The 254,950-nt window shown below is 36.2% G+C and overlaps 1 protein-coding gene, 1 long non-coding RNA gene and 2 pseudogenes across 4 annotated transcripts; 3 read left to right on the plus strand and 1 right to left on the minus strand.

The window, feature by feature from the left end:
* Positions 1-27,176: 27,176 nt before the first annotated feature.
* Positions 27,177-27,773, plus strand: LOC308614050 (MARCKS-related protein-like; annotated as a pseudogene). The gene has a single exon. The product of its transcript is annotated as an MARCKS-related protein-like (transcript).
* A 1,862-nt stretch (positions 27,774-29,635) lies between these two features.
* LOC308613940 lies at positions 29,636-63,422 on the minus strand. Its single transcript, XR_014015354.1, has 3 exons — positions 63,357-63,422; positions 54,209-54,308; positions 29,636-29,881 (listed from the first exon to the last, which is right to left on the minus strand). It is a non-coding gene; the product is annotated as an uncharacterized lncRNA (long non-coding RNA).
* Positions 63,423-63,578: 156 nt separating this feature from the next.
* On the plus strand, positions 63,579-241,072 carry DPH6 (diphthamine biosynthesis 6). Its single transcript, XM_081228076.1, has 9 exons — positions 63,579-63,690; positions 66,957-67,051; positions 72,203-72,396; positions 168,159-168,232; positions 172,869-172,987; positions 206,796-206,857; positions 231,401-231,495; positions 238,176-238,263; positions 239,448-241,072. Exons 1-9 carry the CDS (start codon positions 63,650-63,652, stop codon positions 239,499-239,501), a joined length of 822 nt encoding a protein of 273 aa, XP_081084202.1. The 5' UTR covers positions 63,579-63,649; the 3' UTR covers positions 239,502-241,072.
* LOC308614496 (small ribosomal subunit protein uS2-like) lies at positions 107,441-108,477 on the plus strand (annotated as a pseudogene). The gene has a single exon. The product of its transcript is annotated as a small ribosomal subunit protein uS2-like (transcript).
* Positions 241,073-254,950: the final 13,878 nt, after the last annotated feature.

Consider the following 254,950-nt stretch of genomic DNA (forward strand, 5'->3'; position numbering starts at 1 on the left):
AGTTGTTGACACTGAGATGATGTGTTAAATAATTTTAAAATATTCTGTGGGGCACTAACTTGGTAGCTCAAAGCACTGTTCTTCCATTTTTCAGACCCTGATTTGAGTCAAACTAGAAGCTCTTAGTAAAAATTAATGTGATGGTTGTAACACATTTCTTAAATATAGAATCATTCATATCTCAAAATTATACATATGAGAGAATAAATCTTCTGGCACTCTTTATTAGGTTGCTCTAGACCATCCTAATTCAGCCTCTCTCACATGCTGGTTGGTCTTTAACTGCTCAGTACAGACTGCCAGGAAATTCATCCTTGCTGTTATTAAACACAATTCTCAGGATTTGCTCTTTTCATAGTGTTTCTTTTAAAAGCTTTTTTGGTGATTTTTCCTCTGGCTTCTCTTTTTACCTTCAAATCAGGCAACCCAGGAGAAATCTCAGAAAATGAAATATTTTTTCCCATGTAGGTAAATTAAAGCTCTAGCTGTTAAGGTTTTTTTCTTTCTGTCTGTCAATTTTCTTTTTCTAGTTATAGTCTGTGACAGCAGAGGCCAAGAACAGTCTACAGGGAATGGCTTGGAGCCTTAGAACAAGCTGGTATCTTTGTATTTTCCAGAAGAAAAAATATTGGATACTAGTCTTTAACATCAGGAAAGCTGCTAATTAATGAACCCATAATTGTTAAAAGCACAAATCACTATTATCTATGGAATTTCATTTTAAGTTCCATTTTAAATATTGATTTTTATTTATAATTTTGTTTAAATGTTTGCTATTTTCTTTCCTCACTAATTCTCTAAGACACATGGTATACTAGAACAGCTGTGTCTCATGGAATCTGGAGCCCTAAGCCTTCCTTGTCTTTAATTTAAATTAATAGCCATAATGTGTTCAACCATCATGCATCTGGCTCAGAAGAAGAGATGGCTCTTCCAAGGTAGTGAAGCTCTCTGCAAGTCACTAACCTCAGAGAAATGCTGAGTTCAGATCCCAGTGTTACCAATGTCTGTGTTGCCTCAGGCAAGTTGACTCCCTCGGCCTTGGTTTTTATATTTGTAAATAAGGAGATTAGAATCCATAAACCCCTTTTAATTCTAATATTTTATGATTCTTTTCATCAGAGGAGCTTACTCTTGTGAAAGAATAAGAATGGAGCTCACATGAGAAAAAACTTGGCAAGCAGCCATTCTAAACTGGCTTTGTTCAGTTTCTTCAGAGGAGGTTTTGGAAATTATCAGAAAAGAAAGGAGAACATTAGGCATCAGGTACAAGGAAAGAACACTAGAAAACAAGGAGGTATCTTGTTCTAGTCACAGTTGTGCCATTAGCAACTTAGTAATCATGAACAAGTTATGGAATTGAAACCTCTGAGGCCAAAGATTGGACTCAAAATTGAAGAGTTTTGATTTTATTATCTCTTAGTCTCTTTCAATACAAAAATCCGATGATTCTATAAAATGTCCCAAAAGTCATGGAGGAGGTGTACCTGAAAATGTTCTAACAACTATTGACAATGAACTCTGCTCTTTTGATCCAGGTTGGAGAATGTTGTTCAAAAGCATGCTGTCCCAGACTGTCAATTCAGAAGTAAAACATTAGCTTGGGGACCCTAAAGAAATGCTAAGGGTAACTTTCTGAATCTATAACATCTTAGTTATCATAATAGCAATTTCCCTCATGCCCACTCCAAGAGTTAAGGATTATAAACAAAACTGTTCCACGCATTTCTTTTATTCCACTTCTTGATTTCTTCTGTCCACTTCTTTACCAAGAATATAGCTGAAATAGCTAATAAAAATTAAGAAACAACTAAAATTGTTAAGTCCTAGTGGTACATCACAGGACCTTAGGGCATGTGAAGTGCTTGCTCTTTCTGCAAACCTTCCTAGACTAGGCACTCTCTAAAACACTGAATTTGGCAAAGCAACTATAATACTAATGCATCCCAGCCTTTTAGCAAGAGAAATACCATCATTAATATTTTTCAAGTTCTAGTCCAGTTAATAAATCTGAAAGAACCAAGTATCAAAGGGAAAAAAATGCCAAAATAATGGTAGTAGGAAGGATAACTTCCAGATTTCAATAATTTACCAAGTGAAAAATATAAAAGGTAGTGGGATTTTTTTCTCCTGAAACATCAAGTACTGGACACTGCCCAAGGTAAGACTATGAAGGCAGATGGTGTCATCATCCATTCCAGATAGTCAGTTCTGCTTTTTTTTCTGATCGCCTCCTTGGAACCCAGCCAAATGCTTTCCTTTTTTCTTCAGGACATTGACCCTTCCCCTTAGTGTCTGGAACCTCCACTTTTTGCAAGCCCTACTTATAGGATAAGCAGCAGCTTCCAATAGCTCATGCTTTGAATCACAGTAAAGAAGATGGAGATTCTGGTCCCAATTTTTTATGAGCCTTATATGCTACCTGGGCCAAATCCCTTTAACCAACTCCTAGTGTCATGCTTTGACTTTCCTTTCATTGGTAAGATAATAAGTGGCAACATTTGAATGAACTTAAATATGCATTAATGATTATAACACATTGTGCCCAGAACATGAAACTCACAGCTAAAACTTTTGTTAATGAATAAATAAGAAATCTGTACTTTAAATTTTGATCCATAGAGCTCTTGAACCACAGCAAACAACCAACTTATCTTAGCCTCCTACACAACTATACCATTTCCCAAATGGGAAACTGGAACAGAGGTTAAGGGAATTTCTTTAGGCTACAGTTCAGGTTCAGGGAATAACTTCTTTGCTCAACGTAAGTAATTCACTTTAAATCTCCCCAAGTCAAAAGATTTCCAATATGAATCTCTAACGTATACAGAGCACCCACCATGCATAGGAAAAAAAATCTCAAAATACTCATTATTTGAAAATCAGCAATAACCTAAACTAGGTTATAATGCCAAAAACTGTTCCCTCAAAATAAGCTCTCATGTTGTACTCCCAGTGCTTGGTACATAGTATGGACTTTGCAAATGTATGCTGAATGGATGATGGATGGTTGGTGGTAGTCTTAAATAAGTTAGCAAGAAGATGGGAATTGACGAAAGTGGATGGTCTATAGAACTATTATAAAGATAAAAATTTTTTAAGTTGGTAATTGGATGTAGAAAATATGTTGAAGAGGGGCGAATAGGGCTTCCCTGGTGGCGCAGTGGTTGAGAGTCCGCCTGCCGATGCAGGGGACGCGGGTTTGTGCCCTGGTCCGGGGGGATCCCGCGTGCCGCGGAGCGGCTGGGCCTGTGGGCCATGGCCGCTGAGCCTGCGCGTCCGGAGCCTGTGCTCCGCAATGGGAGAGGTCACGACAGTGAGAGGCCCGCGTACCGCAAAAAAAAAAAAAAAAAAAAAAGAGGGGCGAATAGAGGGATTTCCTGGTTTCTGACTTACATGACCAGATAATGCCTTTCAATAAGATAAGAAACACAGTTAAGGGGGAAGTAGGTGAGTTGGTGCATAATGAGTTCAAGATTAGATGTGCTAAATCAAAAGGTTTGTGAACATCAAGGAGATTTATTCAGTAGGAAACTGGATATATAGATTTGAGCTTAATATAGACATTTTTTACTTGGAGCTCACCATCATGTAAGTGATAACTGAAGTTATATCCATAAATGAAATAAACCAGGAATAACTGAAGAATAGTTTATCAATGTCCAGTATAATTTTAAATGGTTGGAAGGGAGAGCCAATAAATGGTTGTTAAATTTTTACTTTTTTAAGGACATTAAAAGTATACATAAGTAGTCATGTACTATCACTATTATTTCATAGAAGAAGTAGAAGACATTTCAGCTTTTAAAAATATGGATAACATAGTCTTAAAAAGAAGGATAATTTTTCTAATTAACCAATTAAGGCACATAAAATGCTCACTACATTGTCCTTTATCACAAAATGACTCTATCATGAAATGATATCATTTACAGGCCAGCACTTGGGAAACACTGATACTGGTGAAAAGGAACACCAAGGACAGATGCCCAGGGAACACTCATCTTTAAGGGTTCATCAGAGAGGAACCCACAAAGGAGACTGCTTCTAATGGAGAATTAGGAAGCAAAGCCAGGGAAGTGTGGTGTCCTAGAAGGAGGGAGAGAAAATATTTCAAGGAATACATGGTCAACAGTTCAGATGCCACTGAAAGATCCAATAGATTTATTAACAAACAGTTTACTGATGTTCTGAGTAAGAATGGTTTAACACTGAAATTACATGATATGAGGACTTCATCTCAGGGTTGACTCAGGCAATACAGTCTTTTGTTATGACTCCTAAATTCAGGTCAATAAGCATTTATTGAGCACTCAGTGTGCCTAAATCAATTTAACAGGTCCCCTGAGAGATTAAAAGATTAATAATAATTCCATCCTGAAGAAACCTGTAGTCTCAGAGGAGAGATAAGAAATGAACATAAAAGTCTATGGAATAACTCCAAAGATATACAAACGGCCAACAAGCACATGAAAAGATGCTCAACATCATTAGTCATTTGGGAAATGCAAATCAAACCCACAAAAGATGTTACTTCACATCCACTAGAATGGCTACAATTAAAACACACACACACACAAATATATACACACAGAAAATAACAAATGTTGGTGAGAATGTAGAGAAATTGGAGCCCTCAAACACTGCTGGTGGGAGTGTAAAGTGGTGCAGCTGCTATGGAAAACAGTTTGACAGTTTCTCAAAATGTTAAACATAGGGGCTTCCCTGGTGGCGCAGTGGTTGAGAGTCTGCCTGCCGATGCAGGGGACACAGGTTCGTACCCCAGTCTGGGAAGATCCCACATGCCACAGAGCGGCTAGGCCCATGAGCCATGGCCGCTGAGCCTGTGCATCCGGAGCCTGTTGCTCCACAACGGGAGAGGCCACAACAGTGAGAGGCCCATGTACCGCAAAAAAAAAAAAAAAGTTAAACATAGAGTTACCATATGACCTAGCAATTACACTTCTAAGTATATGCCTAAGAGAACTGAAAACAGGTATTCAAATAAAAACTTGTACATGAATGCTTATAGCAGTAGCATCATTCATCACAGCCAAAAAGTGGAATCAACCCAAATGTCCACCAACTAATAAGTAGATAAACAAAATGTGGTATATCCATACAATGGAATATTATTCAGCCATATAAAGTATTGACACAGACTACAACTTGAATGAACATTGAAAACACTATGCTAACTGAAAGAATTCAGACAAAAGGCCACATATTATATGATGCCATTTATATGAAATAACCAGAATAGGCAAATCCATAGAAATAGAAAGCATATTAGTGGTTGCTAGGAGCTGGGGGACAGGAGAATTGGGAAAGACAGCTTAATGGGTACAGGGTTTTTTTCAGGGGGGAGTGATGAAAATATTCTGGAATTTGAAAGTGGTGATAGTTACACATTGTGAATGTACTAAAGTCACTGAATTGTACACTTTAAAATGGTTAAAATGGTCAATTTTATGTTATGTTAATTTTACCTAAAAAAAGTGTGTGCAATACAATGTGATGAGCCATAAGAAAGTTGCCAAGCACTGTTGAGAATTAGAGCAATCAGAACACTAAAGAAGATAATGGTGTTTGATCTAGGCCTTAAGGGCAGACTAGAGGAAGAATAGCAGTAGAAGCAGAGAGAACACTTTCAGTGGGGCAAGAAAGGGCAGGAAAATGTAGGTCATGCGCAGATAGCAGTTGACAGCCCTGCTTAGCAATCATATGATAGGTAAAAGGTAGTAGTAAAAGAAAACATTGGGGCCCACGTAGTTTGGAAAATCAGGTGCTGCTCTTTCCTCCTACAGGACACATTTCCTCTTGGCGATGAGCTGTGACAGGACATTCTTTGAGTAGATCTGAAACACAGATCCTTGAAATGATTCTCATAGTAAATGTCTAAATTGGAAGTTTTTTCTGTGCCCTTCCTCCCCATATTTCTTTTTTATCTTAAATAGACTTAAGATAAACAAGACAATTAATCATGAAAAGTTCTTGATGCAGTGAAGAAACAACAGTCTGTCTTCTCAAGTGGTCCTTTGCTGGGTATAAAATTCTTAGACATTGACAAGCAGTGACAGCCTTCCTGTTGTAGCTTTGTTAGTTACAAAACCCCAAACAGCCACAAGTTACCAGAGTGATTGTTTTCCTTTCCATGACTTCAGAATATAAAAAGGCCAAGATATATTAACCATCTACTTTATATATCTAAATCACAGCAGAGGACATGGACACCTTAAGTCACCAAAACATTGTGGAGGAAATAAAATATTTAAAAACTGCAAGCTTATGAGATGCATAGGATGGAAATTTAGCTTCTGTTTATAAAACATTTTATCAGGATACATGTCACCATTGCTGGAGAAGGTCTGTAACCTTAAGCTGTTCTTTCTTCCTTAGAGCCCTTACACAAATCTCTGGTATCTGGCCCTGCATGTCCATGATCTTCATCATTATTAGAGTCATTGTCACTACATAGCCTAGTCTAGACTGATATGTACTTTGAATTTATATAAACAGCATTATACCTCTGGAGCAGAAAGATCCTAAGACAGCCCTCCAAGATCCTTGCCTCCTGGTATTCACATCTTTGTGTAATCTCGTCCCCTAGAGTATGGATAGGCCCTGTGACTTGCTTCTAGCCCATGGACTATGGAAAAAGTGATGAGATGTATGTGATTACATACTAGCATAGCACCCAACTTGCTCGAGTCTCTCTCTCTCTCTGTTGCAGATTTTGAAGAAACAAGCTGCCATGAATCCTACCGCTGCTAGGAAATGAATCCACCAACAACCTAAGGAGTATGAAAATAGATCCTTCTCCAGTCAAGCCTCTGTGAGAATCCAACCCTATCCAACACCTTGGTTGCCGCCTCGTGAGAACCTAAACCAAGGACCCTGTTAAGTCATGTTCAGACTCTCAGCCCACAGAAACTGTGGGAGATAATAAATGTGTGTCACTTTAAACCATTAAGTTTGTGGTAATTTTTTATGCAGTAATAGAAAAACAATAAAACCTCCAAGAAGTACACTGTTTAAAACAGATAAGGGAAAACACGGTTATGCAAACAACAAAAACGTGAATTAAGTATAGCTGTGGGCATTTTTACTCTCTCTGCAGGGAAAAAGAAATAGCATGAAATTTATTTTATTATCAATTAGAGAAGTAAGGCTTAGAAATGTATATAAGTTCTCAATGTTAGGGAGCCAAATAAAAAAGAGTAGCACAACATGACATCCAACAAAGTAATTTAAGCAGCATTAGGAAAGTTCCTATGGCACTAATACTCCTCAACTCAATGACAGAAATACACCCTTCATCATTTTAGCCTAAGACTTCGGGTTCTAGGCATATGTATATATTCCTCAGAAGGAAAATATTTTAAACTATTGTCAACATTTTCACTTATTGAGAATGAAATTTTATATGAGTCAAGAAGAGCATAAGAACCTGTTAGGTCAGCTCTATCCTTTTAAGTCTATGCTCTTAACCTAGCAAAGCTTTCTAAGATCTGCATTAAAGCAACACCGCCAAAGATACTACAGGTTTTCAGACCTGGATATTGAATCATTCACTTCAACAGCTAGCACATTTCCCTGTCCTCTCTCTTCCTCATTGTGTTGTCCTGGTTAATGTCTCTGCCTTATCCTTCCAGTTGACGTGTTGATTGATTACCTTCCAATTTCCCCACCTCCAAGCATGGATCCATTATTGCTCTTATTTTTCCTACCATTTATTCTGATACTCCAAGGGTGAATTTCCAGATAACATCCCCTAGGACTTTCCCTGGTAATACTGAAGCACTCTCCTAGCCAGCATCTCACCTGGGCAAAGTCCATCCCCCAAACAAGATCCAGATATAGGCACCTGAGTAGAGAGGGAAATAGTGCTCAGGAAGAAGGAAAGACCATGAAAACAACTTCACCTACTATAGAATTTTGCATAATTCTGTGGGGTTGTTATTAAGTTATCTACACAAGCAGATATTTAGACTCAGTTGAACTTGGTCTTCTTCCTCTCCACTGTCCGGGACTCAGCAGTGGTATTTGTGGGAAATAATGAGAATAGAAAATTATCTTTCTCTTAATTTCTTCCAACATTTATGAAATGTAAAACAGTTATATGCAAGGCACTTTCTAAAGTGCTGTTAGTGACCTCAAAATGAATAAATCATGTCCCTTCTGCTGAGTTGCAAGAGGGGAGGACATAATTTATATAAGTATAATGCAAAGCAGAAAAATAATTCTATGATAGAGTCACAAAGAGTTAGAAGGGAAAGATTATATAAGATTGGAGCAATCAGGAAAGTATTTTTGGAGAAAGGAAGTTGAAAGCAGTTGACCAGTGATCCATTTCTTTCTCAATTACCATAGGGATGCCTCTAGAAAAAGAAAGAAGGCAGTGACTCAGTCTAATATTCTTGCAAATATGATTACTGGAATTCTGGGGAAATAGACTAATGATGTAGGATGTTTCTGGTTTAGGACGGCTTAGGTTGAAAAAGCCTATAATCTATGGATTTATCATGCTTGGTTCCCTGTAGAATGTGATATAAGCTAAACACCTCTCTGGAGCGTAATGTGGAGATGTTTCCTAACTTAAATGCTTCCCACTGTGTGAGGTGACCTGCAGTCCGCATTAGAGACCTCATCTATTATTCTGGGCTAGAGAGCACATCTACCAAAAAAGGGACGTGGGGAATCTTGTGGGATGTCTCAACCTTCTTTCTGCCCTGCCTGTGTCTTTTGAGTGCTTTTATTCTTGAAACTGTATCAAAAGCTTGATACTGGGTAAGAGCTGTGATTTGTGTGAGTCTTGTTTGACAATCTGATCCTTGGTGTTAACTCAGTCTTCATGGAAGAGGCAGAATTTGAAATGAGTTTAGAGAGGTGTTTAGGATTTTAAAAGGCAGAAATGAAGCAAATGACATTCCAAGCAGAGACACTGAGAAAAGAAAGTAGAAAAACATAGGATATATTCAGGCTACAATACACATCCTAGTTTAGCTAGAGTATATGCTATATCTAAGGGAACAGTCATGAACATAAAGCTTGAAAAGTAAGTGGAGGCTTTGAATTCCAGGCTGAGGACTTTATACTTAATTCTGTAGAAGATGAGGAGCCATTGAAGGATTTTTACAAAGAGAATAACAGTATCACAGCAGAGCTTCAGTAGATTTTTCCAGCAGATCTGTGCAGGTTGCTTTGGAAGGTGGAAAAAGTTTCCAGAGTGAAGCTTGAAATGGCTTAGCTCAATGATTCTCAAATGAGGTCTATGAACTCAGTGGATGTCTAGGCACAATTTTAAGTTCTTTTTGAGGATTTTTCTGTTGTTATTATTTGTTTTTTACCATTTAAAAATATTGAATATTTATTTATTTTGATTATAATTTTTTTGATTCATGTAATACTGTATGCCATGAAATGGCCTTTTTTTAAATTGAAGTAGAGTTGATTTACAATGTTGTAGCAATCTCTGCTGTAGAGCAAAGTGACTCAGTTATACACATAGAGACATTCTTTTTTAATATTCTTTTCCATTATGGTTTATTCCAGGAGATTGGATATAGTTCCTTGTGCTCTACAGTAGGACCTTGTTGTTTATCCATTCTAAATGTAACAGTTTGCATCTACCAACCCCAAACTCCCAGTCTCTCCCATTCTCCCCCTTGGCAACCACAAGTCTGATCTCTATGTCTGTGAGTCTGTTTCTGTTTTGTAAATAGGTTCATTTGTGCCATATTTTAGATTCTACATATAAGTGATACCATATGGTATTTGTCTTTTTCTGACTTACTTCACTTGGTATGATAATCTCTAGTTGAATCCATGTTGCTGCAAATGGCATTATTTTGTTACTTTTTATGGCTGAGTAGTATTCCATTATATATATATGTACCACATCTTCTTTATCCATTCATCTGTCAATGGACATTTAGGTTGTTTCCATGCTTTGGCTATTGTGAATAATGCTATGGGTAAAAGCTATGATTTGTGTGAGTGAACATAGGGGTGAATGAACATAGGGGTGCATGTATCTTTTTGAATTATAGTTTTGTCCAGGTGTATGCCCAGGAGTGGGATTGCTGGATCATAGGGTAATTCTATTTTTAGTTTTCTGAGGAACCTCTATACTGTTTTCCATAGTGGCTGCACCAACTTACATTCCCACCAACAGTGTAGGAGGATTCCCTTTTCTCCACTGATGATAATTTTAAAATACAATTTATGTTCAGCTAGATGAACATATCATAATTAAATATGCCACAAATTTCAGTGCTTACGTCTTCCTTCTGTTTATCATCATGTTGGCACTAATTACAATTTAAATTGTCATGGACTACTAAGAAAAAAAAACAGGACTTCAAATGTAAATTTGTATTCATGCCAAGGGAAAGACAAATCTTTTTTATTCATTTGAATTTTTAAAAAAATATTATGGGAGAACTATGTCATCACAAAGTACCTGATAGTACATACTGAACTCCAAATAATTTGAATAAATATTTTTCTTTACCTCTCTAGACAACTCTCTCTACCCTTCTCCATTCTATTCTGTGCCCATAACCTTCATCAAGGGGTTTCCTTGATCTCTGACTGGGCTCAGCAAATGGGAGTTAGTAGCAGGAGGCTGAAGAATAAGAAGGGTAAGATCAAGGTATTTATTTTGATGTCTTCCTCCCTGCTGGATTCCTGCAAATTCACTGTATCCCTCTAACAAAGAGCATAGCTTCTCTACATTGTTCTCCTATAACTGCAGCCACTCTCTCCAAGCTGTGATGATCACTTCTTCATTTACCTTTACAGTCTCACAGTGTTAGTGGCTCTTCACTACTAAAATACTCAATACTCTTTAGTTTCTTCTGAGCCTGTCTACACCTTTATATATATTTCTTTTATTAAATCCTCTTCAAATACAGCTAAAATAAATGCCTTTCATTTTCCACCATGATTCATCTGATACAATGAATCTCAATGATCAGTACTCTGTTCGGATTGCAAGCGTCAATTTGGTTTCAGCAAAACAACATCTGTCACATTGAAATAAATATAGTACTCTGAATTTGATTGGTTTTATAGTTTCATCTTATTTAATTTATAAAGTTATTTTTGTTTATGGTTGTATCTAAGCTCTAATCATAAGAAGTGTATACCTAGTTTCATGTTTGTACATTATTTAAGAAAATTAATAAATAATAATAATAATGTCAGTCAACACTAAGGAGGTCCTTGAATTTTTTCTCCTTCAAATGAAGGCCATATATCTTTCAGATCTGAGACTCACTAGCCTAGCTCACTGCTTCTATCACAGCTTCCAAAACATCTCTTAAAACCATTATAAAAATTGTCAGAGTATGAAATGGACAATTGATAGTGAATGCATACCAAAAGCCAAGAACTTCATAAAGCCCATTATGACTCCAGAAGCCACAGCTGGAAACAACTGCACATTCTCCTACCCCCACAGCACTCTGAGAAGGCCTACATGAACCACTATGGTTTTTCATGAATTCCAATCTTTAAACTCCAGATTGGAGAACTGTATTCGAACGTTTTCTTAGTCAAGCTAGTAAATTCATGACTTGACACATCCCTCTACTAAAAACATAAGCAAATTTGAAAAGGAAAAAAAATAGGCATTTTTTTCCAAAAGATAAGCATCTCTGTGAACCAGAATTCATAGTGGTACGTGGGGCTGAAGCTCCTGACTTGCTGGGTATCAAGTCCAGAAGAGATTGGCAGGAGGTAGTTCAGCCTCAGAAGCATAAGGTATTCTAGATGAAGAATAAGAGTCAGCTTCACAACTTGTAGCCAGAGGTTGGAGAACTTATGGTGATTGCTGCCTGGGACTAAAGAAGGCTTCAGACCTATGGAATTGGGAGTATAGAGACCAGCCTTCTAATACGAACTGAACTAATCCACCTGCTGGCTTGGTGGATTAATCTTCAATATCTCAAATATCATAATAGGGTAGGAACTTTGAATCATCATTTTATAACCTAGTTCTGGATAGAGGTTGGGGAAAAGGGTAAGTTGGCATGTGTATATCAGCTAGGGCTAAGTTATGTTGCAGTAAAAAAATTAAACCAAAGTATAACCAGATTTAGATGACATGGAAAAAAATTTATTCCATGTTCACATCACCATCCATGCAGGTCAGATGATTCTCCTTGACAGCTGTCCTCCAGCAGTGATATGGGAATCTGGGATGATTCCATCTAGTATCTCTGCCAATTCAGTGCTTTTTACACCCATCAATAAGATAGAAAATGTGGCTATCCCACATATGCAGACCAATGTTTCTAAACATATGAAGAAATTTACCAATAAGAAAAAAACATAAAACAACAATCAGAACATGAAGTTGCTTCATAGGAAATTAATTTCTTATAAAAGATTGACAGACTTCAGAATAAGAATATTTTGAATGCTCATAGAGATATGTGAGTTAATAACTTCTATTTAGAAATTAATTATGTAAAAGGAAGAATTATTTATATCAAAAATGACCAATTAGAAACATAGGAAACATAGCCATTAAAATTAAAAATGCAATGGTTGGATTAAACTGAATTATATATAATTGAAGAGAGAATTAGTGACAGTAGGAAAAAGGAGCAAGGAAGCCACCCAGTATGCCAGAGACAATGAGCTTTTTTAAATAGGAAGAGCAATTTTGAGAATGTAAGACAAATTGAGAAACTCTCACATTCATCTAATAAAAGTCACAGAAGAATAATATAGACAGTATGAAAGATAAGAAATATTTGAAGAAATATTTGAAGGGAATTTTCCAGAATTGAAGACAGACATGAAATAGGGAATGTATCCAAAATAACAAGAAGATTAAGCCCACATCAAAACCTATATTAAATGTAAAATATCAAAAAATTTAAAAGCCATCTGAAAATCTACAAAGGAATGAAAATAGATTAACAATGATACCTCATCTAAGGCAATAGAAATCAGAAAACAATGGAACAACACCTTCAAAATGTTGAGGAAAAAAAGTTGTCCGTTTATAATTTTATATCTGCTTAAAGTGCTACTTCAGAATGAGGGCAAAGTAAACACATCATCAGACCTACAAAGACTTAGAGTTTGCCACCCACAGATCCTCACCATAAACATTGATAAGACATGCACTTCAGCAAAAAGGAAAGTGAACCCCACAGGAATATATGTGCTACAAAATGTGTGAGGACAAAAACCAATAAAATTATAGTAACAAAAAGTAACTCTTGTCCATAGAAAAGTAACAATAACTAGTAATTTATATTAAAAAGGCAAAAATAAAAAATTTAAATGTCATAACAAAAAGGAAAGAATATCTAACAGTAATTAAAGAATGCTAAGACCCTTATCATGGTTGCCTTCTGTTGCTCGGGATTTCAGTATTAGAAAATATTAGGAGTGAAAAAGCATTCAAGAGTGATAGATTCATGCCTATCTCCAAGTAGGTAGCTGTGGTTGTCTTTGATAAAATACAATTTTTTGTGTGCCTTGGTATATTCCCTCCATCCTATTTATTTTAAGTGTTGAAAGAGAATATGGTCTGATATGTTTTCCAATATTAGTCTTTTAAAATGTTTTATATCAATCCAGATGAGTGATTGTATTTTAATGATTCATAGAAAGTATGAGTATTTTTGAGACTGCAGAGAGGTGTTATATTTCTGTCTTTTGGTGGGGAGAAGTACATAGTATCTTTGTCCACTTCTCTCCATGGACCACAAAATTACACACATGCACACACACACACACACATACCCCCCACAGACACTGAATTATAACGGGCTTTTACCCATGTTGCTAGGTTCTGTAGCTTAAAAACACACAAAACAAAAACTGCATGAGGCTTTCCAATTGCTTCATAATGGTATCTTACTTGAAATTTAATTTGTCATCCACAGGTGATAAAGATGAAAAGAATCTGATAGGTTTCTTAGTCTGAGTTAGCTTGTGAGTTAAAAAAAAAATGTTTTGTGATCAGGAAAAGTGGGAGATGCTATGTTATATCCACCATTTTGAGCTTTAGTTACCATAATTGTTTGGGTTTAGTGATGGCCGCTATCAAACTTTAAATATTTGGGGTCTTTTTCTCTAGCTAAACTGGCTTTGGTAAGAAAGGAGTGAAAACTTCAGGAAAGGTGATGTGTAATTGGTGTTTGATGGAAGGATGAAGCAATTGAAATGAATTCATCCATAGCTCATTATTATAAGCAGCAAGTAAGTCTGTTGCTTAGTGACAGTGATTATGTAATAGAGATAAGCGGATTTTATTGTAGAACAAGTATTCATTATATAAAATTTGCTATAACAAGATCATTCTTTTATAGAGAAGCTCATTGAATGGAATAAGCTTTGTTATAAAGAACACCTTTTGTAAAGTAATTTGATACAATGACTATTTTTACTTTTTTTAAATCATATTTTAAGCCCAAATCATATGAAATGAATGGTCAGTTTCTTATTGCTCTTTGATCTGTGAAAATGCAAAAGTAATAAATTATTGACTACATCAAAGGAACAGAGAATTCATGCAGTGACAATGTAAAACATGTGGGAAATGTGGTTCAAAGAAGACCATGACTTATAAAAGTTTGGAATTTCAGGACTAATTTCTTGAAGTAGGAAAAAATCTAATTTTAGCAGCTTTCTTTAGTAACAAAGATTGGAACTGGATTTTCAAGAACCTATATAATTAATCATTGTTCTCAGAGGCATAGATGTGGCTTCCACTAGTTTACTATTTAAATTCAATACCTTTTGAGAACCAAAATTCCTAACCATGTAGGAAGTGGGAAAATATCAGATTTCATTTACCATGAATCAACTCAAATCATTTGACAAAACTGAGCTACTTCTAGTCTGTTACTTCTAGACTCCTGACTCTAGTAAAAGAAGCATGAGTGAGACTACCAGTATTTATCCCTAATCAATTAGCTACTAAATTGTTACTTGTTACTCCAAGGTATGGAGTGAGCAATACAATGCAAGTGAGGCTGAAACTAGGAGAGAGGCCTGAGTACCAGAAGTTTAGCAAAGTTGTAACGAGATATCACAAGTTTGCAGGAAGGATAAATCAAGCATCCAAATACTGTATCAAGTTAAAAGTACAACACAGATAGGCAGAACAACACAAGAAAAGATTGATCTTGTAGTTTAGGGGATTTATCTTCCATATTCTTTATCTTTCTGATAAGATGCAAAGTGGTCACAGGGTAGAAATAGAAAAGACATATAATAGAAAAGCTTTGCATATACATACATTTATACATATAAAGTTAAACAGACAAAACAGTTTGCAGTTAAATGCTAAATAGTGGTAACATATAAGACTGAGCCTAAATAATTTTCAAGAAAGGTCAAATGTTTGTTTACTTGGCTCATTTGAATCTTACGTTTAAGTATGCTGTTTGGCTATTGTTTCTTGGGAGGCAGGCATCATGTATAGACCAAAATTACAATCAACAGACCCTTTAGCTCTTGTCTTTCCAAAGTCAATTTACCATAGCAGCTACTATAGATTCATCTAGCATGTAATTTTTTACATTTTACTGTGTCTATTATAACCAATTACATGTTATTTTAAAGATTGTCTAATAAAACTGAACACATAGCTCTAAATAAAGAATCATTAGCAGCTTTCACTGCAGAATGTAAGAACAATGGAGAGGCATGTTGATAATACTCAACAATTTCACCTCTGAGATGTGATTTTCTGTCTGTGCATGATCAAAAGCAAAACAAGCTTACTGATATTAATATAGCCCATTTTTCAAACTCTGCCTTAAGCTATTCAACTTCAAGCTTCCCATTTTCAAAGATGTTGGGTCTTAAGGGACATGTATTTTAAACTACTATGTCAAATTGATCAATTTAAAAATATATCTATGATGCACATCTCGAGCAAAATCCATAAGAAAAAAATGGACAGTGTTTGTTGGAATCTAGATAAATAACTCCACTAGAACAATATTTTGGCTTAAATTCAAAAGCATCCCAAAGACTTAAGTTTCCATGACATTTTTCTAACTTTCAAAAGTTCATAAACAGGAACAATATAAGATACTCTCCCTTTCTCTCTCTCTCTCTCTCTCTCATGTCAACTCTAACTAGTATTTCCATTTTTAGCTCTGAAAAATTGATGTATCTGAAGTTGTACCATTTTCTTCTAATTCAAGGAAAGATTCAAAATAGTAGTGTCCATATTATTTAGTGTTAGGCAATACCTGGGCATTTTACTAACAAGACAGAGAATTTGTGCCCTCAAGCCCTTTAATTGCCTGTGAGTTAATAAGTACTCATAAATAGATTTGAGAAGGAAACACAAAATTCCTGCTGATTATCATGTGAGTGCTGGTAAAACATAAAGCAAGTAAAGTTTGCTTTAGAAGTCCAATCTCCCCATCAGCTCCATCACTCCAGTTCTCTTCACTCCACTCTCCTTCCTCTACCCATAATACTGACAACTTTAACTCATCTTCTGTAGAAGAAGATGTATACAAGACAAGTATTTTGGAGAGAGAAAGGATTTTCAGCAGATAGGACTCTACGGCAGTAACTCTGAAAACAAAACATCTATGTGATTGTGTTAGGATGCTTCAGGAATCCTTTCTGAAACATTTTGAATTATTGCCCTGATCTTTTCCAAAAAGCATTTAATAATTCAGTCAATAAATATCAATGGCATTAACTATGTTTACTAGTAAGAGGGTATCTTTTTTATTCCCCTGATTCCATAAATTAATTACATTCAAACTATCATTTAATGATAATTCCCTGTTTTTAAGTGATGCTCGACACTGAGTGCCAGAACTGGCATCTAAATACTCCACCTTCTAAGCTCAAAGGAATGCCAGTAATTGGAGCCAGCATCATCTTCCACATAGGGCCTGTAGAAAGGCACTGTTTTAACATAACCATAAAGATCGCCACCATCACTACCAATATAAGAGAAAGACTGGGTTTGGGAAATGAGGCATGGCTTTTATAGAGAGTGCAAGAGTTATAAATTTGAAAAGCAAGGCTATTGCTTTCCCAAGGAAGAATAGAGATGGCATACTTCTTACCAAAACAGAGAGAGAAGGGCTCCAGGAGAATTACTCTCAGTGACTGTCTGAACATTCCTTATTTAAAAATTTCCAGGCTACTAGGCCAGCAGAATGTCTGATACTGAGTGTGGACAAAGAGCAAGAAGAAGATGGCATGTAAGAGAGGTCAGTGAAACAGCCTGCATTCCACTGTTAAATGTGGACCTCGATCCATGATTTCCTATGTAGACACTGAGTAGGATGGCTGGCTTGAGCTGACTTGCTGGTATTAACCCCAGGAAGGCTGTCTATTAACTAAGAGGATCCCAGCAGTAAGAATATATAGAGTGGGTGGCTTGTGAGAAGGGTTGACCTGGCAGGAAAAGATTAAAGCCAACTTGGATCTCCCATTCCAGGAGATTATAGAAGGGGCATTCCTAGGGCCCTCCAAGAAACCAAAGGAGAATGATGGCCAATCAGCATTAGATGGAGATTAGCCTGTTGAAAAGAAACATATAAGAAACCATGTCCATCAGAATAGAAGTACAGGAAAGAGGGAAGGGAAATGAGTCTTGTCTTGGTCATTTGGGGCTGCTATAACAGAATACTATAGAAGGGTGGCTTAAACAACAAAAATTTATTCCTCATAGTTCTGAAGTGTGGGGAATCCAACTTCAAGGTGCAAGTATGGTTGGGTTCTGGTGAGGCCCCTTTTCCTGATTTACAGACAGCCACCTTCTCACCACATGCTTGCATGGAGCAGGCCTTTTCTTATAAGGGCACTAATCCCATTGTGAAGACTCCACCCTCATGACCTCATTTAAACCTAATTACCTCTCAAAGGCTCCACCTCCAGATACCATTACACTGTGGGTTTGGGTTTCAGCACATGAATTCTGGTGAAGCACAAACATGCAGTCCATAGCAAGTCATAAATCTAACTAGAGCTGTGGGGGAAATGGGAAAGTTTTGAATTGAATGTGAGATTGAAGATGCAAAACACACAGGACTGAGTTTTAAAAAACTAGAAAGACTGTTCTGATAACTGAAAAGACTGTTAAGTCATAGAATTGGAAGTAGTACCTCAGCAAAAAATAGAGAGGTCAGCATAGTACAGAGTTATCAGAGAAATAAATCTAATTCATGTTTATCCCTAACAAGTTGAAGCTCCTCAATAAACTCATTACAGATTTAAAATTTTATCATATTAAAACAAATTTTAGAATAAAAATAAATCCCTGAAAATCATACTACATTGATACATTGATACTATTTTATAAACATCCTTTTAGTGTTTACACATATAGTTACATATTTTACATAGCTATATCCACAGTGTAATTTAAATTTTGAATCTTTTTATTTCCTGTATCATATGCTAGCATTTTTTTTTTTTTTTTTGTGGTACGCAGGCCCCTCACTGTTGCGGCCTCTCCCGTTGCAGAGCAAAGGCTCCAGACACGCAAGCTCAGTGGCCATGGCTCATGGGCCCAGCCGTTCCGTGGCATGTGGGATCTTCCCGGACCGGGGCACGAACCCGTGTCCCCTGCATCGGCAGGCGGACTCTCAACAACTGTGCCACCAGGGAAGCCCATGCTAGTATATTTTAATCATCCATTGTAAAAGACATATTATATTCCATTGAACTATTATTTTATAATTTGTAACTATTGTGCTTTTTTTCATATTTGCTTCTAAGTTTTGCTTTTATAGAAAATATAGCAGTTACTCTTAGTTCATGTAGCTTTTAAGATTTTATTTAGTTATTTCTTAGGATCACTGGTCATAAACCTGTCTCAAGGCTTTTGATATAATAAAATGATCAAATTTGTTTCCAGAAGTTTTACATTGCAGCCAGCAATAAATACAGATATTGGCTTCTCCACAATCTCACTAGCATTATATAATATCACTTTTTAAAGTTTTCCTTACTTTAATAGATATAAAATGGGCCTTTATTGCTGTTTTAATCTGCATGTTTTGGATTCCTCCTGAAGGTGAACATTTTCTTTATTTCCTGGTTTTATTTTCTCCTGAATAATTATCTCAGTAACTTTTGTCCATTTATCTATATGGGATCTTGATGTCATTCTATGTATTTAAATGAGATTTTTATAGGTTGAAAATATCAACTCTGTTCCACTTTAAAGCTGGTTAAACTTCTCTAGTACTAGCCCTCCCTTACAGCATGCATATGCATGAGCATGGCCACAAGCATCCCTAATTCTAAGGAGGGTCCCCTTATATTTAATTGTTTTTTCCTTCTAAATTATTCAAGACTTCATGCCATTTGGGAGGAAAGGTTCATCATTAAGTATATGATTCCGACTCAAGTAATTACATTCTGCTAATTGGGGCTATTCTTGTGGCATTCCTGAGGGATGGGATTCTCTGAAACTGAGACACTTATTTTGAACAGTCAGGGACAATGTGCTCCATGTAGGGGCAAAGAAATTCTTCTCTAACGTTTCTTGTTCCTTGACAAGTATTGGAAAAGATCCATTTACATTTATTCTACACATTCTCATCCCCCACTCCCACCCAAGGGCAGAAAGTTTGGGGCTATTACATAGTCCAACAGAGAGGAAGACCCCAAACAGCCTCAGAAGGAGGCCTGCATGGGAGATACTAGGACAGAGACGAGAGGGTGTCCTAGAGCAAATAACAGAAGAGACAATGCCCATTCAGATGTCTCTTGTCCAGATACACCTAGAGCCCAGGTTCTCATTCTCTAAGGCAAGGTCTTCTAGCAATATGAGCAAGGAGAGGGTGGTGTGCATTTCTGTGAAACTTTAGAATGAGAGTTTCTGTTCATATTATTGCAGTATAAGGGTCCCTCAGAGCCCTTCTTGTAAAATCAAGGAAGTTGTTCTGGGATCTGTAGCTACACTCCTTGAGCCTGGCTCCCATGCAGAAACAACACTGCTTCAATAAGAAGTCAATGAATATTTCCCATAAGCCTTCTTCTTTGCCAAGAATGTTAAGCCTGCAGGCAAAAAAGGAAAATTACAGGACCAAGCAGGGTGGTGAGCAGTAAATACATAATAAGTCTGTGTGGTTTTTAGGTGAAGACAAATTGTTTTGAAGACTATAAAGATTTTCTGGGTGCACATACAACATTCATGAACACCTGCAACGACAGCATCCACTGTTTTAGTCACGAACGACTTATTCCCTCCCCTCTTTCTAGTTTTCTTAAATTTACAAGGGATCAGCTTACATTATACCTTTCTGCCAAACATCTCCCTACATTATATTAATAAAAGTCTTGGCCTATTATAAAAGTAATGAAACCAAGGAAAGGGCCAGAACCTTAACAAAGATTTGAGCATCTCCAACTCCTAACAAGTATTAAATTGCTTATGTTTCTATGAGCAAGGAGTCATAGAATTACATGATTCACATAGGTCACCTGCTAAAGGAATCATTGTTCCATTGGCACATTGTCAAGTATTAAAGAGAGAAAGATTATTATTACCTTTATACCACTCTTGGTAAATAAAAACAAAGTTCAGTTCTTAGATAAGAAAGACAACTGCCCAGATGGGTGACTACATAACTAAGGTTAAGTTTCCTGAATTCAAAAATATCCCTCTTGGCCACTCTTTCTGAAATTAGAGCTAGACTTTTAGGCAATTATCCCAATAAACCTCAAATAGCCCCCATACAGGACAATATAGAAAGACACTGTCAAACATTAACATTTGGGTATGAATTTCTTTATACTCCTTCTCAGAGAGCTATTTAGAGAAAATGGTTTTGAAAGGAGAAATAAGGAAGAAGTTGGTCCAGATAATAGAAGACTTTAAGTTCAGGGCAGTAGAAAGGAATTTTTTTTCCCTAGGCCACAAATACAGGATGAAAATTCATCAAGAAGTCATCACCTATTAAGCTATTTATGAAAACAACAAGGTCTGAATTAACTCAATCATGAAAAAATGTGCGCTAAAACTGTTGCCCCATAGAACTACTTTAGTCTGAATTTACTTTTAGAAGGGTGAAATCAGAGAAGCGCTGTTCAGATTTTATGTTATGACAGACTAATTTCTTCACTTCAGTCCTGGGGCAGACATGGCTAGATGCCTACCCAATGTCTTTCCTCACTTCTGCTTTGTCTAATAGGACCCTGGCTTTTTGGAGACGTAACAAACTGTCTAGCTAAAATCATTTGCTTTCCCATACTCCATGGCAATCTAATCATGTGGCACAGTCCTGCTCTATGAAACGTAAGTAGACATCTGCTGGGATTGGTGGGAAATCTGTTGCTTCTTGATGCAGTCACCATCCATGCCTGACTCCCTCTTCACTTTATCTTTCCTTTTGTCTGATAAAATATTAGCATAAGACATGGCAGCAAGCATCTTTCTTGCAATCATAAGATGCCAAGCTTGAAAGCAAGAGCCTGCAAACTATGTTTGGCAGAACAAAAAGATGGAAAGAATTGAGGTTCCTAGTAGAATTACTGAGCTGCCACACCTACCCTGTACTACCTACTCCCAAACTTCTTGCTGCAGAAGACAAATCCTGGTCTCTTAGGGCCACTGTGGTAGTCTTCTGTTATTTGTAGCCAAATACATCTTTAACAGACCCCTTTGACCCTGTTCTGACCATAGACAAATATCAGATCAGAACAGATATTAGTACACCCTTTATTAAAACTTGCTTCAAGTCTTCTCCTCTGGATTTCTGAGCATACTAACATAGAGAAATAAGCTCCACTGTGATAAACACATCACCTGTTCAGAGCTGTGTTCTCTCTCTGACATGTCACAAACCACTGATTTCTTTCTCCCATTCAACAAATATGTATTGAATGCCTCCTATGGTGTAGTCACTAGCAATACAATAGTGAGCAAAATATATAAAATCTGTCTGTTATTAGAGCATATATCTAGTTTCCATAAAAATATCTTTTTTTCTAAGAAACATGCTCATTGATTGGAATAGCATTAACTGAATATTTCACTTTTTAACTGGTTAGCCTGGTAACATATAGAACTCAAAACATCCCTTCAATATAGGTTCAAGAATATAGTGTTTAAAGTGGAAAGTATTACTAATGTTATATTGAAATTTAAAAGCAGGGTATCCATGAATGAGTGCTGCAATTTCCAAATTAAAAAAAAAATCTTGTCTGAACAATGGACTTTTAGACACTTATGGTTTTACTTTTTTCCTTTCATTGGTCTTAATTCTTATATTAGTCTGAATAATTTAGTAGGGGTGGGTGAAAAACAACTTTTGCTGATGCTCAATAAAGTATGTTTGTGTGTTAGATACCGTGGGAAGTGTTTGGAGAAGCAATAGGCTTGCAAAAGATTTAACCAGCCAGGCTCCCCAACTTCATGACAGCTTAAATTATCTACTCCAAACTGCCAGCCACACTCTTCTTGAGACCAGCTATTAGACTTTACTTAGGCGGGGTTTCAGGAGCATCTGATGTTTAGGAACCAGAATTTTTTTGTGCATTTACATAGGGAATAGTTTTTACTTTGACTTTTCCCCAATGGACAAAGCATTCTTGGACTGGTCCTGAGTGTTTCCCTGACTCCATAATGCATGAGTCCCTTATGGAGACAGCTGATATGGGAAGAGGCACAACATATAATAACCCAGTGTAAATTATAAGGAACTGGAGTGGAATCCAGGCATAGAGTAAGTCATTCATGAGTACAACTCAGAATGCTTAAGGCTGGATGCATTATATTTCCACCAGCTCGGCTCCCTGCTATGATTTAGATCTAATAGGATACACATGCTGTTTGTTTGTATTTCTATTGGCAATATGCTTATAATGAATTGTACGGCTTCCATGAGCATACTAAGGATTGAGTGAATTAATTTTCCAGTTTGGTGATACCAGCTTGTCCTATTCCAATGCAAAGTGTCAATGATGTCAGAATTGTGCTTGAGCATGAAGTATGAATATGTGTACTTACGTTTGAATATAGGTCTATGGGCTCTTTTTTACTAGACTATTAGACGTGTGTGTACATACACACACATCCTTACATACAAATATATGCCTTGTTCTTAGGGTGGTCCATTCAAATCCTATACATTAATGTAGTCTATATATTCCTTTACTTTCCCAGAATAACACATATTGATTTCAAAGGAAGTTAATTTAGAGGTAAGCTACATGTTCATTCTCTAAAAGTTCTTGTCTGAAAGTCTACAGGTAAAAATCCTTCCCTGCATGACTTGGTCAGGGAGCCACACCTGAATAACCATGCCTGACCTGCAATCTTGAGGTAGCATGAGTTCATAAATATTCTTTAGACCATAGTGCTCTAGTTTTGACAAAAATTATTTTAAAATTTCTATTTTTGATCTTTTTTCAATGATGTGATTAAAACACAACATTATGTTTAAAGGATTTTGCCACAAGTCTAAAGACGGGAGAGATATTAAAGTTGTGTGTGCCACCTTCCCCCAGATTTCACACTCATATACCTGGAGATCCACTCTGACTGGTGAGACTATCTTTAAAAATTACAGACATATGAGGACTGGGGAAGAATTTAAGAATAATTTTCAAAATCAAAATACAATATAAAACAGTTAAAGAAAATAAACATATTTCTCTAGGCAATTCAGCTTTAATAGATTAACTGATGAATGGTTTTTTTTTGGCTTACAAAAGAAAAATAGTAAATTTTGCTTTATGACATTCAAGTGTTTTGTCAAAATATACCTGGCTGTACTTATTATCTTCCCTTCCAACACTACCAAACACACACATACTCTGTCAGAATAAACCTGAAGAAAACAGGTGCATGCATGAATGGCGTTCTGGTACACATTGTAATCATTTTAATATAGGTTATCCAGTCACAAATGATGCATAAAAATGGGAAAGAGATGAAACTCCTTCCCGTCTTCTCTAAGAGATAAATAGAATCACAACAAGAGAATAATAATTCTCAACTCAGAAGAAGAGGTCAAAGGGTGGGATGCTCTCCGAAGCAGGAAAATATCAAATCTTAACTGAGGACCAGGTAATGCCACCATGTTGGAGAGTATATTCGTTCTCTAGGGAAAATACATTATCATTGCTGTTGTTGAGTCTATTTGTATTATTGCAACTATTCCTGTCACTGATTGACATGAGGTTGTTTGGCATACTTCCTTATATGTGAATCTCTGTTCAGACTAAATAAGTACCTGGGACTGTGTACAGGGCTTGATATCGTTTGAGCAAACCAAACTTCTAAATATATGTTCTTGGTTCTGATAACAGGTTAATCTGGTGAGCTCTCAGAGTCTGTTCCTAGGTTCCTTTGTTCCTCTTTACTTAATGTCAATATGTCTGAACAGCAGGTCTGATACAACTCATCATAACACTCAAAGTTGACATATGCAAATAAATATTACTTTTCAAGTCAAATTCAATAGAGAGACAATGATAAGAATATGAAAAATATTGCTGGTAAATAGAAAAAATAGTAGCAACAATAGCAGTTTTTTACATTTGCAAATCATTTATAGATTCACAATTTCACAATTAAGTTCTTAAGTCAGAAAATATCTCCAGTCATTATAAAAGTTTATTATTAATTTACAATAGAAATGTCTTTGAAAGTTAGTCAGAAGGTAGTCAAAACCAAGCCTTTACTGTAGATTTAAAAATCTACCACCAAGTCCACTATGCATAGACTCTAAACTTTTATAGAGTTACTCCCCTCAGTTTTCCTAATATACCTGTTAAAATTTCATCCCATGAAAATCCTCTAAAATGTGGCTGTATTATTCTGCTGGGAGTGTGGCAACTCAAGCAGCAGTTCTGACATTAAAACTGCTGTTGGTGTTTTATCTTCCTTGCATCACTTACCCCAAACAAGCCTGATAGCTACTTGCCTGGAGCTAGGTCAGGGCAGGGAAGCCTTCTGAGCTGGCTCACTGAGGATGCTGCAAGCCCAGTTCCGACCTTTCTACTCCAGCAGTAAGTGGGCTTCCTCTGTGTCATTTCCACACTTGTAAATATTTCAGATAGTAGGATCCCACAGAAGCAGAAAAAAATCTGACTCTTGCTTCTTCTTTCTTCTCACATCTTTTCCTCCTCAGAGTTGGGGTGGGAAGCTGGGGGAAGGGCTGGTTAGGCTTTGATTCTGAGAAACGCCAGTGAGGCTTTAAAAACTTGGTACTTTTCAATAAACAATCAGATATTCCTTTCAGAAAGTTTCCTCTTAACATTGTTCATGACAATGCCAATGTTAATGATAAAAATAAAAACTATTTATTGGTTGGTGCTATAGGTCAGGGATTTCTAGATTTTCAAATTTTATGAACCTAAAAATTAACCAACAATAGAAAAAACTGGGAAAGTGATATAAAGCTGCCAACTTTTCATTTCCTATGAAAGGTAATTTGAATAAACAAGTACTATCTTTTATCACCGTTGTATAAAGAAAAGACAATTTGATACCAAAATTGTAGGAAGAACCCCTGAATAAGATGTAGTTTCTTGGGGCTTCCCTGGTGGCACAGTGGTTGAGAATCTGCCTGCTAATTTAGGGGACACGGGTTCGAGCCCTGGTCTGGGAGGATCCCACATGCCGTGGAGCAACTAGGCCCGTGAGCCACAATTACTGAGCCTGCGCGTCTGGAGCCTGTGCTCCGCAACTAGAGAGGCCGCGATAGTAAGAGGCCCGCACGCTGTGATGAAGAGTGGCCCCCGCTTGCCACAACTAGAGAAAGCCCTCACACAGAAACGAAGACGCAACACAGCAAAAATAAATAAATTGATTAATAAACTCCTACCCCCAACATCAAAAAAAAAAGATGTAGTTTCTTATTAAATTGAATAAATTTGGCTAAACAAAATTTTCACTACTTTTTATTTTTGTTTTTGTTTTTGCCAGCCTAATACTATCATCACCCACTAACCCCAACTGATACGTATCCAAGATATAAGCATGTGCACAATGAGGAAAGAGATGGTATGCTGTCTCTTTAATTGGTGCTAAGTTTTCCATTATTCTTTTTACATTCAACATTGTATCAGTGCTTTAGGGCCTAGAAAGAATTTGACTAGATGGTTGCTTCTCAGAAACAGAGACCATTAGAATTTCAGTGATCTTCCAAATCTACCTGTTTTAAGGCCTTATTTTGTAGGTAAAAAAATTAAGGACCAGCAGGGCCCAATTTCTAAATACCACACAACTTCCCTCAATGAAAGGTGTTAGCCTCCATCTGTCTATAGCAATATAGTCACCTATCAAATTTATAGTCAACATTTGTCTAATAAGCATCAGATATGTCTACATGTTATTTCAGTTACGCTTATAGACTGGTTAACCTTTTTGGTAGAAGTTAGCAATCCTGTTACACAGATAAGAAAAATAAAATCAATATGTAATTAACCCAAGTTCATACTGCTAGGAAGTGGTAGGGTTGCCATTTGGTGAGATCTTCTCCAAGTTAAATGTTTGTTATTCCTTACCATATAATTAGAAGGTATTTATTGAGTGGCTCTATGGGTCCAGCACTCTGATTAGTGCTATAGCATTTGCCAGCTAGGTTGAGAATCTTAGGGCTGTCATGAGAAGAAAAAGGGGTGCCTTGAGCTTCAGTTGCTCTCTTCTATTTATTAGGAGAAGAGAGAGTAAAAAAAACTATTTTAGGAAGAGTAATCCAGTGTGGCACATGTCTAGGAGTATAGGGCAAGTCAGATAGATGCCCCTCCAGACCCCAGCACATTGGTTCAATACCTCTGGATTCCAGGCCATAATGATGGCTCCCTCCCCCAAAATTTTTATCATTTCCCGGTTAATTCTTCCTGTACTACCTGATGATATCTCTGTATTGTTAAATGAAATGATGATTTACTTTATGTCACTATATACATTTTCATATGCTTAAATGAAGAGCCCTACTCTCCTCATCCTAGTGCCAGCCCGGTGCTTAAATCTTATTTCCCCTTGAGGACAAAGAACAAGAATCACATTTTAGGCATTCTGGCGCGCAGCTAGCGGATCTGGCGCTGAGCGGGGTTGGAGCTCGGTTCCCCCCCACACACACACCCCTCTCACTCAGGCGCGAGCCCCACCCCTCCGCCGGCCAGGCCCACCCTGACCAAACTATCCCCTGCGGCGCGAGCCCGGCGTGGCTGCGGGCGTCCCCAGCAGAACCCCCGCCATGGGCAGCCAGAGCTCCAAGTCTCCCCGCGCGACGTGAACGCGGAGGAGGCAGCAGGCGCTTCCCCCGCTAAGATCAACGGACAGGAGAACGGCCACGTGAAAAGCAATGCAGACTTATCCCCCAAAGGTGAAGGGAGTCACCCCCACCCCCATGAACGGAACAGAGGAGGCAGCCGGGGCCACTGGCGATGTCATCGAGCCGGCACCCCCTAGCCAGGGCGCTGAGGGCAAGGAGGAGGTCTCCCCCAAGGAGACCCCCAAGAAGAAGAAATTCTCTTTCAAGAAGGCTTCCAAATTGAGTGGCCTGTCCTTCAAGAGAAATCGGAAAGGGGGGTGGGGGATCCGTCTGCTTCCTCACCCACAGGAAGGGCAGGAGCAGGGCAGGGGTGGGGGGGTCGGTGCCTGCAGTGAGGAAGGCACTGCCCGGGAAGGGAAGGCAATGTGCCACCCCTGAGAGCCAGGAGGCCCAGGCCACAGGGGCAGAGGCTGGTGCTGCCTCCAAGGGAGGAGACACAGAAGAGGCAGGGCCCCAGGCACAGAGCCATCCACCGCTCTGGGCGGAGAGGCGCCCTACACCAGCGGGTGGGCAGAATGAGTAGCTGGGTGGGGGCAGGTGGGTGACCTTAAGCTGCAAAAACTGTGCTGTCCTTGTGAGGTCACTGCCTGGACCTGGTGCCCTGGCTGCCTTCCTGTGCCCAGAAAGGAAGGGGCTGTTGCCCCCTAGCCACGTTCCCTCTCGTCCTCTTCCTCCTGTGGATTCTCCACTCATCCATCTGGTCTTCCTCTTAAGGCCAGTTGAAGATGGTCCCTTGCAGTTTCCCAAGTTAGGTTAGTGATGGGAAATGCTCCTGGCCCTGTCCCTATCTCCTTCACTGTCCCCACCTGTGCAGAAGACAATTGCTGGTTTTCTTCCCCAATTCTTTTCCAAGTAGGTTTTGTTTACTCCCCAAATCCCTGAGCCAGATCTAGGGGTGCCTACACTCCCAAACCCTGAGTGTCCAGCTTTCCCCTGTTGAGTTTTTAGTCTCTTGTGCTGTGCCTAGTGGCCCCTGGGCTAGGGAGGACACTGCCACCGTTTAGGTTTTTATAAATGTCTTACTCAAGTTCAAACCTCCAGCTTGTGAATCAACTGTGTCTCTTTTTTGACTTGGTAAGCAAGTATTAAGCTTTGGGGTGGGGGAGAGGTATGTAATGTGACACAACTTCTTGTTGTCTATTTTTTTCCCCTCCCATTGTTTTAAATAACTTTTAATGGCCAAACCCCAGATTTGTAATTTTTTTTTTTTCTAACTGCTAAAACCATTCTCTTCCACCTGGTTTTACTGTAACCCTTGGAAAAGGAATAAATGTTGTCCCTTTAAAAAAATCATATTTTTATTTGTTTGCTTTTTGAATCATATTTTGAATGGCACAGTCCTTTAATGTAGAGGCCCAGAAATTATTTATTAATTGCTTCTGTTTTGGTTGAAAGTACCAGAAGTAGGCAAATTGTGTAATAGATAATGTTTGTCTCTGGCTGTATTATCTCTTCTTTCCATACTTTTTCTCCTTTTATGTTACTCTCTTCTACACCTACACCCCCCAGCCCAAAAGAAATTAGCCCCTTAGTACTTCCTACTAGATAAAATTATGTAGCCCTTTCCAGAAAATTTGTCTTCCCTCTGATTAAAACTCACATTCCTTCTGTGCCCAGATCTCAGCTACATGTCACCTGTCACAGAAGTTCAGCTGATAAGCCAATTAGCACTAAAGTATGATGACTACAAGAAGTAGTTCATTAATCTGTTAATAGAAGCATTAGATTATAACTGGGGATATTTGGAGACACAACATTTGAACCTATTCACTCAACTTTTAATTAATATTTGAGTACACATTACGGTTCTCAAATTTTTCACCATTAAGTAAAGCTTTTTAATTCATTAGACTCCACAGTCCTTATGTTTTGATATATTTTGTTTAGCAAACAAAATTTATTTTAAGCAATATTTGGTTTCCTGTTTTATTACACATACATATCTATTAATCAAAGTTTCTGGTCATCATGAAGTAACCAGGATATAATCTTACTGAACTGGTAGAATCCTAGCCAACAGCCGAGAAACTCATCTCTTTAAACAGTCTGTGCAGTCTTATCATTGTAGATGGATCACTTTCTTTGACATTTTAGAATACTGACTGTAAAACACATGGATTCTCCAATATTATCATCACATCCCTGGTGGTCCAGCAAACCCAGGTTTAAAATCACTGGTGGAACACTCACTGTACACTGAGCTTGGTGCTAAGTGCTCAAAATATGAAACTAAATAAGCCAAGGGCCCTGCCTTGATATTCTCAGGGTCTGCTTTCCATTGTGGGTAACTTTGGCTTTTGCGTGCACAACACCTGCCTGGATTTCTAACTTCCCCCATTTTTACTCTGTTTATTTCTTAACCACCTAGGGCCCTCCTCAGGACAGAGCACTTAACACTTTTATCTTTTGTTATCTTGAGCACTATGCATAATTCAGGTACTTTTTGCATAGGAGGCAGTCTAGTAGCTGCTTCCAGGGAGAAACTAAACCAGAAGGCAGCAGAATGTGAGGTTAAGATCGCTCACCTGAAGTGGACACTTCTCTGGATTTGAATCCCAGCTCTTCCACTTTTGAGCTAACGGAATTAGGGCAAGTTTCTAACCCTCTTTATGCCTCCCTCTTCTTATCTGAAAGACAGAAATAATAAGAGTACTTACCTCTTATTTTTTTTGAGGATTAAATGATACAATGTATGTAAAACATTTATCACAATATTAGCACATAGGAAGTGCTTAATGGATTCCATCTATTATCATTATTAATACTACTATTACTAAAGGGGAAAAGAAGAGAAATAGAAATATTAGGGTACTGAGGTTTTAAAAAAGGGATGCATTCTTAATGGATCTTTAGCCAGAGAAGTATCAGGTTTGAGGAGATCATTGTTTTGAGAGTTAAACAAAGGACAGGTGAAGGAAGATGGGAAAGAAGAGGAGAGACAAAGAGCAAAGAAAGTGAAGTAACAGGGCAGAAGAGCTTAAATCATAGACCATGGAACGTGGTGTCTCTCTTTTCCAGGTAATTTTGGGTGCCTATGTCTATAATTTTTTTTTTTTTTTTTTTTTTTTTTTTCTTTTTGCGGTATGCGGGCCTCTCACTGTTGTGGCCTCTCCCATTGTGGAGCACAGGCTCCGGATGCGCAGGCCCAGCGGCCATGGCTCACGGGCCCAGCTGCTCCGCGGCATATGGGATCCTCCCAGACCGGGGCACGAACCCGCATCCCCTGCATCGGCAGGCGGACTCTCAACCACTGCGCCACCAGGGAGGCCCTATGTCTATAATTTTAATGATCATAATATACTTAAAATGGAATAAAAATAGACATTGCTCGTTTTAGAGAAAAAGTGTTCAGAAATTATAGATTATGTAGAGAGATTTTCCTCGGACATAGTTCAAATGAAAATAAGAATAATAATGAATCTAAATCAGGCCAAGACTTCCAATTTTTGACTCTTGAAGTTATGTCAATAAACTCCAGCATTGGATTAGTGAGAAATCAAAATTCATTCTGTAATCTTGGAATTTGAAAGCTGTATTAGTCTCCTGTTTCTGCTGTAACAAATTACCACAAACCTAATGACTTCAAACAACATGAATTTATTATCCTACAGTTTTGGAGGTCAGAAGTCTAGAATGGGTCTCACTGTGTTAAAATCAAGGTATGGGCAGGGCCCAGAGGAAAGTCCATTTTCTTGCCTTTTCCCGCTTCTAGAGACTGTATGCATTCCTTGGATCATGGTCCCCTTCCATCTTCAAAGATAATAATGGTGGTCAAGTCTTTCTCTCAGTGCATTCCTCTGACACTGACTCTTCTGCCTCTCTCTTCATTATTCCTTGTGTTTTCTTGTGATTACATAGGACCCACCTGATTAATCCAGGATAACCTCTCTCTAGATCCAGGTCATCTGATATGCAACCATAATCCCATCTGCAACCTTAATTCCCTTTTGCCATGCAACTTAATATATTCAGGGGATCCAGGGATTTGGATATGGTAATTTTTGAAGTGTCCTATTCTGCCTACCACAAGAGTGTACTGACTGCATTCTGCTTTAGCTTTTCATGCTTACAGAAATTAAATAGAATAGATCCAAATTTTAATATATATGGGTAATTAATACCATTAATGGAGGTTACTTCTGAAGTCCAGTTAGAAAGAAGTTCTCACTTACTAACAATTTGGGAAAACTGATTAAACTTTCTGTGCAACAACCCTCTCATTTTAAATGAGAATCATAATATCTACCTCATATTGTTGTGAGAATTAAATGAGTTAATTAATGTAAAGAATTTAGGCTGACATAAAATGAGCAGTCCATAAATTTAGTTGTTGTTATTATTATTAGCCAGCTTTATGATCTATTGAATCTTTGTTTGTTTGTTTGTTTGTTTGTTTGTTTGTTTTTGCAGTACGCGGGCCTCTCACTGTTGTGGCCTCTCCCGTTGCGGAGCACAGGCTCCGGACGCGCAGGCTCAGCAGCCATGGCTTACAGGCCCAGCCGCTCTGCGGCATGTGGGATCTTCCCGGACTGGGGTACAAACCTGTGTCCCCTGCATCGGCAGGTGGACTCTCAACCACTGCGCCACCAGGGAAGCCCGATCTATTGAATCTCTTAAATGTATGTGTGGTTTTATACATTCATCAGTCATTATCAATACATCCATGAATCTAGTCCGTCCACTGATCCACCAGCATTTATTAAACATCTATTGTGAAATGAGCAGCATACCACACATAATAGAAATAACAAAAATACATTACAATTACATAGCACTTTACGTTTTCACGTTTTTATCTTATCTCACCCTAATTAGAAGTTCCTGTCCTTAGAAGTTATAGTCTTGAGAAAACAACAGATTACATACAAATTTAGCCAAACACCCTAGACATAGTATTGAAGTTTTGCAACATTGGGAATGGGCACTCACTCAGGCCTGAGATTCATTAAGAGTAAGTCTATGGATTAGTGAGCACCACATGGGGGAATGACAATGTCCACCGTCTCAGTCTAGATTGGGCTCTTCTCTCACACAGGGCTGTGAAGTCTAGACTCATCAGGTTAATGAGGTCCTAACAGTTCAAAAGAAAGAGAACAACAACAAAGTAGGCAAAGAAGAAAACAATCTATGGTGTGGTGGCTGTAATACCTCCATGAGTTCCTCCACTAAACAGTTAAATCTACACTACAAATTTACAGTTTTATTCTTCTTCCAAATAAGGAGGGGTGGAAAACCCAAGACAAAATTATTTGCACAAAATTTCTCAGGTTGTGACCTGAGAAAATTTTATAGGGCAAGCACTGTGTCTCTTTCCCCAGAGTTGATATTTTGATGTATCCACTTGCTGTTTTGTATGTTGATCGTTGATTCTGACAGTCACTTCATACTATAGAGTATAGGGTAGGGGGAGTTTGAGTAGCATTCTCCAAGATAAAGAAAAGACCAATAAAAAATAGGTGGAATGGGAAACCTCCAAAAGAAACAGTAAATGAGGGCACAAGGTTAGAATTTCAGTCTGAGTGTTCCATTCCTCCCACTAACCTCTTGAGTCTGGCTGCCCAGTGGGAGCTTTGCTCCCAGGTGGATTTCTGGGAAGAGAAGGCCGCCATTTGCTCGCTTTACCCTGGGGCCACCCAGCTGCCAAGTGTCAGCTGAACAGAGGTGCATCAGAGGCCTGCAGTCAAAAGGCAGCAGGATGGCCAATTGCCATGAATTTCTGAAGCAAGTCTGGCATCTTGGCATCTTGCTGCTCTCCCCCTCCCCCATATTAATTGCTGAGAACCTCCGACTTGAAAGCTGCTTATCCTACCAACTTCAGCTGCTGCCCTCCTTTCCCTATGCCACTTCAATTCCTACCTCCTAACACTCTGGAAGTGAAATGAAGTCTCTCATACACCTGGCTCTACTCGTCAGACCACCTAAGCTCTAATGTAAATACTTCTTTCCCCCTTTACACACCCCCATGGGTAAACGCAGAATTGCCACATCCCCCTTGGACCTGATTGCTAGGCAACACTCAGCCATGTGAATTTGTCACTTCTGTTTGGCGCAAGTTTCAATTTCACCTCCAACTGTAACACTGCTCGATATATTTTAGATGCCACTGTGGTTGGACGGCATCCCAGGAAAGATGTGAAGTGCTACTGCCAGGAATGAATGATTGGCATTGGGTAAAGCAATTCTCTGAACTCAGCCTTGGCATACCATTAATTGTTAAGTCTGTTCAGCTACCACCAACCTCTTGTCAGAATCATGTCTATTGTAAGTCTTTGCAGCAAGAGTCCAAATGGTAGAGCTCTCTCCCTCTGTAAGATCTGAAGAATTATGTCAATAATGAAAGCAGTGGATTTCTCAGCTCACAACATATTACTTCTTCCTACTTTCATCTATTGGCTGCACTTTCATGTGCAAAGAAAAATAGTTCCACGTTTGAATATTACTGAGCTAAGAGCTGCCAATTCAGGTTCTGGCCCTGAATAAAAGATTTACCTTCCCTTCATTTCTTCATCACAATCTGCTTTCATTCATGGTAACAATTAAATGCTGCTACAAGGAAACATGTTATTAATGGAAAAAGATAAAATTAATACTAAACTTACTCTGGTGACAATAAATATATAATATTTGACATGTAAAATTTACATACTGACATTGTCAGAAAACATGCAACACAAAAACAATTATAATTTTTGAATAAACGCGTACCATCACTGGCAAGATATAATGCTATAATTCCCAAAGCCTCCATCTAATGTGGTCTACTCAATGTTTATATACATATATAATATTATTTGTCCTTAATGACACATTCAATTGCCTAGCCACCTACATCGAATATCCTTAAATACTACACAATTGCTCTATTGACTCTAAGATGCTACAGTGTGGAATGCTTTCATTTCTGTGCACTGTGCTAATTAATGATAAAAATAGTAAATCTGTTTTGATTCCCCTTCCGTCCCTCCAGCCACCAACTTTTTAGTCAATTGATTATTTTTTTTCCTCAAGTCTAAACATCCTCAGAAAGCTTGGAAATATTTCCCCGGAATGAGTCTAATTAAATAGAAGAAGTCAGTCAGCTAGGAGTAAGAATAGTGTTTCAGACTTTACATGCATTCCCTGATTCACTGGAAACAAAAGGAGTTTCTGTAACAGTGTGAATGAACCATGAAGTGTGCATGCTCTTTTAAGAAAGGCCAAGGGTGCAGTTCTGTTTTCTTAGCTCTGCTTTCATATTTATGTGTCTCATTTCCAGCTCATTGCTGATGCCTCAGTTGCGCTATCCATCACCACTTTTATCCTCCTTGTTCCTCAAAAAGAACATAAAATCCTTTTTTATGTGGTGGTAATATTATTGCAAATAAAAGCAAATACCAAAATCTTTATTAGCCTGCCAAAATAATAAACTATTTAATAAAAGCATGCTGTAAAAATAAGGTCATTTGCATCACTCAAGTTACTTGTAGGAAATACAGAGAATTATTGGTCAAAAAAGCACAAACTGACAGCAATTATTTCTGTTGTTCATCTGATGCACCATGCAATAGGGTTAAAATTTTGTTTATATTTTGCATATTTTCTGGGTTCAAATGTCTTTAATATTGCTTAAAACTGGTTGCTCATTGGAAAATGAAAAAAAAAAGATCTAATTCTCACAAAATACTGATTTCCTCTTTGTAAAAAAGACTTTTGGTAAGGGAGAAGGACTAAGTAGACTGGTCTGTTTTTGAGGCCTTTTTCACAAATGTGGAAGTTGACCTACTGATAACCTTGATATTGTAAGATTTATTGCCTAAATATTTACCATTTTAATATACAATATTAATTTCATTTGCTTTGGATTTGTGTCCATGCTTCAGCTGTATAATTTTTACCTCTTTGTATTCACCTTTTGTCATTTCTGCATGCACACCAATATAAGATATTTTATTTGGGAAGTTTAGTTTAACAGTGAAGGTTAACAATAAGTGTACTATTTCTAAATAAATGTCTAATGTTTGCTCTTTTAGCCTATTGTAATATAAACCCACCAATTCTTTCTCCCTTGCAATTTCCAACCTCAGTTGGCAGATTTGCAAATATATTGTTGATATGTTTGTAACATAGCAAACTCAGTAGTGTGGTGAGAATTAAAATATAATTTGTATAGTCTTTCCGTTGCCAAGAATAACTTGTACACCAATTCTTCTACATTAAAAGCAAACATGACAATTAAACAAATATTATAAATGTTTTCAAAACTACATATTAATTATTTACATTACTTATTCCATGATGACATTTAAGACCAAGAAAAGGTCTTCAAACTACAGTTATTACTATTTTCTCTTTATAAAGCCTTATGTCTGTGGTTGTTTTCTTTGGGCCACAAATTAACCATTGCCAGTTTTATTGACATCAGGTTAACATAAGAAAATGAGGTGCAATTTCTATACAATGTAATGTTTCTGAAGGATAATTCAAGTATGAAAATTTGGAATTTGAAATAACACTTTTAGGGGCAAATAAAGGCAAGTAAATTCATATACTAGTGTTACGGCCTGAACTATGTCTCCCCCTAAATTCATATGTTGAAGCCCTACCTCCCCCATCCCCCCACCCTCCATACCTAGGAATGTGACTGTATGGGAAATAGGGCCTTTAAAGAAGTCATAAAGATTAAATGAGGTCACATGGTGGATCCTAATCCAATCTGACTAGTGTCTTAAGAAGAAAAAATTTGGACGTATGAAAAGACACTAGGAGTGTGAACCCACAGAGGGACAATCATAAGAAGAGGCTGCAAAAAGGCAGCTATCTGCAAACCAAAGAGAGACATCAGAAGAAACCAACCCTACAGGCACCTTGATCTAGGACTTCCAGCCTCCATAACAGTGAGAAAATAAATTTCTGTTGCTTAAGCCACCCAGTCTGAGGTATTTTCTTAAGGCAGCCCTAGACAACTAATATGCTATCCTATATAAACAGAAAATTTTAATAAAAATCTATTTGCAACACCAAATCAAATATAATATTTATTTTGTCCAATTCTACCACCCAAATGCATTAAAGACACACAATACAACTAATTATTATCAACTCAGTGTTATAAGTTATCAACAAAAATCCAGTTTGACGCCCTAAGCTCTGTGTTGTCACACAAATGTCTGAAAATCTTGCTTCATATTTGAAATTCTTTGTGTCTCAATAGTTTTTAACCTGGGGTCCACAGACCACAAAAGCCTCTTGATATTTCTTATACACCACATTTTGTGGGCTTTGCATACATTCACTGTCATGGGAAGGAGTGTGTCATCTCCAAAATTTAAGAACTGGGGTATTGTTTCTATTTGACCAATCAGTAGGCAATAGAGATATTCTCTAATGGAAAAAAAATCTAATGCTGTATATTTTAATTAACAGGTTTAGATGGACAATCATTTACCATCAAAGGAATGATCTGGCTTGTCCACAGTGAGATGCTTGACTCAGTGAGTAAGTCATATGCAAATTTTGTCAGAGGACAAGATAAACCATTGTTTTCTGGTAACCAAATGTTTTCTAAGACCGTTTACTGGTTTGTAGCTTCTGGGCTCATAAGGATCGCATAAATTCTAAAGAATCTGCAGTATGGTAGGTTCTAAGGAAAACGTCTGCAAATTTGGTGAATTCTATTTTATGCTGAGAGGAGCATTAGAGATTACATTTCTGATCTGGGCTAAGTGCTGTGTCTTAGTGACACTGTTGGATAGCTCTTAGAAGGTCACAGTTCTTTCTTGATATAATCTACAAGAGACGAAGAAGCTCTTCTAAATAGAGCTGACATCTCCCAATTAATACTTGGATTTGTCAACTGTGGGTTTATCTAAATTTTACTTGGCACTATCCTTCTGGATTCATCAAATTCAGTACTGGCGATAATGCCCAGGGGAAAATAATCGTGTGGGAGAATCAAAAGAGCTTAAAAACATAAAATCTTCAGGATGCCTCTTTGTGGCCAGCTATCTGCTATGGAACACACCCTGACTAAGTGTAACATAGAAGGAAGGACATCTTTCACCTTCTGCCTGGCCATTCACCTCAAGAATCCATTCTTGCCATTTTTTTTTTCTTGAAGACCCAGTGTAGATATGTTCAGAGGGCACCAGAGCATGTTGCAGCCTGCCTCAGAAGTACTGCAGGCAGCAGAGGTAGCACCAGGGCCTCTGGAACCAGAAGATACCAACATTTTATAAGGGGCCAGCAGTGTTGAAATCCAGCTAGAGGCACCATCTGATTTGCTGCTCCATTCTCAGGCAGTGAGTGGAGACGAATTCTCAGAAACATTCGATGAGGGGAGCCTCTGGAAAAAGGATAGGAGTTCCTGATTCTAAAGGCAATGTGGACTTGGAGCACTGTAATCTGGTTATAAATAAAATGAGACCATTTTTATCACAAATGGCCCTTTAAAAAAATTCTTATTTTATGCCGGAGGAAACTGTAATCCAAAGAGGATAACGGTCTCAAAGTTTATAGTAGATCTAGGATTCAAACTTGGATTTCCCTGGCTCCAAAGCCAGTACTTTTCCACAACACCAAGAGTTTCCCTGCCTGATCCATCCACTTTTTGCTTTGTAAAATGTGGCAGGTCTCCATGCTTGTATTTAAGACAGCTACCTAAAAAGTAGTATCATCTTACCTCAGATTAGCAAATTAAAGTGTGCATGTCTGAAGTGGTAAATTAAGCATAGAACGAAAGCTAAAAGGGTCTCCCACTAAATGCCCATAGCTCTGTCTGAATTCAAGTCTCCACTCACTGCCTGAGAATGGAGCAGTAAATCAGTTTTGGACACTGAGATGGGGAGGAGGAGGGTGGAGAAACCTTATCAGTTTGTAAAATTTAAGCAAACAGATCCCTATTTTGACTACGTAAACCAGATAATAATACTTTCCCATAACCATTTCACGCCATAGCACATGGTTAATTTAATTAATTAACATGTGTGACATTACATTAGTTTCCTGTTGCTGATGTAACAAATTACCCCAAACTTAGTGACTTAATGGAAATGTATTCTTTTACAGTTCTAGAGTACAGAGGTCTAAAATCAGTTTCACTGGGCTAAAATCAGGATGTTAGGAGGGACTTGCTCCCTCTGGAGACTCTAGGGAGGAATCGGTTTCCTTGCCTTTTCCTGCTTCAAGAGATGCATTCCTTACATTCCTTGGCTTGTGGCTCCTTCCTCTATCTTCAAAGCCAGCAAAGTAATCATTTTGCTATAGGCATCACATGGCCTTCTTCTGTATGCAGATCTCCCTCTGCCTCTCTTTTATAAGGACACTTGTGGTTACATTTAAAGCCCATCCAGATAGTTCAGGAAAGTCTCACTATCTCAAGATCCTTAATGTAATCATATCAGCAAAGATGCTTTTGCCATATAAAGTAACATTCACAGGTTCCAGAGATTAGGACTTACCTGGATCTCTTTGGGGGATATTATTCAGCCTATTACAGGCATTCATACAAAACCTCTTTTTAAGGTATACTGGAGAACTGAAGTATTTATTCAGATATTTTAACAAAAGTCTATGCTTTTAATGGCAGAGTAATAATATTTATTGAGTGCTTACTTTGTGTCAGGTACAGCTCTAAATATTTTAAATATATTATATAGGTTAGTAGTAACAAAACAAATTATGAGATGGGTTCTTTGTTATTTCTATTTTAAGGATGGGGAAGCTGAGGCACACAAAGAGATTATCAAATTTGCCCAAGGTCACAACTACTTCTTTAAATTATCCAGATTAAGTATCTGCATATATAAGCAAACTCCTTAAACTATCATTTCATATTGCCCATGTAGTTATTCTAGAACACTATGCAGTTTATAGACTTGCAGCCACAATGTGTTCTTTGTATCATTTTCAGACAAACGTTAATTTCCTTGCTTTGGTATTCTTTCTTAGAATGGTTTCTAAACGATAAACCCGCTAGTCTCTCATTTTGCTACCAGCAATGATAATCCTAATTTTATTTCCTGAGTATCTTTCTTTCTTCTAAAGGTCACAAAGTTCAGGATAGGGTTACATAGTAAAGGGAAAAAAAGCAATTTCTCTCACCAAAGAGGCATGAGATATAGGGGCAGGCCTTGGCATATGCTCAATTCCTGTTGTTACCCACCTCATTAATTGCTTGTTTTCATTTGAAACTCTTCTCTGAATGTGTTCCTTATAACTTTTAAAACTTCTTTTCATACCCTTGTTTTCAATGGCCCCTTATAGGCTTACAGATGGAAATCTGTTTCCCTTATCCTTATAGGTCACCCATGTTCTTGTTTTTCTTTGTAGCAAAGGAGGGAGAGTGAACAAAAACAGCTCTGTCGCTCAAGATCTTTTACACACATTCCTCAACTTTTGGAGCTTTCTCTAAACCTTAGCTATGTAATAGTGTGTGGGGAAAAAGAAGATTCTTTTTTTTTTCTTTAATTTTTTTCTGGAGTTTTGAAGAATCCATCTTAAATAGTGGAAAAGTTGTAGAATTTGAAGACTCAGTGAAAAGTTAAGTTTGGTCGCAAACCCACTGGCAAGGATTATGGGTTTTATTTTGTTTAGATAGGTTTCAAGTTACATCAAGCATGTTATTGTTGTGATATTAAAGTACTTCCTTGTAACATTATTAGATTATATAATTGTCGTGACCTATTCAACTTAACTAAAAACAGTGACACTAATGGTGAGAGTTTCATACACCACACCATGTAGGAAGAAGAACGGTTTACAGTAGACTCTGGCCTTTTAGCATCTCTTAACCCATGATACTATTAGTGGTTTGTTACATTTCTCTCTATTGCAAACAAAAGAATAAATATACCATGATACTATAAATGCATGAAGAGGTAGTGTCTTAATAAAATGGTGGACTAAATAGCTCTATAATGATTGGTCAAGTCATACTCAAATGAAACCTATAGAAAAAGGTTAATTTAATTTTTAAAACTATGAACAATACTGAGAGCAGATGATACTGAGAGAAGGAACTGTATGGTTGACAGAGTCATGAAATTTAGAAGTTAATTAATACATTGGTAGATATCCATGAGATAATTAGAGAAATGAGACAGATGTTGTATTTGTAGCTTTATTTCAGCCTGTAGGACAGCACTTATTTTTAATAAATCTGGAGAATTATAGACATATATACACACATAAGAGAGGGGGGAAATCTAAAAGCATTGCTCTTATGACTCTAAGTTTAGGGTTCTCTGTAAAGCTTTTTAATTAAAAAGTTACTGAAGAAGAAACATCTGAAATAGAACAGGGAGCAGGTTCCTCAAGTGACTTAGCAGTTTGCAGTAGCATCAACTGTTGCAGTGAAAACAAAGATTTCTAATCTTAGAACTTGGCAGGTGAGTGAGTAACAGATTTCTCAATATAATGTTTTGATTTTTAAGAAATAAATGGATTTGTCACTTTTTTCTTTGGCCTGCTTCACAGTCAGTCACATGTTTTATTAACCACTTGGGAGGTTGATTACAAATATTTTTAGTTAAAAGAGCTCTTGGTTCTCTATTAACTGAACAATTTCCTAGACCTTGCACCTCTCTGGGGATCTGTAAGGTAGTTCAAGCCTGAAAAAGTGAGTATATTTTTGAATATGCTGATATTAAGATATATGTAGGTCTGTGCATGTGTGTGTTTGAAATGGAAGAGAGGATGTAATTAAGAAGTTGAGGCTTTTAGTGTTAGAGTTTCTTTTTGAACATGATTGGTTTCTGTCACTTTATTAATTTCTCTCAACTTTTTGATTATACTGATTGCAAATGTTGGGAAGAAGGTGCAGAGTTGTTTGAGATATTTTTACCCCCTCCAGCACACCATCTTAGGTTTCTTTAAGTGTGATGAATGTTGTATTAATGAGGACTGTTGTCAGCGCTATGCCAATAAAACTGCCAATTAAGACAAGAAAAGGTACGCCTAGAGATTTTTTAAAACATAAATTAGCTAGGTAGTTGGGCTGTATAAAAATACATTAAAAAATAAATTTCTCACTAATAAAATGCTTTTGAGTCGAATGGATTCTACCTATAAACTCTACTCTTCCTCATAGTCTCTGTACCAGTCTTGCAAATATTCCCTTATTCACTTGTCCATTGCAAGTAACCATGGGGGCTTCAGGAGTAATAAAGACTATGAATTTGCTGTTCAAATATATTTCTCCTGAGGTGAGGGCAGGTAGGGAAAACAATGAACAAGTCAATTTTTGAAAATTATTTGCAAGGCTGCTATAACACACTTTACAGAGAGAAAACAGATGGTCCTTAGAATTTGCCTTATACTGACAGGGCAATTCTAACGCAGAACACTAAGGCCATTTCTTACTATGGTGGCAAAATGATAGAAGCCAAAATCTCAGAGAATATGGTACCTTACCGTAACAGAGTAAATTGTGAAAATGCCATATTTCTACAATATTACATCTTGCAGAATGAAGTTATCTAACAGTAAATACTTTTAGTTGTCTTTCTTCAAGGGGTCAGAGTTCTTTACTAATTGTACATTAATATTTAGAACACAGTATGGTTTATTTTATGTGGAGCATGTTATGCCTTAAACTCAAATACTTTCAAACATCAGCTTAATTTCCCTTGATCATTAACCTAAATTTAAAAATCACCGACAAAAGTTTTTTCATGACACACATAGCTGGAACAAACTTAATTGTTTAGAAATGGTATAAAAATAACCACACCCTTTGGTTATGGCTATTTAATATTAAGCCAATTCAGTATGCATTTTGCTTCCATAAACTGGGTAACCCTCTGAAAAATCTCCTCTTACGCTACTGTGGACTTGTTGGCTTGATTTAAATAAGTTTCTTTTTTTCCTTCTCTATCAAAAGAAAATTACTTCTTTAAAATTGTCATTTTTCACTAGAGATTTAATTCTTTTCTCTGTTTCGTCTCAGACAAAACATAGAGGCCTAATGTCTCTGTGTCAGTGAAGAATTTTCGTATAATTTAAAATATTTTATCTTTCCTTTCTTTTGTATTACTCAAACTAGGTTCACCCATCTACCCACCCACCCATCCACTTAATCATCCAACACTGATTAAATGCTTACCATGTTAGGCACTAGGACTAAAGAAATAATAACACATAATCTCTTCCCTTAAGAAATGTGTACTATTCAAGGTGCTATTAGGGAAACCAAAGAACTTAATGAAAGAAACATTTGTAGATGTGTGTGAAGAATTAAAGAATCAGCAAGAGATGTTGAGGTATTCAGGGACTGGCAATTGTGGGAAGCCTAAATCATTCCTAAGCCTGAAGACGGAAGAGGAGGAAATGGTGTTACCAGCACCTAGTGAAGTCTGGAGCTAGGCGAGCAGAATTATGAGGCAGAAGAGCACAGCTACTGCCAGAAACACAGCATGAAAGCAGAAAAAAAGCAGGAAAAGAAATATTTCTACTATATTTCTATTTCTCTTTCATCTTTTATTCTTCTGCCTGGACTTGCCATTGGTAAAACCCAACAGAAAGCCAGAGGGTATGAGCCTGAGTGATGCAGTCCAACTGAAATCCATATCAGGGCAGAATCGGGCAGAGAATGAATTGAGGGTATGAGAAGCAGCCTCCAAGTGGCTCCCAATGATCATTGCCTCCTGGTATTCATTTCCTTGTGTATTCTCCCCCTGAAGTGAGACTGGAAAAGTTGTATACTTCTGATGAATAGAATATGATAAAAGTGTTGAAAAGTCACTTCCATGATATGATTCCATCCTGGCTTCCATCATGGGCTTCCATATTGGACACCATCCCTTGCTCTCTCACTTCCTTACTCTATGGGAAGCCAGCTGCCATCTTATGAGCTGCCCTATAGAGTCCCACATGGCAAAAAAATGAGAAAAGTCTCCAGCCCAACAAGGAACTGAGACCCTCAGTCCAACAACCTGAGGAACAGAATCCTGCCAATAGCCATGTGAGTGAGCTCGGAAGTAGATCCTTTACAAGACAAGTCTTTAGATGGGCTTCAGCCCTCCGAGAGAACCCTGAGTAAGAGTATCTAGCTAAGCTATGTCTGGATTTCTGACCCACAGAAATTATGGGATAATAAAATATTGTTCTTTTAAGATGCTAGGTTTGAGGGCTTCCCTGGTGGCGCAGTGGTTGAGAGTCTGCCTGCCGATGCAGGGGACACAGGTTCATGCCCTGGTCCGGGAAGGTCCCACATGCCGCGGAGTGGCTGGGCCCGTGAGCCATGGCCGCTGAGCCTGCACGTCCGGAGCCTGTGCTCCGCAACGGGAGAGGCCACAACAGTGAGAGGCCCGCGTACCGCAAAAGCAACAACAACAACAACAAAAAGATGCTAGGTTTGGGAAGTAATTTGTTATGACATAATAGATGGGAAGGTGGGCAGGACAGAGCATAAACAGCTTAGTTTACAATTTTTGCCTCATAGCATTAATTTTTGCCTCTCCATCACATGAAAAAACTCTTACCCCTTACACAAAAGTGACATCAGCTATTCCATAAATATGGAGTGATTTCAGTTCATTCATGCCCCTTCCTGAAACTTAAATTATAATTAACCTCCCATCAGACCTTTTTATATTCAGTAGCAGAAAAAGGGGGGGAATGAAATTAACATAAGATACAGCCACTATAATATCTGCTTTTGTAGCTGGTTATGAGACCTAAAATTATATCCATCACTTCTTCCATGTATTTTTCTGATTGGGGTTAGTTACCTGGAAGGGTGACCTAAACCTTTATTTCCACAATTTAAAATTCTTAGTGGTGCTGACTTTATTGAGATTTCACAGTTTCCCAAGGACCATTCTTATGGAACAGTAAGAAGTTCCTCAGTGAAACCCCCAAGTTCCACACGTGTTTTTCTTGCCTCTACTGTATCACAGTAACCCAATTTCCACATAGCAATTACCTTAGCCAATAGAGTAAGATCTTCCTGATGGTTCTTCAGCATGAGAAGCCCCAAAATAGCCAAAAGATTGACTCAGCTCTTAATTTAATGGAACAATGACTATTTTTCCTGGCAGAAATTGTTCTACCTTGGAAATTAGGATTTCTAAATCTTCTGAATACTTAATTGAAATATGAGATACTAAGGTAACTCCCACCTCCATTCTTTGATTCCTGCATCTCTGCATTCTGGCTAAAAGGGCACTATATATCTAATGTTAGTTTAAGGCATATACTACATTCTATAGCATAGCAACCTAAACTCACCAGTTGTTGTTTCTAAGTTGATGCCTCAGCTGATAAAAAAAGTCTATTTTTTAATATATTCAGAAACTGTGGAAATAACTACAGGATGGGTCTGTGGACTTATTGAATCCATTGTCAGATTAAATGAAGTCAAGACTTCATTTATCACTTGACCTCCGTTAAGTCCATACTCTGACCACTGGGCCATAATAGTGCTTTGTCTCCTAAGGACTATCATTATCTCAAATTCACTATCTAAAAACCCCCAGAAGGACTGGGGATTTCCCTTCCCCAGTAAAAATCATCCTGGTAAATGACCATAGGTTAATCTGGAAAAGCCATGGATGCAATTTGTGGCCATATTTCAGGCTACATTCTTCCTCAAAGGGACCTGGCCTGCTCCTTAATTAAAGGACTTCAGATCTGTGAATTGGGAACTGGGCATGAGGCTAATTCTCACTGACAACTTAAATTGGTTTTTATTTTATATAAGTCAAGAAACACCTTACAAGATTACCCATATATTTAATTGCCAGTGACCTTGTGATCAATTAGTCACTGGCACACGTCCATGTTGGTCAAAATACTCTGATTACCACTCTGTAAACTGTGTCTAATAAGATATTATTAATAAACTATATTATTCTCAATAATAACATATTATTATTAATAAGGATATTGGGATAATTGTGCCCACCTTGTCTCTGACAGTTAAAAGAAGCCACTTGGCCCTGCTACTCAGGGAGTTCATTTTCACGGCAACATTCTCATGTCCATCCTCAGCGGTTAGGGATGCCACCACAGAGGTTTTCAAGGGTGCTCTCTTCCTTAACCCATTGCATTTTACTATGTTTTGAATGAAGGAGGTGTCCTCCAGGATGTTCTGGAGTAAGGAAGGTGAGAGGGTGTGGAGCAAATTGCACATTTTAAATCTGTTCTAACATTCTTATTTCTCTAAGCCATCAAGCTTCCTTTTCTACATTATGTCAAGGTAGTTCTGTAATCTTAAACTCATTAACTACAGGAAACTGTTGAGTCCAGGCTTTCATTTACCAGCCAACTGTTTGACTCACTCCCAATTTTTCTACCTAAAATACTAAAATCTCATATTCTAGTAGAGGCCACATACATACATTTAGCATATTCCAATGGTTCTCAAATTTTAGCATGTACCAGATCACCTGGACAATTTGTTAAAACAGATTTCTAGGCCCCATGACCTAAAATTTCTGATTCATTAGGTCTAGGATGGAATCTAGGAAATCTGCATTCCTAACAAGTTCTCAGGTGATGCTGATGCTGGCTGGTCCAATGACCACATTTTGAGAATCACTGGCCAATTAAATCTTACAATTCATTCACCTTGACCTAATCTCTTTAGCATTCAATCTAATTCATGCTTGCCAGATTCTTGTTTATATAAATTGGTAAGATGATCTCCCAGAGCAGACCTTGCAATTTTCTCTCAGGATTATGCTGCGTCTCATGGTTATGTTGGGATTTAATTCTCATTATGGTCCTGGAGGCAATAAGGCATGGTGAATGGGGCAGGAGTGTCTTGAGGAGAACAGGTAGCCTCTTGAGAGGCAACTGCCCCAAGCGAAGTTATTGAAAAGTTCTTCTGGAAGGAAAGACTGGTTTCATTGGACAGTGGGAGAAAGCATCTTCCATTGTAAATGCAGCTTCAAAGGAATTTGAGTTTCTAAGTTCTCAGCCTCATCTATGCCTGCCCAAATGTCCCTATTTCAAATAATAGTTTTCACTTCTTCCCAACAAGTGCCCCTACCTTAGATAAGAAACATGAATTCTTAATGTGGATTCTAGGTTAGGAAACCTTACTTAAAGCTTCCATAGAAGCTTTCTGATATTCTCTTCATGTCTTTGGTTTAAGAGTTCAAGCACTAAGCTTATTTTTTTCTTTTTTATAAGCTTTACAACACAGAGATAATCAGCCCATCCCACAGTCTCTTAATCATCATTGGTGCCATAGTGATCAAGTGTCACAACCACATGATCTCCTAATGCCTTGCCCCAGCTGACACTCCACCAAATATCAATACCAGTGATAATTTGAGTAATTGCGTGTAACTGCATGCCATGAATTACATTTTCTGACTCACCTTCTTCACTTAATTATCTACTCAATAAACTTGTTCAAATTGAGTCACCTCAATTTTGCATACCAATACGATCTCTTTCACAATTCCTTCCCCAGTTACTTTACTTTTTAGTATTCTTCATAGGAGTTCAAAATGTGGTTTAAAAGTATTCAATATCAATAGCTAAAACCCTCTCATGACAATATTCAGTGACAAGACAACTTATTGAAGTAAACTAATTTCCTAAAAAAGCCAAGAAATGCAGCCTGATCTTAGCATCCAGATTAATTACTTTGCTTTTAATGTCTATGTTCTTCATTCTTTCATCCATTAAATATCTTTCAGTATTCCCTATGCACCAGGCAAACAAACAGGAATTGGGAATATAGCAATAAGGAGGTGTACAGGTTCTTCTGTTTGCCCTTCCAAGACCAACCCTTCATCCTACTCTGCCTTCTCTGCCAACCCCAAAGGGCTGATCTCTGTGAACTGTATCCACATGCTTCCATATCCTCTTCCTGTGAAATTCAGCCAGTGGGAGGCACTGGTAGGAGATGGCAAAGCAGATGCAGATAGAGATCAGTGATTTCTCTTTCTTGGTGCACTATTATGGTAATGACCGGATTCCTCTATCACTACGGCTCCTATTGAGTGACTGACCCCTCTTCCATCACTCCAGTATCTAAAAAGATCCAATGACACCATTTTCTTCCTTTGCCTCTTTCGAGTTTGCTGCTCATGCAAATTGGCAGGATTATCTCCTCCCTGAGATAACTTGGTGGACTTCGAATTTCAGTGACCTCTAAAATCTCAGTAGTTTGCAACAACAAAAGTTTACTTCTTAATCATTCTAAGTATCCATCCCAAGACAGCCAGGGGCTTTGTTTTAGGACTTAAGCTAGTAGAGCAATGAGCAATCTGATTACCAGTCCCTTGGCAGAAGAAAAAGAGAACCAGTGAACGATGTACTGGTTCTTAAAACTTCTTGCCAGAGGAGACTTCTGTCACCTCTGCTCATTTAATTGGTCGAAACAAACCACATGATCTTTGGGTTCATGCTGAGAGATTAATGGTCTCTCAGCAAGGGACTTCAAAGGGAAGAAAAACAGAATATTTGGTGAACAGTAATAAAAGCTACTACATTTACCAGATGGGATCTTGCCAATGGATGGGAAATCATCCATTGATAATTGAAAAGTCTTGATAAGTCTTAGGAAGCAAAAGTCTTTTCCATAAGATACAAAGTTAATGTTGAGTTTTTAACTAGGACTGATATGGGCAAAATGTTCCCAGCCATCCACACATCAGTGTTCTGCACTAATAGCATTAGAATATTTCAACTGATTGGACAACAATTATTGTGCATTTCAAAAGAAAGCAGAATTAAGGGTGTATAAATTTCCTTTTGCCTAAGAGAGAAAAAGGAGTCAGTGATGAAGAAAAACAAAGAAAATCCTATAAACAAATCAGGTAGGTTAATTATTTGTTCTTTATAGATTTATATCTATACCATTTATTTATTTATTTATTTATTTATTTATTTATTATTTTGCCGTACGCGGGCCTCTCACTGTTGTGGCCTCTCCCGTTGCAGAGCACAGGCTCCAGACACGCAGGCTCATTGGCCATGGCTCACAGGCCCAGCCGCTCCGCGGCATGTGGGATCTTCCCGGGCCGGGGCACAAACCCGTGTCCCCTGCATTGGCACGCGGTCTGTCAACCACTGCGCCACCAGGGAAGCCCTACGTTTTATTTTTTTAAAAAATTGGAGGAGATTTTAGAGAACGATTCTTCCTCATTATTTTTATTTTCAATATTTTAAAATATCAAATGCAATTAATATACACTGTACTAGAATTTCTTATCTATAAAAAGTATTCATTTTCCCAAGTCAGAACACAAAATTACATCCCCTCAAAATAACAATTATGTTAAAATTATGTTTGTATATATGTACAAACAAAATTAAATGTGGAAAATTAAAATTAATATTGGTAAGGAGATACAGAATTTTTTTGTTTAATTTCTAGAATTATAATACCAATTGTGTGATGAATAATTTAAAGTGTTCATTGCTTATTATTTATCATCAAAATCTCCCATTATTTTTATTACATTAATGCTTACATAGTATATTTTGCTTGCTTAAAAATCCTACCTATTTCATTTCTATCATGTTTTTTACTGTAGATAAATTAAATCATGTCAACTATATGCTCTCCTTCCTCACAGCCGAATAGTTCTCAGATATCACTTATTCTCCAAGCGTGTGCACATGCTCAGATACAGAGATGAGAAATGAAAAACAATATTAGAATTATGTACACACATAATCCAAAATACACATTGCTAAACACAATAAAAATTCAATCTATTGAGTTCTACAAAAAGAGCAAAGCCAATGTACAGAAATCTATGAAATGAAAGCTCAAAGAGAAAATGACCATAATTAAAATGTTGTTTGATCAAATTCTAACATATTACTATAATTACAATGAAAATTTACCAAGTGTAAATTCTCTTTTTATGACTGTTTTTTTGTTTTTCTTGCAAATTGCTCTACTTCAGAGAAATATAGGTTTTCTATTTAAACAAACACATTTATTCAACTATTCCTGTTGCCATTGAGTCACTGTTTAGAATTTAGTTTGCTGGACTATTTAATTCATCTAATTACTCAGAAATACATAGCTGGACAGAGAAGTTTATTCATAAGCTTTTACCAGAGCCATGAGATATTGCTATGAATGAGTACAGACTATATATGTTCCATGATGAAAGAGAAGTGAGAGATGGGCATGATGTTTATGATGCACCCAATATTTTCAAAGCTGTAGTTGACCAGTTTCAAATGATTGATTTAGAGTCTAGGGCATTTATATGTTTAGACAATAATTTAGAAGAATGAAAATAGGTGTAACATTGAGCCTGATGTCATCACATTTTAAGCTCATTTTACAACAAAGTTCTTGATGAAGAGAATCAGTGGTTGAATACGTATTCTCTACATTTCTTGAGAAATGTTCTTTTCCAATGAGATTAGAAGGAAGATTTTTTTTCTTTTTTTAATGGATTATTATTAAGCTCTAGAAATTCAGAATGTGTGAGAGTATATGCTATTACTTTTGCAAAACTGCAGAGGTGACAGTTTTATGATTCTGAAACTTATAATCTGGCTTGAACGTGAGGAAACCTGGGTTCTAGTCCCAGCTCTGTCACTAGCACACTTTGTAGGCAAACACTAATTACCTGATATATCTATGTTTCTGTTCTTTCATTAATAAAGTGAAAAGACAATATTTTCTTCCTATTTCAAGGGGGATATTATTAGGACATATGAAACAGAACTTGTTAAAATACTTGGCACTCGTCAAATGAAAGATGATCCACAAATCCCCATTATAGTTATACAACACTATATATTCCACCAGACCAGAAACATTTTCATAAATAAGAACAATGTATAAAATTATAAAAAAGGAATCTGGAAAGAAACTTTTTAAATATGGAATATTAGACATATCAATTTGTCACTAAATAACTCTAAGTTTCTTCTACGATGCAAGTTTACAGACAAAACGTCTTGCAATGGAGACTGAAATTGGATGCACATATTAGTCTTATTGGCAGTATATTGAATCAGTAGCAATGAACTTCAAAAAGAATTTCATCATCCATCTCCAACTTACTGGGACATCTTGAGAGTGTAATCTATGACTTGATTACAGTTTGGGGAAGGATAAGGGAGAAGGAGAAGTTAAGAATTACCTTGGAGACTAAGTTGGTGGAAGCTTATGTCTTCAAAAAACAATAAATTGGTAGAAGTGTGAGTTGGTGTAATGGTGTAGGAGTGTGACATGTTAAAATATTGACCTTAGTTTTGAATGTGCTGGAGATGCAGGTGTCCAGCATTCTTTAAATTAGTTACATTCCAATCTTATTTTAGAGGGGCTTCACCTAGCCACATTAGCTAGAATTTGGATACCCTGGTTTTTTTTGATGGAGACCTTAAAAAAAGAATACTTTACTCTTGGTGGGAGGGAGACGCAAGAGGGAGGGGATATAGGGATATATGTATACATATAACTGATTCACTTTGTGATTCAGCAGAAACTAACACAACATTGTAAAGCAATTATACCCCAATAAAGATGTTAAAAAATAAACTTTATTCTTTACTATGCAGTTGAAAAAAAGAATGAGATAGATCTATATATAACAGTACAAGATAATGCCCTAGATATATTTGGAAAAACAAAGTACACAACAGTGAATATAGTATGCTCCCTTGGGTGAAAAATAAAAGTGATATATGCTTATATATTCATAAAGTCATTCTGGAAAGATACAGAACAGTGGATAATGTGTTGCTTCACAGGAATGATCTGGAGGACTGGGGGTCTGAAGAAGGAGAGAGACTAATTTTATTCCTTGCTCTGAAATCTACATCGTCTGATATGTATATAGTCACCCCAGCTTTTTTTTGAATAGCGTTTGCATAGTACATATTTATATTTCTCACCCTTTTACTTTTACCCTGTCTGTGTCTTCATATTTAAAGTGAATTTCTTGCAAACATGATATATTTGGGTCTTGCTTCCTTGTCTAATCTTTCAACCTTCATTTTAGGTATTTAAACATTGATATTTAATGTGATTATTGATATTATTGGATTTAAACCCACCATCTTGATATTTGTTTTCTGTCTCATTTTCCCCCCCTTTCCTCTCTTTTTTTGCCTTCTTTTGGACTAATACAGTATTTTTATATGATTCCATCTTGACTCCTTTTTGGCTTTTTAGCTATAAATCTTTGCTTCATAATCTTTTAGTGTTTGCTTCAGGGTTTACATGTGACAGATACTGTGACCACTGTGTGTGTGTATGTATATGTATAAAATCCTAACCTCATAAGGTAAACGTGATTATCCCTATTTCACAGATGAAGGAAAAACATATTGCTGAAATTACAAATGAATGCCTCAGAACCAGAATTCAAACCCAGGTTTTCCTGACTCCAAAACATACATTGTAATATCAGGAAAATTTTATAATAACTTTCAACCTTGATATAATCAGAAGTCTATAAAAAAGACATAGGCTAAAAACTGAATTGTTATTACATTTTTAATTATTGAATATATACGTGAAGATTGCAAAGAGATATAGGGTCTAAACATAATGGATTGCCAGAATTTGGAAATAAATTCAAGAATATGGTACTGTTATCTCTCTCTCTTTGAAGCTAACTATAGTAAAACAGAACAATGAAGAAATTAGCTATCTGCAGAAGTAAACCTTACCCTTAAGGCAAAGTTTTAAAATATGTCACTGATAATATTAATGTGTAGTGCAAATTTCCTTTCATATATTTATAACTGACTAGTGCTTGATTGAAATCACTATAGTATTTGAAAATGCAACTGCCACTAAAGATGGTTTTGGAGGCTTTAGCCCCCTTATAATCTCTTGCCTCCATTTTTAACTGGATAGCCACTCCTAAAACATTTTTTATATAGAGATTCTAGAACTCCTATTGTTTGGGAAAAAGAATGAAAGGAAAAGGGAAAAGGATGCCCCACCAATGAATGTAGATATTCCAGTCTCCTTCAAATTTTAATTCTTATGGTACATATACTCATACATATAATATATATATATTGAGAAAGAGACCTAATGGAATGATACCATTTATCAGATAATAAAGCCTGACTCTATCCTTTCCAATAACTGTTTTGTTAATTAAGATATTAATTGCATACAATAAATATTACCAATTTTAAGTGTACAGTTTGATGACTTTTGATAATTGCATATAATTGTGTAACCACATCTTCTATCAAGATGTATTAGAACAATTCCTTCACCCTAAAAAAGTCTCCTTCAGGCCTTTTGCCCTTGATGACCTCTCCTCATTCCTGACTCCAGGCAATGCTGATACTCTTTCAATACCTGGTAGCTTTGCCTTTTCTAGCATTTCATAAAAATGGAGTTGCATGGGGCTTCCCTGGTGGCGCAGTGGTTAAGAGTCCGCCTGCCGATGCAGGGGACACGGGTTTGTGCCCCGGTCCGGGAAGATCCCACATGACGCAGAGCAGCTGGGCCCGTGAGCCATGACCGCTGAGCCTGCGTGTCTGGAGCCTGTGCTCTGCAATGGGAGAGGCCAAAACAGTGAGAGGCCTGTGTACCGCAAAAAAAAAAAAAAAAAATGGAGTTGCATGAAATATAGTCTTTTGTGTTTGACTTCTTTCACCTTAGCATGCTTTTAAAATTCATCCATGTTGCTGTGTGTGTTGCTGAGAAGTATTCTATGGTATGAATATACCATAATTTATTTATTCATTTGAAAATTGGGGTTGCTTTATGTTCTTAGCTATTATAAATAATGCTGCTATGAATATTCAAATACACATTTTTACATGGATATATGTGTTTATATCTCCGAAGCAAATACAAGGAGTAGAATTGCCGGATCATAAGGTAAAATGTGTTAAATTTTATAAGACACTGCCAAACTGTTTTATAAAGAGGCTGTACCATTTTTGCATTCCTACTAACAATGCACTAGAGTTTTAGTTGCTCCATAACCTTGTCAACACTTATTACACTCAGTCTTTATTACATTAGCTATTTTAGTGGGTATGTACTAGTATCTCATTGTGGTTTTAATTTGTTAGGCAATGTTTCAATGAAAGAGCTATATTTCCAATTTGTGCTTTCCTATTGGCAAAAAACAACTGACTTACATACATTCTGGTTTATTATTGAGTCATCCATGAAGCTATGTAGCTTCTATCAGTTCCCTACAGTCTTATCCACACTGGATGAATGGTAAAGACTTTTTGAATCTATGGAGCTGAAAACTAGTTCCTATACTTTTCTTTAATTTCATCAGAGTATTGCCTAACCTGTGAGACCTAGCCTGAAGCAGTCGGGTATCCTGCCTCTCTTCCTTCCTTCCTTCCACTCTCCCAATCATCCATTCTTCCGAATATCTCCTCTATTTACAAAGATAGGTGTTAGTCTGGGAAAATTAAAATGATATAGAAAGATATATATAAGAAAGAAAAAAAATCCATTCAGTTTTACCACCCAAAGACTACCACCATCAACATGTTAATGAATTTCTTCCAGATCTCTCTTTATGTAAAATAAAAAGACTTTGTTATTAAAATGAACTATTTAATTTAATTCTTACAACAACTATGTGTAGTAGATCATATTTTAACCCCATCATACAGATAATAAAACTAAAGAAAAAAATGTTTCAGTACTTTGTCTCAAATTACAAAGCTTAGTAAGTGGCAGTACTGACATTCAAATTAAGGCAGTCTGAATCCAGACTGCAAGTACTTAACCATGCTTCTGTACTATCTCTCATATATGTGCCTATGTATATGTGTGTGTATATTCTTTGTATGTTAATGCAATCATAGTATATCTCATGGTTATATTTACACGGTACATTTATTTAACCAATCCCTAATTATCGATATTTAGTTGTTTTCTGTTTTTCAATATTAGTAACAACATTGCAAAGAACATTCTCTGTACTATTGTCCAATTATCTACTTAAGATAATTCCTACTGATGGCAATGCTTAGTCAGAGGGTATGCACATTAAAGATTTAATATGTAGTCCCAAATTGCCCTTAAGAAAAGTTGTACTTACTTCTCCAGCAACTGAGCATGAGATTTTCCCTTTCCCTGTATTCCTGCCAGCATTGGTCTCTATCCTCACCAGTTTTGGCTTTTTTGTAATCTCTGCTAACCTGAAAGTTAAGAAATTATATCACATGTTATTTTATTTCATTTGCTTGTTATTGGAGCTAAATTGTTTGTCTTTTAAAATATACAAGTAATGCATATATATTCATCAAAAATAGTCAAACAATACAGACTTATATGAAGTGAAAGTAGAAGTCCCACCTCCCATTTTTCCCACAGAAGTATCATTGTAACAGTTCAGGATATAACTTTGTAGAGCCTTTAATATTTACTTATATATTTATGCATATATATGCTTAATTTTCCTTTGATATAAATGAACACATCTTATGCAACTTGCTTTTTACACTTGAAAATATGTCCTAAATAATTTTTCATTTTTCTTTAACTGTTACATATTATTTCACTGTGTGGAGGTACCATAATTTATTTAACTAGTTCTGTTGATGAAATTTAGGTTAATTACATATATATGTATGTGAATAAATATACACTAAGTACCTACTATATACAAGGACTGTTCAATAAATGAATAATAAAATCAATTAATAAATATAATAAATAATATTATATACAAATATATAATAATTATTTTTATTTAATATATAATAATTTAAAAGTCCCTGTCCTGATGAGATTTCCATTTTGCCACAGTGGACATTCTTATATATTTTTGCACATATATAAGGGCAAAATATTTCTGTAGCCATGTAAACATTTAAAATTTTGATAAATAAACATATAATAGGCCATCAATAAATACTAGTTGAGTAAAGGAATAAGATTGTTCTCTAAAGTTAAATTAAAAAATCAATAATAAGCAGATATGTTTTATTTGCTGTGCATAGTGATTAAAACTTTTAAAATTAGTTTCCAACACCGAAAAAAGGAGTTAACTAAAATGGAGATTTCTATCATCTCTTGGAAAATTGGAAGATCTGGTAACACTGGGTTCACATTTGCACAGGGCAGCTACAGCAAAGTGATGAGTGAGTAGTGGTTTGCCACAGTCTTCACCATTCCAAATTTTCTTATACCAACCTACTGCACTCATCTATGTTATCTGACTGGCTCCCATAGCTTCTGAATTTGCCATTCTCCATTATGGAATAAAGAAAAAAGATATCTAAAAGAGACAGAATGAGTCTCAGGCCTATAATGCTTACCCATGACCTCATGCAACATATTAATTCATGTAATACAATTTGTGTTTTTCAAACAATAGCAAACATCAATGAAACTGAAAGCTGGTTCTTTGAGAAGATAAACAAAATGGATAAATCTTTAGCCAGATACATCAAGGAAAAAAGGGAGAGGACTCAAATCAATAAAATTAGCAATGAAAAAGGAGAAGTTACAACTGACACCATATAAATACAAAAGATCATAAGAGACTACTGCAAGCAACTATATGCCAATAAAATGCACAATCTGGAAGAAATGGACAAATTCTTAGAAAGGTACAACCTTCTAAGACTGAACCAGGAAGAAATAGAAAATATGAACAGATCAATCACAAGTAATGAAATCGAAACTGTGATTAAAAATTTTCCAACAAAGAAAAGTCCAGGACCAGATGGCTTCACAGGTGAATTCTATCAAACATTTAGAGAAAACCTAACACCTATCCTTCTCAAACTCTTCCAAAAAATTGCAGAGGGAGGAACACTCCCAAGCTCATTCTACGAGGCCACCATCACCCTGATACCAAAACCAGACAAAGATATCACAGAAAAATAAAATGACAGGCCGATATCACTGATGAACATAGACGCTAAAATCCTCAACAAAATACTAGCAAACAGAATCCAACAACAGATTAACAGGATCATACACCACGATCAAGTGGGATTTATCTCAGGAAAGCAAGGATTTTTCCATATCCGCAAATCAATCAATGTGATACACCATATTAACAAACTGAAGAATAAAAACCATCTGATCTTCTCAATAAATGCAGAAAGAGCTTTTGACAAAACTCAACACCCATTTATATAAAAACTCTCCGGAAAGTGGATATAGAGGAAACCTACCTCAACATAATAAAGGCCATATATGAGAAACCAACAGCCAACATCATTCTCAATGGTGAAAAACTGAAAGCATTTCTTCTAAGAACAGGAAAGAGACAAGGATGTCCACTCTCGCCACTATTATTCAACATAGTTTGGAAGCCCTAGCCACAGTGATCAGAGAAGAAAAATAAATAAAAGGAATCCAAATTGGAAAAGAAGTAGTAAAACTGTCACTGTTTGCAGATGACATGATACTATACATAGAAAATCCTAAACGTGCCACCAGAAAACGACTAGAGCTCATCAATGAATTTGGCAAAGTTGCAGGATACAAAATTAATTCACAGAAATCTCTTGCATTCCTATACACTAACAATGAAAATCAGAAAGAGAAATTAAGGAAACAATTCCATTTACCATTGCAACAAAAAGAATAAAATATCTAGGAATAAACCTACCTAAAGAAGCAAAAGACCTGTACTCAGAAAACTATAAGATACTGATGAAAGAAATCAAAGATGACACAAACAGATGGAGAGATATACCATGTTCTTGGATTGGAAGAATCGATATCGTGAAAATGACTATACTACCCAAAGCAATCTACACATTCAATGCAATCCTTATCAAATTACAATGGCATTTTTCACAGAATCAGAACAAAAAATTTATAATTTGTATGGAAACACAAAAGACCCTGAATAGCCAAAGCAATCTTGAGAAAGAAAAACGGAGATGGGGGAACCAGGCTCCCTGACCTCAGACTGTACTACAAAGCTACAGTAATCAAGACAGTATGGTACTGGCACAAAAACAGAAATATACATCAATGGAACAGGATAGAAAGCCAAGAGAAAAACCCATGCATCTATGGTCACCTAATCTATGACAAAGGAGGCAAGAATATACAATGGAGAAAAGACAGTCTCTTCAATAAGTGGGAAAACTGGACAGCTACATGTGAAAGAATGAAATTAGAACACTCCCCTAACATCATATACAAAAGTAAACTCAAAATGGACTAGAGACCTAAATGTAAGACCAGACACTATAAAACTCTTAGAGGAAAACATAGGAAGAACACTCTTTGACATAAATCACAGCAAGATCTTTTCTGACCCACCTCCTAGAGTAATGAAATAAAAACAAAAATAAACAAATGGGACCTAATTAAACTTAAAAACTTTTGCAAAGCAAAGGAAACCATAAACAAGATGAAAAGACAGCCCTCAGAATGGGAGAAAATATTTGCAAATGAAGCAACTGACAAGGGATTAGTCTCCAAAATATACAAACAGCTCATGCAGCTCAATATCAAAAAAACAAACAACCCAATCAAAAAATGGGCAGAAGACCTAAATAGACATTTCTCCAAAGAAGACATACAGATGGCCAACGAACACATGAAAAGATGCTCAACATCACTAATTATTTGAGAAAGGCAAATCAAAACTACAATGAGGTATCACCTCACACTGGTCAGAATGGCCATCATCAAAAAAATCTACAAACAATAAATGCTGGAGAGGGTGTGGAGAAAAGGGAACCCTCTTGCACTGTTGGCGGAAATGTAAATTGATACAGTCACTATGGAGAACAGTATGGAGGGTCCTTAAAAAACTAAAAATAGAACTATCATATGATCCAGCAATCCCACTCTTGGGCATATACCCAGACAAAACCACAATACAAAAAGATAGATGCACCTCAATGTTCACTGCAGCACTATTTACAATAGCCAGGACATGGAAGCAACCTAAGTGTCCATCAACAGAGGAATGGATGAAGAAGATGTAGTACATATATGCAATGGAATATTACTCAGCCATAAAAAGGAACAAAATTGTGCCATTTGCAGAGATGTGGATGGACCTAGAGACTGTCATACAGAGTGAAGTAAGTCAGAAAGAGAAAAACAAATATCATATATTAATGCATATATATGGAATCTAGAAAAATGGTATAGATGAACTTATTTGCAAAGCAGAAATAGAGACACAGACATAGAGAACAAATGTATGAATACCAAGGGGGGAAGGGAGGAGGTAGGATGGATTGGGAGATTGGGATTGACATATATACATTATGTATAAAATAGATAACTAATGAGAACTGACTGTATAGCACAGGGAACTCTACTCAATGCTCTGTAGTAACCGAATTGGGGAGGAAATCCAAAAAAGAGGGGATATATGTATGCATAAGGCTGATTCACTTTCCTGTACAGCAGAAACTAACACAACATTGTAAAGCAACTATACTCCAATTAAAAAAAAATGTGTCTTTCAGAAAAAGTATTGGTCAGCTTGGAAGCATAGAAAACGGAAATTCAGGAAGTGAATGATGGTAATGTCCTTCCAAACATATTTTGGAAATAGGATATATTTGCCAAAATAACAAGCTGGCCTTTTCAGTTGCAGATATAGTACAGTGGTTAAGAGCTAGGCTGCCTGGGTTTGAATCTTGATTTTGCCACTTATTAGCTCTAGGATTCAAGGCAGTGCAGCAGACTGAATGTTTGTGTTACTCCAAAATTCATATGTTAAAGCTCTAATCCCCAGTATGATGGTGTTTGGAGGTGGGGCCTTTTGGAGGTAATTAAGTCATGACATTGGACCCTCGTGAATGGGATTGGTACTCTTATAAGAAAAGGCTCTCTCCACCACGTGAAGGTACATCCATCCACAGACCAGGAAGAGAGCTCTCATCAGAACCAGACCATGTTGACACTCTGATCTCAGACTTCCCAGCCTCCAGAACTGTAAGAAAGTCTGTTATTTAAGCCATCCACACTATGGTATTTTGTTAAAGCAGTCCAAACTGACTAAAACAGGCAGCTTATTTAACTTCTTTGTGCTCAGTTTTCTCATCTGCAAATGGGAATAACAATGTATCCTACTTCATATATTTGCTGCGATAGTTATGTCACTACACCTAAAACACTTAGGAGAGTGCCTGGCCCATATAAGTTGTCATTATTAATATAAATGCATTAGACACTCATGTAACGATGCCCTTAAATCTTCCAAATAATCACTTAATTCCTTTTTTTCTAAATCCTCACCAGGAAATCTTCCAATGATTCCCTGCATGGCATGACTTCAGAGAGATGCACTGGCTTGAGTTGTATTGATAAATCCTCTCAAGATCTCTGAGGAGTATCTACCTATAGGGTTTTTGATTTGATCATCTGAATCTTTATCAATCAGTACATCATTGAGATGTGTTGCCAAGGAAGCAGAATTCAGTGACAGCTTGCAACTTTTTATTACCAGCAACAGTATTTGGCTATGAAGAGTCTCCCCTAAGAAAACTGGCAAGGAACTGAGATTTTTTGAGGCTGAGTTTCCATTCACCTATTTTGTTGGCTTTATAAACTAATACATAGTCATTTATAACAGTTTGAGATTGTAGGAATTGAGCTCACAAGGCCTTTGAAAGGCGAATCTTGGGCAAGTCATTTCAATATATTATAAAAAGAATTACTTTAGACTATGCTGATATAAAATCTGTTATCTTGTTGACATTGATTGGGTTGCAGCTACCTTTACACTATCCATGTAGAACGCTATGCATATAGGGGTCCTGCTAAGCCAACTTTTCTTGAAGTTTGGGCAAATTACTTATCGACAAATGGATTGACTACTTAAAAATGAGTTCTCCTTATTAACTTGTGAGTCTTTTTAAAAATACTTTGTGAAGTTTCAATATTAGTATGTTACTATGTTCAGGATTAGTATATTTGTTTCAAAGTAAATTAAAGCATTTCCTTAAAAATACTGGTGTTGAAATTCCTCATTTTGGCTTTCCATGACACTGGATAATCTGGCATCATTTTATCCATCCAAATTATTTTCCCTTCTCTCTTATATACTCTTACAACTTATCAGGCAGGTTTGCCCACTACTGCTGAACACACCATACTCATTCCTGTAGGGGAGGAAAAATTCTCTTCTACCCTCTTAGGTTCTCTGGCTAAGAATTAAACTCGCCTATGGCAGATTAACTGGCAAAAAAAAATACAAGTTTTACTAAAATTTCTTACATGGACGTGGGAGCCTTCACAACAGAATGAAGATCCTCCCCACCAGCCCCCAAAAGATGGCAGAACCTACATGCTTTTATAGTAGGTTGAACGAAGAGAGGTAATTGTAGAAAAGTAACTAAACTATATGGAGAGGCGAAAGCAAGATAAGAATCCATATTTTTAACAAGTTCTGTTTGCACAGATTTCTTTTGGCCTTGATTCCCCATTTCCCATCTCTGGCAACGAGAATATCTTTTTTTCTCCTAAGTACAGAGAAGGCACCTTTTACATTGGGCTTTTATCTCCTGCTTTCAGAAATAAAAAGGAGTTCAGAATGCCCTTATTGCACCTGCTATTTCTCAAGTGCCCTTAACTTAATCAATATGCCAAAGTGGCACTTTTGGGGTGACATGCTCTGAATTCCTTCATCTGTCTTTGTTTGTAAGGTCTACCTATTCCTCCTGTTCATTTTGGCCCACCATTCAAGTCCTGTTTTTTTTCTAGAATTTATCCTGTGGATTCAACTCATGGGACTCTTGCCATACGCATTACATAACTTGTTACTTTCAAAATATGCCCTCTTGTATTGTGAATATTTGTTTCATGCAGTTGTCTTATCTCCCCAACTAGACTGCAAGCTCTTTAAATATTTGACTCATTTCGTAAATATCCACAATCACAGAACTTTAAAACTGCATTTAGATGCTGAAATGTGTATGCAGACTGTCACTGCTCTAGTCACCCATACTAAGAATAGCAGAGTTAATGAGAACATTATAGTATAATAAAATTGAATGCTTACTGGGTACGAGTCCCTTACATATATTTATTTATTTAATTCATTATGGTGACATCATCCTTCATGGTTTTCTTCCTCTCACATCCAATGTTTAGTCTATGTGACTCTATTGGCTCTACCTTCAAAATAGATCTGGTACATTCCCACTTCTCACCAAAGTCACCAGTACCATCCTGATTCCAGGCTCCATCACTTCTCTCCTGGATTATTGTAAAAGCCTCCTAATAGGTGTATTCACAACACAGCCCAGTGTCATTCTTTCAAAGTTTTAAGTCATACGTCTGTTCAAAATCCCGCAACGGTCATTCACTTCAAAGGAAAAGATGAAGTCCCTAGCAGCCTACAAGAACTTATGTCACTGGCAAAGCCCACTGGGGTTCCACGGAAAAATAAGATGGAATCTAGGTGTTAAGGTCTAACTTCTTTTGTGCTTAGTCTAGTTTCACTTGCCTATAGGGGGTTGTGTGCAGAGGCCTTGCACCTCACACGTGGAATTAGAGTTCCCAGCACAAAACTGCTGCACCCGACCCCCTAAATTGCCTGGGCTGTGGGCAAAAGCCCTAGCGCACAACACCTCAATTCAAGATGGGGACAACACACCTTGTGCAGAAATGCTGCACCCAGCACTTAAGTCTAAAGTGCCCCCAGGAACACAACTGTGCCCCACCCTATTGACAAGAACCTCATAAAGCTGCCCTGCCCATGGCCTGTTGGGGAGAGCTTGTCTCCTAGAGCGAGAACTCACACCTCTCCATTCTTTGACCAAAGAATAAAGCTTTGCTTTGCTTCTGAACGAACCAGGCAGGAGGACCCTTGTTGGAGCCCAAATTGAAAGGGTTGGTAATAATAAGACAGGCTGGGACCTGGGACGTGGTACACTTTGCTGCAGTACTTTCACATGGACAAACGGCTCCTTGAGCAACAAAACACAAAGAAACTATAAGGGACTAAAAATAACTGTGTGAATGCTCAGTTGGGACAAATTATACAAAACAAGATACAAAAAGACCAAAAAAAGAGCTGGGAGCAAAAACAGGGTGTCAGGAGCAAAAGCAGGGTGCTGTGCATGCCTCCTGCACGTAACACCACCAAAGGGGTGGGCAAACCACCTAAGCTACCACTCCCAGCCAACCCCTGGACACCCCCCTACCCTCACCCCATATAAGGAACCAGCTGCCCCCCGACCCCCCCGGGGAGCAAGCAAGGGAAACTGTTACTTGTTATCAAGGGAAACTATTACTTGATTTTGCTCCTCACTGCTTGCCTGAATTTCTTGTCTGGCCTCTTGTCACCTTCTATTGATTGGGCAAGGTCAAGAACCATGGTTGGTATCAATAACACCTATATGATCTCCCTCCCTGCATCACTGGAACCTCATCTCCCACTACTCCGAGGCTTCAGCCACACTGGCCAGCCTTGTTTTTCCACAAACACATAATGCATCTAGGGTCTCGGCTCTGGTTTTTTTCTTCTGCCTAGAGCAGCGGTCCCCAACCTTTTTGGCACCAGGGACTGGTTTTTGTGGAAGACAATTTTTCCACGGATTGGGGGTGGGGGAATGGCTCAGGCGGTAATGCGAGCAACAGGGGAGTGTCAGATGGGGCTTTGCTCTGCTGGCTGGCTCTCCCACCCACCGCTCACCTCTCGCTGTACAGCCCAGTTCCCAACAGGCCAACAACCTCCTTCCTGATTCCTCTCAAGCTCTATTCTTTTTCATAGCACTTAACATGTTTCAACCTGCTATGTAACCTTTTGGCAGTATACTGTCTGCTTTCCCCACCCCCATGTAAACTCCAGGAGGGAGGTGATTGGTGGGTTTTTTTGGTTTGTTTTTGCCGCTCTATCCTTGCAAAGCACACCCGGAAATCTCCCACGGGAGGCGATTGTTTTATTTACGGATGTATACCAAGAGCCTAAAACAGCGCCAGGTAAATAAAAGGCACTCAATAAATACTTGGTGAATAAATTTAGAAATTAGATTTTCTTTCTGCAAGGACATGAGCCTTAATCAGCTTCTAAGCTTCTTTATTACACAAAGGGCCCAAACCACAGCGAGCCTAGCGGTCCTGGGAGTGGCCCCAGAGGTAAGTTGGAAGCGCTGAGGAGACAAAAGCTAAAAAACTAAAGGGTGCAGCTCTTTCTGGGGAAGGGGTGGGTGGGTGGCTGAGGAAGTAAAGACCAACTTGCTTTCCCTTTGCATGTCCACAAGTGTTTCAATGGGCGGCATAAAGAACTTTGAACATTCTCCTACCCAAACAAATCCAGGGCTCCGAGCGCGAGCGCGGCGACGCGGGCCCTGCCCTTCCCCAGTCAGCTTCAGTGCCCTCACTTAGGTGGTTAGGCGGCGCCTAAACAGCGTTCTTTTCCGGGCCGGGACATCCCCGCCTCAGGGACTAGGCACCAACGTGGCGCGTACTCCGCGTCCAGGTGCCCCGTGGGCGGCCGCAGGGGCCGCAGCACCGGTCGCCTGACAGGCGGCGGAACGAACACCCGGGCGAGGACCTGCGCACGTCACGGAGGCGGCGGCCCGCGCGCGCCGCACGCATGCGCACTGCGCCCAGCATGAGGGTCGCGGCTCTGATCAGGTAACCGCCCCGGTGCCGCCTTCATCCTCCCTGCCTGCCTCCAGTTTCTTTCTGCTGAGCGGCGGGAGCTGCCGCCGCCGCCGAACTGACGGTGTCCCTGCAGGAGCCGCGTGTCGGGGGCTCGGCGGCTCCTCCCGGTAGCAGGAAGAGGCGGAGCCTTCGGGCTACTGCCCGGCCCGGCTGGTCCCCGGTCCCGGGCTGGCGCTCCTCCTTTCTGTTCGTCGCCGCCTCCCTGGTCTTCTGGGCCCCAAACTTGGGTTCAGATTCGTTTCACTTTAAAACTACTGATGTCTGGGTCTCACCGCCCGAGAGCTGGTTAACTTACTCCAACCCGACTCGGGGTCGGATTCTCAAAAACTGTAATGGGCTGTGAAGTTTGAGGGGCACTGCTTGACGCCACTTACTGAGTCTCTCCCACCCTTTTCTCTCTTTCTTCATCCTCTTTTATAGTTCCCTTCAGTCTTTCTGCCGGTCCTCCGGCCCTGCCTGGTTCCCTAGGTTGTTACCAGCCCCGCCCCCTCCCGCAAAAGACCACCTCTCCCTCGCCTGCCGTCCCATTAGTGACTGGACTGTTTATGGCATAGATGTGTTTTACTTTGGTGCTCAAGGATAGAGATGGAATTATCCTGTTTTATCTTAGATCCAGTTGCCATTGCTTTGCACACTCATGATTGCTTTTAGAAAAGTGACCTTACGGTAACATACTCCATATTCCAAAAGGAGTTTGAAATCTAGTAACCCATCATGTTTTTAGGTGTCTAAATTAAGTCCTATGACGACCAAAGATTGGTCAGCTTAAATGTCTCCATACTCAATCTGTAAACTGAAGCAAAAGGGAAAAAAACCAACAAAATGCAAAAGGGAATTCAGACTACTTGAACATTTGTTTGATGAGTTTTGGATCTGTATAGAGTGAGATGAATAGAGGGCAACCATGCGAAGCCCATTGAAGATTTCATGAAAGTTTTTGTTTAGTGACCTACGAAATTAACACTGGCTGACAATAGTGTGACCTATTAAGGACTCGATATAACATCTTTTACTTCAATGCCATTGTTAGGATACTGGACTATAATGCTAAAATAATTTTTTTTTCCAATGAATTTCTTCTGTAAACAATGTGATTAAGCTTCTAACATTATGGACTTCATTTGATCTAGATAAGTAAGAACAAAAAGCAGTCCAGGAAATGAGTAATTCATATCCACATGCAGTTTACCAAAAGTTTAACCATTAAAGTTAGACACTTAACTAAAGTCTCAGAAATGTTGAAGGGAAGGAGAGAAGAAGATTGGTATAATCCATTACACTAGATATTCTGTAATGTGCATATGTTACTTTTATAATAAAACAAATTACTTTTAAAAAAAGGCAATGTTGGAAAATTGTTGCTAAAATGTAAGATCTGTATAAATGTTGGAAGACATAAGTAGGAGTACAGAACATAATATGTACATACAAATATGAATGCATACATAATACATACATACATTTGTATGCATATACACTTGAATGTATTTGGATTTAAACTTAATACAGTGAATCTGCTTGCAATAAGCAAGCAGTGTGTGCACTGAGAGATGGGATATGTGTGTGTGTTCTAGGGAATAAGTGAAACCAAGATTCTTACATTATCTTTAGACCATGAAGAGCATAGTTTCCTAATACACAGAAGATTGCATCATTGAATTTTACAGTTGAATGACACCTTGAGGATTAGTTAGACCATTCTCTAATTTTATAATGAATCATGTGAACCCAAGCACATTGAGTAACTTAGTTTGGTATTCCAGAATTGGGAACTGAAATTCTGATCTTGTGAAGGATGTCTCCCCTAACATATGCTGATGTACTTTGTGATGTTCTAAGAAGTGAGTAAGGTACTCAGCATTTTCTAAACTTAATATGACCTTGAAAACCTTTTGTTCTTAGAGTATTTGTTGGACACTAGTGTTCCACAGAACACAATTTGGGAAATACTATTTTAAAATCATATTTGAAATCTTAGCATATTTTAAAATAAAAGGACAAGTTCTGATTGTGGATGTATACCCTTTAATCCTTAATATTCTAAATATTCTAAAGAATTAGATCGTCTTGTCCTGGGGAAATAAAACAGTGAGGTTCAGTAGGAGAAGTTGTGAAAGAGGTACTTGGAGGAAACATCAGAAGCTGAGGAGAGAGAGCATGATGTGTAACTTCACTTTGCCCCTTTCAATCTCCCTCCCCTTGAGAAGTTCTGGAATGACAGTTGTTACTGATCAGAATATGGTAGAGGCTGACAAATGCTGGGAACTAAAATAAAAGGCAAAAGGGCCAACTTCTAGGATAATCAGTCTCTTGGTTTCTCTGCTTATAAATAGGTCTAAACATTATCTGGGGGTACATTTGCAGATTTTAGCAAAGATTAGAATGAAGGGAAACAGGAATAAAACAAAGGAAGAGAGACAAAGATAAAAGAAAGGAAGAAACATGCAAGAGAGTACTAAACTGAAATAGTATAGAGGTTGCCATTCAACCTTGTTATAAATGAATGACTATTGGTCTTGAATAAGTGATTTGCCAGGTAGGTAGAATTGGTACCAGAATTTAGAATTTCCTGTCAATCTGTTTATTAGATTTATGACTCAGGCCTTGTCCTGCCATCATATGTAGTGATGGCTGAAAGATGAAGTACTGATAGTACTGATGTTTAACTTTATCAGTGTAATTCAGCATTTTGCTTTCAACCTCTACAGAATTTGAACCCACCAAGTACATCAAACTTTGTCATTTGATTGGATCTCAGATCTTTAATTTGATCCTTTAATTGGTGATGGTGACCGTTGTTAGAGTTCTTAAAGTGGAACAGAACAGATGTTTTTTTTCTGCTTTTTCATAGAAAATTTCATCTGAGAGGTATATATAATAGTTTAACTGAAATGTAAAATTAAATCATATTTTATTTGCAAAACACTTTATATATTAAGCAAAGCCACTATCGCAAACCGAAGAGTTGCCATTTTTTGTTTAGCGTAGTCTTTGTTATAATGGCATATAATTTCATAAGCCCTTGTGAGTAGTAGCCTTAGGTAATCAGATTCGTTTGATCAGTTGTGTATGCTATGGAAATTACATGTGTTTTTTTGCATTCTAATGTAAAATAGTCCCTCAGATATTCTGAAAGGCTGAAAAAATGTGTTCTATCTCTGTGTCTAATGAGTCTATGTCAGATAATGGTCAGTAACCTGATATTTGTCTTATCTATTTCTTTCTTTATTTTTTAGTGGTGGGAAGGACAGCTGTTATAATATGATGCAGTGCATTGCTGCTGGGCATCAGATTGTTGCTTTAGCAAATCTAAGACCACCTGAAAACCAAGGTAAGTGTATAACTATCAGAAAGTTCTCTAAATGACTGAAACTCCAACCTCATAATCGCATTCTATTGTATGCAGTATGCAAACAATAAAAGGAACTCATATATCTTTAGCACTGGTTACCTGCTGTGTTCTGTGCTAAGTGTTTTCAATTACATATCCTTTATCCTCGTAAGAACTCCTAGAAAGTTTTATTAGACAAAGATACTGAAGCTTAGAGTTTTATAAATTTGTCCAAGGTGAAATAGCTAGAATAAACTTGCAGAGCTGAGACTTGAATCTTCTTACTTCAGAGTGCACTGCTGTTCCACTACAACACTTTTCCAAGTGTCGTTGGCAATGCACAGTTAAATAGGATACAGCTTCTTGAAGCTTGGGAAGTAAGACATATTAATAAATGATAATATAAGAATTTTGTTATTAAAAGCATCTAGTTTAGCCACCTTAGATGTAAGCTAAATGTGTGAGACTTGAGAGAGCTGTAGAGCAATGTATTTCTACTTTTTATTTGTCTGTGTTGATAAGGACATCTACAAATAATCCATAGACCTTATTTTAGCTACCTTTTTCAGTTTTTCTCCAATGAAATTTCCCCATTTAGAACTCTTTTTTTTCTCTGTGTCCATGTCAGTGTCCAGATTTCCTCTTTTAATAAGGACACCAATCATACTGGATAAAGGCCTTACCCTAATGACCTCATCTTAACTAATTACATCTGCAATGACCCTATTCCCAAGTAAGGTCACATTTTGAGGTATTAGATGTTAGGACTTTAACACAAGAATTTGGGAGCGACACAATTCAAACAGCAACAATATCTTTTTTTAAATTAAGATATAATTGATGTATAACACTGTATTCGTTTTAGGTGTATAACATAATGATTTGGTATATATATATATATATATATATATATATATATATATATATATATATAGTGAAATGATTACCACAGTAAGTTTACTTAACATCCATCACCACACATAATTATTTTTTTTTCCCAATCAGACTTTTAAAAAAAGAAAAATATTCACTGATTTGCTTTTTATACTCTTTTTATTATACCCATACAACCATAGATATTAACTGCTAAAATGTAATAGGACGAGATTAACACTTGTCTAACTCTATCACTACTTTTCTAGTAAATCTTTTTATCATCCCCTTTACTCAACTTCTTTCAAAATTCCATGCTTTTGCTCTACTATTATTTTAGGATGAATTATTAGTGAAAACCCTAATCATAGTTCCTGGCATGAAGTAGGCACCCAGTAAATTTAGTTGAATCTGGATCTAGCACTAAATATTTCCTTCCTCCCTTCCTTCCTTCCTTCCTCCCTCCCTCAGTGCTGCCAGTATATTAAATTTTTGTTTTTATATCATTTTACAGTTGTTTTCTATTTATTTTGTCTTTTTCTTTTTTTTCTTTATGCCCAAATAGGTTGTTTGTAAGCTTCTTGAGGGGAGAGGTCATATCTTTTGTGTTCCTTTAATTGTTCCTCAGCACTTCGGACAGCTCTGTGCCTCTGATAAGCATTCACTCAAGGTTTATTGATGGACAGATGAATAATGAACTAACTAGAATTAGCCCTGCAAGAGCGAGCAGTTATTTCAGTCAGATATTTGAATTTTCTTTCCTTCTCTGATTAAGACCCAAGTAATCCTGGAAGTGAAGTGGGGAAGATAGAGATTAGAAATATTTTATAGGAAGAAATAGAACAGGTCTTGTGGAGGTCCTGTAGAGGGTCAGGGGTAAACATACACTTCAGGATTTTGTACTGGGCTTCTGATGATTAATGATATTAGCTTTATCGAAGTGATATGTTTCGAAAATAACCTCCTATTTCTGACTTTAAATAATAAAGAGAAAATTCTTTGACTAAGGGTGAGTGGGAACTACACTATAACTTCTATATTATAAAAGAAGAAACAGAATTTCCTTGCAGGTTGTGTTCTGTTACCAAAGGAAAGAATTTTCTTATCCCTTGTGGCCAGTCAGGCAAGTGAGTTTTTAAGCTTTCTGTCTTTAGAGGTGTTGGTATTTAAAAAGCAGATTGTATTATATGATTAATATGTACATGATATAATTTCATTCCCTGGAGTTTCTATCTTCAGCTTTTCTATATGAATTATTACAGTTACCTTGTACTGAATCATTAACGTACAGAGCTTCCTTGACTTACAGTAGGGTTATGTTGAAATACATAAGTTGAAAATATCCTGTCAAAAATTCATTTAATACACCTAACCTACTGATCATCATAGCTTAGTCTAGCCTACTTTAACTGTGCTTAGAACTACCACTGGACAAAATCATCTAACACAAAGCGTATTTTATAATAAAGTGTTGAATATCTTATGTAGTTTATTGAATTCTGTAGTGTGTGGAAGTAAAAAACAGAATGGTTGTATGGGTACAGAATGGTTCTAAGTATATTGGTTGTTAACCCTTGTGATCGTGTGACTGACTGGGAGCTGTGGCTCTCTGCTGGGCATCACACAGTGTATCGACCACAGCCTGGGAAAAGAGAATTCAAAAGTCGAAGTACAGTTTTTACTGAATGCGTATAGCTTTTGTACCATTGTAAAGTTGAAAAATCCTACATCTAACCATTTAACCAAAAATCCTAACCTTAACCAAGTTAAGGACTGTCTTTATAACCTTCCATGTGCTTGGGGTTCACTAGCAGAGTGGTAAGATGACACGCAAAGTATATCTTTACATTACACCTCATATGGAATGGAGCTATTTATTTAGAATATTGTTAGTGAGAAAAAATTTAGTAGTAAATGGAATTGGAATATTACAAAGTAAAAGCTGGAAAAAATCAGCTGCAACTCTCATTGTAATGGAAGAGAATAGATGGCTGTGGGTTGGTAGATGGAGAGGGTTTAGCTAATCGTGATTTAAAGTCAGCAGGAAGTTGGTGATTGTTGAATGAATCATTGCCTGACTTTTTCCCCCAACCATGTAAAAGGAATCTTAATGAGGAATGACTGGTAGAGATGACTCCAGTACAAAGTTGGTTAAAGTAAATTCACAGCACTGAGTTTTCAGTGGGTAGTCTGGAAAAGACTTTATCCCCATTAATGGGGATAAATGTGAACTTGTCATAAAATTCACAAAGCCATCTCTTTAAATTTGTAGTAGGAACTTGTGGCGTGTTAATTGAGGTGCTTCAGGCAACAGTGGAGCCTTTTGGTTTTATTTGCTCTCATACCATTGTTGCTATGTAGCTTCCATTAATAAAAGTTACACTGTGGTTGGGACTAAATGGAGCCTTAAAGGAAAATTGTCTTCTAGGTTTTTGAAGTCAGTAAAGTGTTTTAATTATTAGGCTAACATCAGGAAATTTCTTGCTAAGTAGGTCAAAGTTATTTAAATATATTAATTCGATTGTATTAATTGCCTTTAAAACTAATACATTTAAAGATCTAGTTTAAACTTGAAATGAAGGTAATCTGAAAGGTTTTTAGGTAACTTTGGCTATATCTCTCCTTCCTACTGGGGCCAGGACTAGATAGATTTATAATAATAATGTGAGTACATGGAAGCCAGTCTGTTCTGTGGGTTCAGAAGTCTGGTGAGCCAAAATCTGATAGCATATGGTGGCAGTTTTGATTATTGAAGGGCCCTTACACTATCATTTTTCATGCCTTTTGATAGAATTCTTTCACATTCAGTGGAAAGCCTAGACCTGCTTGGCATATATGCATATAGAAACATATATGTCAAACATTGTTTTGTAATGTTTTGAAAACTTAATAATGTATTGTGAACATTTTCCCTGTCATTAAGTAGTATTCTACCATAGCATTTTCTAGATATTGTCTTTGGAACACAAATACCATGAAAATATAAGTGTTCTGTGGATAGATAACTTTCAGAGATAATTCATACACTCTCCCCTTGTTAGAGCACCTTAAAGCAGATTAGCCTAGGAAGAACTGCAGTTAAAACACCTGTTTAATATGGTTTATCCTCATTTTTTATAAATTGATTTGACCACAGAGTCCTTTTTTTTCATCCAATACCTATTAATATCTCATGGAATTTCTATTCTGCAGAACATACTTTAGAAAATACTCCTCTTCAAAATTGTATTAATGGCTGCATAGTATTTTATTATGTGAATATACTATAATCTTTTTTTTTTTTTTTTTTGCGGTACGCGGGCCTCTCACTGTTGTGGCCTCTCCCGCTGCGGAGCACAGGCTCCGGACGCGCAGGCTCAGCGGCCATGGCTCACGGGCCTAGCCGCTCCGCGGCATGTGGGATCTTCCCGGACCGGGGCACGAACCCGTGTCCCCTGCATCGGCAGTCAGACTCTCAACCACTGCGCCACCAGGGAAGCCCTATAATTTTAATCTGTTATAAAGAATGCTGTGATGAACATCTTTGCAAATAATCTTTGTGTATATTCATGATTCTTTTTTCTAAAAAAAAAGAGTGTTAAGAAATCAGAAAGCATATTCCAATATATTTCTAAGCTTATTTGTATCACCAAAAAGTCTGATGTGACTCATATGTTTTGAATATTTTACTCATATTGATATTTTTGGAATCTTGTGACAACCAGTGATTGTGTTACTTATTAGCTTAAGTTATGTTTCTATACACATTTGTAACTGCTCTAACAATACTGAATTTATATATGTTTATATGTTTTATTGAAGTAAGAATATAGGATATATCAAGAGCATCTAAATTTTTTTCTTACAAATATTTGTCACTTATTAACTAAGTACGTATTTAATTAAGAGTTTCTTCTACAACTCTAGGTGACTTCATGAATAACTTTGAATGATTTTAAAGAATATTTATGTAATAAAATCTTTAATCGAATAAACTATTCAAAGTTTGCTGGATACATTACTCTTCTCTTTAAACGTTCTATATATAGTTTTAAAAATTTATATATACTTGTATTTCTAATTGCGGTAGAAATGACCAGAGCTGATGTGAACTGGATGCAGCTTGAACAAATGTGCAACTCTTATATATTTTATTTCATTTAATAACTGAAGAGAGATATAGTGTAGTAAGCTTTTAAATTGTGTTGACTGCTCTCCAAGCAGTAAAACTTCAGTGGACTTTCAAATCCACTCTTTTTCACTCTGTTTGACTGATTATTTCCACTTTAATTGTTGCAGTGGGGTCAGATGAGCTGGATAGCTACATGTATCAGACAGTGGGTCATCACGCCATTGATTTGTATGCAGAAGCAATGGCTCTTCCCCTCTATCGCCGTGCCATAAGAGGAAAGAGCATGGATACAGGACGAGTGTACACCAAATGTGAAGGTGATGAGGTTGAAGATCTTTATGAGCTTTTGAAACTTGTTAAGGTATGCAGAGTGACTAATTACCTTTACTGAATTTAGTGTGTAATTTAGTAAATTACATTTACTGAATTATTTAGTAATAAATAATTTACAACTGCTAGTAGCCCAACTGTCCTTTGAAAGGATATTTTGTCTTTTTGGTTAGAAAATGATTACTATGCCTTTATATTACATAGTATTTAAAAATAGAACTTTTGGTGTAGTCTGGCACCCATAACTATCAAATGATATTTAATTAAGTTCTCCTTAGGAATTTGGAGCTGATGACCTTTCAGTCATGTTTTTAGCAAGTACTTTTTGAATGCCTACTATGTGCTTGTTCTAGGCACTGAGGATAGGGCAATGAACAGATCAGACTAAGTCCTGTTTTGTTGGAGCTTACTTTCCAGTAAAAGGAGTCAGACAGTAAGCAAACAAATTATATGCTTGGTGGTGAAGAGTACTATGAAGAAGTATGAAGCAGAGTCAAGGTGATCACGAGTGATGGCAGGGTGTGGTTAAGCAAGACCTTTCTGATATGGTGAAATTTAAATAGACCTAAAGAAAGGTAGAGACTGAGCCTTACTTTAAGTTAGTAAGAGGTATGAATTTAATACTTAAGTCCCTGTATATAAGAGTTTGGCAGTCATTGTGCATTCATTATTAATTTCTCTAGACAGAAAATTTAGGAGAGAAAGTATGAGACTCATATATCTAGTAAGTACTATACTTAGTAAATGTTAATTAATAGAGATCCTTTTATATTAAGCAGTTATCTTTTATCTTTTCATTCTCATTGATAGTCAATTACTTAAAAAAGAAACTGGTAGGGAAAACACTTAGAATTGTTACATAATTTACTGTCTAGTTATGGATGGCATAAGAAGTAGATACTTTTCAAAGGAAATCACAGGGACCTGATTTCTTCCCTCTGGGGATGTACATGCTAATAACAACTATTTTGATTATCAAACAAAGGGGAAGGCATAAAAGAAGTTTTCACTTCTTCCCATGTGCACAACTAAAACCTTGACAGCATTCACTTTGAGGTGTGAAATACTGAGCACAAATTCTGCATTTTCAAAATTTCTTTCTCAGGGTACAGAGAAACTGTGTATTAAGTTTTTAGCATAAACCAGTATTACAGAATGGTGGGACTCAACACTAGAGGTAATTGGATTGCTTAAAAATCACTGGTAACTGATAACTTTGGAGAAACTATGTGATAATAACAGGCTTCCGAGAAAGGGAAAGATAATAAATTACTAATCAATTTAATTAAAAATGGGCTGATTAGTAGTAATTAAGAAGAAATTTCCCTTTCAATCCATGCTGTCTTTGGAGAAATGGATGCTTTGCCATTATCTTTATAGTAACCGTCAGTTACGACATAAATTAATGCTAATGTTAAATCTTGACAACTTCTGCTTTGGAAGTTCGTACATGATAATTATAACTATAGCTGAAAGAGATGTTATCAGGTTGTCAGGGACTAAATAGTTCCTTCTTTTCCTGTGCAAAAATATTAATTTTACTATAGGATATTTTAAGGACATAAATATTGGAAATATATTGCTTTTATGGAAGAGATTGTATAACCAGGCTTTTATAGTTAAATCCATTTATAAAACATGGTGCAAAGATTCCAATAGAGGTCTTACATATTCTAATGAATAATTGAGTAATTATGGAAAAAACGAATTGAGAGGAGCTATAATTCTTCAAGTTAGACTTCACTTGTTCTAAGGAAAAGATGGAATTGCATTTTTTTAATCCTTTGAATATTAATGAAGAATTGAAAGCATTTAGATTCATTTTCATTTTAAACATTCATTTATAACAGGTTGCAGTTTTGTGACTTTCATATGTATGTCAGTCTTTTGTTTTTGTAAACTCTTTCCCCCCCCCCAAGTATTAGAGCTAATTTTTGAGTAGGAGGTACTTGTTTTTGCAAAGAGTTTAATTGACTAATTGCTGAAAATAAGTAGAAAGACTTGGGAGAATTTACAGAATTAAAAGTTTCCTAACTATTTTCTAGAAGTCATGAAAACTAATAGAAATGCAATAAGCCTTTGTGTCTCATAAGTGACATATTAAAATGTCATTTTGGTTCTCATCTGGATTAGTTTGGTATATAGATAACTTGTATTATTTCCTGAAAATATAGTAATTTTCAAATTGTGTGGGTGTGTTCCTTTTAATTCACATAAAGCAATGAAATAGTTACTGAAGAATACATCTAAACATCATATCTCTATAGAGAATATGTTTAGGGATCATGTATTCTTTCTCCACTTGTTGGGAGCCACTTCTTACTGGATCTCATATCGCCCTCTTTCTTGGTTTATTCCCTAATTTCAGTGGAATCCATCATTAAGAGACTTCCATAGAGAAGTTACTTTCAAATCCTTGCATTTTGAAAATGTTCTTATTCTGCCCTCATATTTGATTGATAAATTGGTTGAATTTAATATTTTAGAATGAAGGTTATTTTTCCTCAAATCATTGAAGACATTGCTCCATTGTCCCCTAGCATTTTGCCAGTGAGAAGTTTGATGCTAATATGATATTTGTTCCTTTAAGCTGACTCTTTTGAAAATTTTATTTATTTATTTATTTATTTATTTATTTATTTTTGGCTGCGTTGTGTCTTCATTGCTGCACACAGGTTTTCTTTAGTTGCGTCAAGCGAGGGCTACTCTTATTGCTGGGTGCGGGCTTCTCATTGTGGTGGCTTCTCTTGTTGCAGAGCACAGGCTCTAGGCATGCGGACTTCAGTAGTTGTGGCACGCAGGCTCAGTAGTTGTGGCGCACGGGCTCAGTTGCTCTGTGGCACGTGAGTTCTTCCCGGACCAGGACTCGAACCCGTGTCCCCTGCATTGGCAGGTGGATTCTTAACCACTGCACCTCCAGGGAAGCCCCAGCTGACTTGTTTTTCTTCTCTGTTATCTTTTATGATTGTGTCTTTATGTTTGACATGCTGAAATGTCACAACAGTGCACTGGATGTTGAAGGTTGTTTCCCCTGTATCCCTTCTGCAACATCCTATTGAGTAGCAGCATATCTCTGTCCTCTTTCTCTTAATGATGGTGTAGGGTGGCATTAATGCAGGCGAAAGTCAGTCACAAGACAGCATTCTGGCTATAGCCATTAGGTCAGGGATGGTTTTGTTAACCTGCATTGTACCAAATAGAATGAAGCCTAAGATGATGGATTGTTGGCAGAAGATAAGGTATTTCTCCTGTGCAGAGGGATGTGTGGATATGAGACCTAGAACTCTTGTGGCTTTTTTTTGGGCGGGCAGGGAAGAGAACGTGCTATCAAATATGAAACACAAAAAATGGCAGAGTCCATAGATTTGCAGTGTGAGGATGGCTCTGCAAATGCTCTCCCATTATTTTTTTGATGATTTACCCCCCTTGACTTCCTTTATTCCCTTTTGCTGGTGCCCTCACTGGTCAGACTTTAAATCTCCCAGATGGAATTTTCATGTCTCTTGTGTTTTCTCACATACTTTTCATCTCTGTATCTTTTTGTTGTACATTCTGTGAGGTTTCCACTTTAAATGCCCTACTTTCTTGTTGAAATTTTCTTTTTATTTTAGCAATCATATTTTCAGTAGCCAAGAACTTGTTTATTGGTTGTTCCTTTTTTAATAACAATCTGTTTTTTGTTCTATAGATATAACGTCCCTACATCCATTTAAAAATACAGATTAGAGATTTTAAACATTATCTTTCATTCCCTAAAATATTCATGTTTTCTTTGGGTTTTTTTTCTCATGTTTCTCTCTGTTTCATGTTGTAGGCTTTTCTCAAATGTCTCGGTTGCTTGTTCATATCTAAGCATAAGGCAAGAGGAAAGCTAACTGTGAATGCTTTTGACATTAGAGTTTTTCCAGCCTCACATTTCATCCTTGTTATACCTAGAGTTCAGAATAATGTGGCCTCGTTTGGTTCCTTTCTTGGCTTTCTTCTCTTCAATACACACAGTAGGTTACAGCTTCCTCTGTTGATTTATCAGTTGTTGTTCCTTATTCTTCTGCTTTCTGACTCAAGAAAACTAAATGAAATTCCTTTTCCATTGGTGTCTCCCCCCTGTTTTCTTTGTTTTTTGAAGATTATAACTTTGTTTTCATTTTATTGGAATCTCTTGATCCAGAAACCTGTCTTAATTTCATTACAATGGAATTCATTTAATATTCTTCCCTAAGTTGAGTATTCAATTTTAGTCTTCCTCTTCTAATCTTTGGTACTTTTCTTCTTTCATGTTCCTTTTTGCATTAGGCATTTTATCTTGGTATTGATGATGTTAGATATGATGTTACCTAGTGGACACTTGTAATTTGAATACAACAATAAGTGAATAATCTTTTTTCTTTTTTAGGTAGAATATTTACTATTATAGACAGGCTTGTGAAAAACTTATTTTTTAAAACTGGATTTTAATTTAAAATTTTTAGAAAACATCAATTGCTACTTTACTCTTTGTATTGGTCAGAATTCTTTTGATTATAGGAAGTAATGTTCAAGCTAGTTTAAATAAAAAGAGAATTTGCTGACAATGACCTAAAGATAAGTTTAGCTTCAAGTAGATTAGAAACAGGATACAAACTATGTGACCAACCCGCCTGCTGGGCTGTTTTTATCTCTTGCCTTTCTTTTCTTTTGATTCTATTCTCAGTCTGGACCCTTGTAGTTAGAAGATAGTTCACAGTTACATTCTTTCTAGTTGCTACCTAGTAGGAAAAGCTCTAATCTTAAATAGCTAAAGGGAAAATCCACTTATGTTTCATTGTCACTCAGTGGCCTGACATGTATCATCCATGAACGTGTTGTTGTTGGGAGAAAATGATTTCATTTGATTGGACAGGCCTAGATCCTGTGCCATTCGTGGAGCAAGAGACTGAGTCGTGATTGCTGTAACCACATCTACTGTGGATCTGTGGGAAGAACAGAACCCACTGTTGGAAGGATAGGTCTCCAAATATAAAGCAGGCTGTTGCCGGTAGAAGGCTGAACTGTGGCAGAGGGTAAAGAGTAACAAGTTTCCTGAGAATAAATAGGTTCCAACTGCTTACAAACTTGAGAACCATTCTAAATGGTTCTTCTTTTGAGATCTTCCTCCCTTTCTCCCCACCCCTCCCCCCTTCTTTTCTTTCCTCCTTCCCTCTTTTCCTTCCTTCTTGGCTTCTTTCAAAAGTAGTTGACCGTTGGAGCTACAACAGTAAGCTTATACTCTAGGACCTGTATATTCAGTCGCTCATGATTTCTCCACCTTAATATCCTGTAGGCATGGTAAACTCAACAAGTTCAAACTTATTATCTTTCTGCACAAACTTGCTTCCTTTTCTGTATTTCCCTCTTAGTTGAAAACTAAGTAAAACTCATTTACCCCATCACCTAAGTCTAACCTGGGGCCTCACTACCAGACTTCCACTTTCTCTCAGTTGCCTCCCACCCCAACCATAACCATTTGATCTACAAGACCTTTTGATATCACTTCTATTACTTCTGAAGTTGACCCTTTGACTTCATTCCCACCATAAATGGTTTCTTTATCTATACTGTGCAAGTCTTCTAACTGGCCCACTTGCCTTCAATATTGCCTTGTGCACCCTCCAGCCTTGCTACCACATTGTCATCAGCTGATCTGCATACATACTTAAATAACCCACCCTTAAGATAAAGTCCAAACACATTAGCCTGGCAAAAAAAGACTCTTTAGGAAGAGGCCTTTGCAAGCCTACCTGTCTGATCCTGCCATTCCCACACAAGCTTCTGGGTTTGAGTTATAATGAACTAATTAGGTTTCCAGGAGATTGCTTCTTCATATCTGAGTCTTTGCCTATGCTTTTCTACGCCTTTATCTGTTTGTTCTCCTGAAGAATCTCTTGTTGCTTCATACCCTTCTGTGGAATAGGCTCTAATTCACCTTCCTGTCTCTACCTTGGCAGCTTGTCCATACCTCTACTGTGCTTCTTAGGATTTTATCAGTACTAGGATTGTTTATATGATTGTCTCTTGCTAGACTGTGAGGCCCTCAAAGACAATCTCAGTACTCTTCATTTTTATATCTCTAGTGTCCAGCTATGTTCCTGGCATATGGATGACTTTTAAAGGGTAGTTGAACAAATGAGTCCAAAATTTAACAAATTATTTTTTATATAATAATTTATCTAATGCAGGGGAGCCACAACATTGTTTAAAAATATGATGTAAAACCGTTGGCAAATTCATCTTATTTTTGTTTTTTCATTTAGAAGCTTAAATAGAAGTGAAACTTTTATTCATCATAGTGAAACTTTTCAAAATAGGTGTCCTATCAGATTTGGCAGTGTCACCACTAAGTGTACCAAGAATAATTTCCAGCTGCAGAATGTTTTATAAAAATGCTAAGCAGACACTTTTTCAAGTTATTTTTGGTATATATATCTTAGAAAACCTGCTTATTATGGTGGAAATTACTTTGTGGATCTCTTTTCACTTTGAATCTCAGGGTAAAACCCTAGATAATTGGGTGGCTTGAGGCAAATCCAAAGGGTTTAGAGCGGGAGGCACATATAAGATGGCCTTAAGATTTTCAGGAAGAACCCATAGAGCTAATTAAACAGGGCCATAGTCCTGTACAGATTGCTTTTGGCTCTTCAACATTGCACAGCTTGCCTCAAGTCCTGTTGGTTCCCAAGATTTTGAACATTAAGCTTAGTCCCTTGGCACAAGAAATGCTTTGCTAGTATCGATTCTGGACTCCAAATAGGAAAACTCTGAATTAACACAGGCCAGTGTCATTTTAACTCCCAGGTGTGGCTTTATAGAGGCTGTGCCATCTCTGGCCCTTTTAATGATAAGGTGAATATGCATGAGAAAGTACATGGTGGATGATCTGTCTGGAAATAAAACGTTGGATCATACTCATCAATTATTACAGTTTGTAAACTTATCACAGGTCTAGAATCTTCATCTATAGATTTCCCCTAAAGCCTGGAAAACATGACTCGTTCATTCTAGCAAAACTATCGTTCTGTCTCCTCAACTTTGAACTTTTCTCCACTTAGTATCAATGAATGTGTGTGTATATTACACATGCACTTATATACTCTTTCTTTTTATCTTTTGCCTGATTCATTGCCTCTCTATAAATTTACCAACAGACTAACTTTTATGTCCTTGTATTCCTTCCTTCTACGAATTATATTATCATCTACTCTATATATTTTAAAGTATGTTGGGTATGTTTGTCTTGTCTTTCAAATTTCTTGCTTTTATGCTTTTCAACCTCTGATGTTTGTGTCCTATTAACTTTTTGGACTATGCTACTATTTATTTTTAAAGAAACCTTTTGTTGATGTCTACTTCTGGAGTTGTGTTGTCTAGGATGCTACATGTATGTTTCTGTCCTACAGTCTATTATTTCATTTCTAGACCTGTTGTTTACCATGTCTTTGTTATGTTCTCTATTAAATGACTGAGAACACAGTACAAAGATTTATAAGTATAAATTACTTCATTCCTTTATTGTTATCTTTACATTTTTTGTTACATAGGACTTTGTTGGTGTTCACACAATAATATGATAGGTCTTGAACTGAACTTTTTATGTCAACTTTCCCTTTTAAGTAAGGAATGTCTTCATTCAGCAAGTTTGTAGTGCCTAAATCATAAAGTAGCCATAAAATCAATGGTAATATCAATAAATATTTAGAGCTTATCTTTTTTATTGGTAAGAAATGATTTAATAGGGGCTTGTTCTGTGACATGTGAGAAAAAATTGAGTGAATCAAAGGGATGTTAGTTGACCTTGACTTTTCCTGATAACTTTAACCTATACTACTACCATTTAGAGACTTCTTATGTCTTTCATTTTGCAAACATTAATTGGATGCTTATAATGTACCACTACTGTAGAGTAAAAAAATGTACAAGATATAGTCTCTGCCTTTACAGACCCTAATGAGATAAGACACATACACAAGGAAACTAATATAATGTAGAGTTGCCATTAAAGTGTGCATTTAATAGGCTTGGAGATTCAGAGGAGAAAAAAGTCCCCTGTGTTGGGGAATCAGGAGAGGCTTTACAGGGGAAGTTACATTTGATATCCTTAAAGGTTGTTTCAATTTTGACAAAGGCAGGCATGGAAAATGACTAAGAGAATGTTGCAAATTAAGGGCATAGTTTAGCCACAGTCATGGAAGCTGGAAATCATGAGATATATTAGGGAAATAGTAGTTCAATTTGGCTAGAACTCAAGAGTTCAAGGAGTAGTGGGAAATACGTCTGAAAAGGTAGGTTGAAGCCACAAAAAAGAGTGTCTTAAATTTTAGACCAAGTTCAGGCAGTGAAGAGTCCCTAAGGCGGTATTTTCCAAACTCAGTTTAGTGGTCACATTTTTTTCCTTTAAATGAAAGAGGCTAGAATAAAACAGAAAATATCAAAATGAAGTGTATGTAATAAGGTTAATTATTTTTTTTAATTAATTAATTTTATTTTGTTTATTTTGGGCTGCATTGGATCTTTTTTTTTATTTTTTGCTTTATAACAAATTTAATCAGTTATACATGTAGTAAGGTTAATTATTAGTTTGGGAAACATGTACACCTGTGTGTGTGCATGCTAGGCTGTTAACATTACATGTATATATGTGTTTCTTGCTGTTAAACAAGTTGTCATGGTCAAACAAGTTTGAAGGCCACTACCTTGAAGGATTTTGCAAAAGAAATGACATAGAATTATATGGTTGAAGGCCGTTAGGTTGAACCACTAATAATGTAAGAAATGGATTAGGGAAGTGGAATTCTGGAGATGAGGAGTTCAAATTGAAAACTGAGATACTCGGCTAGCTGAAAGGTTCTGAGGACCTGAACTGGGGGAGTACCAGTGGGAAAGTTGAAGAGAGGGCATTGAAGAGGTGGGTTGATAGGGCTTGATGGTAATATTTAAATAAAAAGTGACAAGGAGTCTATGTAAGGTACCTTGTAAACTGACAGTTCCATGGCTAGTCTACTCAGCTTTCACTGGGCACTGTTGATAATCAAATGAATTACAATAGCTATCTATTACAAATATCGTGATCCTCAATTTTGCAGCACCCTATCTTTGTCATCTCTTTAATCTGGTACAGGATGGTATAGAAGGTGCTTCATATCAATCTGGGTTCATTTAATCAAGATTAACTCTTAATAAATGTTAGTCTTGATGGTCCTTTTACATTTTCTTCATAGGGTTATATGTAGTCAGCTAAAATAGTCCATCATATTTCTTGACTCTAAATAAAAGCACCTACAGGGAAGTACAATGTATGATATTAATGCTTTTAACGTAATAGTCATGCATGTAGGTGGGATTCAAATTACCGTGGTCTTTCTCCACTCTCTCACACTCTATAGTGTATCCTGCAAACTCCTGCCAGGTTAGTCTTTCTAGAGTGTAGATCCAGTCACATTTGTCTCCTCATCAAAAACCTTTGCTGTTTACCATTGACCCCCTAGGTGCTCTGCAATATGACTTCATCTTATCTTTCATATTTTCCCAGTATTCCCCCATATAGAACCTGTGTTCCACCTGCACTAGACTATTGTCAGAACTCATTCTTCCCCGTATAGTCCTTGTCTTTGCTGCTGAGTGCTATGTTTTATTCAGAAATAACCTTTCCTCTCCAATTCCTTCTTTAACATGGCATCTCCTTCTTGATGTCTTCCTTGATATGCCCCCACTGAATGTAATATCTTCCTCTCTGGACGTTTCATGTAACATTGTATTTCTCTTATAGCACTTAATCTGTCTTGATATCCAGAGCTGCTGGCTCTGTTTTGTTGTGTAATTTGTTTTTGTTGTGGGTTTTTGTTTAAAGGTTATAATTACTTCAAGGGGTAAGGATTGTATTTCATTCTTTTTTATTTCTTATGGACTACACAGGCATTGTGTTCAACTGTTCTCCTCTGGAATTCAGTTTTTCCATCTGTAAAATTTGGATATATCTTCCTTTTATCCTTTTTATCTGTTTTGAGAATAAATGAGAAAATATATGAGAGCCTCTTTAAGTTTCTAGAAAAAAAGATGCTGTAGAAGTTAGTTTTTTTTTAAAGCCTGTCAACTTCATGTCAGTCTCAGATTTTCTTTCTCCTTTATTCCCTAGCTTCCAAAATAATCCAGTACAGCTAAATAAAGTCAATTTTTTTCATTGCATACAAATTTCCACTAGTATATTAATATTAAGTAGTAGCTGCAAGTTGGCATGGAGATGAGTGTAATTCCTCTTGATTTTATTAGTACATTAATGCAGAGAAGAAAAAGAATGGTAATCATTCAAATTGTGAAAGAGGTTTTAATGGGGGCAAATTTATATTATATATTGGATTGAATTTATTCTACTACATTTGTTGCCTTAAGTTTTGGCCCTCTGAGTCTTTTTTAGACTCTTTCAGTCAGATAATTCAACCTTCCAAGAGATGTGTGGAAATAATGTTTTCTGTCTAGTTTCCTATATGAGTAAACTGAGGCATGGATTGTTTCAAAAGAAGATAAAGAAGTGAACCCAAAGATAACAAAGGTTCTTATTAATAGATGCTTTTTTTTCCATTAAAAATTATTTTGGCATGTTCTTTTAGGGTTAAACTATGCTTATTTTTAAAATTGAAGCAGTATATTTGCTATTAACTCATTTGTAAAAAGCCTTAAGCAAGGACTTTCATTGAGGGTTAATGAACTAAATTTAGAGAATTTTGACTTTTGAAATAGTATGTAAAGAATTAACAGATTTAAAAGATGGCTCTTAGAATGTCCAGAGGCAGTAAAATGGGACAATTATGTGCACTCCTGTATATAAGAGCAATTTACCTCTCAATGCCAGCAGAATTTTCCTACCCTTATTCATAGAATCTATGGTGCTGAGGCATGTGGTCACTTCGTGTACTTGCACAGAGTAGGTGCTCAATGAGCAGTTGTTAAATTAGACTTACTAACCTGAGTCTATCTAACCTTTACAAAATTTAGCTAATATTGATCCCTATAGATTTCTATAAAAATAGAGACAAATCAGAAGAGGCAGAACTATTTATCAGACATTTATTTTCCCTTCCTTGTGCAAAATACTTTGCTGCCTACTCTAAGATTAGTTCTAGAGCCATTGAAATGGTCTGTGGTCTCTTTTAAAACCAGTTCCCTTGTGGATTCTTTCCTACATACTAATTTTGCAAGGTGGTGAGGAGAGGAGGAAGAATCATCATCACTTGGTACATAACCCGTGGTCTTCCCTTTTGAGCCTTTCACAATTTCCCTCCTTTAATGATTTTTATTGGTTTCACAGTCATTTTTGTGACTTCTTAACCCTCACCCAAGTTGTACAGATTTTGAGTGGTCAACCTGGGCTTGATCACAGAAAGCTAGTAAGAATCAGGCTAGTGGACTTCAGTGCAAGATAACTTGATACTTTAAGACAGGATTTCTTAATTTAGAGGAGAGAGGTGTTTTTGAACCCTGAAATTTTGTGCAAATTTTTTGTGAATGTAAATTTTTCTGGGGAGAGGTCCAAATTTTTATCATAGATTCACAGCGATCTGTTCTTTTCAAAAGTTTAAGAACTACTGTTTTAACCATCAATTTCAGAAAGCCTTTTAGCCTAGGGGTGCACATGACTACTCAGGTTAGGAATCTATTGTCCACTGAGCTATGTGCTATGAGATCAGAGGGAGCTTCTGTGGCTTCCAAAGAGTGAAGAGGAAAGTAGCATGGAGGTGGCACCTGAGAGCAGATGGGGATGTCAGGCATTTCTCAAGAAAAATATTAAGATCTCAAAAATAAGAGTGAAAAGTGGCATCTTATAATTTCAGGTAGGAAATGATGACCAGAGAAGGGCCAACAGGCTTGGACCTTGTGTGTGTTCTGGATGGTTCTTAATAAACCTTTGGATTTTATGTTGAAAGAGAAAAGGATAGGGATACAAAAAGCAGTGTTCCTGATTTTCTCAAATGTAGCTTTCTCTTTTTGAATTTCTATTGTGTATAGTAACTCTTTTGGGTTGTTATTACATTATGCCTTGTTTTACATCATTATTTGCATATGTATTATATCTTCCTTGTCAGTTTATAGCCTCTTGAAGGGACAACTTTGTGTTTTTCAACTTTGGATACTCTGCAGTGTTCATCATGGTGCCTTGTCCATAAGAGGTGTGCAGAATTTGTCACTGTGTATTTGCCCTAGGGATGCTGTTGAAGATTTTCACCATATTACATGTTCAACTTTATAACGATCCAAGGGTAAAATTTCTCTCAGGACTTAGTGTTTATAATGGTTTGCCTTACTATAACTATTAAGACGGTTTTTATTGTATGAACACTAAATCACGCAACTCATTTTAGTTTCCTCTTTATATTGATTGTTAGAAAGCCCAGAGCCATGTGATTTTTTTTCAATTATTTTTGTCTTATTGTAATTATAGTTGCTATTCATGTAGCACTACCTGCCAGGCACTGTCCTAATCTCTACACATTATATTCTAATTTATCCTTACCTCAACCCTGGTTTATTATCCCTGTGTTACAGATATGTCATTGAGATACAGAGGTTAAGTAACTTGTCCAAGGTTACACAGCTAGAAAGTAGAACATGTACTTTTAATCACTGTGTTCTACTGTCTCCCAGCATTACATATGTGTTAATTCATGCAGATATTACCATATAACAATACATATATAATACATATATAGACCAATAAGGCATGTGTGAATTAGCTGTGAGACAGAGGGGCAGGTATGTGGTTTGATAAGGGGAGGTGGAGTTACTATGTCTTGGATTAAAATGATCTATCATCTGCGATCTAATCTCATTTCAAAGCTCTCAGAGTAGTTGTAGATTATTGCTACTAAGAGTATGGTCTAGGGGCTGGTGCTAGTCCAAGAAGTGTTTGCTGTTGGTGCAAGGTCAGCTATTTATAGAAATTGAAGATAAGTATTTAGAAACTTTTATAGTAATTTGAGAGTAATTTTATATTTGTTGAATCTAATAATAAAAATTTGGCCTTGTGTTTTTTATCTTCTTAATTTTTTCTTTTGTCATTCATTTTAATTCTGTTTTACAAAAGTGTTGGTCTTTGTAGTTTGGAAATCTTTTTTTAAAAAGTGGTCCTTAACTTGGTTTGAGAAGCACTGGTCTAGGTAACAGCTTTTCAGGTTTTTAGGCTATTGTTTGAAAAAGAAAAGATATGATCTGTAGCTTAAAATTACATTCTAATCTAAACCTGGTTCTGAAGATGAATTAGGAATTGGTATATTTGGCTGCATTGTCAAGTTTCTTGATTCTTTGAGAAAAGGCCCTAAATTGAATGGACTTTTTAGGGAAGGAGGGCAGTTTTCTTTTTTTTTTCTTATATTTAGTACTTTTCTCAAGAAAGACACATTTTATTGATTACTTGATCCAGGATAATAGCATGAGGAACTTGTCTATCATTTATAGTTACAACCTCCTTCCTTGACTTATCAAAGTAGCTAATAAGGTACTTCAAATTTTTTTGTGTTCAAATTTTTTCCTGGAATAACAGAAAAGCAAAAAAGATAACAACAGCAACAGAACATTGCTGATGATGCCACCTTGGTGTGATAGCTTCTACATTTATGGAAAGCAAAGGTAGCTTCATTGAAATAATATTTGCAAAACCAGTTCAGTTTTTATTTTTTTGAATTTTATTCTATTTTTATACAGCAGGTTCTTATTAGTTATCTGTTAAACCAGTTCAGTTTTTAATTTTTCTTTTTAGGTGGGTTGGGAAGTCTTCTTCTATAATATAATATGTTGTAAAGTAACTATGTGTTCAGTTACCAATCCTAATAGGGTGTTTTAGTGTCCATACAATTGCCATCTTGTCTTTAAAATAATCTCTTTCTGGTGATCCCGTAAAGTAGCATTTGATGAGTTCTTTTCATCACTTTTTTTTTTTTGGATGTTTAAAAGCTGGTCTGCAAATAGAGAAATGGGCTAAGGATATGAACAGGCATTTCACAGAGAAAGAAATTCAAATATCCAAAAAATGTTCAACCTCACTAACTCAAAAATGCAGCTGTCACTTGGTCAGGATTAAGAAATGATACTGGTTTTGGAGAAGTGAGTACTTTTATGTGCTGCCAACAGCCGTAGAAATTGGTTCAGCCTTTCTGAGGGTAATTTGGCAGAACTCATCAGACAACAAAAAATACACTGTCTCTTTATCCAGCCCTTCCACTTTGGGGGATATATTCTAAGGAAATAAAATTGTACTGAAAGATCTAGAAATGACTGGCAAACTAAATTATGGTGTATCCATACAGTGGAATACTGTATAGGATCAAAACTGAAGTTGCAGAAATATATCTATATATATTATTAGGAGAAGGAAATGGAGTACCAAATGTTCTGTATGGTATAATTACATTTTTGTAAAAGTATTTGTACAAATATATGCATAGAAAAAGATCTGAAGGATAAATTTTTAAGTCTGTATATGGAAACTATTAAGAGCATTGGTGTAATTTTTGTACATTGGAATTTTTGATTCTTTCCTGTAATGAGCATGCATTGCTTTTGAAGCTTCTTTGTTGAAGATTTGGCTTCCATCTTAAAATGCACAGAATGGTATAGGAGTCAAGGAAACCTGATAATCAACAGGATGTCGCCATTCCCCAGGTCCTTTACTGAAGCTTCATCAGGAGGCTGTTTTCTTTTTTTTTTAGAGCTGGTTCTTGAAAGCTGTGTTTGAGGGGTTTTTTTGTTTGTTTGTTTTTTTGTTTTTTGTTTTCCTTCTGTGACAAATGCCTATCATTTTCTAAACAAGAAAGCCAGTCCCAGTTAGGTGTGTGGGGTTCTTTTCATTCACTTGCAGCCCTGTTGTGTTAATACTGAATAGGCAGAGACAGCCTGACTGGTGGTGAAAGATGGTGAGCCAGCCTCAGGGCTTTTTCTGGTCAGCCCTAAACCTCTGATTGCCACGTTTTCCTAATTTCCCATTTCCAGGGCATCACTAGAGTGACCTTGCTTGCTGAATATGACGCTCTGAATCTCAAAGATTTTCACATGCATTTGGAAGTGGGCAGCCAGGCGATTGTTTACAGGACTCTGAATGAACTGTGTGCTCACAGCAAGTTTGATAAACACACCATTTCCTCCTTTTATCAGTGAGATTGCAGAATGTGAAGTATGAGTTTCCAGTTTTACTCATTCTCCTCAACCCTTTTCCTGTTTAAAAACTTAGACATACTAATTGGATGCTGATCTGTCCCTGTTTTTTATTTTGCTTACTGGTAGTTGACGGCTTATTCCACTACTTACCTAGGCAAGGTTTGGCAGTCCTTCAAAAATAAACTTTCCATGTATTCAACTTAAAGGAGATTCATCCCAAGGAATGTAATGTGAGCCCTAATTAACAGTAATGACTGCTAATCACTTTGCTTTTTATACTCCTTTAGGAGCACTGCTATTATCCAGTGTAGTTAAGTAAAATGCTTGTATATGAATCAACAATGCTGCATCCTTTTAGCAGCTATTGTTCACAGTCAAGCTTTGCATAAATTAGAGTTAACCGAAATTGATTTTAGTATGCTACATTTCTTTTTATAATAGGAAACTAAAATATCTACTTAAATATCCTGAATATTAAAGACATAACCTGTTTTTCTTTTCTTTCTTTCTTTCTTTCTTTCTTTCTTTCTTTCTTTCTTTCTTTCTTTCTTTCTTTCTTTCTTCAGTCATCCTTATGGTAAATGAAGAACAATATTGCAAATAAATTTTCTCATAGTTCACGACATTTCTCTTAGATTTCTTTGAAATTGCGTGTGACATACTCTTCATAGTCACAGCAGCACTTTGATTCTGTTGTATGCATTTTGTCAGATCAGTGAAAAGCAATAGGCTTATGTTTAATTTTTCTGGTTTTGTGCATTTACTTCCTAGAGGATCTTACAGTTTCTTTAAATTACATGGCCCATTTATATAAACTTGGTTTATAGGATTGTGCATTCAATGTTCATTAAAAGAGGTTGTTTTATTATGTTTAGTGTGTTATTAGACTGTTATAAAAGCTTTCTGTTTATTTACATGCACTCAATATACCTATAAACTGCCTTGCCTCAGGAGGAGACTAAGCAAAACTCATAAATTAATAATTTAAGGGAGCAATACTCAAGTAGCATTTTGGTTAAGTTAATAAGTTAAAGCCTTAGAGTCAGTGCTGGCCACTTCAACAATGCTTTACTTTTGACTTTTATTGGCTGAAAATAACTTGTTAAACTGGGGCTTTTGTAATAAAATGAAATCTACATACCATCTGAAGCCCCGTCCCCTCTTTTTGATTTATGAGTAGGTTGACATATTATTGAAGAATTTTTAACACTTTCACAGTTCTGCGCTTTGATTTCAGAGAATGTGCTGATCTCTCTGGAAGTTTGAGAGTGACAAAATTACTTGTATACTGTTTTTCTAGGGAATTTGGGAGTCTTTATTAGAGGCCTTAGTTTTATTTTATTTTATTTTATTTTTTGAGCCACTCTGTGCGGCTTGTGGGATCTTAGTTCCCTGACCAGGAATTGAACCCAGGCCCTTGGCTTCGGCAGTAGAAAGTGCAGAGTCCTAACCACTGTACCGCCAGGGAATTCCCAAGGCCTTAGTTTTATGATGGTACCTTTATTAAAGTTGATTCCTCTAACTTCTAATGTGGTGTTATGATTTGATATATATTAATGCATTTCTCATTTTACATATCTCTAGTAGTCTGGTCATGATGTTTTAATTCTTATAGCTATATAGTGTTTCAGCAGTTCAGGACATTATTTTTAAATTACCAAAATAAATAATTTAATTTTCCTTTTCCATTTATATTATTTGTGTCAAAAATTTAATTTTTTGTGAATAAACAAGTGGAAAAAAATTAAGTGGTAGGGTAATAAGAAGCTTTGTATTTTATATACTAGCCTCATTGTAATACATTGCCAACATATATATTAAAAAAGATCTTTGGCACTGTACTTAATCGAATTTAGTTGCAAAGAATTGTATCAGGAATGATGTGAGAGGACAGAAAATACATGGAAAGCTTGAATGCTATCTGTATGTAATTATACGATTAGTGAATATTGTTGTATATAACTTATTTCTTTTATATCCCAGAACTGTTGCACAATAGCATAAAATTCATATCTCTGAAGAAAAACTTGTTTTTTCTATTTTGCTTTGAGTTTGAGTTTTTACATGTAATAGAATTTTGTTTAAAAAAGGTGAGGATTTCAATTTTGATCCTCTTTTTGTTTTGTTTTTTTGCAGTGTGTTTACTTTCATGTGAGGGTGATGGATCTGTAGCTGTCATTTTTCCCAAAGAGGGGACAAATGGAATTGGCCTTTTAGACAAAAGTATGCAAACAGACTGCATTCTTTCTGTTGATAGAATTATGGAAGGATTGCATGAGGTGCCACATTCGTTTTCCTATTGATTGTGAAGAGGATTTTGCAATGGGGTGCTGTTTCCATTGGATAAGGAGGTGCTATGATTAGTTACCTTTCTCATGAAAGCACTACAAAGGGAAATGCAAAATGTGTGCAATGCTGTGTTCTCAATTTGACAGTTGTTTTTGTTAAGTTTTTTGCCCCATTGAAGTTCAGCCTATTTTAGAAAAACATACATTTTGGTTTTTTCCCTTTATTAGGCTTAGTAGATTACCATGCATTTGACTCTTTAAAGAAATTACACATTCTAGACGTTTTTCTCAGCTTCTATTGTAAAGCTTCAAAGCTAATGCAACAGTGCCCTCTATAGTCTTTTAGTGAACAGTAGATAAATGTAGATGATTTGGAATATTCAGGTAAGAAGCAGGATATTTAAATTTAAGTTTTGCTCAGACAAGAGACTCCTTTTTCCTAAGCAGACATTCTTGTTTTTCACTAGCGGCTTTACTTTAAACAAAGGGAACAAAAGACCATTCTGAGTTTTCATTTAGAATTATTGGCTACCTCTTGTTGTTATCCAGTGGTAAATCTCAAGTTTTATCAGACATTCATCAGAGTAATTTGAGATAGCAGGAATCTTACAAGCTTTACTGTCTCTTCATGAAATATCTTTTTGAAGTTGAGTTCCAATAGGAGTATTTCAAAAAATAATTTAGTTCCTTTGTACTCATTTCTTCTATTTAATTAGAGCCTGAGTGGGCTGCCTAGAACTTAACTTTTACTTGTTCCTGAATTGGGTAACCCAGGCTTTATACATGACATTATTTAAATTCAAACTAAGGGAGTTACACAATGACTAAAGTATTTGTCATTAATTAGCATTGATTTAAATTTTAGATTTTCCTTTCTCTTTTTTGGTAACCTATTTGGTCATATATGTCGATAGCTAAATTTTTCATTGTAAAACAACTTTATGTACAGCTGTTAAATGATAGTAATAGAAGGCATCATATTTAGCTGTGATTAGAAGAGAAAAATTTCATGTGCTAAGTTTATTTTACTTCTTAAAGTATTTTAATAAAAAAAGCATGGGCCCAAATCCTAGCTTCTCCTTGTATTCAGTATGTAATATTGAACACATTTCTTAACCTCTGAGCCTGCTTTCTCATCTGTCAAACGGGAGTGAAAATAGCTTATCTTTTGAGGTTTTGTAAGGGATGAGAGATAATGTGTATTAATTGGCCAAGTCATTATAGATGCTCACATGGTAACTGCAGTCCAAAAATCAGTGTGAAGGTAAGTGGTATTGTTTTACATAGGGAAGTTTTAATATAAATCTAGAACACATTTAATGCACTATAGATTTCTTTAAAAATTCTGATCTCATAACTTCTGATGATTTATGTGAATCTGAAAGCTGGCATGGCGTTCCTTGGTAACGTGGACTGACAAAGTGAGATGGTGCATTAACTTTCAATTCCCTGCAGACCTCATCCCCAAACTTCTTAAATAGGCCATGTTTATTAACTTTACTTTAGTAGACATTTACCCACAAACCAGTATTTGGCAACATGTGAAACTGGTAATAAATGAAACTCAAAATAAAAGGGAGTCTTTTATTTTTTTCCCTCAGTATATCTGGGAACAGTTAGGATACTTTTCATTTACCTGTGTTCTTAGAGGTAGTCTAGAGCCCTTATTCTACTTTCTAGGTAAGCGGCTTTTGCTTTCTTCACCTGGCTGCAAAAAAGACATGTGTAAAAATAGATGAAGGTGGAGCTTTTCTGGTCGAAGTGGACTTGGGTCACTAAAGACCCTCCCCTTCGAAGGAACAAAGTTTAAAAATCACTTGGTACTGTACTGTAAATGTATATGTGTGTACTCACACACACACAGACACACACACATAGACCCTCTTTTGTGCAAAGGCTTTGTTCTACTTTGGTTTGAATACAGACCACTTAATTCTTTACCTGGCACATAAAAGATGCTCAATTAATGTGTGCTGAATACAAAATTTTTTTAACATCAGGCCTTTTTTATTGATATATAAGATTTGAGATATCATATGTATTAAAATTCACAATTTAATGTAGTGACATAATATTACAGTAATTGTTTCTCTGTGAACCATTTAAAACAAGCACACCTTCAGAGTAATTCATATACTTATTCTTTAAAGTCAAATTGTTCTAACTACAAATAATAATGGGAAATGAATTTTTTAAAATTCAGAACTTGTCTTCAAAACGTAAAAGCTGCTTTATTCCACAGGGATGGATTTAGCTAAATATTCAGGCATTTCACATAACCCGATGATAAACATAATCTTTCTCTAAGAACTACTGAATTGAATTTTCTCTACATTCTGTAAAGCATTGTTTTTCTTGTAAGGTTCTTACTTGTGCTTCATATTGATTTTGAATAACCTTGAATTTAATATTATAATAAAGCACATATTGTTTTTAGTATATCACTTGGGTTAACATTGAGAACTGCAAAAGCACCTTTTTAAATCATTTTAAAGAAGCAATCAATGTTTAAGCCTTTAGATTGAAAATGAACAAGCTCTTAATAAACCAAATATGGTAGTTCTTTTTAAAATAATGGCCAGTTGCAGTAGGAAACATGTTTAAAATTAAATTCTGGTTTACAAGACTGACAAGATGCTGTCTACCAAAAAAAACGAATAAAGTATTTTTTCTTTGCAATGGAAGTAACAAATTAGGAATCCGCTTAATTAAAATAGTGATAAATGTAGATTACATTACTGAAGACAGTGAAATACAGCTGCTCTGTCTAGTTAGAGCCTGCATGATTTACCCAGACTGTACAAAGAAGCAATGGAGCAGCCACTGCAGACTGTTAGAGAAAATGTCCTGTTTATTCTACATACATGTCTTTTTTTAATTAAAATGTCAGTGATAATTTTATAGCAGTCCTCTAAAAAAAAATCCTTCTTTAAATTTCTTCAAGGTGGTAGAATGTGAGACGAGATCATTACCACTGCTGAATGAAGAAGAATGAAACCTGAGAAGAAAATAGCATTTTATTATTTTTTTACTAATTCAGTTTTCTTTATTATAAGTTGATATTGAAATATGTGATGAAATTTTTTTATTGTGAGTCTTGCATGAGAGAAATGTGGCAAAAACCTTTGAATATACATTTTATTTAAAAATCTTTTGGAGCTACAAGCAAGATTTGGGTGGAGCCATAAGTAGTATTGCTTACAAAAAAAGATGTGTGTATGTATACTGTGGAATTCTCAAGGTGGGTATATCAGGATTAGCTGGGTGGTATTTCCTCCTTAGCTCCATCACTGGGTTGTGATGAGGAATAATATGTTGTCAGTGCTTGGAGACCAAAAAAAGGTTGATAGCCCTTGTTACACTGTATATTTTCACCTTTTACTTTAATTATGACCAATGATATCTTTTTTTTTTTTTTTTTTTGCTGTACGTGGGCCTCTCACTGTTGTGGCCTCTCCCGTTGCGGAGCACAGGCTCCAGACGCGCAGGCTCAGTGGCTACGGCTCATGGGCCTAGCCACTCCGCGGCATGTGGGATCTTCCCAGACCAGGGCATGAACCCGTGTCCCCTGAATCGGCAGGCGGACTCTCAACCACTGCGCCACCAGGGAAGCCCAACCAATGATGTCTTCATAATTACATATAGTTCAGAAAACCAAGGTTGTATGTAACAAGAAATGTTGGGGATTTCTTTGTTTGTTTCCAAGGGCTGAGTGAGTGGGGACTCTGGAGTCAGACTTGTCTGTGTTCCAGGCTCTACCACATGCTAGCTGTATGACCTTAGTTTAGTTAATTTCTCTAGCTTTCACATTTATAAAGTGGGGCTTTCACATTTGTAAAGTGGGGCTAGTGATAGTACCTACATCATAGGATTGTCATGAGCATTAATGGGACAGTAAAATAGATCATAAAGGAAGCCTCAATAAATGTTAACTATTACATTATTATCATTATTATTATTTTTTTTTTAGTCACTAAGTATTATGTTTCTTTTGCATTAGAGCAATAGAGCATTGCTCATAGTTAACTAACTTAAGATCATTGTTATCTAAGATCATTGTTATCTGTCCTGGTTTACCTTTTGATCTGGTTCTTAGAGCAGTTAACCATGCTCTTCTGTGTCTTCAGGCATAGTGTGGTAGAAATTGTGCTACTCCTTATTTTGTCTTTAATTGTCTTTCCTCTTTGTGCTTCAGGTATCAGTTTCTTTGACGTTGGTGAATATGATGTCAAAGCTTATGCATTTCACTCTGTGTGTTTTTGACTTTGCTTTAGCTTGATATTGCTGGAATTAATTGAATATTTTCCAGGGTTCAGTTTTTCTAAAGGGTCTTGCAGGTGCCCACCTACTAAAATCTTATTAACTGGAAAAGCTTTGTAGACAGAAAATGGCCACATCAGTAGAATTTGAAAAATTTATATGAGAAAACAATGTGAGGAGGAATTCTTCAGATGATTTTATTCTGTATGCTTTTTTCTTTGAGCTTCAATAAGGTGATAAATGCAAGAGGTGCAAAGATAGGAAGTCACATACTATATAACCATTATTCATGTTTACACATGCTCTGTGAGTTGTAGAACATTAACATACGTTTATTTTTTCTCTTGTTTTTTTTTTCTAGTTGCTAGAGATGTAGATGATTTAAGGCACAGTGCCTGTCTCAAGGACTTAGCACTTTGAGTTTTAAGGGAAAAAGTTACTGCTATGTATTCATCAAAATTATTATTTGTGATGAAATCTTTGCTCTTTTAAAAATATTCCATGTTTCTTGTAGTGTACCTTTGTTCCATGAGTTTGCATTCATCCTTCCTTGTCTGGCCATTGTCACTGAGTTTCTCCTAAGAGTCCTGTGGTCTTTAAGGCTCAGTATTGCTCCATCTGAGCCTGTTTGTGGATTACACTTACGAATCTTGATTTAGCTTATAATTTTGATTAATACCTTCAAATAACTTAGTAGTTTATTTTTAACCAATTTAGTCTTAGAGTCTCTAAGCTTCTTCCTTGTCCTGGTCCTCCACAATGTAGAGTGGATAATTACATGTTAACAGTTTTTCAGTGCCTCCACCACAGTACTAGTTTTGCCAAAGTGAAGTGTGATTTTGTACTAAATTAGGTCAGACTTCCAATTCAGTGTATCCTGAGGTCATTAATTAGACACTTCTTACTGTTTTAAATTAGTTGCTTTGGAAAGCCAGAAACCACCTCTCCCCTTTATTTATGGAAGCATCATCATATTAATTTCAGATATTCTTTAGGGTTGTCATAGACTAGTTTCTTCAAAGACTAGGTAATTTAAACATTAATTTTAGGTTAATATCAAGGGGCCTTGTTTTCAGATGGAGCTCACGAACATTTATGCTCATGTAGAAATTTTGTCTTCAGCTTTGAGTAGCTTGATTTCTCCTTCATGCTATTGAGCATATATAGTTTCTTCTCAGACTGTCACTTCTATATATTTTAGACAAAACAGTAATGTGTAACAGGTAAAACTAATCTAGTTTGTGAAGATTTCACAGAGTTATAAGATGCCAAACTTAGGTTGATGCTTTCTGTATACTTTATGGTTATTTGATAATTACTGATTCCCTACTGTGTATAAAATCAATACATTCACTGAATTCCCTGTTCTATATAATGGATTTAGTGTGACTACTCTACTCCGTGTTTTTATTGATTTGGAATCAACAGATCAACCAAGCAATCTGAAATGAAAATGATTATGAAGCATTTACAGTCAAGAAAAGTTTAAGGGAAAACACAGTAAGTTACAACTTACTGTTACTAATTAACATAGTAGCTAAAACATTGTTTTATAAAAGAGATAGCTTGTGGATTGTACACATTTCAGTACATAATTTTTATCATCTAGACAGTTTAAAGTTGTCTTTTAACTGTGTTTTGTAAAAGAAATGAAAACAGCAGTCTTTGTATCTGTCAACTTCATAGAAAACAAAATGAGGTTCTAGAAATTTGTTTTGTTATTATTTAATAGTAACTAGTTTCTTTCCTTGTATTCAGTCCAAGACTTGGAATAAACATTCTAAAACTGTGTTATTATAATTTATTTTCTTAACTTATTTACTGAAACTATTTGGTACTTTTGTAGAGTAAAATATCACATTGGCATTGATGATATCCCCTTTGCTTTCTTTTTTTTTTTTTTTTTTTTTTTTTGCGGTACACAGGCCTCTTACCATTGTGGCCTCTCCCATTGCGGAGCGCAGGCTCAGCGGCCATGGCTCACAGGCCCAGCCGCTCCACAGCATGTGGGATCTTCCCAGACTGGGGCACGAACCCGTGTCCCCTGCATCTCAGGCGAACTCTCAACCACTGCGCCACCAGGGAAGCCCTCTTTGCTTTCTTTGTCCAATTATTAGATTCTAATAGATCTGACTTTTCTACATTCTTTTTTTTCTATTTTTTATTGTTTTTTTGCTTAACTGTTTCATCTGTCTCTTACCTCTCAGGTAGTCAGAAGAAAGAGCTTATTTTTTCTGGCACTAGGTTCTTGGTACTCCTCTTGCAGACACACACACAATTTCTTTATTCAGTGGAATAGCTTCATTGTAACCTTGCAGTATCCTCACCCTTGTTCTTCATACCTTGTCTTTTATCTAAATTATTACTTAATTTTCTTTGATACTTAAAACAATTGATTCTTAAAGAAAATATATAAGAGTATAAGAAAAGATCTTGCTCAAAATTCAGTCATTCAGAGTTAACATTTTGATATATTTTCCACACCCATATATTTAACACACATACATAGATATACACACTCACTTTGTGTGTATAACTTTATACACTGCTTTTTTTTTTTAGCTTAAAATATCAGGAGCGTTTTTCATGTCACTAAAACGTCTTTATGAATATAATTTAATGGCTACTTAATATTCCATCATGTGGCTGTATAATAATTTCCTTAATGATTCCCTAATTTTGTAAATTAGGTTGAATCTAATTTTTACTATAAATAATAGCACTTTGATGTGGGTACATCAATTATTGTCTACATTAAAAAAATTAATTCCTTAGGATAGATTTTCAGACAAATCCATCCTAAGGAATTAATGGATCAAAGTATATGATGATTTCTGAAGCCATTGATATATGTTGCCTAGTTGACTTCCATAAGTAATAAACCTGTTTATGCAAATATTATTTATATTTGGAAATTTTAAGTCTTTGTTTAATAAGTATCTGAAACCTCAACTTGGAATCCTATTTTTACAATTCCTGGCATTTGGTGAATACAAGCTGGGAGTAGCATTCTGCCCATCTTTGACTGCATTTTTTTCTTGGAGCAAAACCAGAGATATGTATTAGGGAAGCTCAGTCATGAAATGCAAGCAAGATACAGGGTGATTTTTTTTTCTCCTATTATTGTGAGAAGTCAGTCTCCAGTGATTTAATGGAGCTACATTCCATAGATGGTCAGCTGCAAAGTGAGCTGAATTTTACTACACTGTATACTATTAATGTGCCATGTGGATGAATACAGATACAGATATATATACAGATATATATATACACATATATATTATTTTTTAAACAGGTACAATATAACATTAATTAAAATTCATTTTTTTCCAGTAAGTTCTGTTTTCTGGTTAACCATTATGTTTTCCTAGATATCAACTGGTATATTTTCTATTGGTATCATTAAGTTTGGCAGTATTTATAAATGATTTCTAATTTTCTCTCATTAAACAAATGATAAAATATTGGATTAATCATGGTAGATTAATCATTTTAGGTGTATATATATATATATATATATATATATATATATATATATATAAAAGTCAAATGTAACATTTTAGGTAAACTTCACACTCTGCAAATTATTACTGCAGGTTTAGGCCATTACTTTATGTCCAATAGAAAATATGTTTCTCCTTTTTTTTGAGCTCATGTTATTAATGTTAGCTATTTTATGATGTCATTAAGAACAATCAAAGCTATAGTGCTACTATTTTGAATTTAGTCTCTTAGTATAGTAATAATAACAGTAAGAATAGTACGTTCATTTGTAAGAATAAAACAAATAATGTTTATTTTATGGTAACTATTTCTAAATGATTATTTAGACTTTGGAAAAAGAATATTAAATCACCTTTTTAGTGTTTTAATTACCTTGTGCTGTTGGTCTCTTTACTTTCTCAGAAGTAATCTTTCCATGTTTACTTGTATTGTTTAATACAATTAGGGAATACTGGTTTCTGTCACAAATTTTGCTTTTAATGCTTATTTCTTGGTAGTTTCTTGTTACTGAGATGAAAAGTATTCCCATCACACTGTCTTGGGCATGTAAAAGAGGGAGTGTGTGGGAATGTGGTTGAGAAGGGACATTGCTGCTCTTCTCCAAGTTGCTGGGTTCTCACTTTGTTTCTTCTACTTTTCGGCCCTAAATACATCTATGTATACACCCTATGTACAGTCTTACGGTTCCATTCTCTCCCTTTTATTTTTTCTCTCACTCTTATTCTATCTTTCCTTTCTGTTTTCCTCTTTCACCTCTCACATGTCTGTGCATGCACATACACACATATAAGTGAATTTTCAAGTATTAAAAACAAAGATTGCAGGATCTAGATCTAATTTAATTACTTAAGTTTTGCTAACATTTTCTCCCTGTTTTTCATTATTTAAATTGTGGTCATCTGTAATATTATGTGTTTTTATGAGTACAAGCTGTTCTGTTCTTCACTGTTTTATGTCTCTCAATGAGGAATAAATGGTGGAACTAGAAAAACTTAGACCAGAGCTTCTCAGTGCAGATGAATCATCTGGGAGTCTTATTAAAAATTCATGTTCTTATTCAGTTGGCCTGGGTAGAGCCTGAGGTTTTTCTAACAAGTGCCCAGGTGATGCCATTGCTACTGGTCTGAGGCCACACTTAGAAATGTGAGGTTTTAGACGGGTTCTCTGCTGAGAGTACCATTCATTTAGAACAGGAATATTTGAGTTTAAAAGTCAGTTTCTTCACACATTAGCTGTAAAAGTCTAATATCCACAAGGATAGGGAAGTACTTTCTTTTAAATCATAATTTGCCGTGTTTCTACAGCTGTTCTCTAATTTAGGCAATTGTAAAGCAGGTGATTTAAAATATCCATGAGTCTTGGATCTTCTGTGATGTTTCATATACAGCTTCCCTATTTTAGTTTGCTACTTAGTGTAGACTAATGAAGATATGTATCAAGGTTTATTTTTGATGACTAGATTTTACGGTATATCATCTCCCACTGATATTTGAAATTTTTTCTGCTGGGAGGTTTGGGAGTGAAGGTTAGGGGTGGGGAATTGGGAGCAGGCATGGAGGCTGTAGTGTAGATGAGAATTAGGTTACTGTAGAGAAATGCTTTTATTCTTTTTCATCCCTATGGTTATCACTAGGAGAATCACGGACAACTGGATTGAAATGAATTACCTGTTGAAAGTGAGAAAACCACCCAGTACATATGCAAGAGTTTTTTTCCCATTACACTTTTGAATAAGATGTCTTTTTAATAAAGAGATCCACACAGCTTCCTGTACAAAAGCCAGCAGCTTCTAGCAATAAAGATGTTTCAGAACTGATGGGCTGATTTTAGAAAGGAGATGATATGGCCAAGTTTTTCAGATTGGCCCATTATTTGCAGTCCAGTAGTCAAATGTGACTACCATCAAAACACCTGCATCTTTGAAGCTGGTAATTGTCGAGTATCTTGGTTTACAACATTGTTGAGGAAAATGATCAAATTATGTAATGCAGTTGGTTTCTGAGGTGGCAGAAGCCATGTACTCTATTATAAACTCCAAGGAAGAAAGGTGGGAAGCCTTTCCCTTGCACTGCACTTGAAATTAATTGTATTTTAATATACAACAAAAAAGATTTCATCCAGCATGGATTTTGCTTTTTCAGCCCTTTTCAAACATTATTTTAGAACTAGGTATAACATTTAAGTTATATTTTCAACCTTACTTGTCTATGTACTTTCAGTGAATATAGATTGCCCTTTCTTTAGTCAGCCTACATTTAAAAAGCTTATGTTTTGCCATAATACAGTAGAATTATTTGTGGTAATGTTACAAGTCTCTAAACTGCATGAACATTATCCTGCTGTTTTATTGTTTTATAATGTAAAAGTAAATGCAAGCATTAAGAAATGTGCAGTGCTGTCAGGCTCCTTCAGGATTTAAGAAAATTGCCCCAACTATTGAAGAACTGAAAATAATCTTTCAGGTTGCAAAGAGCAGTTGTTACAATACTGCCTAGCATTTTGCTTTCTTTTTACTCTAACCATGGTGGTGATTTGAGTCAATGCTGAAGAAACTCAGATTTTATTTGATTTCAGCAAACTGCTCTTGCCTTCTAAGAATTACATATAAAATAGCATAGTTAAAAATAGGAAGAAAATACAGGACTCATTTTTAACTCTGCACAAGCCTAAACAGTAAATATGTTTCTTGTAATAGTAAAAATTTTGCAACCCTACTTCTTCATCCAATTTGTGAATTTGTTATAATAGCCACAAATAGTATGTGTTAATCACAAAACTGTGAAATTATGTTGCACTACAAGCTCTTCATAAAAATGAAACAAACATACAAACAAAATCTTAAAGCCATACCGTACAGAAAAGTTCTTATGAAGCATTTTGGATTTTTAAAATGTAAGGATGGAGATATTCCTTATGGTTTTAGCCTTTTGTCCTATCTATTTTAAAATATTTCCATTTAAATGCAGATTTTGATTTTCCATCTGGGAGTAGGTAGAAGCCATTCTATTACACTACTAAAAGAATAATCCACTTTAACACAACATTTCTCCCTAAAGGGATGGTCTTTTCTAGTCGTAAGGTATTATTTTTCTCAGAATGATATTAACATTCATGATGTAGCGATTTTATCTTGATTTGAAAGATGTTTTGTTCTGTCAGTGAAAGGGATTAGAAGAATGTCCTTTGTATCCTGTTGCTAAAAAAATAGCCTTACCTTGCTCAAGATTAGGTATTAGTGATTTTCAAAGTGTTTTGGGGTGGGTGTATGATTTATATTTTTATAACATAAAATAAGTCTAGTGAAATGGAAATCACCAGATTCATTTAATTGAATTCTTAAACGTTGGGTTATACAAATATACATATTTTCAATAGATCAAGAAGCATGTTTGAAAATTTCTAAACCTGTTAGAACATTTTTTTGGTTTCATTTTCTTTATGCCTTGTGAAGAAACCTTTGGAGTACATAAGAAAAGTGTTAGAGCAACTAGTTACAGCATTCAGTGCCATAGATATGTTGGTTTTGCCTCACCTAAATTTATTAAACCTTTAAGATAAAGAGGGATTACATTAATTAAATGGAATGTCTCAGACAGAAGAAGAAAGGCTCTGAAGGCCTCTCTGCTATTTGTTGGGTAAAGTCTTGGCGTGCAGAATGTAACTATCCAAGGCTTAAAGCGTGTTGGGACCCTGTGTGGGATGCCAGTGCCATGCCCCTAGGCACGCTGTCATTCAGCCGCAGATTAATTAACCAGAGGCTGCAGAGCCTCATGCTTTCAGTCAGCCCATTCTTGAGGCAGAAAATACAAGGTTTTTAAAACCTTGAACATTCAAAAAAGTTCTTATTTTCTTAACAGAATCAGAGTGTATAGTGACAGTTTTTCCGGGAATAGTTTTATTATACATATATAAATATATATGTGTATATATATATGTATATACACATATTTATAATTTTTGTCTCTTTGCACCAATGAGTGATTTAAATGGATTAAAATTTTTTTAATCCATGCAGAGGATGACGTATATAGCCTCCAAAGAGAGGATTTTTCTAGTGTCACTGTGCATCTTTAAAACTTCCTAATTAATGATTTATTAAATCACAGTGAGTAGTGAGCTCTTAATTATGATTAAGACTTATGAAGTTTCAGTAGAGTCAACCTAAAAAATACATTTATATATCTGACTGATCACAAACTATATACATTCACATTTTCATTAAGACCATTTTTTATCTTCAGCAAGGACATTTCCATTCATACATGCATAGAAAGTATTTTGAGGTGAATGAAGATTTTTACACTGTTGTGTTTACAACACAGTTTTAAAAATAACTTTTAACATCTGTATATTCATCTGTAGAAATGAGTGCATTAAATTTGAAATGAGCGTTTTTTCCCTTGTCCATTTAGCTTGTTTTATAATTATATTAAGCATTATTAATAGCTTATGGGTAAAATATTAATAACTAATTATTTTCTAAATATAGAGCAAGGTCTATGTTGATAAGATAATGTTTCATTTGTACCCTAAAGTTAGGAAAGAATAAGGCATGTTTTCATTTTTATTTTTTAGCAGTGTAGAATACGACTCCCTCTCCCGCCCTGCAACCTTTTTTCCCTGACACTGTCAATTTTTTAGCGTTCTCACTGGAATTTATTTTGTTGTAGTAAATAAAAGACAAGTCATTATTAAACAGATTTTTCTGTTAATTCAATGTATGATTACCCTTTGCCTAGGTACTTTTAAGGGCTTTTATCCAAAATAAAATTCATTAAAAATGCAATTAGAAAAATCTATTGTTAATGACTGCTTGAGTGACTGGCTCATAATTGGCTCATTACAATAAAAAAGCCACTGTTTAAAAATCTTGACAATGAGATACAGTACAGAGTGAACACTTCATTGTAAGGCCCTATGTGATTACAAGATCCTGAAGGTGAAGCAGAGAAGCATGCATATCTGAGACTCCAGCAGAACTTTCTCTTTTACATCAGTACAGTGAGTTAGGTCGTGACCTAGCATGGGCTGTCAAAGTAGGAGTCCCTCTTATTTACAGTGTCCCACACTGAAGAGTAAACTTAGGTAATATATTCCACTTAAATGCTAGCATTCAGACTCCTCTTTGTTTCCCTTCCCTAGAAATCTTTTCAGTTGACTTAGATTACCAAGTCGTAATCAGGAAATCTTTAGTTCTGTTGGGGCTAAACTAACAAAGACAATATTGTCATACAAGCCATCATTATTACCTGCCCTTTTGTTAATGCAGGAAAGCTTGCAAATAGCTCTTTTTTAAGCTCCAGAATTTTTGTTTAAGCATTCCTAGAGATTGTTTTTGTTCTAGTATTTTGGTGATTTAATATTTGCATTACATTATTTTTAATTAATTAATTTTAATTCATTTAATTTTTAGGCCATAAATTGCAGGTAAGATAAAAATACAGACTTGGTGATTCAGGAAGGAAAGTAAACTGTACATGATAAGGTTTTTCCTTAACAAATTAGTTTTATTTCTCTTTTTGTGTCTTGGGCTTGACATACTATGGTTTTAATAATGAACTTGCGATGTCAAACATCAGCTGTCCTTTGCGAGTATCAAATTTTAAAATACTGACAAGTATAAATAAGAATGATCATTTAAATCTCTGCTTAGAGTTCCACCTATAAGGTAAAAATCGTAAGTTCCAACAGTAGTTTAAAGGGCTTCTTTAATGAGCCCTATATTTCCAAAATGCTCTTCCTGTTGGAGGCTAGAAAAACAGTAAAAGTTTTAAAGACTGCCGACTCCTGCTTTTGTTTAGTCTACAACAGCAATATTAATGTTGCTTTTGTGTTCTGATGAGTGACTTAGGTGTAATTTTTCATTATATGTATTAAAAGTTGAATTATTTTGAACTTTGAACTTTAGACCAGCCCATGTGTGAACCTTAGTGTATAAACAAGGCAGTAACTTCAGGATCAGAATCACTCAAGACCACTCATATTATTAAATGCAATCCATGAATGTTGACATTGGAATTTAATATAAATTAGGAAAAAACTCTCAGTGAGATACTCAATAGTTTTTAAAGAAATAAGACACATTTAATTGACTTCATTGTAGCTTAAGTAACTAAACTGCTCTGAGTATTTCATCATTGCTCTGTTTGTGCTACTTTGCATTTCTCTCATCACCTTATTTTGTAACCTTTGCATTTTTTTTTTCTTTTTCTCAATAGAATTAAGAGGAACTGCCTGCAGAGGAAACCACCATTTAAAACATGGTGGAAACCACATTGCTTAATGGTTGCATTTTTCTTTAAAGATATACTTAAAGGCAGTTTACCTCTTCTCTTACAAGCAAAAACTGTATTGTGAGTTTCCCCCACTTAAGGCTGAGTGAGACAGCTTCAATCTACCTCACACTTATATGCAGTTGGGCATGTAAGCTGATGCCTTCGTGATTTATAAGTGTAATTTAGTAAACCATTTAGTAAATGCCATGGTGTGTCATACCAGTGCCAAAATATTTTATACATGTAGGAATTAGAGTAGCGGGAAAAACTATTGAGACTAAAACTTCAGTGTTTGTTTGGTTCATGTGGATATCTTGTAATATTTTTAATCTGATGGCTATTCATGATCAAGTTTTGTGACTTGGAGACAGGCCTAAAATTTCTGACTTCTTATTGCCTTTATGTATTTTACTGTTTACTTAAAGATTGCTTGTGTAGATGGTAGAGTTCTTTGTTCACTGGAACTTCAAGGAAGAGTCTATACTTGTATTACTATTTAAACAAAAATATTCTCTGCATATTGCCAGGTTTTTAGCCATTTTATAGGCAAATAATTACTAATTAAGATTATGATGTCTCTTATGATATATTCATTTATTTTCCCATGTCCAGAGCACATTGATTTTGAATAGTAAAGAAGAGCTACATCTATTCATTTATCAAATGTGTTCTGAGTGACTGCTGTGTTCTGGGTACTGGAAACAAATATCAGTAAGAGAATGTCCCAGTTCTCTAAGAGCTCATAGTCTATATTACTAATGACAGAACAATATTATATTGTGATGATAGAGTTGGGTTTTTTTTAAACAAATATTTTGGGAATGTAGAAGTAGGAGAGAGATTAGCTTTACCTGGGGAGGGTGCAGAATGGGTGGTTTGGAAAATACAGATGAGTAATGATTCATCAAGAGAGAATGAAAAATGACTTCCCAAACTGAGAAAACATTCTGTGTGCAGAAGAAGATGTGACAAAGTATGGTACATACTTCTCAGAGTTTGATGATTAGAGGATATGCGTAAGTAATTGCAGGAGTAGAAGTGAGAAGGTAATTTTGGAGCAGGTTATGAAGAGTCTTGTGTGCCTTGCTGAAGAGTTTGGAGACCCTATTTTGTAGGTGATGGAGAGTCATTGAAGGTTTGTAAGTTAAAAAGCATAATGGATAGATTTGATTTTGTAGCAGTGTAGAGGAAGCATAGGGAGAAAAGAGATGGAGGCTAGGTCTTTCGAATATGTTGAAATCAAGGTATCTCAAAATAGGAAGTAATGAAACTAAATAGGGAAAAATCAAGACTGGATAGATTGATGGTAGTGATTATTAGTGTATAATTAATAATCAAAGTCATGTGAGTAAATATCCTTACCCAGGGGATGAAGTGGTGCATAGTGGGAAAGAACTGGGCTCTGGTACCTGGTTTCTCAGTTACCGCTTACTAGCTATGTGACTTTGGGCAAGTCGCTTTGCCTCTTTGTGCCTCAGTTTACTTTTCCATAAAATGGAAATAAATACTGCCTACCTTATAGAGTTGTGATGCGGACTGAATAAGTTAATGTTGTGTTAATTATTATTATTAATGTTATGCTATTATTTAGAATTGAGAGTCTTTTTTTTTTTCCCATGAAGTGTTTTGATAAGGAGGAAAAATGGCTAATCAGTAGAAGGAATGCATTTTATAAGATGAGAGAGATTGGGATGTGTTTATAAGTTAAGAAAAAGTAGTCCATAGAGAGGAAGTTGTTGAAGTCAAGTGGCTGAATGAGATCCAGGAAGATATGGAGGTGATGGTGTGAAGAGCACAGGATCGTGGGTTAGCTCTGGACAGAAGAATATAGATATGTTTAGAAAGGAGAAATGGAATGATAAAGGACTATGTGTCCTTTGCTGTTTTTTTTCTGTGGTCTTGGAGGCAAGACCATTTACCTCAAGTGGGTGGAGATGATGGAAGTAATTAAGGGATTTGAGGAGAATTTTAAACATTTGGAATGATCCCTTTGGAGAAAAGAAAAGGGGACTGATTGCCAAACTGCCCGGAGCCCATGTGTGGTTAGAAATCAGAAATTTGAAAAGGAGATAGTTTTTAAAATTTAACTTTCACTTAAATTGAAAAGATTTAGGGATGTTTGGTAAGTAAGATCACTTTTAAGGAAGCAGATTACTTAGGTACTTATATCAAAGGTAAGTAGTAAATATAATTTATTATGGAATATATAACTAAAGCATTCCAGAAACCATAGCAGATAGCAATTGCTAAGTAAAATTTCTATGAGAATAATCTTCCATACTTCAGAGGGGAGAATACAGCATTAGTATGAACTTAAATGAATACAGCTGCTGAAAGATTATATTTTCTGGGCAACAAGCAACAGATGATACAGTCACTTTATGATGGTCACTTAACTATGTCAGTGATGAAAGAATCACATACCAGAAAACAGTTCATAGATTCAAACATAGTCCTCCCTTTCTAGTATTAATAATGATCCTAAATAGAAATAGGTGCCTAAACTGCCTGCTTAAGTGAATTAAAAGCAAAAATGAGGGGCTTCCCTGGTGGCACAGTGGTTGAGAGTCTGCCTGCCTTTGCAAGGGACACGGGTTCGTGCCCCGGTCCGGGAAGATCCCACATGCTGCAGAGCGGCTGGGCCTGTGAGTCATGGCTGCTGAGCCTGCGCATCTGGAGCCTGTGCTCCGCAATGGGAGAGGCCATAACAGTGAGAGGCCCGCGTACCGCAAAAGAAAAAAAAAAAAAAAAAAAAAGATATCCACAAATAAGTTAAATAAATGTCTGCATAACAGTCTAGTGTTGCAATTTTTCTATATTATGTATAAATTGCTTCAAGAGTTATTCCAAGTAGCTTTTTTATTTTTCAAATATTCCTCTTTAAATGTTTATCCTGTATTTAATTTATAAAACAGTAGTCTCATTTTTAATAATTGAGAATAATCTTTAAAATATTGTCGCTGAGTTTACATTAATTTATACTACAAAGGATGAATAAATATCCCAATGTCAACTACTTACTGTTCTTTAACTGCTGAGAAATGGGCAGCTTATAGTTTGGATTCACCAGTAGAAAACAAACAAACTGAATGGGCAATTATTTGTCAATAGGAGAACAGTGGTTGGAAATAGTAATGTAGAGATTCTGGTGGTATTTTGTTTCCTATCACTCTGGTGGCTATTTAATTCTTAATTTTTCTTTTTCTTTCTTAACTTTAGAATGAGGAAAATTTTAAGCATGTATAAAAGTAGAGAGAATAGCATTATGAATCCCCATATAGCTGTCTCCCAAATTCAATAATTTTCCACTCATGGAATGCTTCATATAAAGTATACAGATTCATATGATGTCTTGGTGCCAGTATAATTAGCTCTATCTTAATTATAGATATAGAAAACTTCAGAGTAGCATTTAAAATTGTCAATTTGCATAAAAAGACTTCGAAGGAGTAAGTTTTTCCTCTGACTGAGCATTTTAAAGCCATCGTTTTTATTGTTTTCCAGTTAGGAAAATTAAAGCATCATAGTTCTAGGTTATTTATCAAATGAGAGATTGAAGTCAAGAATATTTGCCACCGCTTACCACGCCAGATAAGGGTCCATACGGCTTTGTTCTGGATTCCCATCGTAACTTAAAGGGAAACTTTAACAATGTCCGGAGCCCTTGATGTCCTGCAAATGAAGGAGGAGGATGTCCTCAAATTCCTTACAGCAGGAACCCACTTAGGTGGCACCAACCTTGACTTCCAAATGGAACAGTACATCTACAAAAGGAAAAGTGATGGCATCTACATCATAAATCTGAAGAGAACCTGGGAGAAGCTTCTGTTGGCAGCTCGTGGCATTGTTGCCATTGAAAACCCAGCTGATGTCAGTGTCACATCCTCCAGGAATACTGGCCAGCGAGCTGTGCTGAAGTTTGCTGCTGCCACTGGAGCCGCTCCTATTGCTGGCCGCTTCATTCCTGGAACCTTCACTAACCAGATCCAGGCAGCCTTCAGGGAGCCAAGACTTCTGGTGGTTGCTGATCCCAGGGCTGACCACCAGCCTCTCACAGAGCCCTCTTACGTTAACCTGCCTACCATTGCTCTGTGTAACAGAGTCTCCTCTGCGGTATGTGGACATTGCCATCCCACGCAACAACAAGGGAGCTCACTCAGTGGGTCTGATGTGGTGGATGCTTGCCCGGGAAGTTCTGCACGTGCGTGGCACCATCTCCCGTGAACACCCATGGGAGATCATGCCTGATCTCTACTTCTACAGAGATCCTGAAGAGATTGAAAAGGAAGAGCAGGCGGCAGCTGAGAAGGCTGTGACCAAGGAGGAATTTCAGGGTGAATGGACCACTCCAGCTCCTGAGTTCACTGCTCCTCAGCCTGAGGTGGTGGACTGGTCCAAAGGTGTGCAGGTGCCCTCTGTGCCTACTCAGTAGTTCCCCACTGAAGACTGGAGTGCTCAGCCTGCTACTGAAGACTGGTCTGCAGCTCCCACTGCTCAGGCCACTGAGTGGGTAGGAACAACCACTGAGTGGTCTTAAACTGTTCTTCCACAAACTCTTAAAATGGAAATAGGTTGATGGAAAATAAACAGTTTCTTAAAAAAAAAAAAAAAGAATATTTGCCACCTAGGTGTAAGGATTGAACTGACCTTGAGAATGTTCCATGCTAAACTTAAATTGGATGGGTTAAGGTCTGGCTTAAGAATGTCTTTGACCCATTGTGTAGTCCTTTTTACCTTGATTAGGAAATCTCTGAGAACTATTTTAAAATATAGCCACCCTTAAAAGAATATGAACAAAATTAAAATCAGAATGACTTCCTACTTTTTCTCTAGAAGATAAATGTAAAAACTTGAGTTTTGGAAGTTTTTTAATGAAGGAACAAAAGTATGATCAGAGTTTTATTTTAGGGTTAACTTTTCAGGAACATATTTATTCTGTATGTTAAAAAAACAAAGAAACAAACAACCAGACTGACTCTCCAGTACACAAATCAACTCAGTGGTTCCTAAAATGTTTTCTCTGTGTATAACAGAGACCAAGCCTTTGTTTTTCACTAGGAAGTTGAAGAAAAGTTGTAATGTGCAGCTAACTTTTCTGTGTTTTTTATCTTTTTTGTGAAACATGATGAATATTTCTAGGAAGAATTACTCTTGTTAGAAATTGACCCATGTTAGCAGTTTAGAGGACTAATTGAGTTTTTGACTAAACTAAATACTCATGCTAACAGGAAGGCTGCTCTGGCATCCAGGAGAGTCACTTTGCTGAAAAGTGAAAAAGCAAGCTAAGAGGCCATGGTTTTCAACAGAAAGTGATATAACTATGAAAGGAAGCTTCTAATGTTTTTCCATATCTTAGGTTGTTATTATTATTGTCGTTGATTGTCTTTATGAAATTAGGGGGAATATCTTTTGGAAAGAGGATGGGCAATGAGAGGGAAAAAAGGGAAGAAATACACGGACAGTCGTTTGAATGGAGAAATTCATATAATGCGTAAATAGAACTAAGCCCCATTTTATTTAACATAAAAAATTATCATGAAAAGAGAGTACATGTTAAAATCTGCTGGCTTGCAGTTTATTCCTAGTACAAACAAAATGCTGGACAATACCAGATTTGAGTGGGCATGGTGCCTTGTTCATATTTGGGTACCCCAGTTATTTTTTAAATGAATAAGTAAATGCCAATGAACAAAGCAGTAGAAGTTTAGCCTTCACGTGAACAAGTATGTAGTAAAATAACCTACACTGCTTGTAGAATGATAGGTTGAGTTATTATTTAAATCACAACAAAGACCCCCAAATCAATATATGCTTGTTAATAAAAATAGCCCTAGCACTCTCATCCTCCTTGATCACTAGATTACATTGCCAGCAGATGCAGTTCTGAGAAAAGGTAGTGAATATCAAATTAAATTGACTGGATCATATTGAGCTTCTTGTTAGTATGCTGAAAACATTTGCAAGGTGGAGAGTATAGCCATCAGTGATCTATTCATTGACTGTAACAATATCATTTGACTCATAGAAGGTATAAGATTCAGGACTGAGAATAGGAAGCTTCTAATCAAGGGAGAGCCCATCACTGACTTCCTAACCGTCAGCATTATATGGAGTGGTTATGATACTGATTATGTTGTGGCATACACTGATACATTCATTATCCTGGAAAATAGAGGACTTACTTAAAGGATAGGACCAAAAAATGTCCTCATATTCAGAATAGGGGTGAACCTAGAAAAATATGACAACTTCCCTAAAATTATTAACTTCACCTCTTATCAACTTCTTAACCTCTTTGCCCAGTGGAAAACAAGCCGCATTACAGTCTGTGACCTTGTTGACATTCAGAAGACTGAATGGTTGCTTTAGCAAGCTGGTTGTTATGGGTATGTTATTGCAGGAACCTTATTCCTGCTTCTTTCTATTGACTCTGCTGCAGCTGTTGGCAAGGTACTTCCTGAGTTAAATGGGAAGCTCACCATCATGACACCTCTGCACCTATGCCCGCCAGGCACACCTGTCAAATACACAGTGGCCAGAAAGTAGTGGAGCAAGCATCTGCTAGACCCACGAACCTGTGATTTTCCTTTGCTGCTGTGACTAGTTATTCTCTTTAATACTTAAACACGTTCAGTTATTGATAAAATGATTTTGGCTATGACAAACATGCTATTCACATTAGGACCCTGGGGACTCTATCCCTATAGCAGTAGCCAGCAGACCATCTCTCTTAACTCTTCCCTCTTTATCTTCCCTTTCCTCCTAAAACACACAGTGGAAAAATTACTATTTCACATCTAAACCTTTCCCCAGATTTCCATGGGTGTAGGTTCGGGGCCAGAGATATTCTTGTATTCTGTGTCATTAGTAAAATTTGGTAGGTTGGAACAGAGGAGGTACACATATCAGCCTAAAATGCATTTGTAATCAAAAGGTAAGTTAAGTCTCATAATCATCAGAAAAATAACTTGTGGGGGGAAAGGAAGGGAAGGGAGGGAGGGAAGGAGAGATGGGAAGAGAAAGAAAGAGACAGAGGAAGGGAGGAGGGGAGAGAGGATTCTGCCTTGGTGTAAGTTCTATAAGTCCTGCACTTAGACTGTTTCATTTGGTTCTGGTTGTAGTATCTCAAGAGAAATTTTGTCAAGAGCAAAGGGAATTGGAAAGGAGTATGAGAAGGAAGAACAAGGTCATTCTATATTTAGTGTTCTAGAACTGGCAAGAGACAAATTTAGGAAAATAGAAAAGTATAGAGTGGCTTTCTCAGGGAAGAGCAAACTACTGGAACTTGCTACTCTGAGAGCTACAACATTGTGGGATGGTTAAATAAATTATTCCCATGGGATATTTCAGTGCTAAAGCCTACATATTAACACATAAAAATGCATATGATTTAACAAGATAGAAAATTACACGTATACTTTGACAACATCTATGTAAAAACAACTGTATGAATTGAGACTAAAAGGGAAGATCAAAAGATCAAATTGTATTGACTCCCACAGTAGGCTGGCCTATTCCTGTCAACAGCGAAGCCTGTACTTCCCACTGGTGGCCATTTTTTAACTCTACTTCCTGGGAAGTGGGGAAATGTGGGATGAGGTGAGGGGAATGAGTAGAAAATTTCTAAATAACTTTAACGTTATGCTTTGATATCCATGTGACAACCTGTGCAAAATATCTGTGTCTTATGGTAGACAAGGAATAAGAGGATTCTCTAATTTTCTCCCAAGAGGTGATTTTATTTTTAAAAGTGAGAGTTGGGAGAAAGGAGTGAATGAGGGATGGGGAAGAGAGACTCTAGTACTCATATAAGTTCATGACTTTGCTGTTAAAAATGAGGGACCTGAGACTGAAAGGGGATTTTTGTTGTTGTTGTTGTTTTGTATTTTAAACATTTTATCATTCTAGATCTATTTGGGACAAGCCTGTCTGTGAACTTATAAACATCCAAGAGCATGGTTAGAAAGACATTTGAGATAGTATTAGGGGCAGGGGCTTTTAAACTTCTGAACTAAGGGACGTCTCTAAACTCAAGAAAGAGAAAGTACTAACTATTAAACTATGGTCTTGCGTGGTGCTGGGCTTAAGAATCTTGTATCTGCTCAACCTATAGCAAGTGAAGAGGATGGTTTGCGGAGTGATGAACTCATGTTGCATAGGCTTCCTTCTAGTATTGAAAAAATACAGCTCTATACAGTCAACAATAATAGGCCATTTTAACAGATGGCAATCTTTTGTTCTGTGGTCTTCCATTTGTGTGGTATTTGGTGTTTCTAAACTGTTATATGATTTTTACACTATTGGGTAATGTTAGTAGAATAATAATTGTTTTTTTAAATACCTCATACTTGCAGTAATGGCTTTGGAATGACAGTGGATAATATTAACTAAATAAGTTTGAAGATCAGTTTTGTGTCTTGGTTTTGTTACTTTTAACTATGACTTTGAGTTATCTTTTTCTCTCCATTGTATTTAGAGTTGATTAAAATTTTGATAGATTGACAGGGTTAGTATTATTTTTCTTTTCTCTCCTCCCCCGGGCCCCCACCCCCAAAATATAGAGATTGATTAAAAAAGAGGTTTTTTGAGGTTGTTTTGGTTTTCGTTTTGGTTTTACTGTCAGTAGTTAACCATATTATTGAGCTCTACTTTCTCAACTTCTGACTATGGATATGGTTACAAAAAATTTAGCAGTATCCTTCCCAGGACAAGAAAACTTTCTATGTGAAAAAGGAACACATTTTAGAGAATAAAGTTGATTCCAACTCTACTAGACAACTTTGTATCTTGGTGTCATTGATGGTTTCCAAAATGTGTAAATATTTGTAAATTCACTCCCGAACAATAGCAAGAATAAAAACTGCTGTATAAGGAAGAACTCACTAATATCTGTTTCTTGATTTCATAATATTTTATTTTTCAGTTTCATTAAATTTCATTCATTTATTTAACAAATATTCATTGAGTACTTACTGTGTGACAGGCCCTATGCTTACTGCTAGGAGTATAATGGTGAGCATCTGCTTACGGTCTAGTAATTAATGTCTATGTTAATTACTAATTAATTACATAATTAGTTGTTAGTGTCTACAGATATTAATGAAATAAACCATCTAAAACATAAAATTGCAGCTACGACAAGTACTACAAAGGAGAAGTACATGAGGCCATGAGGAGGAATTTAAACTGGTCAAAGATTATGAAAGGCTTTCTTGAAGTGAGGTTTGAGTGTAAGAAATTTCTCCAATTGAACAGTATCTGATTAAGTGCTGGGAAGGAAGAGCGTTTCCATCCCACTGATGGCTGTGAGCAAAGGCCTCTAGCAGGCAGGAGAGTAGCCTGGTGCGTAGTATGAGGCTGAGAGAAAACTAGTGTGGCTGCAGTGCTGAGAGTGAAAGTTGAGAGTGATATGTGAAGAGGCTGAAGTAGGTAGATTTGGGTAGAATTTACTTAGGTGGTTTTATTTGTAAGTACTCATCAAGGTGTCCACTTTGATACACTTTTCTGTATGTGCATTCTACCTCAATTAAAAAGTTTGCTTAAAATTTGTTTGGGTTCACTTCAGAGAATATTTTAGAAGGGTCCAAAGTTTTATATAAAAGAGCACCTTAGTAATTCTCTTATATCCACTCCTGGTTACCACTCTCCCTTCACTAAAGGCAGCCACTATCCTGGCTTCAATCACCATGGGTTATTTTTGTCTATTGTTAAACATAAAATAATTGGAATCATAATATTTATGAGTTTATATCTGGCTTCTGTTGATCCGTTTTATGTCTATGAGATACTTCTGTGTTTGCACAGAGCAGTAACTTGGTGCACTTTTATTGTAACATAGTATCCCAATGTATAAATATACCATATTTTGTTTATTCATTCTACTATGGATGGTCATTTAGGCTCTTTCTAGTTTGGGGCTGTTACAGAATATTTTGTATATATCTTTTGGTGTACTTGTAGACTCATTTCCGTTAGAAATGTGTATAGGAGTCAGATTGCTAGGTTATAGGGTGTGCATATGTTCAGCTTTAGTAGATATTACCATATAGTTTTCCAAAATGGTTGTTGCAATTTATACTCCCACCAGTAATATATGAGAGGTCCAGTTGTTCCATGTCCTTGTCAGCTCATGGCATTGCCACTTTAAAAAAAAAAATGTTAGTCATTCTGGTGGTATATAATGTTATGAATTATGATTTTAATTTGCATTTCTCTGCTGAGATTGAAAAGTTTTTATATGTCTTTTGGCCATTTCGATTTTTTTTAAATTTTATTTAATTTATTTTCTTTTTGGCTACATTGGGCCTTCGTTGCTGCGCACGGGCTTTCTCTAGTTGTGAGCGGAGGCCGCTCTTCGTTGCGGTGCATGGGCTTCTCATTGCAGTGGCTTCTCTTGTTGCAGAGCACGGGCTCTAGGCGTGCGGGCTTCAGTAGTTGTGGCTCACGGGCTCTAGAGCCCAGGCTCAGTAGTTGTGGCTTAGTTGCTCCATAACATGTGGGATCTTCCCGGACCAGGGCTGAAACCCATGTCCCCTGCATTGGCAGGTGGATTCTTAACCACTGCGCCACCAGGGAAGGCACCATTTCGATATCCTTTCTTGGTAGTGCCCTGTCAAATCTGTTGACAGTTTTTCTGTTTGATCCTCTCTTTCTCTCATATTGACTTAGGAATTCTTTATATTTCTGATATTGTTAAGTCCTTTGTTAGATAGATGAGTTGCAAATATTTTTTATTCTGTGGTAGAAAAACATCTTCTACTCTGCTTAAAATTTTTAAATTATCAATTTTTTTCTTTATTATTAGATAAGGCATCTCTATATCTTGGTTTTGGAATCTTTACCTACCCAAAAGTCAGAAAAGTATTCTTCTATACAGTCTTTTAGAAGCTATTATTCACTTACACATTTAGATGTGCACTTGAAATTGATTTGAGTATAGTGTGAACTAGGGGTAAAGATTCATTTTTTTGTCCCAAATGGATATCCATTTGTCCCAGTATTATATATTGAAAAGAGCTCACTATACCACATTGTCATCTTTGATGTAAATTAAGTGATCTTATACATGTGGATCTGTTTCTGAATTCCCTATTTTCTTCTGTTGGTTCATTTGTTCCTTCTTGTGCCATTAGAACACTTTTTAAATTAACTGCAGCTTTATAATAAGTTTACTATCTGGTAGTGTAATTTCTCCAACTTTTTTCTTTTTTAAGAGTGCTGTGCTTTTTTTCCAGCTATTTTAGATCAGGTTGCCAGTTTCTACAAGAATAACCCACTGGCATTTTGATTGGGATTATACTGAATCTATAAATTAATTAGAAGAGATCCGGCATCATTACAATATTGAATCTTTAATCCATGAATGTGTAGTATATCCCTCCATTTATTTGAGTCTTCTTTAATTCCTCTTAATGTTTTGAAGTTTTTTGTGTAGAAGTCATTCACATTTTTTTTTTTTTGCGGTACGCGGGTCTCTCACTGTTGTGGCCTCTCCCGTTGCGGAGCACAGGCTCCAGACGCGCAGGCCCAGTGGCCATGGCTCACGGGCCCAGCCGCTCCGCGGCACGTGGGATCTTTCCGGACCAGGGCACGAACCCGTGTCCCCTGCATCGGCAGGCGGACTACTCTCAACCACTGCGCCACCAGGGAAGCCCAATTCACATATTTTTTTAGATTTATGTCTGAGTGTTTTTGATGCTAATGCCAATGTGTATTAGTTTGTTAGGGCTGCCATAACAAAGTACCGCAGAGTGAGTGGCTTAAACAATAGAAATTTATTTCCTCACAATTTAGAGGCTAGAAGTCCAAGATCAAGGTGTCAGTAGGATTGGTGTCATTCTGAGGCCTCTTTCATTGGCTTACAGATGACCTTCTCCCTATGTCTTCATATGGTCTTCCTGTGTCTGTGAGTATATCTGTGACCTAATATAAGGTATAGAAGACCTACTCTTCTTATAAAGACATAGTCATAGTGGAGTAGGGCTCACGCATATGACCTCATTTTACCATATTTACTTCTTTCAAGGACTCATCTCCAAATACAGTCATATTCTGAGGTACTGGGGGTTTAAGACTTCAGCATTCGAATTTTGTGGAGACACAGTTCAGCCCATAATACAGTGATATCAAATTATTTGTTGCTGACATATAGACATACAATTTTAATTTTACATATTGACCTTGTATTATATAGTGATCTTGCTAAACTCACTTATTAATCTCATAGTGTTTGTGTTAACTGTTTTGGATTTTTGTGCATAATTACATCACCTGTGAATAATGGCAGTTTTATTCCTGATCTCAGAATGAAAGCCTTTAGTTATTTCACCGTTAAGATAACTTGCCATGGGCTTTTTGTAGACACTTTTATCAGATTACAGTAGCTTTCTTTCTATTGCTCATGTTTCTTCTTTGTTTGTTTTTTAATCGTGAACTGACTTTGAAGCTCTTACACTGTATGAATGTTAATTGTTGCTGTAATGGAGACAAGTTGGTAGAATTTATTGATGGATAATTTTGATATGGAGAATGGTGGAAAAGAGAAATTTCTTGTTTGAAGTATGAAGTTTTGTTGAAAAAGTTAAGAATTCAGCAAAAGTTAAGAATTCAGCCATCTAGTATTTCTAAAGATACAGGTATTTATAATCATCAACACTTGAGTATTTTAACATGATTTTTATTTTTTTTAGTTCTTGCCAACTAATGTTGTTATCCAGTTTATTTTCAGTTAATAATGGAAATAACTGCTCTGGTTTCTTTGCTTTGGTATTTTGAAGTTTGGTGCTCCAAAATAGTGAGTATGTGCAAAAGTTAAGCTGTGCATTGCACAAATAGCTATCATTTTAGAGAAATCTGAAAATCATTAAAAAGTATGTCATTCAGAAATAGATGACTCTACAAGCCAGAAGGGAGTGGCAGGACATAATTAAAGTGATGAAGGAGAGAAACCTGCAACCAAGATTACTCTACCCAGCAAGGATCTCATTCAGATTTGATGGAGAAATTAAAACCTTTACAGACAAGCAAAAGCTGAGAGAGTTCAGCACCACCAAACCAGCTTTACAACAAATGCTAAAGGAACTTCTCTAGGCAAGAAACACAACAGAAGGAATATACCTACAATAACGAACCCAAAGCAATTAAGGAAATGGGAATAGGAACATACTTATCAATAATTACCTTAAATGTAAATGGACTAAATGCTCCCACCAAAAGACACAGAGTGGCTGAATGGATACAAAAACAAGACCCATATATATGCTGTCTACAAGAGACCCACTTCAGACCTAGAGACACATACAGATTGAAAGTAAGGGGATGGAAAAAGATATTCCATGCAAATGGAAATCAAAAGAAAGCTGGAGTAGCAATTCTTATATCAGACAAAATAGACTTTAAAATAAAGACTATTAGAAGAGACAGAGAAGGACACTACATAACTATAAAGGGATCGATCCAAGAAGATATAACAATTGTAAATATTTATGCACCCAACATAGGAGCACCTCAATACATAAGGCAAATACTAACAGCCATAAAAGGGGAAATCGACAGTAACACACTCATAGTAGGGGACTTTAACACCCCACTTTCACCAATGGACAAATCATCCAAAATGAAAATAAATAAGGAAACACAAGCTTTAAATGATACATTAAACAAGATGGACTTAGTTGATATTTATAGGACATTCCATCCAAAAACAACAGAATACACATTTTTCTCAAGTGCTCATGGAACATTCTCCAGGATAGATCATATCTTGGGTCACAAATCAAGCCTTGGTAAATTTAAGAAAATTGAAATTGTATCAAGTATCTTTTCCGACCACAATGCTGTGAGACTAGACATCAATTACAGGAAAGGATCTGTAAAAAATACAAACACATGGAGACTAAACAATACACTACTCAATAACGAAGTGATCACTGAAGAAATCAAAGAGGAAATAAAAAAATACCTAGAAACAAATGACAATGGAGACACGACGACCCAAAACCTATGGGACGCAGCAAAAGCAGTTCTAAGGGGGAAGTTTATAGCAATACAATCCCACCTTAAGAAACAGGAAACATTTCGAGTAAACAGCCTGACCCTGCACCTAAAGCAATTAGAGAAAGAAGAACAAAAAAACCCCAAAGTTAGCAGAAGGAAAGAAATCATAAAGACCAGATCAGAAATAAATGAAAAAGAAATGAAGGAAATGATAGCAAAGATCAACCAAACTAAAAGCTGGTTCTTTGAGAAGATAAACAAAATTGACAAACCATTAGCCAGACTCATCAAGAAAAGAAGGGAGAAGACTCAAATCAATAGAATTAGAAATGAAAAAGGAGAAGTAACAACGGACACTGCAGAAATACAAAAGATCATGAGAGATTACTACAAGAAACTCTATGCCAATAAAATGGACAACCTGGAAAAATGGACAAATTCTTAGAAATGCACAACCTGCCAAGACTGACTCAGGAAGAAATAGAAAATATGAATAGACCAATCACAAGCACTGAAATTGAAACTGTGATTAAAAATCTTCCATCAAACAAAAGCCCAGGACCAGGTGGCTTCACAGGCGAATTCTATCAAACATTTAGAGAAGAGCTAACACCCATCCTTCTCAAACTCTTCCAAACAATATCAGAGGAAGGAACACTCCCAAACTCATTCTACGAGGCCACCATCACCTTGATACCAAAACCAGGCAAGGATGTCACAAAGAAAGAAAACTACAGGCCAATATCACTGATGAACATAGATGCAAAAATCCTCAACAAAATACTAGCAAACAGAATCCAACAGCACATTAAAAGGATCATACACCGTGATCAAGTGGGGTTTATTCCAGGAATGCAAGGATTCTTCAATATACACAATCAATGTGATACACCATATTAACAAGTTGAAGGAGAAAAACCATATGATCATCTCAATAGATGCAGAGAAAGCTTTCGACAAAATTCAACACCCATTTATGATAAAAACCCTGCAGAAAGTAGGCATAGAGGGAACTTTCCTCAACATAATAAAGGCCATATATGACAAACCCACAGCCAACATTGTCCTCAATGGTGAAAAACTGAAACCATTTCCACTAAGATCAGGAACAAGGCAAGGCTGCCCACTCTCACCACTCTTATTCAACCTAGTTTTGGAAGTTTTAGCCACAGCAATCAGAGAAGAAAAGGAAATAAAAGGAATCAAAATTGGAAAAGAAGAAGTAAAGCTGTCACTGTTTGCAGATGACATGATACTATACATAGAGAATCCTAAAGATGCTACCGAAAAACTACTAGAGCTAATCAATGAATTTGGTAAAGTAGCAGGATACAAAATTAATGTACAGAAATCTCTGGCATTCCTGTACACTAATGATGAAAAATCTGAAAATGAAATCAAGAAAACACTCCCATTTACCATTGCAACAAAAAGAATAAAATATCTAGGAATAAACCTACCTAAGGAGACAAAAGACCTGTGTGCAGAAAATTATAAGACACTGATGAAAGAAATTAAAGATGATACAAATAGATGGAGAGATATACCATGCTCCTGGATTGGAAGAATCAATATTGTGAAAATGACTCTACTACCCAAAGCAATCTACAGATTCAATGCAATCCCTATCAAACTACCACTGGCATTTTTCACAGAACTAGAACAAAAAATTTCAAAATTTGTTTGGAAAAACAAAAGACCCAGAATAGCCAAAGCAATCTTGAGAACGAAAAACGGAGCTGGAGGAATCAGGCTCCCTGACTTCAGACTATACTACAAAGCTACAGTAATTAAGACAGTGTGGTACTGGCATAAAAACAGAAAGATAGATCAGTGGATCAGGATAGAAAGCCCAGAGATAAACCCACGCACATATGGCCAACTTATCTTTGATAAAGGAGGCAGGAATGTACAGTGGAGAAAGGACAGTCCCTTCAATAAGTGGTGCTGGGAAAACTGGATAGGGACATGTAAAAGTATGAGATTAGATCACTCCCTAACACCATACACAAAAATAAGCTCAAAATGGATTAAAGACTTAAATGTAAGGCCAGAAACTATCCAACTCTTAGAGGAAAACATAGGTAGAACACTCTATGACATAAATCACAGCAAGATCCTTTTGGACCCACCTCCTAGAGAAATGGAAATAAAAACAAAGATAAACAAATGGGACCTAATGAAACTTCAAAGCTTTTGCACAGCAAAGGAAACCATAAACAAGACCAAAAGACAACCCTCAGAATGGGAGAAAATATTTGCAAATGAAGCAACTGACAAAGGATTAATCTCCAAAATTTATAAACAGCTCATGCAGCTCAATAGCAAAAAAACAAACAACCCAATCCAAAAATGGGCAGAAGACTTAAATAGGCATTTCTCCAAAGAAGATATACAGACTGCCAACAAACACATGAAAGAATGCTCAACATCATTAATCATTAGAGAAATGCAAATCAAAACTACAATGAGATATCATCTCACACCAGTCAGAATGGCCATCATCAAGAAATCTAGAAACAATAAATGCTGGAGAGGGTGTGGAGTAAAGGGAACACTCTTGCACTGCTGGTGGGAATGTGAATTGGTACAGCCACTATGGAGAACAGTATGGAGGTTCCTTAAAAAACTAAAAATAGAACTACCATATGACCCAGCAATCCCACTACTAGGCATATACCCTGAGAAAACCATAATTCAAAAAGAGACATGTACCAAAATGTTCATTGCAGCTCTATTCACAATAGTCCGGAGCTGGAAACAACCTAAGTGTCCATCATCGGATGAATGGATAAAGAAGATGTGGCACATATATACAATGGAATATTACTCAGCCATAAAAGAAACGAAACTGAGCTATTTGTAATGAGGTGGATAGACCTAGAGTCTGTCATACAGAGTGAAGTAAGTCAGAAAGAGAAAGACAAATACCGTATGCTAACACATATATACGGAATTAAAAAAAATAATTGTCATGAAGAACCTAGGGGTAAAACGGGAATAAAGACACAGACCTACTTGAGAATTGACTTGAGGATATGGGGAAGGGGAAGGGTAAGCTGTGACAAAGCGAAAGAGAGGCATGGGCATATATACAGTAGCAAACGTAAGGTAGATAGATAGTGGGAAGCAGCCGCAGAGCACAGGGAGATCAGCTCGGTGCTTTGTGACCGCCTGGAGGGGTGGGATGGGGAGGGTGGGAGGGAGGGAGATGCATGAGGGAAGGGATGTGGGAACAGATGTATATGTATGACTGATTCACTTTGTTATAAAGCAGAAACTAATAAAATAAATAAATAAATAAATAAATAAATAAAAAGGCATATGATACCAAATAAAGTTATAACTCAAAAAAAAAAAAAGAAATAGATTGATGACAAGGAGTAGTAATGATGGTAATAGAAATAGTAATAATAATAATAGTAATTATTAGTAATAATAACTAAAGGTAGTAATAGTAATAATAACTAAAGGTAATATTTTTTGAGCAAATAAAAATTGCCTACTTTTGATCAGGCACTGTTCTAAGTGATTTACATGTATTAATATACTCCTTACATTAACTCTATACTACTGTTTTATGTTTCCTTTTTACAGATAAGGAGACTGAGGCACAGTAAGACAAGTAACTTGCCAGGCTGCACAGCTAATAAATTATTGAATCATAATTGGAACCTAGGCAGTTGGCTCCAGAGTTTTCTCTAGAAGACTATGTTAGGCTGGGATAGAAATCTTCAATTTTAAAATAGAATCTTAAAATAGGTAGTAGTACATTTTAATCCCAGACTCAAAAAATATAGCAGGAACAATAAAAATGTTATTAAAATACCCTCATCTGAAATACAAGAGTTCTCTGCATTATGACTTCATTATTTGTCCCTGTGCATTTACTAGGTACATGATTCCTCTCCCTCCTGTTATTCTTTTTTTTTTTGCGGTATGTGGGCCTCTCACTGTTGTGGCCTCTCCCATTGCAGAGCACAGGCTCCGGACTTGCAGGCTCAGTGGCCACGGCTCACGGGCCCAGCCGCTCCGCGGCATGTGGGATCTTCCCGGACCGGGGCACGAACCCGTGTCCCCTGCATCGGCAGGCGGACTCTCAACCACTGCACCACCAGGGAAGCCCCCCTCCTGTTATTCTTAAACCATTTGTCTAACTCTCTGCCCAATTACTCCCCTTCCTACCTCAAGCGACTTCACATGTTTTATTTGTGACTACGGATGAGAGAACCTTGGTAGATCAGCATGAATCTACTACTTCTGAATAAAGAACTTAAAAGTTAGTGACCTTCCTAAGGTAGAAAATAGAACCATGTTAAAGATGACACTAAAAATCAGATAAAAGTAGTTCACACATTTAGAACTATGTTTGTCAAGTTCTGTCTTGTGTCTAGTAAACCAAAATAGTGGACTTCATTATTCATTTTTTTCTATACCTTTGCCCTGATGTTTCAGTGTAGTGGTTACAAGCCCAGACTCTGGAGCCAACCTGCCCTAGTAGTTGTATGTTCTTGAATAAGTTACTTAATCCCTCTGTGCTTCAGTTTTCTTATTAGTAAAATCAAAAGTAAAGGAACATACCTTATGAAGTTATAATGAAGATGGAATAAGATAATACATGTGAAACCCTTAGCAAAGAGCATGCACTTATTTAACACCTCAGTGATTGTTAGCAATACTCTCAGACTTGAAAATCTCAGTCAGCGAAGGCCATGGGAAATAATCCTTAGTGAGAAAATGTTTCTGAACTTTAGGAAATCTTATTCCTATAGATTACTATTACTGATAAAGAGGGAGGGAAATTTGTGGATTACCTTCTAGCACCCACATGATAAACAATTTTCATTTGTTAGTTGGCAAATATTCTTTTTTCTGAGTGAAAAACTTGAATAACATAATAGGTGAATTTAATTGTCTTCCTTCATTGGCCGCATGTTTGATGTTGACCATGGAAGTTCAGATGATTAATTGAAAATGCCACTGAGAAAGTGATTATAGGAAGAACTTGAAAGAACTTGGTTTAGGACATTAATTTCAGTAACAGTTTACTTTGTAGAAAAATTTTCTTTATCTACGAATTCAGTCATTTCACTTTTGACCAAGCAAGGTAGTCAACTAACCTTATGGCATTCTTGTTGACTCTGTGCCAGGCACTGTAAATCGATATCCATTAATTTTCTCTTCCCTAATGTTGCGCAGCCTTTTATCTGTCTTCATTTTTCTATTTTTTAAAAAAGAATATATATACATATATATGTATCTTTAAATTCCCAAAGCAAGCTGAGATGGCACAGTGTGTTTAAGCATTGTGGATTTCGTCAGACATCACATTCTTCCAGATATATTTTTCCAAATGGAAAGATGGCTCAACATTTTCTATTATTATTTTAGATGAAATGTTCTGCAATATGTTGTTGACATTGTACTGAAGTAAATACTGTATGCTCAAGTCTCTCAGGAACCCTCATGAAAATGAGATGCATGTCCCAGGAGGCTATCTCAGAAAAGAAAAATTCTAAATAAAATAGCATGAATGAAGAGGCACACAAGAATTTATTATAAGAAAATATTCTTTTTGTACATTCCTGGACCTAAAGAAAGTGAAAGCTTGGCACAACAGATTGCTATCATTATATGGCTCTATGTGGTCACATATACATAATAATTTATAATAGTTTTCCTTTTCTAGTCAAATAGACTGAGGGTATTTTGTTTTACAATGATGGAACATAGTTCATTTATTAACTATATTCCACATTCACTTGATCCACTACAAATCTCTCTTTATAACTGACAATTCAGGCTGCTTTCTTTTCTGGTTTCGGGGGATATATTTTCCTTTAAGAGGGACTAAGTGGGAGCCACAGAAATCTCAGACTTAGTGAAGTGCAGATTCACCCAAGAATTGAGGTGCAGTTGAAAAGGGGCCAGTGATTCTAGAGTAGGTTTAGTCCAAGTACAAAGATAAATGCTCAGTCTTCTTTTAGCCTTGGGTGTTTTAAGTTTAGGTGCACCTCCTGCATGAAGAACATTGCTTCAGGGCTTATGCATTTTCAGTAATTTTGTCTAATTGTTTGCTTGCCAAAAATAGTTTATTGCTTTTTGCTACTTTTTAAAAGTGTCGTTATTAGGTTGTTAATTAAGAAGAATGTTTAAAAAATCTTGTAATCCCATACCCAGATAACCTTTGCTGACATTCTAAAAAATAGTACATTATTAGACAAATAGAATTGCACATGAAGGTATAGAATTTGTTTTCCATCCCCCCAAAGCAAAACATTTAATAGTTTTTATATATTGCACCAGAAAAAATGGTTTTTATATTTAATATTTCATTATACGAAAAGCATCTTATTCTGTGTACACTGTAATATGAACATGAGAAACATATGGACCCTTTCCTGCAAAAGTTTGGTGAATAAGTTTTGGTTGTAATTCTAGTTAATATTTATTAGTATGCATCTTATTCTATTTATGATGTATTAGTTGGGTCTGTTTTAATCTAGAAAAAAATGTTTTAAGGACAGAAGGGAAGCCAATGTCATAAAACTGTAGAGCAAGGGACTGGAGTACTTTAAAACTCTTCTCTCTTATTTCTGCTTCTCTTTAAAAATCCACTCTGTTTTCTCTGAAAAGACTGGTTTTCTCAGATCCCCAGATTACGTGGTAGAAAACATGGCTGCTCCTAGTTTTCAAGGTTGTAACTCCCTTTTCAAGAGTCCGTCTTAGCCTGAGATTGAAATCTATTAGTTTCAATTTCAAATTTCTGAGAAACAACTGTTGGCCAGCTTGGAGTGCCCAGTTTTGAACAATTAGTTATTTCCACAGGGACCAAATCATCTTGTAAAAAATAGTTGTGGTTACCACATGGATGGTAGGTGGGTGTTTTGCACAAAAGAGATGCTGGACAGACAATTAAGTATGTATTTACTGTATTCATTGACTGAAATTCCAAGATGCTAGGTGATTTTATAGCTTGCTATGCACAGAGTTGCAGTATCAATCTTGTATTTTTAGGGAATTTAATATTAATAAAATTCAGTCTCATTTTTTTCTGAATTAAAATGTCTATGGCCCTCAACCAGATTTTTAAATTCCCTTGCCTGATTATAATTTCCTTTCCTCATCATTTTTATCTCTTTCATAGCCCTATACAACTTTATTTTACATAATGTACAATTTATTCTTTTTTTGTTCTTTTCAAACTAATATTTAATTACTTAAACTAACTAGTGATTTGTGGTCTCCTAAACTCCAGAACCATTTAGGGAAGAATAGTGGGTACTAGGAATGGCCCTGGACTCAGAAGCAGGAGCTCCAGTGTGAGTTTTGAATTCCCCACTTACTTACCATACTACTATAATCCAAATAGAACAATACTGTAAACTGTCAATTTAATTACAGGCTAGTGTGAGAAGGATCAAATAAGATAATATACATGAAATTACTTCATAAATTCAGAAATATTCTATCCAAACAGTTTTTAGACATTTGACTTGGACAGAGGGAGAGTGAAGCATGAGAAAAGGAAGCCTTGCCCTGCCAAGTGATCAGAGACTGATGAAGGCATGTGATTTGTTAGAAGAACAAAAGAGAGTTGAAAAGAACAGCTGGCCACATTTATGATATGTATAAATGAGAAATTACATTAGCTATTAAATATTGCTTACATCTAAAAATAATCCATGCTGATCTTTTGAGCAGAGGGTGAACCATAGAATAAACTTGTCTTTGTAATGACCTGATCCTGTAATGGGGTTGACAAGGGAGAATAAGACCATTTGGTTATTTTGACATAATAACATATCTTGACACCCGAACTGTGTAGTAATGATGTAAACATTAATAAGACAACACATGGCAACACAAAAAATCTTAATCCCCTTCTCCAAGAATTCCTAATTCTGAACTTTTGATGTGTTCCCCATGTGCCATTCAATCCCCATCCCCCTCCCTGCCACCCATGGAACTTTTGGCTCTACTACTTACTAGCTGTGTGACCTTGGACAAGTTATTTAACTCTTTGTACCTTAGTTTTTTCATCTGAAGGATATTAGTAATACATACTGCAGAGGATTGTTGTGAAAATTAAATTACACTAATACATGTTAAATGTTTAAAACAGTATCTGGTATGTGGTAAGTGGTCAAAAAATGTTAAAATAATCATTTTATTGTTTTTTCATTTAACGACATTTTCATTATTTTGCTTTGTAGAAACTTCTGAAATTTTGTTAAAAATAAGAAATGTTTACTTACATTTAGTTTCTGAAAATAATACTTTCTCTCTTGAAATTTTTATAGGGAAAAATTTCAAACATACACAAAAGTAGAAGGAGTAGTGTAACTAACCCAATTACCCATTACATATTGCATTTGACAGCCTCTAAGATGGTCCCCAATGATCTCTGCTTTCTAGTGTTCCTGCCCTTTTGTAATCTTCTCCCTTTGCATGTGGGCTAGACCTAATGACTTTCTTTTTTTAATTTTTAAAATTTGTTTATTGATATTTATTTATTTTTGTATTTTGGCTGCACTGCACGGCATGCAGGATGGTTCCCCAACTAGGGAATTCCTAGTTAATTATTTGTATTTTAGTTTTATTGAGGTATAAATGGTAGTGTGCTATAAAATACTCATTGTAAGTGTACAATTCAGTGACTTTAGTAAATTTATAGAGTTGGACAATCAACCACCATCTAGCTTTAGAACATTTTTACATCCACCAGTTTTCCTGTGCCGTTTGCCCTGTTCCCATACCCCAACCCAAGGCAACCATTAACCTGCTTTCTGTCTCTATGGATTTGCTTCTTCTAAACATTTAATGTAAATGAAATCATCTAATATGTAGTCTTCTGTATGTGATTTCTTTCTCTTAGCATAATGTGTTTTCTAGGTTTATCTATGTTGTACATGTATCAGTGTTTTATTCCTTTTCATTGCTGAATAGTATTCCATTATATAGGTATCTCACATTTTGTTTATCCATTCACCAATTAATGGAAAATTAAATTGCTTTCAGTTTTTGGCTAGTATTTGTAATGCTGCTATGAATATTCACATGTAAGTTGTGTGGACATGTGTTTTCATTTCTCATGCATAGGTACCAGGAATGGAATTGCTGGGTCATATGATAAATTTATCCTTAACTTTTAAAGAACTTACCAAACTGTTTTCAATATGACTACACAATTTAAAATCCCCATCTGCAGTGAATGAGGGTTTCCCTTTCTCTACATTCTCACCTCACTTGTAGACATTTTGATTTTAGATATCCTAGTAAGTGTGTATTGGAATCTCATTGTTTTAATCTGCATTTTGCTAATGACTAAAGATGCTAAGCGTCTTTTATGTACTTATTAGCCATTCATGTTCTCTTTGGTAATACTCACTTTTTAGTTATGTTGTTTGAATTCTTATGATTCAGTTTCAAGAGTTGTTCATATATTCTGTATACCAGTCTTTTATCAGATATATTTGCAAATACTTTCTCTTAGTCCATGGCTTATCTTTTAATCTTCTTAATGGTATTTTTTGAAGTGTGAATTTTTTAAGTTTGGCGAAGTCCAATATGTCAATTTTTTCTTTTATGAACTGTGCTTTTGGTGGTGCTTTTAAGCTAAGGCCATTCGAGTATTCTTTTGTATTTTCTCTTAAGTGTTTTATCATTTCAGCTCTTACTTTAAGTCTGTGGTGTAATATATTTTTAGTTATTTTTTTGTATATGGTGTGAGGAAAGGATTTGAATTAATCATTTGCACATAGATAATCAATTATTTCAGTACCATTTGTTGAAAACTATTCTTTCCTCCATTTAATTGCCTTGAAAACTTTGTCAAAATTCAATTGGCCATAAATGTGAAGGTTTATTTCTAGACTCTTAATTCTAACAGTTTAAATGACCTATATGCCTATTCTTACTCCAGTACCATTACCTTGATTATTTGATTTTATAGTAAATATAAAATGTTTAATTATCAGATACTATTCCTTTTTGTGTCCTATCTGCATAGGCTTACCATTGTCAGGAATGTGTAGCTAGCTTGGGCCCTCTCTGGTGTCTCCTGCATATATGTGTGTAGAATTTATCAATTGGTTCTATGCTGTTTCATTTTCTGGGTCTCCTGTTATATGTCTAGCTAGTCTGACAGTCCATTGCTTCACCCAACCGGGATTTCAGCCTCAGGCTACCTGAGTCCCTGGTCTTCTCACTTCATTTGCTGGGGAAATCATAGTTGGTACTGACCATGCCACTGGATGTGGAGATTTTACCATGGCTCATTCCAAATCTAGTCAGCCTTCTTTAACAATAAAACTGGTGATTTTTTCAGCTTCCCCTGCCTTGATATGGGAGCTGCTGCAGGCAAGAATGCCACAGGCTCCCAAAGTTCAGTAGTTTTTCATGTATTCAATGTAACCACTTCTTAATTTGGTACATACCTTTGATCAATTTCCAGATCCCCAAGATAGTTGTTTCTGACAGTTTCTCCAGGTTTATCACTGCTTTTGTGGGGATAGGATATGCTGAGAGTAAATCCACCAGGCCTTATTTTCTTTTTCTTTAACATTTTTGTTATTTTTTTTCAAAAAATTTTAAACATTTAGAAAGAAGGTAAAGGGAAGATGGAATCAAGATGGTGATGGGGGAAGACACTGAGTTAGCATCTCCCCACAACTAGGGTGCCTCCTGGCCACTGGTGGGGGACGCTGACGCCCAAGGAGACAGAAGGAACCCCCAAGTGAACCAGTAGGATGTGGGGGGACTGAGGGGGGAGGAGAAGTGGAGGCCAGACAGGATTGGTGCCACTGAGGCCAGGAAGATCAGGAGAGGCAGGTGCGAGGGACCCTCCAGGAGAAGCAGGAGAGGAGAAGAGGGCGATTGCCCCACCCACTTGGGCCCCAGGGAGCAGGCTGAGCTCCCAGGCAGATCCCCTGCCTTGAAAAGCCCCTTCCAGGCCATGTAGGTCCCTGGGGGCATAGGAAGGAGGCCAAGTGGAAATCAGGAGAGCCAGGTGGGAGGGGCCCTCCAGGACCAGAGGAGCAGGAGAGGAGAGGAGGGCATTTGCCCTGCCCACTCAAGCCCAGGAAGCCTGCTGCATTGCCAGGTGCGGTCCCCCACCCTCTGAGACCAGGGGTGGAGCGCATGCCTGGGCCCCTGCTGTTCTGTTGAGCCTAAGCCCCACCGCTGACAGCCCCCAGGGCCTTTTCCAGCCCTGTGGGTCCTAAGCATAGGCCATACCCACTGCCCAAACCTCACCCTTGCTTAGGCCCCACCCTCCACAGCCAAGGCCTTCCCCGCCCCCCTTTGTTTTCTCTTTTCCCTCCTCTTTTTTACTATTATGGTACTATTGTACCTTCTGGTTGTTGATTCATAAACATTTTTATTTTTATATTCTTTCTAACATATCTGTTAGTTTCGTAGTCTAATTTTATGTTTTACTTTGTTATTGTTCTCTTTTTTTTTTTTTTTTTTTTTGCCACTCCATGTGGCTTGTGGGATCTTGGCTCATGAGCCGGGGGTTGGGCTGAAGTTCATGCAGTGGGAGCTGTGTGTTGGAACCACTAGACTAACAGAGAACCTCAGACCCCAGGGAATATTCATTGAGGTGAGGTCTCATGGAAGTCCTCATCTCAGCATCAAGACCCAGCTCTACCCAACAGCCTACAAACTCCAGTGTTGGAAGCCTCAGGCCAAACAACCAGTAAGAAAGGAACACAATCCCACTCATAAAAAAAAAAAAAAGAGATGGCAAAACAATATGTCACAGATGAAGGAGCAAGGTAAAAACCTACAAGACCAAATAAATGAAGAGGAAAGAGGCGATCTACCTGAAAAAGAATTCAGAGTAATGATAATAAAGATGATGCAGAATCTCAGAAATAGAATGGAGGCATGGATTGAGAAAATGCAAGAAATGTTTAACAAAGATCTAGAAGAACTAAAGACCAAGCAAACAGAGATGAACAACACAATAACTGAAATGAAAAATACACTAGAGGAATCAATAACAGAATAACTGAGGCAGAAGAATGAATAAGTAGACTGGAAGACAAAATGGTGGAAATAACTTCTGAGGAGCAGAATAAAGAAAAAAGAATGAAAAGAATTGAAGACAATCTCAGAGACCTCTGGGACAACACTAAACACACCAGCATTTGAACTATAGGGGTCCCAGAAGAAGAAGAGAAAAAGAAAGGGTCTGCAAAAATATTTGAAGAGATTATAGTTCAAAACTTCCCTAACATGGGAAAGGAAATAGGCACCTAAATCCAGGAAGCACAGGGAGCCCCATACAGGATAAAACCTAGGAAAAACACACCAAGACACATATTAATCAAACTAACACAAATTAAATTCAAAGAAAAAAGATTAAAAGCAGCAAGGGAAAAACAAAAACATACAAAGGAATCCCCATAAGATTATCAGCTGATTTTTCAGCAGAAACTCTGCAGGCCAGAAGGGAGTGGCAGGATATACTTAAAGTGATGAAAGAGAAAAACCTACAAACAAGATTACTCTACCCAGCAAGGAACTCATTCAGATTCAACAGAGAAATCAAAAGTATTCAGACAAACAAGAGCTAAGGGAATTCAGCACCAACAAACCAGCTTTACAACAAATGCTAAAGAAACTTCTCTAGGCGGAAAACATGAGAGAAGAAAAAGACCCACAAAAACAAACCCAAAACAATTAAGAAAATGGTAATAGGAACATACATATCCATAATAACCTTGAATGTAAATGGATTAAATGCCCCAACCAAAAGACACAGACTGGCTGAATGGATACAAAAACAAGACTCATACATATGCTGTCTACAAGAGACCCACTTCAGACCTAGGAACACATACAGACTGAAAGTGAAGGGATGGGAAAAGATATTCCATGCAAATGGAAATCAGAAGAAAGCTGCAGTAGCAATACTCATATCAGATAAAATAGACTTTAAAATAAAGACAGTTACAAGAGATGAGGAGGGACACTACATAATGATCAAAGGATCAATCCAAAAAGAAGATATAACAATTATAAATGTTTATGCACCCAATATAGGAGCCCCTCAATACATAAGGCAAATGCTAACAACCATGAAAGGAGAAATCGACAGTAACACAATAATAGTTGGAGACTTTAACACCCAACTTATACCAATGGACAGATCATACAAAGAGAAAATAAAAAGGAAACACAAGCTTTAAATGACACAATAGACCAGGTAGATTTAATTGATATTTATAGAACATTCCACCCAAAAGTGGCAGAATACACTTCTCAAGTGCACACAGAACATTCTCCAGGATATATCACATGTTGGGTAACAAATCAAGCCCCAGAAAATTTAAGAAAATGGAAGTTGTATCAAGCATCTTTTCTGACCACAGTGCTATGAGATTGGAAATTAATTACAGGAAAAAAACGGTAAAAAACAAATACATGGAAGCTAAACAATGCACTACTAAATAACCAAGAAATCACTGAAGAAATCAAAGAAGAAATTAAAAAATACATAGAAACAAATGACAATGAAAATATGATGACCCAAAACCTATGAGATGCAGCAAAAGTAGTTCTAAGAGGGAAGTTTATAACAATACGATCCTACCTCAAGAAACAAGAAACATCTCAAATAAACAATCTAACCATATTATTAAAACAACTAGAGAAAGAACAAAAAAACCCACGTCAGTAGAAGGAAAGAAATCATAAAAATCAGAGCAGAAATAAATGAAATAGAAACAAAAAAAATAACAAAGATCAGTAAAACTAAGATCTGGTTCTTTGAGAAGATCAACAAAATTCAGAAACCTTAGCTAGACTCATCAAGGAAAAAAGGGAGAGGGTGCAAATCAATAAAATGAGAAATGAAAAAGGGGAAGGCACAACTGACATGGCAGAAATACAAAGGACTGTAAGAGACTACTACAAACAACTATATGCCAATAAAATAGACAACCACAAAGAAATGGACAAATTCTTGGAAAGGTACAGTTTTCCATGACTGAACCAAGAAGAATTAGAAAATATAAGCAGACCAATCACAAGTAATGAAATTGAAACTGTATTTAAAAATCTTCCAACAGGGCTTCCCTGGTGGTGCAGTGGTTGAGAGTCTGCCTGCTAATCCAGGGGACACGGGTTTGAGCCGTGGTCTGGGAGGATCCCACATGCCGCGGAGCAACTAGCCCCATGAGCCACAACTACTGAGCCTGCACGTCTGGAGCCTGTGCTCTGCAACAAGAGAGGCCGTGATAGTGAGAGGCCCGTGCACTGCGATGAAGAGTGGCCCCCGCTTGCCACAGCTAGAGAAAGCCCTTGCACAGAAACGAAGACGCAACACAGCAAAAATAAATTAATTAATTAATAAACTCCTACCCCCAACATCTTTAAAAAAAAAAAATCTTCCAACAAACAAAAGTCCAGGACCAGATGGCTTCACAGGCGAATTCTGTCAAACATTTAGAGAAGGGCTAACACCAGTGCTTCTTAAACTCTTCCAAAAAATTGCAGAGGGAGAAACACTCCCAAATTCATTCTACGAAGCCACCATCACCCTGATACCAAAACCAGACAAAGATAGCACAAAAAAAGAAAATTATAGACCGATGTCACTGATGAACATAGATGCAAAAATCCTGAACAAAATAATAGCAGAGTCCAACAACACATTAAAAGGATCATACACCACAATCAAGTGGGATTTATCCCAGGGATGCAAAGATTCTTCAGTATACACAAATCAATCGATGTGATACACCACATTAACAAATTAAAGACTAAAAACCGTATGATCATCTCAATAGATGCAGAAAAAGCTTTTGACAAAATTCAACACCCATTTATGATAAAAATTCTCCAGAAAATGGGCATAGAGGGGAACCTACCACAATATAATAAAGACCATATATGACAAACCCACAGCAAGCTTCATACTCAATGGTGAAAAACTGAGAACATTTTCCCTAAGATCAGGAACAAGACAAGGATATCCACTCTCACCACTCCTATCCAACATAGTTTTGGAAGTTCTAGCCACAGCAGTCAGAGAAGAAGAAGAAATAAAAGGAATACAGATTGGAAAGGAAGAAGTAAAACTGTCACTGTTTGAAGATGACTTGATAATATACATAGAAAATCCTAAAGATGCCACCAGAAACTACTAGAACTAATCAATGAATTTGGTAAGGTTGCAGGATACAAAATTAATGCACAGAAATCTCTGGCATTCCTATACCCCAAAAACAAAAAATCAGAAAGAGAAATTAAGGAAACACTCCCATTTACCATCGCAACAAGAAGAATAAAACACCTAGGAATAAACCTGCCTAAGGAGGGGCAAGACTTGTACTCAGAAAACTATAAAACACTGATGAAAGAAATCAAAGATAACATAAACAGATTGAGAAATATACCACGTTCTTGGGTTGGAAGAATCAATATTGTGAAAATGACTATACTACCGAAAGCAATCTACAAAGTCAGTGCAATCCCTATCAAACTACCAATGACATTCTTCACAGAATTAGAACAAAAAATTTTATAATTCGTATGGAAACACAAAAGATCCCAAATAGCCAAAGCAATCTTGAGAAAGATAAACGGAGTTGGAGGAATCAGGCTCCCTGACTTCAAACTATACCACAAAGTACAGTAATCCAGACAGTATGGTACTGGCGCAAAAACAGAAATGTAGATCATTGGTACAGGATAGAAGGCCCAGAGATAAACCCATGCACATATGGTCACCTAATTTATGACAAAGGAGACAATAATATGCAATGGAGAAAAGACAGCCTCTTTATTACGTGGTGCTGGGAAAACTGGACAGCTACATGTAAAAGAATGAAATTAGAGCACTCCCTAACACCATACACAAAAATAAACTCCAAATGGATTAAAGACCTAAATGTAAGACCATATACTATAAAACTCTTAGAGGAAAACATAGGAAAAACACTCTTTGGCATAAACCACAGCAAGATCTTTTTTGACCCACCTCTGAGAGTAATGGAAATAAAAACAAAAATTAAAAAATGGGACTTAATTAAACTTAAAAGCTTTTGCACAGCAAAGGAAACCATAAACAAGACAAAAAGACAACCCTCAGAATGGGAGAAAAAGTTTTCAAATGAAACAACAGACAAAGGATTAATCTCCAAAATATACAGACAGCTCATGTAGCTCAATATCAAAGAAAAAATCCAATTAAAAAATGGGTGGAAGACCTAAATAGACATTTCACCAAGGAAGACATACAGATGGCCAAGAGGCACCTGAAAAGATGCTCAACATCACTAATTATTAGAGAAACGCAAATGAAAACTGCAGTGAGATATCACCTCATGCCGGTCAGAATGGCCATTATCAAAAAATCTAGAAACAGCAAATGCTGGAAAGGGTGTGGTGAAAAGGAAATGCTCCTGCACTGTTGGTGGGAATGTAAATTGATACAACCACTATGGAAAACAGTATGGAGGTTCCTTAAAAAACTAAAAATACAACTACCAGATGACCCAGCAATCCCACTACTGGGCATATACCCTGAGAAAAGCATAATTCAAAAAGAGACATGTACCACAATGTTCATTGCAGCACTATTTACAATAGCCAGGACATGGAACCAACCTAAATGTCCATCAACAGTTGAATGGATAAAGAAGATGTAGCACATATATACAATTGAATATTACTCAACCATGAAAAGAAACGAAACTTAGTTATTTGTAGTGAGGTGGATGGACCTAGTGAAGTAGGTCCATCCACCTTACTTCATACAGAGTGAAGTAAGAAAGAGAAAAACAAATACCGTATGCTAATGCCTATATATGGAATCTTAAAAAAAAAAAAAAGTGATACTGATGAACCTACTTGCAGGGCAGGAGTAAAGATGTCAACACAGAGAATGGACTTGAGGACATGGGGTGGGAGGGGGAAGCTTGGCGAAGTGAGAGTAGCATCGACATATATACACGACCGAATGTAGTTTAGTTAGCTAGTGGGAAGCAGCAGCATAGCACAGGAAGATCAGTTTGGTGCTTTGCAATGACCTAGAGGGATGGAATAGGGAGGATGGGAGGAGGCTCAATAGGGAGGGGATATGGGGAGATAAGTACGCATATGGCTGATTCACTTAGGTGTACAACAGAAACTAACACAGTATTGTGAAGCAATTATGCTTCACATTAAAGACCTATCAAAGAGAAAAAAGAAACGAAAAATAATAATTTTCAGATAACAGTAAAAAAAAGAAGACAATAATATAAAGTAATAAATATGACGGCACCTATTAGAGAGCTTCAACAACAACGTAGTCAATAACGCATCTTCTTTCATCTATATACCTGCTTACTTACCTCTGTCAATTATTATTTTGAAGCAAACACCAGATATGTATCATTTCCAAATATTTCAGCATCTGTCTCTAAGAGATAAGATTTTCCTTTTAGGTATAATGGTAATACCATAATCACAGATTAAAATAATGCATAGTAATTTCTTAATTCATTATATATCCAGTCAGTGTTCAAGTTTTCAGTTGTTTCATAAATGCCTTACATTGTTTTGTCTTGTTTAAATCAGGATCCAAATCAGTTTTATGCATTGTAATTGGTTGGTATATCTTTTAAGTCTCTTGTAATCTATATTTTCTCTCTCTTTTAACTTCTCTGTGGAAAAAACTAGGTTAGTTGTCCATTAGGGTTCCCACAGACTGACAAAATCCCCACAGTGTAGTGCAGTATGTTTTTTTGTTCTCTGATTTCCTGTAAATTCATAGTACAATCTAAAGCTTTGCTGTCCAATATGGTAGCTATGAGCTAGACGTCATTAAGTACATCAAATTTTTAATTAATTAAATCTAAGTAAAATTTAAAAATTACCTCCTCAGTCTCACTAGCCACATTTCAAATGCTCAGTAGCCACATGTGGTTACCATATTGGACAGTACAGAAAGAACATTTCCATCATTGCTGAAAGCTCAGTTGAAAGGCACTAATCTAGAAGTTTCATTAAATTCAGGTTTGAATTTTTTTAAAATTATAACTCACAAATGGTTTTATGTTCTTCCATTAAGAGACATAACATTTAATTCTCTATCTTTTTTTATGATGCTAACATCATCAGCTGTTGATGATTGTTGCTTAGATTTATTATTTAGAAGGGGGTTGCAAAATGTTGATATTAATGATTCTACCATTCTTGCTTCATTTATTAGTTGGAATATTCTATAAAAAAAGACTTTCCTTCACCTATTATTTGGTTACTCAGCAGCTACCCAGTAATAGAGTTCATATAAGAAAGACAGGACAGGGCCTCCCTGGTGGCGCAGTGGTTGAGAGTCCGCCTGCCGATGCAGGGGATACGGGTTCGTGCCCCGGTCTGGGAGGATCCCATATGCCGCGGAGCGGCTGGGCCCGTGAGCCATGGCCGCTGGGCCTGCGCATCCGGAGCCTGTGCTCCACAACGGGAGAGGCCACAACAGTGAGAGGCCCGCATACCGCAAAAAGAAAAAAAAATAAAAAATAAAAAATAAAAAAAAAAAAAAAAAGAAAGACAGGACAAATTCTTAATTTTAACTTACTTGAAAATAATATTTCCTTAAAGATAATACCCAACCTTAAATATTAAAGTAGTTTAATTTCTCTTGTTAAATTATTTTAATGGAATTTTTAGGTTAAATATCAGCATGCCATATGTGAAATATTATAGTGCTTGCTTTAAATGTTAAACATTTCATTTAAGGATAAAACCGTAAAACTGCTATAAGTTTTACAGGCGTCCTGTTTAAAATCCCACAAATGTATTTGATATATATGTGGTTGGTATTGGATAGAAAACTACGTAGCCTTTAGACTTAATTGTTGTGGTTGTTCACTGGCACTTCATCACTGCAGAATAACTTTAGTGTACTAAAGTTTGGGAAGCTTGTTTATGTTAAATTCAGTTTTAAGTATAACTCATCATCAGGCATCTAATAGTGGTCATTCTTATATACAGGATTTCCTGAAGGAATTGTCTGTAGGAAAATGCTGTGTAAATATTTGAACTTTTAAAGGGAGAAACCACAAAATTCATACATATTTCACTGCAAATAAGCATCTACCTAATATTAGCTTTTTTTTAAGCTAATATTGTTATAAAGTCTTCTGGTTGACTTGAATTCATCCCAGGAACAAAATTGGATTATTACTATAAATTTCTTTTTAAATTCAAGATTAATTTTTATTTTGTTTTCTTCAAAGTTTAATAGGTCATCATATTTATATCTTACATATTTATATTTATATCAGGTCTATATCAGTAATCACATATCCAAATAAATTTTATCATTAGAATAATTTTTTCTTAACATCTTCATTGGAGTATAATTGCTTTACAATGGTGTGTTAGTTTCTGCTGTATAACAAAGTGAATCAGCTATATATAAACATATACCCACATATCTCCCCCCTCTTGCATCTCCCTCTCACCCTCCCTATCCCACCCCTCTAGGTGGACACAAAGCACTGAGCTGATCTCCCTGTGCTATGTGGCTGCTTCCCACTAGCTATCTCTTTTACATTTGGTGGTGCATGTATATCCATGCCACTCCCTCACTTCGTCCCAGCTTACCCTTCCCCCTCCCCATCTCCTCAAGTCCATTCTCTATGTCTGTGTCTTATTCCTGTCCTGCTCCTAGGTTCTTCAGAACCATGTTTTTTTGTGTGTTTTTTTTTTGATTCCATGTATATGTGTTAGCATATGGTATTTGTTTTTCTCTTTCTGACTTACTTCACTCTATATGACAGTCTCTAGGTCCACCACCTCACTACAAATAACTCAATTTCGTTTCTTTTTATGGCTGAGTAATATTCCATTGTATATATGTGCCACATCTTCTTTATCCATTCATCTGTCAGTAGACATTTAGGTTGCTTCCATGTCCTGGCTATTGTAAATAGAGCGGCAATGAACATTGTGGTACATGACTCTTTTTGAATTATGCTTTTCTCAGGGTATATGCCCAGTAGTGGGATTGCTGGGTCGTATGGTAGCTTTATTTTTAGTTTTTTAAGGAACCTCCATACTATTCTCCATAGTGGCTGTATCAGTTTACATTCCCGCTGACAGTGCAAAAAGGTTCCCTTTTCTCCACACCCTTTCCAGCATTTATTGTTTGTAGATGTTTTGATTATGGCCATTCTGACTGGTGTGAAGTGATACCTCATTGTCATTTTGATTTGCATTTCTCTAATGATTAGTGATATTGAGCATTCTTTCATGTGTTTGTTGGCAATCTGTATATCTTCTTTGGAGAAATGTCTATTTAGATCTTCAGCCCATTTTTTGGACTGGGTTGTTTGTTTTTCTGATATTGAGCAGCAGGATCTGCCTGTATATTTTGGAGATAATCCTTTGTCAGTTGCTTCGTTTGCAAATATTTTCTTCCATTCTGAGGGTTGTCTTTTCATCTTGTTTATGGTCTACTTTGCGGTGCAAAGGCTTCTAAGTTTCATTAGGTCCCATTTGTTTATTTTTCTTTTTATTTCCATTTCTCTAGGAGGTGGGTCAAAAAGGATCTTGCTGTGACTTATGTCATGCAGTGTTCTGCCTATGTTCTAAGAGTTTTATAATGTCTGACCTTACATTTAAGTCTTTAATCCATTTTGAGTTTATTTTGTGTATGGTGTTAAGGAGTGTTATATTTCATTCTTTTACATGTAGCTGTCCAGCTTTCCCAGCACCACTTATTGAAGAGGCTGTCTTTTCTCCATTGTATATTCTTGCCTCCTTTATCAAAGATAAGGTGACCATATGTGCATGGGTTTATCACTGGGGTTTCTATCCTGTTCCATTGATCTGTATTTCTGTTTTTGTGCCAGTACCATACTGTCTTAATTACTGTAGCTTTGTAGTATAGTCTGAAGTCAGAGAACTTGATTCCACCAGCTCCGTTTTTCTTTCTCAAATTGCTTTGATGTTTCAGGTTTTTTGTGTTTCCATACAAATTTTTTTCTAGTTGTGTGAAAAATGCCACTGGTAGTTTGATAGGGATTGCATTGAACCTGTAGATTGCTTTCGGTAAGATAGTCATTTTCACAATGTTGATTCTTCCAATCCAAGAGCATGGTATATCTTTCCATCTGTTTGTATCATCTTTAATTTCTTTCAGCAATGTCATAGTTTTCTGCATACAGGTCTTTTTTCTCCTTAGGTAGGTTTATTCCTAGGTATTTTATTTTTTTTGTTGCAGTGGTAAATGGGAGTGTTTCCTTAATTTCTCTTTCAGATTTTTCATCATTAGTGTATAGGAATACAAGAGATTTCTGTGCATTATTTTTATATCATGCTACTTTACCAAATTCATTGATTAGCTCTAGTAGTTTTCTGGTAGCATCTTTAGGATTCTCTATGTATGGTATCATGTCATCTGCAAACAGTGACAGTTTTACTTCTTCTTTTCTGATTTGGATTCCTTTTATTTCTTTTTCTTCTCTGATTTCTGTGCCTATATCTTCCAAAATTATGTTCAATAATAGTGGTGAGAGTGGGCAACCTTGTCTTCTTCCTGGTCTTAGTGGAAATGGTTTCAGTTTTTCACCATTGAGGGTGATATTGGCTGTGGGTTTGTCATATATGGCCTTTATAATGTTGAGGTCATTTCCCTCTAGGCCTACTTTCCAGAGAGTTTTTTTTTTAATCATAAATGGGTGTTGAATTTTGTCAAAAGCTTTTTCTGCATCTATTGAGATGATCATACGGTTTTTCGCCTTCAGTTTGTTAATATGGTGTATCACATTGATTGATTTGCATATATTGAAGAATCCTTGCATTCGTGGGATAAACCCCACTTGATCATGGTGTATGATCCTTTTAATGTGCTGTTGGATTCTGTTTGCTAGTATTTTGTTCAGGATTTTTGCATCTATGTTCATAAGTAATATTGATCTGTAGTTTTCTTTTGTTGTGACATCTTTGTCTGGTTTTGATATCAGGGTGATGGTGTCCTCGTAGAATGAGTTTGGGAGTGTTCCTCCCTCTGCTGTATTTTGGAAGAGTTTGAGAAGGATAGCTGTTAGCTCTTCTCTAAATGTTTGATAGAATTCACCTGTAAATCCATCTTGTCCTGGACTTTTGTTTGTCAGAAGATTTTTAATGATAGTTTCAATTTCAGTGCTTGTGATTGGTCTGCTTATATTTTCTATTTCTTCCTGGATCAGTCTCAGGAGGTTGTGCTTTTCTAAGAATTTGTCCATTTCTTCCACATTGTCCATTTTATTGCATATAATTGCTTGTAGTAATCTCTCATTATCCTTTGTATCTCTGCAGTGTCAGTTGTTATGTCTCCTTTTTCATTTCTAATTCTCTTGAGTCTTCTCCCTTTTTTTTCTCTTGATGAGTCTGGCTAATGGTTTATCAATTTTGTTTATCTTCTCAAAGAACCAGCTTTTAGTTTTATTGGTTGTTGCTATCATTTCCTTCATTTCTTTTTCATTTATTTCTGATCTGATCTTTATGATTTCTTTCCTTCTGCTAACTTCGGGTTTTCTTTGTGCTTCTTTCTCTAATTGCTTTAGGTGTAAGGTTAGGTTGTTTATTTGAGATGATTCTTGTCTCTTGAGGTAGGATTGTACTGCTAACCTCCCTCTGAGAACTGCTTTTGCTGCATCCCATAGGTTTTGCGTTGTCTTATTTTCATTGGCATTTGTTTCTAAGTATTTTTTGATTTCCTCTTTGATTTCTTCAGTGATCTTTTGATTATTTAGTAGTGTATTGTTTAACCTCCATGTATTTTATTTTTTACAGATTTTTTTCCTGTAATTGATATCTAGTCTCATAACGTTGTGGTCGGAAAATATTACTTGATACGATTTCGGTTATCTTAAATTTACTGAGGCTTGATTTGTGACCCAAGATATGATCTATCCTGGAGAATGTTCCATGAGCACTTGAGAAGAAAGTGTATTCTGTTGTTTTTGAATGGAATGTCCTATAAATATCAATTAAGTCCATCTTGTTTAATGTATCATTTAAAGCTTGTGTTTCCTTATTTATTTTCATTTTGGATGATCTGTCCTTTGGTGAAAGTGGAGTGTTAAAGTCCCCTACTATGATTGTGTTACTGTTGATTTCCCCTTTTATGGCTGTTTGCATTTGCCTTATGTGTTGAGGTGCTCCTGTGTTGGGTGCATAAATATTTACAATTGTTATATCTTCTTCTTGGACTGTATATGTCTGTATATGTCCCTAGGTCTGAAGTAGGTCTCTTGTAGACAACATATGTACTGGTCTTGTTTTTGTATCCATTCAGCCAGTCTGTGTCTTTTGGTGGGAGCATTTAATCCATTTACATTTAAGGTAGTTATCAATATGTGTATTCCTGTTACCATTTTCTTAATTGTTTTGGGTTTGTTATTGTAGGTCTTTTGCATCTCTTGTGTTTCCTGCCTAGAGAAGTTCCCTTAGGATTTGTTATAATGTTGGTTTGGGTGTTGAATTCTCTTAGCTTTTGCTTGTCTGTAAAGATTTTAATTTCTCCGTCGAATCTGAATGAGATCCTTGCTGGGTAGAGTAATCTTGGTTGTAGGTTTTTCTCTTTCATCACTTTAAATATGTCCTGCCACTCCCTTCTGGCTTGCAGAGTTTCTACTGAAAGGTCCACTGAACCTTATGGGGATTCCCTTGTATGTTTTTTGTTGCTTTTCCCTTGCTGCCTTTAATATTTTTTATTTGTATTTAATTTTTGATCATTTTATTAATATGTGTCTTGGCGTGTTTCTCCTTGGATTTATCTTGTATGGGACTCTCTGTGCTTCCTGGACTTGATTGACTATTTCCTTTCCCATATTAGGGAAGTTTTCAACTATAATCTCTTCAAATACTTTCTCAGTCCCTTCCTTTTTCTCTTCTTCTTCTGGGACCTCTATAATTCGAATGTTGGTGCACTTAATGTTGTCCCAGAGGTCTCTGAGAGTGTCCTCAAATCTTTTCATTCTTTTTTCTTTATTCTGCTCTGCAGTAGTTACTTCCACTGTTTTATCTTCCAGGTCACTTATCCGTTCTTCTACATCAGATTTTCTGCTATTGATTCCTTCTAGAGAAATCTTAATTTCATTTATTGTGTTGTTCATCATTGTTTGTTTGCTGTTTAGTTCTTGTAGGTCCTTGTTAAACGTTTCTTGTATTTTCCCCATTCTATTTCCAGGATTTTGGATCATCTTTACACTCATTACTCTGAATTCTTTTTCAAGTAGACTGCCTATTTCCTCTTCATTTGTTTGGTCTGGTGGGTTTTTACCTTGCTCCTTCATCTCCTGTGTGTTTCTCTGTCTTCTCATTTTGCTTAACTTACTGTGGCTGGGGTCTCTTTTTCGCAGGATGCAGGTTCATAGTTCCCATTGTTTGTGGTGTGTGTCCCCAGTGGGTAAGGTTGGTTCAGTGTGTTGTGTAGGCTTCCTGGTAGAAGGGACTGTTGCCTGTTTTATGGTGGATGAGGCTGGATCTTGTCTTTCTGGTTGGCAGGACTGCATCTGGTGGTGTGTTTTGGGGTGTCTGTGACCTTATTATCATCTTAGGCAGCCTTTCTGCTAATGGGTGGCATTGTGTTCCTGTCTTTCTAGTTGTTTGGCATAGGGTGTCCATCACTGTACCTTGCTGGCTGTTGAGTGCAGCTGGGTCTTAGCATTGAGATGGAGATCTCTGAGAGAGCTTTCACCATTTGATATTATGTGGAGCTAGAAGGTCTCTGGTGGATCAGTGTCTGAACTTGGCTCTCCCACCTCAGAGGCTCAGGCCTGACACCCGGCTGGAGTACAAAGACTCTGTCAGCCACCTGGTGTGTAGCACAGGAAAGTATACTCAGTATCTTTTAATAACCTATGTAGATGCTCTTTCTGCTGTTTTTTTTTTCTTTGTGTCGATCCAGGTTTCCATGTGATATAATTTACCTCTGCTAGAAAGATTTCTCTTAACATGTCTTACAGTGCAGGTCTCTCTGTGAAGCATGATTGCAACATGTGCATCTGCTGGTCTTGGAGACTCTCCTCGAGAGGCAACAGGGACAGCTGTGGCTTATCCTGGGGATATAATCACTGACAGCAGCCATTCTTGGGAGCTCTTTCTACCATGTGGACACTGGTGCTGGTGCTAGAGTAATTTTTTTTTTTTTTTTTTTTTTTTTGGTATGCGGGTCTCTCACTGTTGTGGCCTCTCCCGTTGCGGAGCACAGGCTCTGGACGCGCAGGCTCAGCAGCCATGGCTCACGGGCCCAGCCACTCCGCGGCATGTGGGATCTTCCTGGACCGGGGCATGAACCCGTATCCCCTGCATCGGCAGGTGGACTCTCAACCACTGCGCCACCAGGGAAGCCCTAGAGTAATTTTTTAAAGAGTAACATTTTCACTATTCAGGAAAATACATTTGAAAATATAGCAAATTGTGTTTAGAACCATAATAAATACATTATCTTAATAAATGATGTTATTCTTATTTTCCTTGCAATTACTTTTAGAGTATGGACCTAGTATTGTAATTGTAGTCTCAAATAAAACTGTGGATAATTTTCTTTTCACATAGAATTTTTAATTCTTGTAAATTATTATTCTTTTTATTTAAACAAGATGCTAAGTAATACTCTTGCATGGATTTGAAGTTGTGGAGACAGTGTTGTGACCATTGATGTGAGACTTGCCGAGGTCAGAGGGAGTGTGCATTAATTAAACCCTGTGGTATGAGAGGAGACCAAAAAGCCCTGGGGATTGCTAGAAGCAGCTAAATTGAGTCACCCCTTGGTGACCGGTTCGAATTTCATTCTATAACCCTAAGATAATTTTTCAGCTGCTCTTTGGTGAATTCTGAAATGTGTGGACGTCTTGGAGAAGCTTTAACCTGGTTTAAGCAGTGTTAGCCCTTGATGGACTCCCATCGTCCCAAGTGTTTCCTGAAAGGTGTATGTTGCTGCTTGTAGCAGTTAGGAAAGCAAAACCACTTCCTCTGCACTTCAGGTAATTCTTGACAAAAACAGTGATTTCAGAGAGTCTGTATTAAGCTTTTTAATGTATTGAGAAGTAAAACTTTAAGATACAGTGATCCTCTATCCATATGTGGGTAACAAGTTTGAAATTCTGTTGAATAACTTTAATTTGTACTATGGGCCTCTGATGTTTAGTGGTTTGTATTTACATAGAATTGGCCCAATTCTTCTCCTGTCAGTGTTCTACTTACTAAGAAGTTGCACTTGATAAAGAGTATGAGAATCTTGTTGAAGTTGAATATATTATCTGATCGCAGTAGAAGAGAAGAATAAAGATGATGTAGTATTAATTTGAAATTTTCTTTGTCAGAGGGTTTGGGACTCCTGCTCTGATTTATAAATGGATTTTTCATAACTACTGCCTATTATGTCTTTCAAAGATAATTTTCCATTCTTTTCAGATTTAGTTTCTTTCTGGCACTTGTTACTGATATATTAGTTTATAAGATAGCCCTCTTCTATAGTTAAAGCAATCTTAATTAGGAATCTGAGAATGCTTTGAAAGTCATAATATTCTCTGAAAGTGTAAAGGTTTGCCAGCCTCTGTATATAATAATAATTGTAGGAGCTTTTAAATCCTCTTATTAATAACCAGGCCCCTGATGATATATGTTATTTTAATTGGTAATACTGCAAATGACTGTTGGTGCTCATTGTTACAGGTAAAAATTGTCTGCTTTCTTAATTAATTTAGGATCTTGCTATAGTTTAATCTACCCCAATTTTTAAAAAATTGGTGAAATTGTATCATTTCAGGCACTAGGTAGAACTCTGTGGATGAATGATCTTGAATTTACCTACACTTTCCCTTAGCCATTAAATATTTGGTTTACTTGGTATAATTTTTCAAGTGTCCTAGAAGTAGTCTTGGTGATAATAAGCACTTTTTCAATAAAATCTCTCAGAGAATCTAGTTTTAAGAATTCCATTTCCCTACTCCACTGCATGTTTTTAGTATCTTTTTGTAGGTTAATTTATATATAAGTGTGCATACGTTTGTTTTTATGTGTGGGTAAAATATCCCTAGTCTTTTCTCTAAATTACTTTTTTTTTCCTTAAAAACATTTAGAGTAATTTGAATGTTGACTATAACGTTTCTTTCCAGACAGACATTGTTACAGTGGTAAGCAGTTCTGTTTACTTACAGGCTTATCAGTAACCTTTACACATAATGTGATATTGTCTGAATGTCTTATTTTGTTCAGCTTTCCCTGGCGCTGATGAAGCCTAAGGCTGCTGTTTCTTTGAGTTACTGATAATTTTTTATCTGATTAACTGACACATTTAGTTGAAATCAGACACAGCCCTTAGGCTGGGCATGGATTTAATTTAAAAAGTATCAAAGGTTTGCTCTGTGTGCTATTTAATCATCATGTTTATCAGGCAAAGAAAAATTACCGGAAGGACCATAGGGAGAGGGTTATCTTAAGCAGCAGTAGCTTGGGAAATTGATAATAGCTACAAGGTAATTTACTGCTAACTTTTACATTCATTAATATAACATTTCCTGCTAATAATTACAGTGCATGTAATATACTAATTAAATTGAAAGCATTATCACTAATTTTCTTTTTGCTGAGCCCTAAGATGGCTAGATAAGAAGTGAGAATGTGAAATTGAAGAAAACCCATATAGTCACACCAATTTAAACAATTGGTTAGTTGGCCAGTTAAAACATTTTGGAGATAGACAATGAAATTATCATGAGTGTTCAGAAAACTCATTTTAGGCTGTGACAAGGAAATGAAATTTCTAAATGAGTGAAATCACTATGTACTGTAAGTTTATAAAATATTGCACTGGTCTAACCTGTAAGAGTAATACATTACCAGGAACAAGTGCATCACTACTATCCATGTGTATGATGGCACTACTCTAATGAATGAATATGCTGCACTGATGGAGTACACTGATGCTATGGGGCCTTTGCAGTGCCTTTGTTTGTTATATAGCTCTTAACACTTAATAATATGAGTCATTTTTTACTTGGAAAAACATCTCATGCTGTATAACAAAGTACAGTAACTCCACATTAATATTTAAGAGAAAATCTACCCCCCACCTAAGATCCCTTAACAAAACAAAACAAAAAAACTAAAAAAAGATTTATTTAAAATTTTATGTAATTCAGACAATAAATGTTATACTTGGATATATAGTTATGGTATAGTTGTACATTTTAATCTAGCAATAAGCCTCCAGGGTTTTTCCCCATTTTCATTAATGTTATGCATAGGGTATATTAAAAATGAAAATAACATAATCATTTCAGCTTGTATGAAAAAACCTATAATTAAGAAGTCTTATCTTTGTAGCTATAACAAAGTATTATGCTACCTCTAAATGTCTTTTTTCACAATTCACAAATGTATTTGTTTTTATTTTGTTTGGTTTGGTTTGGTTTTTGAAAGTCTCACGTTGTGTTTATTTTTAGAACAGAAAAGTTTAGTAGTTTCCGTGGAAAGAAAATGTTATAAAAAATGAAAAGCTTTGTTAAGTGGAAATCTGCATAGTCTTTTGCTACCTATATTTCCTAGATTATTTTTCTTAACACTTAGTGTTCTATAACTGTTCTATAATGAATGCTCTGAAGGCTAAGTAATGCTTTGGGATTTCTCTATAATATACAATGTAACTAGTAAGTGGAACTCAATCTAAAGTCAGTCTCTTTTGTACCTGAATAATCACAGACTGTGTTTTAAAGAAATTTCACCTTTAAGTGATACCATAGGATAGATCTTGAAAACTTTGTAATCACAAAGTTTTTTTTAATTTAGTTTATATTTTATATTGGAGTCTAGTTGATTTACAATGTTGTGTCAGTTTCTGTTACAGCAAAGTGATTCATTTATACATATACATATATCAATTTTTTTCAGTTTCTTTTCCCATATAGGTTATTACAGAATACTGAATAGAGTTCCCTGTGCTATACAGTAGGTTCTTGTTGATTATCTATTTTATATATAGTAGTGTGTATATGTTAATCCCGAACTTCTAATTTATCCCTCTCCCCCACCTTTCCCCTTTGGTAACCATAAATTTGTTTTTAAAGTTTGTGAGTCTATTTCTGATTTGTGAATAACTTCATTTGTTTCATCTTTTTAGATTCCACATGTAAGTGATATCATATGATATTTGTCTTTCTCTGATTGACTTCACTTAGTATGATAATTTCTAGGTCCATCCATCTTGCTGCAAATGGCATTATTTCATTCTTGTTAATGGCTGACTAATATTCCATTGTATATATGTACCACATCTTCTTTATCCATTCATCTGTCAATGGACATTTAGGCTGCATCCATGTCTTGGCTATATTGTAAATAATGCTGCAGTGAACATTGGGGTGCATGTATCTTTTCAAATTATGGTTTTCTCCAGATATATGCCCAGGAGTGGGATTGCTGGATCATATGGTAGTTCTAGTTTTAGTTTTTTAAGGAATCTCCATACTGTTCTCCATAGTGGTTGTACCAATTTATATTCCCAAAAACAGTGTAGGAGGGTTCCCTTTTCTTTACACCCTCTGCAGCATTTATTGTTTGTAGAGTTTTTGATGATGGCCATTCTGACTGGTGTGAGGTGATACCTCATTGTAGTTTTGATTTGCATTTCTCTAATAACGATGTTGAGCATCTTTACATGTGTTTGTTGGTCATCTGTATGTCTCTGGAGAAAAGACTGTTTAGATCTTCTGCGCAATTCTGATTGGGTTGTTTGTTTTTTTGATATTGAGCTGCATGAGCTGTTTGTATATTTTGGAGATTAATCCCTTGTCTGTTGCTTCATTTGCAAATATTTTTTCCCATTCTGAGGGTTGTCTTTTCATTTTGTTTGTGATTTCCTTTGCAGTGCAAAAGCTTTTAAGTTTCATTAGGTCCCATTTGTTTATTTTTGTTTTCATTTCTCTTGGTGGTGGATCCAAAAAGATATTGCTGTGATTTATGTCAAAGAGTGTTCTGCCTATGTTTTCCTCTAAGAGTTTTATAGTATCCAGTCTTACATTTAGGACTTTAATTCATTTTGAGTTTATTTTTGTGTATGGTGTTAGAGAATGTTCTAATTTCATTCTTTTACGTGTAGCTGTCCAGTTTTCCCAGCACCACTTCTTAAAGAGACTGTATTTTCTGCATTGTATATTCTTGCCTCCTTTGTCATAGATTAGGTGACCATAGGTGCATGGGTTTATTTCTGAGCTTTCTCTCCTGTCACATTGATCCGTATTTCTCTTTTTGTGCCTGTGCTGTACTGTTTTGATGACTGTAGATTTGTAATATAGTTTGTAGTCAGGAGGCTGATTCCTCCAGCTCTGTTTTTCTTTCTCAGGATTGCTTTGGCTATTTGGGGTCTTTTGTGTTTCCATACAAATTGTGCAATTTTTTGTTCTAGTTCTGTGAAAAATGCCATTGGTAATTTGACAGGGATTGCATTGAATCTGTAGATTGCCTTGGGTAGTATAGTCATTTTGACAGTATTGATTCTTCCAATCCAGGAACATGGTATATCTTTCCATCTGTGTAATCTTTGATTTCTTTCATCAGCATCTTATAGTTTTCAGAGTACAGGTCTTTTGCCTTCTTAGGTAGGTTTATTCCTAGGTATTTTATTCTTTTTGAAGTGATGGTAAATGAGATTGTTTCCTTTAATTCAATTTTTCTTCTGTACATTGAATATAATATATTGGGTTGGCCAAAAGGTTCATGAAGTTTTTATATAAGATGGTTCTAGTAGTGCTTACTTAGCTGTCTTTAACATCATTCAAAACAATTTTGTTAGATTGTATTATGACAGCTGTCATATCAGTGTGCATTTAAAAAAAAACCTTATCAAAATTGGTGAATCTTTGTGTAACCATTTTAATATTGAAGATAGAAGAAAAAAAGCAACATTTTCAGCATATTATGCTGTATTATTTCAAGAGAGGTAAAAATGCAACTGAAGCACAAAAAAAGATTTGTGCAGTGTAAGGGAAGGTGCTGTGACTCATCGAACATGTCAAAAGTGTTTTGTGAAGTTTCATGCTGGAGATTTCTCTCTGGACAATGCTCCACGGTCGAGTAGACAAGTTGAAGTTGATAGCTATCAAATCGAGACATTAATTGAGAACAATCAACGTTATACCACGTGGGAGATAGCTGACATACTCAAAATATCCAAAGCAAGTGTTGAAAATCATTTGCACCAGCTTGGTCATGTTAATCGCTTTGATGTTTGGGTTCCACATAAGTTAAGCGAAAAAAACCTTCTTGACCATATTTCCATGCGCGATTCTGTACTGAAATGTAATGAAAATATTACATTTTAAAAACAAATTGTACACGGTTGATGAAAAGTGGATACTGTACAATAATGTGGAACAGAAGAGATCATGGGGCAAGCGAAATGAACCACCACCAACCACACCAAAGGCAAGTCTTCATCCAAAGAAGGTGATGTTGTGTATATGGTGGGATTGGAAGGGAGTCCTCTATTATGAGCTCCTTCTGGCAAACCAAACGATTAATTCCAACAAGTACTGCTCCCAGTTAGACCAACTGAAAGCAGCACTCGATGAAAAGCATCCAGAATTAGCCAACAGAAAACACATAATCTTCCATCATGATAACGCAAGACCGCATGTTTCTTTGATGACCAGGCACAAACTGTTACAGCTTGGCTGGGAAGTTCTGAGTTATCCGCTGTACTCACCAGTCATTGCACTTTGGATTTCCGTTTATTTCTGTCTTTACAAAATTCTCTTAATGGAAAAAATTTCAGTTCCCTGGAAGACTGTAAAAGGCACCTGGAACAGTTCTTCGCTCAAAAAGGTAAAAAGTTTTGGGAAGATGGAATTATGAAGTTGCCTGAAAAATGGCAGAAGGTAGTAACACAGAAGGATGAATACGTTGTTCAATAAAGTTCTTGGCAAAAATGAAAAATGTGTCTTTTAGTTTTACTTTAAAACTGAAGGAACTTTTTGGCCAACCCAATAGTAACAATAAACTAAAATCATCAAGTAGAAATAGCCCAATCTTTGTGCTTCTGTGTAGACTTTTAAAAAACTAAGATCTTTAGATTGTGTATACATTGATAGTGTTGTAGTTTTCTGGTATTTGAGAATTAAATATCTTTCCTAGCATTTATTTGTACTAATTTCTTTGATAACCTGCTTTGGAAAAATGAAGCCGTGTTTCATTTATTTATTTATTTGATTTATTTGGTTTATTTATTTGATTCAACACAGCAGGACCAAGTCACATTCTATATTCTCAGATCATCTGTTATTCCATCATCCTAAATTTATGCACAACCACATTTATTAGTTCAGCTGCTCAGTATCAAAATAATAGACACACCAAGTCTAAACTTCTTATTTACCAATGATGGACCTGAGATCTAGAGAAATTAGGAATCTTGGCTAAAGACCCATAGTTAATGATTATCAAATATATACCTGGTAAGATACTATTTCTATCATAGGAACTCAACAGTTAGGAATATTTCTTACTTTTATAAATCATCTAATAATTTTTAAAATTAAAAAATGCCTTTTATTAAAAATTAGTAAGCCTTCTCTTGTCCCAAATGTTTTCTTTTCATGTCTTATGCACCCTTGGTTGCCATTTGCAACGATGTTTTGCTGTTTTGTTTTTATAAGATTTTTTCTTTTGTTCTTTTCATTTACTGTTTTGTATTATTCATATATCTTTTTCTCCAGCTACATGTAAGCTTCTTGAGGGCAGAGACTGTGGCTTACATTGCTTTTTAATATTCTTTCCAGGTTTCTTTTGGTTCAGGTTATAATTTATTATTATTTTTGCTCTGCCACTCTTACCCCTCTTCTTGACTGTCTTTTTTATCCAGTATTTTCTGTGTTAATTTCAGGTTACTCTGATTCTTTATGTGCAGAAATTAACACTATTAAAATGTTAACATGTCTACAATTCTGGCAAAATACAAAATGCCTCAAAGCAACATTAAAATTCCGTTTTTCACCAAATGCATCAAAAAATTTTGCTTTTCTGGGCTTCCTTGGTGGCGCAGTGGTTGGGAGTCCGCCTGCTGATGCGGGGGACACGGGTTCGTGTCCCAGTCTGGGAGGATCCCACATGCTGCGGAGCGGCTGGGCCCGTGAGCCATGGCCGCTGAGCCTGTGCGTCCAGAGCCTGTGCTCCGCGATGGGAGAGGCCACAGCGGTGGGGGGGCCTGCGTACCGCAAAAAAAAAAAAATTGCTTTTCTGTAATTGACCTCAGAACATCAAAGACTTGAACTAAGAAATATATAATTCAACTTAATCAACATGTCCCCAATAGCATTGCAGGCTCTTGAATTGTAACTACGTGTCGTCTTAGTCAATACTCGGTCTAGAAAGACCTTGACAAGTTTGGGATACTGGTTCTGATTAGGTTCTCCAGTTTTATGATTTCCAAGGGCCTTTGATTGCAGAGAGTTCAGGGAAACTAAATAAACATTGATGTTTATAGATTCTGAAACCATAGGGCTGATCTTAAGATTTATTTCCAGATCTGCCCTACAGCTGATACTGACCCTGAAACTAGAAAATCACACCACCAATTTCTTGGATGTATGTATGGAAAGAAGACTTATAAAAGACTGTTTCCATGTTTTGTTTAACTCTCATTCTCATCCTATCCCTATTCTATGCAATATTTAATGTTTGGCAGCTAGAACCAGGATAATATACTTTACTAAGTCTGTTGTTGCAGTACTTCATTATCTAGATGCAGGGATGAAGCTGGAAGGAGAGAGAAAATCAAGAATGGTGGTAGCTGTTTAAGTTTTTTCTCCCAAGTGTGAGCAGGTAGCATGAGGGACAGTATTCTAACTACTCCCCTCATAGGACTAGGCCTTGATGTCCCAACTCTTGATATCAAAGATCTTCTGAATGAAGACCTTTATTATTTTATTTTTGCATTTATTTTTATTTATGCATTTATTCTTTTCTGATGCAGTTATGGAGCTAATATTCATTAATTAGAGAATGCTGGCTTATTGATGACTAATAACATTGAAAAAAATCTTTAATTATTTAACTCTTTACATTTATATAGTATTCCAGTATGGTTTGAGAGAAACCCTGTTTGGCTGGTGGTCAGCATTCTTTTTCCTCAGGGATGCTAAAATGAATAACTAAAAGATGATCTACCAAGAAAAATTGGCAAATAGATCTGTGCTTTGACTTAATTAGCCTAACCATGTGCAGACCATTGGCGGGTTAACCTTAAAAGAATTCTGAAAACTACAGTCTCTGCCTTGAAACTTTAATGTTATGTCTTTTGGTGGCTTTTTTTTGAGTTTATCAAGGGCAAAGAAGAGTTAGGAATGTAACTGGTCTTCAGTATTTGCTTCTCCTTTGTGTAATTCCATATGTTTATGTGGCAACATTCTGTTAGAGTTTTAAACCTAGTGACTCTATAGTTGTAACAGCACTTCAGGCAATAATATGTAGATCAGGGCTAATTGGAATTCTTCCCTTGAATTTTTCTCTCTCTTAAAAAGGGGAAAAAATTACCTTGGTTTGGAAATCAGTTTCCTGCCAAATTTGCTAAGGGCAAAAAGATTCAGAGGATTTTGCTGTTGAAGTTGCCCTTAATCTTGTTTATTTATTGAATAGGCAATGCATTTACCTGGTTCAAAATTCAGAATGTTCAAAATGTTCATGGGGACCTCCGATTTGTAGCCAAATGGGACAGAAATTGTGAGTAACCTGGGGATCTACTACTCGCGATTGGCATCTGAAGGAGGTGTGGGGGCAGTCTTGTAGGGCTGAGCCCTTAACCTGTGGGATCTAATGCTATTTCCAGGTAGATAGTGTCAGAGTTGCGTTAAATTGTAGGACACTCAGCAGGTGTTGCAGAATTGCTTGATGTGGGACAACCCTCCCCTGACATTGGTGTCAGAAGTGTTGTGAGTGTGGTAGTAGTGTGAGAGTAAAGGAGAAACACAGGAGGAAGTGGGTTTTTTCTAACATAATGATTATGTTATTACTGATCCAAGCTTTTATTTTCATTTCCTTAATGAAAAGAAAACATAACTGAATGTTGGGAGACCCGAGTCCTTTTCCTGATAATGATTTATTTGGTGAACTTATGTAAATCAAAGCACTTGCTTCATTTTTAAAGCTGGCACCATGAATTTTCTTTCCCAGGATTGTTACCAAACTTTATGTAAAAATGAGACGACTCCTGTTTGCTGAGTGACCTACATGGTGTTTATTAATTAGCATATATAAACATGGATTCTCTTTCTATTCCTGACTTCTGGCAAAGTATTCTATAGTTGAAATTGACCATCTTAAAGACCATTCCTCCTAAATTTCTATTCTGGGTATAGTCAGTTAAAGTTGCTTCTCTTAATTTCGGGATTAGTATCTAAGAGAATCAGAAGAAAAGAACATTTCAAATAGAGCTGGTAGCCCACCGTTCTTAACCATTTATATGGTGATGCTGGAAACCACCAAAGTTTATGATATATTACTATGTCTTATATATTAAGGTTGATTATTCTAGCAAGCCTTTGCTAGATAGTAAGGTCATTAAGGTAAAGATGATGTCTGTATAATGTTCTATCTGTAGTGCAGAGCATGTAGGAACTCGATTATTTGTTGAATAATCTACTGAGTGAAAAAAATGGTATGTTGGGATTTGTCTCTTGCTGATTTTTAGACATTTTACTTTCATAAGTAGTTTTTTTTCTTTTTAAAAACATTTTCTTAAATGATTACATACTGTTAAGGTCATTGTACAGGTCCTGGGCCTCTGCCTTCATATCTGTTTTTTTTTGCTCCTTCCAGACCCTGCTTGGTATCCCAAGGGGACTTAGTGGGCTTAGATTCCAGAGCTCCCAGTAGCTGGCATTCCCTTAGATAGGAGCCACTGGGGAGATTAAAGTCAGAAGGAAGTGGGAAACCCTGGTTCTTCCCTTTTTCTCTGCCTAGGTGGATTTTGTGCTATGGCTGGCTTGCCTCTTGCTTAGCTCTTATTGGACAGGCCCACTGAGGTTCCAGCTTCCACCAGGTACTTGGTTCCTGGGCTCTGGAAAAGTCCTCCTTTGTCCCTTCAGCCTAGGGATAGTAACTGCTTTCTGCTATTGCTGGTTCCTGGCTTCTCTCGCAATGCTCTGTTTGGCTTCTCAGTTCTGTAACCTGTGTAATGAATTCCCTGTACCTTTCTTTAAATTCTCAGTGTTTTTTTTTTCTACCTGTACTTTGACTGATACAGTCATCAAAGTGCTAATTGTATAAAGTATAACTTTAATATTGCTAAATAAATTAGTCATCCCTTTACTTTTGTCATTGTAGGATCTATAGAAATGACTGAATTCTCATGTACTTTTTTGATGATTGAATGTAAACACTATACTGGGTGCCTGTGGATGCCAACAGAATCAAATAGAGTTCGTTGTTATTTTATATATATATATATAAATGACATATGTAAAATGCCTCAAGAAGTGTACAGAGTAAGAGGTATAAAAGGGTGAAAGGCAGAAGAGATCACCTCTGATCAGAGAGATCAGGCAAAGCTTCATGGTTTGTGAAGAATGAGTAGGATTGCACTTAGTGGAGATTGGGGCCAGAGGATTGGTAGAAAATTGCAAATGGAAAGAAGAGTAAGATAGGAAATTAGTACATTCAGTCTAAATAGAAGATACATAAAGGATTTATGTAAATAAGTGTAGATTAGAGAGAGAAATGTATTTGGCTGATAGGGAAGTGTGAAGGGATTGCTTTTAGGAAGATAAATCTGTTAGTTGGATCAACTGGAGGGAGAAGAAATTAGAGGTGGAGAGAGCAGTGATGGCTCCATTGCTGTTATTCTAGGGAGAGCTGAGAGGATCTGAACTAGTACTAACGCAGTGAAATGTCTAATTTGCCAAACCTAGTGACTGGATATGGGGAGTCTTTCTAGTCTCAATGTCTGTCTGGCTCCAGGTAAGCACCCACAGAGGGTGGAGAGTCTAAGGTCACTTGTACATTTTGAAGCTGGGTGATGTTAGTGACAAATACAGAGAAATGAGAACATAAAGGAGGTTAATGAGGAAATATTTGTATTGCTGTATGATTATTTGAGCACTTTTCCATGTTATACTAGTTGCCTCACACAACCCTATGAACTAGATTACCATCTTTATTTTATGAAGAAACTATGCTTATAAGAGTTGAGATTTGTACAAGATTTTGTTATTTGGTATGTTGTAAAGCTGAGTATTTTAACTCAGGTCTTCTCTTTCCCTTTTTTCTTTTTTCAATAATGGACTTTATTAGCTTCCTTGATCATATTTAAAATCATATATTCTTTTGACCATAAATCACAGCTTCTATAGTAATTATAATAAAGTTAATTTTGGACATGTTTTTAAAGGAAAGTTAGAAACTTTTAAAAAAGTTCTTCTTCTGAGAGTACAATTATTGAGGTAAAAGTAAGTTTTCTCATTTTGTTTTACTTTTTGGAGGACACTCGTACTTTTAGAGATTATGAAGCTACATACATTTTCTTATGCTCGTGTCATTCTTGACCTGGATAGCATTTCTGTATGTTAGTAGAAGTAAGACTGAACTCGGAAATGTTATTTCAAATTCTGATTTTCATGGTGGTGCCACCACTGTGTTTTGTGAACTTGTAATACTAAACATTATGTATCCCTCCTTAATCCTACATTCTCTTCTAGCAATTGCACCATCTCTCTACAACAGATCTTTTTGGAATATTTATATATATTTATTTTATTTCTCATTGCCCATTCTATTATGCTTTTTCAACTTAGTTGCCATCAACAGCAATGCATTAAAACTTCTCTTCTTAAGGTCAGTAACAACTAAATCCAGTGGACACATTTTATTCTTTTTTACTCCCAATCCTTGGGAACTTGTAAACTTTTCTTCTTTGACCTTGTCTTCTGTGATATCCTCCCCTCCTAGTTTTCCATCTGTTTTTCTGTCCTTAGCTTTCTTTCAAGACCCTTCTTTCTCTACCCAATTTATAATGTTATAGTTCCTCATGGTTCATTTTTCACCCTCTTTTAGTCTAAACTTCCTTGCCGTTTGACCCCATCTCTTCTTATGGCTTCAGTTACCACCCAATTATATCTTTTTTTTGAGCTCCATACTCAACTGTCTACTGGACAACTCTCATTGAATGACCAAAGACACGTAAGGCTTAATGGCCAAAATAGTACTCATCATATTCCTCCCCAAATTTGTGTATTTCTTATAAAATTAATGTCATTGCTCTCCATCAAGTGACCAAGCCAAAAACTTGAGAGCATTCTGGATTTCTTTCTCAGCCACATGCCACCAAAATCTGTTGATCTTTTCTTGTATCACAAATCTGCCTTTTCCTTGTCATCATCATAACCACTGCCTTACTTTAGACCTTCATCATTTCTTACTTAGATATCTTCAGGGTGCCCTAAGTAGTTATTCTGCTTCTGTACACTTTTCTGATCGATATTCCTATGTAATCATTTAAAAATGCAAAGCCAATTGCACAACAGTGTTAATGTACTTAACATTCAGTGCTCAGTCGGAAAGGTAATATTGTTAAAATGACCATACTACTCAAAGCAATTTATAGATTCAGTGCAATCCTATCAAAATTCCAGTGACATTTTTTATAGAAGTAAAAAAAAAACCCTAAAATTTTTATGGAACCACAAAAAATCCCCAATAGCCAAAACAATCTTGAGAAAGAACAAAGATAGAGGCAAAGTATATTACAAAGCTATAGTAATCAAAACAGTATGGTATTGACATAAAAATAGACACATAGATCAGTGGAGCAGAATACAGAGCCCAGAAATAAACCTATGCATATATGATCAATTAATTTTTGACAAAGGAGCCAAGAATATACAATGGGCAAAGAATAGTCTCTTCAATAAATGGTGATGGGAAAACCAGTTAGCCACATGCAAAAGAGTGAAACTGGATCCCTGTCTCACACCATAGATAAAAATCAACTCAAAATGGGTTAAAGGCCTGAATGTAAGATCTGAAATTTTTAAATTACTAGATGAAAACATAGGGGATAAACTCCTAGACATTGGTCTTGGCAATGATTTTTTAGACTTGACACTAAAAGCAAAGGCAACAAAAGCAAACAAGTGGGACTACATAAAACTAAAAAGTTCTGTACAGCCTCAGAAACCATCAAGAAAATAAAAAGGCATTCTATGAAATGGGAAAAAATATATGCAAACTGCATGTATGATAAGGGGTTAATATCCAAAATATACAAGGAACTCAGACAACTCAATAGCCAAAAAAAAGAAAAGAAAAAAACCCTAGTAACCCAATTTAAAAAATGGGCAAAGGACCTGAATAGACATTTTTGCAAAGAAGACATATGAATGGTGAGTAGGTACGTGAAAAAGTACCCAAAATAACTAATTATCAGGGAAGTACAAACCAAAACCACTATGAAATATTACTTCACACCTGTTAGGATGTCTGTTATCAAAAAGACAAAAGATAACAAATGCTGGCAACAATGTGGAGAATAGGGAAACCTTTTACAGTGTTGATGGGAATGTAAGTTGGACAGCCACTAGGAAAAACAGTATGGAGGTATCTCAAGAAATTATATATATAACTACCATATGATCCAGCCATCCCGCTTCTGAGCATATATCCAAAGGAAGTGAAATCATTATCTCCGAAAGATATCTGTACTCTCATGTTCATTGCAGCTTTATTCAGAATAACCAAGGTATGGAAGCAACCTAAGTATTGTTGTTAGATGAATGGATAAAGAAAGTATGATATATGTATATAATGGAATATTATTCAGCCTTGAAAAAAGAAGGAAATCCTGACATTTTGCAACAACATGGATGAACTTGGAAGGCATGCTAAATGCTAAATGAAATAAGCCAGATAAAGACAACAAGTACTGCATGGTATCACTTATATGTGGAATCTAAAAAAAAAAAGTTTTTTTTAAGATGAACTCATAGAAACAGAGAGTGGAAAGGTGGTTGCCAAAGGGTGGGTGATGTGGGAAACAGGGACAGGTTGGCAAAAGGGTGCAAACTTTCAGTTATAATATGAATAAGGTCAGAGGATTTAATATATAGCATGGTGGCTATAGTTGATAATACTGTATTGTAAAGTTGAAGTTTGCTTTGAGAGTAGGATTTAAATGTTCTCACCAAAATGAAAAGAAAGAAAGAAAAAAGTTAAATATGTGAGGTGATAGATGTGTTAAGTCAGAATCCTTTCACAATAATATGGATCATCATGTTGAACATTTTAAGTATCTTACAATTTTACCTGTCAATTATTCCTCAATAAAGCTGGAATAATTTAAAAAACATGTAAAATATAATAATCCCCATTTATATAAGTTGCATTTTAAAAGTTATCTCTAATCAAAGGAAGTTTTCTTAAGAGCTTAGAAAATGAGTTCAGAAAGCAGCTTTTAAACAGATTAAACAGCTCCTACCAAACTAGTTTGTTTAGAAATGAATACTTCTTGATTCTTTATTCTTCCAACAAAGATGAACAATTTAATCCTTTATTTATGTTGTTGTTGTTAGAGTTTCACAGAAGTCCTCAAAATGTTACCTTGTCTTGTTAGCAAGATGAATATTCTTGGGAAACTAAAGGAAAAATAATAAATAATTGTAGTTCTAGACTTCTGTTCAGTTTCATTTCAGGTTGAATTTGGTCTAGGATGACCAGCAATCTCTAAGTCCATTGAGGTTGGAACACACTCTCTGTAGCAAATGACTGATTTATTACAAACTAGGAGTGTTATACTGTTGCAACTCAGATGGAGACTCAAAAGTAAAAGAATACACATTAGTTTTAAAATGGAAATAAATGACAAATGATTATGATTTTCTGCAGTTTCTTTGTCATTTAATTTCCAGCCTTAACAAATTTTTCCCTATTTAACTGAGAAAGTTCACAAAGGGAAACAGTAATGCTACAAATTAGTGACCTAATACTCTGTCATGAGCTCACTGTTTAATGGAAGAACTCCAGATGGTGATCGTTTCCCATTTTGGAAATATTTTATATTGATGATGCTAAGAAAAACAATAACAAGTCACACAAAAATTTTAGTCAGATGCCTGAATATATCACTTGAAAATTCTCAGTGTTACTTTCAGAATTATTTCATATAAAAGAATATTCATTTCTGTAGTTATTTTTACTAACCTGGACTGGTCTAATTCTACTAAAGTGAAGAATTAGAAGTTTAAGGAAAAGTCATCTAGTGCTTTACTGGCCACATAAATTTCTTGTTTAGTTATCCAGTCCCCAGAATATCATTGACATTCACAAATGTTTCTTATTTAATAATGTCATGCTGCCAGAAGTCCAAGTATCACCACTCAGAGCTATAATGCAAGTGTGCTTCTTTAATGAATGGTTCATATTAAAAATGTTAGAATGCCTTTCAGATGAAAAACATTTTGAATTCAGCAGTTCATTTTTTTCTCAACAGGCAGGAACCCATTAACAGAATAATACTGGTAACTGAGGCATTTTTCAAAGAAAATAATATCCCCAATAAATGCAAGCTGCATATCTTCTCATCTTTGGAATAAGTAAGCCTAGTTTTCATCTGTAAAAAGGGACAGCTTGTTTTCATCACGTTGCACATTTTAAACATCTTACAATTTTATTTGTCAATTATACTCAATAGAGCTGGAATTGTTTAAAAATATAAAAAATAATAATCCTCATTTATATAAGTTGAAATTTAAAAGGTGTTTAAAAAGTTTATGTTGTTGGCTTTGTGAATCAACTTTTCATTATGAAAATAAGTGAATATTGAGTGAATAAATCTAATTTGGGTCTAAATTTCTACCTTTAAAACTTGTAATTATCACTCTTACCATATGACTGAATGCCTTCATCATCCCAATCTCTATATTGGGTGCCCTTTAACTGTTATATGGTAGAGTTTTGCATGAGGACACATAAGGTACATTTCAGAGTGGAAGCCCATTTCTATCCTTGTGTTCCTGATACCTTAGGGTATTGATTTTAAGAGAAGTCAATAAGATTTAGTAGTTAATAAGGCTTTAGGACTAGGTTATAAACTTATATGGGCAGGTCCTCATAATTTGATGCAGCTCCCCGCCTGGTGCAAAGGCTTGGACTTCTAGGGCCAGGCCTGGGCTGGGCTCACAGGAGCTTCATGGAGCCCTTAGGGCAGCTGTCCACCCAGCAGAGGACTCTGGCTTTCTGAGCATCTAGGCCCAGGCCAAAAGCAGTGAGCATCCCAGGAGCCACAGAAGAAAGGTGCCAGGCTGGCACAGGACCCGCACTGCGGCCTTGACAGATAGACATGGTCATATTTTTTTGATGATTATTGATTGCTGTTTTCTATGGAAGATGGAACCACACAATCGGATACCAAATGGAGATAAATGATTAGTATTATGTAGATTCATTAACTGATAAATTGTATGTATTTCTTTTTAGGTCCAGATTTATTTCTTTGAAGAAAAGATAATTGGTGGATTTTGTACATAAATGCGATATGAAGGAGGGTAGAGGAAGACAGTAGAAGGAGCTGTTATCTATTTTCTTCTGGTCAAGAAGGGCAAAGAATCAACATTTTTGACTGTTTAGTATTTGCAGTATAATTTTTTTAAGAAATATTTTCTAATATCATTCCCCCAGCAAGAATTCTTTCCTTTGTGGTCCATTATCCTCTATATGGACTTAAGTCACTTATTTTACTTAATTTCTTAATGTGTCCATTCTGCCACATCCCTCACCACTAGATTTTAACTTCTTAAGGTTAGCAACTGTGCTGTTTTCAAATGTGTTTCATCCTTCCTAGTATAGAACCTGTCACAATAGGCCTTTATAAATTACTGTATAATAAATACATGAATAATTTTGTCTGCTAGCTTACCAGCACATAGGATAAGAGATGAGTATGTACATGCATATGTGGATTTTAATAACTTTCCCCCTAATTGAAAAGTAATACACGTGTTGTAAAAATATTTGAGGAAGTATAAAGTTGGAAATGAAATAGGAAAAATGAATTACTATGCAGAAGTAAGCATTATACAATTTGGTCTATTTCTGGTCTCCAGAAGTTAAAATGTATTCTGAGAAGCATGGTTGACCATCTGTATTTAGACCTTGGATTCTTAAACAGAGTGTTGATATATCGATATATTTGCTCTTTCTGAATAAATCCTTGGTATAACTGCCCTTTTGCACACAAGTTAGGTGTAGAAATAGTAATAATGAAGTTGTGTTTTGTACCAGTTTATGAGTATGTGTCTGTTTTTGCAAGTGAACTCTCTATTGCTATGATTGGTGAGGTAGGTCAGTAGCTGCCTGGACTAGCTCCCCAGCAGTCTTGCAGGTGTGTTTCACATTGACAGAATTGGGAAAAAAAGAGTGATCTAAGCAACAAATAAACTTGTGATGTCTGCTTAGCTAATCTGATTATTGTATTTACAACTATTACATAGCATTTATATTGTATTAGGTATTTTCAGTAATCTAGAGAAGATTTAAAGTATGTGAGAGAATGTGCATATGTTATGTGCAAATACTACACCATTTTATGTAAAAGGCTTGAGCATCCTTGGATTCTGGCATCCACAGTGGGATCCTGGAACCAATCCCTGTGGATACCAAGGGACAACTGTACTCTGATGCTCAAGAGAGAATAGAGAAAGATGGGGGTGCTGTCAGCATGTAGGAGAACTTGAAGCCACAGGAGCAAACAAGAACCTCAAGAAGCAGGACATAGAGTGAGAAGAGGGCTCAGTAACCCCTGAGGGTTCAGTGACTTGTAAGAAGAGAGGGGAGGAGAAGGAAAATTCAGTAAAGATGTTGAGAAAGAGTGGCCGTGATAATGAGACACACAACGGGGATAGAATAATGGTGTGTGCACAGAAACAGAATTTTGATGAAAAGGTAAGATAAAGTAACAATATTACCAAGTTCCTATTATATACCAAGATTTGTGCTAGGTGCTTTGTATATATTATCTCAATTATTCCTTATAACAACCCAAAATATTATTAACCTGATGTGAGAACACAGACATTAACCTATTCAGGTTGTCATAGCTGGTACGTAGAATAACCAGCCTTTAAGGCCTGTCTGCCAACCATACTTGTGTTCTTTCTTGTATACATAGTACCAAATTCTGTAGAAAGTTCAACAGAACCGCTGTATTTTACAATATTTTACAATTAGGAAATTGGTTATGACCACTGAGGGGAAAGTTGTCAATGTTTAATGAAAGCAAGAACACAACACTTGACACATATTATTAACAAATTCTTCAAAGAATAAATTTCAGACCCTCAGTAAAATAAATATGGTTAATCAATTAATGAGTATCTATTGCTAAATTCAACACAATTCAGAGAATTTGGAGAGTTTTGAACACAAATTATATTCCTGTCATAAAGTAGTTAAGAACAAAGAAGGCAAAAATAAAAATAAAAATTAGTAATGTCAGTAATAGAGAAGTTAGAGACAAGGGCCTGGGCCCTAAATAGTCTGGCACATTACTAAGCCACAGGGACTCCCAGACACAAGTGGAAACTGTTTAGCTGAGGCCACTATCATTATCGATGATGGATGTGTAAGTTCAACTCAGGAAATAATAAAATCAACAGTAGCATCACTGAGTACCAGGAACAGCAGCACATAATGTCATTAATCATTTATATTTGTTACTACCCTCAACCCTGCTCCAAGGTAGATAAACATTATAAGGGATGCTAAGAAATTTTAACAAAATTCTGTGCACACACCATTACTCTATCCCAGTGGTGTCTCTTATTATCCTGGCCACTCTTTCTCAATGTCTTCACTGAATTTTCCTTCTCCTTCTTTTCTTACAAGTCACTGCACCCTCAGGGTCATACATTGAGCCCTCTTGTCACCCTCTTCTCACTCTATGTCCTGATTCTTGAGGTTCTTGTTTGCTCCGTGGCTTCAAGTTCTCCTACATGCTGACAGCACCCCTGTCTTTCTCTATACTCTCTTGAGCACCAGAGTAAGTCATCCCTGGGTATACACAGGGGATTGGTTCCAGGACCCCATTGTGTATACCAAAATCTGAGGATGCCCATGTCTTATATAAAATGGCACAGTACTTGCGTATAACCTGTGCACATTCTACCATACTTTAAATCCTTTCTAGATTACTTATAATACCTAATACAATGTAAATGCTCTATAAATAGTTGCCAGTGTGTGACAAATTCAAGTTTTGCTTTTTGAAACTTTCTAGAAAATTTTTTAAAAAATATTTTTGATCCACTGTTGGTTGAATCCATGTATGCAGAACCCATGGATATGGAGGGATGACTGTACTCAATATACTTAATGGTCTTATCTACTTTGGATACCTAGCAAACAAATTGAACACAACACGTACGTTGCTAAATAAACTCAGTATTTTCTTTTAAGACATATATCTCCTTTCTCAGTTAATAGTCACTTAAATTACAGTCATTGGCCCCACGCTTTATGTGTGCTTCTTGTCACTGTTCACAAGTCCTACTAATTTTGTCTCTAAATCATTTTTGGAGTTTGTCCTCTTATCTCCATTCTTCAGTTCTTTCAGATTAGGCTCCTTCTTCTATTTCTCTACTCTCTAGTCAATCCTTCACACTGTCGCCACATTTATCTTTTTATTTATAAATATCATATCTCACTTGTTAAATTCTTTAGTGACTCAAGAAAAGTGAAAACATATATTAACACGAAGCCATAAAATCACATTCATAGCTTTATTCATAAGAACCTTAAACTCAAATATCCGTCAACAAGTGAATGGATAAACAAATGTGGCATATCCATACAATGGATTAAAATGGAATAGAAGGAATGAACTATGGGTACACATACAACATGGATGAACCTCAAAATCATACTGAGTGAAAGAAGCTAGAAACAAAGAATACATATTGTAGGATGCTATTTATATAACATTACAGAAAATGTAAACTAATATATACTGACATAAAACAGATCAGAAATTGTATAAAGCCAGGAGTAAAGGGGAACGGTTGGGCTGCAAAGAGGCACAAGGTATCTTTTGGGAGTAATCAGTAATCTCGATTGTGGTGGCAGTTTCACTGGTGTGTGGGTTTGTCAAAACTCATTGAATTGTGCACTTTAAATAGATGCAATTTATTGTATGTGAATTGTACCGCAGGAGTTGGTCAGAAAAAATTTTCTGCAGGGAAGGGTTCTCTGTTACCTTCAGGATGCAAGCCACGTTTCTGACCAATCTGATCCCAGTTTGCTTTTCCATCCTTTTTTCCTTCCACTTCTTGATGTGTGCTTTCAGCTCCAGCTACCCCACACTGCTGACTGCTTCCTAATATGCCAAACACTTTATTTTGTTGCCTTGGTTCATATTCTTCACTCTGTCTGAATTGTTCCCTACTACCTTTCTTTCCTTTCTCAACAAAATCAAATATATCCTTGATGAGTAGGCCCTGAAGTCTACTTCTTCTGTGAAACCTTCCCCAACTTTTTGCTTTCATATCACTTTCTTTATTACTTAGTTTTGGTGCCTTAATCTCCCAACAGTAGAGCTAATCTTATTTATTAAACTGGTACATAGTATGGACATATAAAACATTTTTGGTTACATGTTTTAATATTAGGTGAACCATTAAAGAATGATGACATGACAATTAGCATTATTGTTAGAAGAGGTTACATGGTTGGTTCAGCTTGGGAATATTATTTTGGTGAGTACTGTGGTATAGCTCTCCAGACTAGAGACTTGATTTTGACAATGTACCAAGAAGTTATCAGTCTCTTTAGTATAGACAAATACAGACCAAATTCATTTAAGACTAATGTATAGGCTTGAATGCCAATTTGTTGATTTATAATGTAGACCATTTTTGTTAAGTGGATGAGAATGCTTGTCTTTATGGATTAGCACAATCTTTCTGGGTTTGACAATAACAAGGCAACCTAAGGTTGCTTAGTGGGCATGGGATTGATCATGGGAAGTTGGTTCGAATCTGGTCAGATTTCTGGGTCTCGGATTCTATATTAACTGTTTCCTGCAGCACATTTATTTATTTATTTATTTATTTTAAATTATTTATTTATTTATTTTGGCTGCACAGGGTCTTAATTGTGGCACACGGGATCTTCACTGTGGCATGCCTGTGGGGTTTAGTTCCCCAACTAGGGATCGAACCTGGGCCCCCTGCTTGGGAGTGTGGAGTCTTACCCACTGGACCACCAAGGAAGTTCCTGCAGCACATTTATTTTTATTTCAGTTATGTCACAGGGTGATTTATTTGGCTATGTCTTTATGCTGCCTCGGTATAACACCTTTTATTCTGGTACTCTGGTAGCTCAGGTGGGACCTGAGCTTAGCTGTGTATTTTCTGCAGAGTAGATTGACTGTGTGATAGATTTTTATCTTTTATAGATCTCTCTTTCTTCAAAATTAGTAGTATGTTCTGAATGATTAAGAATTCAACAGAAGTCTTACTTATCCTTGGATTATTCAGGGCTCACTAGGTTAGAAACATTTGTGTGACTGGACTGTAGAGTTGGTTGTCAAGGGTTATGTATTAGTCAGTGTTCTCCAGAGAAACAGGACCAATAGGATATATAAAGATATATAGAAAGAGATTTATTTTGAAGGATTAACTCATCTGATTATGGAAGCTAAGAAGTCCCACGCTCTCCATTTGCAGGCTGGACACCTAAAAAGCTGGTAGTATATAGTTCCAGTCTAAACCCAAAAGCCTGAGAATAAGGGGGCCAGTGTTGTAAATTCCACTCTGAGTCCAAAGGCCCAAGAACCAGGAACACTGTTGTCTGAGGATAGAAGAAAATGGATGTCCCAGCTCAAGCAGAGAGTAAATGTGCCCCTCCTCTACCTTTTTGTTCTATTCAGGTCCTCAACAGGTTGGATGATGCTCACCTGCGTTGGTTAGGGCAATCTTTTACCCACTCTGCGAATTCAAATCGTAATCTCTTCCAGAAACTTCCTCAGAGAAATAATGTTTTACCAGCAATGGGTGCCCCTTAGCCTAGTCAAGTTGACACATAAAATTAACTATCATGGGTTAGTAAGCTAGTTAAAAAGTGATAATGAGCAAGAGATTAAAGCTCAGGAATGAAGGGCTTTGTTTGTCAAGTTAGGCCTTTATCTAGTTGCAGTGGTGGTGGTGGTCAGTAGTAGTAATAGTAGAAGTAGTAACAGAAGTAGTTATAAAAGTAGTATTATTATTTTTTTTTTTTTTTTTTTTTTTGTGGTATGCGGGCCTCTCACTGTTGTGGCCTCTCCCGTTGCGGAGCACAGGCTCCAGACGCGCAGGCCCAGCGGCCATGGCTCACGGGCCCAGCCGCTCCGCGGCATGTGGGATCTTCCCGGACTGGGGCACGAACCCATGTTTCCTGCATCGGCAAGCAGACTCTCAACCACTGCGCCACCAGGGAAGCCCTAAAAGTAGTATTATTGATAACAAAGATTATGATAATGACAGAAGAAAATATTTACTGAGTGCTCACTAGATGCTAGTCACTGTTACTTATGTGTATTATATTACTCAATGTTCACAATGCATGTAGACTAAGAAGAATTAAATAATTATTTTAGGGTTGTAGTGAACATTAAATGAGAATTATAGAACATTAACACGTTTTAAGTGGAGAGTAAATGCCAATTATTATTTTAACAGTGGCTTGACTTAGTTTAGAAAGAAAAACATGAATGACTTGTGTTTGTTTTCATGATCTATAGAGAAACACACACACACACACACATATACTATTCAGTACCTTATATTTTCTTTTGTCAGTTAAACAATATATGGTAAAAGAATATAACTAAAATTTTGATTTTTGATAACATTATTCACTATTCTATGATCCTATGCCATATTTGCATTTAATGAGGATCACTATGGCGTGCTTTTTTCTAGTAATACAATGACTTTTATGAAAAGAAAATGGCTAGGAAGGTTAGAGAAAGGTTACAAGCAAATGTTCTCACAAAGTTGCTGAAATAGGAAAGCAAAGGAAATAGCTCTTTTCCTGGAATCCTTATCTAATAGAAAGAATCATTTTATTTTGGGGAGGTTTGGAAAGATGTTTCTCTGTCATTTTAGAGGGGAAATTTTAAATTGGCTTTATCTTCAAAGACATGAGAGATTCCTGTTGTGCATTTTTGTTTATTTATTATGGCATCATTTTAGGACATTCGGGGTTATTTTAGAATGTCTCCAAGTATTACATTTATTTTTATGTGAAACACTATTGTTCTTTTTTGTAGGTTTCCAAGTTTGGAAAGACCAGTGTTAATAATGAAGTCATCTCTCTGAAGTAGTTTCTTCTGTACTCCATAGGCTAGGATGACTTTTCTTTTATGCCTATTCAGAGAATTTCTATTCAGTTTGTTATTAGTAATCACCCCCCAGTCACTTCCTTCATATCTGTTTTCTAGATAACATTTCCCTAGTTTATACCTGTGTTGTGTATGATTCTTCCTTAAGGGTATTATTTTATACTTCTTTACATTAAATCTCATCTTAGACGTGTCCTTTCAAATCCCCAAGTTGTCCATATCCATCCAGGTACTTGATTGATTTTCTTTTCTTCATAATCCATCCTAGCTTTGTATCATCTGTAAACTTGATCATATTTGAATTTACATTCTCCTCCATGTCATTAATGGCTATGTTGGATAGACTAGTCCTCATCCCTGGGGGACTCTGCTGAATATACTGCTAGATGTTCTCAGCCCTACTGATAATAATTCATTGCTTGCTTCTCATCCTAGATTTCTTTATCCACTATTCTGTACTGTTATACAGGCAATGCCTCTATCATCTCTGCTTCCTGGATGCTCCTATGTCAATCACTTTAAGATATGGATTAAAATCATTGTATTCCTTTATTTACTTATACCATTGCTTAATTTTTTTTAAAAAAAGGTACTCAACTTGGGAATACATTGTCCTTAAATAGAAATTTCTTGGAAATTTCTATCAAACATCAGTGAATCTTTAAAAATATATCAAGTGAGAAAGCATTTTGGAAGTGCTGCCTTTATCTTCTCCATGGAAAATGGTCTCCAGTTATTTGGATTTTAGGTAAAAAGAATAATTATTTCACCCCAGAGCTGAGAGGGTGACTTAAATATATTTTTTTAATATACTTTCTTTTTTTCTGAATGTGGATTGCACTTCCAGTAAGTTATTCTGTTTCAAGGTGGTCTTCTAAATGAAACACGGTTCATTTATAATTTTTAGAACATGATGCAGAGCCACATGTTATTTATTTTTTAATCATATTTTTTTCTTTATTTTCAGGAAAAAGAAGAAGTAGAGGGAATATCAGTAGGTGCTATACTCTCTGACTATCAGCATGTTCGAGTGGAAAATGTGTAAGAAAACGTTAATTTGTCCTATATTTTTAAAGTTTATGTATTTTAAGAATGTGACTAAATAAAAAATCAGTGTGGGATTGACATATATACACTAATATGTATAAAATAGATAAATAATGAGAACCTGCTGTATAGCCCAGGGAACTCCATTTCGCTGTACAGTAGAAACTAACACAACATTGTAAAACAACTATACCCCAATAATAAATAGATAATTGTATCCAAATAATAAATAGATACGGTTTTGCCCTACATGCCCCATGAAACTAAATGTATTGCCCTAAGTAACAAAAGTTGCACTTTTACTTTTTTTCTATCCTTATATCAACACATGAGAAAACTTACTTTCTTACCTTATTCTTACCATAAGGAAAAATAAATTATTTATAATAAAAAGTTGAAACAAAGATTTTTTTGAAGTCAAAGTATTATTTTCAATTTTTCCTTATTTGAATTAGTACACCCTTTTAATATCTTAACTTATCATCATTTGTAATAAAAGTGCAGTAATTTTTTTTAATGTATTAAGAAATCTCTTCTTCTTTGGTCCTTAGAATTCAATTCTTGACTAAAAATATTCATGAGATTGAAATACTTCTATAAAAAGCCATTCAACTTTAAAGGAATTTTTAGATTGTTGCTCCTCCCATCTCCCCCACCTCCCAAGCAATGTAGTACTAGTAAAACATTGTCTGTACAAGTACCAAAATAGTCAACTCCTTTGATCTACTCAAAAAACATAAGGTCAGATGAAAATAATGATTATTAGGGCTTCCCTGGTGGCGCAGTGGTTGAGAATCTGCCTGCTAATGCAGGGGACACGGGTTCGAGCCCTGGTCTGGGAGGATCCCACGTGCCACGGAGCAACTAGGCCCGTGAGCCACAACTACTGAGCCTGTGCGTCTGGAGCCTGTGCTCCGCAACAAGAGAGGCCGCAATAGTGAGAGGCCCGCGCACCGCGATGAAGAGTGGCCCCTGCTTGCCACAACTAGAGAAAGCCCTCGCACAGAAATGAAGACCCAACACAGCCACAATAAATAAATTAATTAATAAACTCCTACCCCCAACATCTTCTTTAAAAAAAATAATAATAATGATTATTAAACGTTGGCTTGGCAAAACACCCACAAATGAATTTAATTTTCATTTTTAATTTATTCGGATAAATAAAATATTGTGTAGAGACTTTACATGTCATTATATTAGCAAAACAAAATAAGGACTTCACTATTAATCTTGAGCACAGTTCGACGTAGAAATAAATGATTTTGCCATTTAAAAGGGTAAATGAAAATAAGATAAGGGCTGTATTTATGTAATAGTTTCATGTTCTTGACAAAGAAACATTCATATTGACTATCTCATTAAAAACTCACATATTAATAGACTTGAAAACTTGTTTTATTTTTTATTTTCTCTCTAATTCCACGATGAATTTAAGGCAGTTAAATATATAGAATTTTAAAAGTAAGTGAAGAGAAAGCAGGGCAAAGAATAAATAAAAAGAAGTATGATGATCTCATATTTGGGGGACTATCAGAATCTCTGGACAATGGAGAGTGGAGGTGGAAGTGGGGGAGGAGGTCAAACGTGTATTTGGAAAAAGTTTTCCTTACATTCTGTCTGCCTGCACTTGAGAACAACTGATTTATAGATGGAGATGGATTGCATATCCCTTACCCGTATGTTAAAAATAATATTATTCTCATCAAGTTTTAAGTCATGTTCTCTGAGAATTATTTTGTTTAAAAATCTTTGTTTTTAAATAGGTTCAAACCTACATGGTTCACTGGGTAGCCAAGCCGCAGATAGGGCTGACATCTATTTATGAAAGCTTTAAGGAGCTGAATGAAAATGTGCCCCTGAGGTGAAGCTGCCTTATAGCAGTATCTAAATAGGAGAAGGCCCCATTGATTACTCATAGGTAGAGGCAAGCTGTTTCTCAAAATGCAGTCTCAGGTACACTTCAACACATGGTTTAAGATGCCCAGATTATATACTGTAAAGCACATCTGTAATAATTTAATCCTTGAAAATTGTAAAGCAGTGTTATTGGGAGTCTGTTGGTCTACAAACTCAGTTTTGAATTAGCTGATCTTCAATTTGTAGTTAGTGTTGCATCATTATATTTTCAAGGTATAAAGCAATTAATAGATGTCACAAGCTCAAATACAACAGTGATTTACAGAGGAAGCTTATTTCAGCCATGATATTTTTTTCTTTTTTTTGCGGTACGCAGGCCTCTCACTGTTGTGGCCTTTCCCGCCGCGGAGCACAGGCTCCAGACGTGCAGGCTCAGCGGCCATGGCTCACGGGCCCAGCTGCCCCACGGCATGTGGGATCCTCCCGGGCCTGGGCACGAACCCGCGTCCCCTGCATTGGCAGGCGGACTCTCAACCACTGCGCCACCAGGGAAGCCCCAGCCATGATATTTTAAACTGTTAAAGAATTTAAATAGGTAAAGAAGTATGACTTAAGTCTAAAAATAGGCAAAAGATCAGGGATACCAAAGAAACAATCAAGAATTTTGCAATAAGGCCTGGAAGGAATAAAATTTTTTTCAAAAAAAAAAGACAAAACCTTTTAGCTGAAAAAGGTGGAGAGAAGTTTGATTAGTAGGCATTAAAGATTGGTGATAGGACAGCAAAAACTAATGCTTGTGTTACATGGATAGTTACAGTTTTATTATTTTTGTATTTATTAACTGCCTCCACATTGCTTTAGATGCTCAGGACATTTTAGAAAGGTAAATTATATACTGATAAAAGCCTCCACATTCATAAAGATTTTGGTTTCTTTGAAGGTCAGGGTATATGTGCATGAAAAAAAGAGTGATTTTTCTAAGACCATATATGAGTAAATGACTAAACGTGTGGTACATTTAATAGGTACTGGGATTATCTGAGAAAGAATTCAGTGTGTGCTGGAGTAGTCAGCCAGGAAACCTTACTGACACTAGGGATGATGGGGTTTAGAGCTATGTTTTTTTAATTTGAAATCTGATCTCAGCCACTTACTCTGTGACTTGAGCAAGGCACTTGGCTCTGACTACCATTTACTGAAGACCTATTTTATCCAGGTATTGTACTACATTTTTTATCTACATTACTTTTAATCAATTAATCAATTTATCTACATTAATTTTAATCAGTTGGTCCTCCCTGAGAAAGTGACATTTAAGCAGGGGCATAAAGCAAATGAGGAAGGTAGGGAACATGGCAAGTGTGTTAGGCAAGAGTGAGCAGGCCAGGGGTGGTGGGTTGGAGTGAGAGGAGAGTAGTGGGAGATGAGGTATGAGAGTCAACCAGGGTGAGATCCATGTAGGTCTAATTTACTAGGAGTAATGGGGAGAGTTCTGAGCAGAGAAATCCCATGATCCGTTTATGTTTTAAAAGGGTCACACTGGCTACTATATTGAAAACTGATTTTAAAAGGGCAAGAATGGAAATGGGAAGAAGTTAGGGGAGATTCTGGTGGCTCAAACCAGCATGTTAGCAGTGGTATTGGTGAGGAGTGGTCATATTCTTCATTGTGGTAGATTGGATGTGGAATGTGAAGAAAAGAGGAATAATGAATGACTTCACTTTCTAATATTTTAATCTTCTCAAGAACTTTGGAAGGAAATATTTTTGTCCGTATGTATGAACTGGGAAACTAAAGGCCTGGAGCTTAGCTCTGACTTGTCAAAGTCATGCAGCTAGTGAGTGTAGAAGGAGATTTCAAACTCAGATTTGTCTGGAATCCAAAATCTGCATTCTTTCTACAGCAACATAATGTAAAATATGTAGTACAATACCTGCAGCATACTAGGTATTCAATGAATGTACTTTTTGTTCTTACTATTTTCTTTTCACTCAGTGGAATTCTTTTTTTTTTTTTGCTGTCATTATGATTATGCTTTTTCTTAATTCTTTTTGTTTGTATTAACATATCTTTATTTTACCTTTCTTCTCTTTTTTTATTGAAGTATAGTTGATTTACAATATTATGTTAGTTTCACGTGTACAGCAAAGTGATTCAGGTATATATTTTTTTCAGATTCTTTTCCATTATAAGTTATTACAAGATATTGAATATAGTTCCCTGTGCTATACAGTAAACCCTTGTTTATCTATTTTATGTATAGTAATTTTTATCTGTTAACTCCCATACTTCTAATTTATCCCTCCCCCTCTCAGAGTCAAATTCTTTAAAAAAAATTTCAGTTATTAGATAACAATAATTCATATAATCATAGGTATTATAAATGTAATCAATATGTAATTATTTTATTAGGATAAATGTATTTGCCTGTGCTTCACAATTTTGATACCCAAGAAAGTTCTAAAACAAGAATAAACATCCATTAGCATTTGGAAGCTTTTTTGCATAGATTTCTAAACTTAGAGTCTTACTAAAATTAATATTTCTAATCTGCCTGGAGATTTCATTTTTATCTGTTTATGCATAGACCATAGAAATTAAATATATTTATGTTGTATATATAAACTTCATTATGCAAAACGTGTTTTTAAAAGTATTTTATATGCTAAAATCCTTGAGAGAAGCAGTATGTTTAAAATCAAAGTAATTGCTATGGATACAAGTATAGAACATTAAGGTATCATCTGATTTTTAAAAAATTATGTTATAGGTGTAAAAGGCTTAATCTCCAGCCTTTAGCTTACCTTTGGCAAAGAAATCAGGAAGATTTGCTCCGAGAGATGATATCATCTAACGTTCAAGCAATCATCATCAAAGTAGCAGCTCTAGGTATGTAACCAGAATTCCAAGGGAGCTGTCTGTTACCACACAGATAATCTGAGTTCACTAATAAGTAATTACAAGTAAAAAGGAAGAATAACTTAGAATATAAAAATGTGGAGTCACAAGCTGAAGAAATTGAGTAAGGGGAAGTTTTAAAATGGGCTTTTGGCGCTTCCCTGGTAGCACAGTGGTTGAGAGTCTGCCTGCTGATGCAGGGGACACGGGTTTGTGCCCCGGTCCGGGAGGATCCCACATGCTGCGGAGCGCCTGGGCCCGTGAGCCATGGCCGCTGGACCTGCGCGTCCGGAGCCTGTGTTCCACAACGGGAGAGATCACAACAGTGAGAGGCCCGCGTACAGCAAAAAAAAAAAAAAAAATGGGCTTTTGATTATTAACCAAAGTGATTAATAGTGAGCCTCTTTTCTTTTTTTAGTATATAACTACCTCTAAAACTGGTATTATATTGTGGTCCTTCAATTTAAGTTCTTTTTATAAGATATGGAATTCATATTCATAGGAAACAGAAAATATAGTTTGATTTTTTTGAAGCTTTTTAAAATCTGTATTTGGTACAACACATGATATTTTCCTTGTATTTTTTAACATACATTGAATAATGCTGAAATAGAAGGATTGTCTTTGTTTGTGGTATCAGAAATAAGCCGCGTAGCGGGTTTTTGTTGAGGATGATGAGAAATTCATGTTTGAGAAAATGTCATTTGATCAGTTAGCATAGACACAACAGGCAGGTGGTAATCTGATTCAAAAATGGATATTACATACGAACACATTTAATTTGTTGCTTTGAATTTTTATAATTACATTCATTTTCAAGAAACCATGGGATTTGAGCCCAATTCATTTATTTCATGAACCTATTACAGTAAATGCCCTGGAGCCTCAGGGTTCTCAAAGCCTAAAACATGTACCTCATTTGAGAGTGTTCACCTTGCTGATCTCTAAAATAACAAGGTCCAAAGCTGTGGAAGATTTCACAGATAATTTCACATTTTAAACAGCATTAAAAGGAAGATTCCATAATATTTCTTCTTGGTAAACACCAAGCTACTCTCCTCTTGTGGAAGTTGAGGTGTTATCTTTAGTGGAAAGCCTTATTTAGAGAACATGCAGTTGATCTCCTTAGCTGTTAAAAAGAAAAACATTGAGGTGGTGTTGTGTTCTCATTTTTGAGAAAATGTTGCTCAATAACTGTTATGATTGAAGTTCTCACTACAGATATATTTGTCATATGAGTTTCTATATGAATGTATACAGAATATGCTCTCTCACTTTCTTTGTCTCTCACTCTCTTTTGGATTTTCTCAGATTGCATAGTTCTGTAATGAAGTTCATGTGACACCTCACTGGACAGTACATATTCTGTCCCTTTTACTACTAGAAAATGGAATGGATTAGAACCCTGAGAGATCCTGCCCCGTTAGAAAGACAGAGCAATAGAATATGACCTTACTGCACCTTTATTATAGTATGTGGCTGATATTGCTTGTCTTTTCATTTGTGTGTGTGGATGTGTGTGCGCCTCTCTGTAAAGGTTGGGGATGGTGATTAACTGTATTAAACTTTTGGGCAAAATATAAAACTGAGATAATCTGTCCTTGACATCCCAATGACAAAAGTATAGATCCAATTTGAACATTTACAGCATGTAGTTTCTATTGATTGCCTATAGGTGTGCAAAGATGAAAGTTATTCTCAAGAACACTATTAAAGAAAGATTTGTTGAGTGGCACATTCCTTCTAAAGACACAAACATAAATGATGGAATATAGGTTTCCAAGCTTACACACACACACACTTTAAAATTTTCAGAAAAAGTTTTGAACAAAAAATGGGACAATAGGACCTTTCCATTCACAGAGGGGGTCAGCAAAATTTTGTGGCCCGTGAGATTATGGAATGGTCTTATAAAAGGGTTGATTCTAGGGCTTCCCTGGTGGCGCAGTGGTTGAGAGTCTGCCTGCCGATGCAGGGGACACGGGTTCGTGCCCCGGTCTGGGAAGATCCTGCATGCCGCGGAGTGGCTGGGCCCGTGAGCCATGGCCGTTGAGCCTGCGCGTCCGGAGCCTGTGCTCCGCAACGGGAGAGGCCACAAGAGTGAGAGGCCCACATACCGCAAAAAATAAATAAATAAATAAATAAAAGGGTTGATTCTATATGGACGTATAAAAAACAAATTTCGAATAATTGTGTTACACAACCTTGGTGTCTTGCAGGCGTGAGTGAACTCGTGAAATTTTCACATTAACGGCTTAGTGCTTAAAGAGGTTTCTGGGTTTTAGACTTATTTACAGAAGTGTTTCCACATTGGATTTAAGAACAATCCTGCCTTTTAGAAATATTTATTTTTAATTGTATGAGTATTACATGAAAACATTCTTGCCATGTAATGTTAAATTTTCATGGTTACAGAAAAGATTTGATGTGTTTTCTATCTGCTCCTCTGCTGCCAATGATTCCCTTTACCAGAGATACCCACCAGAGTGATGCTGATCATCTTTTTAATCACTTTTTTGGTATGTGTATATGTAATATTTTAAAAGCCATAAAACAATCATAGTACTTTTCTACATAGAAATATTATATGAAGAGTATCTTACTCTGTGTATTGATGGGCAACTTTGCCTTTTTTCACTCAACAATATGTTTTGGAGATTTTTTTTTCCATGTCAATAAATGTAGATTTACTTCATGTTTTGTTTTGTTTTTAATTAACCTTTTATTGAAGTATAACATAAATACAAAAATGGCACAAATTCTTGTGTCCAACTTGATGAATTTTCAAAAAGTGAACATATGTAATCAACACCCAAATCTAGATATAGAATATTGCTAATATCTCCCTAGTCAATACTTGCCTTGCCCTCCCAGAGGTAATAGCTCTTCTGATACTTAATACCGTAGATTCATTTTTCCTGTTTTTGAATTTTATATGGCTGAATCATAGAATATAGGCTCCATTGTGTCTGGCTTCTTTGGCTCAACATTATGCTTATGAGATTCATCCACGTTATTGAATGATGCAATAGTTTGCTCATTTCTCCTTATAGTGTAGTGTTCCATTGTAGGAGTAAACCACAGTTGAATTGTCCATTCTATCTTCCATAGCCTGTGGGTAGTTTCTAGTTTGGTACCATTATAAATAGTACTGCTATGAACATATAGTGTCATTTTGTACATTTTCTGCCCCAGACCTAGAACATCCATTTCTTTAAGAAGGCCTTGGGGTTTTTTTTAATGGGAAATTATATATATGTATGTGTATATGTATAACCTCGGGAGTTCATGATATTTTGAAATCAAATTTAGGTCTATATAAGGACTATAATTATTCTGTCTTCCATCTGTGCTTTCTTCCACAGTGAAAAATGTTCTTGATTCTCAAGGACATAGGAGATGTTATTGATTAGAAGATCCCATAATTACTGGGAACAAAAGATCAAGTAGTAGTAGGTCTGTAACCCATTCTTTCCAGTAATTGGGATAAGTCCCCTGGAAAAAAAGGAAGAACTCATATAATCGCCTTATAAACATTAATTACAGATGTTATGGCAAAAATAAACAAACAAAACAAAATCACTAATGATATTTACTAGTGGGGAGGATTCCTTATCTTTAAACTGCCTTTAGCAGGACGTATCTGGTTGCTATGGTTGGTTTTGGTAAACAAACCTGGAATATTGGGGTTTGGGGGCATGGCTCCCTGGAACATGTCATGTAAGGTATGGTAACTATCTGAATAGGAAATCAATCAAGATGTTTTATGACTGAGGTAGCTATTTTCTATGTAAGTGATATAAGCTACATACATTGCTTAGAGACCTTACCTGTTGACCTGGTTCAAGGCAGGTTCAGTGTAACCAGAAAACACCTGGAGGACTTCACTCATAGTTCTGGCCCTCTCCCTGCTTCACCTGGCCCTTTGATTGCTTGTATCCTTGGAATTATTAGTAAAGCTTGATACTAGGTAAGGTCTCTGGTTTGTATGAGTCTGATTTCACAGTACAGTCTTTTGTTATTGCAAATTGGCCTAGTCAGTGAGATTTTGTTTTTCAGACCCACAGATATATAAGACACCTTTTGGCAAGAAAAAAAAAGGGTAGAAAATGGTGATGAGGACTTAACTGTTGTTAGCAGCCCCGGTAAAAGCAGGACAGTTTAAAAACAACAAAAAAAGAGTAGTTGGAGAAAAAGCTTGAGACTATCTTTACCCATCACTGGAAAACCTTCTGTTTCCATATATATTTGCTAACAAAGTAACTAAATTGATCAGTAGAAATACCATACAGGTAGTTGGAGACCAAGGTCAGGTGACTACTCAATGCTAAGAGTATTCTGTTTAAGAGTTAGTGCTCTTTATAGAAAATAGCAGCAGAAGCCTGGGGAATGATTATTGACATGGTTTTTAGAATTAACAATCAGCAAGCCATATCACTATTCTAGACATTGTTGAATGGAAAGGAGTATCAAGGTTGAGCAGATGGATGATATGACAGTCCATTCTGTATACTTCTGAACGGGATGACAACTAACTTGCTGTAGTGCATTATGGTTGGGATTTGGCAATCTTACCCTGAGAAGAGTAGGTGCCTCACCCCTTCCCTGAACTACACATGGAATACTCCTTCCAAAGCAATAATAGAAATGGTATGAGTTACAATTAACCCTAGACTGGCTTTATTAAGACCAGAGGGAGACACATAATTTGATGCCATTGGCATAAATGATGAAGTCATGCGAGTAGGTCATCATGAAAACATTGCTCTTGGGAAGCCAAGAGACTATTCAGGGCAGTAACTGATCTGCTGGCTTAGTTACCATGCATAGGGCTGCATTGTGAAAAAACTGCCAAGCTATCCAAAACAAAGGAGGCAGAAAGGAGAGAAATGAATGGGCTTACCTGGTGGCACAGTGATTGAGAGTCCGCCTGCCGATGCAGGGGACACGGGTTCGTGCCCCGGTCCAGGAGGATCCCACATGCTGCGGAGCGGCTGGGCCTGTGAGCCATGGCCGCTGAGCCTGCGCATCTGGAGCCTGTGCTCCACAACGGGAGAGGCCACAACAATGAGAGGCCCGTGTACCGCAAAAAAAAAAAAAAAAAAAAACACAGAAATGAAAAGATAGGAGAACAGTAACTGGCTCAACCAGGTGGAGTTGTTTAGATGACTTCTGAAAAATGGGTTGACAAAGTAGGAAATTGATGGAGTTTTTACTAAGGATCTAATAAAGCACTATTAAGTTTTAGGAAATGGGAGAGGCATTCTGGCACCACCTTTTTTTTTTTATGTTGGGGGTAGGAGTTTATTAATTAATTTATTTTGGCTTTGTTGGGTCTTCGTTTCTGTGCGAGGGCTTTCTCTAGTTGCGGTGAGTGGGGGCCACTCTTCATCGCGGTGCACAGGCCTCTCACTGTCGTGGCCTCTCTTGTTGCGGAGCACAGGCTCCAGACGTGCAGGCTCAGTAGTTGTGGCTCACGGGCCTAGTTGCCCCACGGCATGTGGGATCTTCCCAGACCAGGGCTCGAACCCGTGTCCCCTGCATTAGCAGGCAGATTCTCAACCACTGCGCCACCAGGGAAGCCCCTGGCACCACCTTTTAAAATGCTTCAGCAAATTCATTCTATCTATTCTGGAGAAATTTAGCCCAATTATGAGGATCATGATTTACAATGGAAAATAAAAAGGGGACTGAATTTATTCTCTCAGAAAGCCGTAGAATCTGAAAAACACTGAGAAGTCAGATCTGTTTGCCCAGTTCGTAGCAGGGAATCTTAGGCTACATACACTGTTGGGGTGGAATGCAAAACTATTTAGTTAGATACTGGGCTCAGTATCCTATGTAATCCCTACAAAAGATAGGAATTGTGCACTGAAAGGCTGAGGGTGAAATTTGTGGTATATAGGAATGCTGTAGTGGAGAAAACCAAAGTAGGGCTAAGGTTAGAAATTGGAAAATATAACTGTTGAGCTTCTCCTGTGCTCATTTCATGTTTACCTGAATGCATAATTGGTATGGATATTATGTGTGAATAGTATATGTTGCCCTTACCCTTTTTACAGGGGATGTGTACTAAGTCTGTCCCTTCATTTTGTTTTAACTGGCCATGCTAAATGGAAACCTTTGGAATTGCCCAGGCCCTTCTTATTAGTAAACACTTAAGCAATAAGGATTCCAGGCGGTCAATAGAAGATCACTGCTCATTTTTAATCATCTAGTCTGGCTAGTTCCTGGAGGTTAACAATATGCAATCAAGGATTATACAAGGTAGTTCTTCTTATTGCTGTAGCTGTACCTGATATAAAAAGACTATAAACAGGAAGTGCAAAAGGACCAGAGGGACTAGTATGCCATTATAGCGCTGACCAACACCTACTTTACAATACCAGTTTCAGAGTCCATCCATGTACAATATGTTCCATTTTCATGGACTGGAACTCAATATACATTTACTGTGCTGCCACTGTAATGTTTAAATTCATCATCACAGTCCAGCGAGGTAAGACTTGGACTTGAAAAACATTAATACCAACCAAGTTAGTGCATTGCATTGATAAAATAGTGAGAATTGCCTCTTCAGAGGAAGAAACTCAGGAGGAGTTAAGAACTATATTATATATATGAAAAATAGAGGCTGGCTGACAAATCCAGCTGAAATTCAAGGGCTAGCTCAGTCTTTGAGTTTCCTGAGAATTATATGGGCTGGAGCAACTGTGGTACGTTCTTCAAAATGTGAGAATTAAGTTGATATCTCCCACAAGATTCACTAATAAACAAGAATCTAAGACTAGAAGGGCTTTTTGGATTTAGGCAAAAACATATTCATCATTTAGGAATCCTGTTCATCCCTATTCGCAGAACCACCATAAAGAAATCTAAATTTGAGTGGAGACCTGAGCTAAAACAAGCAAATTGTAATCCCTAAGAGAAAGAAAATGAGTGAGGTGAGTGCTACAATTGCCTTAGCTAACTGCCTGGAGGTAATTTCTACACTGCAGCATAAGGGAAGAGAACCCAAAGAGAGCTCAGGCAGTTTTCACTGAACTGAGGAGACAGAGATCACAATTTAGAGAGACCAAGTGCTGAAATTTTGTGGGACAGAATACCAGACAGAGGGATCTTCGTGGAGAGAAACCTCTGTAGACCTACAGAAAGCTTCTGGAGTATGGATCTGCATATTTGTGAAAGGGAGCTACCTTCAGCTGAAGAAAGAATCATCAAAAAACAGTAGGCTGAACAATTTCCAGAGTTCACATAAAACTGGAAACATCCATGTTTCCACCAGTGGAAAGACCTCATCATACATGAGATATCAGGTAGAGTCCTCAAACAGGTATCACCTTAGTAGTCATGAGCCTTAGACTAAAGGCTGCTACGAACCCGATCTAGCAAAATTTAAAAGCAAGCCTCAAAAGGATCAAACTGATTTCAAATAACTTAACTTATGCCAGAACAAAATCTAAAACTATTTAAAGGAAAATAATAAAATCCAACACATAGTATAAAATTCATAATGCCTTGCGTCTTAGTTACCAGGCATGCAAAGAAGCAAGAACATGTGATTAATACTGAGAAAATCAATCAAAATACACCCAGATTTGGAACTGGCAGGCAAGGAAGTTATAACAGCTCTTATAAATATGATCATAATGCTCGAAAAACTAGAGGAAAACATGATTATGATAAGAAATAAAAAATATAAAAAGGCCCAAATACTACTTCAAAAATACCTTATCTGAAATGAACAATACACAGCAATTAGACATTGCAGAAAAGATGAGTGAATCTGAAGACAAATAGTATCTGTCAAAAATGAATCATAGAGGGAAAAAAGGACTGAAAATAATTAACACAGTATCAGTGTGCTGTGGTACCATAACAAGCAGACTAACTTAGGTGTAGTGTCCTAGGAAATAGGATGGGGAGAATATTTGAAAAAATAATGGGCAAAAGATTTTTCCAGTTTGATGAAAACTCTACATCTACAGATCCAAAATTTCAGTGAACCCAAGCAGAAGAAACATGAGGCAAATCACAAGGCACATTATCATCAAATTGCTGAAAACCAGTGGTCAAGAGAAAATCTTAAAAGCAGCCAATGTGAAAAAATTAATTCTATACAGAAAGCAAAGATAAAAAAATCAACAGGCTTTGCCTCAAAAGCTGTCCAAAATGGAATACAATGAATTTATATCTTAAGGTACTGAAAATCAGTAAAAGTCACCAAGAATTTTATACCCAGTAAAAATAAATTTCAAAACGAAGACCATATAAAGACATTTTCCAATGTACAAAAATTGGGGGATTCATCATCTTTAGATCTGCATTTCAAGTAATATTAAAGGAAGTTTTTTGGACAGAAGGAAATAATAGTTGATGAAATTTGAATCTTACAAGGTGATAAAGAGCAATGAAATAATAGAGTAGATAAATTTTAAATCTATTCTCCTAACTTTTAAAAAGATAAGCTAGATTATTTAAAGCAAAAATAATGGTAGTGAGTTGTGGGGTTTATATGGGACGTAGATATATAATTATAGTAGCACAAATAGTATAAGGGGGAAAGTACAGTGAAATGAAGGTACAATATGTAAGATTCTTAAATTATACATAATTATATAATGCTATTTGATTGTGGACTGATAACTTACAGATGTAAAATGTAAACCATAAAGAACCACTAAAAAATAAAACAGGTGTATAAGAGAGTAAATTGAATATTGTAAAATAATACAAAAGAAGTCAAGAAAGGGAAAAAACAAGCAGAACAGATGAGAAAAATAGAAAACAAAAGATAAGATGGTAGATTTAAACTTAATCATTTCAATAATTCAATTAAATGTAAATTATTCAGACACCTCCAATTAAAAGGGAGGGATTTGCAGATTCAATTAAAAAAATGAAAAAGAAGCCTATATGCTTTCTATAAGAAACTTGCCTTAATTGTAAAGACATAAATAGGTTAAAAGTGAATTGATGGAAAAAGATACTCCATGGTAACACTAATTCAAAGAAAGCTGAGATGGTTATATTAACATCAGACAAAGTAGTCTTTAGAACAAGGAGTATTATTAGGGATAAAGAGGGACATTTCATAGTGATAAAGGGGTCAATTTATCAAGAGAGCATAACAGTCTAAAAGATCTGTGCACCCATAACAGTGCCTTAAGATACACAACACGAAACTGATATAGGGAGAATTGGACAAATCCACGGTTAATACACAGAGCTTTCAACATTTTTTTTTCAGTAATAGCTAAACCAGGTACAGTAGACAGAAAATTATTAGGATATAGAAAGTTTGAACAACACTACCAGCCAACTCACCCTACTTGCCCCTCATAAAACACTTCATGCATTAGCAGCAAAATACACATTTAAGCACACATGGACCATTCATCAAGATAAACCATATTGTGGATCATAAAAGAAGTCTCAGTATATGTCATCATACTGAAATCAGACAAAGCATGTTCTCTGAATATACAAAAATTAACAGATATATCTGGAAAATCCCCCACACTTTGAAATTAACCAATATACTTCTAAATAACCCACTAGTCAAAGAAGAAAGTATTTGAATTGAATGAAAATAAAACTGCAACGCATCACAATAGTGGGATACAAGTAAAGCTTCATATTATAATTATTCCATTTATATGACATTTTGAAAATAGAAACTTATACAGACACATGGTAAATAACTGGTTGCCAGATGCTGGGAGTTGGGGGAAAGACTAACTGCAAAGCAGGAAAAGAACAGCCTACAACTTCTCTCATGAACTTTTTAGAGTGGTGGAAATATTCCATATCATTATGATGGTGGCTACATGCCTGTATATATTTCCTGAAACTTAAAATTGGTGAATTTTATTTTAAAGCAAATTTAAAAAATGAAAATAAAAGGGCAGTGAATAAGATTTCCCAAAGACAAGGACTGGCATATTAGCTGTCAAGTAGATTATATTGGACCTTTACCAGAAGCCCCAAGAGACTGCAAATGAGTGTTAGCTAAGATGATGCCTATTCAACACTAAGCCTTACTCAACTTAAGCAACATTGGGAAGTACAGTTAAAGTTTGGAGCAGCCATTTCCCCATCTTTTGGTCCACTTCAGTATATTCTGACCACTGTATACATTTCACTGCTATAAATACACAGAAATGGACAAGAAATATCTCATGGACCTACTACATTTGTTAGCATCCTTAGAGCAGCGATGTAATTGAAAATTGGAATGGGGAATTGATGCACTAGTTAATTAAAATGGCTGGTAGGGCTTCCCTGGTGGTGCAGTGGTTGAGAATCTGCCTGCCAATGCAGGGGACATGGATTCGAGCCCTGGTCTGGGAAGATCCCACATGCCACGGGGCAACTAGGCCCGTGAGCCACAATTACTGAGCCTGCGCGTCTGAAGCCTGTGCTCCACAACAAGAGAGGCCGCGATAGTGAGAGGCCTGCGCACCGTGATGAAGAGTGGCCCCCGCTTGCCACAACTAGAGAAAGCCCTCGCACAGAAACAAAGACCCAAAGCAGCAAAAAATAAATTAATTAATTTTTAAAAAAAGAGTGTGTTTCTCTATATTAAAAAAAATGGCTGGTAAGGAAAAGAAAAGATATATGGTTAGCTTAATTAGTTAAATTATTTTGTGCTAATATTGACTATGATAGGAAGTAATGCCAAGACTCTACTGGCAAGGGTTCTAGGATTGGGAGGTAGGAATGAGGTGATGGGAGATGACGCAAGTACACAACTATATATTTTCCCTATTTCACAAATTTTTTCTTTTGTTTTGCCTGATCTGTACTGGTCCCAGACCTGAGTTTAAAGTTACATGTACCAAAATAAAGTGTTATCAATGCACAAAACACAATATTAATATTACTAAATTTGACAGTGCATATTCTTAAAGACTGTTAGGGGTATGTCATAGCTTCACCCATAGAGATAAATTAAGGCCTATCTCTAAACACAGGGCCATGTGTCCTGTGATTCTTTATCTATCAAATCCTGTAATATCAGCCTGCGAGCAGTCCAAGGAGAAGTGCTAACAAGGCTGCTGTTTTTACTGCCCCTGTGGGTTTATAATACATCTACTGAGCCAGAAAGGCCAATCATAGGGGAAAGGGTATGGGTCAAAACAGGTAGTAAATGGAAATGGAGGGAATCAGAGGAGATGGAAAAGCACTTATAAGTAGATTACAATTCTGTGGCAGAGTGCAGTCATGTGACCTCCATGCCAGAGCCTCTGAGCTAGAGAATAACACTCTTAGGCATCCCTCTCAGATCTGATGCTGACTACTTATGTTGAGAGAAAACTCTGGACCTCTCTTCTGCAGAGAAGGGAAGTTGCTGATATATGAGCTCTACGTGAAGATTTTACCTAGATAATTTGAAGCAACAAAATGACAGTGTTCCAATTGATGGTTCAGAGTAGGGGTAGTTTACTACAGTTACCATTCAGTTATTGCTTTATTGTCTATAGCTACCATTCTGATCATTTTTCTGATGATTATTGCTAATGAATTATGTAGGTGGAGGATTCTGAACTGTAGAGCTTTTGCACTCTTTGTGGGCATAAAGCAAAACAATATGTTGCTAAGACACCTACCTAGGGATAATGGAGAGCAGATTTTTACTGCCTGCCGTAGCTTGATCTAGTCCTTCAAATACAGAATATGTGAATGTAATGGACTTCATTTAAGGAAATTGGAACATGACCCTTGAGGGAGATGGATTTGGTAGAGATATAATGAATTGATATTACTTATAACTTCTCTCTGGAGTTATGCAAAGTACATTTATGGAAAACCTGTGACACCCAGGCAGAGTTGTATTTGGTATAATACACCAATTGATAATCTTATGGGGCTTAACGTTATTTTTGTGTACAAGCCGTTATCCTAAATTGTACAAATGCCACTAATGTACCATGGTCATAACACATGTTGTGGGTTGATTACTATTGCGTCTGCTCTGACAGATGTTCTGTAGGGATTTTTTTTTTTTTTTTTTTTTTGCGGTACACGGGCCTCTCACCGTTGTGGCCTCTGCCATCGCAGAGCACAGGCTCCAGACGCGCAGGCTCAGCGGCCATGGCCCACTGGCCCAGCCGCCCCATGTCATGTGGGATCTTCCCAGACCGGGGCACGAACCCGTGTCCCCTGCATCGGCAGGCGGACTCTCAACCACTGCGCCACCAGGGAAGCCCCTGTAGGGATTTTTGATCCTGGTCTTGCGGTACTACATCACACCAAACTATGGAATGTTCCTGGAAGTTCTTCATGTTGAAAAGAACCTGCTAGTCCAAATATAGACACTAGAGGGAGCTCTTTTCCAGGAGACTGACTACATATAGAAACGGCCCTGAAGGGAGAGCAAAGCTTTAAATGACTGGACTAATGGAATATTTACTTTCATGGAACATTGTGTCAGTCAACAGTATAGGAAGAGGGCCTGAATACTTACCCAGGAAAGACTTGAATATTCTACTCATTATGGAAGTTGCTATTTTTTTTTTAATTTACTTAATTTTATTTATTTTATTTTTGGCTGCGTTGGGTCTTCGTTGCTGCATGCAGGCTTTCTCTAGTTGCAGCGAGCGGGGGCTACTCTTTGTTGCGGTGTGCGGGCTTCTCATTGGGTGACTTCTCTTATTGCAGAGCACAGGCTCTAGGTGCGCGGGCTTCAGTAGTTGTATAGTGTGGGCTCAGTAGTTGTGGCTCGCGGGCTCTAGAGCTCAGCCTCAGTAGTTGTGGCTCACGGGCTTGGTTCCTCCGTGGCATATGGGATCTTCCTGGACCAGGGCTCAAACCCATGTCCCCTACATTGGCAGGTGGATTCTTAACCACTGCGCCACCAGGGAAGCCCCGGAAGTTTCTATTTTTAAAGATCAAAGGAGTATGAGAAGCCAAGCTAAGGATGCCAGTATACAGGAATACTACCATTAGCCTAGATTGTGGTAGGACATTACTGGACAGTGTGACCCCTGTATTTGTTTTCTAATGGCCCAGGTACCACAGATAGATATAGAGGGGATTTATCTTTCCATGGTGCATTGATTGAGATTAGCTAGATAAAGGAGTAACACTGTGTTGACCTGAAGAGAGCATTTTGAACAATGATATCTGGAAGCCAATGACTGTTAAAACCTACACTGTGATATCTGGGATATAGTTAAATTCTCAAAGCAGATGGAATCCACAACTTAACTGAACAGTAATCTCTGGTCACTACCCTGGTCACTGAATGTGAACGTGCATGAGAAAAAGTTGGTTTTGTTGGGCAAGAAATGGAGAATGGTGCTATAATTCTAATTGACACCTTATGCCAGTCTGGGCCAGAGCATAACCAGTGTGACAGTGAAGGACTTGGGAAGGAGTTCTGATAGTCCTGGACCTCTCCCTGATTTGCTGTGTTGTTTATTTCTGTTCTTTAGATTATCAGTAAAGATTGATGCTGAATAAGGACTTGGATTTGTTTGAGTCTGACTTGACAGTCCAGTCTTTTGGTTTAACTCAATTTCTCATTTATTTTGTACCACATTGTATATGTAGGGTTGTAGAGAAAATAGGCTTATGTTTCTGCATAATTAGGGCTTTCTGAGCAAATTTTGCAGAAACTTGGGACCTCGGCTAAAAGACAAGCATTAGAATTTAATGTATGTTGGAGTAGACAGAGCGGACTGCAGAGAGATTTACTTCTCTGGAGGTCTGTGTTTACATTTCAGGGGTGGGGGTTGAGACCAGGAACTTAAGAGACATCTCCTGGGTTGTAAAGCTGCAGACACTAGTTTATTCCTCCCCAGAGAGATTTCTTACGTTCCAAAATGAAGACACAAGTCTTTCCCTTTACTTTTCCAAAGAAGCTCTCAGAAGGAGAAGGAAAACAACTGTCTCTTTTTTCCTAAGTAAATATACAGATTTATACCTTACCTACAGAAGATGGAATTACTTGAAAAATTCCATCTCATTCTCATCACCTTGCTCCTGGGATAAGACCTGGGGCCCAGAAGAGCCAGAATGGTATTACCTACTTACCGTATGTAAGTAGTAATAATAATCTGTTCTGCTCCAAGGAACTCATGTTGGCAGTCGGCATTAGTAATAAATATAGGTATTAAAATTTTAACAATGTATGATACAGTCTCAGAATAACCATGCTAATACCACCACCATTAATGTGATTGTTGAGAACAGTTAAAAATAATTTTTTACATGTGCTTTCCTGCATTTCACTTCCCATTTCTTATGAGTTCTATATCTGTTTTGTCTGAGCATATAACTATTACATACTGTACACTATTTTTTAACAGTTTTATGGAGATACAATTAACATGCCATACAATTCACCCACTTAAAGTGTATAATTCAATGTTTATTAGTATATTCACAGAGTTGTGCAGCAATCATCATAATCAAATTTTAGAACATTTTTGTACCTGCTCCCCCATAAGAAACCCGTACGCATTAGCAGTCATTCCCCATTTCCTCCCAGCCTTCTCCTACTCCAAGTCCTAAGCCCCACAAAGCTGCTTTGTATCTTTATGTCTTTATATATTTGCTGTTCTGGATATTTCCTATGAATGGAATACTATAATATGTGGTCATTCATGACTGGCTTCTTTCATTTGGAATAGTGTTTTCAAGGTTTATCTATATTATAGCCTGGATCAGTATTTATTTTTATATATTGCTGTGTAACATTGCACAGTGAATTGTCCCTTTTTATTTTTTATTTTATTTATTTTTTGCGGTACACGGGCCTCTCACTGTTGTGGCCTCTCCCGTTGCGGAGCACAGGCTCCGGACGCACAGGCTCAGCGGCCATGGCTCATGGGCCCAGCCGCTCCGCGGCACGTGGGATCCTCCTGGACCGGGGCACGAACCTGTGTCCCCTGCATCGGCAGGCGGACTCTCAACCACCGCGCCACCAGGGAAGCCCCTGTCCCTTTTTTTAATTGCTTGATTCAGTTTGCTCATACTCTGTTTAGGAATTTTGCATGTATGTTCATAAGAAGGATTGACCCATAATTTTCTTTCCTAGTAATGACAGATGTGGGTGATAAGGTTACCCTGGCCTCATAAAGCTTAGAAGTGTTTCCTCTTTTTCTATATTCTGAACGATTTTCTGTAAGATTGGTATTAATTCTTTCTTCAGCGTTTTGAAGCACTTATTGCTTAAGCCATCTGGACATGGAGATTTCTTTTGGGGAAAGTTTTCAATTAGTGATTCCATTGCTTTGTTAGGTTAAGACTATTCAGATTTTCTGTTTTTTATTTCAGTTTGGTAAGTTGTGTTTTTCTCTGAATTTGTCCAAAGTTTTGAAAATTATAAATATAAAGCTTTTAATGCTTCTTATTGTCTTATCATCTGTGAGATTAGTAGTGATGTCATTTTTTTCATTCCAATTGGTAATTTGTTCTTTTCCTTACTTTATCAGTCTTGTAGGGGTTTATTGATTGTATTATTGACAAGCTTTGATTTTGTTGATTTTCTAAATTACATGTTGGTTTCTTTAGTTTCTTAATTTCTGCTGCTGTCTTTATTATTCCTTCTCTTATACTTTCTTTGGGTTTAATTTGCTGTTTAATATAATTGACATATAACATTATATTAGTTTCAGGTATATAACATAATGATTATATATTTGTATATATTGTGAAGTGTTTTCTAATTTCTTGATATATACATATACACTAAATTTCACCCTTGTTTTCTAATATATATATATATATTTATGCTATAATTTTTCCTGTAATTGTAGCTCTAGTTGTATTTTCATCATCAGTTAGTTCAAACTGCTTTCCAGTTTTCACTGAAATTCCTTCTCTAATCCATTGGTTATTTAGAAATGTGTTATTTAGTTTCAAGTATTGCTTAGTTTCCAAACATGATGGCTTCCTATTTGTCTTTATATTGTTGATTTCTGACTCAATCACATTTTGGTCAGGTAACATACTCAGGATTATATCAATTTTTTAAAAATTTAAGAGGATGCTTTATAACCTAGCATATAGTGTAATCAATAAGTTATTTCTTAATTTTTCTTCTTATTTTATCCATTTGATGTTATCTATTTTTCATGATTTATTGTGTTTTCCTTTATTTTCTGCCTTTTGCTGTGTGTGATATTTTCATGTTCTCTGTTGCTCTGGGAGGGGGATTCATTCTACTAGTAATTAGCTTTAATCTTTTCAAAGTTATATTTTCCACTTAAAATTTTTAAAATATTAATATCAAAAATGCAATATCATCTTTATAATACTTCCTAATCAATATAAGGAATTTAAGGGGCTAGCCCATAGGCAGGACAGAAACATAGTCCTGCCGCATAGCACAGGGAGATCAGCTCGGTGCTTTGTGACCACATAGAGGGGTGGGATAGGGAGGGTGGGAGGGAGATGCAAGAGGGAGGAGATATGGGGATATATGTATATGTATAGCTGATTCACTTTGTTATAAAGCAGAAACTAACACACCATTGTAAAGCAATTATACTCCAATACAGATGTTAAAAAAAAAAAAGGAAAAGAAACATAGTCCTATTTGGGATCCTTATATCCCAGTGATACAAAGGATTGACCTTTGATTCAAAATGACTTGCTGTATTTTTTCAGAAGTGTGCTTAACATGTTGGGCCTCATATGTGCTAGTTTGTAAGCTGATAATAAAGACAAATAGAAACATTTTCAGTGCGAGGTGCTCTGGTATCCTGACAGTTAATTTATATATTATACAGGACAGCCTGGTGCAGTACATTTGGGAATGTTACAGCCAAATAAAGACATCTTTACCCCTCTTCTTTTTTCCTCTCCATAGACATATATATCAGGGACCCAGGTCAAATTTCTAGAACAATTGTTTTCAGCCTCGGCTGCACATCAGAGTCACCTGTTGGGCTTTTAGAAATCCCTTTGCCCAAGCTTCACCCCAGAGGAATTAAATCAGAATATCTAGAGATGACACCGAGGCTCGCAGGCTCTAGAGTGCAGGCTCAGTAGTTGTGGTGCACGGGCTTAGTTGCTCCATGGCATGTGGGATCTTCCTGGACCAGGGCTTGAACCTGTGTCCCCTGCATTGGCAGGTGGATTCTTAACCACTGCACCACCAGGGAAGTCCCAGAAATTGCTTCTTTAAACAGGGGGCAAGATTGGATGAAGATGGGACACAGAAACAGCTATAATTCAGTGAGTGGCGAGTGACCAGAACATTGAAAGGACGAGAAATGGTGCCATAGGAGGACTATTTAAAGGAGCTATATATTTAGCCTGAAGTGAAGGCAGTGGGTTACTGGGTCAAGGAAAATGGGGATTTTTACAGCAATCCACAGTATTTGAAAGGCTGCTGGTACTTTTGTGACTTCAGAGAACAATTCTAAGAGGAAGTGGAAGTTATGTAGTGAAAGAAGTCTTGATTTGGTATCAGAACTTTCCTACATTTGGAGCTCTCAAATAGTTTCATAGGAGGTTGCCACAGGCCCTTGTGTGGATTTCTTCAAGCTTCTACTGCATGCCCTTGCCCTTTCCAATATAATACTGCTCCTTCGTGCTGAAACAGAAGTCATCTGAGGTTGTAGAATGGGGCTAGCTAAGGTTGCTTTGGGGAGGAAGTTCCATCCTACTCTAATGGCTTCTGGCTCCATTCTTGAAGGGTGGAGGTTTGCCACCATTGGATAACTTCAGAACATTATGCCACTGGCTCTGAGGGCAGTTCTATAGAGAGGATTTTGGAAATGGATTGATTAAGGGCAAATATATACTACCGGAATAAGCATATGTCGTGTGCAAAGGTGACCACTTTGAAGGTACAGCCCTCATTTGACTACGTAAAAATCAATCTCATTACTTTATTCTTAGTTTTCATTAAAATCTGATGCTTACACAGAGCACAGTGATGAGAAATTTAAACTCAGTTGTGGCATTCAGATTCCATTTGCTAGGTAAAAATTTTGTTACATGCTTATTTTGCCATTGCATATTGGTCTCTTACTGTTTTTTTCTTGATTTGGAAGCACATCTTCCTTCCCTACTGTTACTCTGCATCTTGTGTATAGTGAAATTCTTTTTTTTTTTTTTAATTGATGGTGATCTTTCTGTGTCTGGAAAAGGTAACACGGTGTTAGGGAAGAAAATTGTCCCTGAAACTTTGTTTTCATTACTTAGCAGGTTTTACAGTTAATGACAGACGTTTCTCTTGTGGCCTCTCCTCCCAAAGACTGTGCTTATTTTTCTCCAGCAGTTTCATGTGACCTTGTTAAAAGCTTCATGTAATTCCCAAATAAATTACATTTACTGGTTTACTTCTATCTAGTATTTTATTGACATTTCCAGATAAGTTTAATAGGATGGAGAGAAACAGTGTTCTCTTTATAGACTCAGTGGGTGATTTGACCTTAGCAGGTTAACCTTACCCTGATGTTGAAAAAAACTATTCTTAATTAGACTCTATCAGTTTCTCCATTATCACCAAGAGAGCCACTGGTCTGTAATTCTATAAATCTTAATTTGATTGTTTTTCTTTCTTACAGAAGAGCTACCATATTAGAAAAATTGCAATATTTGGGAACAGTTGCTGGTTTTCTGAATACATTGCATATCCTCATCTGTAGCTGAGCCATTTCACACTTTATTTCCTTCAGAAACTCTCAGTTGAATACCATCTGGTCATGGTAATTTATTACTGTGGAATTTCTCAAGTTGCTCTATTATTTCCTCCTAGGAGATTGCTTTCTGCTACTGCCCCACTGATTTTCTCAGAAAGTGCCCTTGGAATAGTCGTTTCCCCACTATCCTGTACAGCAAAGGTCAATGCCAAATAAAACTGAATTAAACTTCTCTGCTGCTTCTCATCCTTTTATTTGTCCTCATTTCAAGTCCTCACTGATGGGAAGAAACTCAGCAGTTAGTCCAACCACTCATGTGGTCTGCTTAGTCCTCATGGTACCTTTTGTCCTTTTAATTTTCAAATTCTTTTTTTTCCCTGACAGTGTATTTTTGGTATTTAATACAGAAAAAAAAGGCAAGTGTTAAAAAAGATATTCTAGATACTTTCAATGTATTCATAAGTGACTCTGGAATTATTTCCAGGTTTTTTTTTTTTCCAAACTATCCACAGATTTCACTTTTGACCTGTCGAATAATGAGCACTCTGTATATGTCTCTCATTGCCACTGTCCTTTTCTGTCTTCCAAGCAGCCTGGATAGTTTTTAAACTCCCTTACTTGCCTCTCGGAGGGATGCCAACCACTTTTTTTCTTCACATTTTTAACACATACTTTTTAAAGTTTCACCCTTTGGGTTAACATTAAGAGATGCCCATACTAATTAGAAAACAGCTTTAATTGTGCCAACATCCCAGTTGCTGAGTTCCACTCCTACGCATATTCACCTGCGGTAATTCCTATATGTTATATTAATCTGTTTCTTCTTTTATAACTGCCCAAATAAGCCAAGGTACGGCATATTAATTATTGCTTCCACACCTTGCACTCTTCTGTCATTCATCTGGATAATAATGGACATAATTAAAATCATTCATTGCAATAACCTTCCTAGAAAAGATTGCTGAACAGTAAAGGTTAAAAGCAATTTGCATTATTCTTTCATATTCTATGGTTAACATAACATTTTTTTACACCTGAACTTTGTTCAAATAATTATTTTGTTTAAAAAAGGTTACTTAATGTGCATTCAAGTGTAAATTGCTACTAGAAATATATTTTTACCCTTATACAAAGTACTGTAGCACAGAATTTTTAAACTCAGGTGTTGAAACATCAAAAGTTGAAACTTTTAACATCTCCCAAGTGTGTTGTAAATATGTACCATTTTAAATTAAGGAAGAAAAATCAAGTCTTAAATATCAAATTCTGAGTATATGCAATATAATCTTTCCTTAAGGTTCAAATACAAATACTACCAGTCCCACAGCTACCCATCTCTGAATAGAGTGCCTTTTGCTCAGTCTGTAAAGTGAAGTAACAGATTATAACAGCAGAGGAAATAAATGCTGATTTTGTTCATTTTATGGCTAGCACATCTTTTCCTTTGCCAGGTAAGGCAGGCTGTTCTAAAAATAAGTTAGGCATATAACTATTTGGTGCTAGTATGGATATGTTCTTTGAATTTTTGAATACATTAAGATTCTATCCACCTCAAGCTACTTTGTATGTATACGTATTTGTATGTGTGTGTGTGTGTATGTGTGTGTGTGTGTATAGCCTTCCAAGAAATATCTACCATGTTATAATTCTAAAACCTGTCTTTCTACCTTCATCCCTACCAATTCCCTTTATTCTTTAACATATACAAAATGTAATATTCACAAATAAATAAGTTCTTATTTTAGTGCCTGCTATTATAAAAGTTATCCCTCTGTAGTAAGTAACCTTTATGGCTGTGTCAGGCAGTTTACACTAAAACAACTTTCATGATAATATGTAGCAATTCACTGAAAATTCCTTCTGGAAAGGTGAAAGGTAGGTCTGAGTCTTTTTCTGTTTATCCATTTAGTAGTAAGACTATTTAATAACTATACTGCCCAAGCAGATATTTGTGTGTAGAAAATACCAGTATCATTCTATATTTGCCATGGTTGGAAAGTGGGATTTTCCTGTCTTAGCTGAGGTCCCAACATTTACGTATTAAAACTGCTTGGAACAAGAATATGTTATAAAGTTTGTAGGGCTTGTCTTCTGACAAAATCTCTTTCAGAAAGTTAATATTGTATTGGTTGATATCTCAAACATATGTAGGTAAATATGTAGAAATATTCATAGGTCACAGTTAGTGTAAAGTTACATAAAAACCAGGTGAGGTAGGCATCTCACAGTGCAAGACCTAAGATATGGACAATAATCAGGGTTCTCTGAAGTCGCCTGTACTTCTTTTTCTAGACAGTTATTCTTTCACTGGAAAAGTCTTAGGATAGACTTCCTTCTGAATTTGATTCTAACTTCACTCAAGCAAGCAAAATTTAGTTCTAGTTTTGGGCAATTTCAGTCCTGATGTTTTCCTCTTCCTTTATTCAGTGGTCTTTTCAGTGGAGTTTGGAATGGAGAGGGTACATGTGTTAATAAGCAGGGTTCTCCAGAAAAACAGAACCAACATGATACAAAAGAAGTGTATTATGAGGAGCTGCTCACATGATTATGGAGGCTAAGAAGTCCCACAATCTGCTGTCTGTAAATTGGAGACCCAGGAAAGCCAGTAGTGTATTTCAGTCCAAGTTCAAAGGCTTCAGAACCAGGGGAGCCAATGACGTACATCCCAGTCCAAAAACAGGAGAAGATGAGGTGAGATGTCACAGTTCAAGCAATGAGGCAAGAAAAAAGGGGTGAGTTCCTCTTTCCTCTGCCCTTTGTTCTGTTCAGGCCCTTAACAGACTGAGTAATGCCCACCTACATTGGAGAGGGCAACTTACTTTACGAGACCACTGATTCAAATGCCAGTGTCATCCACAAACACTCTTACAGACACACTCAGAAACAGTATTTCATCTGGGCATCCCATGGCCCACTCAGGTTAACACATAAAATTAACCATCACAGGAAGAAAAGGAAAGAATTGGATGCCAGTGCTTATGTAACCATCTTGCCCAGAAGTATAAATGAAGGATTTAAAAATGAAGATGACCAGATCAGATTTCCATTTTGGACAGCTCTCTGACTGTAGTGCCCATTAAAGTTTGATATTCCTCAAAGCTCTTGCCTGTATTTTATCTTCTCACTTTACAAGTTCTCCTTGAGTGTTCATCTTGTGGCTTCTATCTCTATATCAGTATCCCCAGCTCAGACTTCCATGCTGGGCTCTAACCCCATATACCTAATTGCCAATTAAATATCTCTTCTTGGGTGATTCCCTGAAACCTCAAACACATGTCTAAAATTGAATTTGCCCTTTATTTCCTTCCCAAACTTTCTTGTGTTCTGTTCTATATCTGAAGTAAATGGTGTTTGGTGCCACCATCTTTTAATTTGACCAAATCAGAAACATGCGAATCATCCTTGCCTTTTCTTTTTCTTGTATTCACGATACCCAATTTATCAGCAAGTACTATATATCCTACCTACTGTATGTTGCTCTCAAATCTGTTCTCTTCCTTCCATACCTATTGCTTTTGTCTGTTATATCCTGTCTCACTAATTATTGCAGCAATCCCTTTATTTGCCTTCTTACTATCAGTCTTTTTTCCTGCCAAGGAATTCAACTGAAGCTAGAGTGATCATTCTAAAGAAAGATCACTAATTGGATCTAATTGGATCACTAAAGATCTAATTGGATCATGTCATCCTCTGCTTAGAATTTCTCTGTGACCTTGCATTCAAGTACAAACTCTTTAAAATGAAACACAAGGCCCTGTAGGATTTGGCTTTTGTCTACTTTTTTTTTTAAATTTATCTATTTATTTTTGGCTGTGTTGGGTCTTTGTTGCTGCGCGTGGGCTTCTCTCTAGTTGTGTCGAGCGTGGGCTACCCTTCATTGCAGTGCGCGGGCTTCTCATTGAGGTGGCTTCTCTTGTTACGGAGCACAGGCTGTAGGCACGCGGGCTTCAGTAGTTGTGGCTCGCAGGCTCTAGAGCGCAGGCTCAGTAGTTGTGGCGCACGAGCTTAGCTGCTCTGTGGCATGTGGGATCTTCCCGGACCAGGACTCGAACCCGTGTCCCCTGCCTTGGCAGGCAGATTCTTAACCACTGTGCCACCAGGGAAGCCCCCTTGTCTACTTTTTTTAACCTCAACTTTCACCCCTCTAAACGCTCCCTACTCACATCAAGCTTCTTTCACTTTTCAGTCCTCATTATGTTGAAAACTAATATGAAAAATTAGGAAGATATTTCTATAATAAATATTTAAAATCCCCCTTTTAAAAATTAATTTGACTCGCATATCTTCCACTTTTTATTCATTTTTTTCATATTAAAACTGTGTTGTATTTCAAAGGTAGAAGAAGGACCATTTGAGCTATCATCAGCAAGTATTGATTATCATTAACTGCATAATTGTATTTAATATGATTTATTGGTCATTCATTTCATGGGTGCCATGATCTTAAAAGTGAATCCATGAACTGTCTGAGTCTCCTTCATGTTACATACACTGAAGTACAGTACCAGTTCATAGATTTCAGAAAGAAGTTACATGTTGAGATGAGTCCTAATACAACCTCTAAGGTAGCTAAGCTTTTAGTGATCTAATTGTAGAAATGGAAAATCTGGAAATTCAAATAAGATCCTTCCCCCAATAGTCAACTTTCAAAACATGTGAGCTAATTTTTACCTTAGAGATCACATAATCAGTCTTTTTTATTTGTTCTTTTGACACAAATATAGTGGTTATATTTATAAAGTGCTCAATTGTAGAATAATGGTGTGCTCAGTTGAAGTCTGGGAACAAAAAGGTTATATTTACCAACAAAAACATGAGAGCTTTTGAAATGAAATTCACTTGTTTTGATGGCCAGTGAGCCTGGTAAAAATAGGAAGAGATTATTGGGGGTGGGGAGGGGTTGTGTTTAACTTTTGAAGATACACAGAATGCTCCATTCCTGTCTGCACTGAAATTTATCAAGATTTATAGGCAGACTAGAAATTGCTTCTCAGAGTGATTATACCTTTTCGAATATCACCTACTGATTTTACAGTAAAAGTCGAGGCTACAAAAGTTGAGGACACAATTCATTTTGTTTGACTCTGTTAAAAGTAGCATTATCAAACATTTCGTGATGTTTCTCTCATATCATATATTGGGCTGTCATGAAGAAATAAACCTCCACTTGCTTTCATGATAGTAGACAATAAATTGACTGATATAATTCAGTTGAGAAGTTGAAAAATACATTGAAAATAATGGGGCATAACATTGTAGGGTTAACATTTATTCATAGATGATACAATTAAATAGAACAGGCATTAACTTCAAGGTCAGTCAGTAAAGTAATAAAATTCAATATTTTAATTGAATTGTAATTACTTCCCATTGATACATGCAAGTAAAGTAAAATAGATGTCAGCTCTACAAATTATGGTTCTTCCTCCTAATTAATTTCTTAATTCTGCATGGAGTTATCCAGTGCCTAGGTCTTGTTGTGGGTTTATTCATCCACCCAGCTTCCATCAATGAATGTCTGTATGTCATGATTAAATGATTAGGTGTCAGGATTTATAGTAAATTTTTCTGCACTTTGAAGAAAATTTTGTTAGTAACTTAAAGTAGCTTATCTAGATATTTGAGTTAAATGTACTTTAAATATACTTTATATTTATATAAACATTATTAAATGTTGCCATCTCAATGATTATAAAGGTTTTTGTAAGGGAGCTAGACACATTGAGACTCACATTCCACACCTGACTGATTCAGGAGGTAAACTGAACAGACTCTTAGGGTTTTGGTGAAGCACAGTTTCTGTGCATTCATGACCCAGGCTTCACTAGAGAAGAGACACCTAAATTGAGTGAATCTAAAAAAGAAACATCTTTTTCAAGGACTAGGATAAATTGAAGCTTTTAGATAAAGTTGAATTGCATGGAAAAAGCCCATGAACCATTGTGGCTTTTTCGTAGGCTTTTCACAGTCCCTCAAAAGGTTTTTACATAATATAGTTTTATATAAAATAAAATGGGAATGAAGACATTACAAAGATTAGGATAGAGATTTTCAAATTGTATTGAAATTGTATTGGGTCTAGATACTAGCATTTATTCAAAGAAAGACAAGATTATGCCTTTGGACTGGCTGCATTTACCAGTTAAATAGCTACTGTTTAAAAATTGAAAATAAAATGAATACGTAAGATGGATTTTAAAATTACTGAGGTGTGTTATATATTCATGTACTCCAAAGTGGTTCCATATAGTAGAATCATTTGAGAGCAAATATATTGGTATATTAGCATCTTTCTTTAGTTGAGTTTAAAAATATAATTGGATACTTGTTGATAAAACAAGTAAATTAAACTGAGAAGTTATTTATTTTGTCTAAGCTTTGTGTTAAATTTTAACTCAAACATTGACTTTATTATGTAAAATATTTCTCTCTAAAGCACTTAAAGCATAAATCCAATGATAAATATATTTTATTGATACTAATCTGACCCTGACTTTCCATTCTCAATTATGAAGGATCTGCAGTGTCAGAATTCTCTGTGCATATAATCTAGTTAGAAAATACCAAAACCAAAATACATGAGGTAAAGATTAACATCTTTGGGCTTCATAATTATAGATAAGCTAACAGTTTTTTTTTATGTTAAACTGATCTGTTTCTCCAGATGCTTGTTTTAAAATTATCTTAATAATTGTCTTATTCCATTTAGAGAAATTAAATATCATACAGATTGTACATACAATGCTAAGATGTTTCTAAATGAAGAAACTTGTGAAAAAATGTGTAAGTGTAATAAAATTAAATATTCAATCATCCATTATATTTATAAAAATAAGTTACAAAGAGTTTTCATTTGCATATAGTCTAATATTTATGGAAACATCAGTGTTTTAGGCAGTAAAAAATTTCTTGAGAAAAGTTCCATATCTGAGTGTATTCTAGGGTAGGATGAATAATCTTCCTACCGCATCCCTGACTAATATCATCCCACGTGTAATAGTATACCAATTTAGAAGAGATCTCGGAGATCAGGGTGGCTTCAGGCCATTGATTTCTCAAGGAGAGGAGCTTGAATTGCTAGGAGTCTCTGGATCTTATCCAAGGAGATATTTTATAAAAACAATTTGAAATGCACGTCTTATGGGCAGTGATCGTGAGGTCCCCAATGACTTGTCACTTTCTAATGAACAGAAAAATGGAAGCAAAGACAGATTGCACTTGCACAGGGTAACCAGCATCAGGAGAAAAGCACTTGAGTAGTCATTACCAACTACAGTAGAACATGTTAGCCTGACCCAAATATGTATTATATACAGTGTTGATTTAAAGTAGAAAGATTCATTCAGAACAATATGTACATTATTGTATGGAATCTAGCCAAGCAGTTTCATTATTAAAACTTAGACATTTTTTGGAAAAGAATTATAGTCTATTTAAATAGTATCATCTCATGAGATAAGAACTCCTAAATCATTGTTTATGCGAAGATGCCTACCAAAATCACCAGACATAACTTCTGATAAATTTACAATGTGTCAAAATTGTTTGTTTCTCAGTTCCCGCATTTCCTTGGTTTTACACGTCCATTGGGATCATCTATTGATGTGTGTATGTGAAATATCCTTACTGATTGGCCTGCCCTGTGTAAAAGATCTAAATTGTCAGACCATGACTCGTAACAGCATCTCATCCTCACCAAACATGGTGCAGACTGTATTACCAAACTATAGTGACTCATACATGCAGCTTATTTCATTATTAACTCTGAGAAAAAATGTAACTCTTTTATTTTAGCTATTTTATAGTTTTACAATAATCTCCTAGTGAAATGATCTATAATGTGTTTCAGAAAAATATTTGAAAATCTTCCTTCAAGTTTTAAATTTCTATTTATTCTAATTGTTTTAGCTCCATAGAATTTTCAGTGCTTATCCTAGGAATAAATAAATTAAAAATATTTCTACGAATACACAAAAATCTTGAAATAATTTTACCAGGGTGTACTTCTGTGATGAATACAGATTCATGTGGAAAAAATGTGCCCAATGTGACTTATGTTTACATATTTTACTGACCATCTTATCTAAAGGCAAGCCAAATTACTTTACTGCTACATCATGGAATGCAGCCATCTTTGAAATGAGATATTACAGCTATTTCTCTACTTTAACAGTTCAGAACTGGGGCATGATGATTTTGCAATGAATTAAAAGGCTGCAAGGAAAATGGAAAGATTGTTGGCTTGATCTTTCATTGCCCACCTGTATAAAATCACATGCTCTTAAATTCCTTTTCATGCCTTTTAGATAGGCATTTATTTACTCCCAAACCCTTATAGAGAACACAAAACATAAATTCTTAGGTTCAATCATGAGAGACTTTTTAAATGATTTTAATGATGTGTAGCCTGATGCTAAATGCTAAGGTGATATGTATGTGCTATGTGACCAGTATATATGAGAATCAAGGAATTGGAAGGGCGGCTTAAAAATGACTTCCTGCCATGCTGGCCTTGTACATTCTTGCTTTGAGTTTTCCAAATTTCCACCCCAAACCATGGCAGTAATAGATGAATATATGAAGGAAAAGTATGAAAGAGCTGTGCTGGAAAGCATTATAAACATCTCTGTGAATTAAGAATGAATAGACATACAAAATAATTCAGAAATGAAGCTGTGGGACTGTAATACAAAGGGTCAGGAAATAAGCAAAAGCAATTGGGAGGTCACAGTCCTATGGGGAAACAGACTGAAAGTGCCCCCTCTGAGGGAGAACCTCAAAGAGATAAAAATAAGACATCCATTAAAGAAAAAGCAATCAATTAGAAAAATAAATCACTCAAAATGAAATAGCAACAGTATGATGTGAAAAGTAAACAATTTGAAATTTGGGGTGAAACATAGAGTCATTTAAAAAGCAAAATAGTGGGCAGAATAAACTCTAGATGAACCAAGTCAAAGACAGAATGAGTGAAGCAGAAAAAAATAATTCACCCAGAAGACAGCATTGAAAGAGCAACTTACAAATATGGGGGAGAGATAGGAAGATAGCAGTATTTGTGTAATAAATGTTTCAGAAAAAAATAGAAGGCAGAAAAACAGTATTTACAGATATAATGGCTGAAAACTTTTTAGGTTTGAAGAAAGATGAGTTTTGGAATTGAGCGTGCATATTAGGTGCTGTGCAGTGTAAATAAAAATAGATACTTTGTGTTAAAATTATAGAATGTCATAGGTAAACTGAAAATTGTACTGTCTAGCACAGAGAAAATGAAGATTCCTTATATGGGAACCACTGTTTGACAGCGTAAATCTCATTAAGAACAACTAAAGCCTAAAGAAGTAATAATATATTACAACTAAACTGTTAAGTGGTGGAGATAGCAAAATAGACATTATCAGACAGGTAAAAACTAGGAGAGTTTACCACTCACAGATCTTCAGTGAAAAAATAAAGATTGGACTTAAGTCAGAAATAAATTGAATTCCAGGAGAAATGAATGACAAACAATGATGAGCACAGACACTGTAAAATGTGTTCATAAGCTTACATTTTCTTGCCCAAAATGATGGAACTAAAATTTAACACAGTGATAACAACTTAAATGGTAAAACTTATTTAGTGTCTAGTTAAAAACATGCTAACTTGTTTTGGTCAAAAAGTTGCTATATGGAATTCCCTGGCGGTCCAGTGGTCAGGTCGCTGGGCTTTCAGTGCTGAGGGTGTGGGTTCAATCCCTGGTGGGGGAACAAAGATCTTGTAAGCTGCGTGGTGTGGCTAAAAAGAAAAAAAAAATGCTAAACATAAATTCTTAGATTAAAAAAATTTTTTAATAAATTCTTAGATTTATATTCTAAGGTTCATAAATTCTTAGATATTTAATACTTTAGACTTAAATACTGTGGTTTTGAATGAATGTTAAAAATTACAAATGATTACTGGAAGAGTAGAAATTCAGTCTACAGCTTTCTTTTTTTTATTTTTCAGATTAACATGCATTTATTCACTAAAAATTTCTTGAAAGCTTACACTTGAAAGTGTTCCAGGCACTGTACTAAGATGAGACCGATGAAAAGGATAACATTTTTTTTGTTTGTTTGTTTTGGTTTTTTTTGTTTTTTGAGGTACGCGGGCCTCTCACTGTTGTGGCCTCTCCCGTTGCGGAGCACAGGCTCCGGACGCGCAGGCTCAGCGGCCATGGCCCACGGGCCCAGCCGCTCCGCGGCACGTGGGATCCTCCCGGACCGGGGCACAAACCCGCGTCCCCTGCGTCGGCATGCGGACTCTCAACCACTGCACCACCAGGGAAGACGAGGATGACATTTTAAAAAAAAATTTTATTGGAGTATAGTTGCTTTACAATGTTGTATTAGTTTCTGCTATACAGCAAAGTGAATCAGCTATACGTATACATATATCCCCTCTTTTTTGGATTTCCTTCTCCTTTAGGTCACCACAGAGTAGGGTTCCCTGTGCTGTACAGTAGGTTCTCATTAGTTATCTATTTTATACATAATATCAATAGTGTATATATATTGGGAGATTGGGATTGACATATATAGTCTACAGCTTTCTAATCAGCAGAGAAAACAAACAGACAAAATATCCTTTTTGATCCAGTATGAGGCAGAAAGTGGCAAAGGAAAAAAATATATATATAAAGTTTAATGTAACAAAAAGTGCACAATAAGGTGATGGAAACAGGTCCAGACAAAAAAAAATTGTAAAATATAAAAAATATAAAATATTTAAAATCAATTCTTTGAATTTGTATTTATAAGATAGGATAAAAAATTTCAAAACCCAGTTATATGTATGTCAGAAAAACGTTAACAAAAGAAAGCTGGTGTTGTAATGTTGATAAATAGAATATATGATAAAAGTCATATGTGGAGATGAAAAGCTCACTACATCTTGATAAAGGAATAATCCTCCCAAGAAGTTTTAGAAATTATGAATTTGTGTCCATAACAACACACCTCTCAAATGTATAAAACAAAACTTTCAATTATAAGAAATTATTAAAACCAAAATCATAATGGGAGGTTTTAACCACCCCTTTATTTGAAACTGATGGTTCATGGAAACCAAGTATTAGTAAGGTCATAAAAGATATGAACAGCAGAATTAAGAAGATCATGATTTTTTATGTTTAGGTATAAAATCTTACGTTGCTTTCAGCAGATCCACTTTCCAAGCACAAATGGGGCATTTATAAAATTTAATCATCTATAAGTCACAAATGAGCTTCACCAAATTTTGAAGAATTATCATATAAAGACTACAGTCTTGACCATATGCAATTAAGTTAGAAGACAACAAAAAGTAGTGAAAGTAAACAAACATGTTTTGACACTTACAAGAGTAATCTTAAATAACAATAAAAATGACAAAATATTGAAAACAGAATGACAAATGTGTCACTTTCAAATCTTCTGGGATGCAGCTAAATTGGTACTTTAAATCTTCCCATTTAAAAAGTAAGAAATGTGTAAATATAAATGAGTCAAGCATTCAAATCAAGAAGCTAGAAATAAATAAGCTATTGAATGAACACAAAGAAAGCAGAAGTAAGGAAGTGACAAAAGTAAGAGTAAAATTTATGAAATTGAAAAGTGGAGAAAATATTAAAAACAACAAAAAGCTGGCACCTTAATGAGACTCCCCAAGTTGCCAGATACAAGATGGACAAGATCCATCAAAAATAAAAGACCAATCCAATAAAGTATTCTGCCTTATGTGAATTCATAAAATAAATGGCCTTGGTTTAGAAGTGTTTCAGTATTATTAAGAAAAGAAGATGAATGGTCTATTAGAAAAATAGTCATTTTCACAGTAAAAAACAAAAAAGTTACAGATCTGGCCACAAATTTCTGAAGAACATGTTCCACCTCAATCATACAAGAGTAAAGATATGCAAATAAAAATACCAAGGAGATAAATATCATTTTTTCCTATCAAAATAGCAAAAGTTTTAAATTTAATAGTATCTAGTATTGGTGAAGATGTTAGAGAACACATCTCAGTAGATATAGACAAAGTATGTATAAAATTTGGTGTCTGTTCATGCTATAAAACAGCAGAATTAGCAAGTATGATCATGAGAACAGCAAAGAAATCTTAGCAAATGAAGTATAGATGGAAACATCCTTAATCCAACATAGAGAAGCAACATAGTCTGGCAATTGAAAGCCTGGACTGTATAGCCAGACTGCCTAGGTTTGAATTTTCATTTTTATCTCTTGGTAGTGGGTGATCTTAGAGAGTCACTAAACTTCTCTGTGCCTCAATTTTCTCACATATTAAATAGGGATAATTATAATGCCACTTATTGGATTGTTATGAGAATTCAGTTAATATTTGCAGAGCACTTATAACAGCGCCTTGCAGATAGTACTATATAATCTATATATATATTTTTAAAATAAATTTCACAAGGAAAAATCATTTCTAACAGACATGTTAATTAGCAAACTTTCTCTTGCTGGTCTAAGGTAAAGATAATTGTACCACTAGGAGTTATAGCCGTTGGAGTTATGGGTTCTGATTAGAGTCCTTTAATTGCCAAATAACCATCTCTGAGTGTAGATTAAAACAGACACTTGTATATTTCACTGGATATGCTGAAATATTTTAAAGTAAGTTGTAGGCAACATGACACAGATTTCCATATGTATGGAAACGTTGTTTGGCAGAGGTGGCATATACATCAACAGAGAAGGGATTCCATAAACAGTACCTACCCATAAATAAGAGATACAGTTATAACACTATATCTATGATAACTGAAAGTAAATTCTACATGGATTGAATATCTAAATGTGAATAGCAAAAATTTAAAACTTTGAAATGAAAATATGAGACTAACATTATGACCATGGGCATCATTTATTACAATACAAAGGAAGAACATTTTTAAATAACAATTCTTTTGACTACTGTAAGGTTAAAAAGTTTATGTTTATCAGGAGACCCTCCCTCAATAAAAAAAAATGTAGTGACACTGATTAGGAAGATATTTAGAAGATATTAGGAAGATATTTACCGTGCCCATAATGATGAAGGATTAGCATTCAGAATATATCAAGAACTATGAATCATCAAAAAACAGCATTAAAAATAGGCAAATGATTTTAATAAGCAATTCACAGAAGTGAAACCCTGAATGAATGGGCAATGAAATATGAAAAAGTGCTTACTTTTAATAGTAATCAGAAGATGAAAATTAAAACAAGTATCCAAAACATTTTTTATATGTCTACATAACTCAGATTGGCAAAGATGAAAAATCTGACAACATTAATTATTTTCACCTTATGGGAAATAAGAATTCTATTTCCTTGATGACAATACTGCTTTGGAGAGCAATTTGGCATTATATAATGGACTTGAAGATTATATGTATATGTATATATGTATATATAAAATAGCAATTAAATATATTTTTCTCCTCTATCATATTGCAATAGTAATTTCACATAAAAGCATATTTACTGCAGCATAGAAAGTACTTACTAGTGACAAAACAGACATTAGAAATAAGTCAGTGCCCAACTGTGCATCTATTGGAAGATGGATAAGTAAATTCTGATATATCCATATAATGGAATACAATACAACAGTAAAAATGGATGGACCAGAGCCATAGTAATTACTATAAGTAAATCTCATTAACAATGTGAATTGAAAAAAACAAGTAAAAAGTTATCATTCGTGTTAAAATTTGATATAAATGAACAATAACAAATATTGTTTTGGATATGTACATTTGTAATAAAATTATAAAAGCATAGTTGGGAAATAACATAGCAACTTCAAAAGACTGAAGGCTAGGGAAAATAGATTGATTAAGGGTAGATATACTGTGAGATTCTATTATGTTGATGGTGTTGTGGAGGAAATGGGGCAAGATGTTAATGCTTATTAAATCTGGGTGGTGATTACGTAGATGCTTGTCTCAAATATTTTATTTACCTACTCATTTTAAACATTGAATTGCAAAGGTTGCAAGGGTTGACAGGAATAAAGGAACTGGACAAAGTCAACAATTAGTTCATCAAGTGTTTACCCAGCCAATTGAAATTTTGACTTTAATGAATGCATCTTGAGAATAAGATTGCTGTGAAAGGAGTCAAATAATCCATCTAGTGCTAGTAGTCTGAGTTGTTTCCTTTGGGATTAATGTAATTTAATATCAGTAGGAAAAGAATCCTTAATCTTTATCTGACTTCCCTTTTATTATTCTGTATGTGATTATAAGAAATACCATGTTACAAAGAAGGCATTTGACTAGAAAAAGAAAATTATCACTCAGTTTGTATAATTAATAAGCTGATTGGTTTAAACCAATAATAAATAAAAATAGCCTATTTAAATGAACCTAAGCTAATACATGTATTATGGATGTAAATATCTAAAATGAATTCATTCCTTTCATAGCTGACTTGTGGCATGTGATTTTTTTCCTGGCAGGTTAGTTTTGGCATGTGGGAAGAGTTCCTGTTGTCCACAGTAGTCTACCTATACCCCATAACCCACATAAACTCTGCTATTATATCAGTTGAACATCTGTATCAGAGATTATGCAAATGCTTTTGGTACTATAATGATTTTTCAGAGTGTTTCTATTTTTTCTTGGAAAACGCTGTCACACCAGTGGTCATTGAAATGAGCTGTCATTTAATTTGGTAACACAATTATTTGTGTCCATATGCTACTAAGTGAATTAATTATATAGGCATACAGTTTACGACTCTTTTATTTTCTACTTTTATTCTCCAAATAAGAAGTTTGAAACAGATAAAATAGAAATGTCAGAAAATTCTCGCTGTTGTCCATGAGTAAAAAAAAATAATAATAATTAAAATACCAAGGATTTAAATTTCATATCTTTGAAATGATACTTTTTTTTCCATCCTAATTACAATTCCTCAAAAATGAAAAAGGGATTTAAACAATGCGTCTGGTAGTTGATGAAGTGCAATTGAAATGAATTGGAGTGAAACTTATTTTTCAGGAGCAAGAAAACCAGTTACCCAAGGGCAAAAGAAAAGTAAGTACTAGTAAGGTACATTTTGCCTTAAGATACACATACACTGGTTTCCTAGGCAAGGAGGAGCCAAGGGAAGGGAAACGTGTCTTTAAACCTCCATTTTAATTGTTATCTGAAAAAAAATTTTAACCTTTCTTGGCAGGTTTAGATCCAGATAAGCATCTTGGAAAAACCCTGGACCAAATGGAGCCTTATCTCTTAGACGTAAGAATTTATACTATTTCTCAAAATATAGGCATCTAAAGCAGGAAAATAAACAATGCCATGATATAATGATTATACAAGCAATTTTTAGAAAAACTCAGATACATTGATGATACAGTTTTATGAAAAAATTAAACCTCTAGTGGATATGAAAGTATGTTTTAAATTAATTACAAAAGTTATATCAGCTCGTTGAGCTCACTGAAAGAGTAAGCTATACCTAAAAGGAAATTGTTCTGTCAAGAAGTTTACTTTTATTAAAATCGACATTGTTAAGTACTATACAGTACCTGATAGTCTCCATCAGTACCTGATCAGGTGCATTTCCATCAGAAATGTGAGTGGAAACTTCCTTTAGAGATTATCTAATCTAACCTCTTCTTTTTTACCAATTAGGAAATTAATTTGCAGAGTAGTAAATAAATTATCCCAAAGCTTCAAATTACAATTGTTTAACCCTTATCATTGTCAAATCCTGAATATGTTCTAAATATTAAAGAAAGGTTTTGTTATTTTTACTCTTTTCTATTAATTGTATTATATTTTATTAGAATTGGGGTCAAATGTTATGATTAGTATGACTATGCTAAATTAGCTAGAATAGTGTAATTATTAGAATTTTTTTTATTCTACAATCATGGCAGAAAAAAGAAAATCACCCTACTTCTGTGACAGAAGTGAACTCCTCTATTATCATTTTTCCCTCCATGTTCTTCATCAAAATTGTCTCTGGACATTGTTAATACCATTGCTGTCATATGAACTGTTAGCAGGTGTACTCTTCACTAACTATAGATTTCACATTTTCTTTCAGACTTATTTGTACTTGATTATTTTATGGCTTATCAATATGTACCAAATGCCTAGAAATCCCTAAAATGCTAATTCCTTCTTTTATTAAGCATTATTAAGCATCTAATATGTGCCAGGGAAATAGTAATGATTAAAATTAAAATGCAATGCTTATATAATTGTGACAAATTATATTTGATTTCTAGATAATTTGGTGTCACTTATTTAAGTCTATCTAATGGACATGATTGCTTTCCCTGCCCTTCTGATAGGACTCTTCTCACAGCAGTTTGTTCTGTGGCCAACATATCTATGTTCACATCTATCCACTACCATCAGACTAAATTTTGTTTCTGCAAAAACAATGTGTAGATAAATAATGAAATTAAATTTATGAGGGTGAAAGAAAGAGAACTTTGGAAATGGGAGACTGGAGCTTTGGCAAAAGAGCTTTTGTAAGCTGCTTCTAAAATTTGAAGTGAGTTCAGGTTTCAAGCATGTAGAGATTCTTTGTAGAAAAGGTTAAGTGAAGTTTTAGGATTGCCATGATGTTGATTGCGAATGAACCCTGTATGTTATCATATATGTTTAAACACAAAAATGCAGAAATTATTTTATTCAATTTCAGCAAGTTCCTCACGTGACCTGGAAATCTTACATTTCATTAGAAAAATAATCTACCCATTCTCTATAATGGTCATTTTATTCCTTCTCTGCTCCTCAAATTTCTAATCCCTTCATTTTTTCTCCTCGCAATGAGAGGATGACTTGTTTCTTCCTTCACAGAAAAAATAGAAATCATCATCCTGGGAATCTCTCCACCTCTGAGCACCACTCCTTCTAACTGATATGCACTTACACCTATCCTTACTTGCTGTGATGGGGAGAAGTGTCCTTCATCCTGTCTATGGCTAATATACTCTCTGTGCTCTAGATCCCATTAGCATCTACCTTCTTAGAGACCTTGCAATCAACCCTCCCCCTCCAGTATCTTCCTCCTCTCTCTCTTTATGGTCTCCTTCACATCACTGTTGAAACATGCCACCATCTCTCCCATCCTAAAGATTCCCTCCCTCTTTTCTAGTTATTTCTCTAGCCACTTCTCTTTATTCTTTGCTTCAAAACCAAAAATTTCAGAAGTGTTATCTGTATTCATAGTACTTCCTCGCGTCTCAGACGCCTCATATACCTAGCATCTTACTTCTTTTTCCACCTCTAAATGGGTACAGCTCTGATCAAGATCACCCATGATCTCCAGTTTTACCAAACCCAACAGACACTTCTCAGTCCTTATTTGACATTTATAAACATTTCTTCTTGAAATGCTTATACCAGCATTCGTGATGCCACACTTTCCTAGGTTTTCTCCTTTGCTTCTGGACACTCTTAGTCTCTTTTGCTAGTTCCTATTCTAGTCTCCATTTTCAGTCTACAGACTTTTCCTGGGTGATCTCAGTCACTCACATGGCTTTCATTACTAGCTCTATTCTGATAACTCCCAAATATTTCTAGCCTAGATTTCTCTGCTAAATTCCAGTGCCCAAAGGCACTGCAAATTAAATCTCTACAAACTTGATTGTGGCCTTTATATCCATCACTTTTTGCCATTCCCTTTGTCATTGCCTTAATTCAGATGCCTGTCACTTCAAGCCTAGAGTATTACTGATACCTTCAAATTTGCCTCTATTTTCCATTTTATTTCTCAAAGAATTTATTTTGCTACTGCCTCAAAATCATTGTTTGAATATATTCTACTGTAATTGTGTCACTCACTTCAAAACTTTACATGAGTCCCCATTGCCTACAGGCTAAAATCCAAATTCTTTACACTCCTCTCCCTCACCTACTCTATCCAACCCATTAACATGATCTTGTCTATTCTGTCTCCAGAATATATTCCAAATCCAAGCACTTCTCACTGCCTCTGCTCCTACCACCAGGCCGTAATCATCTCTTATCTGGAATACTCCGTCAACCCACAACTGGTCTGCTTACTTCTGTCATTGCCCTGCTATGATCCATTATTCATACAGATGCCAGAGTGATTTTTTTTAAGTGTAAATCAGATATATCACTATTTTGTTTAAAGTTTCAGTGGTTTTTCATTTCAATTACAATAACATCCAAACTCCTGTGAGATCACAACCACTGAGACCCTGTATGATGAGCATTTTATCAATCTTGTTTTCTCCCAGTCTCTAACTCACTCACTGAGCCATAGCCACATATGCCTCTTTTTATTACTTAAGCACACTTTATTTACCCTTTTTCTCCTTAAGACTTTCCTCTGCTTGAAGTTTTTTTTTCCTCAGACCATCAAATGGTTAATGTGACAGCTCAAATGCTACTTCCTCAGCTCAAAAGCTCTCCCTGACTACCCCAGATAAAGTAGATCTCCTCAAATTATTTTATTTGTTTATCTGTCTACATGTATATTTTCTGTTGCCTCTCTCCTTACTCCACTAGAATGTAAGCTCCAATAATATTACCAAGATTTTGGCAAAAACATGAGTTCTTTAGTTCTTTCATTCATTTGTTCTGTCTGTTCATTCATCGCTCTCATCTTTAAATTATTTAACATTTATTGAGGACCTGTTATGTGACAGATGCTGTGGTGAGCACTAAATATACATGACGAATTAAGTAAACAAGATCCTTGTTCTTGAGGAGTTTACAATCTGCTATTGTTTTCAGACCTGAGAGGAAAACTGGGAACCTTGTTAAAAATGCCTATACTCTTTTCCCATTCCAAGAAATTTCAGTTCTGAAGGACCAGAAATTTGACCTTTAAATAAGCACAAGGTAATTTTGACATAATGATCAAATGTATAATCTTCTAGTTCCTCAATACCAAACAACATACTTCAGGTCCTATCTTTCTAGATTTCTCTGAAAGAGTGTATGCCTTGTTTGTGTGTTGGGAGGGAGAGATATAAAGCAGAATTTTATTTATTTTATGCAAATCAAACATTCATTTATGGAAATGAAAGATTAGCATATGACTCACTTATGAATCTGTCACTCCTTGCTCTACAGCTTTTGATGACTCCCATTTGCTATAGAACAAAGTCCAAAATGCTTAGTATATACTTTAAGGCCCTCTTTTATCTGGTTTTAACCTACTTCCCTAGGCTGATATTTACCACCCTCTCCTCCCACGTCCAGGAATCATGCTCTGGTCTCTTGGACTGATTTCTACTCCTGTTCCCTTGGACCTCCTGATATTTCTTACTCCACTGGGACCTTACTCCTTTCCATTTTCTCTGTCCTTTGACCGTCTATCAGTCTCAGATGCTCACCAGTCTTCCCATAAAGTTTTCTCCATTTTACCTGAAGGAATTAATCTCTTGTAGTGTATACCTTCCACTCACTCCTGAATTTCTGAATACTTTCTTAGCTTCCTCTTGGGGCTTCCGATTATATTGCACCCCTTATATATTGTGGTTCCATCTACAGCCTTCCTCCTGTGGTGATATTAAATATCTACGTGACTTCAACTACCAATTTTATTCTTATGACAGTTAAGCCTATTTCTTCATCATCTTTCTATGCCTAAGACATGTGTTATTTATTTATTTATTTTCTTTGCCATGCCATGCGGCATGGGGATCTTGTTCTCTGACCAGAGATCAAACCCGTGCCCCCTGCAGTGGGAGTGCGGAGTCTTAACCTCTGGACCACCAGGGATTAGATACATGTATATGCATAACTGAATCACTATGATGTACACCTGAAACTAATGCAACATTGTTAATCAACTATACTCCAATACAAAATAAAAAGTTAAAAAAAAAAAGACATGTATTCAGCTACCAACTGGGCACTTTTCTCTCTTAGGTGTCTTCAAGCACCTCAGCCTCAACTGTGAAGAACCAAACATTTCTTTCCTGACATCTATGCCATATTTATGTTTCCTGATGGTGAAAAGCCCCATTGTTTCCTCAGGTATCCAAGCCCCCCAAAAAAATAAAAATTAAAAATGAATTGTAAAAAATCATTTCACATACTCCATTATTCATAAATAAGGCCCCAAGTCCTTTTCATTCTACCTTCCTAATATTGTATTATCTGTACCTTTTTGTCCTCATGTCACCACATTAGAGTCTTCCCTATCTTCTTTTTTTTTTTAATTAATTTTCATTGGAGTATAGTTGCTTTACAATGTTGTGTTGGTTTCTACTGTATAGCAAAGTGCTTCCCTATCTTCTTTTTCAAGTCTGTATCCTCCCTGTCTTGCCCCTTGAGCTTCCATTTTCTATATATTGCCATGATGATATATATGAATTCAAATCTGATCATATCACACTTTCATTTCAAAAAGCAAACTTTTGAGTTGCTCCCCATTGTCTTAAAATAAAATTTAAACTTCTAACACAGCACAGTCTGTCCGTGGGGAAGAGTGAAGCTTGTAAGGTATACAATCTCCAGCATCTACCCTATCCTTCATCAGCTTTGAATAGTTGATGATTTCCCTAGAGTGAGCATCCCCTCATATGTTCTACTCGCCTTCTCTGCATGCTTTCTCTCTCCTTCACTCTACTAAATCTCCATGTTCTACTCGCCTTCTCTGCATGCTTTCTCTCTCCTTCACTCTACTAAATCCAATTTGTCCTTAAAGTCTAAATTCAGAGTTTAGTACTGTGAGGTTGTCTTGCGTAAATAAGCCTTTTTTGAGCCTGCCATTTTCCTCTTTGCCTCCTGGTATGTAGCACTTCTCACGCTATATAATATTTTTCTCTTAATGTTTATTATAAAGTTAAGGCATGTAATATGTAAAAACATAAATTCAAATACTATAAAATATAGTGAAAAATATTCCACTGACTCCAAGCTCCAGTTTTTCTGTCCTTTCCCAGAGCAACAACTCTTTTCTGCTCTAGGGTATCTTGTCAAAAACTTTTTTGCATATGTAAAAAATGTATAGGGGCTTCCCTGGTGGCGCAGTGGTTGAGAATCTGCCTGCCAATGCAGGGGACATGGGTTCGAGCCCTGGTCTGGGAAGATCCCACATGCCGCGGAGCAACTAGCCCCGTGAGCCACAATTACTGAGCCTGCGCGTCTGGAGCCTGTGCTCTGCAACAAGAGAGGCCGCGATAGTGAGAGGCCTGCGCACCGCGATGAGGAGTGGCCCCCACTTGCCACAACTAGAGAAAGCCCTCGCACAGAAACGAAGAGCCAACACAGCCATAAATAAATAAATAAATAAATAAAATTAAAAAAAAAAAAAAAAAAATGTATGCATGTGTTTATCCACTTTAACCTAAATTGGAGTATACTATGCACATTAGTCTCCATCTTCCATTTTAACACATGAAAATTCAGGTCATTTGTTTCCACATCATTGTGTTCTATTACATAAACATAAAACCTGTTCTTTATTGATAGATTTTATTCTTTACTGATCCCTTTCATGTCTTTTGCTGTTACAAATAATGCTAGAATGAACATTACTCTACATATAATTTTGGGCATGTATGAGTTTATCTATAGGATAAAATTCTAGAATGGACGCGCTGGGTCAAAAGTATATATGTTTTTAATTTTAATAGATACTTAAGAAATCCATTTCCAGTTATGGTGGAATAACTTGCATGAGATCAACTCTCCCAATCCAAACAACTAGAAAAGTGGTATGAAATTAAAACAAATTAATGTTGGAAGGCATTAGAGAATTACAAAAACTGAAATAATTTGAGGGGCCAGAATTCTAGAGAAGATGGAAGCCCTGAACGTTGCCTCTTCTTCTAATTCAAAAATGCTACATAAGTGCCAAGAAGCTGAGGAGAAAACTCCAGCTGAGAAGCTGACTTGGACTTTCAGCAGCTTCATAGTGCTAGGGAGACAAAAATTAGAATTCAGGGCAAACCAAAGTGGAATGGACCTGCTTAACCCTCCAAGCTTTCAGCTGGATTCCTACATGGACTCTAACTTAGGAATAAAGGCAAACCAGAAATAGTGCAGCCCTTGCAAATCCTTATATCCAACTTTGAGTCGTATCAATCCTAGAGTGAATTAAAGTGATCTGATCCTACTCTTATTGCCTATTTCTCTCTGGAGAAAAATAATGTGATTCAGAGCCTTAGATATAAAATATCTCACATACAGTTTTCAGCAGGCAGTCAAAAATTATCAAGCGTATCAGGAGACCTGAGAAGATAACAGAAACTAAGAAAAAAACACAAAATAGAAACAGTCCCAGAGGATATCTATTTAATCAGATTATCAGATGTAGACTTTAAAATGACTGTGGCATTGGGTGAGAAGATGAACTATTTCAGGGGATATTTGAAAGCTATATAAAATAATCAAACAGAATTCTGGAATTTAAAAATACAATACCTAAAACTAAGAACACAATACATGAGTTTACCCGTAGATTAGATACAGTTGTATAGACAATTAAAGAACTGGAAGGTAGGGCAATGTAAAATATCCAACCTGAAGCACAGAGAGAATAGAATGGAAATAGAGACAAGACTATGAGATGTAAGGAAGAGAAGTTTATCATAGATGTAACTGGAGTTGCAGGAGTGGAAGAGAGAAAGGAAAGAACAGAAGCAGCATTTGAAGAGATTTTAGGGCTTTGCTGTGATTATTTTTGCTGATTTTGACAAGTAGCTTCTCAGGATGGTTTAAAATTGCTCTAAAAGGGAGAGGTGAATATAAATGGATAGTTGTACATTTTGAACAGGAATTCTTTTCCCTGATAGTTATAGAAAATTATGCAAAGCAATCTGAGTGTCTTTTTCTCTGGCTTCTGCGTAGTCTAATCTGTTTATGTGGATTTTCTGTAAAGTGAGTACTTAATATTTATACAGTTAGAAATTTGTTTCTCAGCTCATTCACAACAGTTATCTGACACAATCCACATTTTAATTCAGACTGCCCAGGTTTTTTGCTCTCTTTTTGTTTCCTTTCATTTTTGCATATGCTCATAAAGGAGACTCAGTCAGTTGCCTGATGTACACATAGTACAGTGATTCTAATATAAAAGTGAATGAGGGGCTTCCCTGGTGGCGCAGTGGTTGAGAGTCCGCCTGCCGATGCAGGGGACACGGGTTCGTGCCCCGGTCCGGGTAGGTCCCACGTGCCGCGGAGCGGCTGGGCCTGTGAGCCGTGGCGGCTGGGCCCGTGCGTCCGGAGCCTGTGCTCCGCAACGGGAGAGGCCACAACAGTGAGAGGCCCGCGAACTGCAAAAAAAAAAAAAAAGGTGAATGAGTCATTTGTCAAACTCTATCTTCTTTCTGAATTTAGAAAGTTTTTTTTGTTTGTTTTTGGTTTTTTTGCGGTATGCAGGCCTCTCACTGTTGTGGCCTCTCCCGTTGCAGAGCACAGGCTCCGGACGCGCGGGCCCAGCCGCCATGGCTCACGGGCCCAGCCGCTCCGCTGCACGTGGGACCTACCCGGACCGGGGCACGAACCCGTGTCCCCTGCATCGGCAGGCGGACTCTCAACCACTGCGCCACCAGGGAAGCCCTAGAAAGTATTTTTTTTAACTTATTATCTAGGACTCTCGTCTTCTGCATCATTGTCTAAGACAAATCAGATTTTAAGGAATACCTGTATCTCCTTATCTTTATGAATAATGTGATTAACCTCATTAAGTGATTTTAAAGATCAACCACATGTTCATTTTTCAACTTGTTGGCACAACTCTCATGAATAGTCAAGGAGTCCAAAAGAAGGGGAGAAAACAGACAACCTTTGAACTTGCAGGGGTGGGAGAGAAAGAGGTTAGGTAGAGGAGCCCAGTGTGTTTACCTGCCTCAGATCCCCTGAGCCACTTTTTATGTACTGTGTAATGTGGGTTGACATGACTTATTAACCGTAATGTCAATTTTGCTAATATATTAATCTTTGAATATATTGCTATATTCAAGGGTTCATATTTTTAAGTTAGGGAATTTTTGCATATTACAATGATTTCCCATGCAGGAATTAATATTTAATTGTGAGAATTACAGAGAAGTTGGTGGCAAGAGTTGTGGAGAGAAGATGATACCTTTGAGCAAGAGTCCTTTCATACTTCATTCAGATCCCATAGGGTAAGAGGCAGTGTGGGATAGCAATCAGCAAGTTACCTGTGTACCTAGGAGCCCAGGTGTGAATCCTACCCCTGACTCTACTGCTTACCTGAACCATTGATCTAGTTAGTTTCCCATATATAAAATGGAAGTAATAATAATGAAATGATATATAAAGTACTTAGCTCAGCATCTGGCAATGTTAAATGTTAGCAATGTTTACTATTATGAGTAAAATTTATAATGTTAAATGTTAGCAATGTTAGCAGTGTTTACTATTACGAGTAAAATTTGCCGTTACTAAAGAATGTTAACAATGTTTACTATTAAATGTTAGCCGTGTTTACTATTATGAGTAAAATTTGCCATTACTAAAGAATAATTTGGAAACTTTTCTGCCTTACAAAATACACAGAGAACTGGGTAGACACTATAATTGGGGTCACATTTAAAACTCTCAAGGGATTTTTAACTGGCGTATATCAACATGTGAGGCAGCAATCCTAACAGAAAAATGGCAAAAGCTGTGGAGAAACAGTATACAGAAGAGAATGTCTTAAAACCTAATACAGATGGAAGAGATGCTCAAACTGATTTAGTATCAGAGAAGTACAAATTAAAGCAACAGTGGGATGTTACTTGTACCAGTTTGGCAAAAATGCGAAAGCTGGATAATGCCAGTTGTTGACAGGTGGGGATTTATAGAACCCCTCTAAGAATGTGGACAGGTACTACCATTCTAGAGGGCAATATTGTAATACCTAGATTAAATGTCCCTATACACCTTGATGAAGCAAATCTCCTGTCAGTCCCTAAGGGGACATGAGTGAGACTAGTCCTTTGCAGGGTTAGTTTTGATGGTGTTGGGTTGGGGTTGTTGGAGGCAACATGGATGCCATTCCCGGGAGAGCTTTTAGTTAAAACGTGGTAGGCACACCTTACAAACTACAGATTTACAGTTAAACAAATATATTCAATGTGCGAATGGCAGCAAAGTGCTGAATGAATAAAGGCAACATTGAGATAAATTTAAAATATAGTATACATTTAAATACATTTAAATAATACATTTTCAAGGACATAGACAAGAGATACACATGGAATACTTTTAAATATTTGCCTGTGATAAGGAAAAAAAATGGGGATAAAGAATAGAGATAAACAGGAATTTTTATTTTTTATTCCTTATTGAAGTATAGTTGATTTACAATATTATGTAAGTTACAGGTGTGCAGTATAGTTATTCACAATTTTTAAAGGTTACACTCCATTTATAGTTATTATGAAATATTGACTATATTTCCTATGCTGTACAATATATCCCCATAGCTTAGTTTATACATAATAGTTCGTAGCTCTTAATTCCCCACCCCTATGTTGCCCCTCCCCCTGTCCCTCTTCCCACTGGTAAATAAATGGGAATTTAAAAAATATATATATAAGAATACCTGACTATTGCTGAAAATTTGAGATATGATAAAGTATAGGGTAGCAAATAAAAAGCATAGTTCTTCTGCCCCATGATGCACACTGCTATGTTGGTGGATTCCATGTTGTTTTATTGTACACACACTGTTCATTGTACACACAAGCTCATGTCATTAAATACTTGTACATATTGTATTTACATAATTTGGTTCAACTATACATACAGTTTGTTTCGTTTTTTTCTCCTAATATTATGCTGTGTTTATTTTCCCACATAACTAAATCTATTCGAAAATACATTAATTAATGGCTGTGTAGATTCCATTATATTTATATTCCACATATGAATATAGCATAGTGAATTTAACAAGTTATCTCTTGTTGGGAATATTTCTTTCTAAATTATAAATAATGTTATTTATTTTTAAATTATTATAAATAATTTTGTGATTATTATCTTTCCTAATAAATCTTCATGTACATTTCTGATTATTACTTTCTTTAGATAAATCCCTAGGAATGTAATTTCTGGGTCAAAAAATACAACAACTTCAAGGCTTATACATTTATTACTCTAAATTAACTATGGAATCATTTTAGTCATTGATTCTTAAATTTCTACAGGTTCCTAAAATTATCATCTGAACAATGGAGTTAAAAATCATTTTATCTTTTGTGCTTTTTTTCCCCCAGGATTATTTTCTCACTATTCAAAAAAAGGAGATGAATTTTAATATGAAAATTACATCAAATTTTAAAGGTTTTGGGCTGTTATTTAAATGTTTGTTAAGAGTCTTCCTATTTTGTGATATCTTACAATGTTTGTCAAAGTTAATACTCTCAAATGGTCCTTCAAACTTTGCTATGGGAAGCAACCCTCTGAGTCTTTCCTGCCTCTCACTCATTTCACCATTTCACTTTCATCTCTTATAGTTGATTTTTACCTCCATGTCTATGTATTACTTCATGATTTCCCCCAATTCTAGAACTATTTGTTGACTTCTCACTCTAGATTATACAGATTTAGCTATCTTTACTCCCTTTGCCTCCATCACATATGTGTACTCTTTCCCTCATTCCATCTTCCCATACAGTTATATTGCAATTCCAGTTGGATGAATAGTCAGTGTTTAAATTATGATAACTATGAAAATTCAAAACACAGCTGAGTTAGATAATAAACTCTGGTAATAAACCTTTCCTGTACAACTTTTTATTTTTTCATTTGAATTAATAATTGTCTTGTTTTATTCACTTATTTAGTATTCCATGTACCAATCACTAATTCAGTACTGTACTCACTGCCAATTTTCTAGTCTCTTAGCCAGATGTTCAGACATGTTAAGTAGTTTCTCAGTTTCCTCCTCCTGAAGTCATTTCCAGCGCCCTCTGGCCTGTATGTAATCTGGGCCAGTTTCCTTCTGTGTTACAAGGCTGTCATCCTATCATCTCCTCATAATCCTGGAGACCGCTTTACCTTTCTTCTTTGTTGAAGCCCTCATTTCCTGGATCCAGCATCTTCCTTTTTCTTTGTTTTATTCTCATTTTTGTGAAGCACATTCTCTATAAGATTTTAATAAATGGTCCACAGAAGGTAAGTGTTTTGAGACACTGTGCATAACTATAAATGTCTTCATTCTTTCCTTGCATTTGACTGGCTCTTCAGCAGGTCATAAATTCTATTTTTGGAATATTTTCCCTTCTGGATCTTGATAGTATTGCTTCATTCCCTTGCAGCTTGGTATATGCTGTTGAGAAGCCTAAAGTCATTCTAATTCCTGACTATTTGTATGCAACCTTATTTATTTCTCTCTCCATCTCTCTGTAAGAGTATGTAAGATATTTCTATTGCCCCAAGAATTGTAAAGTCTTATGTGCTGTGTCTTGGGTGTGCATATTTTTATCCATTGTGCTGAGACAGGTAGAATTTTCAGCTTGAAAATTTCAGTTCTGGGAAATTTCCTTGAATTACTTCACTGGTGTTAACCTCCCCTTTGTTTTCGCTTCTTTGAATTCCTATTATTTAGATGTCTTTTAATTTTTACCTACATCATTTTTCCCCTTTCTGGGAGACTTTCTCAATTTTACCTTCAAAATTTTTAATTGAGTTTTTTCATATCTTATCTTTAATTTCTAAAAGCTTATTTTTGTTCTCTGAATGTTCTTTTTTTAATCTATAATACTTTATCCTTATTACAATTTTTCTTCTCTCCTGCATAGTCCTTTTTCTCCATTGTTTACTTTGGTGTCTCTAACTTTCATTTTAGAGATGTTTCTGCTAATCTTTGGTGTTCTACTCATATTTAAGAGTAGGGACCTAAAATTTTTGTGGTAAGCACTAAGTGTGTGGATAGAGCTTTGTGACCTTGAGTTTCACTGTAGGGAAGTATATCTAGGTCATTTAATCTGAGCTAGTTAGATTTCAAAGAAAAGGATTCTCCAGTCTGCTCTTGAAGTGAGCGAATGCTGCAGGTTTTTTTGTTTGTTTGTTTTGTTTTCTGGGAGTTGAACAAGGAAAACGGCTAGAGGTCTCAGAATCTTGTGTGCATACATTAACTGAATCCCTCTGTTTTTATTATAGTACCTCTGCCCTCAGCTGTATCTCTTTTCTCCCAGGCTAGTTCCTCTGTCTCACCCTCTGCAGAGAATAAACCTTCAATGTTCTGCCAGGGTGGAGGAGAGGCAGTTGCCAGCCTAGAGTGGAAGGATCTGGGGATCTGACTGCTTGTTAAACACACTGCCAATCAACCCTTCTTATTTTGGTGTCCTTTTCACATTTTCCCTTTACTTCCAGAGGTACCCAGTGCCACCAACGCATTACCTTATTGTTTTAGAGGAAGGAGTTATTTTACTGTGTAAATTGGTTTGGTCCTCTGCATTCTGCACTGGCGGTCAGCCTAGGATCCAGTGTTCTTGGTTCTATTAAATTTATTGATCCTGTCACTTGCTCTCTGCTTTTCTGCGTCTTTTTGAGTTTATGCCATTTTATGAAATACCTCCCATGAAGGTTTTAGAAGGTGGTGGGAGTAGATGCATGGATTCAATCCACTGTCTTTACCAGAAGCAGTTACTCTTTAATCAAGATATTTCTTAAGATCATCCAAGTAAAAGTTGTCTGCTAAATGGAAGAATGAAACCATATTATATAAAATTTGTGAATATATAGAATTGGTTGCTTTTTCCAGAACTATTCACATAGAATTGGGAAATTGGACTTCTAGCCTTGAGTCAAAGGTAAGTAGATATGTACTTACTAAGGAGTGTGCCACTCAGCTAGGTGCTATAAGAGCTAAAGCCAGATATGGGCAATGCTGATTTCAAACTTAAAGCTCTATTTCAAGTTCTGTTTTATATGAGTTAGCTTGTCTTCCTTATGGGTTTGACAAAAGAAGAATTTATAATCCCAGCTACCTATCACTTAAAAAGCAAAAGATAAAGAGAATTTCACTAAAGTTGATTTGATAGTGTGGGTGAGAGAGACAGAATTTTAAGCCTTGTTCCCTGTACTGCTAACTTTATGGGAAAGAACACCTTTAACTGACCTTGAACGTCAAGAGGAGGTAGAACTTCCTTGAGGGGAGATTTTGAATTTTGAATATAACTGAGTTGGAAGGATATGTGGAATTTTATGGTTGAGTCCAGTGACTATCATAAATATAAATTACAAGGTGTATTAAAATGTATTCTAAAAAGAGTAAAAAATATGTACCATAGAATTTCAAAGAAAATTATATGTTGTTGAGAGAATTCTGAGTAAATTCAGAGATAAATTGACAGCCATACTGGACTTTAAGAATGGATAGGATTTTTGACTGGCTGAACTGGTTGGAGTATATTTTGAGTACTGGGAGAGGAAGCTGAAAAAAGAAGTCAAAGCCATATTGTGAGAGATTTTGAATACTGAAGTGTGGATTTAATTACCTAAACAATGAGGACTAACTGCAGGATTTAGAGGAAGGGACTAAAATTCTGAAAGGTGTAGTTTAAGGAATTTGACCTGGCAGTAGTGCCCATTAATAGCTGTAGTTAAAGAGAAGAGGTGAAGTTCCTCCATACTTAGTGGCTGTTCTAATATATGACCTTGAACCTGTCCCTCACATTTCTCTGATTGTGTTTTATAGAACTCTTAACTGCCAGTGTCATGTGGTACTAATAGAATTGAGTGATAAGTATTTGTAAGGACTTCTTAGGTGCTCAGTTCTATGCTGGCTTCTATAAGGGGTACAAAGTAAGTCAAAGAGTTATTTTTCATGGAACTTAGAGTTTTGTAAATGAGGGGAGGACTCTAATAACTTGGATCATATAAAGCCAAATTGGTATTTACTATAAATGTAATTGGGACCTAAGAGATGTTAGATGACCACATGACCTAGAGTAGCTGAAGGCGATGTCATGGAAGCCTCAGCACTTAAACTGGTCTGAAGGATGGATGAAATTTACATGGGTGGTGGCAACAAAGTGAATCAATATGAAGAAGATTCCTTGGCAAGAAGACATGCAGGGACAATGAGGAACTTGGTTTAAATGAAACTAAGAGCTGGTATTGGTAGATTAATAAGGAAAAGGTGAGGTGGGAATTTAGGACCCAATCATAAAGGGCCTTGAGAGATGGACCAAGCGATTTGGGATAAGAAATAGCAAGATATAGAAGGCTCATCAACAGGGATTTATATTTTTAAAATATATCTCAGGAAATTTAGTCTGGCAGTAGTCTTAGATTGGGAGTAGAAGAAATTGGAAATGAAAGAGTCTAAGGTGCTCTTATAGGAAACAGGTGTGAGGGCTTAGAGCATGAAATAGCTGACAGTAGGGATGGGGAGAGAGAGAACAAAACTAAAAGAAAGATTTTGATAGAAGAATGAAAAAGAAATTAGCACCAAATGGCCAGAAGCTGGAAAAGGAAGAATCAAAGATTAATCCACACGTAATGATTGGGGAAATTAGAAGCACACATTTTTGCAGAGGAGAGCAGGGTTGAGAAAGAACATGACAAGCTTGGTCCTAAACATACTGAGTTTTAAATTATAACATATAAACCAAAGGCAAATGTTTTTAAACTATGAGGTTGGCACACAATTGAGATGTTCAGGCTAAAGACTAAGGTTTGTTATTTATCAGAGCCAGGACACAACTTTAAATGCTGGGTTTGTTTAGTTCTAAGCTACATAACCTTTGCAAATCAACCTAGTTTTCACCTGTGGAAAAGGGAAAAAATAAAATTAGTAGCCATTTCATTGAGTATATATTATGTGCTGTGTAGTATATTAGACTTTTTTTTTCACATGGTTTTATTACTGAAAACAGCACTCCTATGAGTTAGATGCTATTGTCATCTCCATTGTACAGATCAGTAATCTGAGGCTCCAAGAGTTTGCATGACTTAAGATCATGTAGCTACAAAGTGACAGAGCTAGGATTTGAACCAAGGGCAGTGTGTCTCCAAAGCTACTGCTTTTAATCAGTTATGCAATGCTGCTTTCACCGTGCCTCACTACAATATGTGCTTTACCTAGTTTTATAGTTAAGCTGTGTGTTTACTAAGTGCTTACTAAGCGCCATACTCTGTGCTAAGTGCTTTTTATGCATTATTTTATTTAACCATCTAACAAGCCTATGACGTTGCTACTACTAATGTTTACATTTTACAGATGAGGAATCACGTAGAGGGTGAGTTACTTTTCCAAAGTCACAGAGCTGGGAAGTTGCAGAATTGGAATTTATGCTTTAAGTCTATCTGATTTCAGAGCCTATGCTCTTTTTTATTCTTAAAAGTCATTTTGAAGATTAAATAAGATAATTTCATCATTTTATTAACTTTAAGGCATAAAGCAAATTGTCTTTAATTAGTAGTGACAGTGTTCATATTTGCAGCAGCAGAATAACATAAAGGTGATGGTTGAACCCATGGACTGCATAAGCTATCCAAGGGGATGAATTGATAAAGAAGACTATAGAGAGAATCATGAGGGCTATTTATAATTTAGGAGCAGCAGGAGGGAAAGGAGTTGGAGAAGGCTAGCAATAACTTAGAAAATACAGTAACATGGAAGCCTAAGGAAAATAATCACAAAGATTTGAGACACCAGTTGTATCACATGCTACATAAAATTTGAAAAAGATAAGGTCATTAGACAGTGTCCCAGCACATTGCTACTTATACTAAAAACCAGTAAACAGGACCACCATCCATCCAGTTTCGCAATGCAGAACTCTGGGAATTTTTCTTACTTTTTTTAAACTTTCTTCACTTCTCCAGTCACTTATTTCAGCCTAGAAAATCTCTCTCAAAATATCTGCCCTCTCCTCTCCATCCTCACTGCTACTTCTCCAGTTCAGGAAAGCTTTACCTCCTGCCTAGATTCCTCCAGCAACTTCTCAGTTCCTTCTGCTTCTTGACTTACTGCCCTCCAGCCCGTTCTCCACTGTGCAGCCAGAATGATGTTTCTAAAAGACAAATGAGATCAGGTCAGTTTTCTGTTTAAAACATCCTCATGGGTTCTCAATGACCTGAGGATAATAACTTAGTATGGCATATGAAGCCCCATAACATCTGTCCTCTTTCTAGTTTTTCAGCCTCACCTCTCCACTATTACTCATCTAGTTATGTTTCAGCTATGCCAAACTTACTTCAGTTTCTAGTACCCATCGTGCGCTCTGGGACTTAACACATGCTGTTCCTTCTGGAACAGTTTTCTTCTCTCCTGCCTTCTCTCTCTCTCTCCCCTCACCCTCTCCCTCTTTCTCTTTCCCTCTCTCTCTCTCCAGACTTTCCTGGTTAACTCATCCTTCAGATTCTTTGAGAAGCCTTTTGAGTTCCTTCCAGTTAGGTCCCCTGCTTTATACTCCCACTGCATCTCATGCATCTACCAAAGCAATCCCTACCCTTTATTGTAATTGCTTATTTAACTTTATGTCTGTACCTCCAGACAGTAAGCTGTTTTATGCAGAATTTATGTCTGCTCCTATTGTTATCCCCAGCACTTAAAACAATGCTAGACCTACCGTAGACATTCAATAAATACTTCTTTAATAAGTGCTATGAATGAATATGTGCAGCATGAAATTATTTTGTATGTTAAATACATCATTTATATAATGAAATTGTGGTGAGTTTTTTAAACCTCATGGTTTTCTCTAGGTGGTAGGAGGGATGAGGGAAGTGCAATTTCATTTGGCCTTTTCTTTTTTTTTGTCAGTTTTAAGATTAGTAACAGGAAATGAGGTAGGTTTAAAAGAAAAAATATCTTGATTTAATAAGAATTTCTCACAATTATGGTTATTACAGTCTTTTAAAGGGATAAAAAAATTAAACAGAGAAATCATGATGCCCATAACCTTTTCAGTTCAATAATTAGTAGAGTTCAAATGGAGTTATTATGAATATGAATATTTATCTGTATGAATAAATGTGCCAGAAAAAATAGAATCATATAAGTAATTTCCTTTTCATTTACTACGAATTCACTTTTTAAATGCTCAGACTCCAAGGCATTCTTATAAGCCATGAAATGACCCAAGTCAGCCACATCTGTTCAAAATGTGTTTTAGAAAGCTTATCTTAGCAATAGTTAGTTGTAAAATTAATGTTCACCTTCCATAAAAATTTTATCCAAAAGAGAACACAGCACAATTTAGATATATGTGAAGCAAGGAATATACTTGTATACAATGGAAATTGTAATATGAAATAAGTAAAAAATGATATTACTTTATCAAAAATAATTTAACTGGTTAGAAAACAGCAACATATTTCTTTTCAGCTGGTCAAGATCCTTTTGAAATTTTATTTTATTTTATTGATTGTGTTAGCTTTATACCTTTGTATTTATACAAAGGATGGAACAAGTTTGATGTCACACAAAATAACAGCTGTATTAATCATATCCAATAGCCATCTGATCTGAATCTTTTTCTATATAACATTCCCCAAATGGTTAAAAACAGGGGGAAAAATAGTGACATCCCTGATTCAGTGGGTAATGAGATAAGAAAAACATTGACAACCATGTGTAAATTTTATTCAGTTTTAGAGTTCCAAAAATAGAAAATTTTTATCCTATTTCTAACGATATAGAAAAAGCAATTAGTAACTTTCTCCTGATGCCGAAAGCTCAGCTTCTCTGTACACTAGTGCCGAATCAAATCTCGGAGACAGAGATTTGGGTGAAGTAGAAAAGGATAGCTTTATTACTTTGCCAGACAAAGGGAGACACAGTGGGCTCCTGCCTCGAAAAACTATGTGTCCCAACTTGGAGAGGATAGTGAGAAGTTTTATAGTAGTGGTTCAAAGAGGGCGTGATCAGCTCGTGGACATTCTTCTGATGGGTTGGTGGTAAGGTAAGTAGGAGTCAGCCTCATCAACCTTCAGGTTCCAACTGGTCTGGGGTCTGCATGCTTGTGGGCAGCATACCATCAGTAACCGTTAACTTCTCCCACCTGGAGGGGGTTTCAGTATCTGCAAAACAGCTCAAAGATATTATTGTGTGTATCCTTTGATGGGGAACCAGGACCTTGTGCCAAGGCTGCACTATTGTTTCTCTTGACTGTTTTGTTTCTCCCTTGTCTCATATCCCCTCCCTTCCCTAATTAACAACTGCTTGAGTCTGCGTGTTGGAACTCAGGGAAGGTCATGGAGGCTGAGTGAAGGCTATTTCCTGTAATCACAGAAATGGGAGACACAGAAAGGCTTTGTGCCCAGAAGGCCCACAGGGCCCTGCTCGGTATCACTCCTCCCTTTTACTTGATAATTCTGTTTGAGAATGGTTTACTTTCTATCTGAAACTATAGCTGTCAGTACATGCCAATTGGACCCTTTTCTGGGAGTATACAGGGTATCTGAACCATGGAGAAGACAGCCATTTGGTCATTGTGTACTATGTGCTACACACTGCTAGGAAAAAATTATGAGAGGGTTTAAGAAATTTAGAAACTTATAGTCTCATGAGAAACATTTAAATTCAAGGGGTACATAGTAATGCAATACAGAAATATGTCACAAGGCAGCATAGGACAATCCCACAGGCAGTAATAAGAGTGATTTCTATAAGTTGAAGAGAAGGAAATTGCCTGTTGGGGGTTATGTTTATCACATTATATTTCACTTTTTAAGATTTAATCTTTTGGGGTTTTTTTTCAGCCAGTCAAGATTCTTTTGAATCTTTATTTTACTTTATTTTCCCATTCAGTGTATTAGCTTTATGTCTTGGTATTCTTGTGAATGATGGGACCAACTGGCTGAAGTCTTTGACTCTCAGTTTACAGAGCTTGATTTCCATTGAATAGGCAATGGTCAAACACCAAAAGTTTTTGAGTGGATGAATGCCATCTCATATTGTTAAGGAAAGTTAGTGTGTTGATAACATGTAGTGTAGATTGGGACGGGTGAATATAAAGCAGGAAGACAAGAGATGATTGTAATAGTTCAAGTGCAAAGTGATCAGTAAGGATGTTAGAATGGAAGGGAGTGTGTACATTTTCTCATTCACTGCCATATGCCTAGTGTATAGAAGAGCATCTGGCACTTAATAAGTACTGAGTGAATATTTGTAGATTCAGTGAATGAATTCATGAAAATTTTAAAATGTAGGCTGTGTGGCAGAAGGAAAGGAAGGAATTAAGTTCTACTCCAGTATTTTAAGCTTGATTGAACAGAAATTGGGCAGGGAGAGATGGTTTTGAGGAAAAAATAAAGAACTGTGTTTTATTCACGTTGAAGTAAGACAACAATGCTCCCAAGTAAAACACTCAATAAACGTTTGTTATAGGGGGAGCGAATACATGGGAGAGAGGTTGATGGCTGGGGTTTTCACTTCGAGAGCCATTTGCAGTAGAGGTAATAGATATAGTAGGGGTCATGGTCCTCAAAGATGGGAGTATATAGATAAAGAGCAGAAGGTCCAAGGGAATAACAAATTAATAGAGAAAAGATAACATATGTCGACTGCTTCCTGTGCACTAGGCACTGGGTTAAAAGCTTTGTACGTATTATATCTTCTAATACAACATCCCCCGAAGGGCAGGTATTACCTAGGGAAATGGAAATTCAGAGAACTTAATCAATTCATCCCAGGTCCAGTACTCAGTAAGTGCTGGGGCTAGAATATGAACCTACAGCTGTCTATCCCTAGTTTTCCAACTGTGCTAAAATTACTCTCTGTTCATAAATTTTGTCTATCTTTTCCAATAAATCTTTAATGTATTTATAGTAGTTATGTTTAAAGTCCTTATTTACTGGGTTCAATATTCGGTTAATGCATGGGTCTGTTTCTGTTTTGTTTGCTTTTCTCTTGATTACAGGTCACATTTTTAACTTTTTCACTGTTCATCTAATTTGTTTTATATATAGTATGCTAGATATTGAATAAAAAAGAACAGTAGAGACTGAAGTAAATATTCACTTCAGAAAAGTCACACCCCTTCCTCTGTCTGACAGCTAGTTTGTGGTGTTTATTCTCTTTAGTCTAATCTCCAGTCGAGCTGGGTCTGGTTTGGGTTGTTTCAGTTTGCTATGTGTTTGAAATGTTTTGAAAGCAGGATAAGGTCTCTCCCTTTATCAGGGCATGTGATCTGTGCTCCAGTGAGTCTAGAGGTCTCTCTCTCTTTTTCCCCCCTACCCTGTCCCCCTGCTTTAAAGTCCTGCTACCAGTTTGTTTGTTTGTTTGTTTGTTTGTTTGCCTTTTCAAGAGCTCACTGCTCTTTGCTTTTCCCTCTCTCCTCTCTGGCTTTCCAAGTCTTGGCTGAAATCTCTCTGTCTTCCTGCCCTGTCACCAGTCCTTGGTACAGTGAAAGTTCAGTAGAAAAGACTTGATGGGCAGGTGTTCTCAAAGGAATCTCTCTCCCCTTTTCTGCCCTGGCCCTAGCTCTCTGCATGTAGCTACTGTGTACACTTAGTTAAGCTGTGAAAAAGAACTGGCAGGCTATACACACTCCCTGGGTCTCCTCAGGACTCTAATAATCCATCACAGAAGTCCACAGATGGCCATAAGAGTTTGGCTTTTTGTATATGCTGATAGACGTCCCTCATCTATGGAGGTTTGCTTCTACTCTGTCTGTTCCCCCATTAGGAAAATGACCATGGATCTTCACTCATCTAGGAAAGGCTTACCCTGATCTTCAGTTAGTTCATCCAGACTTCTTTGCATTCTCGGATCTCTGTAGGTAAAACACAAAGGCATGGTTTTGTAGCCTATCTGGCATTTTTTGGTGTTATGGTGGTAACAACTGTCTACTTCCACTTTTTACATACTAACTGAAACTATTTAACAATGTTTTAATCATTAATGGACATTAGACCTTAATGGTCAAATAGCAATATGAAAAATATTTTTTATTTTTCAATATAGATTGCTATTGTTTGTACTTAAATTATGGAAAGAATCATGATAATTCAGTGAGAAACTAAACCTTAGAAAAACTGTTACCTATTAGTATTTTCAATTACAATGAAATTGACAGAGAAACTTAATCAAAGTGAACTGTAAAAACTGTATTTGGAGTGATTAAGTGCTGGCATACAATAATGCTAATTTTGAGTTGAAACCCAAACACAGACCTGAAACATGTTAGAATAAAGTTGCTACTTTCTGTCAATAGTGTAGATATGAGTAACACTGGCCTACATGTTTTAGAAAAGTAAATTGAATATTGTGTACCACAAATATGTCTCTGGAATGTACACATCTGAATTCTCTACTTACCTAAACTGACCCTTTTTTTATCACATGCATACATCATGCTTTTGTGCTACCAGGATGTTGATTTCTAACAGGGTGCTATGTCTTAGATAAAGAAAATGGCTTAAAGAAAGTGGCTAGCATAAACTTTGCTTCTGGAGGTCTCTCAGGACATCAAAGGGACTTGGAACTGGCTAAAAGTTAGCCAATAAAGATCGAATTTTCTAAATACTTGCGTCTACTAGAGCTTGAAGCTAGTAGAGTTTAGAGGGGCTGCAAAAGACCTCCTAAGGATTCACAGACTACTTCTTGGTTCACCAGCCATAAAAACCACTGGGCTCTTTACCCAAATTTCTTGACTTGGAATCTGTGTCCATGCTGGTGAACCAGTAGTAGTGGGGAGAAGAGATTGCACATATTATTTATAGAAGCGACATCAATGTTTCATCATATTGTGGTATTAAAATATAAGGTGCAGTATATTTAGGAAGCTTCCGGAGACCAGGGACATTGTCTTGTTTACTTTTGGATCTTTTTCATCTAGCAAGACCTGCCAAATAATCACTGTTAAATAAATATTTGTTGAAGAACTGATTGGATGAATATTATGGAAATATTTTACATGAACTGGAAATATCACTGGATGCATCCATATTTTAGATTTCCTAGTACTATGTTGGATTAACATAGCAGCTTGCATTACTTTTACTAGGGACTAATAGAAGGATATCAATAGGATAACAGCCATGCCAACTTTAATTTTTAAAAATCCAAGGGCTTCCCTGGTGGCGCAGTGGTTGAGAGTCTGCCTGCCGATGCAGGGGACGCGGGTTTGTGCCCCGGTCCGGGAAGATCCCACATCCACGGAGCGGCTGGGCCCGTGAGCCATGGCCGCTGAGCCTGCGCGTCTGGAGCCTGTGCTCCGCAACGGGAGAGGCCACAACAGTGAGAGGCCCGCATACCGAAAAAAAAAAAAAATCCAGTTATTCTTTGGTGGTAGATTATAGAAATTTTGCAAAACTTCAGTGAAACATTTTCTAATAAAAGGAAGCCAGTGATTGTTAAGGTATACTCCCACATAAGAAGACTGTCCATAAAGGTGAGAGTAGAAGGTTCACTTGGTAGACAGTTGCTAGAATGGGAAGACCAGTGAAGGGAGATCAGCACAGAAGGGGTTGGGCACCAGCTGACAGAACAAGGAAACACCCCTGAAATCCACATCCCATTATTATTCCTACATTTTTTATTGCAAAGCAGACATTAATTTAATTTGGTTTGCTACGGTAATGTATTCCTGTTATCTGCTCTCATAAGGACCAGCTGCCGTAATCCTGCCTTGCTGATTCCCTACTTCATTTATCTACTTTGCTCTTGTGAGTTCTTATAGAAAATGCCACCCCATTTTCTTTCCTTCACTTTTCTTGCTGTTGGGCTTTACAGGTCATCCACATTACTATTGATCCTTAGAGGGAGTGGTAGAATTTTCATAGATGTGTGCTTTAAATCCCGAAGGGCACGTAGTCAGTAGTTGAAATGTAATGGATTTGGGAGGTAGCACAACCACAAAAATAACCAAATAAATAAATGTGTAACTGTGCAGGTAAAACCGAAGACTTAGACCACAGCCCCAGCACTGGCAGTAACAGAGAACATCAATGGAGTCGCTCTTCCTTTGGGCTATGAGGACTTTGGGCTGGGAGAGACTGTAAGCAGGGAAAGCTATGAAATTCAGAATGAAGGAGATGGAATCATAGTGGTAAAGCCTCCGCACAAGAGCAGAAAGATTCTATGGCACAGCCAGTGAGAGTGCTCCCCAGCACTGATTCCAGCCATGTACCAACTAGATAAGAGATGATTTTACTCTCAGTATCAGGATCATTTAAATAACACAGCTTATATTCAATGCAAAGCACAGGGAATTTTTTTGTTTCTTTGCTTATTTTTTTTGTGTTTTAATTTCAGGTTTAATCAGACAACATTATAAGCTATCCCAACCTTTCTGGGAGTTATACTTTCCTCGGGCTTATCTGCAGCGTTGGAACTTCATTAGTTCTTGATACCCTTGGAACTTCACTATTAATAATAACCTTAAGCATAATAACCATGTTCATGACTTCTTTGTGTGCGCAGGCCCAAGGAAAGGCCTTAGATTACATTCCCTGTGTCTCTGAGAAATGCTCTAAAGACAACCTTTTTTTCCCTTCTACATATAGGTCAAAGGGCAGGGGAAAGCACAGTTTGGCTGCTTATATTCTCATTTACTATGTAATTACTTAATATCTTTCCTCCTTAGCCTCCCTTTGAAGCTAAAGCTAGTGGCATTCCTAAACTTTATAGTAATCTTTAAGCTTTCTCATTATACACAAAAATGTTGGTCCCTTACATCTTTTTATAAGGTTTTGGTGATTATTAAAAATGCTATGCTTTATGATAACATTTTTCATATGGTTTTAAACACATATTTTAAGCAGAAATATACAGTTATTTTCCTGTAGCTCACCATCTATTTTGGAATTAAAGTTTCTGGCATGGATATTTTTTAGGACAAAATAAGTTAAGTGAGCATTTTTGCTAACTAATTTTAAGATTCCTGTTTCTTTCTTTTTCTTTTTTTCCCCTATTTTCAGCTTTCTAAGAAGTACGGAGTCCATGTTTGTGGAGAAGGTGGAGAGTATGAAACGTTCACTTTGGATTGCCCTCTATTTAAGAAGAAAATAATTGTGTAAGATATCATTTCAGCATTTTCTTCCCCTTCCTCAAATTTAAGTGATGGAAGCAACATAACATTAAGCTGGAGGCAACTTTTGTTAAGAGAAACAGAACATGTCCTCCAAGTTCACAAACACTCAATTTGTTTAATACCAGTGAAGTCGTCTGAATACCTAAATCAATACATGACAAGACGAGGCCTTCATAGAAGCCTATAAACTTTTTAGACATTGCACTTTCATTTACTTGCTGATTATGGCCTGCAGTAAAACTGGTACCTACACACTGACACTTTTATCCTTTCATGAAGTGTGAATTGCCTGTGTTATTTATCTTTCATTACAGCTACATTTGATAAACTGCCACATCAGTAGCCTGTGGGTTCCATTAACTGTTCTCTTTTTCCTTTTTCTTGGCTTTAATATCTTAGAATGGTAATACTAAATATTTCTCTTCAATTATTTGGGGTTATTTTTACATATAAACTTTGTTTTTAAATGAATTCTGTTTTATGGTGAATAGTGTGATTTCTTTGCCGTAAATTGTTAAAATTAGTGTAGCAAAAAATAGGAACTTTCTTCAGTTTGTTAACATTATTATCCATACTCTAATTTATATCACTCTTCTCATATGCTAAGAGAGCACTTTATTTGCTTTTCCTAAGTTCTTCAGCTTCTTGAAAAGGTTGTCAGAATTATGCTTGATTTCAGAAACCTCATCTGATGAAAGACTAGAATCTTGTATCAAATGGACAGCTTTAATATTTTCAACACTGAAAGGTGACTTCTTTGTACATATTAATAATGAGGGAAAGAATGTTCTAAGAAGTTAAGACAACTCCAGGTGAATTTTCTAAAAATTACATTTATCTTGGGAAACATAGCCAAGACCTTTTCATTACCCTACACAATATTCACCCACTCTTGCTTCTCTCATTTCTTCTAACTTCTTTTCCATTAATAATCATCAAACATAATAATAATATATTTGGCAAATATATATCAAGTACCTATTATATCTAAAGCATTCTACTGGGCACCACTGATGTTGAAACATAGTTCCTGTCTCCAGAAGGGTGGAAGGAAGACACATCTGCATAAAATTGTGACACAAAATGGTAGAGGGTAAGAGTCAGAAGAATAAGTTCATAAACGGGAGGTATTTTTTCTGGCTTCAGTGATCACAAAACAATTCATTGAATGAACTGTGCCTTAGGCATTACTTCTATGAAATAATACTGTTTGGTTATTCAAGAAAAACATTTCCATGCTAGGGTGAAATTATAGTATAATAGGAAACTTGCAATATACTTATTAGACTAACCAAATTAGAAAAAAATAAAAAGCACAATAAGAAAGAAAGCCAAAGAATAATACTCTTCCTGTTTATTGGACAACTTGAGGTCCTGGAGCACCCAGAAGTCTTTATGGACAACATAGAATTATAAGAAATGTACTGCTTTGTACTACATAACCATAAGGTTTATTTATCATAGTACTTTAGACCTGAAAAATGAATCTTTCACCTCATCATTGTGTAGATAGAGAAACCTTAACCTGACTGAGACAATGACATGATGGGAATTAATCATGCTATTGAAGAGAAGGATGTCAGGGAAGGTGTATTAGAACCCTCTAGTGCCAAAATGAGCTGTTCAGTTGAACTGGATAACCATTTGTTGAGGATAATTATGTGGGTGGAACTCTGCAAGCTGCCACCCTGCTCTGTAAAAGTTCTTCTGTAAGAATGGAGAGGCAAATCAGCAATACTGTAAGTGCTAACATACAAGTGTGTACCTTGAGAACAGAAGGGGAAGAACTGACATTTCTTTCTTACTCAGTTTCTGCTAATCACTAATCTGATTCTGATGCTTAATCGTTCTTTGATTTTTTTCTTCATAGGCTCTGCCTCACCTCAGCTTCATAACTTTGTTATTTGATTTCTTTTTGCTAGATTGCCTTCCCATTTATCCCCACTTTGCTAAATCCTTCCATTTTTAAAGGCTTTGGTTGTTACTGCTTCCAGTGCTTGTCCTCATATCTGAACTCTCAGAACACACAGTAGTAGGCACTGATAAACGTTAAATATCGTGGAATTAATTTTTCATTTATTGTTTAGTTTTAAATATCCTATTTCACTTTTATGTATTCCTTTCTTAGGTTATAACTAGAGGTTGTAGTTGTTGAATGGAAAAAGAATGTCACCTACTATATACAAAGTCTTTCCTTCTCTTTAAAATAGAAAATGTCCTTATCATACCTATCTGATAAGCACTAAATGTGATGATGTGAATGAATATGCATTGCACATTCTAAAACTGTATATAAATTAAAGTTATTTTATTTAGAGATAGTTTTCCATGTGACACAATTAAAAGATAAGTTTAGACCTGGTAACTACTTGTTAACAATTGACAATCATACTGGATCCTGTCAGTTAGAATGTATTTGCGGGGACAAAGTTAACAATTTCTCCTGTTATATTTGACATAGTAGTGATCTTCCACAGTTAGCATACAACTAGTTGATTATTAGGAATCCCCTTTTAAATGTCTAATTCAAAATTTTATGTTAAAAAAGGAGACTATGAGGAGAAAAAATAAACTTTTGCATGCAAAATGATTTGATTATAATTAGGTGTGGGTTTTTTTTTCCCTAAAAATACAGATAGAATCTCTTGTATAATGAAATAATTTAGACAAATTAGGGTGGTTCTAGAAGTTTATTATGAGATACATTTTGCCCCGAATTCCAACTAACATTTTTAAAATCTCAGGAAACACTGGTATAACAGTCTTTGTGTGGAAGTAATCTTTTAAATTTTTGACTAGAACGTTTTACAATTTACTTTTCACATCAATTAGGATGTGACTACTCACCTCCAGATGCAAATTTTTAGATCAGAAAATGAAGGTTTTTTCCTGAGGAGCCTTGACAAAAAGAATTACAGCCTAGTCTTTAAGAAAAGAAGACAATTGTAGGTCCTCAAATTAAAAACCTACTTTCTCGGTGTCCCTGGTGGCGCAGTGGTTAAGAATCCACCTGCCAATGCAGGGTACACGGGTTTGAGCCCTGGTCCAGGAAAATCCCACATGCCGCGGAGCAACTAAGCCCGTGAGCCACAACTGGTGAGCCTACGCTCTAGAGCCCGTGAGCCACGACTGCTGAGCCTGCACACCTAGAACCTATGCTGTGCAACAAGTTACCAAAGTGAGAAGCTCGCGCACCGCAACAAAGGTTGGCCCCCCTGCTCGCCACAACTAGAGAGAAGCCCACACGCAGCAATGAAGGCCCAAAGCAGCCTAAAAGAAATAAATTTTTTTTTAAAAACCTACTTTCTTTTTATTTCTTACTTTGAAATATATGTGTATGCATATCAAAAATAAGAACTAAAACACGGAGAATATAGCCAGTATTTTGAAAAAAAAAAAACGTAAGAACTAAAATCCCAATGTATTAATGAAGGTGATAATTTTCTTCTCACTGTTAATGAACACAATTTTAATGTCAATCTTTGATACAACCCCATATTTCCATTTGAATTGTCAATATTAATATACTACTGCTACAGAGTTGCTGTGTATGGGATGGATGGATGGATGGATAGAAGAAACAATGGGAAGGAAGGAGGGATGAAAAGAACAATTCTATGATTAAAACACTATGCACTCATTTTCCCCACTTCTCGTTTCTACCTATTCAAGACAGAACTCAGCCCAGAGCATCATAATATGGCATTTAGCCATGAGGATGAATCAAGTACTTTCCTTATCTGCCTTCTCATATCTATTCTGTATCACTTGGGAATTTATTAGAATTTATGAACCATTTTCCTTGTATTTAAATTTATATAATTATTTTTATTATGCTAGAGATAACCGTATATTGTTATTGGTATACATGTATACTTATGTTCATGTATCCATATATATACAGTATGCGTGTATGAAAATGTATGTATTCATGTGAAGATAGGTAATTGAAAAATCAGTGTGGGTTTTTGATAGTGTCAGTAGTTACTGTGTAAATGTAAAGATACTTAACAAAGTTAAACTATACATTTGTTTATTCAACAAATGATTGAAAATAAGGCAGTGTATTCTGCACTGAGCCAGAGGTGGAGTGTGGGGAGACGGGCAGACAAAGACGAACAAAACCTGGTCCGTCTCTAAGAAGGAAGACAAGCACACAGACACATAATTATAATATAGTGGGTGTGTTATGAAAGGTCTGTAAATGCATTACCAAAGCACATAAAGCAGAAAACTAGCACTGTCTGAAGATGTCAGGCAAGCCTTCACAGAAATGATGCTGGAAATGTCCTGTGAGGAAAAGTGTGAGCCCACGGGGAATATCTGCGTGCAGTTGTCTTTTCAGAGGGGAAGTAGGAACCAAGACCATGCCTGAGCCTCGAGAAAATTCAGTGTTTTGAAGTGAGAGGGTTAGGGCCTGATCTCTTAATTTGAGAGAGAGCCTGTAGTCAGGGAAGAGAGACTCAGACCTGACTCAGCTAGCTGCCCTTTTGAAGTTGTAACTAGGGATAAGCCTAACGCAGCAGTGAAAGGGAGCATGGGATCCAGCTCTTGGTTACTGAGAAACCTCAGTTGTGTAAGAGGAAGGGGCTGCACTGATTACTTGTATTAATAGGGAAAGTGGAGGAGGGTAGCCAACTGGAAAGAATTTTTGCTGTTGTAGAGTTCTTAATTTTCTGGGTCTCTCTGAGGGTATTCCAGCAGATACTGCTCTAGGTTTCAGAGAAATCCATGAAGCAGACAGAAACCAGAGACCCTTGAAAGTTGAGTTTCAGGTGATAGTTTATGAAAGAAAAGCAGAGCAGTAGTGGCATTATTCGGTTTGAAGCTAAAAGCCATTGATTTGAATCTATTTTCTGTCTCCCAGTTGATTCTGGCTTTGTATAACTGAATGAAATGACGATAGTCAATTAGAGATTATGGATTTAATAGAATCCATCAAAACCATATTCCTCTTCATTTAGTGTTCAGAATGTTATATATTTTCTCTGGATAACAATCTTGATTCAGAATGCAGTAATTGTATCAATTAAGTGAGCTATTTGCTGTCAATCTCCTGTTTCTAGTGGGAATAACTGTCAAGAGAAAGGAGAGCCCGAAACCCTTTCCACTGACACATCACTGGTTCAGGTTAATCATGGTTTTGGTGTACCCATTGTCAAGGATATCAAGACCAAGCTGCCTACATCAGGCATTATTGAGGCTCAGGGTCAGTTTCCAAAGCTGGGATTGGGAACATAGAGATTGAAATTTAATGTAAGAATGAGGTCAAACACAGGAACTAGAATTTAAATCTATTGAGGAACCAAGATAGGACCAGAACAGACAACTCTGGAGTAAGTAGACAAGACGACTAGACTAGAGTTAACAAGGCAGAGAGACAGGTGGTAGAAAGCAAGAGGGTCTTCTCTTTTCTTTCTCTTTCTCCTCTTGCTCATACATTGAGGCATCTTTCGGTTAGATAGTCTGTGAAGGCAGGTTATTACTTTCTTTCATGATGCCGGCTCTTTAATTATTTTATTTCTATTAAAATATTTTTCTTTTAAAGTCATAGAAGCCTGTTTTAATGTAATTTTTTAAAGCACTAACAAGATATGTATTTGATACTAACAGTTCATGAATGGTAGTTGATTTTTTTTTTACCATCAAACTGTTTTTTCTCTATCTCTGATCTTTCAAGTGAAAAGTAAGCATATTTTGCTCATGAAAATTTAATATATCGGATCCTAGTCTTTTGAGATTTCTTCTATTGTTGCTAAATAACTTTGCATTACAAAAGTTAATTCAAAAATATTTTACATTAGTGGAAAAGAATCAAAGTAAGAATTTATTTTGCTGAACAACAGTGGTTAAAGTGCTAACAATGTACTAATATAAACATTGGAACTAGTTCCTAAGGCGTTAAAGAGATATGAGAAATTTCTGCTTTTAGAATTTGAGTTAAAATACAAAAACACCATTGCTTTCTTAATAAACAACAATAAAAAATAATTGGTTATTAGAACTTCACACATAATCTTAGTTATTCATATGTGCTTTACAGGGTATCTTTGATAAAAGTTGAGTTAATTTACATGTATCCATATGGTGCCAGCAAGCAGTTCATACTATTTTACCTGAATGTGGTAATTGCTATGTCAGACAATCAATTTTAATAACAATGATATTGCAGTGTGAAGAGTTCATCTAGAGCTTAAAACCATCACCAGTACTGCCTTTGTGAAGGATAATTGAGATTTTGTGTGAAACACTGGATGAATTACCTCTTGAAAATGAAAAGAATAATGAAGATAAAGCACTACTGTTTAATGGTAGCCCATACCAACCAAATTTGTAAAAGTGAAATTGAATAGAAGTTTCAAGTTGTAAAACTGTTTGGAGAGCTTTGAGTGAACCTGAAAGTTGAACTGTGTGTCCTCATAAAGATGAAAAGGTCTTTACTTATTTTTGAAAGTTTAATATTCTCAATCTTTTACCCAATTAAATATTGGATTATTAAAAGTAGATGTTAATCACTAATTATGTAGTAAATATGTATACAATAGTATACTAGTGGAAATAAATGAGGATTTTTGGTCTTTTCTAGTCACTAGTAGGAGCAACTTGCCACAAAACAGATTTTGCATAGTAGATAAATGTATTATAAAATTTTTTTATTTCAGGGATTCATCAGAAGTAGTCACACATTCAGCTGATGCATTTGCACCTGTGGCTTACCTACGCTTTTTAGAGTTGCACTTGGAGGACAAGGCAAGTAAATCTAAGATTCACAGTGATTTAAAGAGAAAATTGAGATATGTGCATTGTCTCTATAGATGTAATTCTATAACAACAAATGAAAGGGTAAAAAAAAGTGATTTTTTTCAAATCCTCAATCAGTAACTAAGAATTCTGCAGATGTTTATAGTTTTAAGAGCTCTATATTATATAAAAGATATTACATTGCTGAAGAGTTTGCAGTTCATTTGAAAAGGGAATTATATATACATTAATCAAGGAGAAGACAGGACGGTGTTATAACCAAATATTAAATCATTTAGAAAATTAAGAATTAGGTTATTGAGCATCAGCCTTAGGGGAAAGGCTTGAGGATAAATTGGATCTTCATTATACAAAGTTTTAAGAGGAGAAGAAAAGGACAAATTAAAGCTTTTCCAAAAATATACAGGGAAACAGACGTACAAATGAAAGATGGAAAATGAAGCAAAAAGTGTGATAGTTTTATTTTAAATACATTGTCAAAATACAGCAGAAGTCAATTTTAAAATGTTTTGTGGAATAGTTAAGGTCTAGATTAGACCCTGTGATTAAAAGCTCTGCTCCTTGAGGCATAAATGATTGGAAGAAGTCTGCGTCTTTCGTGTTGTCATCAAGTGTCTTGAGGCACACCCACAGTCATATATATGATAGAGAATCTGAAGAACCAAGAGAATCAATGATTGGCAAAGGAAGGAGAAAAATGGGAACCCCAGTAGTCTCTCAATCAGCAAGAGTTTCCAAAAGTAGAGAATAATATTTGGTGCCATTTCTCTAGAAAAACTAGAAAAGACAAGGTTGAAAAGAGATGACTGAATTGGGCTGAAAGATGACTATTGGTGACCTTTTACCAAAAAACTGGTAAACCTCAAGAGAATGAAGCTAAACTATCCAGACATCTTTCAGACCCACTGAAAGGAGCCTCTTACTTCTAGGTCTCTGCTACTTTTGCTGCCATGGGCACACACAAAAAAATCGCAACCACCAAATTCTGGTTTAAATACATTAGCCATTATATGTTCACCTCTACCTAAATAGCTCAGTATTCACACTATTTTGGTATTGCTTTGGTCTTCTCTGTCCATTTGCCCCTTGCAGAAAAGAATGTTACTTCTTTAAGGTGCAGTACTCACCAACACTGAATAAATATGGTGCATTTCCTTTTTTTTTTTCCTTAGGTGTCCCCAGTACCTGACAACTGCAGAACATCTAATTATATACATAACTCTTGAAAAGCATTTTTGTTACTAAGCTGGTATTTTTATATTTTAAAAATCACATAACATTTTCTCAATTATTATGTCCCACTTTTTTCATTACTTTTTTTATTCTTAGAAATATTTATCTTTATCAGAAGTTGATAGAACCATTGATTAATTGGTTAACACATCCAATCCATGATCTCTGTGATTGGTACCTTCTTTTTTCCCCTTTTACTTCATCTGAAATCCTCACTTCTGTAACATTTCTTCACTTTTATCACCCTGGTTTATTTTCCTCTCTCTTGTTCCTGCTTTCATCTCTGCCTATAGTATCCTAATGCAAAGGCATTTGAAAATGAGGATGAAAAGGTAGTCACTGTATTTAGCTAATCAAGTTTATTCTACCGGGCATCACCATTTTTGTTTTGAATATATTCATTGTTTCAACATTATTGGACAATCAAGAAGAATACCATTAACTCTTACTGGTTGTTTTATAACTGATTTAAGAATGCAGTTTTTCGGTATTACCTATGCTGACTTCAGACTACTTTTAGAGTTTGCAGCAAAATTGAGCGGAAGGTACAGAGAGTTCCCACACATTCACAGCACCCCCAGCTGTCAACATCCCACACCACAGCAGTACATTTGTTACAATCAAGGAATTTACACGGACACATCAGTATTACCCAAAGACCATAGTTACATGATGAGTCACTCTTGGTGTTGTACATTCTGTGGGTTTGGACAAATGCATAATGCCTTGTATCTACCATTATAGTATAATACAGAATAGCTCTGCCTATTCATCCTTCCTTTTCCTCTAACCCCTGGTAACCTCTGATGTGTTTACTCTTGCCATAGTTTTGCCTTTTCCACAGCGTCATGTAGTTGGAATCATTTAGTATGTTGCCATTTCAGATTGGCTTCTTTCACTTACTAATACGCATTTGGATTCCATTGTGTCATTCCATGGCTTAACAGCTCATTTCTTTTTCTTTTTTTCTTAAGACAATTTTTTAGAGCAGTTTTCGGTTCACAGAAAAATTGGAGGGCAAGTACAGAAATTTCCCATTTACCCCCTGCACCCACATATGCATAGTCTTCCTCATTATCAACATCCCTCCCCAGAGGGGTACATTTGTTACAATTAATGAACCTACATTGCACATCGTAATCACTCAAAGTCATAGTTTACATTACAGTTCACTCTTGGCTTTGTACATTCTATAGATTACATGTATCCATCATTATGGTATCATACAGAATATTTTCACTGCCCTAAAAATCCTCCATGCTCCACCTTTCATCACTAACTACCTCCTACCCCTGGCCACCACTGATCTTTTTATTATCTCCATAGTTTTGCCTTTTCCAGAACGTCATATAGTTAGAATAATATGGTATGTGCCATTTTTAGATTGGCTTCTTTGACTTAGTAATATGCATTTAAGGTTCCTGCATGTCGTTTCGTAAGTTTTTGAATGCTTAATAATATTCCATTGTCTGGACATACCATAATGTATTTATCCTTTCACCTACTGAAGGACATCTTGGTTGCTTGAAGTTCTGGCAATTGTGAATAAAGCTTTTGTAAAACATCCATGTGCAAGTTTTTGTGTGGACATAAGTTTTCAACTCTATTGGGTAAATACCAAGGAGTGTGATTGCTGGATTATATGGTAAGAGTATATTTAACTTTACAAGAAACCACCAAACTGTCTTCCAAAGTGGCTGTACCCACCAGCAGTGAATGAGAGTTCCTGTTGCTCCACATCCTTGCCAGCTTTTGGTGTTGTCAGTGTTTTGGACTTTCATCATTCTAATAGGTGTGTGATGGTATCTCATTGCTGTTTTATTTTATTTTTTTAATTATTTATTTATTTGGCACTCAGGATCTTTGTTGCCGCCTGCAGGATCTTTTAGTTGCGGTGTGCAGGATCTTGAGTTGTAGCATGTAAGCTCTTAGTTGCGGCATGTGGGATCTAGTTCCCTGACCAGGGATCAGACCCGGCCCCCTGCGTTGGGAGTGCGGAGTCTTAACCACTGGACCACCAGGGAAATCCCCTCATTGCTGTTTTAATTTGCATTTCCCTCATGACGTATGACATGGAACATCTTTTCATGTATTTATTTGCTATCTCTATATCATATTTGGTGAGATGTCTGTTTAGATCTTTTGCCAATTTTTTATAAGAACTCTCTTTTTTATTATTGAGTTTTTAACAGTTTTCTATATATTTTGGAAATAGTTCTTTATCAGCTATGTCTTTTGCAAATATTTTCTCCGAGTCTGTGGCTTGTCTACCCATTCTTTTGCCAGTGTCTTTCACAGAGCAGAAGTTTTTAATTTTAATGAAGCCCAGCTTATTAATTATTATTTTCCTGGATCGTGCCTTTGGTGTTGTATCTAAAAGTCATCACCAAACCCAAGGTCACCTAGGTTTTCTCCTATTTTATCTTCTAGGTTTTTTTTTTTTTTTAGATGTTGGGGGTAGGAGTTTATTAATTAATTCATTTATTTTTGCTGTGTTGGGTCTTCATTTCTGTGCGAGGGCTTTCTCTAGTTGTGGCAAGCAGGGGCCACTCTTCATCGCGGTGCACAGGCCTCTCACTATCGTGGCCTCTCTTGTTGTGAAGCATAGGCTCCAGACGCACAGGCTCAGTAGTTGTGGCTCACGGACCTCGTTGCTCCGTGGCATGTGGGATCCTCCCAGACCAGGGCTCAAACCTGTGTCCCCTGCATTAGCAGGCAGATTCTCAACCACTGCACCACCAGGGAAGCCCCATCTTCTAGGATTTTTATGGCTTTGCATTTTACACTTGGGTCTGTTATCCATTTTGACTTAATTTTTGTGAAAGGGTATAAGGTTTGCGTCTGCATTCATTTTTTAATGTGTGCATATCTAATGGTTCTAGCACCATTTGTTGAAAAGACTATATTTTCTCCATTATATTGCCTTGCTCCTTTGTCAAAGATCAGTTGACTGTATTTGTGTGGACCTATTTTTGAGCTCCCTATTCTGTTCCATTGATTTGTTTGTGTATTCTCTTGCCAATACCGCAAAGTCTTAATTACTGTAGCTTTATAGTATGTCTTCAAGTCAGATAATGTCAGATTCTGACTTTGTTCTTCTCCTTCAATGCTGTGTTGACTATTCTAGGTCTTTTACCTTTCCATATAAACATTAGAGTCAGTTTTTTGATATCCACAAAATAACTTGCTAAGATTTTGCATGGGACCACATTGAATCTATAGATCAAGTTGGAAAGAACTGACATCTTAAAAATATTGAATCCTACTATCCAAGATCATGGAATATCTATTTATTTCATTCTTCTTTGATTTCTTTCATCAGAGTTTTATGTATATATGTATATGTATATGTGCTTAGACATCCTTTTTAATGTTCATTGTTCTAACTTAATCAGTTAAATGTTGCCTCCTTTAGGACTTTTTTTTTTTTAATATCAAGCTTTGAGATGGCATTCTTAGGGTGAATCGGGAAAGAAATAAGTAAGAGTTCCTTTCCCAGAAATTTTATTACATCTCAATGGATTGGGTAAAGCATTGGCCAAGTCACCAGCTTTACTCCTGAGCCCACCCAGGTAGTAGAGAAGGGGATTCTATAGAGGGAAAATAAAGTATAATTAACAAAAGAAAGATAAATAAATGCTAGAGGGCAAAAATGACAGATACTCTTCCACATGTTTTATCAAATTCACATTGTTATCTTAAACTCATATTAACAAATTAATTAACACTCTACCCCAAATAATAGTGAGACCTCAAATGTATACTTTGAATGCCACTCTGAAAATCCGTCCGTATCTGTTCCCTAAATTCCTTTAGTTTCTACTCACTTTATAACACATTTGCAATCTAGCTTGACCTCAATTACTTTGATGTTGGTCTTTTCTGTCTTCATAATTGTTAATCATTTTCCCTGATAATATTGACTACCATCTCCTCAAAATTTTTTCCTATAATGTGTATATGTCATTGTACTATTCTGACTTTCCTTCCACTCTCTCAAGATTTCTTCTGTCTTCTTCAATAGCTTCTTTGCTTCTTACCTTCTCTCTCTCTCTCTCTCTCTCTCTCTCTCTATATATATATATATATATATATATATATATATATATATGCCTCAAGTTCTTTTTATGGCTCCATTTTATTCTTTGTCAGTATTTTCCCTGACAAAGACTGTGTCTTTTCCCACAAGTTTACTTTTAACCTCTATGCAGATAATTCTCAAGCACTCTCTTTCTGGACTTTCTACTACTATCTTTTTTCCCCCTTAACTCTACATCCTTATTTCTGACTGCCTGCTGGACATGACTGCCAATAAGTATCAAGCTCATTATGTACAAACTTTGAAATCATTTTCCCCTCCAAGTGCACCTTTTCCTTGTTTTTTGTTATTTAACACAACTATTTTCCCCCTAGTAACTCAGGCACAGAAAAAACAAATCATCTCTTCTTTACCATGAACATTCAATTGGTTGTCTAATCCTTTATAAGTTAGTTTTAATGTCTTGTACACCAGCGGCCCCCAACCTTTTTGGCACCAAGGGCCATTTTCGTGGAAGACAATTTTTCCACAGATGGGGGTGTGGGTGATTGTTCAGGCAGTAATGTGAGCGATGGGAAGCAGTGGGGAGAGGCAGATGAAGCTTCACTCACTCGCACACCACTCACCTCCTACTGTGTGGCCCAGTTCCTAACAGGCCACGGACCGGTGCTGGTCCATGGCCCAGGGGTTGGGGACCTCTGTTGTACACTATTCCATCTCCGTGCCCATCTCTCTAGTTAAAGTTGTATCTTGCCCAAACTCTTGGACAAGATAGAACTTCTTTAAGTGGACTCCTTGCTTTTATTCTCCCCATATTCTACTTCACTGCCATATTAGATTTTTCTTTCTAGTTTTTGTTTCTCTGTACAAAAATCCATAATGGCACTACATTGTTTTCTCAATAAATAAGATGATTAGCTATGACATGTTGCCATAACATCCTTTTTCAGTCTCCCAGGACTCCCCCACATGTACCTTTGCTCTTGTAATACAGAACCACTGGAAAAGTCCCTTACCATGCCTTCTGCTTCTCTCCTCCCTTGCCTTTGCTTATTCTATCTGTCTTTTTTAACTGTTTACATCCTGTCCATGATGTATGACTGAATTCAAATACTCTTATACACTTAGCCACACCAGATGAACTGCCCTAATACTTTGTTTGTTCCTCTCTTGTGACCATTAATTTAAGCAGCTTATGTTATAGTTGATTAAGGACTTATTATTTCTACTAGATTGTAAATTTCTTAAAGACTCTTCTTTTTTCATCTTCACACCCCCTACAACAGCAACTAGTTCTGCAATAAGAATTTTTTAATTTAACTGATTGTTATTTTCATACTTCATTTTTTCTTCTTACAGAATTTTATAAACGTGTTTCCATTTCATGTTTCATACCATTTAATGAAAGTCACTTTCTTATTTATTTTTCTTTTATCCTGTTAGAGAAAAATGCTCCAAGCAAACTGGAACATAAAATACAGCCTTTAGAGAGGTTGTTAGTGTAAAATTTATCACTAAGATTTGCACTTTATATATAATGACCCTTAAACTTTTCTATTGAATAATTAACCTATTTAAATGTTACCTTTCAGTTAAAATATTTATTTATGTGAGTGTAAAAATTATATCAACTAAACATGGGATCCCAAACAAAATAACTGAATAATGAAAAGCTCCAGGTTAAAAATGGGGAAATACATTAAAATTTCTTTTGGGGGCTCTGACTTTATTGCTTACGGCAAACTTGATGCGAAAATGAACCATACATCACTACTCTGACAGGCTTGAGAAAATGAAAAATACAAAGCTTTACATAAATCAGCCAACAGATCATATTAAAATGCATAACCTTTAACAGAAGAATAAAGAATTTTAACAATTCAGAAGCTCTCCCTTCCTTATGTAGTTGTTTTAGATTTTTCAAACAGCTTTATGAGAAATAATATTTCAAATTAATTATTGGCAAAGCCATTGCATTTATTAAGAGACAAGGTTCACGGAAATTTAGCCCCAATTTTACTAATGTACCCTACTATCACTTAGTACTTAATTTTGTTTTTTGTTGAAATAACCCATGGGACAATTATATATTTTATATAATTATAAAAGCCCATATTCCTACTAGTTGTAACTTTTAAAGACATCATAATTTCATGGACCATTCTTGGTCTTTCTTTTTATTTTGCTTTTCTTCAGAAACCTCATCAAATATTTTGAAAAAATTTATAACATTAAATCATCTCTGTGCTTTTATTTTTCTCTTCAATCCAACAAATATCTGTGAGCACCTACTCTATTTAAAAAACTGTTAGGCCTACATGGAATTGACTATAATTATGGACAGAATACAGCATAATTCTAATTCTGATTTTAAATTGAAGTTATTATGAGTAATCATTATTCCCAGCATTATGATTACAATAACAGTTCACTAGCTTGGCTAATCTGAAGTTATGGCCATAATATATTGTTGATTCAAGGTGAAAAGTAATGTGTAGGATATGATCTTGTTTTTCTAAAATATAGTGGTGGAGACAAGGAGCTTATATATTTAATTACATTTGATTAAGGATAGTAAGAAGTAAGCACATAATAACCAGACTGATAATATTGGTTTCTTTGGGGAAAGGGAGCATGAAGGGGAAAAACAGAGAAGCTTAATTCTTTATATAACTGTAATTGTGACTTCTTACAATGAGCATATATTTTTAAATTTAAAAATATTTGATTAAGAAAATGAGGCAAATGAGTTCATCATGCTAAATGAGTATTTAAGTGTTATTCTACAGCATTTTAATAGTCTCGGTAGAAAGAGATGCACTAGAGCCCTTTAAAACTTTCCATATAACTTAAGTGAAAACAGTACCCATGATGTGGGTTGAAACCTAGTTGATCCTATAGTAAAGTCTAAGCAGTGAATCTTGGGGCAATAAATAAATAAATAAAGACTAAAAGTGTTTGGATGGTTGGCCTCTTGATTATGTTGTGCATGGGAATTTACTCTCACAGCTCATAGACACATGTATAAATTTGAAGATCCCTGCCATGGAGATATGCTGCCACAGTCTATACCACCTCAAAAATATTTCCTTACAGAGGGACGAAAGAAGGAGAAAGATGAAGGATGACTTTTATTTGTCAACATTTGGTTCAGCACAACTTTCTTACCATACCACACCCTTTCCCCATCTTTTGCCCTCTAGCTAAAGAGCAGAAAACTGATCTGGTAGGAGGGAGCAAGGCACTCAGCAGGTTTTAAAACCTTATTCTATAAACCGTATTGATATAACTTGGGATTCAGGTAGATTTTGGCCTTAGGTACCGCTGTGCCAATGCTGCCGTAAATGATCATTGGAGCAGATTAATAAATCAAGCATCAGATTCACCCAAGTTTAGAGAGCTACTTAATGCATTTCTGTCCCTAATGCATAGATTTCAGTAGTACCAACAATTTATCAGTGTGTCAGGAAGTCATGAATCAAACTGGGCAGTAGAAGAGATTTTGAACCCAAATCTTGATAGATTTAATCAGTTTGGGGCAGGGTCATAAAAATAACCAATCAGTTGATTTCCTTCTCTTCCTTCAAATTCTAATTGACTAACTTTTTTTCTTTAATATTTACTTAGTTGTTGTGTTCTCTCATGTAGCATTTTGTTCTTGGTGTTGTTTTAACAAATAAAGTTTCTGATTTGTGTTTTCATAAAGTTTCACTTTGATGATTTCTCATAAAAGAGATGTGGCATACCACTTATTCATTTAATATATTTATTTGGTGCTTACATTTATATGCCTGACACTGTTCATTCAGTGGGGATACAATAGCGAATTGGGCAACCAAAAATCATTTCCTTCGTGGAGCTTTTATCCTATGGAATGAGACAGGTAAACAAATCAAATATATAAAATAGAGGGGATGGGGGAGGTTGCCTCATTGCCCATAGAAATGAAGATTGGAGTTTATGGAATAAACATGATCTGAGAATCTTAGGCTGTTCTGGTGACAGGTTTAAACCCAGATTTAGGGTAGCAAGACTGGTTCTTTTGGTCATACACCAGAGAGTGGTGGTGAGCTGTGAGTGGTTGGATTTGGGTAGGGAAAGGCTAAGAGTCTTGCCAGAAGCCTGTAGATACATCCAAAGAGTGATTCAGTGAATTAGAAGTCGAAAGAAAATATTCAGAATGAAGCATGGAGAGAAACAAAGATAAATACGCATTAGAGGTTGAGAAATAAAAACAGTGGAAAGGTCTAAAATGTAATTAAAGTGTCAGAGAGGAGAGGTATAATGGGTAAAGTGCACAAATTGAGAAGATAATGGTTCAGAACTTTCCAAAATTAATTAAACACACTAAGGTACAGATTCAAGAAGTCTTATGAACCACAGATGGAATAAAGAGAGATCCATATTTAGGTGTGTGATAATAAAACTGCTGGAAACAAAAATCAAAGAAAAAATTTGAAAATAATCAAAATGCATTTTTTAAAAAGGCCACATTCAAAAAAGCAACTATTAGAATGAAATGTAACTTTTAAACAGAAAAAACGGGAATCTACAACAATGGAGTCATATTCTTGGTAGTGCTAAATGAAAATAACCATCATCCTAGAATCTGTAGCCAGCAAAAAATATCCTTCAAAAATTAAAGTGAAGGTACTTTCAGGATGATGATTATGCATTTGTCAAAACTCTTTGGTAGAGCACTTATGGTTTGTCCATTTCACTGTATTTTTTTTTATTTTTTATTTTTTTGGCTGTACGCAGGCCCCTCACTGTTGTGCCCTCTCCCGTTGCGGAGCACAGGCTCCGGACGTGCAGGCTCAGCGGCCATGGCTCATAGGCCCAGCCACTCCGTGGCATGTGGGATCTTCCCGGACCGGGGCATGAACCCATGTCCCCTGCATCAGCAGGCGGATTCTCAACCACTGCGCCACTAGGGAAGCCCCCTTCACTGTAATTTTTATCCTTAAGAAATAAATATTTTAACTCTAGTTAATAACATTTATGTTAAAACCTTAACATACTTTATTATGCTTTGATGTGTCTGCTGGTAATAATTTTTCTAAGTTTTTGTTTGAAAATTTCTTAACTTCATTTTTATTTTACTCCAACATTTTTTAAGGAAAATTTTAAACATACAGAAAAGTCTAAAGGAAGAAGAAATAAAGACCTTCCCAGATAAAGAAAAATTGAGAGAGTTCTAGACTTGCCTTTCTTATGAGTATTGCTAAAGGGAGTTCTTCAAGTTGAAAAAGAAAAGACACTAGACAGCAACACTAAAGCATTTGAAAATGTAAAGCTCTCGAATAAAAGGTAAATATATAGATGTATACAGAGTTTTATAATATTGTAATGGTGGTGTGTAAATTATTTCTAATTCTGGCATAGAATATTATAAGTAAAATCATGAAAAGTAACTATAACTATAAAACTATGTTAGAGGATACAGAATATACAAAGATATAAGTTGTGACCTCAATAACATACGGTAAGAGAGAGGAAGTATAAAGGAGTAGAGTTTTATATGTGATTAATGTTAAGTTGTTATCAGTTTAAAATAGATTGTTATAGATGTTTGATGCAGTCCCCATAGTAACCACAAAGAAAATAACTATAGAGAATGTACAGAAGAAATGGAGAAAGGAATCAAAGTGTGTCACTACAAAAAAAAAATCAAAACACAAAGGACAACTGCAAAAGAGGAAAGAGTGACAAAATAACTAGAAGACTAGAAGACATAAACAATTAACAAGATGACAATAGTGAATCCTCTCTACCACTAATTGTCTTAAATATAAATAGATTAAACTCCAAATCAAATGACATTGGGGAGGGTGGAGATCAAGATGGTGGAGTAGGAGGATGTGGAGCTCACCATCTATAAAACACCAAAAATTACATCTACATTGGAACAATTCTCATGGAAAACCGAATGACATAGAGTGGTTGAATGTATTGAAAAAAAACACAACAACAATACGCCCTTTATAAGAGATACACTTTAAATAAAGGTTATCCATAGGCTGAATGTGAAAGGATGAAAAAAAGTATTCAATGAAAATGATAACTAAAAGAGAGCAGGAGTGGCCATACTTATATCCGATAAATAGCTTTTTAAGTCAAAAACTGTCAAAAGAGACAAAGAAGAACATTTTATAATGATAAAACAGCAGCTCACCAGGACGTTATAACAACTATAAATATATATACACCTAACAGCAGAGCACCCAAATATATGAAGCAAACAGTGACAGAACTGAAATGAGAAATAGACAGTAACACAATGATGGTAGAGATTTCAGTCTCTCACTTTCAGTAATGTAGAAATCAACCAGATTAAAGGTCTTGACCTATACTGTAGGAAACAGAGGACTTGACCTGTACTGTAGACTAATTGGACCTAATAGACATTAAAATAACACTTCACCCAACAACAATAAAATATACATTCTTCTCAAACGTACAAGGAACATTCTCCAGGATAGATCACTTGTTAGGCCACAAAACACTTCTTAACAAATTTAAGAAGATTGAAATCATACCAAATATCTTTTCCAACCAGAATGGTATGAAACTTGAGATCAATAACAAAACTGGAAAATTCACAAATATGTTGAAATTAAACAATACACTCTTGAACAACCCATGGGTCAAAACATACACACACACACTCAAGAGAAATTAGAAAATATCTTGTGACAAATGAGAGTGAAAACAGAACGTACCAAAAATTATGAAATGCAACAAAAGCAGTACCAAGAGGGAAATGTATAGTGGTAAACACATACATTAAAAACAAAGACAGAGTGATGTTAGCATCATGGTCAGGTGAGACACCCCCTTTGTTGCTCCCCTTTAATCTGCAACCAGTAAAACATCCACAAGTCAGCAAAGGTGGTTCTGCCTGACACACCAGAACACTGCAGAATTTTCACACATCTGTACATTTAAAGGTGGGTGGACTCCAGCACATGGGGGAGGCAAAACCAAGGGAATAGCAGAGGCAATGCCTCTTATCCTGGATCCTCAGCCCCTACAGCTGAAACTGCAGCCCTAGCGGAACCAGTAGCAACAGAGGAGTAGCACACACAACTCTGTCCTCCTGGCCACAGCAGTACTTGTGGCCACAGGTAATTGGGCAAAAGGAGTTCAGGGCCTGTGACCCCATCTCTCCAGCTGATACAGCCACGACTTAGGCCTTCCTGCTCCCCACCTTCAACAGTGGCAGCCACAAACTCATCAACTCCAGGCACAGCAGAGGCACTGACAACCCCAGGAACCCCCATCTAACCCCCTCCCTCTGCCGCAGTGGAGTCTGTGACTCAGGAGATCCCCAACACAGGAGTAGCACCTGCCACCCCAGTGCCACAGATGCTGGCGCCAACAACAAGCAGTAACAAAGGGCACTAAGCTACACTGCTGAATGACGGAGGCAGTGAAGGATGGAGAGTGACATCTCTATAGCGCAACCAGAGGCAGCCCAAGTAAGGAAGACCAAAACTTGTGCTATAGCACTGCCTACTGAGGAAAGAAAGACCTCTAATATCCAACCTGTTGAATCCATTATTGAAAAAAAAAAAAAGCTTTATTTAAAGAAGAAAAGTATTCAGTACTTCAAATGAGGAACAAACCATCAAGCAGCATAAAGCATCACAGTAACACTGTATCACACACACAAAAAAAATGACACTTCTCCAGAAACCAAAAGTAAAGTCATGGAATATTACAAGCTAACTGATAGAGAATGCAAAATAGCTGTCATGAAGAAACTCAACAAGCTATAAGAAAACTCAGAAAGGCAGTTCCATGAGTTTAGGAATAAAATTAATGAACAGAAGAAATAGTTTACTGAAGAGACTGAAAGTCTAAAAAAGAACTAAAATGAAAGTCTGGAGCTGGAAAACTCAATAAACAAGATGAAGAATACATTAGAAAGCATTAGAAGTAGAGCAGGCCATGCAAGTGAGAATTAGTGAGCTCAGTGGCAGAACTACAGAAATGATACAAGTAGAAGAGGAAAGACAATTAAGATCTTTTAAAAAGTGAAGAAATTCTACAAAAGCTATCTGACTCTTCTAGGAAGGGCACCGTAAGGTCATAGGCATCCCAGAAGGAGAAGAGAGTTTTTGTTGTTGCTCTTTTTTAATAACTGAGAAATTCCCAAACCTGGAAAAGGAACTGGATATAAAAGTCCATGAAACTAAGAAAATACCTAGTTACCTCAACACAAAAAGACATTCTCTAAGATACAGTATATTAAAATTGTCAGAAGTCAATGAGAAAGAATTTTAAAGGCAGCCAGGGGAAAAAAGATGGTAACTTACAAAGGAACCCCTGTAAGGTTAGCACATATGGCAGCAGAAACTCTACAGGCCAGGAGGGAGTGGAATGACATTCTCAAAATACTGAAAAATAAAAATTGGTCCACCAGGAATACTCTATCTTGCAGTTATAATTCAGATATGAAGAAGAAATAGTCTTTCTCAGACAAATAAAAGCTGAGGAAGTTCATCAGCACTAGATCTGCCTTACAGAAAATGTTGGAAGAAGCTCTCCTACCACAAACAAAAAGGCAAAAGTACACAAAACTTTGAGTAAAGTGGTAGAGTCAGAAAATTGCAGCTCTGTATCAGAATAGGTTTTTAAACAGTTTAATATAGCATAAAGGTTGAAGGGGGAAACAAGCAGTGAAAATAACTATAGCCACTTAAATTTGGTAACAAATTCACAACATAAAAAGGGGTAATTTGAGACAAAAACATAAGAACACTAAGATATATAAAGCAATTATTAACAGACCTAAAGGGAGAAATTGACATCACAATAATAGTATGGGATATTAACACCCCACATACATCAATGGATAGATCATCCAGAAAGAAAGTCAACAAGGAAACAGTGGCCTTAAATGAAACATTAGGCTGGATAGATTTGATAGATTTGTACAGAACATTGGATCCAAATGCAGCAAAATACACATTCCTAAGTGCACATGGAACGTTCTCAAGAATAGACCATATGTTCGACATAAAACAAGTCTCAATACATTAAAGAAGACTGAAGTCATATCAAGCATCTTTTTTGGTCACAATGATATGAAACTGAAATCAACCACAAGAAGAGAGCTGGAAAAATCACAACTATGTGAAGACTAAACAATATACTACTGAACAACTATTGGGTCAATGAAGAAATCAAAGGAGAAATTTTTGTAAAACCTGAAGACAAATGAAAATAAAAATACAACATGCTGCTTATATGGTATGCAGCAATAACAGTTGTAAGAGGGAAGTTTCTAGCAATACAAGTCTACCTCAAGAAACAAAAATCTCAAATAAAACAATCTAATCTTACACCTAAGGGAAATAGAAAAAGAAGAACAAATGAAGCCCAAATTCAGTAGAAGGAAGGAAATAATAAAGATTAGAGTGGAAATAAATGAAATAGAGACTAAAAAGACAAGAGAAAAGAACAATGAAACTGAGCTGGTTCTTTGAAAAAAAAATAATTGACAACCTTTAGCTAGACTCTCTAAGAAAAAAAGACAGGAGTCTCTGATAAATAAAATCAGAAAGGGAGGAAATAGCAATGGATACTCAGAAATACAAAGTAATATAAGAGAAAATTACGAACAGCTATATGCCAACAAATTGGACAACATAAAAGAAATGGACAAATTCTTGGAATCATATAACCTTCCAAGACTAAATCATGAAGAAATAGAAAATCTGAATAGTCTTATCACTAGTAAAGAGATTGAAATAGTAATCAAAAACCTCTCAGAAAACAAAAATACAAGACCAGATAGCTTTACAGGTAAATTCTACCAAACATTCAAAATGAATACCTATCCTTCTCAAACTCTTCCATAAAGTTGAATAGGAGGGAATGCTTTCTAACACATCTTAAGAGACCAACATTACTTTGATACCAAAACTAGGCAAGCGCAACACAAGAAAAGAAAATTACAAGCCAATATCTCTGATGAACATAGATGCAAAAATCCTCAACTAGCAAACTGAATACACCAATACATTAAAAGGGTCATACACCATGATCAAGTGTGATTTATCTGAGGAATGCAAGGATTTTTCAATATCCACAAGTAAATCAATGTGATATACTACATTAACAGATTGAAGAATAAAAGCCATATGATCACCTCAATAGATGCAGAAAAAGTATTTGACAAGATTCAACATTGATTTATATAAAAACTCTCAAGAAAATGGGTATAGAAGGACCCTACCTCAACATAATAAAGGCCATCTATGACAAACCCACAGCTAACATCATACTTAATGATGCAAAACTGCAAGCTATCCCTCTAAGATCAAGAATAAAACAAGGATGCCCACTCTCACCACTCTTATTCAACATAGTATTGGAAGTCTTAGCTAGAGCAATTAGATGGGAAAAAGAAATGAAAGTCGTCTAAATTGAAAAGGAAGAAACAAAACTGTCACTATTTGTGGATAGCATGATCTTTATATATCGAAAATTCTATACCAAACAACTATTAGAAATAGTAACAGATACAGTAAAGCTGCAGGATACAAATTAACTTGCAAAGTCTGTTCTTTCTATATGCTAACAGTGAGCTAGCAGAAAGAGAAATTATGAAAATCTCATTTATAATTGCAACAAAAAGAATAAAGGGCCTAGGAATAAGTTTAATCAGGGAGGTGAAAGACCTGCACACTGCAAACTGTAAGATGTTGAAAGAAACTGAAGAAGATATAAAGAAATGGAACAATATTCCATGTTCATGGTGTGGAAAAATTAACTTCTTAAAATGTCTATATTACTTAAAATGGTATACAGATTCAGTGCAATTCCTATCAAAATCCCAAGGACATTTTTCACAAAAACAGAACAAAAAATTCTAAAATTTGAATGGAACCACAAAAGACCCTGAATACTGAAAGCAATACTGAGAAAAAAAAAACAAAGCTGAAGGTATCACACTCCCTGTTTTCAAACTATATTACAAAGTTGTAGTAATCAAAACAGCATGGGATTAGCAGAAAAAAACAGATACATAGATCAGTGGAACAGAATTGAGAACCCAGAAATAAAATCCACATGTATATGGACAATTAATTTATGACAAGCAAAGAACAATGTAGAAAGGATAGTCTTTTTAATAAATGGTGTTGGGAAAATTGGACAGCCACATGCAAAAAATGAAAATAGAATATTATCTCACACCATACACAAAAATCAACTCACAATGTGTTAAAAACTTGAAGGTAAGACTTGAAAACATAAAACTCGAAGTAAACACAGGCAGTGTGCTTTTTTTACATCAGTCTGAAAAATATTTTTCTGGATATATCTCCTCAGGCAAGGAAAACAAAAGCAAAAATAAACATAAGGGACTGCAAATTAAAAAGCTCCTGGATG

The sequence above is a fragment of the Mesoplodon bidens genome (assembly GCF_964165515.1).
Source record: "Mesoplodon bidens genome assembly, chromosome: 3".
Classification (NCBI taxonomy): Eukaryota; Metazoa; Chordata; class Mammalia; order Artiodactyla; family Ziphiidae; genus Mesoplodon; species Mesoplodon bidens.

What these genes read in the sequence shown, in the direction of transcription:
- DPH6 (XM_081228076.1), top strand. Translation starts at nt 63,650, where the DNA reads ATGCGCACTGCGCCCAGCATGAGGGTCGCGGCTCTGATCAG. An exon ending in AGGGTCGCGGCTCTGATCAG is followed by an intron (nt 63,691 to 66,956) that starts GTAACCGCCCCG and finishes TTTATTTTTTAG; the next exon opens with TGGTGGGAAGGACAGCTGTT. An exon ending in TGGAGCCTTATCTCTTAGAC is followed by an intron (nt 206,858 to 231,400) that starts GTAAGAATTTAT and finishes CCCTATTTTCAG; the next exon opens with CTTTCTAAGAAGTACGGAGT.